The sequence below is a fragment of the Elgaria multicarinata genome, chromosome 4, assembly GCF_023053635.1.
Source record: "Elgaria multicarinata webbii isolate HBS135686 ecotype San Diego chromosome 4, rElgMul1.1.pri, whole genome shotgun sequence".
NCBI lineage: Eukaryota > Metazoa > Chordata > Lepidosauria > Squamata > Anguidae > Elgaria > Elgaria multicarinata.
Genome location: NC_086174.1, coordinates 127,372,055 through 127,660,412, shown reverse-complemented (window position 1 = coordinate 127,660,412; position 288,358 = coordinate 127,372,055). Strand labels below are relative to the sequence as shown.

At 42.4% G+C, this 288,358-nt stretch overlaps 5 protein-coding genes and 1 non-coding gene across 10 annotated transcripts; 1 reads left to right on the top strand and 5 right to left on the bottom strand.

Moving 5' to 3' along the window:
* Positions 1–54,371: 54,371 nt before the first annotated feature.
* RRM2 (ribonucleotide reductase regulatory subunit M2) lies at positions 54,372–63,453 on the bottom strand. The gene is made up of 10 exons (XM_063125829.1): positions 63,352–63,453; positions 62,568–62,648; positions 61,271–61,426; positions 60,492–60,608; positions 58,585–58,718; positions 57,988–58,082; positions 57,352–57,485; positions 56,787–56,891; positions 56,541–56,654; positions 54,372–55,259 (listed from the first exon to the last, which is right to left on the bottom strand). Exons 1-10 carry the CDS (start codon positions 63,451–63,453, stop codon positions 55,107–55,109), a joined length of 1,191 nt encoding a protein of 396 aa, XP_062981899.1. The 3' UTR covers positions 54,372–55,106.
* Positions 63,454–83,809: 20,356 nt separating this feature from the next.
* Positions 83,810–88,154, top strand: CYS1 (cystin 1). Its single transcript, XM_063125828.1, has 3 exons — positions 83,810–84,197; positions 86,530–86,576; positions 87,684–88,154. The coding sequence occupies exons 1-3, from the start codon at positions 83,817–83,819 to the stop codon at positions 87,778–87,780; spliced, it is 525 nt and encodes a 174-aa protein (XP_062981898.1). The 5' UTR covers positions 83,810–83,816; the 3' UTR covers positions 87,781–88,154.
* Positions 88,155–91,596: 3,442 nt separating this feature from the next.
* On the bottom strand, positions 91,597–103,896 carry KLF11 (KLF transcription factor 11). 2 transcript variants are annotated; one of them, XM_063125156.1, is made up of 4 exons: positions 103,818–103,896; positions 99,807–100,067; positions 97,443–98,439; positions 91,597–96,102 (listed from the first exon to the last, which is right to left on the bottom strand). In XM_063125156.1, the coding sequence occupies exons 1-4, from the start codon at positions 103,860–103,862 to the stop codon at positions 95,807–95,809; spliced, it is 1,599 nt and encodes a 532-aa protein (XP_062981226.1). In that variant the 5' UTR covers positions 103,863–103,896; the 3' UTR covers positions 91,597–95,806. The 2 variants fall into 2 exon arrangements, with proteins under 2 accessions (XP_062981226.1, XP_062981227.1); XM_063125157.1 differs by having other exon boundaries at positions 95,853–96,023.
* A 23,415-nt stretch (positions 103,897–127,311) lies between these two features.
* Positions 127,312–193,111, bottom strand: GRHL1 (grainyhead like transcription factor 1). Of its 3 annotated transcripts, none has more exons than XM_063125154.1 (16): positions 193,018–193,111; positions 180,668–180,854; positions 175,136–175,206; positions 173,169–173,559; positions 171,289–171,365; positions 168,443–168,599; positions 166,366–166,477; positions 164,065–164,159; positions 144,258–144,416; positions 140,349–140,436; positions 139,152–139,291; positions 137,041–137,078; positions 135,933–136,021; positions 134,038–134,123; positions 130,183–130,247; positions 127,312–128,269 (listed from the first exon to the last, which is right to left on the bottom strand). In XM_063125154.1, exons 1-16 carry the CDS (start codon positions 193,035–193,037, stop codon positions 128,155–128,157), a joined length of 1,890 nt encoding a protein of 629 aa, XP_062981224.1. In that variant the 5' UTR covers positions 193,038–193,111; the 3' UTR covers positions 127,312–128,154. The 3 variants fall into 3 exon arrangements, with proteins under 3 accessions (XP_062981224.1, XP_062981223.1, XP_062981225.1); XM_063125153.1 differs by lacking the exon at positions 193,018–193,111 and adding an exon at positions 190,962–191,203; XM_063125155.1 differs by lacking the exon at positions 193,018–193,111 and adding an exon at positions 190,962–191,203 and having other exon boundaries at positions 140,385–140,436.
* Positions 193,112–208,859: 15,748 nt separating this feature from the next.
* On the bottom strand, positions 208,860–250,265 carry TAF1B (TATA-box binding protein associated factor, RNA polymerase I subunit B). 2 transcript variants are annotated; one of them, XM_063125151.1, is made up of 15 exons: positions 250,182–250,265; positions 248,609–248,707; positions 248,054–248,141; positions 246,191–246,288; positions 242,662–242,760; positions 241,309–241,435; positions 235,578–235,743; positions 233,817–233,916; positions 216,871–217,018; positions 215,625–215,802; positions 214,984–215,030; positions 213,448–213,538; positions 212,319–212,389; positions 211,312–211,537; positions 208,860–209,543 (listed from the first exon to the last, which is right to left on the bottom strand). In XM_063125151.1, exons 1-15 carry the CDS (start codon positions 250,197–250,199, stop codon positions 209,369–209,371), a joined length of 1,731 nt encoding a protein of 576 aa, XP_062981221.1. In that variant the 5' UTR covers positions 250,200–250,265; the 3' UTR covers positions 208,860–209,368. The 2 variants fall into 2 exon arrangements, with proteins under 2 accessions (XP_062981221.1, XP_062981222.1); XM_063125152.1 differs by having other exon boundaries at positions 235,578–235,731.
* A 25,250-nt stretch (positions 250,266–275,515) lies between these two features.
* TRNAA-UGC (transfer RNA alanine (anticodon UGC)) lies at positions 275,516–275,587 on the bottom strand. Its single transcript has one exon. It is a non-coding gene; the product is annotated as a tRNA-Ala (tRNA).
* Positions 275,588–288,358: the final 12,771 nt, after the last annotated feature.

The window sequence follows — 288,358 nt, the reverse complement described above, 5'->3', positions numbered from 1 at the left end:
AGTCTCTCTGCGGAGCTCCGCAGAGAAAGCTTCTCAAAACAAATTCATTCATATATATATATATATATATATATATATATATATATATATTGCATTTTTGTACCGCCCAATATGCGAAGCTCTCTGGGTGGTTCACAAAAAGAAAGAGAGGGAAATGGGCAGCCAGACGAAGAGACATGTTCTGCTGCCTCCTTCCTTTCCCTCTGTAGCCTCGTCCCGCCCCCACTCCCAGTTCGTGGAGGCTGTTTATTTGAATTTCCTTATGAGGAGCAATGGGAACAAAGCAGGAAACAGGCAGCCAGCCTCCTTCCTTTCCCTCTGTAGCCTCATACCCACCCACCCCACTCGGTTTGTGTGTTATACTAGTCTGCGGAGCTCCGCAGTTAAGATTTATAGCTTCATTGGCTTCTACTCTTTATCATCGTATATGGGATAATGTGATAATGCGCATGTGTGCATTAATAACTCACTATAAAAAAAATAAATCAGGAAATAAATCGCTGTTGCTGCTGCAGTGTGACACTCTTTACCTACATTCGAATCAACAAAATCTTTATTTAATGAGGAGCTATCCCACTGTCGTATAGACGAGGGCCAGGAGTCACCTCACACCCATCCCGGGGCTTTCTTGCAACGCTGTGAAGAAGAAAAGTCAGGGACTTACCTCGACTTTTTCTCCAAAGTGAGGTGAGTACAGCACATCCACCATCTATCCTCGCTCTGGAGTCGCAGTGGAGGAGTAGCTGGGTGGATGGCAACCCTGATTGTTCGCCATCCACCTGGACAGTGGGTGGGCCCAGCCGCTGGAAACCCCATGCTTAAGCTGCAGCGCCGGGATTAACCACTGCCTCCCTGAAGCAACAAAAGTGCATGCTTTTACTTATCGTGGCGGTAACCTGCCACTGTATAGGTAGCCCCCAGGACAGTCGGCAGCAAAAGCAGGCCCAAACACGTCTAGAAGGAATGGGGGGGGGAGGAAAAACAGGGGCTAATGGTTTAAAATCATCTATTTCCAGGGCTGCCATCAACTAGTGCAGAAATTCACATCTCACATTCCATTCAGCATCCACAAGTATGTTAGAATGCTTAGACAACATTCACTAATGACATGTTTCAAAGAAGTTTCTTTCCAAAATTTCACTAGCCAGTTTGGTACTAATGAGGTGGAAGGTTTGTTGCGGTGAATCTAACAATGAGCTGCTGCAAGAGGAACAAAATCATAAATGTTCTCATCGCTATTCCCTGGCAACCTGAACCACAAGACTGGTGATGTAGCCCAACTTCAAATCGTCTCCTAATTGCGTTCTTCCTTAGCTTCCTGGAATATAGATTAAAGAGCAACTCATGTTAATCTATCAGCCACCTTTTAACTGATATTCTAAGGCTCCAAAAGAGTGATTAGCCAGCAACTATTTTGATTTAGTTGTAGGTTAGAATGAACCCAAACACTGAATGCTGCCAGCCGGTGAGCTGTTCTTTTGTGAAAGTGGTATTTTCGAAGGGAAAGCTTATTAGATGCAGAGTGTTCTTCCTGATGCAGCTGTTACCATGGCAGGTTCACTGGGAGAAAAGCTAATCGTAAGACATTTAAAGAAATTAAGATAGGTGAGCTTAGGGTAATAACGATCCCCTGCTCCCAAGAACAAAATGCTGTTCAATTTATTTACAAACTCTTAGGGGGATCGGTGTTGGTGAAATGTGTTATGTCCTTAATGCTATGCAGAATTACTTTTAAAATGTCCTTTTTAAAAAATGCAGCAATTAGATTGACCATTCCTAGATGTATCCTAGAGAACAGCCTAAATATTCAACACAAAATGTTCTATTAATTCTGCATCTTCCCCCAGGAAATTAATTTTAGGGACTCTCAGATTCATCCATCTACCCCATATGAACTGAGAAAGCAAAAAAGTCTTTACCAAAGTTGGCCGACTTTTCTGAGAAGATCCAGCTTTTAAGCTTCATCCCACCAGCCTTATATTGTGCTGTTGCAGCAAAATCTACACAAAAGACTCAAATGGCGCCGACATTATAGTCTGCTTTAACTGCGAAGGACTGGGATGACGTCGACTATGTCCTGCTGTGATTGCGGTTCTTCCTCCCCCCTTATAGTGAAATATTTTGGTGCACGGAAAGTCTGTGGCATGCGAAAACACATCGATCAAATTTCAACTTGTGTTTTCATCCATCATTTTCAATGCGCTGTACTGTGGGCGTGTTTTCAAGGGGCAGTATTGCTGATGAAGGAGAGGGGTGTGCAAATTCAAATTATTTCCTCCTGCTGCTTCTGAACTCCCCTGCTCCCTCCTGGCAGGGAAACAGGAGCGGCTAAATCCCCCAGTTGAAGAAGCAAAAAGTAGCAGCAGCAACCCTCACCTACATATATACAAATCAAGCAGACAGGACAGCAAGGGAGGAAAAGAAGGTGTGGGGAGGAGAGACTCTTTAGATCTGTGGTTTTTTTAACCATTTAACCTGTAATCATTAAAGAACCAATTTAAGCAAGTTGCTGAATACATGCAATGCTGCATGGGTCTGTACTTCTTGACCGCCTGGCATCATGCTTAAATTGGACTGGAACAGAAGTGGGACAGGATGAGTACAAACTATTCCTATCTGAGGGGACGAAATTGGGCCAAAAAATAGTTTGCAATACTAAAGAAAAGGAAGCTTTGGTATCAGCTACGAAAGGAAATGGAATTATTCTAACTGTGTAATAGAGTTATATCAAAGCTAAAATAGGCAGCAATGTGCACATTGTAAAAGTTGCAGGGATTAAGTACAAATATTCTCTGTCAGACACTGCAGGCAACAGAGGAGGGTGGTCTAATATCTGCCTTTGCGTTCTCTCAAGCTAAAATGATGTGGAGAGTGGCGAATTAAAGATTCTAGGAAGAAAGAGCACAGCTTGCGACTCACTAATTCCAAACAACACAGTAAATCCCAGCAGTCAAATCAAAATATGGCCCATTGCCTCTTGAAAGAATGTTGACATTCACCAAACAAGAAATTATGGTTTCAGTATAACCTTTTCTGCATCATTTCTAACTACCCCTGGGCATTTCCACCACCCCCTTCCACTTCTGTCACAATTTGAATATAGAGAGAAGTTAGTATATGACTGTGGCACATCCTTGTGTAATAAAACATGTCATTCCAGTCACTTTGCAGGCTGAACTTTTCCAATGGCTGTCAAGCAAGCTAGTGGGCTGGCCCTACTGTGAATATCAGCAAGACTCCAGCATTGACTGGAAGCCATGCACAGCAGGCTGTCATGGGATCACTGAACGCAAAGAAGCTCAAGCTGACGACCCACAGAGCATGTCCCTTGAGGACTCACAAAACAGAACACTTCCATTTTCTGACTAAAGCCAGAACTTCACCCACAAAAACCACATGCTACATGGACAAATGTGACTGATGCATCTTGTTCTCATAATCTCCAGGGATAATCTTATTCCTCATCTGTGGTGGTCAATGTTTCACAGGTTTCAACTATTGTGCTCAGATAAATATGCAGAACTGTTATATCCAGGATAGCAGTTGTATTGCTCCAGAGTACCTGGTGCAGATCGTTGGTTTGAGGCATTGATTATATACATTTTTCATGCTTTAAATCCATTTTCTCCTCCTGACCTCTTTGCCAAGTGGTGTGGAAGAAGGCCAGGAAGGTCAGAAAGGAAGCAGGTTCATAGGCTTGGCTTGGTCTACCTGTAACAGTTCTTTTGTAGAAAATAGTCTAGAATGAAAACTTGGGTAGCAGGATGCCTCAGCAAATCATTATTATTTTTAATAGTTCTTTGAAGATTAGCATTCTATACAGATACCTAGGTTTTTAAACACTGGATACAGAATATAACAACAAGATCATCTGCTATAATACAGCAGCATACAACTGTATTATGTAAGATCAATAAATTCAGATGTTAATCATGATCTCTGAATCATGATAAAATTAGTTCTGAGTATGTCTCATGCACAGTCCTATGCATGCCTACTTGGTAGCAAGGCCCATTGTACTCAATGAGACTTACTTCTGAATAGGTATGAACACGTCCAGCTATTAGGGTAGCATGAGCACCACCCTTATGAGTTTGGTATTTACATATTATTTTTGCTTGTGTGATGAATTTTGCTCCTTCTGACCTTGTCAGGCCATGTTTCTCAAGAACTGTGTGCCAACATGTTAACTGCACTGTTCATTGATTAACTGATCCATCAGTTGGAAGAAAAATGTTTAATCAATTAAGGCTGCAATTCTATACCCAATTACCTGAAAATAAGCTTCATGTCACAGAGTGGGACTTAGTTTTGAATAGACATGCATAAAATTGTGCTGTAAAACCTTTTGAGAGCCCTAGCAGCTACCTATACACTCCGTATACCCCGTGGTGGCTGTGCAATGACGCTGCATTATTTATACGACACAGCTGCCAACTAGCAGACACCACGGGCTTTTCCGACAAAACTGCATGCTTTAAAAGTAAGAACATAAGAAGAGCCATGCTGGATCAGACCACAGGCCCATCTAGTCCAGCACTCTTTACCCACAGTGGCCAAACAGCTTTTGACCAGGGACCCACAAGTAGGACACAGTGCAACAACACCCTCCCACCCATGTCCCCCAGCAATTAGTGCATACAGGCTTATTGCCTCTGATACTGGAGGTAGCACATAGCCATCACGACTAGTAACCGTTGATAGCCTTCTCCTCCAGGAATTTATCCAACCCCCTTTTAAAGCCAACTTACTGCAGCTTTTCCCTTTGCTGGGAGGTCTCCACTTTCTTTCTGCCATATGTCAGGGGTGACCTCGCTTCAGGTTCAAGCTGGGGGCATTCCTGGGAGAAGATAGAGGCCCAGGATAGGATGTGGTAAGCTGGGAAGGTAGGGCAGAGGGCAGCGGGTGGGCTAGACGAGGCGAATGGCCCACAGCCCTGCAGCTTTTTCGGCCATTAAGCCCATGCTCCCTCCTGCAATGAAGATTTAGCATTCCCACCCCAAGCTGTGATGGCGTGGGGTTTAGAGGGAATGAGCAGCCAAGGCGTCATTGTCAAGACCCCGCCCTAGTGATTGCATATATGCAAGAGGAATGTAGCTCTGACTAAAATGAAAGAAAAATGGTAACGGTGGAAAGTGATCATATGGTTAGATACAATACTGCAAACTTCTGTTGTTAGTACAAATTCATTCTATTTTTAAACTATTTTAAAACAGAGTGGTCTGTGTTATTTAACCTCAAGACATAGCCCTGCTGTTTCATCAAGCAGCCCCATCTCCTTGGAGAGAAGCCATCTTTGCCTGATAAATGACATATCTCCACCAAAGCATAATATATTTATGCCACCTACACATAGCATTCAGGTTAGAAGCTGGGCTGCAAGAAAATGAACCCAGAAAAGGAAAGGGGAAGGCTTAGTGAGATTGCAGATGGATCAGAAATGAAAAATATGGGAGCGTCATTACATGGAGGAAAATCGCGTTTGCTTACCGTCGCTTCTCCACCCACACATTTGTCCCTCATTACTTCTTATTTTGAAAGAGGAAGTAAACAACATGCACTTGGCCCATTCAGTGGGTCATTTTGATTTTGCCGCTTCTCCTGCACTCAACAGGAGATTGCGGCAACTTCCATCTTTAAAAATGAGCTGGACTTAGTGGGGTGTGTGGTGCGAAGAAGGCTAGAAGGGGCAGGAGGCAGACAGCGTCATGAGAGGGACCCACAAAAATCAACGAGTGCCAGTAATGAGCGTGCAATTAAACGCTCATCTGATGGAGCTCTACAGCTGTAACAGCTGCATTCTCCCCCTGTAACTTGGTGGATAGAGCTATGCTCTTAAAGGCTTTGGATTTATTCATTTAGTTTGCTTGCCTTTCTTCCATATACCAAGAAATCAAGAGGAAAACTCCCCCATTTCAATGTAATATATAGCACTTGCAATCATGCCAAGTAAACCCAACCGAGACAAATACTTCATTGAAGCTCTTCTCCTGCTTTGCTTGCGAATTAGGCCAGGACGGAATTAATATCACTGATGCATGAAGCATACCAACCAGCCCACCTTCTAAGTCCAAAGTTCAAATCTCAGAAAGCCTAACAAATGCTGTTAAATGCCCCCCTTTCTCTCTTGGCTTTTATTAGTTGTCAAGCTCTACAAATGCGAATTGTGCTTACTCATTCCAAATGAGGAAGTTGGGCTGGGCCCAGCAGCAGCTACTCACACACACTGGAAGTGAAGGAAAAGGCCATTTGCTGCACTGACTGAGCTGCAAGTGCTTCTCTGGGTGAGGTCAGCTGCAATTTTTTTTAAAAAATGCACCCATCCATCTGCCAGCCCACACAGTCTCTGCCTAGTGAGTTAATAAATAACAAAGGGAGTGAGTGAGACAAGGAGCTAATTCACTGCACTTTGACAAGAACAGAGCTCTTAATCATCTTTTGACCAGGACAGTCATGAAACCACTGGGAGGATAGCTCTCACAAAAGTCTTCTGTAAAATTTAAAGGCTCAAGGACTTCACTCTGCAAGGTGCCAAGTGCCACCCTTGACCTCGAGTGATAAAATAGAAAGGAGCCAATGTGATGACTGTACATGACTAAGACCCAAAAGCAAAGCTTCAGATTAAGAGTTTTGCTGCGAACAGTGCAGAAACCTGAGCCCTAAATTATTGCTGGATCCAAGCGTATACCACCACGACCTTGTTATCCAGCTGCCAGTGTGTCCCTTCTGCTTCCTTGGAGCTGCCATTGCAACATTTTGATACTTCACTTCATCTCTAATTGGATGTTTGAGGGATTTTTTTTCTTAAAAGTTTGGTGACTTTGCCCAGTCTCATCCAATCGGTGAACTCCTGACACCACCTGAGGGTACTAATATGCAACTCTGGACCAGTGCCTGAGGGCCAAACTGCACAGTACGTTAAATACACAATGTGCAGCTGACCCTTTCTTTTTTACTCACAAGTGGCTCAGTGTAAAAGAGCACGTGTTTTGCATGCAAAAGGTCCCAGGTTCAATCCCACAACATCTCCAGGTAGGAGTGGAAAAATTCTGGAGAGGCACTGCCAGTCAGTGATAACAATACTGGGGCTCAATGGACCAAAGGTCTGACACGTTATAAGGCAGCTTTCTGCAGTCCTGTGACCCTAATCCATATTGTGACCACTGCACACAGGTTGGGGAAGTTTAAACCTCCCCCGACACTTGTTTTCTAAAATCCCCCTTCCACGTGGAAGCTAAAAAGGGGTAGTGGAAAGCCCTTGCTAAACTGACTGACTTTCCGAAACAAGATCAAAAGAAGACTGAGGGGAGACATGATAGCACTCTTCAAATACTTGAAACGTGGTCACACAGAGGAGGGCCAGGATCTCTTCTCGATCCTCCCAGAGTGCAGGACACAGAATAACAGGCTCAAGTTACAGGAAGCCAGATTCCGGCTGGACATCAGGAAAAACTTCCTGACTGTTAGAGCAGTGCGACAATGGAACCAATTACCTAGGGAGGTTGGGGGCTCTAGATGCAGCTGGGCAGCCATCTGTCAGGTATGTTTTAAGGTGGATTCCTGCATTGAGCAGGGGTTGGACTTGATGGTCTTATAGGCCCCTTCCAACCAATTTCCTGACTGGGGTTGGGTCAGAGGAGAAAGTTGCTGGACTTGTCTATCCAAGCCATTTTTCCTGAAATTTGTTCCCAAACACACTGCAAATCCACCTGTGTAATCCACTTCTTCCCCCATACCCCATGTCCTCTTTAGTGCTCTACTCCCAACGTTTCGTGAGAATGTCTTGATTGTGATAATAACTTTAGATTCCATATTAGGAAAGCAAAACCCACATTGCAGAAGAGTTTTCTAGGCTAGAGCATCAGGCGCCCAAGGCAGGATAAAGCTTTTCTCCGGGTGACAAGAGACAGTCTGTATGAACTTTGCACAAACGACCAGGAAAACTGGCAACTGCAGTTCTGGTGATAGAATCATTGAAGGACTGGAGGTTCCATGTGACTGACTAGTTAGAGAAACTAAAGGTCTATGGTTTTGGCAGCATACACTAAAATGAGCTTGACATTTACATGAGTCATGCCAAGTGACCTTTCCAAAGCCAATTTGAATTCTTACATCTTTTATGCATCCTCTTCCTCACCATGACTGTCAGCTCCTCTCCTGCACAGCCATTACCATCAATGAATAGTCACTCTTTCCTGATCACATAGCAAATGTGCTCTCTGAATATGCCTGCACAAGCACTCCTCTGATGCAGTTCTTAATGCTTTCTTTTGTCTGTTTTGTTCTGTAGCTCTCCTCTCAATGGATAGCTACTGATCTTTTATTTCTGGTATATAATCAATCTTTTGCTCTTGAAGATTTGGGCTGGCCTTCGGGACAGGTAATTAAAATAAAAATGCTGAATCTCTGCAAAGATAACTGTACAACTATGATGAACCTGGCCTACACTGGCTATAATTACCAAAGGGTGGACAGTGTGGCATTGCTGGTGGCCTCCATTTTGAAAGTACAAAACTCCATTTACAGATACAGTGAGCAAAGCAAATAAAGGGCCAAACTACAGTAGCATTTTATCTTAATACGAGGCACGTGAGGCACTCTCCAACCCATTACCTTGTCACTATTTCTTCCTCAATATTCCCCCCACCCACAAAAAAACTATTATGGTTTTTCACTATTTGCGGTTACACTACAAAGAAGAGGTGTGTTCCTGTCTGGTGGTATTATAACCCTTACCAGAGGGAGTGGCTCTAAAGCTGTTGATTCTGATTTGCAATATTTTTCCCTCACCCTCAGTGGCTGCTAGCTTCCTCTGCTGCTGAAATAAGAAATGTAGGTTCATGAACAAGGGCATTTTAATATCAGTGTATAATCCCAACATTTTTGACAGAGGCAAATGCTGCAGTAAACTGCTGATACATTGCAAGGCAGCTATATTTTGGACTGCTAATTCAGCGTTTTGAATGATTCAGTACAAAGCTGAGCTTCCAAATTCAATACAGATGACACTACAGTTGACATACTGAAAAACAACACCGCCCCGCTATCCTTTGTGAAAAAATAGTGGTGCAATCAATCTATACACAATACTTTTTCTATTAAAAAAAAAGGTATTTAGAGGCACATTTTTGAAATGTCTGCTGTTGCACAGGGCTTTTTGTTCATTAAATGCATATACATCTGTATGCCTGTCTGGGGAATGTGCATGCTTGGACAACTGGACTCTTCCTTGGTAAGAATGGGAACAGAGTATGTAGAGGAATGAAGATGGATTCAGAAGGCACTATAGATACTTAAACACGTTTTGGATGGCCCAAACAATATAAAAAAGGCAGGCATGGGGTTCCAGAGCTGACTTTGTGCAAAGACAAGGGCAGGACCCTGGACAGGGATAACCATGCTGACTAAAAGCTCCATCACACCTTGGAAGAAACGCTGGCTAATGCTTCTCTGTGGACTTCTCTGTGGACACTCAGTTACTTCCTGTTTTCAAACAGGAAGTAAACAAGGTGCATGAGGGCCATTCAGTCCCTCGTTGTGAACGTGCTGTTTCTCCCCCACACAGCAGGAGCGAGCAGCAACTTTGGTTTAAAAAATATTTCGGTGTTTTTCTGGTTTTCCTTTCATCAGCAGTACTGCCCCTTGAAAACACGCCCACAGAACATTGGATTGAAAACGATGCATGAAAATACACATTAAAGTTTGAGCGGTGTGCTTTCGCATTATTGGAAGAACCAGACTTTCTGCGTGCCAAAAATACGTCGCTAAGCGGGGGGGGGGAAGAAGCACAATCATAGCAGGACATGGTTGACGTCATCTGAGTGCTTTGCATGCAATTCACCATGACAGCAGACTATAATGCTGGTGTGATGAGGCTCTGTGTCTGCAACATTAAGTGATGGCTGGCATGTCTGGAACAGCTGCCTCAGATCTGTAAACCGCCCAGAGAGCTTCGGCTGTGGGGCGGTATATAAATGTAATAAAATAAATAAATAAATAAATAAAATCAAACATGGCTAACAGAGATTTCCTATGATTTCAAAAACAACACCTTTCTTTTCTACAGAGGTGGTTCATCTATTCAGCTGACAGCCTCGAGTGGCAAAATACCAAAACACTTGTGAATCAGCCCGATGGTGGGTCAAACACAGAAGAAGTGGCAACAGGGAAGGTAGAGATCACAGGGCAACAGCAGTGCAGAGCCTAATCCTGAAATCTGTTCTGGAAGAAGATCCAGTTATTCAGGATAGAAACCAACATTATCCCAACTGGACCAAACGCATGTCTTGCCTTAAGGATGGCCACTTTCACCTCAGCAAAACAAGAGGACAACAGAAGGCACTGATTTGCGCAACATTTCTTTATGCTAATTTATATGTATAAGTGCACATTTAGGAATAATTACTGTCATTTAAACAGAAAATGCATCTCACCATATTGGGGGAGACTGTGACCAGGGCTAGATCTCTGCTTCCACATACGGTCTCCATAGTGTTGTTTCCTGCTTTGCATTCCACACGGTGTAGCTCTGGCCCAGGTGACCCACATGACTGCTCAGTCTTCTGATGGGTTCTCCCTTATGGTTCCTTACCTCTAAATGGGACTAGGACTGGACAGTCCTCCAGATAGGGGACCGAGCTCTGCAAAGTAGGGCATGCGGCCACTCTGTGCAGTTTCATTCACAGGCATAGCTTTAAAAAAGCGTGTTAGACATTGTGTGCCATTCTTTCCAAAGTTGCTAAAATCGAATGATTCAGGGCTCCAACCCCTCCCCACTCCAGGTACAAGGATGACAGGAAAATCCATATTTTCAGCCGTGTTCATCACAGCCATTTGTCCCAGGAATTAAAACATAGCACACAAGATGTAATCCTAAATACTTACTTGGAAATGTCCCGTTGAGAAGCATGAGATTTACAATGAACAGGGTTGGGTTTAGAAGGCAGTGGTGCCACACTCACATGCCTAGTTGGGTCCCCTCTCCGTTCCTTATTGTTATGGAGCTGACCCAGAGCATAGCACACAAGCTGACCATTTGATGTGGGCATGGTTGATGCTTCTGCTTATGGTCTAGGATTTTGTGTGGGGTTGAATATGCCTGAGAGAGCATAGCACGGCTCTCCACAAAACAACCCATTTGCATCTAGCAAATCTCGAGGATCAAACATTACTCTGGAAGAAAAAACCACAAGACGAGCTTTCTCTCTCATGTGTAGTTCTTTTGTGAATAAGCTTCCAGTGTTCTTTTTAATTTTTGTTTTGCTAATTAGCAACCTCGTGGGGCTGCTTAGAAAATTGGGGAAATGGTGCTTTAACCCTTTCCCCCATGTAGATCACAAACACCCTCAAGCTGCTATTAGATCCATGGGGTATGTAGATACAGGAATAACTCCTGTACCTATCTCTACCGCAACCCTGTGGAACTAATAGCAGCTTGGGGGAAAGCGTTATGTCAAAGATACGGCACGAGAAGGGTGGGGAGCCTCTCCTAGACCATGATCTTCAAAACAGCCGTTCAGGACGGCCAATTTGCAAAAAGCAAAAGGGGGGGGACCCACAGGAGATCCTAATCCCAGATCTCCCCCTTCATATCTGCTTTGACCCCAGTCAAAAAGAGTCTACCACCCCCAACTTTAGGTTTCACAATTTGAGCTTTTTGAAGCTTCCCATTTAAAACAATTTGAAATATCTGTGTACACACTTCAGTGGCATTCTTTTTAATGAATGTAGTCCATCAGTTGAGGAATCAAATCCCTCCTTTGCAGAAAAGAAGATGGGTTTAATTTAATTGATTCAGGCCTGGCAGATGTTTTCGATGTGCAGATTGCTGCTATTAGGATAACAACGATTTAAACAATGCAAACATTACAGCCATTTGCACAAGACTAATCAGGCAACTCCAAAAGCCTTTAATTTGTGGAAATTAATTATAAAACACAACCATATGTCTCTCTCATTAGAACAAAGTTGATGGGAGATTCTGGCTACAGCACATCACAATAAAAATGTATTCTTCAAATCCTTTATTACAAAAATATCCAACTACAGCTGTTATGAATTAATATGATCGTGGGTCGTGCTGTCATAATTTATCTCGGGGCCAAACCAGACATTACCCTAAATCTATGGCTGCCTCCAAAACCAGCAGCCATGTATTTCATTTCCACCACCACTCTCCCTCCTAAATCTCTAATAGAACTTATCCATGTCCTGGCTTCATGACATTACACATTTCCCCATCTCCTTTCCACAGTGGCACAGTTAAAGCTGGTCTTCATGGGTCCAGTCTGAGGTCTTACAGCCCGAGGGGTGGGGGCAGCAAACAACCACCAGAGACTGGCTAATTATGAGAGGAAACGGCACAACAATAAACAGAGATTGGTGTCAGCTGTTATCACAATCGGCTTTTTTAAATTAAGGGGAAATCGCAATGCCTTACTGGGGCTTTGTTTCCTGCTTTTCTTGCGCAATTGTAATGGGTTGCATTACACAGCCAGAGAAAGGCAACCACATGGTCTACAAAGGAAAACTTCCCTCAGTGCTCATAGCCCTGAATGGGACAGCACCCTCTAGTGGGTGCTTTGTAGCGCATACAGTAGGAAATCCTGAGATATTTAAGCAGAATCGGAATATCCAGGGTTTTTTAAAGAACGGAATCACTGGGGGAAGGCACAGGAGATGTGCAGGAAGTTAATGACATCATCAGAAGGACCCCCAAACTTCTGTGAGTGGCCAGTCATGAGCAGGCCTCATGTCGCTCATGTGAAGAAGCTCAACAAACATTTTGCTGGGTGGCTGTAGTGTGTAATGAAGTATCAGCCATGGCTCCAGGGAAATGAAGATGGCAAGCATGCTTGGCACTGCCTCTCCATATTCTTGGCTGCCTATGGTGGGTGGGTGGAAATCTAGAGCATCATGATATCACAACGTGAAGACAGCTAGGTGTAAGGAAGGCATAACTTTTGTTTTGATTTGTTTATACAGCTCCCACTACATTTGACGATTATCTTTGATGGCAATTCATTCGTTCAAAATTCTTGGGAAACCTCACACATTTTTAGGGTCCACAAAGCCCTATTTTATTTTACTTTATTTTATTTTTAATTGCATATTTTTATGGCTTCTTCTCACCGCTTCCTCAATAAAAGTTTACTGGGTATACAGACCAAACACAGAGACCGAATATGTAATGTGACAAAAAATAAAGAAGCATTAGGGTGTGTTTAATGAAAATTGCCCCCTAAAGATAACAGAAAAATGGTCAGAGTGGAAAGACTGTGGGTTATTAATCCCAAGTGAAGGGAGAGAAAGCCCTTTTTATTAATGTGTCTTCTATTTCTTACTTCTGTTATTGTTAGCATTTGTTTGGAGAGGGATCGAAATCCTGCATTCTCTTGAATGAGAAAGAGAATAATCCATTCTGGAATATATATTTTAAACTAGTGGGTTTCTCTTCCACCTGACTTACCTTATTGGGCCTATTCAGAAAACACCTTAACACCTGCTGGTTAAGCCTTTGGGTTAAGCAGCAGTGTTTAATGTGTCTTGGGCGACACATTTTGCTAAACCCTGCTCACTCACTAACCACAGTTGGACCATCTGCAGCAGGGTTAGCAGTTCTAACCGTGGCTTAAGTATTGTGTGTGACAGAACGGCTTGTGGTTAGTGCTAACCACAGAGCTTGAAGTGTCATCTGAACAGGCCCACTATTGCTGCTCAACAAACACTGAACCAAGCAGAATTATGAGGCTAACCAAATCAATCAATCAGTCATCTACTATTTGAAAAAGTTCATATTATATCTGGCTTCAAATAATTTCAAACCTCGGGGCAAAACTATAGGCCAAATATCTCACACTTCACCAGAGGGCTGTCTTCACAGTGCTAGGTTGGTGCCGCCTCTCTCTGAAACCCCATGGTCCCCCTTCTCCAGGGGTAGTGTCAGGTAATCCTGGGCAGCCATCCAGGTACTGGAACCGCCCCCTGCCTTCTTCCTGGTGGAAGGCGACCAATTGCTGATCGCCTTCCACCAGGCACCACACCCGGATTGGTCCCAGAGCGATACCAGACGGCAGAAGAGCCGTATTGATGTTGCTCCAGTTGAAAAAGTCAGGCTAAATCCCCAAATCATAAAGAATAACTAAAAGAATTCATATGAATAAAAAGGTAAAGGAAGCATGAGCAAAAGTGTACTTGTTTTTTTTAAAACTGTCCTATTTTTTGCAGTGTATAAGAGGCTTACCGATCAAGTTCCTGTTTGGGGGTGGGATATGGCAGTATGGGAATCCAATTTAACTATCAAACAAATCTACATGTCTAATAAAAACAAATCTGCTAAAGAGAATTAGAAAGAAGTACAGTGCTTCTGACTCTCTGCAGGAAATGTTCTTTATATTAGACATATACAAGCAGGTCCTGTCAGATGAGCACTTCAACCAGACCGCCTTTCTGCCTGGCAAAAATGGAACGACCCTTTAGTCAGGATCTTTGGGGGGCATCAAGGGAGTACAATACTGTCTCTGCAGAAATTCGGCCGTTGTACGATTTTAAAAAACACTTTTAATTCCAATTTTGCCTTGATCCATTTGCCTCTGTTCTGTGGGCTGCTTGTGGTTTGACCTGTATCGCCTGTGCAGTTAGGCAGCAGGCGAATGAAAAGCCCTGTGTTTTCTACGTAGTTTGTGAATTGGGAATCGCAAGGATTGCTCTGCGGAATAATTGGTTATTTTGGGCGAGCCTAGGATGTAAGGTTTGGGTTTTATATTGAGGCTTGGAGCTAGCTGCTGGGAAAGATCACTTTTCCCTGCAAGGACCTGGTGCAATCCATTCAAGCCAACAAGTGCTGGAGGAGAACCGCCCTGCCCTCCCCTTTCATCAGCAAGACTCCCGTCACAGAACAGGCCTCCAACAAAGGAAAACGTGAGAGTACAGCACTATACAGAGGCTTAAGGGTGCATTAAACACACTTGGGGAAAATAATCCAGACTTTAGGTGTTCTAGTAAAAGATGGAAAAGGCTGAAGAAGAGGCGGGGTGTCAGCAGGACATGCATGGCATCATGTGAGTACCGTGCTGCAAATCTGCACACCAGGCATGGCGAGACTGCACTAAATTGCTGGTGTGATGGAGCCCATAATTTATCTCTAGCAGGGAAACAGAAGGGAAGGGAGTGGGAAAGACAGAGAGTTTTTTCAAGAGAGCACAGAAAAGAGGAATGGGGACATCCCTGCATTTCTTTTAAACAATAGCTTTGAGTTATGGCCTGGGATTGCTGCTGCTTAAAGTGAGAATAGGAAATCACTGAAGAACATGGCAGTTGTGCTCCTCCAGAGCACTTTTGTGTGGCGAAGTGGTTTACATAGGGTGACCATATTTGGGAAACCAAAAAAGAGGACACCTAGTGTGTGTGTTTGGAAGCAGCTTTCTGAGTCCTGCAGAAAGTACGTTATTCCCCCGCCACCTTAAAGAACCCGATTGGAGTGGAAAGGATTTCATTCTGCACCACCACCATCCACTCCAATTGGGGCCTTTTCTATAATGTCCACGAATGACCCACTTTCCCCTTTAAGACCTCAATTGGAGCTCGGGGTGGGGGAATGATGTGCCTCAAGAAAGCATGTCATTCCCTCCTGCCATGCTAATGGCAGCCTTAAAGGGGAAGGTGTGTCATTCCAGGACATTATTGAAAATTATAGAAAATCCCCCCTGACATCATGGAAAGAACAAAAACCAGGACAAATCTGGGGAAATCCTGACAGTTGGTCACCCTAGGTTTACAGTGCCCCTCTGAGCGAGAGAGGAGAAATATTAAAGTCACTCCATCCACCATATCACAATTCTGTTTGAAAGTTCTGAGTATCAGGCTCAGCTTTACTATTAGGAAGCTGGAGATGGTTGACTCACATGGCAGATGCTGGGTGGCATGGAGCAGGCAGCTAGAGATGGACTTGGGCGCCAATGTTGGGGGCCCCACAGTCCTGGATCATTCCCAAATGACCATACAGAGAGTGGCAGGAGATGGGCGCAGTGGCGAAGAGGCCCAATGTCAGCTCCATAGTGTAGTTGTGGTTTCTGAAGGTGGGATGGCGGGGCACCATTTTGTCCTTCAGGCAGCAAAATCTGTTGGACCAGCACATTGGAAAATGCCACACAAATCAAAATCAATCATTGCTGGATTTCTTGAAAGGATGGTGTGTGTTTTTAAAGGAAACACATATTCTGAATGCATATCAACAACTGTTTGAGGATTACATTAGCAAAAGTAGAGCCTATGCTCTTTTTGTTTCTCACAATGGATCGTCTCCTCCCCACCCGAACAAACTCCTGAATTTACTTGCCGACAGACGGAAATCAATGGTCTGTGCCTTTCAATGCTCAGTGCACAAAGTTCAAGTAAAAAGCTCTTCACACAAATACATATTGTGGAAGGAGGTCATTGAATAAGGACCTTGTGCTGCCCAAAGAGGATTATAGATATTGCTTTCGCTTGCTAAGTAATAAATTCTACTCAAGCTACCATGGTTTAATATTGCTTTTTTTTTTCCTCTGATGGTGGAACGAACAGAAAAGAAAGAACAAAGATGAAATGACTCCGATCTTAGTAACTTTTTTTTAAAAAAAAAATCTATTAACACTTATGGTCCATGAATCTGGGGTGATGTGACATCAGCATGTACTTTGATACATGGAGTTATTCTGGAAATCTTACCCTTTCAAACTGACCTAAAAGTCTGTTATGAGAGAAGTAGTAAACAGTTCTTGAGAGAGTTTGGGGAGAAATAGTTTGGATTTTGTGGTCAGAAGCAGTTGGAAGTTTTGAAAGGCTGAACTGATGTTGTTTTGAGACTAGCTCCAGAAATGAGATAGACACATCGCTCTCAAGATTTAAAACATTACAGTCATTTGTGCAAGTCTGATAAGTCAACTCCAAAAGATGTCAAGACTGTGATCCATTATAAAGCTATTGATCTGGCAACAGTTATCCATGCTTTAGTTACATCATGGTTAGACTATTGCAATGCACTCTACATGGGGCTACCCTTGAAGAGCGTCCAGAAGCTTCAGTTGATGCAAAATGCAGCAGCTCTTTGCTAAATACCCCAATACTGAAAGATCTGCAGCAGGTGCCAATTGTTTTGTGGATTCAATTCAAGATGTTCGTTTTAACTTTTAAAGCTGTAAACGGCTTAGGGCCTGGCTATCTGAGGAACCACTTATCTTATGAACCCACTCATTTACTAAGATCAGCAGGAGGGGCCCTTTAGAAGGCACCCTGGGTCCAGGCTACCTGCGGGGATCGCCTTCTCCCATACAATCCGCCCCTCACACTCAGGTCCTCTGGGAAGAATCTACTTCAGTCAAGTATTAACTGACAAGTATCAAGACTGACAAGTATTACCCAGAGGACCTTCTCTTCTGCTGCTTCCAGACTGTGGAATGGCCTGCCGGAGGAGACTCGTCAACTTAACAGTCTACTAGCATTCAAGAAAGCTATAAAGACTGATCTCTTCCAGCAGGCCTATCCAATGGAATTTTAAGATGTTTTAGAAAGTTTTTAGGATGTTTTAACAATGTATATTATGTTCTTAATTCCGTTTTATGTATTTTATATTTACTGTTGTTCCCCGCCTCAATAAAAATGGAGAGGCGGGTAAGAAATATTATTATTATTATTATTATTATTATTATTATTATTATTATTATTATTATTATTATTAGGCCCGGCCCAACTGAAGTTGCCACCTCAAGTGAGGCGCCACCAAAGCTGGGAACTGCCAGCGGGTTGTGTGAGAAGCCATGCAAGCAGGAAGCTAGGGAGGGGGGCGGAGGCAGCAGCGGGGGCGGGAGGGAGAGAGTGGCCAACCAAGCAGCAGTGGGCCCTTTGGGTGGGGAGGGCGGAGCAATTCGCTGCTCTTCCAGGGCCGTGACACCTGCTGCACCCACTTCCTGCTGCTTGATTTAGGGTCAGCCCTTATACAGAGGCTTGCTTGTCAGGCACACAGGAAACAGCTTTCTCCTGTGCTGGTCCCATATTCTGGAGTGCCCTCCCTTTGTAATTACAACGGGTCCCCACTCTGAGTGTTCAGATGGGGGTCAAGATGCATCTTTTTTTAACTTGGCTTTTTAAATTGTTCTGGGTTTTAAAGCCCGTTTTAAACTTTTACTGTGTTTTTATGTGGTTTTTATTATTTTTTAAATTTTGTAAATGGCCTTGATTGTTCCCCCTCCCGTTCCCCCCAGAAAGGTAGTATAGAAATCTTTTAAATAAATAGATAGATATTACTAGGGAACAAGTCCCACTGTAATCAGTGGGATTTGCTTTCAAGAAAACATGCATCCTTCTCTAACCAACGGTCTGAAAATGACATGGCATGCTTCGCTTCCTTTGATCAGGAGGGGATCTACACTAGTCAAGTTAGAACATGTCTTACCGTTTTTAAGTGTGCGTTTGGTAGTATTTCGCCACATGACGTATAGTTTGTGACGTTTTATTGTTGTCTGTTCTCCGGTTTTTATTTTGAACTTCTCTGAAATAAGTCGTTCTATTTGATATGATGTGGCCGATTTCATCGTACTAAATGGGTTTCCTGTAGTTCTTAATTAGCCAATCGCATTCCTGGGGGGGGGGCACGTTTATGTAATTTCCGCGCCCAAACTTGGAGCCGTTTTTTTTTTCTTTCAAGCCTCTTTTTTGCAGACACTTCCAGTTTCACTTTTGGGAGGCTGCTTGCTGGATTGTTTGTAGGTGAGGATTGTCTTGGAGAGAAGAGGAAGTGGGAGGGGAAATTGGCAGATGGGGATAGAACAAACAGATTTATTTTCTTAGTGTGGCCAAAAGGAATGCATCCCCATGGAAAGAGAAAAGTAAGTAAACGTTTTAAAAACTGCTATGTTTTAAATCGTTCAAAAACAAAACGTTCAATGACTGTAAAAACAACGTTTCATATACTAGTGCAGATCCCCTCCAGGAGTAGGCAGCACAGTGGCTGCAAACACCAATGTGCTCCTGGACATCTTTCTTGGTGCCCAGCAAAGTGTCCTTCCCCTCCTACTTAAAACAGATGCACACACTTTCTTACCAGCTGCTGGGAGAGCTGTGAAATAGGTTTCTGTTGGTGTTGAAAACAGTCCAACAACATCTAGAGAGGCACAGGTTGGTCAACCTGGTGTAGAACAACCTTGTGCACCAACAAGAAACTACTAATACCAGTATACCAATATTATAAGAACAGAAGATTTGGTCTATCTAGCTAACAATAGCCAAACAAGCATTCAATGGGGGTTCACGGAGAGGGCTGGGTGGCCACCACAGCCATCTCCTACTGGCCTCTGGTAATCAAAGTTTGATTGTTTCTGAAAAGAGAAGTTAGCTGTCACTGGCAAGCTATCTTTCATATACTCCTATGTAGTCGTAGCCATCATAACCTGTACTTATAAGTTCCATAACTTTAATATACACTCCGTTCAAAGTACTTCCCATTGTTTGCTTTAAATCTGCTGCTCGTCATTTTCAGGAGATGACTGTACATTTGTGCGTTTTCTGAGTGAGAATAAAAAGCATCTCCTTTTCCAGCCTCTGTATTCCACTCAATAAGATGCTCTGTCCAGTGGATTTATTTTGAACCTTCTCTAGCTCTGTCACATCCCTTCGGAGGAGAGTTTCGATGACTAGGATTGCACACAGCATTCTAAACACGGATGTACCATAAATCTATGTAATTGCATTTGTGTCACTTGCTCTTTATTTGCTATCACTTTCCTTGCAATTCCTGGTATTTACCTTACCTATGGCTTTGCCTGTTGGTCTGAACATATCATTTTAAGCCCTGCCCTGCCCAGCAGAGTACTAAGGCAGCATTTTAGCAATAATCAAAAGAGGTTGGAAGAAGATTTTTCCCCAGCACTCCTGTCACTGTTCAGTGGCAGGACTGAAGTCAGTTCCATTTTCTCATCAGATACAAAGCCACATCTGAAGTAGAGCAATTTCCTAGTCAGATATGATTGCTGTGTCTGGATACTAGTTAAATTATAATGAGAGAATGATAAGATCCTGACCCCACCATAGCGCAGGTGTCAATACATACAATCCATCCTGATGGCAAACTAATGCAGGTTTGCGTATTGCCAATTTCAAACGCTCCACTAAATCAGATCAGATCTCTTTTCTGGCTAGAAGTTATCAACTCAATTATCCCATGTGGCTCCCATCAGTCATTCCATGCAGCTTCAACTGAGACGCAGGAAAATTCTATAGCTCAAATGTTAATAGCATCTGATTTGGTAAATGTGAATGTTTGATATGTGTGTGCAGCTAGAAGATTTTCAAAAGCTCGATGGAAGAAAGGAGCACAGGAACCTTCATTTGTTCACAAAGGGTCACTGTTGCATCAGACAGGTTTAAAGATAGTTAGTGAGAGAAGGTTTCATTTATCAGAAAAGAACGTTAGCAAGATTTACATGGGATGATCAATTTCAGGCCATTCCCTTAATGTTAAATAACCATCACACAAGCTCCCCCTCTCCCTTCATCCCCCAAAATCTGGGATTGGGAGTAGATGGTGTGACTCCTACCCACACTTCCCAAGGACACTCATTTTATGTAAGTAGTTTTGAAGATATTCATTTGAAAAACAAAGTATAAATTTTAAGAAATTTTAAAAATGCAAAACTAAGGACTGGAGGAAAAAAACAGGATAGCTACCTCTACACCATTTCCAATTATTGTAATGGGTAGTTTACTGAAATTCTGGACAGAAGTGAATTTACAGGCTGCACTTCAACACAGAATCAAGCTTGCATAAGGAGTTTGGTTTGAATCCTGAGTTGCCCTTCTGCGCACAGATGGGCTCCATCCATTCATGACAGAAGGATCTAGTTCAGCAGAGAACTGCCAGAAGGTGGTAAGTGATTTTTGCCAATTCTTCCTTCCCTATGCAGCCTCCAGAGTCACCCCATGTTCTTCTGGGGAGTCCCCGCAATCCCCCAGAGCAAATTTCTGGGAGGCACAGGGGGCTGCAGAAGGAATTGGTGAAAGTAACTTCCCATAAAAACATAAGAAAGGCCCTGATGGTTCAGACCAAAGGCCTGTCTTAGCCTTCTCCAACTTGAGGCCCTTCAGATGTTTTAGACTGAAACTCCGTTAGCTCCCAATCTACATGCTCAATGGTCAGAGATGATGGGAGTTGTAGTCCAAAACATCTGGAGGACACCAGTCTGGAAAAGGTTGGCTTATCTACACCAGCATCCTGCTTCCCTACAATGGCCAACTAGATGCCTAAAGCTCACACAGAAAAGTAGGATTCAAGCAACTGGTTGCAATGGGGGGGGGGGGGGGTTAAGCAGATAATTTTTCATCCAGCATTCATTATGTATTAATGTATTTCTTATTACAGATGTTTTGGGCTTACCAAAGGTATGGGTTTTTTTTTCTTCTTTTTATTGGACAGCATGCCAAGCCTGGATTTTTTTACATTAGGTTTCCTTTAGTTCAAAACATGATGCTATTAAGATCACACACTCATAAGGAGCGTGCGGATTATGAAGGAGGTCAGATATGCACCAAAATGTCTTCACCTCCTGCAGGATGAGTTCACACAGAGGGTGAGCCCCCACACAATCACTTCAGAAGCATGCCAAGCAAGCCCACCCCAGGCCAGGTTCTTGTGCAGGTGCCACTTGCATGTGAACATAGCGCCGTGCATCTGACTGTGCGACCCAATAACAACAATTCCCGAAATATTTTAGTTTGAAGATAGGAATGTGCGGGATGAAAGAGAGAGAAGGACAGAAGACAGACCTAGACTTAGAGCCACTGAAAAGTGGGACTAGGATTGAATATTATGATTCTGCCACTTCCACATCCAGATCTGATTACTTCCAGAGTAGCCCCTGGCCAAAAGTGTGTAGAGGCCAGGGGCATGCAAGAAAATGCTACCAACTATCCTGGGTGTGGGCTCTTCTAGTGCATGTTCATTCAGCAACAAGGTCTAAAAGGAGCTTCTGCTCTCGTTCAGTTCACATTGGTGTTCAAGTGAATGTGAATAGGAGCCTCCTTCAGACCTTCCGGCTCAATGAAGAAAGGTCAAGGATTCAGTGGGTTGGGATGGGGACACTGGGGGGGCTTGCATGACCACCCCATCTCCACCACACATTTAGCCCTCATGTGAGCAGAATGAAATATTCTTGTGACCCTTGAAGCAGCCATCCCCAAATCTAGCATGCTTTTGATGATGAATATGAATGTTCTGCCTTTGGTTAATATGCATGCCTTTCTTCCACAGTCAAACACAAAATGGCATTCATAAGGGTTCCCAAGCTCTCTTCGAACAAGCACTGATCACATCTACTAGGCCTGTTGGACTTCCCAAAAGTTACTGGCTCATGTGCCTTCAGTCTATGCCCTCGTACTTCGAATATTGTAAATTTTTCATAAGAAGTCATATTATATTTAAACCTTTTTGTGACGAACTATCTCTTTTCTCATCATATTTTAACCCCTTTGCTCCAAACAATTTTAATTCCTATAGCAAAACTGATGGGTATGAGAGTCAAACCATCTCTACATTTATTTAGTGTTAACCTTTTCACTCCAAGTCATCTTTGTCCTCACACGTGGAACACACATATGTATGAAATTATAAGGTTATAAAACCTATGATGCAGTGCAACTGTGAAGGAAACGCCAGTGTCAAAATACAGCCCTTTAACTCAGATGGAGCAATTGATAGTACTGCAGGGAAGGCAATAAAAAAGAATTGCATCAATATTTGAATAGGAAAATGGATTTGCCATCGAAATCTACTGCCAAGGTTTGGAAATGTTGCATGCAGGTTTAGCATGAGATTAGATGGACCATTCCTTTTAATCCCAACTTTGAAGCAAGGAATAGTCACCTGAGGCTGAAGAAAACAATATAATGAGGAACATAATTCCTTATTCACATTTTGGCCTTTTTATCGTAGGTGCAAACAAATGCTTTCATCCACTTGAAACTTTAGAGACAATATTCCATCCTACAAATCCCACTCCCTATTCATATAATATTCTAAAAGCAAAACTCTGCAATAAGTGTGTACACATACATGCACATTATACAGTCCGGAGAGCAATTAGAAATGGAAATGTTACACAGTTCAAGCTTCCCCCGCCCAAATTGTAAATTAAAGACCTATTCATCAAAGCTAGACATTTCTGTTCTATTGATATTAACAGAGCAATTAAGAATGAAATGCTTTATTCCGCTCTATCATCCTTTCCTCAGTTCAATGCAAACACAATTTTGCAAGCATGGGGTAACAGACCATTGGCTTGAGGAACTAAACAAAAATTCAAGAGCTTGGGGAGAGGGGAAGAGCAGTAAACTGAAATGAATGCAGAAATAAGGTGAAGAATGTGGCCCTACCTGCCTTATTTAGGCCATAGCTAGACCTAAGGTTTATCTCTGGATCGTCCCGGGGTCAAACCTGTTCATCTAGGTGACACACAGGGGATCCAGTGCTCAGGCAGGGGCGAACCCTGGATGATCCCAGGATAAACCTTAGGTCTAGCTGTGGCCTTAGTTTATTTTAGGCTGCATTCATGGGAATAAACCCCTCCCCTAATATTAAGCTCTCCTGGAGGTTATTCATGGATGTGTGCTTCCCTTTGAAAACATAGATTCACAAAATAGAATAAAAATTAATAGATCAAAGAACAAATTATGCCCTATGGTGTTTTATACAAATAGCCGTGGGTTATCTAAATATGATTGATATTAAAGCCCTTCGTATATTGTTAGTTCTCAAACTGATCTCAAAGCATAAGCAGCGCTCTCCAAAGTCATGAGGAGAACACTTGAAAGTCAAAAGTGTCAATGATTTTTAGAACCAAAAATGTAAAGGAGCTACACTGTTGCTGGTCTTGCCTTTTGGGAGCTGCTTGACATGAAAGTGACATTCATTAGTTTAAAAAAACACCTGTGCAGTGGCATGTCTCCAACGATTCAAAGATTGCCTGAAAGCACGACATTCTCCCTGGCAGCTTTTTTTTCAAGGCCAGAGAGTCTTGTTCTTATTTTCCTGCTGACATGAAAACACTGAGCTTCAATGCAAAGAGGGACACCATACAGAATCTGCTCCTTTGATACTTAAAAACATATTGGGATCAAGTAAGGTGTACCAACTAAATTAAACATTTCCATCCATCAACTGGATAATCTAAGGATGAAGATAAACAATAGTTTCGGAGAGCGCTGAGAAGTGGTTTGAGAGGCATTGGCCTGGTTCACACGTAACGTTAAGCCATGATGTGGTTTATTGAAATCTGGCTTGTCATCATGTCTAAGCCCATTCCAGCAAACAAACTGTGGTTGGTTAACCAGCAATAAACCACAAATAAAAGCCATGGTTTGTTGTTGGCTTATGAACTCTGGCTTATTTAAACCATGATTCATTGTGTTGTCTGAACCCAGAGCTATAGCTTATCCTAGGTTTTTTGAGCTATTGTCTGCCCTGAAACAGAAGCACCCAGCAAGAGCAGCCTGAAAATGAAACTATTCTGACATTGGCAAAATGGTTGGGAGGGAAACAAACCAGAAATAGTGAAAACAAGCCATGGTTTGTTTGCTCATATGCAAGATAATCCATGGCTAAAGCAACAACCATGTTTAACATAAACAATGGCTTAATGTTATGTGTGAACACAGCCATTGCTTCTCCGCACACATACTTATTTTTCCAGTGTCACCTTCGTTCAAAAAGGGTTTGCATGTTTCCAAAACAAATACCTGCAAAATCTATTTGAGCAGAGGTGAAAAAGACAGATAATGAGTGTGTGCACCACAGTAATAACCTCTCTTACACACTGCCTTCACTCTCTGAAAAAAAGCTCTGATCTCTTTACAACCTAATCTGGAGCAAGAAGAATCACAAGCCAATCAGAAAATCTACTTTAATTACATTTAAGAAGTTTGGATAACTTTTCTTCTGTCTCTTATTGTAGCCTTAGAATGTATTTTTCTATTAACTGCTCACATTTATTCACTAAGCATCACTTTACTACAAGGGCACCTTATACCAATTAAGCAAACATATACCAAAAATAGAGGATGTTTAAAATGTCTTTAGGACAAATAAATGTAACCTTGTGCTTTGCAAAAAATAAATCTCAAGGTGGTCCATAATCCAGGACAGAGAAATTTTATCTCTGCCAAAGGCCTTAATGTCCTACTTTTCAACACCCACCATCACCTGAAGTATTTTTTTAAAAGAATGTGTACCATAAATAAGTATGTGCAAATATTAATGAATATTTGGGTATAGTTAAGAGCAAGTGGGCTGCAAGCAGCTCAACAGGTTGAGAAGACAAAAAAGTAGCATGATTCAGAGGTAGAATGTTAAGACTGGAAATAAGATGTACTCTTTTAAACTAGTGGAGGTTTCTCCACCAGCTTCATTTGCACCCTACAGAGTTGTGATTATTTATTTATTACATTTTTATGTTGGCCAATAGCCAAAGCTCTCTGGGCGGTTTACAACAATTAACAGAGAGAGCTCTTTGCTGCCCTTTACTGCTTGGGCAAGAAAAGGCATGTCTGATGCCTTAAATTAGCCTTCCTCAACCTGGGGCGCTCCAGATGTGTTGGACTGCATCTCCCAGAATGCCCCAGCCAGCTGGCTGGGGCATTCTGGGAGTTGTAGTCCAACACATCTGGAGTGCCCCAGGTTGAGGAAGGCTGCCCTAAATGAACCAGTGTACACACACACACACATATCACATCACAAGAACACACAATACTTGCCACCAAAAGAATACCTAGAGTGTGGGGGCGGGGGCGGGGCGGGGCGGGGCAGAACCTGCAGGCTTAATTTGGCTCCCAGGGCACCTGAATTTGGCCCATGCAGCCCCTTGAGGTTTCTCCAGAGGTGGGACTTAAGCTCCAAGCCCCACCCTGGCCCCTTTGGAGGAACCCCCTCTGACAGCATTCCTTGCTGCTCTCAGAGACTGGAGATTCCTCTACTTGCACATGCCAACAGTGGAGACCTGACTATCCTGGAAAAGTTTTCCCATAGGTTAAAAGAAACAGAGAACTATCCAAAGAGAAGAGGTTTCCTGATAGGTTGGCCTTAACTTCACTTGCAGAGAAAAAAGTTTAACTTGCAGGACAACTATAAGAACATAAGAGCCATACTGGATCAGACCAAGGGTCCATCTAGTCCAGCACTCTGTTTACACAGTGGCCAACCAGCTGTCAACCAGGGACCAACAAAGCAGGACATGGTGCAACAGCACCCTCCTACCCATGTTCCCCAGCAACTGGTGCACACAGGCTTACTGCCTCGAATACTGGGGATAGCACACAACCGTCAAGGCTAGTAGCCATTGATAGCCTTCTCCTCCAGGAATTTATCCAACCCCCTTTTAAAGCCATCCAAATTGGTGGCCATCACTACATCTTGGGGTAGTGAATTCCATAGTTTATGCACTGTGTGAAGTAGTACTTCCTTTTATCTGTCCCGAATCTCCCACCAATCAGCTTTCTATGTATCAGGAGTAGTGCACATGTCATCTCTCATGATTATTGCCAAAAAGGAAGAGGAGGAGGGAAACGGTCTTCATTTCCCTTGTATATTATCTTTGAGTATGATACGATGTTTGTTTATGTGGAATTGAACTTAGCAGTTCTCGGAGCATGGACTTCCCCTACCTTTGTCAATAATACTCTATTCATTTTTAAGTGAGATTCTGCAAACCCATTTTCAGCTATATGTTTCTCCTTCTTTCTTCTCACTCTCTCGTCTCTCCTTTTTCACTCCCTCTTCTCCCCGCTCTGTCCTCTCCAATATAGCATTCTACTTAACCTTGTGGACATGTTATAAAAACAATCCTCTCTCCTGGTGTGCACTTAATTGGTGTGCTTGTTAGCCTGTAAAAGCTATAAAATAAAATTTTAAAAACAGTGTTTAAGATGTGACTATTTTATAGAGCCATAAAATTGTTGTTGTTCTGCCGAGGGAAATCAGCACTTCCCTGCACCTACATCCTTGATATCCTTTCATGAGGATCTGCTACTGGTACAGCTTCTAACGCCCTCACCTAGATGTGCAGGATGTGTCCCAAGAAAGTCACTTGGGTTGGATTCAAATTTAGGTCTGTGCCACAGGGCTGGTGGAAGAGGATTTCCTCACCTCCTTGGCAATCCCTCCAGCCTCCTAAAAATGATAGACAGAGGGTCGGGGGACCGTACTGAATGGGGTGAGCTGTGCTACAAACAAACAAAACCAGCATTATTATTTCCTTGGAAACGAGGTGTGCTGGGAATGAGTTCATTGTTTTGAAGTAGAATTGTGCTCCTGGAAGCCTCCTGGAAGCATGACTTTGCTTCCAAAGAAGGAATGCGTTCTCTGCATGGTTTTTGTTTTAGTTTTTTAAATGCCATATTTTTGTCACCACATTTGGGCTACCAAATATCAGTGGCAAATTTAACAATGAGGAGCAGCATTGGAGTCTGGTGGTTCTGATGCAGCCACCGGTGAGGTGGGGCCATTAGTGGGACCCAGGGGGGACAATGCTGCCCCCAACTTTGCTCACCCCTGCCTTAGCACAATGGCCTTGTGTGTCCCTTTTCTCACTCCTACCATCTCTACCCCATACAGTGGCTTCTCTCTTGCCTTATTCAGGCATTATAATAAGGACTTACACCAGTATGTGAGGAGAGATGGGGCTGTGGTGAGTAGCTCCCCCCATCATCATGTACACCATTTAACCACTCCCTCAGGCATCCGGGGGATGTCTATGTGCAGGGAAAGCCCCGCAGGTGGCTGCGCATCTGCACTGCGACAGTTAGACAACGCAGGCGCAGCTTCGCAGGCACTGCAGGGCTTTCCTGCGAAGCCATGGATTGAAAAAGTCAGGAACTTACACTGACCTTTTTAATCGGAGTGATGTCAGTACAGCTCTTCTGCCATCTGCCATCACTCTGGGGCCAATCCAGGGGTGGTGCCTGGTAAAGGTGACCAGCGATTGGTCACATTCAACCAGGAAGAGGGCAGGGGCGGCTCCAGTACCCAGATGGCCACCCAGAAACCCCGTGCTCCCTCCTCAGCATCGGGATTATCCGGTGCCACCCCGGGAGAGGGAATCTGCGGGGTTTCAGAGGGAGGCAGCACCATGAAGACAGCCCCCCGATGTCTGAACATCTGAAGCAATATTTGTGAAGACTTCCACATGAGCTGGAACCCCAGTAGTGCAGACCTCTTCCCTGTAGACACTCACACTGTATGCATAGACACCTAGAAGATAGGCTAAATGGTGCACAAGACATCGGAGGTGGACAGGGCTGGAGCCAAGGGTAGGCATGATTGGGCCCTTGCTGAGGGCTCACCGCCCAGTAGGGACCCACTGACAAGAGCCTGCTGGACTTACTCCTCCTTTTCACCAATGCATCCTGCTTGTTCATCTGCCTCTCGCTCTGGTGGTGATGAGAAGGCAGACCAGCAGATGCCACTGGCTGTCAAGTAAGCAAAAGTGTCAGCTATGAGAAAGAGGATGGGAAGCAACAGCAGCAATGTTGATAATGAAGGGGCACATTGAGGGTGTCTTGACCAAGGGCCTCATAAAACCTGGGCTGGCATTGGAGGTGAAGCTACTCCAGAGAGTCTCATTCCCACTCATGTGTTGTTGTAAGTAGTTATTATCACCATGTCTCTCAATCTCTCCAACATACCATCCCTGGGGAACGTCATCATTTCATAGTACCTATCAGCTTATCTGGTGTGATGGCATGGGAGGCTGCAACCTTGATGCTGCTAAGCAGGTTTAAACCTGGTCAGTTTCTGGAAGGGTGACTACCTGGGAACCCAATGTACATTGATTTCTGCATTGAGCAAGGGATTGGACTTGATGGCCTTGTAGGGCCCTTCTAATTCTATGACTGTTTTCCTGCATTGAGGGGGGGGGGGGTTGGACTCGATGGCCTTATAGGTCCCTTCCAACTCTACTATTCTATGATTCTATGAATGCTAGATACTAGCCCTTGAGATGTAGACATTTTGCTCAAAGTCAATTCCAAGGGAGAAGGACTTTGAGGACTTTGAGTAGAAACTTTTAATAAGTGCTTCATGGAGCTGTCCTTTTCACTCTCTCCATCTCTCACTCACTCACATAGACAGAGTTAGATCTGATATTGCAATACCATAATTTCTCACACTGCAGGCGAGCAATCTTTCGCCTTGTTTAATTGTATTTATTGAATGACACCAGCCGACCCCCCCTGCTGTTTAAAATCTGACTTACCACATTTTGTTCAGTGCAGCAGCATCTACAATTTTACAAATGGATGGCACACAATCCATTAGCATTTTTGGAAGCATTAGCTTCTGCATAAACATGCCCAAAGCCTCTTATTATCCCTCTTTTACACTTGTAATAACATTCAGTTTGAGATTTGCTTCTACCTTGTCATTGAGATTTTACTTCACTCCCCCAGTTTTAGGAAAACAACCATGGACAAACAAACAAAAATAGACCATCAGCCTGCTGACTTTAAAAAGCACTATAAATACAGAACAAGGAACACACACACACAAGCCAAATTTGAAGGGGAAGTAGTCTCCTTGCATCAATGATTTTATGGAAGCAATTGCAATCACAGAGCTACAGGTACTGTTTCTAGTACACAACAACATCTGCAGGGAGGTTACAGAAAGCAATCCAGATATAGACTTCAGTACCTAAAACTGGGGGTTTCAACATGGTCCCTTCAGATACCTTTCTTGATACATACTGGGCCTCCTGCCCTTCCTGATTTTTATTTTAGATTTTCAATTTTTTTATAACTTTCTTTTAATTGGGAAGCCTGCACTCTGCAAATGTATTATTTAGCATTTGGGGCTCAGCCCCCACCTCTGCTTTGTACTGAGTTTCTTGCCTAAGTTCTCAACTCTGAGTCTCATCAGGTTTGCCTTCTGAGAAATGGGTGCTAGAGCAGAAAACTGTGGTGGGGGGGGGGAGGCAAAAAAGTGTTTTGTGTTTTGGAGCTCAGATCGCCCACTTCTGCCTTGTACTTAAGTTCTTGGGCAAGTTACTTTCCTTTTGGTGTTTCGAGACTAGCCGTGAGCAATATGGAAACCATTTGTGAATGGAAAAACCAACCTGGCAGCCATTTTGTGAGAGCGCTCATGACATTCTCAAAATTCCAAATGTGCCCACCAACCTCAAAAGGTTGGGGATCCCTGCCCTAATATCATCAGCGGAAAGGCCCCATCAAGCTGAAATCCAGAGTGTGGCCATGAGACAGAGCACTTTTCTCTATGGTGCCCCCCCCCCCCCCATTTGCAGAATACTCTCCTGGGACAGGCTCACCTGATGCCCTTCTACTGTTTTTTCAGCACTAGGGTAAGATATCCTCCCAGGCCTTTTTAACACCATGTAACCATCATATTATTGGTCTCTGTGGATTATGGTTATGGGCAGTAACGCAGCAAGGGCTGGACCTCTGGGCCAAAGTCCAACGCCCCATAGCTAAGATGGGGGGGGCTCAAGTGACCATCCAGAGAGGAACAGGAGATGAGAACAGTGCCAATCAAGCCCAGTATCAGCAGCCAGCACACACCAGGGCTGATGATGCTCACTGCAGCATCCTTTCTTCTTTTTAAAAGCATGCTATATTCAGGGGCAGCTGGCCAAGAATGCACATGGGTACAGATGCTCATTTTTATTGTAAAATAGAAATTGAGCATCATCAGACCAGCATTTTATTGCATGCTCATTACCGGCCACTCACGTTTTTTTGCCGGTCCTTTTGGCATCGTCATCTGTCTCCTATGCACCCCCTGCTCCTTTTCTCAGTTTTAGAGTGACAAAATAAACCTCTTTTAATCCAAGTCTTCTGAGGTTGCGCTATAAATTGTCTGCTAGAGGGCACTGTCCCCATTGAAACCCATTGAAATCTACAAGCTACATGGTTGCTGGTCTCTTCTCTGCGAAAAGTGCTCATTTTGAAAGCAGAAGAAAACCAGCAAGAGAGCTCATGGTAAGGAAACATGGTTTCCTGCAACAACAACAAAATTTGTCTGATTACTCCCATTTTTTTCTGCCATAAAACTGTGTAACAGGGCAGTGGAAGAAAACCCCATTTTATTCCTGTAGTTACGATAGTTCTATAATTTGTGAGTTAAAACTGTGCATGCCCAAGAGGATGGGTCTTCTCTAAGCTGGTCTAAGATATAACCCTGTTTTCTTTAGCACAGTGGTAGGGATGTGTGACCTTCCAGATGTTGTTGGAATGCAACTCCCATCAGCACTAGCCAGTATAGCCAATAGTGAAGGATTATGGGAGTTGTAGTCTACCAACATCTGGAGGGGCATATGTTCCCTATCCCTGTTTTAGCAGCTACAGCGAATACTGTGTCCCACAGTCAGCCCTGTGCTTGAAAGTGCAAATGTGATAACAAGAAGAGATTGAAAATGTGTTTATTACATTGTTAAGCCCTGGGAATATTTAAGTATCTGAGAGGCATTGGCTGAACTTTGGAGGATTTAATGGAATTAATGGCCATAAGATGTTCACAAGATATAGGGATTTACTGTCATTCCTTCTCACCGTAGCAAAAATAGAGCTTGCAAAAGACAGTGGGGAGAAAACAAAGTATGATAAAAATTTAATCAGCGTTCAATGGTTGCACAAACTATGAAAAGTTCATGTCACAGATAAGTTCTCACATTAAATTGAAGGGGAAAACTGTTCCATGCTAATCCTGAAGAATGAGGGTGCCATTTGTAGTTTACACGGAAGCTTATAATACAGTTTGCATTTACTTATTCGGTATTATTTTTAATCTACAATAAAAGTGATTATTCTATCTACATGGATCCTAATTTGGTAGCATAGCAATATGGTACTGGATAGAACTAAGCATATTTCAGGTTAATGTAAAATATTGTGATGGGTTGCTTCACAGTCCAGTCATATGCATGACAACTCAGAAGTAAATCCCACTGAGTTCAATGGGACTTACTTCTAGGTACATACACTATATGGGACTGCAGCCTTACAGTTCAATCCTATACATATCTATTCAGAAATAAACCCCGTTCAATGATATATAAGACAAGCTACTGTATCTCTCTTTCTACCTCATCCCAGAACATTCCACTCCTGCTCTTTGTAGGTTTGCATTCTGGAACGGATTCTAAAGAGTTGCATAAGAATTGCCCCACCCAGCCTTGGAAAACTCCAATTCGCTGCTTAAAATGGCATTCTGGAGCCTTTCCCAAACAACTGATCTATCCAGATAAAAGGCTGTGTTGCTGGGCAGAAGCCCTCTGCAGTTGCAACAGTGGAGGCTGCGGGGAAAACCCTGCCTACTCTTTTAAATGCAGGGTTGGAGCCCTTCCAACCCACAGATCTTTGCTCATTTTTCCTTTGCAGAGGTGTTTTAAGGTTGTAGACTTATTCACTGTCATCACGGTCAAGATTTTCCTTCTCCATTGGAGTCAGAATAAGAGGTGATTTCTATGCTTTTGCCAGTAGTTTGTAAGCCACCATCAACATACCCACAACCTATACTGCATGATCCTGTCTAATATAATCCACTTATAACTCCTGAGGCTTAAATTGTATCTCATAATCAATAATATCTTAAATATCTTGAACAATATTCGAGCAATATTTTTTTCATCTGGAAACTTTCCCACCAAATAGCAGCGAATGTCTCTCTTGCTGTTTGCATCTCCATTATAAAACAAACCCATTTGGATACATTTTTTCCCCATTTCAACAGGTGTGGACCACCACTCATTCAATATCTTATGGAAATTTCCCCTTGACTGCCTATAGCCTCCTCAGCTTCCTACACTTCGGTTAAAGGAAGACATTGCGAAGTAATTCATCCCATAGGGCTTTTTCAGGAGCTTTTCTACATGATGTATATACTCTGTCATGGCTGTGAAGTGCAGTCAGCCAGGGAGATTAGCAGTGATTAGGTAAACTCAAGAACACCACAAAAATAAATTACAAAACACTCTAAGAATGAGGAAGAACAATGGAAGCCCTTTCATGGGGGTAGAAATTGGAGCACAGGTTTTGGCAGAGTACTAATTCCACCTCATTCCTGGAGCGAGACACAGCCCTGCTTCTCCTTCACACGCACATTGAGGTGGATGCAAAATAGGGGGTAGCTTTGCAGCAGAAAAAAAAGCCCAAACTCCTTACCTCAAAAGAAAGAAGCCTTGCTAAAAGCCCTGCCGATGGAGAGCTTACCTGTGAGAAACTGCTGAGAATTTCTCCTTCGCCTGGAGAAATTGTCTCCCAAATTTCTCTGCCCACAAATAACATGGAGAATATCAGAGAGTAGGGTGACCATATGGAAAGGAGGACAGGGCTCCTGTATCTTTAACAGTGGTATAGAGAAAGGAATTTCAGCAAGTGTCACTTGTGTGCATGCAGCACTGGGTCAAATTCCCTCTCCATCACAACAGTTAAAGCTGTAGGAGCCCTGCCCTCAGCTTTAACTGTTGTGATAAAGAGGTGCTGCTGCATGCATACAAACGACACTGATAAAGTGTTGCAGTAGGTCAGACAGCTCAGCATTCAGGGAACTGGAAGCTGTCTCCCTCCTACATATGTACTATCTGGCATAAAGCCTTTGAGTCAGAACCTGCCTGGAGGGATTTCTTCCCCCTTGTGGCTTTTCTTCACCAACACCTGCTGAAATTCCCTTTTCTATACAACTATTAAAGATATAGGAGCCCTGTCCGCCTTTTCCATATGGTCACTATATCAAAGAGGCCATTTGTGCACAGCCCTACTATCAACCAGCTACAGCTATGTGTACTCCTTCAGACATATGAAAGCTCTTCTAGGCTCAAGTTAGGAACGGTTCCTCACATCTTCCAAGCTAAGAGCAGGGAACCTTGAAACACAAGGACCAGGGTTGTAATGGACCCAGGGCTCACAGGGTCAAAGAGCCAGGAGCTTCTGACTAGCAGGAATGATGACATCATCTGCCACTCCCACCTCAGCCTTTCCCGTTCCCTCTGAGCTTAGCTACAATCCACAAATCCTAAATAAATAATAGAGTGGAGTCACCGGAGGGGGATTTACCACTATAATATAAACACAAAAGTGAGAAATATCCAAAATGTTTTCATGCTGTCAGAGAGAGGTCATGTTACAAACCCGGCTCAAGATACCTGCTTTTCTCCTACTCCTGAGGGCTGCCTTCATGGCACTGGGTTGCTGCCGCTTTTGAAAAAAAACCATGCTTTCGCTGCTGTGGGGTGCTGGCGGCTAATCCCAATGCAGAAGGCAGCATAGGCTTTCCGGCGGCCATTTGACTTGCTGAGCCCACCCCCTGCCTTCTGCCTGGGCTTGTGGCGACCCATCAGGGGAACACCTCCACCTCAACATCGGAGCGAGGTCAGATGGTGGAAGGGCTGTGTTCACCTCGCTCCAGCAGGGAATGTCAGGGTAAATCCCTGACTTTTCTACTGCACAGCTTTGTGGGGAAGCCGTGAGGTGGCTGCTGCGTCGTATAACCGACGCAGCACCATCACGCAACCATCGCAGCTTTTGAAAAGTATAGACAGCCCCCAGGACACATTTAACAATGAACGAAACACAATGATCAATCCACACTTGAAAAGTTTGTAAACACAAAACAAAAAAAACCATTAGTAGATTCCCTCAAGCTAAGGCTACCCTCCCAGGCATTTTGCTCAGCAAGACTGATCACTCTTTTACCCTGAAGGAAGCAATAGTGTATCACAGGTAATACATAATTTGGAGGAAGAGGGTAATCTAATAAAACTCTGTTTTTTCAGCAGAAAAATCTATAGAGCATGAATGAAAGCTGTGACAGCCAGCAAAGGTGGTGCAAAATCAACATCCCAGAGTCCAATGAGGTCAGAATACATTACGTTCTGTGTGCCAAATATCTTCTTCCAGAATTCAACATAGTTAGCTCAAACTATCCTTCTTATCCCCAGGCTGTGTTCCAATATGTGCTAAAGCTAACTTTTCTCCATAGTGTTATGTAAATTTATGAGTAATGTGTTCTTTTTTTTAAAAAAAACTTGAGTGGTCAAGAGAGATCTCATTAACAGCCAGTTCTAGTGTCATGCTGGAAATTGCACAATCCATGAAAAAGCCTCATATGCCTCTTGGTATCAAGTACATTTATGCAAATCTTATGTGGACCATTATGAATGCAATTGTCATTGTGTACATAAAATATACAAGTGGTGTGACCTTCCATTGCTTACATTTTCATAGTGTAGGCCTTGGTAGTCAACAAGCTGCCCGCTTATTTAGAAACCCATTGCACAGAGATAGACCTCTTTTTTTCCACACTTTGATTCTGCACAGGTCGGGGGGGGGGGGGGACCACTCCAGCAGCCAGTGCGTCCACACATCACACAATAGTATGGCAGCTAGTTGCAAAGCTGGCCCCAAACATATTGCTGCCTGAGGCACCAAGGACAAGAGGGCATCTTCCCCAATAACTCAACTCTATGTAGCATGAGGACAGTAGAATCTTTTTTCAATCCTGTGACAAAGGGCAGCTTAGGGAGCATACAGCAGTCAGAACAGGTCTCGGCTCATAAAGCTCTATCCACTCTGCGCCCCCTAGCATCTGCCGCCTGAAGCAGCTACCTCACTCTGCCTAATGGCAGGCCTGGCCCTGCCTGGATGATGCTTTCTGATGATGTGTTTTTATTGCGCTGCTTTTCCTGCACACTGCAGGAAATGGCGGTACATTTCTCTTCCCGCCCCCCAAAAATGGATTTACAGGAATCTATTTTGCTATGGAACGAAGACCAGAAGGAGCAGGAGGCAGATAGCAACGTCAACAGGACCCTTGAAAAACCATGAGTGTCCAGTAACGAGTGTGTGGTAAATGCTTGTCTGATGAACCCCAATGTCTGGGAAAGGCTGGATCACTGAATTATAGAATGGTAGAAAACAAGAACGAAGCTATCACCAGTAGCCTGTGAAATGCTAATTTTATCCATGAATCAATCTGAGGAAAAGTTTGCAGCTGAAGGGTGAAAATATAGTATTATTCATTTTCCATGAGAACATTCTAGATGGGGCGCGGAGCAGAGCAAATGCTTGCCATTCAACTCTTTCCCTCAGCTTTAAGTGCCCACATTTGTTATTCAGTCAATACATGACCTCTGACCAGTGAGCAAATGTGGATAGGAAGATTAACTGCGTTACAAACACGCACGTGTGACATTTAGGTGTCTTTAATGAGGAAGAACATAATTACTGCTCTCATGCGCAGCGGATATTTCAACAACTGGGAGTAAAGATTCACGTTTGGCATATATTCTCATAATTTAGCTTGTGTGAGACTTTCCAAAACAACTAGCATCTGAGACACCCAAATTAAAAATAGGAGACTGACTTCATTTGATAAAGGGAGGCTTGTCTGGAGAAGATGGAAGTGGAGGATTCTAAAATGCCTCATAAATTTAGATCCCTAGTCCCCCTAGTGAGTCATGGCATTTAAAAATGAGTAGATGATCAATAAAGATCAGGCTCTTGCCTCTGAGTTCAAATCCAATTCTGGTTTCACTTGCTGGTGATTTTTTTCCCTCCTGGCTGATGTTGTTTGGGCTTAATCTGAACTGCTGGAGTTGTTCAGATTGCAAAGCCTTAGCAGCAGGCATCGTTTCAAGGGCTGTGCGATTGAGATCACGACCTCTTTGCAAATTGTATTAATGTGTATTGACAGATGATGACCCCAAACGCAAAACCTTTTCATCTTCGCTGATCCTATCACACTATTCAGACGATAACTAATGCTTCAGACATAGGTTTTTTTAATGGGCTTCTAGAGAAAGGCTAAATTGATGGAGAAATTATGTAGCAAGCAGGGCTGCAAGTGTTCATCAATTAATCAGGCCTGTTAATCAACAAAACCAGTAATTCCCAAAGAGAAACTGCTGGTGTACTGATGAAGTCGAGGATGCCCATGAAAGTTTACACAATGATACTTTTTTTAAAAGGTGCCACTAGATTCTTAGGGCCTGTTCAGATGTGCACAGAGGGTGGGTAGGCAGGGGAACCACACAGTGTACAGCAGGGCCCACCGCACAACCAGGAACTGTGCAACACCACGTGGTTTTCCTACCCATCCACCCTCCTCTGTTGTTAGAGCATAAACATCCAGATGGTTTAACAGTGCATCCCAGCATCCTCCATTCCAGGTGCTCCATTCAGAAAATGGTGAAAAATGGCTGCAGACCATAGAAAATGTGTTTGACAGCAAGAGCGTCACCGGAAGTGGAGTTGCTCTTGACAGTTGATTTTATGGTCACTGCCATTTAAAAAAAGAAAATTTGTAGAAAACAAAGAAAATACCCACAGGCATCCCTTCAGATAACATGGGAACCACTGTGGACACCCGCTAACGGTCTTGCAGAAGAGGGTTAGTGGGCATGAGCCATCTGCTCACTGTGGGGAGGGAATTCTCCACCCACACAACATGCTAAGCCACTGTGGGTCATGTTTTTGAGCAATTTATAGTGGCTTAATGTTTTGTTTGAACAGGCCCTTAATTGTTTTTGCTGCAACAGACTAATACAGCTACTCCTCTGGAAATCAGAATATTTAAGCCTCCTGTGAACCCAAAATGACCATTTACACATAGGGACCCCAGCTGTCTGACCTTATAGAAAGGCTTCTGTTTGAAGGCATCCTCTATTTGAGAGGCTGTCCAGTCCAAGAGCTTCTCTATATGAGCGATTTATAGCATGCTCATGATTGGCCACTCACAGAAGTTTGCAGGTCTATTACGCAAGGTCGTCATCAGCCAGGGCGTCTCCCACGCTATCCCCAGGAAATCACACATTTGAAAAAACCACAGATAATGTGGTATTATCCAGAGATCGTGGGATCTCTCCACCACTAGATGGTGCTGTCTCATTAAAATTCAATGGGTCCTTTCCAAGAAGGGAACTAATCACATAGAGTGTGTCATGAGGATGAAGGCTGTGGTAAGGCATGGGATTTTTCCTGTGTGTAGAGAAGCTCCAAGTCTGGTTTAAAGATAAAGAATCCTATGAAGGGGGAGCAGGCAAGGGGGCTTGAAATGAACCATTAGCAGAACCTGGAGAGCAGATCAGGGCAGCCACACAATTCACTTCATCACAGTCTTCTCCACTATGGTGAGATGTATTGTAGCTCTGTTTCAGTTATGCTCATTATTTCTAAATTGACACATAAATTAACATTTGCAATTTTTATGCAATTTTTATGCAAATCAATGACCTCTTTTGTCCTCCTTTTTGGTGACACATTTCCTCTTTTCTTGGCAATGCAAGAAATAACCAACCTACCTACAGAGGAGTCTGCCTGCTTTGTCGTGAGCTGTTCTGGCCTTCTCCTTTGAATCTGTCTCTATCAGGGTGAATTAAAAGAAAAAAAGGGCTTAAAAGAACAATCAGGTTTATTTTGCATAAACTGGAGTTTTAAAAATTGGAAACACTACATTTCTCTTAAATAATAAGTAGGTTAATATTCAAATAAACCTCCTTGAGCAATATCTAGTCATTAACTTCTACTGCAAATTCCACACTTTTATTCCAGTTTCCCACAAAGGTATTCCCAGCCTGCATCTAGAGTTACATAGTTTGCATGGTGAACCCACTTCATATCTGCACTCACCCCTTTCCGGCTAGATGTTCAACCTTTCTTAAAGAGTCCAGCTCAGGAGCAATCATTTGTTCCTGTTTTCAGCAGAAGCTGGCTGTGCAGACTGCTGATTGGCTTGCCCTTGTGACAATCTCAAAGGCCTCTCCTTGCCCCACCCCTATCCTGGAGCAGTCTCAAGCACAAGAGCCACACCAGCACCTGTAAGTAGTAGGTACATCCGAATCCACCGTTTGTTTCTCACTGTTCTCTAATTCTTACTAGTTTTAGGGCAAAATTTTCATAACCGAGGTGGGGGGGGGCAGATTTTCAGATCTCTTACCTGTCCACATAGGTACCAAAATTGCAACCAATCAAACTCTTCTCTGCACTTCCCAGTTATCAAGTGGGAAGGGGGAAAAGGGGGAGGCAGAGACAAACAGCAGCTAAATTAATTTGAAAACTCAGCCTCATTTAAACTTCTAGGGAGCACTTTGCTTCTTACGTGGGGGCGTGAAGAATCATAAAAGAGCCATATTCCACTCAAGCGGCCACTGTGTCCTGAATATTCCTCCAGCAAGAGGAAGCAACACCACTTTGAATCCATGCATAAGGATAATTTCCATTTGTTGTCCCACGTGGAGAATTGTATAAGTCGCAGATATTGACAAGCTGCTGTTAATTACTCATCTGCGGATTACTTTGTAATCAGGCTTTCGTCCCAGTGGAAATAGCTGCTAGCATTTAGCATGTTCTTGTAAAAAAACAACAAGATGAGCACGTAATTCCTCCGAGTGGTTAAGTGCTTTTGATACAATCATGCATATTTTTTATTATTATTACGCTTTAAGCCTTCGTTTCCTTGGATTTGTGCTTTAAGGGGACACAAGGAGCTGTGATGGTGGAGAGCTCTCAAGTTGGGTGCTCTTTGTTCTCCATGTGCCAGAAAGGGGAAGGCACTGCCCAGATCTTAAGTTCCACTCATGTGGTTTAGTGGTCCTCCACCTTTATTTATTCATCTATTTTTTAAAAAAATACTATTTAATAAGGGGTTTAGCTATAAGCTTGAGCAAGCAAACGGTAAACTTGCTTAGCATTCGGATTTGGGGCTGCCAGAGATATTTCATAGAACCATAGAATAGCAGAGTTGGAAGGGGCCTATAAGGGCATCGAGTCCAACCCCTCAATGCAGGAATCCACCTCAAAGCATCCCTGACAGATGGTTGTCCATCTGCCTCTTGAAGGCCTCTAGTGTGGGAGAGCCCACACCCTCCCTAGGTTTTTGGTTCCATTGTCATACTGCTCTAACAGTCAGGAAGCTTTTCCTGATGTCCAGCCAGAATCTGGCTCTCTGTAACTTGAACTCATTATGCTGTGTTCTGCACTCTGGGATGATTGAGAAGCGATCTTGGCCCTCCTCTGTGTGACAACCTTTCAAGTATTTACACACAAGGTGTGGACAGTACCTGCTCCCTACCCCCATGTCAGGGGTGGGCATATTGTATATTTATTGTTTTATACTGTATGCTTTTATCTGTATGCCGTCCTGAGATCCTAATGATAGAGGGTGGGATACAAATGTTTTAAATAAATAAATATGCCCATACACCCCTACTGCCCCCCCCAATGTGTACAACCCCAACTGTATCCCAGTGTGTTCCCAAATGCTAGTGTTGCCATGGCAGTGGCCAAAAGACAGGTTTTAAAACAATGGCAAGTAGTGCTTTTGTGGCTATTCTGGCAACACGATTTGCCCTTAAATCAAGGCTCATGTTCATCACATAGCTTGTTTTAAGGTGGAAAGGCGGCTTTTATGGCACTGCTGCTGAACGTCGCCAACATCTGTGCTTTAAACTCGCGTTGGCTGTGCCTGATGAAAGCAATGAAGCCAGAGTGGAGCTTGGCAGAAAAAGATATAACAGCTTGTCTAGGAAACATCTTCTTCACAATTGGTTGTGCACTGCAGCATTGAACCAAAGCTGGAAGAGGTGGAAAGAGAGGGATGTATGCAGGGTATTTATGCAAGAATTATTGTTTGAAACTGTTATTATTTATTTATTTATTTATTTATTTATATAGCACCATCAGTTCTATATACATGTTCAGGCCACACCATCCCTGTCAGTCTCTGGTGTGCTTAAAGCTCAGCATAGGGGCTTCAGGTGTAAGGTGCACTAACTTAATCCCTCTCTGAACGTCATCACACAGGAGGGAATCACATTTCCTTACTGTCGCTTCTCCGACCCCACTTTTGTCCCTCATTACTTCCTCTTCTTCCTGGAGAGGAAAGAGGAAGTAAACAAAGACCACATGGCCCTTTCAGGAGATCACAGCACAGTCTGTGTTTTCTTTTTTTTAAAAAAAAAAGTCAGTTAAAAGGTGTCTATTGGCAACGGAAAAACGAGCAGAAGCAGCGGGAGGCACATGACAACATGTAAAGGACATCCAGAAGTGGGCAGTAGCGAGTGTGTGATAAAACACTCCTCTGATGAACCTCTCTATCCTGAAGCACCTTTCAATTAAACCCTGATTACTGAACTACAAGCACAGGAAGAGAGTGTATCAGAAATATTTAAGAGCTCTGCTAAGGTGGTAGCCAGGGCTGGACTTGAAGTCATGCTCATTTGGTTTGAATAAGGCCCCCTGCAGATCTTTGATTCATAAATGATCTGGCATTAGGAGTAAGCAGCAAAGTGGCCAAGTTTGCTGATAATGCCAATTCATTTTAGTGTGGTTAAAACAAAAAGGAATTGCAAAGGGATCACTCCAAACTGGGCAAAGAACAGGCATCAAAATGGCATATCCAGTTCAACGTAAGCAGATGTAAAGTAATGCACATTGGGGCAAAAAAATATTAATTTTGTGTATACGCTGATAGTAGTGACTGACCAAAAAAAGAACATTGTCGGTTTGGGGAAAGTGCAGAAAAGAGTAACTAAAATGATCAAGGGGTTGGAGCAACTGCCCTATGAGAAAAAATTATAACATCTGGGATGTTAGTGAAATAGGGCGGGATATAAATATTTTAAATAAATGTTTAACTTAGAATAAAGGAGTAAGGGAGTTATGATAGAGGTGTACAAAATTATGCATACTGTGTTAAAAATAGAAAAGGAGACATTCCCTCCCTCTCTCATAATACTAGAACCTGGGGCCATCTCATGAAGCTGATTGCTGGGAGATTCAGAACAGATAAAAGAAAGTACATCTTCATACAGCTCATCATTAAACCATGGGATTCATTTCCGCAAGATGTGAGAACGTCCTCCAATTTTGTTGGCTTTAAAAGGAGTTTAAAGACTATCAGTGGTTACTAGTCATGATAGCTATATGCTACTTCCAGTATGAGAGGCAGTATGCCCATGTACACCAGTTTCTGGGGAACATGCATAGGAAGGCGCTATTGCAACCATACTTGTGGATTTCACACAGGCAGCTGGTTGGCCACTGTATGAACAGAATGCTGGACTAGGTGGTCCCCTGCGGGCTGGCTTGATGATGGCGCATTGGTGCCGCAAGCCCTCAAAACCCTGTGGTTTCACTCCTGAAGAGTTGTGCCAAGTTATCCCCACGTGCAGGAGCGAGCGCAGGATTTATATGGATCACCGTGGGCAAGGGGCGCTGCTGCCGCCACAGCTGCCTGTCCCTATCTCATTTGAGAACAGCCTTCCCCAACCTGGTGCCCTGCAACCCCAGAGGGACCTTCAGCTTCGGGTTGATACACATTGGAAGAAGGAGCCCTGCTGCACTGAGAAATCAATACAGGCAACGTTGCAGCCCAGCAGAGAGTTGGGTCAATTTCAGAAAAACGTGTGAAAGGGGAGAAATTCTTCTTTTCAGGCAACATTTTCCAAAAGGGAGACTCTTATCCATACTCCAGAGGCAGCACAGGGGTGTCCTGGCAGCCATTCAGCTCACCCCCTCCCACCCCTCACCTTCACCCCTGCCCGGGCAGACTGCATCCTATCAAGGTCGCCATTCGCCCAGTCACGACTCTGCCATTAACCCAGAGCACAGCGACAGATGGCAATGCACCACCCACACCGCACTCAGGACAAAAAAGTCAGCGTTAAGTCCCCAACTTTTTTGTTTCAGAGCTTCGGGGGGAAGCCCCGGGGTGGTTGCGCAGTGGCTTCTGCATCATATAAACAATACTGGGCCATCATGCACCCACTCCAGGGCCTTCATCACATATAGACAGCTCCATGGTCTCATCCAGCATAGCTTATTTATTTATTTAGTACACTTACATACCGCCCCCATAGCCAGGGCTCTCTGGGCGGTTTACAGAAATTCTAAAATTAAGATAAAAACGAGTATACAAAATTTAAAATTCTTCTCTTCTTGTGAATGCCAATAGATATGGACTCATAACATCGAGAGAGCTTCTGAGAGTAGCCTCAGAATAGTCTTTCTACTCTGCACAGAGTAGTCTTCCTATACTGCTGTGAGAACACAGCCAGCCCATACACCACTGGAATTGTGACGAAAGAATGCTTAGTTTAGACTATGGCCTTCCCCAACCTGGTGACCATAAGATAGTTTGGACTGCAGAACCCAGAATACCTGACCACTGGCCATGCTGGCTGGTGCTGATAGAAATTGGGAGTCCAAAACATCTGGAGGGTACCAGGTAGGGGAAAGCTAGGTTAGAGGCTGCTGCTTACAAGTTAACCACTGGTTAGGTATCTTGGGAATTCAGGATTTTGCTGTTGCTGTTGTTTGGATCTAACAATTTCACACTGTACGGTTACCAGCTGATGTCAATATTAATTGTCCCTCAAGTGGCTTGGCAGTTATAGCAGGGTTATTTTGCAAAAACATACTGCTCTAATTAATGAGAAGACTAGCAGAACTTGTTGAATCCAGATTGTTATTTCAATTTGGCTAAATCAACTGTAGAAAGCGAATTGGTGACTTTGTAAGCATATGTTGTCACAGGCGAAGCTGCTGGAATAGCAATAACACAATATATGCTCTTCAATGTTTGTCAGATGATAGCTTTAAAATCCTAAGATCTATAGCTGTTTTTCAAGTTTTAAACTTTGTTTTCCTTATTTTAGTAACATCTATAGACACACACACACAAGTTAGCAACCGTTCTATTCAGAAATAAAACATTTCTGCTCACTGAATAAAATTTCAGGCTAGATCTATAATACTACAGTGGAAGCCCAAGGACACTACAGAATGTCCACCCAGCGCACGGTCACTGTAACGAAGGCAAACTCCACGTTAGGCATTATAAGAAAAGGAATTGAGAATAAAACGGCCAGTATCGTACTGCCCTTATACAAATCTATGGTGCAACCACACTTAGAATACTGTGTACAGTTCTGGTCACCACACCTAAAAAAGGATATTATAAAGCTGGAAAAGGGCAACTAAAATGATTAAGGGGCTGGAGCATCTCCCCTACGAGGGAAGGTTACATCAACTGGGATTGTTTAGCTTGGAAAAAAGGAGACTAAGGGTAGACCTGGGGGGGAATCTGCACGTCGTTCTCAGGGCGCTTCCATCCGCCCCCAGTGCACCCCGAAAACAATCGTGTAACTTGCCTGTAAAAGAGCCGGGGAAGAAGCGTCCTTGCCGGCGGCGCCACCCAACTCCCTCCTCGCCGGCCGGCTCGGAGAGCTCGGCAGAAGAAGGCAGGGTGGAGAGCGGAAGAAGCTCTCCTCTCCGCCTTCTTCCCCCCGAGCTCTCCGTCCCAGCCGGCGAGGAGGGAGTTGGGTGGCGGCCCCAGCAAGGACGCTTCTTCCTCGGCTCTTTTACAGGCGAGTTACACGATCGTTTTCGGGGTGCACTGGGGGCGGATGGAAGCGCCCTGAGAACGACGTGCGGACTCCCCGCAGATAGAAGTGTACAAAATTATGCATGGTATGGAGAATGTGGACAGGGAGACATTTTTCTCCCTCTCTCAAAATACTAGAACCCGGGCTCATCCCATGAAACTGATTGGTGGGAGATCCAGGACAAATAAAAGGAAGGACTTCTTCACACAGCGCATAGTTAAATTATGGAACTCACTACCACAAGATGTAGTGATGGCCACCAATTTGGATGGCTTTAAAAGGGGGTTGGATAAATTCCTAGAGGCAAAGGCTATCAATGGCTACTAGCCCTGGTGGTTGTGCGCTATCTCCAGTAGTCGAGGCAGTAAGCCTGTGTGCACCAGTTGCTGGGCAACATGGGTGGGAGGGTGCTGTTGCACCATGTCCTGCTTGTTCATCCCTGGCCGATGGCTGGTTGGCCACTGTGTGAAGAGTGCTGGACTAGATGGACCCTCGGTCTGATCCAACATGGCATTTCTTATGTTCTGTTTACAACAGTTAGAAGTGGTGTAAAAATTCCTTTTATGGAATTTAGGGTGCAATTAAACATGATGAGTGAAATCCATGATTAGGATCTCTCTCTTTAATTGTGAGGGCAAGTTAAACCAGGGCTGAGGTGCTGGGGGAGGAGTTTAATTTAAAACTAATTCTTTGGCCTGTCCCTGACTGGTTCTGACTCAGTTCATGAGAGGTGTTATTATTATTATTATTATTTATTTATATAGCACCATCAATGTACATGGTGCTGTACAGATAACACAGTAAATAGCAAGACCCTGCCGCATAGGCTTACAATCTAATAAGTTGTAGTAAACAATAAAGAGGGAAGGAGAATGCAAACAGGCACAGGGAAGTGTAAACAGGCACCGGGTAGGGTGAAGCTAACAGTATAGAGTCAGAACAAACTCAATATTTGAAGGCTATAGGGAAAAGAAAAGTTTTTAGCTGAGTTTTAAAAGCAGTGATTGAGTTTGTAGTTCTCAAGTGTTCTGGAAGAGCGTTCCAGGCGTAAGGGGCAGCAGAAGAAAAAGGACGGAGCCGAGAAAGGGAAGTGGAGGTCCTTGGGCAGGCGAGAAGCATGGCATCAGAGGAGCGGAGAACACGAGCGGGGCGATAGTGTGAGATGAGAGAGGAGAGATAGGCAGGAGCTAGACCGTGAAGAGCTTTGAAGGTCAGCAGGAGAAGTTTATATTGGATTCTGGAGTGAATTGGAAGCCAATGAAGAGATTTCAGAAGTGGAGTGACCTGGTCAGAGCGGCGGGCCAAGAAGATGATCTTAGCGGCAGAGTGGTGGACAGAGACCAGCAGACTGATGTGAGACGAAGGAAGGCCAGAGAGAAGAAGGTTGCAGTAGTCCAACCGAGAGATAACCAGTGCGTGAACGAGAGTCTTGGCAGAAGAGACAGACAAAAATGGTCGAATCCTGGCAATATTATACAGGAAGAAACGACAGGATTTAGCTACTGCCTCGATGTGAGGAGTAAAGGAGAGCGAGGAGTCAAATATAAAGCCAAGACTACGAGCTTCCTTGACCGGAGTAAGCGTGACATCGTTGACAGTAAGAGAGAATGAGAGGTGAGGAGAAGGTTTAGGAGGAAAAACAAGCAGTTCAGGTGATTGAAGCCAAATGTTTTATGCCATTTGTCTTATGCCAAAATGTTTCACATTTTTAAAATCACTTTATAATTTTTTACAAATCTATAAACAGGATGTACCATTGTTGTTTGTCTTGTTTTGGAGTGCTGTGTCATGCACATTGCATCACCTACATATCGATTTATTAAAACTAATTTCAAAAAACCACTATGAGTATGAATGCAGGTGTCTTGTTTTTTAAATGAGTTATGCAACAGCAAAACAACTACCCTTCTTTCAAAAGGTTACTTTTCTTTTTTGTAAACCTAGTAAAGCCTAATTCCAAATGTAATGTAAATTTAATCGGTTGGGATTTGACCTCATCCTGACTATGGTATAATGAGAACAGTGTTCGCCTTTGAATGCAATTATACAGCACTGCAAGACAGCCTATCATTATTCAACATAGGATATTAAAATTATACTGCAGACAAGCACTGCTGCTTCCAGAGTGTCATGTTCAGCATGTAAAAGCCAGGCATTTTCAAAGCTTATTTTCCTCTTAGCTGCATAAAAATATGCTTAGAGTAGGCCCATTGAAATCAATGGAACTTAATTTAGACAATGAATAAAGTAAGTCTTACTGATTTCACTGAGTCTACTCTAAGCAAGACTACATCTGGCTCCAACCAGGAGGGCCGTAGCTCATCAGAGGAGCACATCCTTAGCATGCAGAAGGCCCAGGTTCAATTCCCGACTTCTCCAGATAAAAGCCTCATTTAGAAATGTCCATACACAGGGCTTAAAAACAGGTGGGGAAAGCCTCAATGGCTATTCAAATCTGTGCTTCCACAATAAAATGCCAGTTTCTGCATCAAGAAAACAACACCAAATTGAGAAATTCTCAAGGTAAATGCATAATGTATTATGCTTTCAAGATGTAAGTTTTCAAAATACTGTGAAAGATCAGCTGGGAGACTGGGGTGTGTGGATGGGGATATTAAACCAACTCTTTCAGTTTAAAAGAACTACTGTGACTTCTGAGAAATGATCATATTAAGAGGTAATCAGGATCATCTGCCCTCTGGTGATAAGTGCTGGTATCACATACGTTAATTAAAGGCCAGCCAACTACCTAATACTCTGTAGTGAATAAATTAAAACCATATTTCGGGGGAAAAACCTAGAACTGTCATACACTACACACACTGAAATTCTAGACAAAAGTTACTTGAGCTTTTGAATTCTGTTAAAACTAAACAAAAATGCAAATTCCTATCCAGAGAATTCTTGAAATGAGTTTAGAATTCTCTATTAACGTTAACCCTTAACCTAAAGGGAATTTTAACAAAATTTAGTTTAGAGGATATTCTGTGTCTGTTAAGATTAGATTTGTCCAGGAATTAATTACATTTGTGTCATTGTAACTCCCTAACTGATCTGCTCCCTAGCATGCGTGACATCATGGTCCTGCGATGGGGTGGAATCCCTTATTTCACCATTGGATACCGAGGCTATCAGTACCAAGGTGAGGATATTGGTGCCAAAGATAGCGGCAGTGCCGAGGGTTCAACGCTACATCTAATCGGAGAATCCATTCGAAGCAGAGCAGTAGGCTACCATCTCTAAGGGACCAGAGAAGTGCTCACTTTTCCAGAGTCCTCCTCCTCCTCCTTCTGTGGGTCGCTAGACTTCACTGTTTTAGCTTTCTTAGACATTTTCTTGGCCAGAGATAATGTTAAAGATCTCCCTGGAGTCGGAGGGTCAGAACGGCCCATGGCTAGAGCTAGAGCTGTTGGTGATGGCAAGGCTGAATTTCTCCATCTCCCTTTACTAGATGCTGCCATGAGGTTTTTTTGCTCGATGGTGATGGTGCCCCGGCGGATTTAGGGTTATCCATGGCCTGCAACGCTCTCTCCCACAGGACTGAACACCTATCAGCAAGGTGTTTTGGGGTTTGCTTCACGAAGGAAGTAGCAGGATTCCACTATGTGTTGTTCACCTAAGCAGACCAAGCACAGAAAGTAGCTGTATGTGGGGTGTCTTAATGGCCATACACCCAAAGGCATAAGCACAATCAAAGACCGTAAAAGACCAAAAGAAATAAAATGCTAAAACCAGAAGCAGGATATAATGAGAAGACAGAAAGTCAGAAAGGGAGCCCAGATGTGCGATGCACCAAGACTACAAAGGACTGTCTCTATTAAGATTAGATTTGTCCAGGAATTAGTTATAATTTTTGTCATTGTAACTCCATAAGCAGATCAGGTCCATAACAGTGGGATGTGTCCTAAAATTACAGGTTACTGGAAGTTACTATCGACCCATATACTAAAAATGGCAGGTTATATGTTACCTCTGGATCAATTAAATATAATATTCTGCTGTGTTAAATCACAGAGGGAACAATCTGTCTGGGAAGGGGAGACAAAGGATCTGAGGCTGGAAACAGGGCTCTGACCTCAGAGCCCAGAAATCCTGTTCCCTGCTCCTTCATAGCAAGTGTGGTTCTCCCCCACCACAATAGCACCACTATTCCAGAATTGCCGCTTAAGGGTCAGTCCTGCTAACAGAAAAGGGCACGTTAAAAGATCTTCCTTTATTCCTCCAATATCACCAAGCCAAGAAAATATCAAAAACATGAGAAAAATAGGCTAATAAGACCATAAATTGGGGAGCTTCAAACCAACACCTCTCCTTGTGGTGGGGACGTATGACTCCCCCCACCGAACACCAACACATAGAAATGAGATAGCAAGACATACATACACACTCCTAAAATTGTTCCCAAAGTTGGCACAACCCATCAGTTGCCACAATAAAATAATTGATTTCTAAGAGTCTGACAAGAACCACAAGCGTCCAGATTGAATGAAATTATTAGGATAAGAGATGATAGGCAAAGCACAAATAAATCTGAAAAAAATTCAGCAACAATTTGGTTTGTTGGTTTTGAAAGAAAAACAGAATATGAAATATATCACACACACCTACTCTTTATCATAAAGATATGTATGCAATGTAAAACAATTGTGTGTAGATACACACACACGCCAGAGGAATCCTGTCTGTACACAGTTATATAGAATATATCACTGTAGAAATAGGTGAAGCATTCAGAACAGCTAAGCCAGTCTAATGCATATCTAAATCTACAGACTTATCTAAAAACAAAAGCCAAATGATTCCTAGCCGCCTTGTTATTTTACACATTATTTTTGGATTTGCTGTGCCTTCCCTTAAAAACCTTTGTCTAAAAGTTTGTTAGATTAAAAACCTATTTCGAAATGAAACAGGCCTGCCTACCCATCACATAAGAGAGGCTTTCATTTTGACAAGGGAAAGCGTTTTTATAAAGATTATTCGAAAAAGTAATCCTGTTTGGCAGCTCCTTGAATGCTTGCTGGTTCAACCAGCTCATGAACATAAGATTCTGAATGCCTTGCTCTTTGCTACATTACAATTTCCGCAGCAGTACAAATGGAAATCTGGTACAACTCTAGATTGACTATAACAGCCAGAACACGAGCGTAACTAGGGGAAACAGTTCCTTTAAGCAATTGAAAGTTGTTAGATTTCAGATAAACCTGTAAAATAGTTTCCGTTGATGTGCAGCTTCTGCACACAAAATTTCTGCCTTTAGCAGAAATTACAGCAAGCTGTATTGTCACGGGAGGGAGAGAACTTGCAGCAGCACTGCATCACACCACTGCATTGCACTCCTCTTCCCTTTCCCCCATCGCACAGTCCCTTCCCGCCCCCATATCAGCTTTATGAAAAGCCATGTGGCTCGAAGAAGCAGCTGTGGGGCTCTTGCAAGCCCTGCAGTTACTTCTTCTAGCCACGTGGCTCTCTACAGAGCCATGGCAGCAAAGGTAAAGGGGACGGCGGCGGCGACGTAACAGACCCTTACACTAGGCCCGTCGCATAAACCCTTCTCAGGCCAAGCGCCACCACTTGAAAAACTGAGGGAGGGTTAATTATAACCTTTCCCCTAGCTATGAGGGAAACCAGTTTAATATAGGATTTGCTCTAAATATACTGTGGTTATAATCTGATGTGGGTTTTTTAATAACTGTAAGGCAGGTAAATAATGCCAAGCTGGCACGTGGTATTTGGTAGCTATCAAAATAATAAGCTTATTATTTAAAAGTTGTAAATATAATACTTTCAATTTTGCCTAATCTAAACTCTCCACACACTAACCACCTCACTTTCTTTACACCAATCCCAAATCCCTAGAATCCACTCTTCTTACTCTACAAATAAACAACTCTCCCCTCACACGCACTCGAACACACTCCCCCACAAACTCCCAACACTCTTTATATACCTTTCCCCACCACCACCTATTACATCATAAACCACACCCACTCAGTTCCAACATCCCATACTTACCAGACATATTAATCCAGAAATATAGAATATAATCAATTGTGGGGTAACGCCCCAGGGGGTGCGGCAAGGGAAACAAAGGAAGCCCCACGGCCTGCTCTCTTGCCGCAGCAAATGCCACAGCAGGAAAGCGGCTGGCAAAGCTTTCCAGAGCACCCTCTGAAGGTGGTGGGCAGCAGCGGCAGGCCCTCCTAGCAGGGCATTTCATTCCTCCTCTCATTCCGCCGCCTAATGTAAATGCCTCACTCTGCTTCATGGGAAGGCCAGCCCTGAGAAATTATTAGGGTATCACAATCAATAATGAAAATAGACCTCTGAATAACAATTGGCCTTCTATCATTCAATGGTTAGGATTTTTAAAAAAATATAAAATGCAACACTTAGAATCTGCACTGATCTCATTGTGGTCTACTATCAAGATATTTTTTGTATATTTTCTCAGGCACTTTGGATTAAAAAGTATATTGCATTTGAACTAACGCTGTGCAAACATTTCTCAGGTTTTTTTTTCAACCATTCTTATTTAATTTGATAAGAAATTGCTTTCAGTAAAAATTCAAAGAAAATTTCAGAGAAATTAGAATGGATTGAGTTGTTTCTTGTGGTTATTTTAATCCTGAGGTGGCTGAAAGGTGTGTATGAACATCCCGCCTTTTATTGTGCAATCATATCTCCAGCAGCCTGTGGCTTCCTCAGCTTTCTGCATTTCAATTATCATGAGGTAATTCCTCCCATAGGGCTTTTTCAGATCAGGAAGTGCAGACAGCTTAGGGTGCTGCAGAGGAATGGGGAGATGTGTGTGGCTTTTCCATTACACAGCACCCCTCAGCCACCTTGTGGTGATTAGGTAAGCTCAAAAACACCGAAAGAAATTCAAAGCAAATTATAAAACACTCTGAGAATGAGGCAAGATTTAGCATGAGAGGAAGAAATCACTTAGGAAATTGGAAAACAGATTTTGGCACCAGCTGTACCTCTTCCCTGGAACTGGACACAACACTGCCCCCTTCACACCTGCTACAGAGAATTCAGGGGAGTAGCAGTACTATAAACAACTGCATCAGACAAGATGTATCCACAATCACCCCTCAGAAATATAACGTTTGGAAGACTCTGGGAAAGAGCTGAGCCAAAGAATTTCAGAATACTTTTAAAGTTCTGAGATTTTTCTTTTTACCCCTCTAGAAATAAAATGCCACTTGGTAGAATTTTCTCCCAAACTTTCAACAATTGGCCTCCTCCCCTCCACAATACCCCATAACAATGCTAGAAATGGGGGATCGTGGAGGATGCAAAATGGGGACCAGGCTAACATAATTGATGCTATTGCCACTCATATTGGCAGTGCAAAACAAAATCCCTTGGGGGGGGGGGAAGTTGTTATAATTCCTGATGAGCCCTTCCTGCAAGAAGCTGTAGCATTTCTTGGAGAAATTCAGTGGAATTGCCTCCCTAAGTTCTCTGCCCACAAAGTAGAGAATTTTGAGAAGCTATTCTTGCACAGCTCTTAACTTCAACATATATTCACACTCCTTGTCCTGAGCTGGGCAACTATGGGTTGGATCTAGACATAGTTACACTGAAATTGTAATGAACATAGCGTAAGCTCCATATATCAGAGGGGAGTAGAAGTCCATGCACCCAAAGCTGGTTCAGTCATCTTTCCCTACACGAGCAACGCCTACGTGTCCTTTGAGAACCGGGATCAGGGCTGATTCCAGGTTTTTATGAGACCCCTCACCATACCAGATCCTCTCCCTTATCTCCCTGCCTGTTTGCCCTGTTTTAAGTCCACTATTGACAAATTGGGAGAGGATGCTGCCCATGGAAGAACTGGAATCAGCACAAGAGGAAGGACAGCATCAAAGAGGTGGCACCAGGCCTGACTAGGGTGATTGGATGTAGAATGATGCCTTTAATATTTAGAAGAGGGCATTTTTAGCAGGTGAAATACATCCTTTAAATACAAGCAGTTCCCTCTTCTACTTGTTCCCTTTAACATCTGTAATCTCTAGTAGGAGCACCATTCACAAGGAAACATTGAGCTACCAGTGCCAGTATCATCTCATTCTATGCAGTAACTGAAGTAGTATTACTGCAAGATTTGTATTGCTGCCAGCAGCATTCATCTTTTCTCTTCTCCCAAGAATTTAACATATGCCAAGTTTGATTGTTTTTTAATGGACCCCAGGACTGTTGTTGTTTAAATGGATACTGTTTTTTAATATATTTTGATGGTTTAAAATTTTGTATACTTTTTAATGTTCACTTTTTAAAAAACTTCTGTAAACCAGCCAGAGAGCTTCAGCTATGGGGCGGTATATAAATTTAATAAATAAATAAAATAAATTCATCTTCTGTTCAGGTGACGAAAGTATTTCCTCTGATCACAAAAACTGGTCAGGAATGGCTTGCATTTAAGAGAAAGGAGTGTTGAGAACCAGTCCAAAAAAAAAAAGGTAACATTTTTTCCAAGTTTCCATTTTATTGTCTGCATCTAGCAAGAGTGGGCAACTTGTAGGCCAAACATCTGGAGGGCCACAACTCCCATGATTCCTCACCATTGGTTATTCTGGCTAGGGCTGAAGGAAGTTGTAAACCAAAACATCTGGAGCCACAAGTTCCCCACTCCTATGCAAGTGGTTGCACTCAGGTGACATATGATTCATTTAAAAACTGACAGGCTCCTGAGCCTCCTTTTGTTCTCAGCTCCGAAGACAAAATGGTTGTCCCACTTCAAGGTTTTAAGAATGATAGAAAGCCCTTAATGCCCAACAGTCTCACTGCCACTATCTTCTAAATACCAAAGCAATCTTTCTTGTGAGGCATTTACACAGCATTAACAGCAAGAAAGAGAGGGCTAGAGCCAGTCATAGAAATAGAGCAACGCTGGAGAAAGTTACTGAAGTTCACATATTCTTCGTCCTAGCATTTCCCATTGAAGTACAATGGCTTCAACCGATTTCTGCACTTCGCATGCTCAGTATCTCTCAATGAACAAAGAATAATCCTTAACTGATTGCTCAGTCAGCCAAACTAAATTATTCCTTTTGGTAAGCTTCTATATCCAACCCACTCTAAATGGACTGACAATTAATGGTGATCACCAATTAGAAACAAACAAATTACCGATTTTCAGACCTCCAAGCATTCACAAAGGTTCCTAATATCCTCTAAGTGGTCTTCAGATAGGTTTTCGTTAGCTAATAACATAAATTTTCTTTTCAGGCCACTGACGAAGATTACATGTTAAACCCCAACCAGCCAAATTTTGGTTAAAATGTACATGACAGGTTGATGCTACAACCCAAACTATGCTCCAATTAGGTGTTTGGACTGCCCAGATTGCATAGAGAACATATGACAGCAGACGCAATGCACAGGCAATATTTTGTTCTCCGCTTCTAGCAATGTGCAAGTTGAGAATACCCAGATTCCGCTTAATCATTGTTACTGTTGGCCATGGTAGTCAAACCCTAAATTGAAACCCGCTTTTGCCTTGTGGTAAGAGTTCCACTGGTCAATTGTTTATTATAAAGAACAGATATGCAGCTTATATTTTCCAAGTTGCAGAGAAGTTCAATAACTTTCTGTCAAGATAGGATATTAGTTTAAGAAGAAACTGTACAAGGTAATATTAGTGGGGCACACTTGCTTAAAATGCAATCCAGAAAAAGATGAGTATCCAGCAATTTGCATGAATATTCAAATATTCAAGTCTGCTTGAATATTTGAATCTGGGTTTTCCTCATTCAAATTTAAAAATGCTTTATCCACTATGGCATATTGTTCATTCAGAACAGGACTAAGAGAAATTACTATTCAGCAACAAAAGCTTTGAATATAAAGGAGGCAAGGAAAAGGTTTGAGGGGAAAACCTGTAAGCTCAGAAACTAACTCCACAATATTTTGATCCAGCAGTTTGAAAACTGGAGTTTTAATTCAAGTTTTACTTCTACACAAAGTCTGTTCATTTACTTTATCAGAAGTCATACACATCAAAGATTGTGTTTCAGCACTTCAGCATTTTAATTTACATGCAGATAAAATAAAGCATAATAGAGAAATTAAGAAGTAATGCAGTCTAAAAGAGTTTATTCTAAACTCACATGTTACCAGCCTTTTTCCAGACCTTTATTAAAGTGCCATGTTTATATACAAACTATTAAAATAGTAAATAAAAAGACTAAGAACTTGTTAATGGGCAACGTGGCTATATGTAGCTTCTGTAGCCCTTACAGGGGCATGAAGTTCTGTAGTTTTCTACAGAGCAGTCTTACCCAATCTGTCTCCCTCTAAATGTTTTAGACTACAATTCCCACTAGCCCCAGCCCACACAGCCAATAGCAAGAGATGATGGCTGTTTTAGTCCAAAACATCTGGAGGGCACCAGGTCAGACAAGGCTGCTACAGAGTATCCCATACTACTTGCTTTGCTGTGGACAAACTACTGGTGACCTATTACCAGATAACAGAACATGCCACTTCAAGCATTGGTATATCTGAAAACTTGAGTAGCTCACATGCTATAAAAATGCATTTAGCAGTGTTGGAAACTATTTTTCCCCTGTCTTAGCTACACAAATGTTCCTAAAATACCACCACACACAGTATAAGAACAAAAATTTTGGAGGACAATGGGAGAAACTACTAGCCATTTCAAGCCAGCTGAGAACAGTCCTGCTTCACTTAGAAATCTGCATCCAAGGTGAAAGAGTTATCGGTGGGTTTTGACATCACTCCCATCCTCTGATATTCTCCTACACGCTTTTCAAAGAAGTTGGTTTTGCCCTCCAGTGAGATATTCTCCATGAAGTCAAATGGATTCTCAGCTCGGAATATCTGAAAGATATAAGTTGGTAGCATATGGCCTTTATTATTTAGGATATACAAATCTAATATAAACATCCTTGTAACATCTGTCCCATCAAGCAGCCTACATACACATCATAATCCCCAACCTGGTTGCCTCCAAATGTGTCAGATGCTGTAGTGCCCTCCAGATCTTTTGCACTACGTGGTGGGGCAGGTGGGCCTATGTTAACCTCTACCCTGCTCCAAAGCGCCTAGGTGGCTCTTCATCATCCTATACCATCCTTTCCCAACCTGATACCCCCCAGATGTGCTGGACCGCAAATTCCAGAATTTCCAGCCAGCTTAACGCATTGGGGGAGGCTGTTCTATACCATCATTTCCTACGCCCGTTATCAGCTACTGCACCTAATTCTCTCATCCTCCATTCAAACGAAGAGATTTAAGACCCATCTGATCACTTGAATTTTCCTTACTGACTTGCCCCTTTTTTCATTTTGCTCAGTGCCCTATATTTAATATTTTGTAAGCTTTTATGTATGACCCATCTCTTAATTACTCTGCAGGGGTTGCAGTAGGTACTGTAGTTCACTAGTGGACAATTGATCATTTGCTTTTACATTATCACCTGCAAGTTGCTCGGATCCTTGCAAAAAACTCTAAAGTTGGAGTTTGGTCTGATTCTACAAGACACTTGTGCTTTTAAACTAAGAGCACATGTACTCAAGATCACTTAATAGATTTATGACTTAACTGCTAGACTCCCCAGGTATGAACTCCTGCTTTGTGAATTTTACATACACCAGTAGACCAAGAGAGTTTGGGGGTCGTGGTGGAATAGGACAGCCTTCTCCAATCTAGTGCCCTCCAAATGTGTTAGATTACAACTCCCATCATCTCCAGCAAGGTTTCGGACAAGTCTGAAGAAGACTATGGAAGACTTAAATCAGCCTACCCCCGAAGTTGCTACAAAGCACCTAATTTTAGGAACTTTAACATACCATCCACTAATCATAGATAGAAAATATGGTAGGTTGGATACAGCAACCAAACGTGGAAGCCCATGAAATAATGTTATTTAAATCCAAATGAATTACACATTTAAGGATACAACAACATTATAATACATGTTCACGTAGAGTTCATTACGGCAGAATATAAATTGAAATAAGCTGCGCTGCTACATTAGTGACTTGCTTAATCATGTGTTTTCACTAATGAGACAAAAAGCAATAGCTTAAATGTGAAAAAGGAGGCCTAAATGTAAACAAATTACACTGCATTCTTTAAAAGGCAAACCGCAGAACTTACCTTGTTAAAACCTAGTTCCAGTATCAGTCTGTCTGCTACGAATTCAATATACTGCTTCATTAAAGTGCAATTCATGCCAATTAGGTTTACAGGCAATGCTTCCGTCAAGAATTCCTGCACAGTGAACAAAGTACCTTAGTATGCAAATACTGCACCATCTAGACAATTTAATGCCCTACTAACTTTTAAGCTTTTTATACTTTGATGCAAGCACTTTTTACCACCCCAGAAAGGACTGCCAATTACCTGTTCTATCCTGACAGCATTAATGATGATCTCTCTCACTCTTTCCTCTGAAGGTTTGTGTACCAAGTGCTTGAACATTAGACAAGCAAAATCACAGTGCAAGCCCTGGAAAAAATAATAATTGGAAGGTATTTCAGAGAACAGCTGGGCCAAGTTATCACCACCAAACCTGAAAACCTTGAAAGTGACGTAGCAGAATAGCTAAAGCAGTTTTCTGAAGACGTTCCATATAAGCAATGCATAGGTGTTCTTTACTTCTTCATTGTTACCGACCAATACAGGAAACTTTTAAAAATCTCAATAATGCTTATTTCCAAGCATTTTCTCACTAGTGTAAGACACATCTGCTCACACAAGGACATCCAGTTTTCATCAACCCCTCCTACCCACTGCAGCCCGAGAAGATGCTCCCAAGGCTTGGGGGACCCACAGAACAGATGGGGATACGGAACAGAGGGCAGCAGTGGATAGGTGGGGATCAACAAAATAGTGTGTCCTAATTTGTGTGAGTTGAAGTACTTGGGATAAAATCCATTGTGCAGAACTTTAAAAATTTAAGTCTTACCTCATCTCTACTGATCAATTCATTGGAAAACGTAAGTCCGGGCATTAAGCCTCGTTTCTTTAGCCAAAATATAGATGCGAAGGAACCGGAAAAGAAGATCCCTTCCACTGCAGCGAAGGCTACAACTCGTTCTCCTGTTGGGAAAGAAATAATTGTTGATTTGATCAGAAGACTCTTGGAGAGCAATCCTATGCCTCCTAAACAGTGTCTGGGGGCATATAGGATGGTTTGGTTTCTGCGATCCAAGGCCAGAAATAGGGCACTGACCTCGGAGCCCAGAAATCATGCTCCATGCATCCCTGTAGCCAAGGCCATCATGGCAACGTCCCTGTGCTTGGAAAGAGAGCAAAGAGACAAGGAAAAAGGGGTGATCCTGGGAGTGGGGAGGAGGCTGGGACTATGCTTGTCCCAGCCTCCTTCCCTCCTGCTTGGAAGCACCGCGGCTAGATGGGTAAAATCGCCTGTCTAGCAAAAACGCAAGACGGTTGGCGCACAAAGGCAAGGATCGCCTCCATGTTCCAGCTGCCCTGCATTAGATACTCAGCAACCTCTGACTTCAATCTGTTGTCTATCTCCATATGTTTGTGGCCTTGAATGCCAAAAAGAGGGTCCAAAGAAGAGTGTAGCAACACTCACCATAAGCAGCTTGTTTGTCCCCAATCCAGCGCATGGCCCAGTCAGCCTTCTTTTTCACACATGGCAGGGTTTCAATGGCATTGAATAGAAATTCTCTAGAAGAATACAATAATGTAGCTAAGTATACAATTAACCATAACTAGAAGTGCTATTGGAGTTATGTTACTATCCCATTCTTCCTAACAACCCTACAAGGTAGGTTAGCCTGACAAATGACGATTTAATAAGAACTGAAACCCATGACTGTAGTTAAACAGATTTTTTATTGAAGAAATCAATAAAATTATATTTCCAAGCTCAAGTTGTTTTACTACAGGCTATATTGTAGTGAAAATGCCAACAAGAGCATTGAAAATTCTATGCATGGCTGTTATTTTCATATTTCACCTAAGGGAACCAAATACCCTTCTGTAATGATGGATATGTAAAATATATCATTCTCAGCTTTCTGAAAACATGACCTAGGGTTTTAAACCATGCAGAAATCTCAGAAAACCACGAAAAAGCAAATCCAAATATTTTTAGCATTTGAACTATTTATATACATTCATTATTTCAATACAGAACATACATCATTTATCTCAGAACAGTACTAACCTATCTTTGGAGTCTTTGATATAAGTATCAATAAGTAAACTATACATTTCTGAGTGGATGTTTTCCATGGCAATCTGGAAGCCATAGAAACAGCGAGCTTCTGTGATCTGTACTTCTTGGCTGAAGCGCTCCACCTAGAGGACACATTATGACATTTCAGTTGCAAAGAAAATCTCCCATTTTCAGGCGATTTCACATATTTTGGGGCTTCATTTGTTTCTTTATGGTTTTCCTCCATCGACCATGTAGAGATGCATGCACAAAATGTTTTTTAATACTGAAAAATACACTTAGCACAAGCAAATAGCAAAAGCAAAGTGTAACTTTTAGCTGCTCATGCAAAGGAAGGCTTGAACTGGCCACATGTGGAGACTTAAGTCTAATTCATCTTTGTTTAATAAGCCAATATATGATTGTCTGAATACCACCAATCCCAAAACCCATGCTAAAAATTAATGATACTAAAATAGTCATGTCAGGATTTTTGTTTGCCAAAATTACAGGTGTTGAAACTTATGGCATTTTTTTATATCAAGGTTCATTTGCCTAATAAAGTTTTCTTCAAAACTCAAAAGCTTTCACATCTTCAAACTGTTGGTTTAACTACTCCCAAAGAAAGTTGTTCAACAAATTCCTTTTCCGCGAACAAAACAGCTTCCAACCACAGAACTGAGAGGGAATCACACATACACCTTCAAAACCTTATCCACCCTCAAAAAATCTGTTTCAGAGGTTGGAGTCTCCAGAGCAGATTTTAGGTTTGTGTGTGTGTAAGAGATTGCAGGGAGGAAGCAAGAGGGAGAAAATTCTTGTCCATAGTGTTATTCCCATTATGGTTCATTCACACACGCAGTTCATCACTTGATGTTGAATCATCTAACAATCAACTTAAGTGTGTGAACCAGATCTATACTATGTTTGCTGCCTGAATCTGCCCACTTGCCAGGCAATATAACAGGTGCCTTTATTCTGCCTATATTTCCAGCCGACCAGAACTCTATCTTAAACAGATGCTCTGTAGACAGCTGCCTCCTGACAATTAGAATATGTGTGGGAAGATTTCACTTATCCACTGCAATTATGATGGATCCTTTATAAAGACCTAAGGTTTCATGGTATTTGTGATTCCAGATAAACTGTAAGATATTCAGATGAAATTGGCAAGACTGAAATTTGCATCTCTGGAGGCAGAAGCAACAGCAAATGAAGCTGGCCGAAACAGTGGAAAAAATATCCTAAGCAAACACACTGAATAACAGCAGAGAATGCGAATGAAGGTAATTTACAGCAACAGCAACAAAAAAACTTATTTGCATTACAGTACATTATTGAAAGCTGCTTTGTGCCAGAAAGAGATGAAAAATCCTAAATTACATCCCCTTACAGAGCAGGGATTGTCATTAATCATTTCTTCCCAGAGGTTTTGAGTTTGTTTTTCTCTAGTTTCATGCTTCAACCTGTGATCCTTAGCAATCAGAAAAAGGTTTTTCATATCGATTTGGTGACTTGTCTTCAATAATAATTTCTTACCCGCCTCTCCCTTTGGTTCTAAGGAAATAGTTGGAATATACCGGACATCTAGTAATAGTCCACAAATAATCTTGACTGCTGTGGGTTTTGTTTCATGTTTGTGGTATAAAACACAATGAAAGGAAGTTATCTTGTGTTCCCATAAGGTATGAAACTTTGGTGGTCCATTTGGATTATGTTCTGAAGTACAATTTAGATCAGACAGGATGGTATGACACCTTATTCATGTCTCTGGTCTAGACATTATCGATTAACCTGTTCGTAGGTCATATAGATTGAAAAGGAGTCAACATATGGATGGTTGCATAATAGGACAACACATTGGACTAGATACCTTGGGATTATGAAGGAACCCAGAAACTATTCTGCATGCTTACCAAATTTTCATTGACAATGCCATCACTTGCAGCAAAGAATGCCAAGACGTGTGAAATGAAATACTTCTCTTCAGGCTTTAAGGATTCCCAATGCTGAAGATCTTTGGAGAGATCAACCTAAATTCACAAAGCAGCCAATGAAAACACAGTAATGCAGGGGACCCCCATGTGGTGACCACAGGGTCCTCCAAGGTAACCCACAAAGCTCTGTACTCCCTCCCACTTCAAAAAATGTTTTAATGAAAACCTTGGAAAATGTTATGGCAGTGACCTCTCTCACCCTTTCTAGCCTATTTCCATTTTCCCCCTTTAGCTCACTGCTTCTCCCCTTCTTAGCGTCTAGCATTGGTCCTTCTACCCCTTTGCCTTCCTGTTTTCCCCTCACTCCCAGCTGCTAGCTTTCCTCTTTCTCTCCCCACATCTTTTACCTTGCTGCTTCTCCCCTCTACCCCTTTGCTTGCTGTTTCCTCTTCCTTCCTAGCCTCACTATTTTTCTTCAGAAGTGAGCACCTCTTTAGCTCACTTCTGATTCGCCAGGCCTCCATGACAGCCATTATGTGATTAGCCAAATCCTCCATGGGAGCCATTTTGTGGGGTGCCCATAGCAGTTTCTCAAATTCCCAAATGTAACCACAAGTCTAAAAAGGTTGGGAACCCCTGCAGTAATAGAAGGGAGAATTTGAAATGCACATTGAAAATTACTGTACACTTCTGCCCACTAGTCGCATCTCTCTGTCCACCCAAGGCCTAGAAGGAAGGAGGCTGCAAAAGCCTCTCACCTCTTCAGCGGTCCAAAAGGATGCTTCTGCTTTCTTGTACATTTGCCAGATGTCATGGTACTGAATTGGAAAAATGACGAAGCGGTGGGGATTGTCCCGAAGAAGAGGTTCATCTTGTATATTTGGAGAAAGCTGCTTTGGTTCTTTTGATGCATCCTTAAAAAAAAACATGATAGGGCCAAGCCCCAAACATATAACTCTGGTTTTGGCCCACTTGCACTGGCTGCCTGTATATTTGTGAGCCCAATTTAAGATACTGGTTTTGACCTATAAAGCCTTGGATAGCCTTGGACTGCAATACCTGATGGCCTTCTTCCAGGTGCCTCCTTAGAGGGACACTCAGAAGGTAACAAGGGAGAGGGCCTTCTCAGTAGTATGTCCGTGTCCGTCCCCACAATTGTGGAATGATCTCCCTGACAAGGTCCCCCGGGGAACCAACATTGTTTTTGGCACAGGTTAAAAACTACCTCTTCCCTCAGGCATTTCGCATCATATGAGGTTTTTAACAGGTTCAGGATTTTCTTATTGGTTGTTTAACATTGTTTTAGATACATGGGTACGTCCATGTGTACTGTTTGTATGTGAATGTTTTTTATAATTCATTTAAAGGCTTTTAATGTTTGGAAACTGCCCATAGAGATTTAGCTATTAGGTGGTATAAAAATGTAATAAATGAATAAATGAACATATTACTACATTCCAGAAAATATGCTAATACCATAAAAACACAAGAGTAGAACTAATGGAACAAAGATATGAAACAACCACTGAAAAGGCTTTTATTTTGGAAACAAACATAATGGCAAGAAAATTATGCCTCTAGGATTCTAAGTATTTGCAGTCTAAAAGGAAACAACTTAACAAAGGGCCGATTTGTGTACAAACTATGAATCAACTGGGCAAAGCTAAACAAAAGAGTGGTTTGCTTTGAAGACTTAAAAATCTTCCAATAAGGTAAGTGTGCAGCTGAACCTTAGCAGATAATTTAATTTATTACTAAATTGGTTTTAATAAAAAAAAAATACCAGGGCACCTTGGAAAAACCAGCAATGCCATCCCTCTTCGCCTCCCCCTCCCGCTCAAATCCTACCCCACCTTTTCCCGGAGAAGACCAGGCCTTCCTGTTCCCTTGCATAATTGGGTATTTGGCGCCAAAGCGGCAGAGGAAAAAGACGGCCTCAACCCGTAAGAAGGGGCGGCGAGCATATTGGCGGGAACAGGCAGCCCCCCCACCCCACAAAAAAGGGGTTGCTCTCCCCACCCCCACCCCTTTCCTCCTCCTCCAAAAGGGACTCACCGCCTCAACTGTCGCTGGGTCCTGGAAGATCTTCCGCGCCGTCTTGTGGGCAAGGATCCGGGTAGCGCCGAGCGATGGGGGCTACAGGGGGGAGAGACCAGGGGGAAAGGGGAGTACAGAAGAGCCGTCAGCAAAGCAAGTTCGGGGCAAAGGGAAAGCCGGCGCCGGGATTCAATCTGCAGGACCCTGCTGGTTAAAAGAAGCCCCTTTCTGAAGGCCTCCTCGAAGGGGCCCCAATTAGGCAGAGAAAGAGCCGCCTCGTACGGCGTTCTGTTGATGCCGATGATGGCCCTGTCCGGGAGTGGGGGGGTCGTTTTATGTTATTGAACTGTGTTGGGAAATCGCTCCGAGGGATCGATACGCGGGGGTAAGTGTATCAATAATCGATTATGGATGCCTGTCTAGACAGAAGGCAGGCCTACAACTCCCAGCACTCAGCCTAGGATTGCGCCTTAAAGGATTGAGGCGCCCGAAAATCCCTCGGCCGTTCAAGGCAGCTTCGCTTGGGCCGGTCATTACTCACTCGAGCAAAGACCTGCACCCCAGCCTTCTCCCAACCGGGCGCCCTCCAGATTATTTGGACGACAGCTCCCAGCAGACAGAGCCCGGGATGATAGGCATTGTTGTCCAAAAGATCCAGAGACCACCAGCTTGTGGGAAGGCTGCTCGCCGCGGAGAGGAGGCTCTTTCTCTCCCCCCCTCCCAATCCCACAGGACTCCCTTGCCTTGCCCACCCCGGCTCATGGTTGCCCAAACGGCGGTTGCCGCTTCCTTCCGAACTTACCGTGTTCTCCTTCTCGGTCAAGGCCAAATTCTTCAGCGGCGAAAGCCGGGACTGAGGCTGCTGCTCATTGCGAGCGGAGAGAGGGTTGCGAGCGGAGAGCATTGTTCGCGGAACTAGACGGGAAGGCGAATTAAATGGTCGGTCAGCAGGAAACCGACGGTCTCCCCGAAACTTAGTGGTAGTAAGTCAAGGAAGTTCCCCGTTCAGTTGCCGCTTTATATGCGTTTCGAAGTTGGCGCCAGAATTCCCGGCCGCCCAATCACAAAGCGAGCCCTCTTTTGCGCCTTGCTATTGGCTGAGCTGTATGCCGTATTGTCAAAAAAACGCGGGAAGCTGCAGCAGCGCCCCGCCTACCCTGCGCAACTATTGGTCGAGCATTGAGGGAAGGAAGGGTCGCCAAACGCGGGAACTGGTGACGATTAAATTCCTGCCGCCCCCTTCGCTCTCATTGGCTGAAAGAGCCCCGCTCTTTAAAGGTGCTGAACTTGGCGCTCACGGAACTGTCTATCAACCAGTCGCGTTGCCAATTGGTCAGAGCATGTGACACATGGCTGTTGCACCTCTCTATTGGTGCATTCCATTGAGACTCCCTGCTTGGGATGATCTATTCTCAGACGTTAATAGCAAACTAGGGCCTTTAAAATAGCACTGGTTACTTAAACGGGGTTCTCTAGAGTGAAGGCTTTAAAGGGTTGCAGAACGGGTTTATATGCCGAAAATAGTGAGGAAATAAATAGAGAATTGATTAGTGCAGTTAGTATTGAGAGGAGCATTAGAAGCAGTTTATGCCACAATTCTATGCACGCTTACTTAGAAGTAAACCCCGTTGAATGCAGTGGGGTTTACCAGTCCCAGGTAAGTGTGTATAGGATTGCAGTGTATGCTAGTTCAGGACTGAGTTGAAAGCAAAATCATGACCGGGAAGGCTTGGAGGGTATCATGGCGAAATGCTTTGTAAATTATCCAGAATGTCTAATTCAACACCAATAGTGAAATATCCAGTGCACACATTTGGAGGGTTACAAGTGGAAGACAACAATAATATTCCCATAATATTCAGTGAATGATAAAGGGTGATTATACGATTAAAAAAAACTCGTCTGAAAGCATCCAGGACTTCTATAGACTTGAATTTCTGCTCCTGTGCTAATCCCCTCTGTGCAGGATGAGCGCTTGCACTAGGATTGAATGTGGGGTGGAGGGGTGGCTCTTCTGTCACTATACACTGGGTCCCACAACACTCACACAGCTTTTCAGACAACCCTGGAAATTATAATAGCCCCTAAACTGAGGAAATAATCTCATTTTCCCAGGAATAATATGTAGCTGTTTAGGTGCTCAGAAAATGCAAGAACCCTGAAACAAATGTCTCCTTCAGAAAATTTTATATTTACCTGAGAGTAAGGTGGACTGAGCTCAGCAGGACTTGGTTCAGAGTAGCCATGTAAGGGGTTGCATATAACAAATAAGCAACAATGACACATTTGTTGCATGCTATACATAACCATTTTGAAAAGCCCTGAAGTGCCACCTTCCCAGGGCCAAGGATCTATGTAGGTAGCTTTCTGCTTGCAGGCAAACAGTCCAGAATAATCAGAAGTGTGAAAAGCAAACAGAAATTCCCAAATGGAGTTTTGTGCAACATTTCCCTCTCTGGATTATGCCATTGATAGCATAATATCCACAGTTCTCAGTCTGAATCTGGACAAATGGAATAGATCAGCATAAGAGATCAACAATATAGCTTGCAGCGATAACATTAGAGCTCCGGCTATTGGGCGGTATAGAAATGCAATAAATCAATAACATACCCAAGTTCCAACAAAAGCCTCATGTGGATAAGCCTTTAAGCTATCTGGTTCTGCTGAACCCCTGTGCATGATATGAAATGGGGAGAGCTGAGAAGCACGGGCTATATCTTTGTGGCACAAGACGCAACCACTTAATTCCTCCTGAGGATAGGGGCAGATAATAAAATACTTGACCCAATAGGCATATCTGTTATTTGTCAATGGGAAGCCAAGCATTTTTCCTTAATGTGTGCTTACATGTTTGTTGCCTGAAGGAGAGAGGGGAAAAGCAACAAATATTCCTGTCAGTTTAGGGTGGCTAATTTGCCAACCCATAAAAATGAACCATTTTCATCTTGCTGAGCCATCATCATGTTGTTGAGATAAAATGAGGGGCGGGGATGGACTCTTCCATGTGGTGGCCCCTAGGTCTGAAATGTAGTGGGTGGCCTCCATTACAGACTGCATGGAGGTGCCCATCCTGACATCAAAGGGGAAAGTCTTGTGTTAATATTCTAAGATGCCATCGATTCTAAGACGCACACTAATTTCAGTACCACCAACAGAAAAAAAGCTTTGATTCTAAGAAATAATAAACGCACCTGCGATTCTAAGACACACCCCGTTTTTAGAGATGTTTATACGGGGGGGGGGGGGGAAGTGAGTCTTTGAATTGAAGAAATACGGTATATCTAATATATCATTGTACTAACCAAATGCATAATTTTCCCTTTACTGTGCTGTCCCCAGCAGGGTGGGAGACAGGAATTAAATAGTAGAGTCATTTGATCAGCCTTGCTGGCTGGGGGTGATGGAAGATGTAGTCCAACACATCTGGAGGGCACCAGGTTGGAGAAGGCTGCACTACCCAATCATGTTAGGTTAGATTCTGTGGGGCAGTTTGACCCTTCCCTTTCCCAGCACGATCCTGAAAAGATCTCCTCCTCCCCTGCGTTGCAAATACTGATAGAAAAAACACACACCTCCTATTAGTGCTAAATGTGGCCGCCCAGATGTTGGTGGGCACCTGAAAACCACAACGTGTAACACTGATCTTGCAGCAATTACATTGGTTGCTAGTAAGTCTCTAGGCCCAGTTCAAAGTGCTGATGTTAACCCAGAGCTGGAGCAAGCTCTCTTGCCACCTGAAGGGAGAGACAATTTGAACCACCGCCAACTCATTTAACCGCTCGCTCGCCCTCTTGCTGCCATGTGCCTCCATCCCTCACTCCCTTATCTTTGCTGCCGCAACTGGAGGAAGCAGCCTCCTGGGTCTCATGAGAACTGGCCGAGCTCCCAGGGATTCTCACAACAACCAGCTGGGCTCCCATGGAATTTTGTGAGGCCCAGCCAAGCTCTTGTGCAATCTCATGGGAGCCCCGCAAGGTACATAGGTGACGGCCTTATACTGAGTCAGACCGTTGGTCCATCTAGCCCAATATTATAAACACGGACTGGCAGTGGCTCTCCAGGGTTTCAGGCAGGATTCTTTCCTAACCCTCCCTGGAGAAGCTGGGGATCGAAGCTGGGACCTTCTGCATGCAAAGCAGGTGCTCTACCACACTGAGCTATGGGGCCCCAGCAGGATCCCTTTAGATCCAGCCATGTTCTTAAAGCAGCCATGCAGCTGCTGCTTCCAGCTATGCAGCTCTCACTGTCAGCAACACATGATTGGACAGCCCAGCCAGTGCTCTCTGACTACAGCAAGTGCCACACTGGGAGTGTGGTTGGTGCACAAGCTGGAGGCAGTAGCTACAGACCATCCTGGTGGGGGTAGGAGCGCCACAATTTGTTGCTCTTCTGGCTCTGCTGCCTGATGGAGTCACATGAGTCCCTGGGCATGTCTACATGAAGGGTTTTCCCTGGGGTGGATTCACAGTAGTGGCAGGTCATCTACATGACGCAGCCACCATTGTGAAGCCATCCAGGGGCAAACCCAGGTAACTCCGCTGAAAAAAAGTCGGGCACTTATCCCGACTTTTTTTGGCAGCAGAGGCTTGTCACAGCCCATGGTGCCTCCTGATTGGTCGCCATGGGCTGGACAGGGAAGGGGCGGACCTCCAGGAGCTCAGGAGAGCCCTGTGCTCTGTGGATAATAATAATAATAATAATAATAAGAAGAAGAAGAAGAAGAAGAAGAAGAAGAAGAAGAAGAAGAAGAAGAAGAAGAGGAACAGCCCCACACCTCTATAAAAATTAAAAAATAGGGGGGATGAATGGGCAGCCAGAGGGAGGTTAGAAGGAGGAGAGGTGGTTCAGGTGCCTGGTGTCCCTCTTCTCGTTCCTCTGGCTCCCTCATTCCTCCCAGCGGAAAGTTTGCACTTGCGTTCCTTCACATGCAGATGCCAGGAAGGAACACGAGTGCAGGAGCCATGGGCCTTGTGGCACAGGTTGTTTACTCCCTCTTTCAAAAGAGGAAATAATAAGGAACAAATGTGCGGACAGAGGCGACGGTTAAGCACACACGATTTCCCCCTGTGTGATGATGCTCTAAGTCTGAGAAACAACACATTATGTAGCTCAAATTAAACACTCCTTAAGATTGCTGACTTTCTTGGCAATGTGTAGAATCATCTTGCTTGCCAGGAATAGATAGTGTTAGCACTATCAGAGCCAAAGCAAGTCAGGGAGTTAATCAGGACCACTTCACACATTACTTTTCCTTATGTACATTATTAAAATGCGCATAAAATAAACAGACAGAAAAACGTCAATGCTTATATTTTTCTACCACAAGATTCACGAAGTTGCATGAAATCATGTATGAGATGCATGAACAACAGACAAGCTTTTGGAGGCCAAAAATTGAGAAGTAAAAAAAAATTAAAAATTAAAAACTCTCCTTCCCATTGACATTCACTGTGGCTCATGGGTTTAGTTGCCAGGTTTATGAATGGTTATTACTAATGCAAGTAACAAATCCCTGATTTGTTTTCCAGAACATTTCACTTTTGTATTCATGGCTTCCTCTGTGTATTTTGCATGCATCTGGAGTCTGAATAGATTACATTTAAGCAGAGCTGTTAAAGGTTAAAAGCAGTAATGTTTTCACTAGGGTCTTTGCATTTATTTTTCTGTACTAAATTTGCATTCTGGATGCAAAACAGTAAACAGCCTTTGTATTTCAACTGTATTTGAATTTCATAGAAGACCACAAGTTTACATCATGCAGAGTCAACACATTCAGTCGTATCATCTTCTCGCATCTGGTTTAGTTTCAGTGTTTTTTCCACCCTGAATCCATCCAGCAGCATTGGAAATTAATCTAGCCACACACTGAGCCAGGCAGAGGAGTTTGTTTGTTTTCACAGGGCCTTTCCTTCTGCATCACTAAATCTATACACAATGCAATTCTGTGGTGACCTAGAGGCTTTTCCCCACCATCTGTGGGTGTCTCTGCATTAAGGGAAAAAACCTGTATCCTTACTGGTGTTTCTTCTTCTAGAGTCTTTCCGTGTTTACGACTAGCTCCTTTAGATGATGACCACTTGATTTTGAATTGAAAATTTCCCCTCTTGGTAATGCTATTATGTTAAATGAAATAGCACCATCTAGTGGTGGAATTATAGCTCTATTCTGGCTTGACACACTGGGGACATCCTATGATAATTTAAAATACTGCATTATCTTTTTTTCTCTTTTTTTAAAAGTGAGATTACCTGTGGAAAGCGCAGGAGATTTTGTCGAAGACTTGTAAAGGACCTACAAACTTCCAGAAATGGCCAATCACAAGCGTGCAATAAATCGCTCGTGTACAGAAGCTCTATGACTCAAGGAATACTTCCATCTTCAGAAGACAGTACACCGGACACAGAACAAACATCCTCCAAACTCTACAGGAAAAAACTCTGGATGGACCCCTTCGTTTTCACCCACTCTACAACCCATGGCTTGCAGTAGGGGTTGTAAAGTGGGTGAAAATGTACCACACCTGCGCTGTGCACCGGATTTGGACAACATGGCAACCTGTGATGCGGTTCTAATGTCTCCAAAATTGTGTGTGTGTGTTTCTTAATTGAACATCTCTATATTTGGCAGAGGCTGAGTGGGGTGAGGGGTAGCTTTGATATTGACATCTGTGGCTAACCAAAATGCTTACATCTGCGTAATTTTTAAAGCTAAAGAGATGAAACTTGGTACGGTGATAGCTCTTAAGGAGTGCTTTAGCCATGCCAAGTTTGAATCAGTTCCGTTCATGTCTTGATTTTTAGGATTTTTTTAAAAAAAAAATCCCCTCAAACCATTTTCCTGATACTCCACCAATGCAAAATTCTACCTGTTTGCATTTGTGGGGATCTGTTTTCCTTTACTTTGATAATGCACAGCTGTGCATCTCCAGTTTATAAAAAGAGAGATCTTCTGGGGCCCTCAGGGACGTGGGCTCCTTCACCCCACTCACTCTGACTTTGTTGTCTTGGTTTCTGCAGGCAATGAGGGTGAGGTTGGAGCAGTAAAAAGTCCATTCAACCGACTAAGCACAAATCCATTCCTTTGACACAGCATGCTGAAAGAGGAGAGCCACTCCATTCTACCCTTTCATCAGCAAGATTCCATTCAAAGCACACTTCCCCAACAAAGGAAAAAGCAAGAGGACAGCAATGCACAGAGGCTTAAGGTCACATTAAATCTGCTTGGGGAAAATAATCCAGACTTTCCCTGCACCAAAATGATATGCAAAATGAAGGAAAAGAGGTGAGATGGGTGCAGTTCAGGGATGACATCATGTGAGTCCTGTGGTGCAATACCAGACATGGCAAGAGTGCATTAAACTGCTGGTGTGATGGAGCTATTACACCCTTCAAGGTGGGGTTGAGTTCTTAGGTTGCAAATCTCAGCATGAATGCCATAAGGCATTATGTGACACTTTGCCAGTGTCATCATGATACATGGGAGAAGTACAATGCTCTAAGGAACATGAAATCATTATCCAACAGAAGGAAATAAATAATTTGCCACCTATTGATTTACAGCACATACACACAAGGGATTAATGTACATACATCCTTCTGAAGTTGACCATTGTAATATTGAGTTTACTGAGCAGATAACATTTCCCACTGGTTCTCCAATACAGTATTCAAGCTAAACACGGGAGCTTCCAGCAAACTTTCCTTCAGTGGTTTGTGAATTACTAGTGATTTTTGATAGTTTTATTCAGTGATAACCATTTTTCTACACAGTATCTTCAGTACTTTATCCTGTTACGTTGGCTCACCATTGCAATGAGGCCTGGGTTATCATCCAAAAATGTTTTGTGAATAGCGAATGTGAAGGTAATTATCACTGTCTGTACTTTTTTGCATTTCGTTTCCCTCTGACAACAGTTTACATCTCCCTCACCCCCACACATGCATATAGATTGGTTCATTTGAGGTTGAGACTTGATCCGTCTAATGTAGAAAGCAGTGTCCACAAAAGCTTATGCTTGGGGGCAGGTACGGGAGTTAGTTTTTAAGATTCCACAACTCTTTGTGGAATACACACAAGGGATTAATGTACCTACAGCCTCTGGATGTAGGTAACCCTCTGGAAAATGTCATAACCAGGTATCCCTTTAAAAGGGGGGGAGTGTACTTAAAAACAAGTAGGATTATGTGTGTGTTTTCCATTTGGCAGCTACATTCCAGGCTCCAATCTGACCGAATCAACAGTTTGCTTGCCCTTTTTCCCCACACTAGGAAGCTTTTCCTGTAGGTCAGTGGTTCCCAAACGTTTTCAGGTCACCTTCCCCTTGGTTCCACAAACTCATGCCCAGTGCTCCCTACCCTACACTATAAAAATCATTATTCAGAACAGCGGGTTTCAACGACCCACTAAGGAAGATAATAACAATAAAATTCAAAACAGTAACAATTAATTTAATATTTATTCAAAATCCAAAGCACCCGCTGCAGGCTTGCCGAGGGAGGGAGGGAAAAGAGAGCGAACGCCTCTGTTTTGCAGCCGGCGTGGCGGGGCACACCAAGCAGGGTATGTCTCTTCATTAGGGTTTTGGTGCTTTTGAAACATTTCAATTCACCGTTAAAAGGACTCTTCTTAAACAGTATTAGTACATGTGTGGATTCTTCCCCCATATGGCTTGGGACCAAACTACCTTCTCCCATAAAAATGTCCCTGGGTTTTAAGACCTTCTGGAGAGGCGCTTCTCGGAAAAGACCACCTCAAGCACCCCCCTGCCGCCCCCTTGCCTCTTAACGCCCCCCCTATGCAATCCCACCACCCCCAAGGGGGCAGTACCGCCCACTTTGGAGAATGTTGAGTTTGGCTGCAGTCCTGGAGCCAGAAACTGTGCAAATCCATATACGATATTGTGGCCACTGCATTTCAAATCTCACAAACGTAAGTGCTGAACTACATGCTGGCCCATCGTCTCAGATCGGCTCTCCGCCCACTCCCCGCCTCCACCACGAACAGGCAGTTATTTCTCTTTGACCCCTTCATCTCCCAGGATTGACAAGAGGCTTCCGGAATATTCTGATCTCCTCATGCTACACAGCTTTACCTGTCAGAGACAGGCTGCTCTATGTGAAAGCCCGCCAACATTCACCATATGTGCAGGCTGTGATTAAAAGTAAACGCTAGCTTCAGAAGGGCCTTTCTGCCAATCGTCTGCGGTCTCTGCAGAGTTGAAAGGAATCCAACTGCAAAGCAAGGTTAATTTAGACCTGAAAAGAGCACAATCCTACACAAGTATTTTGGCTGGGAATATTTTCCCCTATCCCCCCCTTTCAGGTTTGGATCCTAGCTCCCCTCACTGCTATCACCTTTAGCTTTAGGTCATAAATATAGTTCACAGTGCAATCCTATGCATGTTTATTCAGTTCTTTTGTTTGCAGTGGGTTAACTACTAAGCGTGTTTAGGCCCGTCTTTATAGCGCTGCTTTGGGGCCGTGAGGTGCCTTGCGCCTACATTTGCGTTCCTTCCCAACATCTCTACGGAGGAACGCAAGTGAGAACTGTGTGTGCCACGTGACCTGCCCTTCACCCCCAAAGCTAGGCTGCTGTTCTCAGGTGCAGAAGAGAATGGTGTCCCATCAGCTCTGTTGAACTATTCAACTGCCATTCTGGTTAAATTTTGTACAGGGAGTGGGGTGGAGAGATGCCATCTTGTCCTTCATCTCAGACAGCAAAATGTCTTAGGGTGCACATTTAGATAGAAAAGGAAGTCCTACAATTCCCAGCATCCCTCCAGCCAGGCATGCTGGGAATTATAGGCCTTTTTTTTCTATCTGCATAGGATTGCACCCTTAAGTACTTATTCATGCCAATGCTGCCCCCTAATGGAAGAGAAAAAAACATTTCTCCCTTCTGCGTTAGTACATTTTATACACACATGCACACCCACTTAGAATGCAATCCTATGCATGTCTAGACAGGAAAAAGGACCAACAACTGGGGAATGCTTGACATTAAAGGACTTTTCCCCCGTCTAAATATGCACTATTAGTCATTTAGAAGGCAAACATCTCTGCATACTTGAGTCCAAATGCACAAGCCATATCCCTAATATACTGGACACTTTACAATTCATTATGTAGAGGCTCATTCAACAATTTCCATCTGCCTCTCCACTTCCCATCTCCAGCACGTTCAAAAACTGATCAGCTCTTATGCTACTATTAAAATGCAGGATAGCAAGTTTCATCCATCAGTGCTGCAGTTCTTGTGGGAGGGGTGGGGGTTGAGGCTTTTAATATACACACACCTTCGGCTTTCTGTGACCTTAAATGTCTTTACTTGGAAATATGTTCCACTGACCTCAATGGTTGGTTTTGTAGGGGATTTGATAAACATTATGGATCTCATTTAATATATGGAAGATTATCTTACTCTGAGGCAAGGGAGCGATTTTCCAATTCTCTCCTTCCGAAGAGCCAAACTACAGATTTCCAAGTAGTTTCCTCCGTAGCTGAAAGCTTCTTTCCAAAGACTTCCTACTGCATCTTCAGCTGAAAATCGGAGAATAATTCCTCCCTCTGTTTTCAGTCCGCACATCCCATTAACTTTAGGATAATTGGTTTTAGTGGTGTACTTGGAATCCAATATACTTTTCAGCAGCACAGCTAGTCTTGACTTACCTAGCCCTTCTGAAACACATGCAAGCAATGGAATGTTTCACTCTGTTATGCCTCAGGCATGCCTGTTGCTTCTCTTCCTGATAGTTTATAACTACGGTGGTACTTCAAGCACGGCAGGCCAGAATTGTGTGTTGGAGGGGATCTCATCTGCAGTATATAAAGCTCAGGCAATTTTGCAGCATAGTTTAAAAATTCTGCACAATAGTATGGTGGCATCCTGTGTGAATACGTATCACTTTTATGGGCCTCTTCCCACATTATATTTTTAGTGTATACTTAAAAGTGTAAAGAGTGAACATTACAAACCCGTTTACAAATTTGAGTACTGTACAGGAACCCACATCTGGTAATGGATAGCTCCCTGTGTTGTTAAGACTCTTTCAAATATTTTATTTATTTATCTACCCAATACCAAGTGTTCTCTAGGTGGATTACAAATGGTTAAAAGAGTAAAATGCAATACAAATTGTTAAAAGAACACAATACAAAGTAAGAAACACCACATGATATTTAAGAACAATCACAGAATTGAAAAACTAAGTCTCTAAAATGCCTGGAAGAAAAGAAACCAAGTCTGGCATCAAAAATATAACAATGTAGGCACCAGGTGAGCCTTCTGAGGTAAGGCATTCCATAAATGGGGTGCCACAACTGAGAAGGCCCTGTCTTGTAGCCACCTGCCTAACTTACTTTAGCAGGGACCTCCAAAGAGAACTTCAAACCAGATTTGCTACTGACTGACAAGGGTACAATTAGTACCAAATTTAAGTTTGCTGCCTCACATTCTGTAAAACTGTTCTCATAAACCGGGAGAGGAGTGTTGTCACTTTTTTTGCAGTATGTTCTTTTTAAGAAAATGAATTTTAATAAGACTTTACTGCAATATTGCATTAATGAGGTTTGAACAAAAAATAACACCCTAATAATAATTTTAAATGCATACTCTTCTGTGATTAGTTCAAATTTTTGTGTGTGAACTGCCCAGAGACTTTGGCCTATGGTGTGGTATAGAAATATAATAAATGAAATGAAATAAATGTGAGATGCGTAAAATGGCAAGGGCTCTTCCATAAAGAAAATGGCAGAAAACAGGACTAGAGATTAAACCAAGGATTACAACTTTCTGTATTGTGTGTGTTTGTTCCTTTTGCACTTAGTGTAGGGTTCAGACAGATATAATGTTTTATAAGGCAGCAATCCTTACCTGGAAGCCAGCCATGTTGAACTTAATGGGACTTAGTTGTCAGTAGAAACTAATAGGATAGCCCTGTAAGACTGAGGTAGTGTTAGTACATAGCTAGACAGTATACCAGAGTAGCCAATTTGTGGCCCTTCAGGTGTTTTGGTCTATAACTCCCAGAAGCCCTAGCCAGATACCCAATGGTGAGGTATCATTGGGCCAAAACCTGGAGGGCCACGAATTATATATGGTGCCCAACGGTAAATCTGCAAAATTCCCATACCAGTAATATCAGAGGCTTGTATTCACTGAACCACTCACAGATGCCACAATCCAATGCAAAATTAAGTGTGATTTCAATGGGCTTAAGCACAAAAGAGGCTGCAGTCTTTCCTGGAAGTAAGTCCCACTGAACTCAGTGTGACTTACTTCTAAGTAGATATGTATATGATTGCACTGTCTCTATTGGATTGTGACCAATAAGTAAGTTATCATTATTATCACTTTTTTCCATGAGAATGTTTCCATAATGAGGCGGTTAAAATGAAATAAAGGTATTAAAATTAAATAAATGAGATGTGAACACTTCATGCAATAGTTCTACTATACCATATTTTCAGCTATATTATCTCACATTAGTGATGTAAATAATTAATGGTAACTAATAAGTAAGAACCGTTTGCATCATCAAAATGGTATCAAATAATATGTTCAGTAGAAGTTGGCTATGTTTGGCAGATGGTGATGGGATGCAGTGTTAACTCACACTCAGAACTAGTTCTAATTAGAGATCAGCCACCCATTTCTGCAGATAACTGTTCACATGCGCAGTAATGTAGGACCAACTAACTTACCGGAGATAACAGTATCTTTTCCGTCAACTGAAAAATCAAGTTGCCTGTTCAGGTAAGTAGACAACTCACATTAGTAGTTATTTGCAATCCACATTATCTGCTCTGCCAGCAACCCATTTTCAGCATTTCAGCTGTAGCACGATAGATGTGGACTGCATTGCAAACTGGCCGGGAGGTGAAGCAATCACACGCCCCAACCCCTTTTCACCACATGCCAACCTCTGCCTGGATCCACTCAACTCAGAGAACTTGCCAGGACAATTTGGAGGCGTGCAATAAAAATGCCGATTTGGTGGTGCAAACTACGCAAACTGCGCTTTGGATAAATGGTTAAACATGCCTTCCAAAAGAAGCACCAAACAGAGAGTGAAGCTTAGTATGACATTCAATCACCTTTTGTGTGACTACTAGGCCCTGGTCTCCTGGCACACTACATCACATGAGGCGTGAGGCCTGATCAAGCTGTTTAAAAAGGTGTGCTCATTTGTTCAAGCTGGTTACACTTTAGCTTATTGAAAGGGGTGAGGAATGTTACACAAGGTTACTGGAATCAATCATTTAATACACTTTCAATGTCAGTGGATTTAGAAGCTTCTAACAGCCGATCCAACAGCCTGGGTTAAGGAAATTTCTACGCTCCAGGAAACAAAACATCAGATGCTTCTTAACCCTGGTTGCTAGGTAGCACACATCGGGTGGAGGTGCTATTCTATAGCCACTACATAACAGCCTTCCTCAACCTGGTGCCCTCCAGATGTTTTGGACTTTAACTCCCATCAGCCTCAGTCAGCATGGTTAATGTTCAGGAATTCTGGGAGTCCAAAACATCTGGAGGGCACAAGTTTTGGGAACACTATGAACAGAACCTTTGAAGAGCAGCAATCTTGGAACACCAGCAGCAGCAGCTGCAAAATCTGAGTCACCACTGGATTCACTTATTTTCTACCATCATGGGATTAAAAATATAAAGTGGAAAGTATGTGTGTGTCATGTATGTCTGGAAATGTTTACCCACTTCCAGATCAGTTAGAAACTTGAAATTTGTCAATGTACCAGAAAAAACCTCAAAACATGAATTTGGGAGGTGGGGGGGTTAAGTATTTTTAAAGAATTTAATAAAAACCTAGGTATATGCCTACAACTCCCAGCATGCCTTGGGCAGGAGGCCAGACTTATCTGCCTTTGATGGCCATTGAGATTCCTAAGGTGAGTCCTGAGCAGTCAACCCAATTCCACATAAAATGAAACAACCCACATAAATGGTCTGCATCCATTTGCAGTGCCTCCTCCCACCTGCCATGTTTGGTTTTAAAGTCATAACTAGATACAACAGCATGACTTTGAGAGGCTGAGCTCTGGACATGCTCAAAGGCATCCCATCCTGATATTGCTCTTTTCTCAGAAACTAAGGGAAGTGCATGCACAGCCTTCACCCTTAAGTGGGAGGAAGGGGAAGCACTCTGCACATGCCCAGAAATAGGCCCAACAAAGGGGGGAAAGTAGGTGGGACAGCCCTGACCCTTCAGTACAGGCTCCTGATAAAGCACTTGGTGGGAAAGAAGTGCAGGCAGAGGCAGTCCCAGCAGGACTTGGATGGAGCTGAGCACATCCACTGACAGCTGCTTACTTCTCCTCCTTTGCAATACTCCTCCTCAATATTGAAGGGCAGCATCGGCAATGAGAGGAGGGAAGTGCCTCTCAAAGGATGCGGGCACTTGCAGGCCACCAAAGGCATGCTGGGAGATGTAGTACTGGCATGTAGAGTGGCTGATTTTAAATAAAGCATGGGTTAGCAAACCAGGTCAGTATGTGCAAACCATGTCATTATCTCTCAGTCCTAACTCAGCCTCCACTTTCCTGACCTCTCACTAACTGTCTTTGTTCTTCTTCTACCTGATTTCCCCCAACTGCCGCTAACCCCGCCCACCATTCCATTCTAGCCTCAGCTTTCAGTCATTTCTCCATTCACTCTTCTGTTTCAAATAGTAAAGTCAGATTTTTACATAAAAATCATAAACTTTATTCAGTAATTATTGCATCTGTCTTGGAACGTTGTGGTTTATCATAGAATCATAGAATACTAGAGTTGGAAGGGGCCTATAAGGCCATCGAGTTCTGTTTACAACAGGGGGGAAATGCAGCATAAAAAAATCTCATCGCGTTAAAAGGCCTTGAAAAATATTTTTAAAAAATCAGTTGGCACTGGAAAGCCATTAATGCAGTCACTAGGCAAGCCTGCCTGGGAAAAAGAAATCCATAAGCAGGGTGCCACAACTAAGAAGGCCTGCTCTTCAGTTGTCTTTCACCACACCTCAGACGGTGTTCAAAGATTAACACATTATCCAGGGACCTAGGCTTACACCTACAACTCCCAGCATGCCTTTGGCAGGAGGGAAGATTTATCAGGCTTTGGCAGCCATCATCTGGAAGTGGCTCGCCATCCTGGGCCTGAAGGAAGAGTGCCTGGGGCCAGCTGTCTTGGTTGCTAGGCACATTCAGGAGCAGGAGGGAAAGAGGGTGCAGCTCAAGGCCCATCGCCAATGGCAACAACTGAGCTAACAGTAAGTCAGCCAGCCTGCTCCCTCACAGTCTACCTATGGGCACAGCACAGCATGGACCGACTTAGCCAGACTTCACTTCCCATGAGCCTTGACAGCAGGAGTCCCATTGGGCAAGTCAGGCACAGTGGCAAAAAGCATGCTGGGAGTTGGAGTTTTTCTGCAGGGACAAGGAAAATCACGGCGGTGGCTTCTTCCTCAGGCCTGAGTGGGCCCAAGTGCCTAGGCAGGCCCCAACGCTTTGGTACAGCCTCCTGCTGGAACACTTGGTCGGCGAGAAGTGCAGGCCGAGGCAGGCACAGGCCTTCGACCCAGCCACCTGCCAAGAGCCTCAAGCAGAAGATGGTCAAGTGGGCCATGGAGAGCTGCAGCTTCAAGGTGGCCCTGGCCTGTGTCAGGGGTGAAAGAGAGAGAAAAAGAAATGAATTTAATTCATTTTAAAGTTACCTCACAGGCCTAGCACCAACCTACATTGTAGGGTTGTTGTGAGGGTGAAAGAAGAAAAAAAGAAACAAATTTAATTCTTTTAAAAGTTAACTAACAGGCTTAGCACTAGGCTACTACTTTAAGATGATTACCTCGCAGACATATATCTTGGGGCCCCGAGCAATGCTGGGTATATCAGCTAGTTTTAAATAAATGGTGTTACAATACCATCTCCAGTGATAAGGGCATTGGTTTAGGTTTATCTGTAAATAATATTTAACCCATACTTGAATGCCTTAAGAGTTCCTGGTTCCAAAACAAGTACTTTAGACCTCTGTATATAATTGTTCCATTTGGCTAAGGAGAAATGGAATGGAGTGTCTGGAAAGAACACCAAAGAGAAGAACTCCATACTTCAACATCTTGTTACAGATTCCACTTGACACCTCGAACACTGAACTTGGGTAGATCCTCCAGAACAATCCAGTCCTGCCAGATGGCACCTCTTACTGTTCTCTCATTAGGAGTGGTCTTGGAGATCTCTCTGGCCTCCTGTTGTGGATTAGATGGAGGGAGTGTACTAGAGTTCTCGAATTTCCATACATTCAAAAATCAGTAAATTTATAATCCCAAGAGGATACAATCCTCTTCGCAGCCCCTGGAAGACACCCTCAGGAACTTGAGACAGAACCCTCCTCACAATCTGTTCTCCTAGGAAAAGGTTGCAGAATGAAGGCAACTGTGAATTCAGCAGCTAGTACACCAGCCCTCTCTCTCTGCCCTCCCTGCATGTTTAAACATTTTGAACTCCGACTACCAAGCTGGTCTGTGCTTCAGAATTTGGAAAAACAAACAGTTTTTAACCTACACTTGAATACCGTTATAGCTGTTACAGTTCAGTTTGTGTGGCAGCTTTAAAAAACCTAGGCCACTTGCCAGGAGTTTAAACACCTCAAGGAAACAGGAGCCAAGAGAAAGAAACCAGTAGATATGGGAAGGTGAAGCTGCCATTCTCAGTCAATTACAGCCCATCTCTACAGCAGCCACATTTCAAACATTTGATGGGCATTTTGCTGACAGGGCCACCAGGGGCACATCTACACCAAGAGTTTGCCCCGGGGTGGATTCGCAGTAGCGGCAGGTCATCTACATGACGCAGCCACCATTGCGAAGCCAGCCAGGGGCAAACCCCAGAAACTGCACTGAAACAAATTTGGGCACCTACCCCAACTTTTTTGGCAGTGGAGGCATGTCACAGCCGATAGCACCCCCTGATTGGTCACCATCAGCTGGACAGGGAAGGGGGTGGACCTCCAGGAGAGCCCTGTGCCCCGTGGTAAATATTTTTTTAAAAGGGGAGGGGGAAGAGAGGAATGGGCCCCATGCCTCTGTAAAAATAGAAATGGGGGAGAGGAGAGGAATGGGGCCCATTCCTCCCCCTCCTTTTTTTTTAAAAAAATATATCTGCGCAACTGCTGATAATTTTTTAAAAAACAGGGTAACGGGCAGCCAGAGGGAGGAGAGGTGGTTCGGGTGCCCGGCATCCTTCTCATTCTCCTCGGGCTGCCTCGTTTCTCCCCCATCCCTCAGCACCATGGGGGAAGTTCACAGTTGTGTTCCTTCCTATGCAGATGCCTGGAAGGAACGCAAGTGCAGGAGCCAGGTGCCTCGCAGCGCCAAAGCACTACCATCAAGATGGGGGCCAGGAAGATCCATTGCTGGAAGGAAGGAAAGAAATGCAGATGAGATGGTGAACAGAGGTGAGAGGCTAAAGGAGTGGAAAGAGGAAGATGTGCGGGATAAGGGAAAGAAATGGGGGTGGGGTCAAAGCCTCCCTAGGAAGGGAGGTAGGAACAGTCACAGGCCCCCACAACTACAGAGCTTCTTCACAGTTCCATTTCCATAAGCGCTGCTGCTATTGAGCAGACATCTTGGTTGTAAAACACATATGCACATACAAGCTTTATAATTTTATTGTAACTAAGTTTTGGCCTGTTTTTTTAGACATGGCATTCACCCACAAATCTAGATAAAGTTAATTTAGTATGAAAGAGCTGTGAATGCTGGGCTCAAGTGCCTCTTGCTTTTCCTGAAATATCTTTTTTATTTGAATAGTGGTAAAAGTAAGAGGCTTTCTTTGTGCAGATTCAAGTGAATACTAGGACGACAGATTAATAAATAAGCTCTGTTCAGTGAAGAATGACAATGCTCAAGTCATTCAGTAATAGGAAAGCTATTCCTCTCTGTTAGTTTATCCACTGTTTTGTTTGAAGTTTAAAATGCTAGTCATGCTGCTGTTTTTTCTAAAAAGGCACCAGTCTTCAAATAACTAATGCCAAGAAAGGCAGCCTCCTATGCCTTTTAACAGCTATGTGCAATTGGAAATGTTGGCAGATGCAAGTAAACAATTCTCTCTTCTGTTAAATCTGTTGAATACACAAGAATCCTGTCCACTTTTTCATTTGTTCAACCTATCAGTAATATAGGTTCAGAGACTGGGTTCACACAATCAGCATGACCCACCGTGGCCTATTTAAGGCATGATGGGTTGCAGCACGTATTGGTGCCCATTTTGAATATTCAACCCCTGGTGGGAGTTTCCATCGCTTGCTTATTATTTTATTGTTATTTTTATTCATTCATTCATTACATTTCTATACCGCCCAATAGCCGAAGCTCTGTGAGCAGTTCATAGCAATTAAAACAACAAAATATAGCATAAAAATATGCTCTCATGTTCACCTCAATGGTCATTAGGAATGGCACCTACAAACTCAATCATACTGGTCTGGATGTTACTTTTTCCATATTGCTGCATCCATGCCACTATGAGCATTTCTACACAAGGCTTTTATTGCACACTCATGATTGGTCATTCATGGAAGTCTGCAGTTCCTTTATATGATGACGGCAATCTCCAGAGCATCTCCCGTGCTATTTGAGCATTATCCCACTTTATAAAAGATCGGAGATAAGCTAACAAACATTAATGTGAGATAGCGGCAGAGTGTAATGACAGCGTTGCATTATAATACAGCTGCTAGATGGCGCTGGATAATGAAACATGCAGAACTTTGCCAAGAAAGGAAGTTTTCAGTTCAAATCACATGTCCACCATGTAAAGGAGCCTATTGTAATCCCGTAATGAACCTGGAATCAGAAAGCCGCTATAAGAATGCGGGATTTCAGCTTCATGTAATTAACCACTACATGAAGAATTTTCTAGTATCCAAAACCTGGCAATATCAGAAGCTGTAATTTGTTTTAATCCAAAAATTGCAGAATATTGAAATGCTCTGTCTGCTACCAAGTTTTCCATATCATAGAATCATAGAATCATAGAATAGCAGAGTTGGAAGGGGCCTACAAGGTCATCGAGTCCAACCCCCTGCTCAATGCAGGAATCCACCCTAAAGCAAAATGTCAAATTGACAAAATGTCAATTCACATATGTCAAAATGTGAATTGATTCAGGTAAAGCTACCTATGTCTACGCCTCAAAAAACTTAATCTGAAAAGCTTGCCTCGGAACTGAGAAGTGTTGTTTCCAAAGAAGACTCTACAAAGTATTCGGAAGAGGCAAGGAAAGTCTGTCTTCCTGTTTTGCACTGTAATGTCCTTTGATTTCTGAATTAAAAATGACGATAAAGGCCAGATGTTGGTTTTTCTAATAGCCTAGGAGGCAACCTTGATACTCCAAACCCAGAGAGTTCAGTTGTCAATTCCTGTTTTTGAGCCTCTGTGTACATTCCAGAGAGAGCAAGTCAGCAAATAGCAGCCTCTGCTTGGCACAGGTTTAAGGCTGACAGAAAAGATGGAAGTAGACTTTGCTCACTTTTTGTTGCTAAAAAGACCAGGAGATTTTGTTGCTAATCTATGGGCGCTGTGGTATTCCAAGAGGAATGTGCCACACACAAAGGGAATTGCCATCTGAAGCCCTGTGGTACCTAAGCAACCATCACACCGGGAAAGAAACAGAGAAATTTGTTTTACAGGCCAACAATAAATACAGTACTTCTGCAAAGTGCAGGGCTCTGAAAATACATTTGCATGTGATAAATTGTGGAGAAATTATCATTGGCAACGTATAGGGACAAGCTTATAATATGCAGAGCCACTTCCACTGACCTTGGGTCAAATCCTGGGGTGTTTATGGAGATTTTAAACAAAACAGTAATTCCGCCATGTCATGTGGGGAGTACCAGTAAAATATTGAACAGTGAGTGTGCTATTCCCCTCAGTTGCCTAACATGTTATCCGAACCAGGCCAGTGTCTGCATGCTCAAGGAAACCCCTAGGACTGTGGAAGTACAAAAAAAAAAGAAAAAGAAAAAAACTAACACCCACACTCCCCACATGATTCACTGGGCCTGTTCAGACAACACACTAAGCCATGGTTAGGCTGCTAATCCTTTTGCAGTAAATTATTTTTGGCTGTACCTCACACATCTGCTGGGTGAGCCTAGCAGAAAATAAAACAGGCAACAATTAAACAATCTAATATTCCCTTGATAAACGACAGCAAACACTTGCTTTAATTTGTGCCTTACTCCATTTTCTCTTGAGATACTTGGTTTATCTTGTTAGCTTCTCTTTAATTGTTACAAATTCTAATCCCCATTTTAGAAATCAAGACATGCAAGTATTTTATTTCCTGTAGTCTTCTAGGAGCTTTCTTGGGCTTGAAAAACTCACTTCTTCAGATACTGGTTCACATGTAACAACAACCCAGAGTATGGACTGAGAATGGGTTGTTGAATCCTATGCTGCTTTTAAAGGAAAATATATTTCCTTTTGCATTTTGGAGCAGCATGGAATCTGAGAGATAGGCTTCGCTTCGCTTGGCTGAGCTGTGATTTGGTTCCCTTGTTCATACTTTTCACCGCATTTACTTGGGTTCCTAGGAATCTGTTTATTTTGTCATGGTTTCTACTCACCAGAATCCACAGCAGATATGATCTGAGTGTGTGTGCGCGTGCATGTGTGCATGTGTGTGTGTGTGTGTGTGTGTGTGAGAGAGAGAGAGAGAGAGAGAGAGAGAGAGAGAGAGAGAGAGAGAGAGTTGCCTTTTGGTATTTCCTTCTTTAAACTTTTTCCCCCTTTCGTTTAAAAATATTTATCCAGAGAGCTATTTTTGAAACCAGCCTCATTCTGAGGGAGACGGTTACACCCATTTGGTTTCTTTCAAGGCCAAATTCTTGGGATTAAAAGAGAGAGGGGGGCGGGGGGGGATGAGACTAAATCCAACCAGCTTTCTTTAATGCGTTGGAAAAAGCCAGGACTGGATCTCCAGCTCGCTCGCTTGCTATTAGCCCTTACGTGAGGGGAAACAAATAAACAACCTCTGTAATCCAGGAATGAAAAATAAAGAAATCTAGGAAAACAAGGAAGAGGCGCGGAACCTGGGATCGAGCCCCCCCCCCCCCTCTCTCCTGCCACTGCCCGCCGAGAGGCCGCAACAGTTGAGCTCTAGAATCAGAACCTGCGGGCAGGGAAGAGGGCGCGGCCGCGAGCAACTGCAGCAGCTGCCCTCTCCGCCCGGCCCGGGGTGGGTGAGCGCCGCCGCCGCCGCCGCCGCGATGGGCACCGGCAGCAGCAGGGCGGGGAAGGCGCGCAGCCGTAGCTCGGCGGCAAGGCGCTGGAGAGGTCCTGCCCGGGGCAGCGGGAGTAGCAGCGCCCCCGCAGGCCAGGGCAAGCCAGGAGAAGAGGCGGCGGCGGCGGCGGCCGTCGGGGCCAGGTGCAGCAGCCACCAGACGCCGGCGCACCTCACGTCGCCGTCGCTAGGGGAGCCCGACTCGGACTCGGAGCTCCTGGACCAAATGCTGCAGGAGTGCAACGACGACGGGCGCTTGGAACTGCCTCGCCGCCGCCCTCGGCGCCTCGATGCCGGAGATTCCTGCTCCTGTCCGGCAGGGGGCAGCGCAGAGGAGGACGGCAGCAGCAGCCACCGGGACCAGGAGGTAAAGGAAGCGGCGGGGCGGGCTGGGGAGGCGCCGCCGGGAAGGGGAGGAGGAGACGCGAGGTCAGACGGAGGCGCGCCCCCTCCCCGACGACAGGACGCGTGCTTAGTTTCTTTTGGAAAGGAGGAAGAGGTCGAAGCCGAAAATCCTGCCTGGGAGCCTCAGGGCGCAACCCCTGCGTGTTTAGACCGAAATGAAGCCTTACAACACCCAGCAGCCCCTAGGTAGCCCTCGGGGCGCCCCGGGCCGTTTGTGCTCGGAGACATCCCGTTGTTCCTCCAGGCCTGAGCTCTTGAGCCCTTTCTACACCTAAGGATTATCCCAGGAAAATGGAGGGATCGTCCCTGCCTGCTTCCGGGATCCCCGGTGTGTCATTTGGATGCACAGGGATGATGCCCGGAAAAAAGGCAGGTGTAGAAAGGGTCTCGGAGGAACAGGTTCCAGGGTTTGGCCCTCCGACGAATAGGCCCGCAGCCCAAGCGTCTGTGCGCCAGCCATGGTTGCCAACTTTCTGGTAAAGTTGTGCACGATGACACTGCCAGCCCTGCAGGGGCACCTTCAGGAGAGCGAAGCAAGTGCAATGCCACGGGGGCTCGTTGCAAGCCATTGTGGCATTCAGTGTCATTTTTGATGATCCAGTTAAAGACAAAGAGTTGGGACTTAACGCCCGGTGATCTTGTAGTCCAGCCTGGTGCCCTCCCGATTTGTTGGTAAGCAACGTTGTCATTCTCCACCAGCAGGGCCTTTGCTGGTGTAAATGATGGGAGTTGTAGTCCAACGCATCTGGAGGTACCAGGTTGGAGAAGACTGTTTGCACATCATGCTCTATATTAAGAGTGTAGATAAAAAAATAAAATTAGAGTTTGCTTCTCTTTGGTGGCTCTGTTTTCAGAAGGCTCTTTGATCCTGCGCATGTTTCTGTCAGCAGAGGGAGGGGTTGTTTTTGCTGATTCCCACTCCCTCATACAGTTTCCTCATGCCATCTGCCACACTATTTCAAAGCCTCCCCCCCCCCCCCCAAGCCTCTGGAGCATATTTGGGCAGTCACCAAAAAAATATCTTCCTCCAATACCACTGATGGAGGTGGTCTCCACTGGATCACAGAGCCTTCTGTCAGTAATGGGGACACTAATTGGATGCAACCCAATAGAAATGTGAGGTATGTTTGTACCAAACAACTTAGTTGTTTAAAAATATATACTGTACTTCTGTTGCTCTTTTTTAAGTCCCCAAGTACTTTTCTTCTAAAGAAAGTAAACAAATACATTTGAAACTGAAAGCAGGGTGGGACTGACTAAAATTTGTTTAGAGTCTGAGCGACTTCCTATTTATTTATTTAGAACATTTTTAACTCTGCCTTTAAGCCGTAAGGTGGCTTACAGAATAAAACTAATTCTAAAAGGGACAATTAAAATACATGTAAAATAGTTAAAATAACAAAACAACAGGCCAAGACAATTCCTACAAAAGTTACTAGCTCAAAGACACTTTTCACTAGCCTGCTTATCCACACATATCTGTGTTGACCGTTTGTGGTGCATTGGTCTGAAAGAAAAAGGGGGGGGGGACCATATTTTCCATTTTTGGAAGTTCTGTGCCTGGTCACCTGGAGACAATTCTAACTCATCACAGGGGACCAGACTCGTGGCTATTTACAAGCCTATGTTAGCACTGCATTTGGGATGGTACAACCATGTTTTGCTTTCATTAGGTAGGGGAAATATTTGTGTCTCACGAAGCTTATCTGGGACATTTACCAACCAGCCATGGTAAATGTTATCTACCAGCAAATGATGAGAATGAACTTTGGACAGATTTTATTTACAAAACAGGCTTGATAGCATTTAATTTTCCTCCAAATTCTAGTTTTATGGGGGTAAAATTGTACATTTTGTTTTTGCTAAGCCTTTGTGAAACACTGCCGCCTTGTGGCTGCCTTCTTCCTCAAGTTTTGACTGTTCTCTATATTGTGTACATGAAACCTGGATATTTTGTGGTTTCATAGGAATATTTTTTTAAAAAGGCATAATGCACCAGGGAGCTCTTCTTCACAAGCCCTACTGAAATAGATGGAAGGTCTGCAACAGGGTCACTGCACTCTGTGATTCAGATTGTGTATGTGGGGGCCAGCACCAGTGGTATAGTGGTAGATTTTGATGTGCAGGCTGAAGTACTCCATTACAGGGATGTTGGTAGCCTTGCCTCTCTCCATTTAAAAATCATTTTTACTTTTACTGAACTTAATTAGATGAAGTGATTACACAATTACACATTTTACTAACAGGGGTCAATTTCAAAGTACTTAATGTCATCATGTTTATTAATTTTCCAGGTCTTTTTGGCAAGACCCACACAAGAGAGCAATAACTTGGTCAACCAGTAAGTTACCTTCATTCAAATGACCATAAGTTCAACAATGAGTAAGACCTTGCAACTCTCCTTTGCAGAAGCGGGCATAGCTTTCATTTGCAGGCAATCACGTGTTGTTTAACATAGTCAAGGGGTAATTGTTTTCATGGCATATTGCAAACATGCATTTAGGAGAGGTTTTTGGAAAGGGCATCGTCTTAATGACCACTGAACATGACTGGAATGCTGTTGTTCTGTACAGTTGTCCATATACTCTGAAGCAAACTGGTGGAAGTTGAATTTAATAAGAACATTGCTATCTTAATTGAGATCAGCCTTCCCCAACCTGGTGCCCTCCAGATGTGTTGGACTACAATGCCCATTATCCCCAGCCAGATGGATGAGGGTGATGAGAGTTGTAGTCAAATGTACCTGGAGGATGCCAGGTTGGGGGAGGTTGATTTAGATATTGAGTAGTTTTCCCTGAGGAAGAACACTCAAGGTGTTGGGAAATTTGGATATCAGTTAAATCTTTATTGCACTCAATGGCTTTGCTATTTTTATCACTCTGATGTGTGGTTGAGCCTTCCTTCCTTTCGCTTTTAGAATGGAAAGGGGAAGGTCTAGAATTGCACTGGGTTCTTATCGAGGAACGGTGGGATATAAATCAAATAAATAAATACATTCTCAGTGCAGTTCCGCTTTTCCTGCTAGGGGCGCACTCTTATCACAACATGCAGCTTTATTGACATTAATCGAAGATGTTCTTTCTCCAATTTAGTTTTAGCATGGTATTTAATTCCTTTATTCTCCAGAACATGAGCATCTCCCTCAGTTAAATTTAACTATTCCCAACATACTGCTCAGGTCTCAGAGAAACCCTCTGTGTTCCCCCTCACCACTCAATTTTCCCTTCCAGGCAGAGCCTCCTTGTCCTCTGGACTAAATTTTATTCAAAATTGAAACTTAGGATTAGCAAAATTTTGAATTCATATTTTAGAAAGCAATGTGGGGATTAGACGTTTGAGCTATTTAAAGGAGAAATAGAGAGCCGGGGGCATATAACATTTTGCTAGCTTGGGAGGAAAATAATTTAGTTCTTTTGTAGTGATTATTCTTCCTTGCATTAACTTGCAGGCTCCCACTAAAGAAGCCTGAGAGGCAGGCCAAGATATCCTACGATTACTCTGAAGAGGAGCTGATGGCTACAATTGAGCAGGAGTACTGCCGCTGAAGGCGTTTACAGCTCTACCAAATGACAGCTGAAGAAGTTCACTATGGGGCGAGTTAAACTGCAGTATTCCTCAGAAAGATGTTTACATGGCGGGGAGGGGGAGAGAAGACAAGGCTGAAGGAAGAAGGAATGCCACTACCCAAGAAGCTGGTGGGATCTGCATTCTCTGAAACAGGTTGAACAAGAGATGTATCTGAACTCTCTCACTTATTAAGTCAGAATACTACCCATGGGTGTGGGTGCAAATGGGAACCCACCAAGTTCATTTTGGAAATTAGATTTCAAAGCAGGCACATAGGATTGTCACTCTTAAAGTCTGAGATGTCCAGTTGTGGAAGAACTATCGCCTTGGTCCTCGGAATCTTAGAAGTGCAAAAAAAAGACTTGTGAATGCTCACTTCAGACTGTCTGCGTTTTGCCGGTGTGGATCGTTTCAACCACAAACTCTAACATGTATATTAAAGCATATATGCCCAACAGATATTTCCCTCTTTGTAGTTGTCAATTCTCTTTGATTTAATAAAATGAATCAGTGGGATTTCTCAAACTTGTGCCCTGGCTAAGGGGTGGCTTTTGTGGTTACTAGGCCTCAGTGCAAGGCCCACAGTTTCCAGAGCACCAACAGCCTGAGTATCCATTGATGCTAATGGAAGAGTTTTTCTTCACCTGGTGGGAGGAGCAAGGGTAGGTTGTAGCTGGGAAGGCAAGGGTTAAACTTTTCTGCAAAAACTGTCAAAGATTGGCAGCTTGCATTATGCAGGAATTTATTTGGAGTACCTAGAAGCACAGATCACACAGCATGGAAGCATGCTGTGATGCAAAAGTTCTCTTTCGCAAGTCTGTTTTTTTGATACACAAATTCCTCTTCAAAATTAATCTGATGCAATTGCATATATTTTGTAAACATGCCTGCTCAAATGTCAATGCTAAGAGATGTGGATTTTCCCAGGCACTATATCACCTTTTTCTTTAGCCTGGAAATCACCTCCTTCAGGGATCAGTCAACTCCAAACAAGCTTTCCACTCACCCACCTGAAATACTTCCCCATCCATCTCTCTAAGAGCGTTTTCATACAGGAGGGGGATCACAGTTCCTTACTGTTGCTTTGCTTCCTGCTTCTCTTCCACAATAGGCAATGGGCACAAACACATGAAGAAAGAAGAAGCAGGCAGTGACCACGTGGCCCATTCAATGGCCGTTCTTGTAGCGCAACCTCTCCTTCACGTGGCAGGAAGCACCAATTATCGTTATATTATTTATTTATTTATTACATTTCTATACCGCCCAATAGCCGGAGCTCTCTGGGCGTTTCACAGCCAAGAATCAGATTTTCTAGGTCTTGTTTTGTAGCAGGAGAAGCAAGACATATGCTGCTTCGTCAAAATGACCTGCCGAGATCCACAAATGCTATAAAATAAGATGCTCAAAATTTGCATCCTAAATTAGCCCATTCATCCCTCTTAGCAGCGCCCTGAGGGCTAAACCCCTCCTTTCCCAGGATCCCTTTGACAAAGAATTGAGTAATTATGAGAAAATGTCTCCTTCCCATTCTTAGGGAACTGCTGTTTATGTTATCAAAACGTGAGTGTTTGAATCCTGCTATAGCAATGCAAGTTGAATATGTATTAGTGCCGTTTACCTTTTAACCTCTACAGGAATTGCTTGTTCTTGTTGACGTTTTCCTATCTGTGTCTGTGCCATCTCTTGGCAAAGTGACTGTCTTTAGGAGCAATGATATAAGGAAAGTTGGGGGCGATCCCTGCAACAAGAGACCTAGACCAGCAACACTTCCACTTCCTGGACTCCTCGCCAAGTAGCTCCTAATTAGAAATATCATAAAGTAGCATAAAGCAGTTTTGGTGGCAACTGAATAAATTCTGAGGCATGTCCCAGAGTTGGATATTTTCCTGAAATGCAAAAGGAGCGTGAGTTAACCTCCAGTGAGCAATTTCCATGACGCACTCACATTGTATTGTTGTCAGACATGCCTATTTCTTTCCAGGGCCAAGCTCAGTGGGAAACCAGTTTTACAGGTCAGGAGCTGGCTGCACACAGGGCTAGTCGGTAGCTCCCTCATCACAATTTTACCCACCTGCCTTTCATTTTGTGTTTTTAACAAACTGAGCTTTTTTGGACAAGAACTTTTAATTGCATAAACATATAAGTGGCACATTTAAAAAGAGTGGGGGAGAGACATCCTAAGGCGTGGGGGTAGGTGGGTGGGCAAAACAGACAACTAACTCAGTGGAGGCAGTACATATGCCAATTGCAGCAAAAAAGATGCATGAGGGGGAGATTTTGTTACAGAAAGCAGAACTGCCTGAGATTCAGATGCCCACACACATACAACCTATCAGAGGGTTAGTAAACTCTGAGCAGGAGCTGGGGGAAAGAGGTAGGAAGATCTATGTACCCCCTAAGGAAAGAAGACACAAAGGAAGAGGTCAGGGACTGGAATAAAGCAGAAGTCTGAACTAGAAAGAAGCCACATTGTGAGAATCATGAGCACTCAGTAGTGGATGGGGCAGGCAAACTTCATAGAATCATAGAATAGTAGAGTTGGAAGGGGCCTATAAGGCTATCGAGTCCAACCCCCTGCTCAATGCAGGAATCCACCCTAAAGCATACCTGACAGATGGTTGTCCAGCTGCCTCTTGAATGCCTCCAATGTGGGAGAACCCACAACCTCTCTAGGTAACTGGTTCCATTGTCGTACTGCTCTAACAGGAAGTTTTTTCTGATGTCCAGCCAGAATCTGGCTTCCTGTAATTTGAGCCCGTTATTCCGTGTCCTGCACTCTGGGATGATCGAGAAGAGATCCTGGCCCTCCTCTGTGTGACAACCTTTTAAGTATTTGAAGAGTGCTATCATGTCTCCCCTCAGTCTTCTCTTCTCCAGGCTAAACATGCCCAGTTCTTTCAGTCCCTCTTCATAGGGCTTTGTTTCCAGAGCCCTGATCACCCTGGTTGCCCTCCTCTGAACACGCTCCAGCTTGTCTGCGTCCGTCTTGAATTGTGGATCCCAGAACTGGACGCAATACTCTAGATGAGACCTAACCAGGGCTGAATAGAGAGGAACCAGTACCTCACACCATTTGGAAGCCATACTTCTATTAATGCAGCCCAAAATAGCATTTGCCTTTCTTGCAGCCATATCACACTGTTGGCTCATATTCAACTCATGATCTACAACAATTCCAAGATCCTTCTCATATGTAGTTTTGCTGAGCCAAGTATCCCTCATCTTGTAACTGTGCATTTGGTTTCTTTTTTCATGTGCAGAACTTGGCATTTATCCCCATTAAATTTCATTCTGTTGTTTTCAGCCCAGCACTCCAGCCTATCAAGATCACTTTGAAGTTTGTTTCTGTCTTCCCTTATATCTAGGGATATTGCAGTGCACACTCTTGCAGGGGAAGGCTACCTGGTGCCTCCCCACACCCACCCAATTTCTTTAGAATGAAACTCCCATCAGCCCCAGCTAGCATGAGCTGTAGATGCAAATAAAGGGAGGCCTGCACCAAGTTCTTTGCCATCGTGGTTCACTATAATTTGCACTTCTAATATTGACTGCTAGCATACAGCAAGAAAAGTAGAAATTATGATCTTAGACCAGCCACTCTCTTAGCCTCAACCTTCCTTATTTGCAATGAGTTTAATAACACAGAGGTAATATATGTGAAGTACTTTAAAAACACTCTATGTGCTATATAAGTGCTAGATATTAATATTAACAGTGGAAACTGCTGCTCTTATTGTTTTGCAGTAAGATGCAGAGTGCCAACAGGAGGGGAGAAAAATTACAGCAAAACTGTATACGCAAATATCCACTTTACTAGAAGAGGAATTACAATGCAGCCCTTGGAGAAATACAAACAATATTTGCATATACATACAAATACAGGGATTTCACAATAAATGCTGAACAGAAAGGTTTATTCATATAAAATATTAGGCACAATATTTGACTACACCAAACATAAATTCCCATAATCTTAAGCCAGATATAGCTAATAATTAGAATCAGAAATTTGGAAACGTTTTGAGAAAAAGTCTTCGAATTACATAAGGGAAATCATTTGATTTCAGGTGACTTCTGATGAACTTCAATGGAATTACACCAGAGAAAAGCAGATTCTTGCCTGCATACTGCAAAGAAAGGGGGCAGGGGCAGTGGTTTCAAACTAACCAGACTATTCAAGACTAGTTCTATGCACTGCATTTATGCTCTTTAACACTGCATGAGTGTAATATGCATTTCTATTTAATTCGTTGAGCATAAAGTAAGCGTAACTGCCTTGCACCTTTTGGATTGGGGGGGTTAATCCCACAGCTCTGCTGGCTCTTGCTACAACAAGTAAAATTTATAATTATGTGTAGTAGAAGAAAATTAAAAAAACACATACTGGGGGTGCAGTTTCTATAACATCCCCATGCTTGCATAAATTAGTGACCCATCAAATGCAACCCAGCAACCAGGTATGATAGCCTGCTTCGGGTCAGGAAACATCCTGTTCTTGTGGTCTGAGGCAGCAAAACAGGATGGTTCTGAAGGTCTCAGCAAACCATATAACACAGCTGTGGCTGCATTTGGCTTGGCAGGTCACAAGATAGGACAGCCTAGTTGAATCTCATTTCAATGGAAGCCTGCTTACAAATACCTGAATTGGGAATGTAGGCCAGGTTGAAAGATTCTGATGAACTTAAGACAATTCTTACTTTATATTTCAATGACAATTGCTACTTTCTTTTTTGAAGATATGACTGCTGCTATCATGATCACCTCCATGCAAGTTAGACTCTTCAAATTCAATAGTGAACGGGCAGGCAGATAAATGCTTAGGATGGCATCCTAACAGTAGTGGCTCTGCAGACTCTCACACCATATAGAGTTGCAAACCCTTTTTCCCCCGTGGCACAGCTTCTTATGCATTTACCAGTAGCCTGACTTGCAGAAATGTAGTCAGTGAAGGTTGTTCTAGCACGCTGATGAAGTGATAGGAAAAGCTCCACTTCCTAAATTTCTACAGATCAGCTTGCTACTAAAGACACAAAAGCAGAGCCAGTAAAAAAAAATACTGGCAACCCTATACATCAGCAGTGCCAAGGAATTATTCAGGAACTGACGGTAGATATACTGGTACAAGTTTTCTTTAGTATCAGCAGTTCCCAATTGCAATAACTAAACCACTTATTCCAAATGTATTTCTAGGAAACTCCTACCAACAGTGGAAATATTTTCAGATGCCTCCAAAATAAATAGGTGAACGCATTGCAACCTTGGCTTAATTATAACGGTATCTAGTTGATATAATAATCATGATAGGTCTACCTAGTTTCAGATGCTAATGAAATGTCAGGTATTATACCACACACATCTACACCATGCTTCCACATAATCATTAGAAACAATTTTCTCTGCTTGATTAAATATATGTTTGCAAAATTTAGCAAATTCTCTGAGATGGTAGCTGAATGAGCCACTTGTGTCCCATAATTTAGTTCTCTCAAAGTGCCCTCCAAAAGCCAAGAAACAGCAGCTCTGCAATTAGCAATCATTTCATTTTACTTACCTAATGTGCTATGGAAATGGAGACAAGAACAGCAGCAGCATTATTATACCAGTTTTTGTTCCAAAGCTAAGAACTGCGGGGGCAATTTTAAAATGAGAAAAAGAACTGTTCTGGAACAATGTATTGTTAGTCTGCCGTATCCTACAAGTGTTATCAATCACACTCGTCTTAAAAACCCAAGAATTACAAGACAGAGGGTTCTATCTAACAGGCATCTTTTGCCAACGGAACAACATTCGTCAGTGAGATGGATTCCCCGTCCCCCTGCGGCCTCCCCCAAATCTCCAACCCTTCAGAGCAGATGGGGGGAAGAGAGGAAGGGAAAGTATTGTTACACGAGTGCTAACATAGGATTTAACCTAGAGCTCCAACTGAATAAATGCAGAACACTGAATGTCAACCAATTTGCTTTGCTCATCCTCCATGGAATTCTCGAGAATTCTTCAAGCCATCTGTTGTTTAGCTTAGAAAAAAGGAGGCTAAGGGGAGACATGATAGAAGTGTACAAAATTATGCATGGTATGGTATGGAGAATGTAGATAGGGAGACATTTTTCTCCCTCTCTCAAAATACTAGAACCCAGGGTCATCCCAGGAAACTGATTGGTGGGAGATCCAGGACAAATAAAAGGAAGGACTTCTTCACACAGCGCATAAATTATGGCACTCACTACCACAAGATGTAGTGATAGCCACCGATTTGGATGGCTTTAAAAGGGGGTTGGATAAATTCCTGGAGGCAAAGGTTATCAATGGCTACTAGCCCTGATGGTTGTGTGCTATCTCCAGTATTCGAGGCAGTTGCTGGGGAACATAGGAGGGAGGGTGCTGTTGCACCATGTCCTGATTATTCATCCCTGGCCGATGGCTGCTTGGCCACTGTGTGAACAGAGTGCTGGACTAGATGGACCCTTGGTCTGATCCAGCAGGGCTCTTCTTATGTTCTTAGTTGTATGCTAAGAAGTCTCCAAATGTTTGCTTGGATGTGTAAAGATGATCACGCAGGCACATTTTCAACTTTGACCCCGTAATCCCCCTTCCCAATAGCTCCATATTGTTCTGCATTTCCTTTAAGCATCCATCAAGGAGGGCATAATCTAACCAAAGTTATGCACTTGCTTCCCAATGACCCCATTCAGATAACACGCTAAACCATGCTGCTTAACCACAAAATGGTTAATGCATTCCGTTAACCATTTTGTGGTTAAGCAGCATGGTTTAGCTTGTTGTCTGAACCTAAATTCAAAGGGACAGATTTAAGGATGTGCTTAACTTTCCCACTGAAGGCAATGGGATGTGGAAGTTCATAACTTTGGCAGGATTATACTATTGACAGACATGTAGCCCACAACCCTGTCAAGTTATCGGCACGAAGGTCAAAATTATAAAGGGCACTTTTGATGTTGCAATTTACAAACAGAGGGGGCACTCTGGCAAGCCACTCCTTTGTTTCAAAATAGATTCAAACATTACCACCCTTACCCAACTCTAGTCAGTCTAGCACTAGCGTGCTGGAATTGTGTATCTGAGAGCCAATGTAGATGCAACAGGGATCTCATGCAGTCCCTCGACTAAACCCATGCCCACACAGGAGCTTCACACAGCTGGTGTCACATGCACTAGTGTTTGCAAGCCAAGAAGCCTTGACTTCACAGCAGGTGCTGCATACATATGGAAAGGCACCTAGGGTAACGGCTCAGCTGGCCATGTGGAGTTACTACACAGGCAAGGATTTTCCAGCAGCGCTGCACATGGTCTGTATCACATCTAAGTAAGAGACCCAATCTAGTTGCATGCCTCAATCTTCCATACAATTCCAAGGTGCCTATTCCAAGACATGGGAAAGAATGACCGCGCTCTAAACTGCAACACAGCAGTGGATTCAGTTGCGAGGTGGGGGTTCAGACACGATATTCTAAACCAGTTTGGATTAGGTGCAGCAAAAAAGCGGTTTCCAAAAGGTCACTCTGATCTTGCATGCCACTCCTCTCGAAGGGCGACTTGCAAGATCAAACTGCAGCTGGACAAATACAAGATACATAGAAAAACTAGTATAAAATTGAAAAACAAAAACAAAACCACCCTGTTTCATTTTCTATCAACCAGTGTTACTCAAGTGAGGATATGTTTGCAAAGAACAATCCACTACCAATATTCCTCCCCCAACCTCCCACCCCCATTTATTATTATTATTATTATTTTGCTTTCCTGAAGTGCTGGTGAATGCCCCAAAGTCTTGGAGGGGGGAAAGGATGAGAGAAATAAAATATAACTCAACATTTAAATAGGGTTGAAACGTAAGGAAGAGAGGCAGAGGACAAAAGACTTTTACAGTTCTCCCCTCCCGAATATAAAAGCATAACTCATGAGAATAATAATTAAAAAAAATCAGTCAAAGCTGTTTTTTTGGGAAGTTACTCCTGAAGTGTTTCCCCCCCCCACAAATAAGCTTGTTTAGCCAGAAGACAGCATAGGCAGAAGCATGCTCAACGCGCTCTCGCTTCTTGGCTTCTCCATCGTTGCAATTCTATTCAGTTTGCCAACTTCTGTCTGCCAGCTGGGAACTTTCTTCGTGGTCATGTGACGACGCGCATGTTTCGTCAGGTGATCGCTACGCATGAAGCGGCGGTCGCAGACCGGACAGGCGAACTTCTTCTCCCCTGTGTGAGTTCTGCGGTGGCGTGAAAGTTCGTCGGAACGGGCAAACTTTTTATCACAACCTTCCCAGCTACAAGTGAAAGGTTTTTCTCCTGGAGAGAAGGGAGAGAAGGAAAGCAACCCTAAGAATAAGACACCTGGTTTTATCAACAAGACTATAAAAGGCTAAACAAACTCTCCCTAGCTTGAGACTGGCTTCTTCTATAGCTATTCCTTAGTAAACTAAGGGACAAACTACACAAGACAATCACATGAATGGCACGTTAAAAGTAGCAGGGCAGGGGCTGATTTGGATTGGAACCCCGGTGTGGATGTCAGAGGGCCTTCAACCCATTGCCTCCCACCAAGGTGGTCCTGACCTATATCCAGAGCCCTGTGTCTGCAATCTGCCTTGGAAGAGAGACATCCACTGGCACAAACTGGATCTTTTCTTCCAGTGCAGGTAGCAGGTGTGAGGGGCTTGATCCAGATCAGGACCACAGCTGGAGTCAAAGGGTGAGTGACAGCCCCCTCCCCTGCATTACCAGGGCCTCATCCAGACTGGGGGTCCATGTCTTCTATTTACTTTTTTAAAAAGTCATTCAAGCAATGGTTAAGGTGTAAATGGTGCCTTATCTGACCCACAGAAGTCAGAGAGATTCTCAGAAGAAGAAGAAGAAGAAGAAGAAGAAGAAGAAGAAGAAGAAGAAGAAGAAGAAGAAGAAGCAGCAGCAGCAGCAGCAGCAGCAGCAGCAGCTAGTTGTGTAGAAAGAGACAAATAAAATCTCCTTTGTTTCCAACATGTTTCAAGGCACATTCTCTGCCAAGGGATTAATAGCCAGTATTTTCTGCTACCAAAAGAAAAGGACCTGACACCTATTATGACCAATCTGATGGGGGGGAAAAGCTTCTCTTTGAGCACATTTCCCAACTAATTAGGACAGGGGCTGGATGACCACCCCCTCATCTCTCCGTGGGCTAAATGACATCAGAGGCGGAGCCACCACCCCTACATAATTTCGTTCCAGAGCAATACGCTACGTAAACAATCCACTCAGCATATCCAACCAGGATCTGGCTTCGCTGCACGTGGTGCTTCCTCTATTGGGGGAAAACACATATCCAGCAAAGCTGGCCTTGACTGACTTGGTGGCTGGAAGAGGGCTGCAGCAAGTTTTTTGGGTTGATGGGGGGGGGGTTGCTTCACAGAACACATTGCAAGCTTGGACATGTACAGATTTCTGACTGCAAATTGCATTCAGGTCTTTATCCAGTTCCAGAAGGTACAAATCCAATAAATCTAGGGGGGGGGGGGGGAAACCTGATGGAGAGAATTCCTGACTCATCCCTGCTCTCTACTTACATTTTCACACTACTAAATTCTGAATATTCCTTTTCTGTTGCCAGACAATCACTAAAATGATAGATCACCCTCATTCTCTTCTATACATACCAGTATGTGTACGCAGATGGGCTTTCAGGTGAGAGCTTTTGAAGTATGTTTTCCTGCAGCCTGGGAAGTTGCAGACGTAATTCCTCCTCCGGGAAAAGTCCATTAGAGGTGCGCTGCTTTGACCAGAGGCAATGAAAACTGGAGCAGGGGCCAGAGGCAATAACTTAGTATTCCCAACAGACATCACAGTTTGATGGCATGGCGACGCCTGGGCAACAGCAGCCTGTGGAAGGACCAACATGACCGTCCCCTGAGGCACAGATGGTCCCATCAGCACAGGCTGAGAAAGTGGGGCTGTGTGGGGTAAGATGGGCTTGACTGTTCCTGCAGTCGGAGTTGAGGGCTTCAGAAAGGCTGGAACCATCCCTCTCTGTCCATCCAAAGGGATCATTTGGCAGATGACCTGGGGATTGGAAAGAGGGGCAGGCAGAAGCGGGGCGGACTTTTGTGGCGTATCGTTCTCACAGTTCTTTGGAAGAGGAGCCTGCTGAGAAGCAAAGCTCGGCAGTTCATGTCCTGGACCGGCAGTTCTAGGACAACTTGAGTTGTGCAAATAAGATTCACGGGCCGGCGAAGCGTCACAGATTACATTGTCTGCCACATCACAATCCTGCGAAACTCTGGAATGTGGCAGTCCTTGCGCCGCGTGCTGATCTGGAGAACCACCGTTGCCCGATTTTGGTTCTGCTTTCAGTTGCACACCAGGAATGCAGGAGTAACCAGAACGGTCGCCTGTGTGACGGATCACGCTGGTTGCCATGGCTCTGCAAAGCGGAGGAACGGGTTGCTCAGCTCTTGCTGGCTTGTGGCTGGGCTCTCTCTCCACACGCAAGACAGATGGCTGGGCTGCAACGAGAGCACAAGCCGGAGGAGTGACTGGGCAGGCAGATGTGTTTGCCTTGCTTGCCCTAGATTTTGAGTAAGTGGCTTGTGACGAGAGCAGTGCTGTTGTTGGGGAAGGCTCAACAAAATCTGGGCTATATGGTGGTGTCATACACTACATTTAAAGGAAAAAAGGGGGAGAAAATGTATTAGCATACAAACATAAAAGACTCCTTTTAGATACAATTCCTAAGCACCGATACGTACTGCACTGACAATCAGTGCTCTCCCATTCGCAGCCCCAAACATAGATATTTTCAAAGCATAAGCAGGCAACAATTTAACTACCCATTTAAATGCAACTCATTCTGAGTGCCCTGTAATCAAAATATTTCTGCATTCCAAAGCTCATCTTTAATACTTGAATCACAACCCAGTGTGAAGAGGAGGGGACTGTAGTTCACTGTTTTGTATGCAGAAGGGTCCCAGGTTCGGTCCCCAGCATCTCCAGGTAGGGCTGGAAAAGCACCTGTCTGAAAACGTGAAGAGATGCTGCCAGTCAGTGTCCACAATACTGAGCTAGATGGACCAAGGGGCTGACGCAGTATAAGGCAGGTTCCAATGAGTTAAACCAAGTGTGGCAGGGGAGAAACAGTGCTGTCCAGTGCACCTATCAGCTAGATTATGACCAGTATTATTTATTTATTTATCCATCTGTATACCGCTCCATGTCTATGCAGACTCCAGAGCAGTTGAACAGAAAAGGTACAATTGTAAAAAAGTAAAAAGATTGATGCCATATTAAAATTCTTAACAACAGAATGCCTGTAACACTGTGGCTGGTTATTTAAAGAATGCTTTCTGGAATAGGAGGCTTTCAGGAGGCGCCGGAAGCAACATGACGTTGGCAGGGAATTCCAGAGGAAGGGAGCCACCACACTGAAGGCTCTTTTCCTGGTGAACTCCAGTTGGGCCATAGGTTCATGTGGAACCACCAAGAGCGGGCCCTCCGATGACCTCAGTGACTGGGCAGGTTGGTAAGGGAGAAGACGCTCTCCCAGGTATTCTGGTCCCAAGTCGTTTATTTGAAGACATACAATGCAGAACTGTAGATGTTCAACATGCAGTTACCTTGCTTATATGGGAAAATCCAATCTAACCATAAATGCATGCAACAGCCAATGAATCCAATCAGGGTTCCCCCTCGTTACAATTGTAAATACACATGATTGACAGTGTTTCTGCTTGGGCTTAATTAAGAGGAAATTATGCAGACAGATGTGATGCAATGAGCCAAAACAATCTGAAGCATATCGTTAGCTAAACAAACTGGACTTGCAAAAAGACACGTGTGGCCAATATCAGAATATGCTACTTCTGAGGGCTTACTATCTACACCACCAACCACAAGAATCCCTCAAGCCAAATAAATTGAAGCACTATTGGCAGATTAAATGGAGACCTCTTTATTTCTTCATAAAAATATTCATATTAATTCCATACATATTCATTTTGTTTCTGAGTTTGTTTGCTTTTCCTTACCAGTGTAGATAAAAAGTTAAAATCCTTGGGCAACTCAGATGTGGGTTCAGTGTGCATTGTGAAGTCACCTGAATCTGAGACAGGTGTAAGAGGTCTTATCTTTAATAGGTCACCTTTCTGTGACCTTTGACCCCATGAGCTCATACAAACAAGCGCCTCGACTGCTTCTATGTCATTCTGTTCAAGGGTGCTACACGTAGACCTTTCACTGTCATGACGCTGCCGTTCACGTATGGATTCATAGATGTCCACAATGTCAACCTAGAGATAAATGAGTCATCATTTGTTAGTCAATCAAATCACAAAGCCAAGACATGCCCACTGTCTGGTTATAGACTTAGCCTAGAGATCAGGGGGCGGCAACGTGTGGCCCTTGCCCTTGAGATGTTTTGCCTATAATTCCCATTAGCCCTCCTAGCCAACATAGCCAATGGGGAGAGATGACAGGAACTGTAGGCCAGGACATCTGGAGGGCTACAAGTTGCCCACCCCTGATATTGATCAAAGTCCTGATCCAGCTACTGAGGTCTATGCGCATAAGCAGCAGGAGAGAGCACAGCACTGCCTTTCATTCAAAGGGTCCCACATTTGTGGCTCTCCACCTCTCTCTGTCATTCACTAACTCTTTCTTTCTCCATGCAGCAGCTGCTCACTCTCAGCAGGGACTTTACTGTGTTGTTCACTTTAGCAGTGGGCTGGTTACTGTAATCGGGGCTTCTGGAGAAGGCTTCAGAGGTGGGGAGTCAAAACACCTCCCATTCCTCAGCTGTACGGTGGTAGGCGGAGGCAGGGAGGGGGGGAAAGGAGAATGCAGGAGCAATCAGCCAATTAGCTGTAGTGGGGGAAGAAGCCCAAGAAACAGAGAGCAATCTGATTGGCTAGCTGCAGTGGGGAAGTTGCGTAGTTGCTGGAAGGTGGAAGAGAAATTAAATGTGCTGGCGAGAGCAACATGGACTTGTGCTGGGAGATTTTGCACCACCAAATAGAGCAGATCACTCTCTCAGTGATGAGGAGAAGATGCACTCCAATCCAAGGACCCCAGTGAGCCCATTAGAATTTGCCTGTCTGGTGACTGACCAATGTGGACAACATGGAGAGGGGTGGGGAGGAGAGCCTCAAAAGGCCTCCAGCTGAGTCTTGTGCACAATGTTGCTGCTTGACTAGGAAAGAGGGGAGAGGGGGCCCAGTCCAGGAAAAGCCTTCAGTGGAGATTCCTGGGGCCAAGTGGCTCCTACTTGAAAAACAGCAAAGATCACTGGAGTATTTGTTGGAAAAAGTCATTAATGCTGACCGCACAACATAGAGTTAAGCATGGTTAAGCCTACTGAAATCAATAGGCTTTAGCACATTGACTGTATTGTATTGAGACTGCAACTATAGCAACAGGTATACCAATCTCTTTTTACACACTATCATCAGGAACCAGATTTTGTAGACCATACACAGCTGTCGGTGGTAAATTATTATAAATTGAATTCTCTCACACCAAACCTCCAATCTAGAACCCCATATTTGCACAGGATTCAATTCTCTATTCAGTGCACACGGAAAATAATCACAGCAGCCAATCAAGAGCCCAGATTCACAAGGAATCCGCCCCTTGGATAGCAAACCTCATGATGCCTGCAGGATACAGTTTTCATGCATCATAAGCTGTCCACAGATGCCACATACACACACTATATCATCTATAAACATTTACTAAGCAATACAAGGTTACAGTCAACAACCAGCTGCACACAAGTAAATCCAATTGTAAACAATTAGGCCTACACACATACAAACTTGTCAAAAGGCTGCCAATCACAGTACTTAACTGTATAGATGCAGACAAACGTTGGCACCAAATAGTTACTTGCTTCATATTAAATGACCCCAACAGAAAGTACCTTTTCATATGCTGAAACCAATATCAAGATACAGCTAATCTAATGACTTGGCATCACAGGTTCATAGACACTTAAAAACAAACTGAAAGGTTTAGAGGAGAAGAGAAGTAAAATCAGTAGTCTTGAAACTGATCTAAATAATGAAAGGGTTTTATGCTATTGCTTCCTATTTAATCCATGGGGTGAGTACCAATTTTGACTGCACTAACGAGTTTAAAAAATAATGAAAAATATTCCAGAATATCAAAGAACGGAAACACTTAAAAGGTAAAACACTTTTACATTTGCTTGCAACTCATGAAAATTATTTCCCTTGGGGTTAAAATAAAACCCACGTTAAATATGTAAGCTCTGAAAAGAATTGGGGGTGGGGTTTGAAATGTCAGGAGAGCTTATTCAAAGGCTCAAATGTTTGAGAGAGAGACATTTAAGAAGCTAAAATTTAGATTTGCTTGTGATTTATGTACATTATGAAAACCACAATAGATTAATAAGCTGAGAGAGAAAGGGGGGTTAAGGAACTGAGGTTGACTTCCAGACAGACACGCACCAGCATAACTTAGCCTGGCGGCATGTCCTTAAATCACCTCCTTCCACCCAGACACTGCAGAGGCAAACCGGATGAGCTGGAACGCAACACCAGAATCGCGACTGCAAGTCTACAGCCACACAAAGACAGGAAATTTCCCACCAACTCACTGTGCTGAGGTTACATGACCACTACAAAATGTGTGTGTGGGGGGGGGAGGACAATTATCTATGTCCATTCCTGCCCTACAATGTCGATATGTGTGGTTCTTTATTCTCCAGCTTTGTTACTTTGCAAAAAAGGGGGGGAGGGGGAGGGACTGACATGCAAATAGGAAAATTACGAAGTCAATGTCAATTGGTTGGAAGGAGGCAAAGCACCGCCTTCTAAAGGGAGGGAAGGGGGGTGGAAAGATTTCTTCCCACCTCATGGGATCCAGAGCAACCACCCACTCCAAATATAGCTCTGGGGTGGGGGGAAGGAGAGGGCGACGTCATGCATCAAAATAGCCATGTGAGCAAGTGGGTGGTGGTCTCTAGCTGAGCCACTGCTGGGAAGCACTGTGAGGCGTGGTAGTTCCCTCCACAATAACTGGTGTGATTGGTAAGCAAAGCAAGGATTGTATGAAGAGGGCTAGGACCTTTTCCACAAGGCTCAAAAATGACAAAGTTAACAAAGAAAGAACCCCACCTGCAAAATGTGGAGGCTCCCTCCTCCCCAAACATCACCAGCTATGAAGTCGGACACACAGTTTGTGTCACCCACCCACCCACTCACAGTAATCTCCAGGGCATGAATTCATGCCATTACCAGGCAACTCTGGCTCACAGGCTGCTGAGATTACTCATGGTGAAGTACACTCTGCATGCGTCAATGGGGACTACTCATGCAGTAAGACCTCACTGTCCAATGCAAGTAAATCTACAGCCCTATGCATTGCACACTTACTGGTAAGACAGTCCCATTGAACTAATTGGGACTTTCCACTGAGGAAAAAGCGTAAGACTGGGCTGCAAGAATGAGAAATCGCCACTGCATCCCATCCTCTATGCTTGCGCAGCTCCCAGAATTCAGAAGCAGGTTTAAGTAGAGGGGGGTATTCAGTATTATTCACAACAATAAACGCCACCAAGTCCAGGTAAGTTAAAAACAGCCACCTACACGCGACCTAGATAGCCCAGGTAAGGGCTTGAACCAAGTGGCTTTGTTAGACTGATCATTCCTGTATCAGCAAGTTAGGAGAGGGAGGTTGTACTCCAAGGCCACACAGGCGCATCGATCGCGCCCATCACCTTGGCGTCTCGGCGACACTTTAATTGCATTTTGCAATGAATAGATAAATAGCTGAGATTTGTTCTCATTTTGGCCCCCATTGTTCAGCAGTGTGTCCTCCTCCACCACCACCTCCCTTTGCACCCCACTTATCTTGCGCCGTGGAAAGTGATGCGGATCAGAGCAGCAGGAAAGGGATAGGGAGAAATCAAGTCAGCCTATTTCGTCCCTGGGAGATGTCAGGAGAGACTGGGGGGTCTCTGCTCTGCCCCTCTCTTCTCCCCACACCCGACCCCGCACCGTGCAGCAAGTGGTACTCACAGCAGGGGCATCTCCCATCTCCTCGGCGCAAGGCGAGGTATGCATGGTGAAAGCTTCCGCAGGCAGCAGCGATGTGACAAAGCCAGCAAGAGCAATCGCCAGAAACGCCGCCGCCTGCCTGCCTCTCTCCCGCCCCCTCCTTCGAGGGAGGCGAGCAGCCAAAACACAGAGGGAAACACACCAAAACACTCCATACAGCAAAAGCAGCTGGAACGGGGGGGCGGGGGAGGAGGAGGAGAGAACGAAAGGGGAAGGGAAGATGCGCCTCCCAATCACAGCCCGAGCTGACTCCTCTCCGGCCAATCAGCTCCCTCGGGCGGCGTGATTGCCTCGTGCAGCTAGGCTGAGAGCAGGAAAGGCCCCTCGTGGGCACGTTCCGTGGCGGCGGCCGCGCCGAACCACCCTCTGGAAACTAGGGGAAAGGTCGGCGCGAGAGAGGAAAGGCGGAGTCAGGCCGGGCCAGGGAAGGGCGGAGTGGCTGTCTGTCTGTCGGCGAGTGGCGGCGGCCAGCCAGGGAATGCCCGAACGTTGGGGGGGAGGAGTGCTGGGGGCGTGTCTACGGAAAGGACGCGCGCATAGAGACAGCAGGGCTGTGACAGTTGACGTCACCGCTGCTTCCCTCCCCAGCAACAACGAAGCTGGCGGGGTTTTCTCCAAGCTCCGCCCCAGCGCGAGCAATGCAAGTTGAATCCGTGCGGCGCGTGATGCGCAGTTGTCCTTTTTTACCACACGCGATTGCCACATTTCAGGTCGCTGCCGCCGCCCCGAAGGAGCCGTTAGGGGTGTGGCCCCTGCGAAGATAGGGCAGCCGCCTCGCTCAGAGTTTTCAGGATAAAATCCGACATAGGCCTTACTTACTTAAAGTAAACCCATTGAAATGAACGCGACTTTAATTCGACTTCGTCTCATTCATTTCAACGGGTCTAATTTAAGTAAGACTTATGTTGGATTCTACCTTCAGCTTCCGTTGAAAATCACGATCCCTCTGCTAATAACTTTAAATCCCATGCCTGTATATGGAAAAATCAATAAAAAAATTAAAAAGAAAAAACAAGACAGACTCTCTTCCTCTCTATAGAAAGGGGAGGTGGGAAGGAGATGCATATACAGTCCCGGTTTGCAAGGCTTTGGCAGCTCGTCAAAGTTATCAAGATGTTTAAACTTTTTTTACTCCTATATATTTTACATAGCATGAGGGAAAATCCGCTTTGGGTTTTTAAAATGGAAAGCGGTATATTCATATCTTTAAATAAATAAGAACGGAGAATGTTAGTGTAATCCAGTGTATGTTTATTCAATAGTTAAATTACACTGTACTCAATGTGGGTCCTACTTCCTTAAGAAACGTGTTTCGGATTGTGACCTGGGAGCAATAATACTTAGCATGTTTAGACAAAAAATAATACTTGCTGGGGCTTGGTGAGAGCTGTAGGGTTTTTTTTCTGTTTAAATATGCATAGGATTGTGCCCTTTCACACCCATTTACCTGGGAGTAAACTCCATTGAATTCAGTGGAGCTTAATCACGAAGTGGATATGAATAGAATTGCACTGTTAGCACTGAGATGCTAAATTGCCACGGGTTAATGAGGCAATCCACTGCATATTCAGGGAGGAGGAGGAGTCCTAAAACTCCCAGCATACCTCAGCCAGCATAGATGGGATTTACTTCAGAATAGATATGCATAGGATTGCCCTGCTAATCTTTAGGGGCCAGAAGGGTCTGTTTTTTCTGTAGCAGTTTAACACACAAGATACCACTCCGAACGTTTTGTTAGCAGGATCTACACTACTGCTGTAAAATGGTTTATAACAGTAGTGACAACTGTCGGGGCCCAGGACCCACTCCATGTACAGTTTTCAAAATGTTTTCAAAGTGTCAAATCCTGCTTAGTGTAGATCTAGGACAGTGGGATTGGAAATGAGTTTTGGTACTTATAATTTCTTTAAATTTATTGCAATACAAAATACTGCAGGCAAAAGAAGGAAAGAAGGACTTGGTCATTTGCAGTGTTGTCAGATATGTTGGTTCTAAAACCTTCGTTCATTGTGACCGGGCTCTGGGAGCCTTTTCATTGAAGAATGGAGTAAAAATGCAATAAGGGTACAATCCTTACACGGCTTGGGACCACAATACCTGACGGAACGCCTCTCCCGACATGAACCTAGCTGTACACTGCGCTCAACATCTAAGGTCCTCCTTCGAGTGCCTACTCTGAGGGAAGCTCGGAGGGTGGCAACAAGGGAGAGGGCCTTTTCAGTGGTGGCCCCCCAATTATGGAATGATTTCCCCCGATGAGGCTCGCCTGGTACCAACATTGTTATCTTTTCCGTGCCAGGTCAAGGCCTTTCTCTTATCCCAGGCATTTAACAGCATTTAACAAGATATGCTAAGTTTGTTTGTTGTGTTGTTTTGTTTTAATGGACCCCAAATGGATACTGTTTTATACTGTTGTTTTTATATTTTTGATGGTTTTAAATTTTGTATACTTTTTAATGTTCACTGTTTTTAACGTTTGTATATCGCCCAGAGAGCTTCAGCTATGGGGCGGTATATAAATTTAATAAATAAATAAATAAATAAATCCTATACACACTTACCTGGGAGTAAGCCCCATTATATTCAGTGGGACTTACTTCTGAGTATACTTGCATAGAATTGTGCTATAAATAAATGAATAAAAACATAAAGATGGTTCACAACCCAAAATTGGTTTAACGGTTAAAAACCCCTCTTAACTATTTTTAATTTCTTAAAATCAAACATTTTAAGAATTTTTAATTCCACTGACCTAGATCTACACTTAGCAGGATATGACACTTTGAAAACATTTTGAAAACTGTACATGGAGTGGGTCCTGGGCCTCGACAGTTGTCACTACTGTTATAAACCATTTTACAGCAGTAGTGTAGATCCTGCTAACAAAACGTTCGGAGTGGTATCTTGTGTGTTAAACTGCTACAGAAAAAACAGACCCTTCTGGCCCCTAAAGATTAGCAAGGCAATCCTATGCATATCTATTCTGAAGTAAATCCCATCTATGCTGGCTGACGTATGCTGGGAGCTTTTGCTTTCTTCCATGTGTCAGCGCCCATGGCTTTTAAAAATACGCCATCCATCTTGCACTTCTAAAATATAGTATGTTGTTGTGTTATATGATACTTCTACGGAAGGCCATGTGTGGGAACATATGCTTACACACAAGCAAACAACCAGTATTCTAGACAGTTTGATAAAACAGTGTATTAAGTGGCTGTGAAGATTAATTTCTCCCATGATCCCAAATTCTTTGCTTCTGTTGCTGTAGCAACTTTCAGAGTCTGATGACAACACTTTAATATATTTTGAACAAAAAACATGTAGCAGTATTCATTCTGGAACTTTATTAATGCCTGGCACTGAGCCAACTTCCTCTTCTGACATCTGATTTCCCCCCATATATTTACTTCTGTTTTCCATGTCTGACAGACAACTCAGATACATTTTTGTTATTATCTCAAATTTGTGCTTGGACAAGACTCCCCATGTATTTAAAATACATGGATCCATTCTGCTTTGTTAATGCATGTAATTCTTGCAGTGTGCATGTATATTCATCGTGTTTAGCACCTGTTTTATCACTTTTTCTCAAGGAGGCTTTCCTGGGGCCTGAATCTCTAAAAAGAGGTGGCTTGATAGAAACTATTGAAACTATTGGCCACTTTCCCCAACCTCGTACCCTCCAGATGTGGTTGACTACAATTCCCATCATCCCCAGCCAGCATGACCAATGCTGGCTGTGATGGGATTTGTAATCCAACACATCTGGAGAGTGTCAGGTTGAGGAAGTCTGGCTCAGTCCAACTCCATAAGCTTTCCAAATACAGAGGGATATTGAACAGAACGCATTCCACACACCATTACATTTGGAGTTTTTGTTATTATAATTAAGTTTTTTTTAAGGGTTAACTTTTTTTAATCTGTTTGTGATTTTATTTTATTTTTAATTGCTTTTGGTAAACTACCTTGATTGTGTTTTTTCCAGAAAGATGGCATAGAAATATTTTAAATAAACAAATGTGGTTAATTGTATTCTGGTACGTACACTGCCTTAGTATTCCCAGTTCCCCGAAAGCCACATGTTCCAAACGCATGAGCTACATACAAATAAGGGAGTCAGAGGTCACCCACGATATCTGACTCTTGAAAAGTCCACTAATGCCAGCCTGCCATCAGAAAGTAGGGGACCGGTCATGGCCATGACAGGAACAGCTTGCTGTGCCTTGCTTAGGCAGCACTATCCAAATAGAAATGAACCTGGGAACGGCGACAGCTGTCTCTTTACAAATGAGAAGTATTTTTGAATGGCTGTTGGCGTGCTGTGGAGGTGAAAAAGGAACCCCCACCAGGCTTGGCATTTTGAGCTGGCAGTTATATGAGCCACGTTCCATACAGCGTTGTCCTGAAAAGGGGTCAAATCTATGTCAGGTTGCCTTGTACTACATTTGAGCACTTAATCCAAACATAACATGGACTATTCTGTGGCCACAGGGATGGGAATGGCACTGATTTAGTGCTACATGTGAGTCCTTCCACTCCCCACCCCTCAAAAAAAAATTAAAAACAAAGAGAGCTATCAAGATTATGTTTTGGAGTATTATGTGGGTATTTTAGGCTATGTCAAGCAAAGAGAAATTATATTATTTCTAAAGCAACGTATAAGATGTGAGCTATGACAACACAAATCCCCTGTATGACATACAGATTCTGTGTTAGCGTTGCTATCATGGGAACATACAAACCTGGTTCATACATAACAACAACTCAGAGTATGTAGGGTTTGCATGTAAGGTTTGCATGTATGTATGGGTATGTATGTATGAGTTTGCAAACCATAGTGTAGCGTTTGCATGTAACGACAACCCATGATTCAATGACACACACTCAACCTGTACTCTGGGTTGTTGTTACGTGCAACCTCGGCCATACAAACAAATTAAAACCACCCTTAAAGGGCCTAGTGTAGTGTAGTGGCTAGCCCAGCCTTCCCCAACCAGTGCCCTTCAGATGTGTTCGGCTGCAACCCCCATAATTCCCAGCCAGTGCAGCTAATCTGGAGACCACCAGCTTGGGGAGGACTGGGCAAGAGTATTGGCCTAGAGCTGGAGAGACCCAGGTTGAAATGTCCATTCAGTCATGAAACTGATTAGGAGACCTTGGTCTGGGCACTATCTTAGTGTCTAACATACCTCACTGGTACCAGAAGGCTAGTCGTGGTACCAAGATACAAGAGCCTTGTATCTTGCATCTGATGAAATAGACAGTGTCCACAGAAGCGTACACCAAAATAAAATTGTTAGTCTTTAAGGTGCCACAAGACTCTTCAACTGGTTGTTGTGGGAATAAATGTGAGGGAAGGGGGAAACTATTAGCTTCTTCAATTAACAGTGGGACATAAAATAGTAGATATAACCCATTTTAAATACACAGCTTTAAAAGTGGTTAGTTTGATGCAGCTAGTCACTGTAGTGAGGTTTTCCCAGACATCTGATCTGATAGTGAAGGACCGTTTCCCTCCTAAAATAAGAGTTATCTGTCCTCATTAAGATAATACTGATAATAGTAAGAATTATCTGTTCTTAGAGAAGCCCAGTGACTGCATGGGGGCTGGGCTTGTCTCCTTAGCAAGTTCACTGCTCTGAGCTTGTCGCCTGAGATCAGTGTGTCATGCCAAGATGTAGCGACTGAAGGATCCAGTCATGCTCCATGATAAAAGGGCAGCAAGCACGGAGATGGGTTAATTGGTTGCAGACAGATAAATTAACAATGGCTCAGGAAAGGCTTTGGGAAAGAACTTGGTTTTTGTAGGGGAGGGGAGGAAAGACTGCTTTTGTAGCTAGAGAAAGAGTGGCTCTTCTAGGGGAGGAATGCTTCAGTGGAGCAAATATGCTCCTTACTACGGTGTAAAGGAGATTTACTATTTCCTGATCAGTTTGGTAGGGAACCAAAAGGAAAACTGAAGTCACTTGAAAAAGTTCCTGGTAGAACAGACTATTTCCAGCCAGGGAAATATTCTAATCAGGACTTTTGTTCCTTTTGATGTTTTGTTTTGTTCCCTTGGGCAAGATGCCCTCCGCTTTGCTGTTTCTACTGCTGCCCATTCAGTTGCCCTGTCCCTCTGGGCCAGTCTGCACCACTGCCCTAAAAGAAAGGACAAGATAAGCAAGGATGCTTTCTCCTTCCCCTTCCTCTTACCACTCGAATGGACAGGGCAGGTGAACAGGCGGCAACAGCAAGGAGGAAGAGAGCCAGGTTAATTGCTGTCAATGCTTGGCAATGCTGTGACCCATGATGCTGGTCCAAGCTTCATTTCTCACTCTTAGGCAGGTTCTTTAAAACGGTTTATAACAGTAGTGACAACTGCTGGGGCCCAAGAGACACTCCTTGTGCAGTTTTCTAACCGCTTTCAAAGTGTTTAACCTGCTTGGTGTAGATCTGGCCTTTGTCTACAATCCTACATGCACTAACTTGTGACTAAGGCCCATTAAACATAATGGGATTCATGTCCAAGTAAAAAGGTGTGTGTGTGTGTGTGTGTGTGTGTGTGTGTGTGTGTGTGTGTGTGTGTGTGTGTTTAGCATGTTTTCATGTAAGTCAAGCAATTTGGCTGTGTCCTGTTACAAACTAGAGGTTTTTCCTGGAATGTTCTGTTCCAAAAACATCAGGAAATTGGAACTTAGTTGTTTTGTTTTTAAAAACAGCAAATGGCTTGGGCAATATGGGTCCAAGAAAAAGTTTCTCCAGTATCTTATTTTATAGTCTCAATTATTCTAGGAATTATCCAGGGTGCCAGTAGTGAGAAACTTTCAGCACGCTCTGATTGTAGTCAACTCTAGACTTGATATCAGTTCTTCCTGCTAAGGAAAGCCACATTGTGGTGTTCTTTTTAACCAATAACTTGAACAAAGTTAAGGGCTTTTCTACAAGTTATGACTGCCGCACAAAGGCTGGTTTGATCACTCAACAAGGAGTGGTGCAGCTAGAACTGGACTTTGGGGCTGAAGTCCAGGGCTCTGCAGCTCAGAGCCACCTCTCTCTCACACACACCCCAAATGACCACCTAGAGAGAGACAGATGAGGGAAGCAGTGGCAAGCAAGCCTGACAGCAACACCTTGGCAACATGGACATGCCAGGGCCCACTTAGGCCAACTCTGGTTGCCACAGCATTATATGGGCAGCCAGGCAGGCATGCTCATTTTATCATCTTTTACTTTTAAAATAGGTTCTTTTCTACAACAGAATGGGACTTCTTCCCAAGCAAATGTATGTAGCATCAGGGCAGCAGAAGCAAATTTTATTTTATCCTGTAGTCATGAAGGTGCTATCAAGTGAGTTTCAAATGTGAAACTCTTCATGCATACTCAAAAGTATTTATTTCTTTTTGGCAGGGTTGGCAAACATATTTTTAGGGAAGAGGATTGCTCTGATAGGCCGTATAGATCGTTCCACAACTAACAGTGTGTCGCCAGGTAACGGCAAGTAAGCAGGCCTTCTCGGTGGTGGCACTAACACTCTGGAACACTGTTCCACATGTGGTTCAAGTTGCAGAAAATGTGGCAAACTTCAAATGCCTCTTTGTTCAATCAGGCTTTCCCTGATTTGTAATTGATCATGACACTACTCTGTTTTTACTGCTCTTGTTGTAACTTCTTTAGGGTGTTTATTATTTTATACTGGTTTTATATTGGCTTTTATATTGTATTACATGTGTTTTTGTATAAACTGCTTGGAGTTCCTCAGACATCAAGCAGTACAGAAGTTGCTTAAATAAATAAGCAGCAACAACAACAACGTATCAGGAATGTAGAAACAGTTGTAAAGCATGGAGGGAAATGTTAACTGTGTGCTTCATAACTGAAGTAATATACACAGCTACCTAAAGTTGTTCTCCCCACCCCTACCGCCAGTAAGACCATTAAGTACAGGGTCTAAAACTATATAACTGCACCATCATCATCTAGGCATCTGTTCCCATCTCGTTAACCATTTCTCAACTTCATGATATTTGCTAGGGCTGTGCATGGTCCATCCCCCCCAATTCGTTTTGGAGCCTCCAAAATGGCCCCAATTCGACTCGGAGTGTTTTGGGAGTTGCCCGCCTCAGCGCCGAAGCTGAGATTTGGGACCCCCGAGGCAACTTGTAGGCCACACAGCCAGCACCCAGGAAAGCCAGGAGTAAGGCTGGGCAGGAGTCTATTGGACTCCCTCCTCCCTTGCTGCCCCCTTGCCCCCCACCAACCTAGAGCCTCTGGCACCAGGACTTACCCGCTCACCTACTGCTGCCACATCGCTGCTGCCATCCCATTGCACCATCACCGCCACAACCAGGAAATGCATCCTCCTCCTGAGAGACAGGTCGTGATTTCAAGATATCATTTACGGCCTCAAATCACAGCAGCCACAAAAGGCCATTTTCCCTTTACGGCTGCTGTAGTTTGCAGCTATAGATATACAAAATTCAGAGACCCTGCAATAACTTGAAATCACGGCCTGGGTCTCAGGAGGGCACTGCATTTCCTGGTCACGGCAGCAATGTGGCGGTGGTGATGCAGAGGTGACAATGTGGCAGCAGCAGCAGATGAACAGGGAGAGTGGGGAGAGGGAGGTGAGTCCAATGGACTCACGGCTTGCCTTGCGCTGGCCTTCCTAGGACGGCAGGAGGGAGGGCCCAGCACTGCTCCAACGTGGCGCAAGGTACCCCACAGCTTCAGTACCGATGTGGTTCAGCCTTGGGGTGCCTCAGGCCAACCTGGAACCGAATCAGCCTGCCTCGTCTTGGTTTTGGGGATTCAGCCCGAGGCGGTGCACAGCGCTAGCATTTGCTCTTGTGTGGAATTGAGAATTATGCTGCCTGCAACTTTTATTATTTTGTTCTTAATTATGTCTGTAAATTGCCTCAAACCATTAAGGATGCAAGGTATCATTTTTACAAAATTAAAAAATTATGCTGCAAAGCCAGACAACTCCCTATGGTCCACTGCAGCTTCCTCCAGAAGAAAGCTCCACATGAGGACAACATGATGGAGAAATCTGGTTTTGAAACCTAATTTAAAAGAATACTTTGGAAAATAAAATCCTTTCTAAAAGAAATTAAATACTAGACATAGGGAGAACCAGAAAAACATAGAGGAGACACAGAGTTTCTCTACATTTCCAAAAAATAAACTGCTGCTTGCTGTTTCTATTTTCGTTCTGGGATTGCAATTGGCTCAATTACATGGGCTGCTACGTGGTTTGAATGGAGTACTTCCTTTCTCTGCCTTGAATTTGAACTTCCGTTCAAATCAACAAAACAGTGCCATCTAGTGGCAGAATTATAGTGGCCCGCCACCAATACACGGGGCTGATTTGGTGGATTTCGTTTTTTAAAGCTGATTATCACCATGTTTTCTGACAGCAGGAGAGTGGGGGGAAGTGCGGGAGACATCCTGCCTGATGACGGCATCATGAAATCAACCCACAAACTTCTGTGAGTGGCCTGTCATGAGCATGCTATAAATCACCCTAGAGAAGCCCTAACACCCCAATTTTAAGCAGTCTCATTTACAGGGTTCACTAAGGGAGCGTCCAGACAAGGCCTTTATTGTGTAAAATAAAAGCCTTCTCACTCACCCTGCCTCATTCATGGAATTTTACAGGGGTTCCAGATGATGTTGTCTCCCATTTGTCACCCTTCCATGTTTTTGCACTGCTTCTTCCATCTTTTTTCTTACCACAGAAAATTCCTGAGAAAAAAGAGGTGGTATAGCTGCACAATGCCTCCTAATTCCTAGTACGAAGAGTCCTCCATCTGGTAGCACCCTCGGTGGTGGTGGTAGTTATTATCATCATCATAATTTCTATAAGGCCCCATAGCTGAAGCTCTCTGGGCGGTAAGTTTACAAAAGATTAAAACAATTAAAAACAATATACAACATTTAAAACTGCAAAAACATACAACACACACAGAAACATATATCTAAAAACAATTATAAACAACTTAATAAACAACTATAAAAACAGATCCAGGTTCGATGGAGCTCATCACATATTGCTAAATGCCTGGGAAAAGAGAAAAGTTTTAACCTGGCACTGAAAAGATAGCAATGTTAGCGCCAGGTGGGCCTCCGGGTAAAGGTGATTAAACTGCAGCCGCAAAATGTTAAGCTGTATTTTGCTTGTGTCAGTGAAGTCTTGCCATGAACAGCCCATGTGCCATGAGGGAGGTGGGGGAGAAAGGTGGACATGAGTGAGAGAAGGAGAAAAACAATTAAAGGGGGGGGGGGAGAGTAAAACCTTGTTTATACCTCAGTGACAGCAATAGCTATCACCACCTTTGCTTCCCCCATCCTCCATCTTCCCCTTCTAGAAATTGTGTCATTCTTCCACAAAGATGCCTGCTTGGGTAGAGGCCTCAGTCATGCAATTTCTCTCCCTCAAAGGAGACAGCCACACAAATAAGACTTCCACATTATTTGGCACATGTGTGGAACAGCTGGCTAACATGCTTTTTGAGGTGCATGTGGAAGAAGGATGGTCACAACCATTCCTCCGATACATGAGAACTGTAGACACCAACATACTGTTATAAGACTTGCAGTTGGACTAAATGACCTTGCAGGGTCTCTTCCAGTTTGGTTGTTCTGTGTTCTAAGAGAGAGAGCTAAATGCCCTGAAAGCTAGCAGAGAGGTCTAGCTTGGATTCCATTGTTAGATGAATAAGAGGCATATTTTGCCTGTGAACTAATTAGTAGCCCATGGCTCTTAATGGGTGGTTTTTATCAATGACCAGCCTCTTCCTGTCTGTGTGATAATCCAAGTGCCCGTATAAAAAGGGCAGCCTGTAGTTTGGAAACAGACCGAGAACAGAGTTAGTTTTGCTGAGCCCACATAGGAAGCTGTAGAAAATATTTCTTTGGCTCATTTCACAGATAATTTAAATGGTACTTTCAATATTTTAAAATGTTTTGTATCTTAATGTAGGCTATGGACAGAGCTGAAATGCTTTCACATTATTATTATTATTATTATTTATTTATATAGCACCATCAATGTACAAAAAATATTACATTATATTTTCACAATTCATACTCCAAATGCCAATTTTGAATGTGTTGCCATCAGTGGGTTGAATTTGGCAAGGAAAAAATACAAAATGTAAAAAGGTGATAATTGTAAAACGTTAAATTACATTGTATGTTATATTGATAAATATGGTCAAATACTAAATAAGCTAGATTGCATATCAGCTGTTATATGTCAAATATAGAAATCAAATATTAGTTTCTAGTGAATATTCACCAGCATTTAAAGATCAACATTAATAGAGACGACATTTGGAAACAAATTTCTTTTTCACTTTAGTTACTTATAAGCACCATATTAACTCTAGACTGCTGCCAGTTGGGTGGCCACTTACACACCACCATAAAAGGAAATGCATCACTAAACAAGAGAACAAAACAAGGCAGATTTGCATAAAATACCTTTTGCTAATCCTTAAGTATAGATGGACATTTAGAAATCATTATCATTTAAATTAGGGTAACCATATGAAAAGGAGGACAGGGCTCCTGTAACTTTAACAGTATGCAAAATAGAACAGTATAGAAAACAGTATAGAAAAGGGAATTTCAGCAGGTGTCATTTGTATGCATGCATTACCTGGTGAAATTCCCTCTTCACAACTGTTAAAGCTGCAGGAGCCCTGCCTAACTTGACCAGATGCAAAAGAGGGCAGGGCTTCTGCAGCTTTAACTGTTGTGATGAAGAGGGAATTTCACAGGTGCTGCATGCATACAAATGACACCTGCTGAAATTCCCTTTACTATGCAACTGTTAAAGATACAGGAGGCCTGTCTTCCTTTCCATATGGACACCCTCTTTAAATAGAAATACAGCACAACTCACCATAGTGGGTTATGTGTGCAGGTGGGGTCTGTGCCCAAGTGACCTGTGCACCTTTCCAGCCAGCTGCCCAGGTACTGCTAACTGTTGATGGGCCAGTGCAAGGCCCGCCTCTTCCTTCTGTTGGTCCTTTCTGTTGGTCCTTTCTGTTGGTCCTTTCCCTTCTACTGTTACTTTCTACTGTTAGTTTTACCCTACCCTGTGCCTGCTTACCCTACCCTGTACCTGTTTGCATTCTCTTCCCCTCCCTATTGTTTTACTATGATTTTATTAGATTGTAAGCCTATGCGGCAGGGTCTTGCTATTTACTGTTTTACTCTGTACAGCACCATGTACACTGATGGTGCTATATAAATAAATAAATAAATTAATTAATAATAATAAAATAATAATAATAATAATAATAATAATAATAATAATAATAATAATAATAATAATCTGGACTTGTACTGGAAAGCCCTTCAAACAGCACACCTTCAAAATAGAGGACAGGCCTCTGGCAGCCCTTCAGATAGAGGACTGTCCTCTGTAAAGTAGGACACACGGCTACTCTAAGCCCAGTAAAATCAGAACCCTTCTTATCTAACCTATCATCACTTAAAATGTTCTCTCATTTGTATTCAGGAGCACTGACCAAGTTCATGGCCCTGCTGTTAGACACTGTGCAAACATATAGAGCAATAACCCTGAAAGGCTTGAGTAAATAGAAAGAGCTTCTTCCAAATAAACTACTGTATTATCCACAGGCATTAAGGCAATGAGTAAGTGAGGCGCACCCGCAGTTTCTCTATTCAGCTACCTACTCTAACAGTGGAGAAAATTAGCCCTGCAAAGTGGCTTGTTCTCACACTACCAGCTGAAAGTGTGAATAGATCCTAAATTGATTGGGCAGTGGAGGATATTTGAGAATTCCCAAAGAGGGAGGTAACACACAGCTTGGTTAGCTCATCTATTGGTTATTCCTTTCACCTTAGATGTGAAGGCAACCCACAGCAATCCTACTATCTCTTGCAGGGCCAGTCACACAGATCCCCACTAACATGTATCCACAGTCACACACATTTTTTAACGTCCTTCTCCAGTAACCACATACCCACCAGCTCTCCTGGAATGGCCATTTCACTGTCACCAGTGGAGCTGTTCAGAGAGAATAACTGTTCTTCAGTATATGTTACTAACTCCTCATTGGTAGCAAGACACCTATGAGACTGATTCTGCAATATGTTCTGACAGGTGGATATTCACCGGGTCAAATGGCACTGGTCCACCCATCAGCATGCAAAGAATTTTGTATGTTTTCAGAACTGAGACATGGTGAATAAAGTGAGGATATGGAGTTTCAAGGGAAATTTTCCAAAAACACAAGGAAAGTTATAGGGTAACAGTGAGAAGGGGGCTTCAGTGAGAGGAGATGCTATGTTATGTTTAATGTATAGAATTTTTTCCTGGAAGCAGTTCCCATGTCCTATTTCTTTGGGACAGGACAGGTTTCCAAACAATATGTATGACTTTTGCGGGTGGGGTAACTTATTATGTTAACAAATTTTCATAACAGTTAATACAAAAAACAATAAATAGAACCTTCCTGTACACAAGCACTAATTATAATCACAGTTACAATGACTCTTGGGTTGTGATCCTATACATGCTTATTCTCTGGTATTTGCCAGTAGTTGTGCATAGGATTGTACCATGACAGTTTTATTGTGATTCACTTTGAATAACCCCTCCCTCCCTGAAAACAGTATCTTCTGAGGCAATTAGTACAAATGTACAATTTTGTACTTTTGGGGGGTGTCCCAGTTCACAAACTGCGTTTCCAGCTGTGTTTTCATAAAACAATTGGATTTCTCTCCACTGTTCTTATTTGTTGCTTGAATTTATCCATTATTAATAAAGCCGATATGTTGAACCCAGTCCTTTCCTGTTTCTGTCTTTGTGTTATCACTAATCAACCAGCTGTTAACAAATTATGAATTATTTCCTAATAGAAGCATTTTATAGCTTTATCACTAGTATAACCTAATAGCACAGCTAAGGGGTTAAAAATTTCGTAATACTAGATTGCACCCATTCCTAAACTTTCTGGATCATAATACATGCCTGTCAATGATGTAGATGTGTCCCACAAAGTTGACAAATCTTTACATTTCCCATACTAGGAGAGAAAAGTTTGGCTTGTGAGAAAGGGCATGCATCTTTGTTTTCAAGGCTTGTTAGAATATTAATTAAACTTGATGTGTGGCTGCCAAGGGCACCTGAACAAAGGGCTAAAACTCTGTCTCATGACTTCTGGCTGCTTAGCTGGTGTTTAAGTTCAAAGCTCAGTCGCCAACTTTAAACCAACAGCACACGCCCAGGCAAACCATTCATGTGCTTTCCAGTAATCACAGGAGGAGAATGCATGAACAGGCTAGCAGCCAGTTCTGGACAGAAACAGTTCCTTTCTGGAACTGGAATAGAGGAACCAGCACATAACTGAAAGGTGCTTGTGAGGGATTGGGGTGGGTGGGGTTAACGTCATGATGCCATGGCAAATACCAACATTGTGTGCCCATCTCAAATTAAGCAGAGAAGACAATCCAACAGTTAGGATGGTTTTTCTTCTTGCAAGTCCTTTGTACACTCTGCAGAGAATTTGTTCATTATCTTGCTGCTGCATATAATCCATTCATGGGAATTGCTCTGTTGTTCAATGCCAATTTGGAAGAGTATGGGCATTTCTTACATTTGCACTACCTGTATGTGCCTAAGCCTTGGAATCCTCCCCTGCAGAAAGTTTCCTTTGTCCCCCCTATAATGCTCTTTTAAAGAAGGCTTTTAGATTATAAGGAATAAATCATTGCCTTCTCTGTGGTTGCTCCCAAGCTGTGGAACTCCCTGCTGTGAGAGGCTATGTCATCTTCCTCTCTGCTGTTCTTCCACTGGCAGGCAAAGAGATTATTATTCAACCAGGCTTTGACATGTAAACTGGCATGTTGGGCTGGCTGCTGTTCTGTTCTTTTATTGTGTGTGGTTTTATTGTGTTTTTAAAGTATTTGCTTTATTATTGTTTGAATCAAGGTTTTATTTTAAAAACTTTTTTTAGTTCCCATGATTGTAAGCTGCCTTAAGTGCCATTTTCTTCGTAGAAAGATGGGGTACAAATCAAATAAATATTATCCTTGCTCCGGGTCTTTTAGGATGTAATCCATGCACATTTAGATAGAAAAAAAGTCCTACAATTCTCAGCATTCCTCCAGCCAACAAGGCTGACTGGGGCATATTGGGAATTGTAGGACTTTTCTCTCTCTAAAGAGGCATAGGATTACATCCTTATTCTGATATTTAATGATATTTCATTGGTTGCCTTTGTATTTATTTATTACATTTCTATACCTCCTAATAGCTGAAGCTCTCTGGGAGATTCACAGCAATTAAAACCACAAATTACAATGTTATAATTTAAAAGTTTAAAACTACAGTATAAAATAAAAGTAAAACCCAAAACCTTAAATTGGAACTGTCTTTAGTGGTATTTACATTTTATTCTGCTTCTCTTTAGATTTTAACTCTGCTTTTATTCATGTGTACAATTATTTTTAGACAGGTGCTTTGAACTTTTTAGGAAAGTGGGATATAAAGAGTTTAAGAACTGATTGTGTTTATGGAAAGCAATTTCTTAGCATCATATTGCCTTATACAAATCTATGGTGTGACCTTAGGTACTGTGCACACATGACACACAGGGAATCCCAGGGGCAAGTGGGGATGGCCACGGACTTTTGGGAACCAAGGAAAACCCAATGTTTTCCAAGTTCCCGTGACCCTCCCGCGGACTGCAGGTGGTATGGCCGACGCTCCCACCTCTTCCTTTTCTCCCACAAGACCTGGGCTCTGAAAACGGGCACATAGCTGTACAGGGAGGCTCCTCTGTTCCCAATGGGGGTGGGGTAGCGGGGAACGGGTTCAGGTTTTGTTTTTAAACTTACTGTTGCGGTGGAGCGCAATTGTGATCAGTCTCCATTGAAGGGGGGGAAATGGCGGCCGCAATGTCTCTCTTTCCTTCCGGGACAGCATGCAGCCATCAAGATGCTGGGGGAGGATTGCAGAAGCAGGTAAGTCCACAATCCTTACCCCTCCCTCCCTCCCTTTACACCTTTAGGTGTAGACAAGCCCTCTGTGCAGTCCATATTTCTGCTCACTAACAAACTCACTACACCCCCCTTTTGTCTTTGGACTGAACCTCCACTGGAATGTAGCCCCTGAAAGCTTCTCTGAATTGGAATTTGGCCTTTGAGCCAAAAGGTTCTGCACCCCTGAAATAAAGGGTAAGTGTTAAAGCAAGCTTGACGTGCCCCATGCACCACGTTGCCCTATACTTAGGAAGTCATAGAAAAGTTTTTATAGGCTGCCACTTTCTGTTTTGTCCTCTTATGCTTTTTCAGATCTTATTTCCGGCAATTTATTTTGATAATGAACACAATTGCAGCATAAACCTGTCTAGAAGGTTCAGGCAAATTGCCAATGAGGCTTTGAAAAGCTGCTCTGTCTTTTAATTAAGTTTCCAAACTGAAGCCTACCCATATGGTTGCTTCCTGATGCATTAATGATTAATTGCCCCTTGACTAGCCTCTCTTAATTGCCTTGATCTTCATTTCTGATCCTGTGATAGGAAGGGGAAAGTTCTTATTACTAATAATTTTCTCTGTTTTTGCTTTTCAAGAGTGAAATAGCATTATTTTGCTGTAAAAATGAAAATAAGAAATAATGCAAAGAAACCTATAATTAAAGCGTTCTCTCCCCTGGAAACATTGGAACAGTTAATGATGGCTATTCAAGGGACAATTCCTTATTGATCCCCCAGGCATCACGGACAGGAAGCAAAGGAAGAAGCAGGATCTGCAAACGGGAAATTCTCAGGGACGGTGTAAAAGCCAGGACGGAACGGAACAGGCCGGAACGACCCCATTATATTAAAAAAAACCATACCAAAAACAGTGGCATGTGTTAGCAACACTTGGGAACAATAATTTAGGACTAAAACCATTGCAATATTATATCACTATTAATCCCAGAACTCCCAAAACAACATCCGGAACAGAATGGGATGGCCAAAACGGCCACTTCTGAATGAGCGATATCAACCAAACTCACCAGTTATGCATAACTCCATGGCAAGGATGCAAGAAGCCACAAAACGTGCAAAGAAACTGCGTTCCGATACCCGTTCCGCGCATAGTGCATATTGCGCAAAACGGGCCGGGACAGTAGCTTCCAAATGAGGTATGTTAACCAAATTCACCAGACACACATTACTAGGTGAGCCCGATATAATAAGGTCCAAAAATTGCCCCCAAACCACGTTCAGATACCCGTTCCAGGCAAAAGAGCATATTGCACAAAACGGGCTGTAACGGCAGCTTCCCGATGAGATAAGTCAACCAAACTCAACAGACGCAAATGACTAGGTGGGACAGATATAGAAAGCTCCAAAAGTTGCCCCGAAACCACGTTCCGGTACCTGTTCCGGGCAAAAGCCCATATTGCACAAAATGGGCCGTAACAGCAGCTTCCCAATGAGGTAAGTCAACCAAACTCACCAGACGCATATTACAAGGTGGGACAAATATAGAAAGCTCCAAAAGTTGTCCCCAAACGACGTTCCGATACCTTTTGGTGAGTGTTATATGTGTTTGGTGAGTTTGGTTGACTTACCTCACTTGGAAGCTGCCGTTACGGCCCGTTTATCTGAACATAGTTTCGGGGCAACTTTTGGAGCTTTTTACATCTGTCCCACCTAGTTATGTGAGTCTGGTGAGTTTGGTTGACTTAACTCATTGGGTAGCTGTCGTTACGGCCCGTTTTGCGCAATACGGACTTTTGCCCGGAACGGGTACCGGAACGTGGTGTCGGGGAAACTTTTTGAGCTTTTTATATTTGTCCCACCTAGTCATGTGCATCTGCTGAGTTTGGTTGACACATATGACAAGGTGGGACAAATATAGAAAGCTCCAAAAGTTGCCCCGAAACCACGTTCAGACACCCGTTCCGGGCAAAAGTCTGTGTTGTGCAAAACGGGGCCGTAACAGCAGTTTCCAAGTGAGGTAAGTCAACCAAACTCACCAGACGCACATAACTAGGTGGGACAGATGTAAAAAGCTCCAAAAGTTGCCCCGAAACCACGTTCCGGGCAAAAGTCCGTATTGCACAAAATGGGCCGTAACGGCAGTTTCCAATGAGGTAAGTCAAACAAACTCACCAGATGCACATTACTAGGTGGGACAAATATAGAAAGCTCCAAAAGTTGCCCCCAAACCACGTTCAGATACCTGTTCTGGGCAAAAGTCTGTATTCTGCAAAACGGGCCATAACGGCAGCTTCCAAGTGAGGTAAGTCAACCAAACTCACCAAACACATATAACACTCACCAAAAGGTATCGGAACGTGGTTTTGGGGCAACTTTTGGAGCTTTCTAGATTTGTCCCACCTAGTCATGTGCATCTGTTGAGTTTGGTTGACTTATCTCATCGGGAAGCTGCCGTTACGGCCCGTTTTGCGCAATATGCTCTTTTGCCCGGAACGGGTATCTGAACGTGGTTTGGGGGCAATTTTTTGGAGCTTATCATATCGGGCTCACCTAGTAATGTGTGTCTGGTGCGTTTGGTTAACATACCTTACTTGGAAGCTGCTGTCCCGGCCCGTTTTGCGCAATATGCACAATGCTCGGAACGGGTATCGGAACGCAGTTTCTTTGCACTTTTTGTGGCTTCTTGCATCCCTGCCATGGAGTTATGCATAACTGGTGAGTTTGGTTGATATCGCTCATTCAGAAGTGACCATTCCGGCCATTCTATTCTGTTCCAGATGTTGTTCTGGGGTTAATAGTGATATAATATTGCAATGGTTTTAATCCTAAATTATTGTTCCCAAGTGTTGCTAACACATGCCACTGTTTTTAGTATGGTTTTTTAATATAATGGGGTCGTTCCAGCCTGTTCCGTTCCGTTCTGGCTTTTACACCGTCCCAAATTCTTATACTGATATTGGAATGGACCTTTGGGGAATGGGACTTACGTGCGAGTAAACGATTTAGTAAGGCCACGGGGAAGGATATTTTTGGATAACAAAGTTAGATTGTGTTTTGTGCAACCTCTATCTTAATTCTTACTTCCAGCTTGGTAGAGTGGGCTGAACCTCCCCATTAGATTAGTGTTTTTTAAAACTGCAATGAACGTGGGTTTTTGTTTTTTTACATAGGCATTTAAAAAAAAAAAGCACTCTGAAGTGGGAAGACCATTCTGCTGTGTGTGTTGTTCAGACCTAAGTGCATTGAGTTAGATGGCCCAAGATTTCAGTTTGGTATAAGATAGTTCTTTATACAAGATCCATCTTCTCGACTGGAAGGAAATAGCAAGGCTAGAAGCTGGGAAATGAGAGTGCAAAAGGGAAAGGTCTGAGTGGGGCTTGGAAGCAAATCTTTCCTTCTCTTCCTGTCTGCTGAACAGCTAATCAGTGGCAAGTTCACGAACAGGAAGGAGAACCTGGTTCCCATACCTTTTTCAAGACTTATTCTTTTAAAAAAACAGGCAGGAAGTGGAGAGTGTAGTAGGCACTGTTGGGGATGCCTGGGGTACGGGATTGCAACCTAAGAGACCAGAATACTCTCCATTCTCCTATGGCATGCTTAAGAACCTAGGCTCTCTGCAAGAACAAGAAAAAAAAAGTATTAAATGCCTGGAAAAGAGGCAAATATTACCTCTAACGCTGCAAGTTTGGGTGGTGCAAGGGTTGGTGGCTGAGAGGCAAAGAATGTAACTTCTGCTTGCCTAAGGTCACCTAGTAATTTCATGGTTGAGAGCTTTGAGCCTGGGCTGTCTAGCTCATCCTCTGAGCCCCTACAACAGGGACAGGCAGAGTCTGCTCACTCAGCCAAAGGCCCAATGCACTTCCCTTTATGCTGGAGTAAGGCATGTGTATTATTCAGGCGAGATTTCCTAAGCAGGCTGATCATGAGAGAGAGAGCAAGCGCGCGAGAGAGAGAGAGCAAGCGCGCGCGAGAGAGAGAGAGCGCGCACTAAGGTCAATTTAGTTGACACTGCTCTTCATTTCTTTCTCAGGGCGTATGTGTACATGTACCCAGAGCAATAGGCACATTTTATACACTGCGAAACAAGCAGATTGTATGATGCCAAATATGACATCAATTTACAAACCGTGTGCACAGGCCAACAAGATATTTCAAATGGAAAATGCACACATACACACATGAAATAGTCTATTTTTAAACTTCACTCTGGAGACATACACATTTAAAGAAGCCAATACTCCGTTAAAGCGGTTCCTTATTTACCTAGTGCAAATCTCACAATTACCCATGTATTTATATGTATCATTTTCTGAGGTTCACATTGTTTAATTTGTGTCAACTGATCTTCAAATCCACTTTTTCTTTGTTGATTGTTTATTATTTTGAGATAACTTTGATCTCTTTTTTGCCTTTGGCCACAAACACTGGAATTCAAAACCCAAGAGCTTCTCCAAAATTGAATTCAGGTCTTGGGCTCCCCACCCCTCTCTTAAGAACATTAGTTCTACTCTAAAGCCAACACCTGCTGAGAGTTCCATTTCCAAACTCACATTGATTGAAACATTCCAGGGATCAATTCAGAACTTCACAGGGTAAAAAACTCCCATGGCCACCTAAATCAAAGACCTGGTTCACACATAATGGTGGAAAATCATGGGTTAACCCACGATTTGCCAGTGTTGTGTGCTGTCACCATTTTGAATATGCAACCCCTTATTCACCCAATTGGAGGTTTGTCTGTGATAGGCCAACTCAGACACTGGCTAAATCATGGATTAAACCACCCAAAGTTAATCTAACAATTAACCCATGGTGTCTGGGTTTGCATGTCACAAAACAACCTCCAGTTGGAAGTTGCACACTGAAAATGGTGGAGCCAAGTGCTGCTGTGGCAAATTGTGGGTTAACCATTATGGGGCCAAAGTGTGAGAAGAAACCAGCAGGTAAATAATCAAATTTACAGGACAAGAATAAAAACTGTACAAAAAACTAGGGCAGAGCAGCTTTCACAAACTCAGCCTTATTGAAAAGACCTTAAAATCTGTATTTCATGGACAATATTGAATGAAGTTATGAAAAGTGAGGACTAATGAATATATTACATATTTCTATGTTAAACAGCAGCACTTAATAATGAAAGGGGGAAATCCTCTCACCACTAGGTAAAGATAGTATGTGGTGGGTGTGTATGGAAAAAACAGAAACGAAAATGAATATTACATTATAACACTCTGTGTTTTGAAACTGGGATTAATTCTGGAACTGGGAAAAGTTCCAAAAGTTTTTTACTGAGGTAACCCACTTAAAGAATTTTTGCCTTCATTTGAAAATTATCTATCAGGTATTAGGACAGAACTACTATGAATGTTACTTGCTCCCCTCTTGATTGTCATGATTCCACTGCCAGTAAGAGCTTACCACTTTGATAGTAGTTGTGGAATGGAGAAGGCAAACAAGAACAGTTTAAGATACCTGTGGGCATTTTGTTGTTGTCGTCGTCCCACCCCCGCTTCAAGCAAACATTAAATTGATGATAAACGTTGGGTGAACTTAACTGAATAGTTACAAATGGACATATAAAATTTAATAGCTTCTGCTTTGGGTAAATTTTCAATTACATAGACACAAAACAGCAGACAATACCAAAATCAGCTCCATAGAATATTACAAATATGGCTATGGTTGAATTCCCATCTCCCAGAAAAGAAATCAACAGTTTAGTTCAGACATTATATATAAATATAAGTACCAATTCATTCAAACATTTTTTAAAAAAATCTTAGGCCTTAGCTAGACCTAAGGTTTATCCTGGGATTGTCCCGGGGTCATCTCTGTTCATGTAAATGACACACAGGATATCCCGGAAGCAGGCAGGGATGACCCCGGGATAAACCTTAAGTCCAGCTAAGGCCTAAGTCAGTTCCACTCTCTGCAGCAAAACTTCAGTTTTCTACCAAAATAAAAAGTATGCACTTAAAGTGTGTGTGAGTATAAATATTCCCTTGACAAAGTACTTTTCTCCGAACTATGAAGCAGATTCACTATTCAAAGACTGCTGGGTTTTGGTAAGAAAGTTTATTCTTTCAGCCAGATGTTTTGCTGCTAAAAACCTATCAAGGTTTTTCTTTATGAAGGGTTCTTTTGCATTCACTTCCACCACCTATACAGTCTTTTTTACATGTTTCTTTCTCCAGAGTTCAGCTGGCAGGCAACTTGCATGAAGAAGATGGTTTTTTAAAAAAAAACACCACTCACAATGGAAAAGAAAATCTAGGCCAGTATCCAAAGTTGTCATTCTACCAGCACAAATGATGTTGCACTAGCAGAAACTAGGTTCCAAAATCTCTGCAAGGTGAGAATCCAACTAAAGTTCCACTTACAGAAAAGGTTTCACGACCACTTTCAGGAGTGGGCCATGTGTTCCTCTAGTGTACACTTTGCTAGCAACTGGGAGATTTGGAGGTGCTCCCCTAGTGCTGTTTGAGTTTGTGGAATGACACTGTTGACACTGCCCCTAGTGTTTACTGACCAGAGTGGGTTAACATAACACAGATCACAAACACTCAGTGTACAGGCAAAATTCTGCACAGGAATGTCATAGAGAAATCGAGAACCAGTTATTACCTTTATTACATGGATGCCATTTGAAATGGACTTCGTATAAAACTTTTCCTGTTCTGTTACTATTAATGTTCATTTATATATTTATTTTAAATATTTATACCCTGTCTTTTGGCCCCATGAAGGGCCTTCGAAGTGGCTATCGTAAGTTTTAAATAACAATATACGATTCAAACAACGTCAAATAAGAAAAGAGACAAACCACGAGACACAGCCATTATTATTCAAACAAAGGGCTTGGTGAAACAGAAAGTTCTTGACAGTGCACCAGAATGCCAATAAGGAGAGAAGCTGGTTGGGCCTTCAGGTGAGGGAGTTACACAACATGGGAGCTGCAACCAAAAAGGCCCAGCCAATTGGATTCCTGATGGCAAAAGAATGTGGAGCAAGGCCTCAGATACTAATCATAATGGGTGGGCCGGTGCGTGAGAGAAATATCCGTGTTCTAAACAGTTTTAAGTCTTTATAGATAATGCACAGTATTTTGAATGGTGGGCTGGAGAAGAATTATTAGCCAATGCATATTGAACAAGACTAGAATTATATGCTCCAAAAATAAGGCTCCAAACAAAACCACAGCAGCCACATTTTGACTTAAATAGAAATTAAATAAGCCTTGGCTGGCTAGTCCCAGCCAGATAATGTCTTCCCCTTTGGCACACATCATCAGCGCTACCAAGCATACAATCTCGCTCACAAACCATGTATCAAATTTCCATACTTGCAATTTGGATAAACTTGAGATGAGTCCCATTACATTGGGGGTGGGAGGGGGCGCAGCACCTTGGAGAAGACAGAATGCAGAACCTGCTTTATGTGACATCTGCATGGTAAATGAAATGAGTACATAGGCTCTAAAACAATTTGTTTTCTTCTTTTTTTGGCTATTTCCCCTTCTAGGAGACTGAACATGCTCAGCATAATTTGAATCCAATTTGTTCAGTAAATTGAATTGAGACTGCTGTTCTGTTATATTTATATACATATAGTCCCTTTCAGGTGGACTTCACCACATTTATTCAATTTATATTATATATTCACACACACACACACACACACACACACTCTTATATATATACATATATATTTCCTGCATTATATTATATATATATATATATGTATGATTTATATGTACACATTTACAACCTTTCAAAATACACTGCACTTATATACAAATACAGCTCATCAGTGGGGAATCATTCAGTAACTTCAAGGATGTTCTTCATAAAGCAAGGCAGTTTGACATCCTTAAGAAGCTGTAGAAGTAAATTATCGCAATGTGTCCTGTTCGGCCGTAAACATCGTAGAGTCCAGTTCCACACTTTTCTGGAACTTCTGTAAGCATTAGTGGGAATTCTGAAGCTTTATGCAGAAGGAAATACAACCCTGTAAGGAATTATCAATGAAAAAGCCTACACGTTTAATGGGTATGGGGATGTGTAGATAAAGTCAAGTAAAAGGCCGTTTTATAGTGCTTTGGTTAGATTGGCTATTTAGTATTTCTTTTTAATTCAGTGTCTTTTGTTCATCTATTCCAAGTGCAGTGTTGCAGCCAAAAGGACCGATATGTGGACAACCTTGTTTAAAAAACTGCAAAAGGTATTCTTCCCTGGAAGAATAAATGGCTTCTTCCCTAGAGATACATTTATAATATCCTGAGGACAAAAGCAATGAGAGGTTTGTCTTTACAACCTTCATTTAAAGGACCCACAAGGTAGGTTTTAGATCTCGGTGAGAGTGAGTTTGTAAGATCCAGCAGCCTCTTCAATCTGTAACTGGAAGGTGTCTTCATTGGAATAGTGTTTCACAATGTTATCATCCATATTCACTAAGATGCTAAAAAAATAAGGGAATATTAAAAATAGAACATGATAAAGCTTAACAGAAAATACAGCAAAGGGAATAGCATACAGCAAGTTGGACCCTGTGGGCATCGTCATAATCTGCTAGGCTAACATAACAAAATACACTTCTGTGAAGAACAGAACAGGTCACACAGGGGAAATTACATTACATCTTGAATTTCTCTTTGCTCTCTTGCCAACTTGGGTGGGGTGGATTACATGAAAGTCCCTTTCAAATAGGGACTGGGTTTTAGCAAGCTGCAAAGCAAATTGAACCAGTCATAGGCACTAAAGGGTTCAGCTGGCCAGTTAGAAAATGGCAACTCTTAACACACTCAAAGACCTGATCTGTATGTAAGCTAGCGTCGTGTGGGAGCATGCGAGCGCACTGCCTCAAAACTGCTCACCACTTCTGCTTTGTTTCTGATTTAGAAAACAACCCACGACGTCTGAACCCAAAACTCCGGGTTGTTGAGGGAGAAACAACCCAGAGTTTTAATCAAAGAGTGACAACATGGGTTACAATTCTGGGTTGTTTCTCCCTCAGCAACCAGAATACCAGGTTCAGACATTTCAGACATTATAGCAAACAAAGCAGACACGGCAAGCAGTCGCAAGGCAGCTTGCTCGCTCCCACACAGCCCCAACAACTCAAGGGTGGTTGTTTCATGCGAACCATATCAAAGTATACTGTATATATTGTCATGATACTGCTAGGTTCTTGCTTCCCCAGTTCTCAGTTTGTGCATCCTATCCCCTTTCATTTACTCTAAACATGGAGGTCATATCAACACTATAAACTGGCATAATTATCAGAGCCCACTGAAGGGACTCTGGGAACTGTAGTTTTTGTTAAAGGGCTACAAATATCTCAATAAGTACCCTCACAAAGCAATAATCTCCTATGATCATGTGTGATATGGCACAACAGTTAAATATATTATGAACTGTTTAATACAGGTGTTTTAAGATGATAACCTCCCCTGGGTTGGTTCCATATTCTAAACTATACAATATCTAGAACACTAGGCATGTGAAATAAAGATTAAAACAACAACTTATCTAGGTAGACTTAGAATTTGTGGTTGCAGCTATGTTTACTTATCTTTTAAAAGAATGAACTGAACTGTACTATAAGGAGGAAGGACATAATTAACTGGCTCCATTAAGGTATGTGGACAGTTTGCAAAACAAATTCTGAAGGTTTTGTAGATGGATGCAAAAATGATTTCAGTTTGAATAATTCAAGCCTCTTTCCTGAGCTACAGACTTCACTTCTATAATCTAATTAATGTACACAAAAATCTAAAACTGGTAATCAGGCCAATGCAATTTAAGTGCAAGGCCTTCTCGTGTTCATCATTTCTGTTTTCACTACATACGTTATGTTTATCTTGTGCGGTCCTTCGCACTATGTGAAGCCTCAGACGCTGCCCTGCCATTATCCAAAAGCGGCCACTTCATTTTGCTGAGCAACTTTTTCTGGATATTCTAACAATGCACAACAGAGCTGCCCCTCTTCCCTTTCAGTTCAATGAAAGTGGAGAAGAGGGGTGGGCTGTTCCTGCCTAGAGAACTAAGCAAAGGTTTTCCTTTCCTTGGCAGAACTATTTATTAATGAAGGGCAAAGGCTTGGCGTGCAATCCAGGATTGTCTTTTTTCTGCAGCAAGTCAGGAATCCTGCAGGGAGGCTTTGTTTTGCATCTTAATTCCATGAGGCAGCTGTAATCTCAGGGCTCAACTTTTGGGGGGAAACTTCATTGTTCCTATCTAAAACAGATTGGGTGTGGGGAGAATGCAGATCCGTGTATGGAGAGAAGGTGTGTGGAGGGGGAAAGGGCCGGTAAGATGTTTTTAGCCTGCAAAGCTGCGATGGAGGACTGTTTACCCTTATTACCTACTCACCCTTTTTTACATTTCTTGAAGACTTTTCCAATTTTATCCAAAGGGACATCGTATTTATCAGATATCTAAAAACAAAAATGAAACACAATGGCAAAAATGGAAACACTCCTTGAACCAAAGAAGTTAAAAGGCTGCCTGTTAAAAACTATTGTATACATTGCAACTGGAATTCATGCTAATATGCCAAACCATGTTTCAGAAATGAAACCATGGTTTAAGCTTCCAAACACAGAACAGGGAAACAATTATCTAGATCAGCTTGTCTGCTTTCATTTCCTCAGCATCAAGTTCACTATAGTCTCACTGGTGTAACAAACTCTAGAGCAGCCTTCCTCAACCTGGGGCGCTCCAGATGTGTTGGACTACAACTCCCAGAATGCCCCAGCCAGCTGGCTGGGGCATTCTGGGAGATGCAGTCCAACACATCTGGAGCGCCCCAGGTTGAGGAAGGCTGCTCTAGAGGAAGATCAATAGCCATAATGTGGCTTGTCAATTCAGACATCATCAAAATTCACTGCCCCCCCCCAAAAAAAAAGGTTTCTGCTTCTGGTTTCCTGTCTTATACACCATAATTTGTCAATTCAGAAATCATGCTGAAGTATAGTTGAGTTTCTTTAACCATAGTTTAGCATGTTGTGTGAATTCAGTCACATTCTTTCTCAGTTTCTATGAAAGCGTAGGTGATACAGGTGTGTGAGACAATTCTATGACCTCAGCCAATGTATGTTAGAAACTCCATCCAGCTCCCCACACAGTTGCAAAGCTTGTAAAACACAGACACGGACAGCTTCATAAACACCTGAGTCAGGAGACACTCGTGTTATTCTGGGAAATGCCATATGACAAGAGAATGAAATAATCTAGCCATCCTGTCCATAGACAGCTCATAAAGTTTGAGCTGCATAGTGGAATAACTTGAAAACTGACCGGCTGGTGGGAGCCCTGCCTTCAGTCTGACAAACCACCTAAGTGCTCAAGAATGACAGAGAATGTACTTGACTCCCCTGACAAGTGGAGAAAGCAAATGGTAAATATATAAAAAGGTGACCCAATCCTCAAAGCAGCAATCAGATCTATATTATTTATATAGAACACCACAAAGGGCAAGAGAGTAGTTCCCATTGTTCTAGGAATCAATTTGTTTAATCAAAGAATTTTATTAATGATTCTGGTTTTGTCCTCATCTCATCAGCAAATATTAACTTATATTAGATGGCCGGGATTTCCTTGATTCTAGTACTAAGCATATGGCAGGGATGGGGAACCTCTAACTCACAGGCCCCAGGAGGCCAACGCAAGCTCCCCATCCCCAGTGAGCAGCTTCTTTCTCTGGCTCCACCCCACTCTGTCCTAATCATCGGCTGCTTAACACTGAAAAAGGATCCTTTTCTCAGGGCTTAGCGGAGGAAAGTTCTTTTACCCAGATCAGCTAATTATTCGTGACAAGACCTTTCCCCTATGAGGCAGGGCAGGGATCTAGCTGCTGAGTGATTCAGCCCTTCTTCCGTCTGAGTAGTTACAAAGAAACTTGACCTGCTTACTTCTGAGTCTCCATGATGCACATGCTTATGTCTGAATAGGAATGCTTGAAAGTGAATGATTCAATCCTGCTTACTTTGGAGCCTTATCCTGCAGAGGTGTGTCCTACTTACTTCTGAGTAGACATGCAGAGACTTGGTGTTTGGGACACTATTTGGAAGTGTTGCCAAGTTAATCAGTCCTGCTTACTTCTGAATAGACATGCAGAGCTTTGTCCTGCCTATTTGTGAGTAGATATGCTGGTCATACTTATTTCTGATTAGGCACGCGTCTTACTATAAATTGGTAACAATGGAATTGGGAGTGTTGAGGGTTTTTTAGCCCTGCCAACTTTTGCCTATGGCCTCACTCCCCACCGGAATGCATCCCCCTGAGAGTTTCTAAAAATGGAATCCAGCCCTAGGACCATATGATGACCCATCAGGTTATCTAGTGGAATGTTCCTATCCTTGCGCCTTGAGTTAAAAATTAGGTGGGTCCATATACAAGCCAGCTAATGTGTCAATCAATTTCTCCTTCCTAATGCCAACTTCACAGAAGGTGCAAGCTTGGAGCACTTCACACATACAAGACATTTTAAAAAACTGAAGAAATCTCAGGTCAAGGAATGGAATCAGAATCCAAGGGGAAAGTTTTGCTGTGGACATATCCCTAAGGCTTTTCCCCCCTTTCAACTCCATAGTCTTCTAGTTCAGGATTGGGCAACTTTTGGGCATCATGATCCCTCAGCACTGGCTATACTGGTTAGAGCTGACAGGACTTATAAGACAAGCCATTTGGAAGGCCACAAGTTGGCCATGCTTGCATCTCGTTGTACAAGGACAAAGGCAAAGGGTCTAAATATAAAAGGCCTAAGTTTTAATAACTATTCTCCAAGATGTGTCTTTGCTCCCCCTCTCCGAACTCTCTCTCACACACACAAAATCTATTATTATACCAGTAGAGCCATGGCAGCAAACACTGTCCATTTACGATGTGCACAGAATCAGGGAAAGGACAGTCTTTGGAAGCAAAGTTTTTAATTTTTGTGAACCGCCCAGAGAGCTTTTAATTTTTGTGAACCGCCCAGAGAGCTTTGGCTATTGGGCGGTATAAAAATGTAATGAATAAATAAATAAATAAATAAATAAGCAAGGTCAAATCAAGGCTGCAATCCTAAACACACATACTAAGGGAAAAGCCCCATTGAACATAGTGGGACACTGCGAAGGATACATACATAGGGTTAATCTGTAAAAGTGGCCCACATGAGGCCTTGCATCTTCATCCCATGCTAGTACTTTCTCTCATATTATTTATATTTTAGACTTTACAATTCCATGCTTAAAATTTGCCTTAAGTAGCATTTACATATACCTATGAAGCATGTGCAAAAAGCATCTTCATCCACTTTGCAGCATGAGGGGGCAGGGGGAGAGGAAGGAAGGAAGGAAGGAAGAAACTTTACCATTTAATTTTTTTTAAAAAAAAAAAACACAACTGGCATTTTAGTGTCTCCTAAGCAAAAAATATATAATTTAGATTAGATCAACACCACTCTGTACTCTTGACAACAGATGGCATGCTGAATCTGGCCTGAAGAAGGTTATATTGTGGAAACTTGCAATTATAGAGGTCCATAAAAAAAAGGGGATAATATTTTGTGCCCACAGAAACTAATAAGCATTATCCAGAAAAATATCTGTCAGGATGATCAGCTATGGGTGGACTCAGTCTATGAGTCTTCTGAGAGCCAGGCTACTGCCCTGCTCCTCGAACCATCGTAGGCCTCTTCGGCTCAATAGCTTTATTGGCTTTTCCATTTGCTTCATCCCTCCCCACTGTGACTGATAACTTCCCTTCCCAGTCCCTTGATGAAATCTTAGATATCAAAAGTATTACACACTGATGAAATCTCAGACATCGAAAGGTCTACACCAGGAGTAGGTAACCTTTTGGGCCATGGGCACACATTTGACAATTTGTGAAACTGTCATGGTCATCACCACAAATTGGCTGCCATGGGAGGAACCTGCCCTAAAGACTTGAAGTAGGGGCTGAGCCCCAAAACACTAAGCAACTCCTTTGAACCCACAGTTTTCAGCAGCAACAGGAACCTATTTCACAACAATCCCATCTGCTGGAAGAAAATACAATTGGGAGGGGGAAGGGCACCTTGGTGGGTGCCCTGAAAAGTGCCTAGGGACGCACTGGTGCCCATTGGCACCATGTTGACTACACCAATGCACATGGTTGGACCCCTAAAGTACAGAAAAGTGGGCATCTTGTTTCTCTGACTTTTTCTTAAATTTGGTAGTAAGGGACCTTGCAACTTACAGCTTCCATTAGACCTTTCAGAGATGGAATCTTGAGCATAAGTGCATCAAAGACTTCTTCTGATTCCTTTCGGACATACAACAACACTGGAACAAACAGGGTTGATAAAATCAGATTAAAAACAGACAAAAGGCTTTTTTTTAGCCAAACAACAACAACAACAAGGATGTCAAAGCATAAAGCATAATTATTTGACCCCAGAGTAATCCAGAACTAGCTCTTTAAACCCACTGTCTCAAGGCCACAAGTGTTTGATATTGCGTTGACCACACAGGAATCACCCCACAGGAAAAGCTATGCTGAGACTTAAGAACACATGAAGTAAGGAAGTTCAGCACAATAGAAAGGCTATCCTTAGTTTAACCCCCTCTGAATAACTGGTATCAAAAAGTTCTGTTTGCTATATGTGATAGCAGGTATTGCACCTACGATTTAGATTTATTTATTTATATTTATTTATTTATTACATTTATATACCGCCCCATAGCCAGGGCCGGTGCTAGACTATATTGCGCCCTAGGCAGGCGTGTTCTGAAGCCTCCACCCCCCCCCCCCGTGCGCCCGCTCCCAGCTTTGAAGCCAGGACGCTGGGGTTGGGGGGCGGGGTGGGGTGGAGGCTTCGAAGCGGCACGCCGGAAGTGGCTTCCTGGCACGCCGTTCTGAAGCCTCCGCCCCGCACCCGCTCCTGGCTTTGAAGCCAGGACGCTGGGGTTGGGAGGCAGAGGCTTCAAAGCGGCGTGCCAGAAATGGCTTCCTAGCGCGCCGTTCTGAAGCCTCTGCCTCCAAACCCAGCATCCTGGCTTCGAAGCCAGGAGCGGCTTCCAGCCGGGCGCTAGCTTCGAAGCCAGGACGCTAGGGTTGGGGGGCGGCAGCTTTGGAACAGCGCGCCCGGAAGCCGCTCTAGGAGAGCAGCTTCCGGGTGTGCCGTTCGGCGCTCTCGTTTGCTTGGCGCTCTAGGCCGCCACCTGAGTTGCCTCTATGGCAGCGCCGGCCCTGCCCATAGCTGAAGATTATATGATACTAACAACATGCCAGTCAACAAGGGTGAATTCAGGATAAAAGTGCCAGACAGAAAACTTTCTTTGAAGCAAAGGTCTTCATATTAAGGCAGAAGCAGAGTTGGGAGTCTAAAGGGGTAATATGCAGAGGATCCTTCTCCATGTAAAGCCATGGCCCATTTTGTGATTCACACTGGAATGGGGGTGGGTGGGGAGCCAACCTTTCCCATCCACATTATGGAAAGTCACACAGAGAAAATACTTTCCTTTGTGTGAATATTCCGCTGGCTCAGGGCTGCTTTTGTACTCTGGATTTCATCCCCAAGTACACTATGCACAGACACAGCATAGTTTCTGATGAGTGCTCACATCAAGGCGTTTGCTTGCAGAACATACATGAGCAAATGCCGAATCCTTTCCTTCCTCTCATATCTATTTGGTAGTCAAAAGCTGCCGGTTATACACATGGATAACCTTCATAAAAGGCACTGGATATATACCCAAGATATTCATTCAAGAGCATTTTAAAAAAACATACATACAAAATGGCCCTTGGTTTATTTCCAAATATGCCCTCAGAAATGGCGCATTTAGGAATATGTGTTCGCTCTATATCACTGAAAGGGAAGAGCACCCATTTCTCAAGAATACTGTCTGCCATACTACCAAATCATATTGTGGATCCCTGTCTTGTCCAAGTAGTGCAGATTATAAGCCCTCTGAGCAGGAACTATCTCATGGTGCAGCAACAAGCATATTATAGAGGGGACCTGGTTCATATATCTGCAGGGAACTAGCTCCCTCTGCCAATGCATGCACTCTTCCAGAAGCTGTACAGGACTCTTATAAAGTACGATCCAAACAGGGTCTTCTTTCCCTCCGGATTGGTGGCATTACCTTTTTTGGGTTCTTCTATTCGAGGCAGCTTAATGGGGCTGGCAGCAAAATCATCTTCATTTATGAAAGGCCCCCTCTTCATGGTAGAGCTGCAAGAAAACCAACCCACCAATCAGAACAGCAGGACCCATCCCTAAGAGAAGTGACGTTTCAAGGCACTGGCATCAGGAAGAAAGTAGTAGAGAATACACTGTTGCAAGATCTAGCTCATTTTACAGCTAGTCGTCAATAGCCAATGTAAACAAGCCAAGAGGCAATTTGTTTAACATGCTCCCATTAACTTGTGAAGAATTCCTGCCTAGTCAGTTGTACACTGTAAAAGAGCCTGAATCTAGACCAACAGATGGTATCAGAAGTGTTTTCATCCAGACGCGACACTTTTGGCTTTCACCGGAAAACCAAGAACAACCTGACCTGTGTTTACATACTATCTAAATGTCTTCCCCATCTTGTCCCATCAGAAGATCACAACATGTACTTCTATGATTACTAGAACTCAGTGAGGTAGGTTAAGCTGAGAGAAAGCAAATTGCCAAAGGGAATGTATGACTAACCTTCCACTTCCAAAAACAACACTCTGTTCCCTCCCACCTTGACAGAAGAGGAACATTATAATGATGGGAAAAGTACACATGTTCTTTGATGTTCATGTGAACACACGGAGCTGCCTTGAACAGAGACAGACCAGTGGTCAGCCCAAGTATCGCATGGCTGACTAGGCTATGCCTGCATCCACGTAGTTCCAGGTCAACAAAGGTATGAATTTTTCATCTGTGACTGTTCCAGGGTAAGCCAGTAAGTGCAAGTCAGATGCCAGGGTGACTCAGCGATCTTTAAAGGCAAGTCCGAGTTGCTCTTAGTTTCCACCTTGAAAATCTGCTGATCTGCCTTGGGGCAGAGTGCACTTTTCACTAGTAACTTGCCAAGAGACTTCTAAGCAAAGATGGGGACCAGCATTCTTCCCTCCTGACATGATTTAGAGTGATCTTCTATGGTAGACTGCACATCTTGGGCCAGATAGATTACCACTTAACCAAAACAACAAAACGAACAGAGCACCCCATACAAATCATTGTCACCAGGGTGGGAAAGTAGTAGCAAATCTTACCCTTCACCCTCCAGTTCGTCAGATGCAAGAGGAAAGACCTAGAAGGCAGAACCAAAAAAATAAAATAAATTTTGTTGTGAAATGATTTAGAGCAAAATTAAGTACTGATTAACAAATTTATTTATTTATTGCATTTCTATACCGCCCAATAGCCGAAGCTCTCTGGGCGGTTTACAAATAAGAAGTACTATAGTGTCACATGCCCTGGTTGTATAAGCAAACCCAGCCACTGGCTGCTAGGTTTAGAAACCACTTCAAACTAGCAATTATCTCCTACTGGTCTGCTTTGTTCCTTTCTCCGGCCTGGTTCGCACATAATGCTAGCTCATGGTATGGGTTCTTCTAGGTTGTTGGATATGTGAACACAACCATGCTAACAAACTACAGTTTGTTAACCATGAACAACCCAGAAACAGAAACCATGTTTTGTTATTGGGTTGTGAATACTGGATTGCTTAAAACATGGGTTGTTGTTATGTGTGAATCCAGACCTGTGGATGCATGGGTTGTTTTGGCAGGCAAGAGTGGTTAAAAAAACTGTTCTACATGCCAGTAGTACAGCACTGCAAAGGCATTTAGGACACGAGGATGAAGCTGGCGAAGGCGGATGGAAACAATCAACAAAGAGATTGAGAAAATAAACCATGGTTTGTTTAATTGCCGGGAAAAATGGGTAGAACAACAAACTATGGTTTAATCATGGGCTAAATAAACCATGGGCTAATGTTGTGCAAACTAGGCCTCTGATTCCCATATATGTATATTTCGCCATGCTGTTTGCTACACCTGAACACTGCTGTCTTTTTCACCTTCACCCTCACAACCCACTCCTTTCACAGTGTTTGCCCATTGCCTATAGCCCTGCTTCTCATGCATTCGCTGCTTCTACTTAACTCTCCCTTAACTCCAGATGTTTGCTACTAAGCCCCCACTTTCTCCCTTTCGCTTTTGTCTCTGCCTTTCTGTGGCGGCAGTGACAAAGAAATACGATCTGCCCATAACTGCCAGCCTTCTGGTGGCAAGTAAAATCCATTTTATTTCACAGAATATTTGGGGCTGTTTGAGCTGCTGTGCTGAGACTTGTTTGAGGGATTTTTTCTGGTATAGCACATCCCGCTATTTCACTCCTGCTTGTATTTGTGTGCTTTTTATTGTTCACTTTGTTATGCTTTTAATGTGTTTCCTAATTCACTGTGAGCCTCATAATGCTCAGGCATGGGATGGTGGGATACAAATATTTATTTATTTATTTATTTTATTACATTTATATACCACACATAGTCGAAGCTCTCCGGGCAGTTTACAAAAGTTAAAAACAATGAACATTAAAAACAGATATACAAAAATTTTAAACCATCAAAAGCATAAAAACAATATCTATTTTAAAACAGTATCGATTTAATAAATTAAATACATGGAGAGAGCGAGTGTTCCAAGGATCATAGAATGGCTTGGATTCTCTTCTCTGGGGTCACAGACAGTGCTCTGATTTCATAAGGGAGGATTGGAGATCCGTCCCCTCCCCCACAGCCTTTCAGCCAATGGGGGGAGAACTGCACTGGAAAATTGACCGTGGAGATGGAGAAAAGAGGGGGGGTTGTGTGCAGGAAGAGGAGGAGACTGGAGAGGCCAGGATATGATTTATCCTTATCCTCCTCCAGCCTCCTTCCCTCCTCCTCTGAAGGGCCCTAAAAGGCCCATCTAACAAAAAAAGCAAAGTTCGGAGGATGGGGAGACTTCAGCCAGGCAGGGCATCGGAATCGCGGAAGCCTCTATGTTCAGAGTCTTCCAAGCAACGAAGGTACAATCCATAGGACTGCATCCTAAATAGTTTTTGACCTTGCAGTTGGAACAGTGGCAGTTACAGGGTGGAATAATAATTTACCAGGGAAGAAATTGTGGTTATCATCCTCACCTCTGGCATCACAACTTCCAGGACCCCACAAAAGAATTATTATAACACATTTATTATAATATAAGCTGATTGCCTAGAAAAGGGCCAAATTATCAGCTCAGTTACTGCAAACAACTGGACAAGGAAAAGCTTTCCACATCTTCCCCCCTTTCACTGTCCCTTTCCCCCACCAAGGTAAGCAAAAGAGGAATCGTACATGAGCTCCACGCTGAATATTGGAATAGTGAACATCAGGTATAAACAGAACTGGCTGAGTGTCAAGGTCCATGAATGGCTTGAAAATAGTGATGTCTGTACGCTTGTGGGAGGGAAGCATGGGCACTTTGACATCAGGAACTGGTGGGAAAAAAGGGAAATAAGAGACCGTTAGAAGTGTTTCATATATACTCACTCACATACCCCATGTTCCTAACAGCAGCTTTCTGAGGCAAGACCTGTTTTAAGACTCCTTGCTGAGCTGAGAAAAGTTATTATGGATCCTGGGACTGAATTTGAGATTCTCCTACCACTATCACAAAGATTGTCAGGCCTACTATATTATGAGTTCAAAGACAGCAGCTCATTTAAATTAGTCCCATGAAATCTCCCAGCCTTGTCTTTGATTCGATTTCTTACTCACACTAAACTTCAGTGTATGTATAATCATATGTACTAATAGTGATCACAGTTCTCCAAGTACCGTTACGTCTGTAGCCCAAAGGACAACACTGATGCACAACGGGAACGTCTCAGCAGACTCAGGGAAATCCTGGGGCTTGGAGAAGTACATATTTAAGAAAAAAAAATCTAAGAGGGTGAAGCCCCCAAGACAGCGCAATGAGGATTTCACATATTGAGCGGTCATGGAATGCTGACTGGTTCTTGGGAGGAAAAACGGGAGAAACAGAGCAAAGGGGGAATAGAACAGAGTGGCCAGAATCCTGAACAGGAAGCACTCCATGCTGCAACATTTTGTTGGGGGTCTCACTGCTGGAATTTTGTTTTGACAGTCATCTTGGGGACCCTGCTGGGGTTATAACCTGGGGAGATATGTAACAGTAATATTTTGATGCCCCAAGAAACATTCAAATATTCTGCCAAATATTGAATCACCATTTAGAAAAAAGAAAAAAGAATTGACTCATAACCATTGAACTCCTTATCTTCCTCCAGAAATACTGTCAATTGTAATTATTGTTTATCAGGTGGCACTGCTTTTGTTGGCACTATTATATTAACACACGTTCATCTTAAACAGGGCCAAATAAAAGGCCCAATTGTACCAGCACCTTTATTGCCAGCACATATAATTCCCCTTTCAAAAGAAAAGTTTCATGTCACGACTTGCACTTTCAAATAAGATTTGGTTGAAATTTTCATCTAAATTAGATAGCACTTAATATTTTCTACTTACAGGCATTCAGCTGAGAGCTGGGATCAGTGCACTTGCCTTTTCTTTTGCTTTGTTTTCGTTCTTCATCCCTGATCTTCCTCTCTGCCCCCTATCAGATAAACAGAGGAAAAGATGCTTAGACATTTTGCAGGGGGCAGGAGGAAAGTTCCTACCTTCTGAGGTCAGCATTCCTGGTCCCTCCCAAATCAGACTGTGGAGGTCAGTCAAGTTATAGTTTCTTCACTAAGTCAACCACAAATCATTACATTTAAAACTGAGCCCAAACATACATCGTTCAAATCAAGGAAGACCTAGCAAGTGTGTTTGTTTGAAGTCAGGATTACACAGAGTTACTACTTGCAATCTTTGCAGCTGTTTTGAAAGGCAGTAGGCAAGGAAACTGCTGCAGCATCTATCAGCCAATGTAATTTCTCTATTTTATAACCAATAAAATGCTTCTCATGTCAGAGCAAGCCTTGCAGCATTTTGAACAAGGTATTAGAAATGTATATTATAACAATGTAGAGTTTATCAGTGATTGCACACTTTTGTAGGATTCAAACAAAAAAATAGCAACAATGGATGTCCTTCTCCCTAAATGGCAAGTAGCGTTAAGTAGTTAGTTATTATATAAACAGTCAAAGCCACATGTTATACATTTAAAGCGTGTACAGATGCACTTATAGGACAATTCGACACATGTCCACTCAGAAATAAGTTCCGCTGTGTTCAATGGGACTTACTCCCTTATAAATGTGTTTATGGTTGCAGCCTTAATGTGGAATAAACCATTTCATCTTATTGAGAGAATTAGAAAGGAACGTATTCTGGTTTCGCAAGAAGAGTCATTTTTATGGGATAATTTATATATAAAAATTTGCTACATGGAAATACCTTTTCTATGAGGCTTTCTCCAACAAGTAAATTCAGCAAAATATAACATGTGTAATGGTACATTGTAATAGTCTACCCTTGCTACTCTAAGCTTCTCCATTCCTTCCTGGCTACAGAAGTACTTATTTATTTTTTGCATTTTTAAACTGCCCAATAATCATTGTTCTCTGGGTGGCGTACAGATAAATTAAAAACATAAAATACAAGATATTAATAAAAGGGCATGGGATTAAACTTAAGAGATAAACAGTGGGTAAAGTTTTAGATTAAACTACTGATTACAGCAGGCAAAGAAAGAACCAAACTTGTATCCCCAGAAATCTCAAATTGAAGAGATGGAAGCTTGCATCTTGGAAGCTGATCATGGGTACTTTCAGATGGAGGGGTCCTAGTGCTAACTATCAAAAAGCATGGCTTAGCTATTCCATTTTCCTTCCTTAATGGATTATCCACCATAAGAAAAAAGTCTGAAGAAGCAGTGGGAAAACATGGGAGGGTTATGAGTGGATGATGACAATGTCTGGACCTCCTGTAAAATTCCTCAAGTGAGGCCAGGCAAAGGTGCAATAAAAACTTTGTCTAGAAGCACTCAAGATAGATGAAGTCTGAATTCAGCTTTAAAACACACCCATTTGGCTGGGACTTCTGTCTCTCAAAAGTGAGCAGCCTTGATTAACAAAACTTAGATAAAACAGATAAATGTTGTTCTCTAATGTCTCACTACTTGGATTTAGTATAACTTTTTTTGTTAATGGAGACAGAATCTGTGGGACGGAACAACCTTTTGATACAGGTGGTATGAAAACACCAAATGTCATTGGGAAAGAAATCAGGTAGGCCAAAGCTGGCAAGCTAGATGAAGCACATTTTCTTCCTAAAACCTGTAAATCCCCATAATTCAGGCTTTCTCATGATCAAGAATTAATTGTGCTTTGAATTCCATTTAGTTCAATAAGTTTAATAGGACTGAGAATTAATTTCCCGTGCCATCCATAATGATAAAACGTAGCCAACATCAGGATGAGGTTTTCTTTTTTTTAATGCTAATAAGTTTAAAAAAGCAAGCAAAATGATCAGAGAAATAAGATTGTATTGATAATTAATTGGTGGAATCTACAACATAGCCGGCAAAATTCTTCATTTTGGTTGGTTAGCAATTGTATTTTTTTAAAAAAACTCACACTAAAAAATAAGGGAGGTATAGCTGTGTTCCTTTTTTCTGTTTGAAATGGAAGATGCACAGTATTAGAATAGTCTATATGTGTACACACATATTGCTTTGAGACTTTTCTCTTGGCGTTCTTTCCCAAGTGATCTCTCTTTCACCATGTCTGGGAATAATACTGCATTTAATTAATCTCATCTAAAAGTAAAGAATCAGCTAAACCACCAATATGCGGAGTGTTACTTTTTGCATCTATTAAAACATATAGAATTGACTGGGCTAAACTAAATGTTTTGATTAAACCAGAAGACCTTAGAGTGGTTGCAGGACAACTCCAGGCACTCTTGAATGAAACGGATTATCTAGATCCATTTCAATCGGGTTTCAGGCCTGGTTTTGGAACAGAAACTGCCTTGGTCGCCCTGTGGGATGACCTCTGTCGGGAGAGAGACAGGGGGAGTGCGACCCTGTTGGTTCTCCTGGACCTCTCAGCGGCCTTCGATACCATCGACCATGGTATCCTTCTGGATAGGTTGTCTGAGCTGGGAGTTGGAGGTACTGCGTTGCAGTGGTTCCGCTCCTACTTGGATGGCCGATTCCAGAAGGTGGTGCTGGGGGATTATTGCTCTGTGCCGTGGCTCCTAAGCCATGGGGTTCCGCAGGGCTCTATTTTATCCCCTATGCTGTTTAACATATACATGAAGCCGCTGGGGGAGGTTATCCGGAGATGTGGACTGAGGTGTCATCAATATGCGGATGACACCCAGCTCTACCTTTCCTTTTCATCAAACCCAGGTGAGGCAGTGGCTGTTCTGAACCAGTGCCTGGGCACGGTAATGGACTGGATGAGGGCTAACAAACTGAGACTCAATCCAGACAAGACGGAGGTACTGTTAGCGGGTGGTTCATTTGTCCGGCGAGGTGATGTTTGCCCTGTCCTGGACGGGGTTGCACTCTCTCTAAAGGATCGGGTCCGTAGTTTGGGGGTGCTCTTCGATCCAGAACTGTCACTTGAGGCACAGGTGAACTCAGTGGCAAAGAGCACCTTTTATCAGCTTAGGCTGATATACCAACTGCGCCCTTATCTGGACAGTGATAGCCTAGCTACAGTTATCCATGCTCTGATAACCTCTCGTTTGGATTACTGCAATGCGTTATACGTGGGGCTGCCTTTGAAAACGGTCCGGAAGCTTCAGCTGGTACAAAACAGGGCAGCCCGTTTACTAACAGGGACTGGCTGGCGAGATCACATTACGCCAGTCCTTTTACAACTTCATTGGCTGCCAGTCCAGGTCCGGGCCCGATTCAAAGTGCTGGTATTGACATTTAAAGCCCTAAACGGTTTGGGGCCAGGTTATTTGAAGGAACGCCTCCTCCCATATGTACCTACCCGGACCTTAAGATCATCTACAGGGGCCCTTCTCCGTGAGCCCCTGCCAAAGGAAGTGAGGCAGGTGGCTACTAGGAGGAGGGCTTTCTCCGCTGTGGCACCCCGGTTGTGGAATGAGCTCCCCAGAGAGGTCCGCCTGGCGCCTACACTGTACTCCTTTCGTCGCCAGCTGAAGACCTTTTTATTCACTCAGTATTTTAACACTTAATTTTAACTTAAATTTAAATTATACTGTTTTAACTCTGTATTTTAACCTTATATCAATTTTGCTGCGTGGTTTTATCCTGGTTGTGCTTTTTATATTGTATTTTGTATTTGTGTTTTTAACTTGTTGGTTGTTTTATGATGATTTTAATTTTTGTGAACCGCCCAGAGAGCTTCGGCTATTGGGCGGTATAAAAATGTAATAAATAAATAAATAAATAAATAAATTAGAGAGATGTTCCTAAAGACAACATTTTACAGACTCCTGCAGCTTTACCTTATCACAAAAGACTTTAATCTGGCAGTAAGCTCTGTGAACAGGCTTGTTGCTCCTGTTGTTGTAGCTGTAGGTGTCAATCTGAAGATTCAGAGGAAGTCCTTTGACACCTTTCTGAGAAGAGAAGTCTGTACTGAGGCAGTTTACAGCAATGAAGACCTGCAAACAAACCAAGCATAATAATTCCCATCAGAAGCTGCGCTGAATACCATCTTTTTGTTCTGCTAAAAGAAGAAGACACATCACTACTGCGTTGATCCAGAGGAGATGCTTTGCAACTGGACCATTAGCCTGGAATACAAATATGCTAACAGTGCAAACTTAGGCATGTCTACTCAGAAGAAGCCAGACCCATTGAATTTGATGGGACTTACTCACATGTAAGTATATATAGAATTCCAGGGTAAGGCCGTGTTTTTCAACCAAGGTTCCATAAAATTTCACAAACTCTCACCTCAGGCATTTCACTTGCCCCTCTTGTGCTACCCAGTAACCCCTATTCCAAGAGTGGGAGCATCCATGAGTAATATGTGGTGACACAGTCTAGTTTATAGAGATTTTCAACATCTTTCCCTTTTTTTAAAGGTTATGTTTATTTTTTAATGAATCTCTCGAGATCTGGAGGGAAGGTACATGTATCTCAAGAGCTTTGTTACCCTCAAGGAGTATTAGAAGTAGGGCTGTGCACGGACCCCCCCACCCCCGATTCGCTTATTATCACAATTTGGACCTTCCAAATTTGGCCTGCCTCACCTTGGATCTGAATCTGAATCAAGATTCGGATTTCCTAATTATTTGAGTTTCTCATTTTCCCATAGACTTGCATTGGAAAAAGAAACACTCGTAACCTTTTCATTTTTCATGATGCAAACATGAAATGTGGAGAACGTATAGATGCTGTGGAGGTGCACATGTCCGCCAAGTACTTGTGTAATCAACTGGTAAAATTTGCTTTTTTCAGGGAAACCACTCAAAGCAAAGTGCTATAACTTTTTCATTTTTCGTATTACAAACATGAAATGTGGAGACCTTACAGACACTGTGGAGGTGCTCAAGTCTGTCAAATTCCAGACATATTTGTGCAGTGGTATTCATATAAGCAACTGGTACAATTTGCTTTTTTCAGGAGACAACAGAGGAAGGGGAAGGGAAGGATTGGAGCAAACACACTAAAGGCTAACTAGAAGATTTTTGTTAATTTTGTAAAAAAGGGAGGGGAAGAGAGACAAGCAGAAAGAGAAATAGAGGCAAGAGGTAATAATGAGAGAAAGGGGAAGCTCAGGAAAGATCCAAGTACCAACACCTAAAAACACACACCAACAACAAACCTAAGCTAGCCAGCCCAAAACACCCTACTCCTACCAAGTCTAACCCACAATGAGCAGGGAAGCTTAATCTCGTAATTCTCCTTAAGCCCTCCTCCACCATTGCGATTGGAAGCTGCTGGAGAGAATTGGGAGACTTCAGGAGAATTGGACGATGAAGCTGTCACTTAACAGCCAATTTCTCCCTCCAAACTCCTCCTCCCCCCTCCCTACTCTAACAAAAGAAACCTTGTAATCACAGACAGGCTGTCTGCGCTTGAAAAGAAAGATCCGAATCACCCCGAATCGATTCGGACCATGCCGATTTGCTTCAGACTGAGTCAGACCGGTTCTGATTCACTCTGGATCTGTTTCGAGGCCTTTCGAATCACCCCGATTTGCCTCAGATTTAGGATTTGGAACAGAAGTGATGCACAGCCCTAATTAGAAGAACCATCAGCACAATCCTTTACATGTCTACTCAGATATAATCCCCATTGAAGTCTATGGGACTTACTCCCAGGTAAGTGGGTACAGGATTGCAGCATGTTGATATAACACAGGCATAAGGCTCAGTACTACAATTGCTTCTGCATTTACCAGGTGAATACACTTGTCAAACTAAGAGCAGATGCAAAGAAGTGATATTGTTCTAACAATAAGAGATATCATGTAACTTATTGTGTGTCTTAGCTAAATGCTGCTTTCCTTCAAAGTAACATTAAAACTAAAACTGATCAGCAATGGACGAGAGACTCCTAGTGGAACACAGCAGATACTACAATTCTAAACTGTGTCTTCTTCTTAACTATATTTTTTATGTATGTGGCACCGCAAAAGCTTTTAGACATACTGGGCCTGTTCACGTGTTATGTTAACCCACGGTGGCTTATAAGCTATGCATAGTAGCTTAGTTTGCAAATATTGTGACCCAATAGATGATCAGACAAATATACTACACAGCATAGTTTATTTTCCCCTCCACTCCCTGTAATTCTCACACCTGGCCAGGCAGCTTCTTTTGTGGATTTTCAAGCCTTTGCCAGGTCTCCTTTCTCCACTGTGCACAACAAGGGTGTGTGTGCGCGAACTCCTTGAAAGTTTGCAGAAATGGAACAAAATTTAATATACAGGTTCCTCTTACGGGGAATCACCACATGCACTACTGGATAAATGTGGGACATTGCATTTTCATGGAAAAGTGAGGATTTATCCACAGGTGAAACCTGGAAAACAAGTATGCTCAGAGTTTGCTTGAGAGGAGCAGAGTGGCAGCAATGTTTTTGGCCGCTCTTGCAAAGCGTCTCTGTAGGTGATCTCTGTAACCAGCGCTGGTGCGACAGATGACATACTAATCCAGTATAGGTAAAATAACCTTTACTGCAGACCATGAGTTTCCAGGGTTACCAATCTGAGGAAAATAACCCATCGTGGGTGGGGAAATTGCTCACAGACGACACACTAAACTATCCTAGGTTAAATAACCATCATGGTATAATTAACCCATCGTGGATTAATGTGTTATCCAAACCACCCACATCTTAATCACCCACGTTTCGTTTTTTAACGGTTTTTAATGCTTTATGTGTGGATGTTCTGTGTTTTAGAATTTTAAATTTTGTATACTCGTTTTTATCTTAATTTTAGAATTTCTGTAAACCGCCCAGAGAGCCCCGGCTATGGGAGCGGTATAGAAGTGCAATAAATAAATAAATAAATAATAAACCCAGTCACTAACAAAAGGGGAAGAAAAAACATGAGTTCCTCTAGAGTGTCAACAATTCCTAATCTAAAGAAAATAATAGTTATCGCTATAATGAGAAACACTGCAAAAACGTAAGACGTTGTAACATAGTTGTAGCATGATGGAAGAATTACCATCATAAAACCCATATATAAATAGTAGTAATACTCAGCAATCTTACATGCACATTTTTATTTTTTTACTTTTGCTGTGCGATTTTTGCTGTGTGTGAACGCAGGCAACAGGGAACTTCCTAGCAAATCCACATGGAGTGACAAGACGAAACCTACATCCCATGTGATATTGCCACCTGTTATAATCTATGCCAGACACCTCAAAATAAAACAGGGAAGGGGAGAAGCTTCCCCCCACCCAGCAGGATCATACCTAAGATTTTCTACAGAAAATCAACAGTTTGAATGGGGTGACAAAGCAGGAGTGGGGCTGTTTGCATCTAAAAATACCCCCATGATCTTGTCCCAGTGTGCCTTCCCCATCCTCCAACCCATTCTCAAACACCAGCATTTGCCTCTCCTGCTCCATCACCCCTTTCCCCTCCCCCTCAGGCTTAAGCACCATCCCATTATCCAAATTCCTTACCAGAGGCATCTTCTTGTCCTCCAAAATCCTCTCACATACCAGCCCTCCTCTTAAACTTGCCAGCATCAAAATCAAACATCTAAATCTCTTTTTCCATAGACTATCAACACAAGACTACAGTTTGGCCACTGTTTTGGGAAATGACTAAATTCAAAATGGTTATGGAAGGCAATGATGTTCGGGGGTAGAGGATAATTAGTGGCAACCAGTTGTTGCTAAATGAAAAAGAAGTGCACTGAATTTGAACATCTAGGCTGCCAAATGTTTTCCCCATCCCCAAACTGTTCACCTGCCATCTTGAAAAAAGGCTACCAAGATCACACATGCATACATAAACACATGCGCACACACACACACCCCTGAAGCATGAACCTTACAGGTGTGTGATATTTGTTGATTGTCTAATGAGCTTTGCTAACTTTCATAGGGCTATATTTTTAAAAAGCTGTTTTTACTAATCAAAGCTTTTAATCAAAAGATTAAGTCAAACAAATCGCTCGATAATATTTCCTTTAACAGTGGCTAGAGAAGTCTTTAGAGCCAGAAGTTAAGCATGGCTGACAGCTTTTATATATATATAAAAAAACTAAGCAGTAAGATGCCAGCAAACTAAACTAAAATTCAGTGTCATCCCATGAAATCACTGAACAGTAGATTGGACTGGCAGTAAGTTCAGGAAAGGCAAGAGAAACTACTTCTTCATGGAAGATGCTGCCACAAGATGTAGAGGTAGCTACTAACTTAGAAGGCATTAGCCAAATTAATGGAGGATGTGTCTATTAGCAGATACTAATAGATAAATAAAACCACTATGTTCCAAGGCTGTATACCTCCGAATGAAGCCCTGGGCTGGACAGGATGCTAATGGGCATTTCAAAGCACAAACAAGAGGGAAAGATTAATGTCCTTTTTGAGGACTTCCTGCCACTATTGGAAAGAATCATGATTGCAACAGAAAGGGTGGAGCTGTTCTCAGTACTTGGAACGCCTGACTAGCACAAGGAGCAAAAATCATAACAACAAACAGCAGCCTTGCACTGACAAACTTGAAAAGCATCATCCTGCTGATGACGTTTTTGTGTTTAATAAAAAAAACACCTTTACCAAATGGCTTTCTATTTCTTGGTGTGAGAATAGAAAAACTGCTGTGTTGAAGTTATTAGTCTGTCTGGCTGCTGCTTCTACTATTTGTTGTGAAGCAGTGTCAGAATGAGCAGTGGGGGAGAGAGTGAGATCCCACAAGCTCATCCACAAACTCCCTCTTTCCCAATTTTAGCCTCATCCTTCCCCCACCTTACCCATAATGTCCTAAAACCAGAAACTCAAGAGGACCAGCACAAAAGGGAAGGCGAACAAGTCTTTCTACACCAATTTGGGTTATTCAATTCAAATTCATATGTTTGGGGAAAGAATAATGTATAAGAGCTTTGTTATTTACAGCATCCCATCTCAGGAACATTCTCTCCCCAGTAGTTCAGCATTAATGTTTTGATACTTCTTCCAAAGGCTGCCACTTGGCTTGGATCTTTGTCCCCTATGTTGATAGCTTTATTTTAGGGAGAAAGTACTGAATCCATGTTTTAAAGGGAAATGAAGGTAGTTGATTATGCCAGCTACTTCCCCCACTCAAGAATTGCTAGAAGAAAGAAGTATGAAACCACAAAAGCTGCTGGACATCTTCAGCCTGTAGAGCAAGATTCCTCTTCTGAAAGCCATTCTCCTTTTGGGTGGCTCTTCCGCATTCTTGGCCATATGAAAGTTTGATTGTTTTTGAGACGCATTTTCCATTTACCTCTTAACATGCACATTTTAAGAAGGCAGAGACTACTTACAAGCGCTCGTGCATTAGAGCGGGTGTGCCCAGGCAGACAAGTTAGAGAGTTCTTGGATGGTTACACTGACATACATAAAGGGGCGACTGCATAAGCAAAGAAATGCTCAGCAGACAAGAAAAGAATTGCTACCTGCATGTGGAACATTATACGTAGTATAAGAAATAAAGAGAAGGCTCTACACATGAAAAGCTTTAGTTCCACTCTATGTCCGTACAATGGTATTTGTTGTCAAAATATTAAGTTAACCGTTCAAAATATACCTCAACACCTGCAGGCTGTGCTTGTTGCCTTAGTGTTTATGCACAATAATTTATATACATATGAAGTAGAGACAAGATGCCTCCATGTCCCCCTCAGACCTGTGACAAAATTTATCAGAAGAAATATTCTCATATTTTTTGGGAATATTTCGGAGATTATTCTTTTTCTCAACCTGCTTCCTTCCACAACGGAAAAAGAAGGTGTCTGCAGAATATTCTCCAAATATTCACCATTGATTTTTGTGGCAGCCACCATTCCCCTAATCCCTCAACCTCACAATGCCCCAGAACAATACCAGGTCCAGTGCATCATGGAGGGTGTAAAATGGTGGCCAGACTTCCAGTACAGTTGCTGATGCAGCAGTAGCAAAACAACAACAACAACACAGCTCATCCCAAAGAAACTGCTGAAGAATTTCTTGTCCCCTCAAAGAAATTCATTGAAATGGTGCCCCCAGTTCTTCCCCCAAATAAGCCAGAGAATTTCAGGAGGCCATATGTACACAGATATAGATTTAACCTTTAAAGCAGGGATAGGCAACCTGGCACCTTCCAGATGTTTTGAACTACAACCCCCATCATCCCTGACCACTGGCCATGCTGGTTGCTGCTCATGGGAGATGTAGTCCAAAACATTTGGTGGGGCACCAGGTTGCCTACCCTGCTCTAGAAACTCTGAAGAGGAAGCTGAACTCTGAGGAATGAACATTCTAGCAGTTCAAACTAACATTTAAAAAGGCATTCCCCGCCCCCAACCCCATGCAAAAATAGATACCAAAGTAGGTGCAGTGATTATGAGTTACTATGTAACTCAGTTGTTTTTTCCCTCTCCCCTCCTCATTCCGTTTTCCTTTTGTGTCGTCCCTTTTAGATTGTAAACCTATGGACAGGTCTGAATTGTTTTTATTGATTTATGTATGTCATTCTGGGAGCCTTTTTGGCTGCAGGTGGTATAAAATGCTATGAACAAACCAATCAACTTCGGCATTTATAAAACACAGCAAGATGCAATAATTTAACAAACCCCATTTTAAAAACTAAATTCTTAAATGAAGTTGGGGAGGAGAGAGAGTAGTGCAGCAAGAATAAAATCTAACCAAACAATTACAAGGCTTTCAAGCTACAAACGCAAGGAAGGGGGAACAGAGTTGAAACTGCAGTCCTAGGCACACTTACTTGGAATAAGCCCCATTGAGCACAGTAGAGCTTACGTCAGAGTCAACATGCAGAGGATTGTATGGCTAGTCTCAACGCTACACTCCCTCTTATTCCAAATGCCAAGCTTGATTGACTCATCCACATGCCTCCCCCATTTAGTTTCATCCCTACCAAACTAGTATCTTAATACAGGTCAAAGGCGGCAACACCTTATGGGAATGAGCCATGTGATGGAATGCTTTGTTCAGATGGCAACCTTATAGCTACATGTGTCACTCACAGCTTAAGAAAATTGGGAAGAATGACGTACCAAAATTGGGAAGAATGACGTAACCTAATAAATCATGCACACAGAGGCCCTGGGGCCAAATTACAGGAACCAGTGAACCCTCTTCAGAGAACATTGAATAGATCCATACAATAGATCCACACAATCTCCAGTCCAGAACAAAGATAATTCATGTAGATTTCATTGCAGAAAAAGATGGCCACTCTTATTTGGGTTATGTTCTCTTTGGGAAACTTTGATTTGTTTGTTTCTGGCAGCAGGAGCAGGGGGTGTCCTTTGAAATAGATGGACTTTTATTTTTGAGAACAGGTATAAACTTGTTTTGATAATAACAAAAGCATTACAGCCTTCCCCATCTTGGTGCCCTCCAGAGGTTTTGGACTACAACTCCCAGAATTCCTCATCATTGGCCATGCTGGCTGGGGCTGATGAGAGCTGAAGTCCAAAATATCTGGAAGGCACCATATTGGGAAGGTTGCAGGAGCATTTAATTTAAGTAGCATTTTAAATGGTTCAAAATGCTTCACAACACATTCTATTTGTAATCCTTACACTACCAACCCTGTAAGACAGGCCAGCATTATTATTTCATGGTGCATATGAGGGGAGGAGAAGCTGGAGCCAAAGAAATAGAGGCTTGCCACCTAGCAAATCCATAGCCCTGGAAAGGCTTGAATGAGGGCACTTCCTGGCTCACAGCTCACACTCGTAGCCACTGTAAGACGTAAGAAGCAGTTTTATTAAAGCCACTACCAGCTTCTCTGGTTACATTCTGGATCAGAGATATGCAACTCCAATGCTTTCTGATGTTTTGGAATACACCTCCCAGAATCCCTGACTACTGGCCATGATGGTTGGGATGATGGGAGTTGGAAGTTCAGAACATCTGGAGGGCACCAGTCACTTACCCTTGCTCTACATCACAAAAGCATCCACATCTATAAGACCTTTTGATACCTTGGCAGGGGTACTTGGTATTCTTGAGCAGCTGCCAAAGCCTTTTCCCTATCAGATTGCAGTGACCTGACAAAGCAAATCCTCCCTCCCTCCCCTTTCAGTAACAGCATCATAACTGATTGGGAGCATCATGCGTCATTTTAGCCTCTGCTGTCTTATTTGTTAGTTCTTTCTGTGCCTTGTGGTCAGAACATAAAGGCAGCTTGCGCCAAGGTAGCACGGGCTTCCCTCACTCTCTCCTTATGGGTGGCAAAATCTGAATGTATGACAAAATAGCAAGGAGCCAAGCCCTGACTGCTCCAAGAGTAGAGGTTCTTCTTAGCCCCACAGACTGAACCCAACCATTCCAGAGAAACTATTGCAGGCATGAGGCTGCCATCCCTCACTGAAGGCTCCAGGTACTAGTAACCATGAGGCACTGTGCAGCTATTCTGTCTCTGAACTGATTTTCTGGGGTAAGAAAGAAGAGAGAAGAAATGGCGGGAAAACACAGGAGGGTTATAAGGGGAAGGTGATATCTGGACACACACCCCTCCCCATAAAACTCTGATTAAGGCAGGCCGATGACATGACAAAAGACTCATCTGGAAGCAGCCCCAGTCCACAAGCAGTAAGTGATTCCTGTGACGCTTCTTGCCCTGTTCCCTAACTTGGCCCACTGCAGAACTGTTGAAGGTGAAATAAAGATGAAGGGGCAGGGGGGATGAGATTTATAGTCAACGATGAACAGGCCTTCCTCCTGCCCATCCCTTAACAGCAGCTGCTGGCACTGCTGGGCTTTCTCGATCATAAGGCAGCCAAAGGGTGTCAGGAGGGGAGGGATAGGAGATATCATGCTGGGGCAAGGATTTACAGTTCTGCCTGGCTTCTATACAGACCCATAGTAAGGGAGGCAGTGGTGGTGAAAATGTGAACAAAAGGAACCCAAAGGCGACCACCGTAGAAACAAAATAAACCCAATGAATTAAATTGTCATTCAAAAAATTATACACACTTGTTTTTACTAGAATAACTATTCACAACCCAATGCTAATACAAGTCTATAGCAATCAATTACCACATCAATGTAGCATTTCATTGCATATCAATAGCATTCAATTGTACTTGACAATCATTTCAAACCAAAAATTTAAACAATCATTGCAGAAAATCCGACCCATAGACATCAAACACTTTCATCTAATTACATCAACAGTATATTAAGACCAAAATTAGTCAACAAGGTTCATGTTATTCCTTGTTTCGAAGTATCTTCTTCAAAAACGTTGGTCTTTGTACTCAAAATCAGTAAACTGTATTTTGCTTCATCACATTGTTTCCTGTGACAAAGCAAAATACGGTTTACTGATTTTGAGTACAAAGACCAACGTTTTTGAAGAAGATACTTCGAAACAAGGAATAACATGAACCTTGTTGACTAATTTTGGTCTTAATATACTGTTGATGTAATTAGATGAAAGTGTATGATGTCTATGGGTTGGATTTTCTGCAATGATTGTTTAAATTTTTGGTTTGAAATGATTGTCAAGTACAATTGAATGCTATTGATATGTAATGAAATGCTATACTGATGTGGTAATTGATTGTTATAGACTTGTATTAGCATTGGATTGTGAATAGTTATTCTAGTAAAAACAAGAGTGTATAGTTTTTTGAATGACAATTTAATTCATTGGGTTTATTTTGTTTCTACGGTGGTCGCCTTTGGGTTCCTTTTGTTCTATACAGACCCGCCTTGCCTCAAGACAAGCTGTACACCGATGAATAGGACTTGGGCTGTGTTGGGAGTGAAAGCATCGTTTTTCTTCCCATGGCAATGTTCAAGCAAAGAGCTCGGTTTATGGATGCAAGCATTCTTCCAGCTCCAAGTCTAGGCACTCTAGCAGACATGTATCGGCTTTTCAGTGTCTTGGCAGCACTGGACTTCTGATGTGCGCACACCCTCTGCTGGACAGAAGTGCACACAACTAGAGTGCAGTGCAACCAAATAGCAGCTCCATCCCCACCCCCTGGTCACATCACACACACACGCGCACACACACACACACACACACACACACACACACGCGAGAGAGAGAGAGAGAGAGAGAGAGAGAGAGACAGACAGACAGACAGACAGACAGACAGACAGACAGACAGACAGACAGACAGACACACACACACACACACACACACACACAGAGAGAGAGAGAGAGAGAGAGAGATTGATTATGATAGTGAGAGGTCTGGAAACAAAGCCCTATGAGGAGAAACTGAAAGAACTGGGCATGTTTAGCCTTGAGAAGAGAAGATTGAGGGGAGACATGATAGCACTCTTCAAATACTTAAAAGGTTGTCACACAGAGGAGGGACAGGATCTCTTCTCAATCCTCCCAGAGTGCAGGACATAGAATAATGGGCTCAAGTTACAGGAAGCCAGATTCCGGCTGGACATCAGGAAAAACTTCCTGACTGTTAGAGCAGTACAGCAATGGAACCAGTTACCTAGGGAGGTTGTGGGCTCTCCCACACTAGAGTCATTCAAGAGGCAGCTGGACAACCATCTGTCAGGTATGCTTTAGGGTGGATTCCTGCATTGAGCAAGGGGTTGGACTCAATGGCCTTATAGGCCCCTTCCAACTCTACTATTCTATGATTCTATGTAGTGCATTCACACACTCGCCTATATCTTCCATGCTTTAGCTTTTGGTACATTAAAACATGTGAGGAAGAGAGTTAAAGAGCCCATCATCCAGACACCTGCCATTTTGAACCAACAGAGATACCTCATGAAGAACAGCACTCGTTTGTGTTCCATTGTTGGGACATTGTTGGGAGCTGTATTTTATGTGGAGAAACAAGACAGGGCCTTCTTGGCTGTGGCAGCCTGGTCATGGAACACACTCCCCTCAGAAGCCAACGTCAGTTGGTGCTGACACTGGCTTCGGTTTGGTGCTAAGTTAAGACCTTACTATTTACCCAAGACTTTGTGTCTTAATGACTGTAGCTTGGTTTTAATTTAGTTGCTTGGATTATTAATGCTGATTTTATATTGTTGTGGTTTTATGTTGAATTGTTTTTATTATCATACCCTGCCCTGAGGGGTACAATATACAGGGCGGGTTAGAAATATTTAAATAAATAAAAATATGGGACAGCAGCTAAAGGGCTGTGCCCTAATGCTAAATATTTGGGGACCTGGGACTATGTTTGGAAATGGTGTCATAAAACCGAGAGTGTAGTAGAGTTTTGTGAAAGGATAGGTTCTAAGATACTGGGGAAGGATGAGATGCAACAGAACCATGCCCCATAGTGAGAGGTTTGGGAACAGTTAGGTGGGATGGGGGAAAGCGGTGTTAAAAAGAATTAAAATTGGAAACAACTTACTGAAAAGCAGGATATCTATCTATCTATCTATTTATCTATTTCTATTTACACTCACTCGTTTTTCCTGTTTCCTCTTATCCTTCATGAGTCTCACCATTATGAAGTAATTCACATCATATTCCACCTTCCTGTTTCCAAACTGGTAAACTCAGGGATGGGCTTCCCCACTCATCCACACCCACAATATCTTTGAATGAATACCTTTCACCACATCCCTGAAGTTCTAGGTTAACAGAATGAAGTAAAGTTCATCATAGTTAGATGGCTAAGCTGTACAGTACTTTATAAAGGCATTTAATGCAAAAATCAACATCAGTATTATTACAAGAAACGTAAAACACATCACTCTAAGCGTGGGATTTTTAGCTGTTTCATCCACTCTCTCCATGAACAGCACCACACAGAGCCTTTGTCGGGGAGAGAAAAACAACAACGTCAAATGAACCATGCAATAAAAATTGTTGAAATTGGCTAGGACTCTTCCAGATAAGATCAGAGCTTTGGGAAAGAATTGCTGCTCTGTCTACAAGTAATCTGATTAAGATCCACCATCAAATATATTCACTTAGGAAAGTAAAAAAAGGTCAAATGAGGGACTTAGTAATCCAGAATACTTATGGGAAGTCATCTTTCTGCATCTCACTCCTTTGTGAACGTTACTAGATGAAAAGTAATTAAAATGCGTATGTGTTTTAAGTTTAGTGTCTCAGGAAGAAAAAGCGATGTTCATTATGTTCACCTATAGCAGTTTTTCTCAACCTTGGGTCCCTAGATGTTGTTTGACTAAAGCTCCCATCATCCCAGCCAGTCAAGGATGATGGACATTGCAGTCCAACATCTGCTACCCTGAATTGGGAAAGGCTGTTTTACAGGATAGTGATTTCCTGAAATAAACAACAGCCCTTAAAAAAAAATAGGAGGGGGGACCACACTCATCTTTCCAACTCAAGAGTGCAAGCTGCATGCAGAAGACTTAAGTGGAAGCATTCAAATATCACTAACAGAGCAATCCTAATCCCTCAGATGGAAAGCTAAGGGCGGGGATTAGGACGGGGCAGAAGCAATGCCAGCTTCAGGTTTTTAAAAGCCCTTGGGCAAGACACCTCAATGGGCTCCCACCCTCAGCGAGTCCACCTTCTCTCTACCATTGTCACCAGCTGCTCTTGCTTCTCCTCCTCCTCTTCTTTTTCGTCATCATTGGTACCACTCTCTTACTTGACGGGCAGAGAACCAGTGGGCAAGTAGGCAGAGCTGCTCTTCCTTCTCACCACCACTGTTGTACGGGCCAGAGTAAGAGGCTGATGAACAAACAAGTTGTAATAATTAAAAGGAGGAGCAACCCCGAGGGACTCTTGTCAATGGGCCCCTGTTGGTTTGTGGTCCCTTGGCAGGTGCCTGACCGTGCCTACCCTTGATGCCAGCTCAGGGCATAAGTGTCCCACTGCTGAGAGAAGGGGGTTATGCCAGAAATTGGCATGTCCACACCCAAAGCCCCTGGTATAGGGAAGGAGACCAAGAGTGACTGGAAGAAAAAAAGGTGGGAAGAACTGACCCATTTCTCATTCTGGCTGCTCTGGCTTGATGGAGGCTCTGCCCCGGATTCCACCCACACACCTAAACACTTAGGATTCCTCTGCCTGGCTGAAGTCTTATCCCCACTTACAGTACCTAAGAATATTTTCTATGGAACACAACGGCACTTACTTCTGAGTATACATGTATGGGAATGCAGTGTAAGATGTTCAGGAGCTTCCCAGTACTACGTAGCTACCTATCGTTGCTTCTAGACATGTATCTACATGCCCTAAGACCCCTGCCCTTAATCACTGTTTTGTAAAGACGCAAATGTCAACATGGTATATGCAAGTTGAGCAAGTTCATGTAAAACATTTGCACATATGCTATTAATATGCACAATTACCTCAAAATTTGCATGACACATAACAGGGATTTTGCTGGCACAGAGCATAGACAGTGTTGCTCTTGCAGTCTGCTACTGTGACTTGAATTATCCCAAGGTGAGTTACTTGGCCAAATTACCTCAGTTTGCTTTTCCTTTTAGGGCAACAAGTCTTGGCTCATTCTACCCCAGCCAGCATGGATTATTTAGAGCAGGGGTGTGCAACTTGGGGACAATCCAGTTGCTTTAGCCTACAATTCCCATCAGCCCTAGCCAGCAGAGCCAACGGTGAGGGTTCATGGGAGTTGTGGCTCTCCAGATGTTTTGCTTACAAGTTGCCCATTCCTGATTTAGGGGCATTCTGGGTTACTTTGCAAGATGCAGAAACGAAAAGGCACACTGTATTGCAACCTGTAGAAATGTGTTCCCATGGCTGCCGAATTTCATGACACCCCTCCACAAAAGACCTAGTTCAGCAAGAAGTTGCTATAAGGATTAAAACCAGGTTTTAGATTCTCATAGAAGTAACCTTGGTATTCAATACCAGCTTCACAAGTCATGCCATTTTAGGCATCAGGTGCTGACACACTGCCATTTGGGCTGGAAGGATAAACACATCAAGCTTACCCGGTGAGAAGGGAATATTTATTTAGCAATAAAGGCTTGGAACAGCTTCCACTGCCGATCCCCTAATCACCTCCTCCTTGGCCCACAAATCCTTCCTTAAAGAGTCCCCTGCCAAATTCAACCGTGAATGCCTTTCATTTCCTCCCTTCTGAACTGTTGCCCAGGTCACCTGTCAGATACAGCTTTTAAAAAGGGCAACGGTCTTGTCTCTCTCATAGCTTCAGAAGCACTGAAAGTAAAAGCTCAAGGTAGTGGGTGGGGAGGTTGAAGAGGTGGCATTGAAATACATTTCAATGGGGGGGGGGTTCTACCACCACCCCTACATGTCTGTAAAGGCAGACACCTCCCATGGCACACTCAAGGTTTCCAGTTCCTCATTATTATTTTTAAAGATTTTTTTTAAAAAAAATGCTTCTTTTTTTAGATGGGGAGGCTGTCATGTTGCAAAGCAATACTCTGGGCTCAAGCACCATCTTTATTTCCCATAATACCACTGGGTCTCAAGAGGGCATTCTTATTAATTAAAAAAGGTGAGTGGTTTGAGTCTAGCAGTTCAACTTGAAGCATGTCCAGCTGTCCAGAAAAAAAGTCTGAAGTTAATAGGGTGCATCCTGGATAGTTAGGGGGTGGGTAGCATTTTTAGGGGTTAGAGGAGAGTGCAGGAATGAGGGGGGTACTTTGCCACTGCTCTATGGCTATGTGTTTTCCCTGTTTTGTTGTGGTGTACTATGGTGTATTAGCTGACTTGTTTGCTCACCTTGGTGTGGTGCATGTATTGTCTGGTTTTGTGCATGTGTGTTTCGCTGTACATCATTAGCTTGCCTTCCTTGAAATGAATAGTTCATGCATTTTGGGAACAAAGATGTGATTTGGCCTTTGGGATTCAGACTCCACTTCCTTGTACTCAGATTCTCAGACAAGTTGCTTGTCTCCGAGCCTCATCAGCTTGCCTTCTGTGAAACCGATGTTGGGATCAAAGAGTCGTTTTGTCTTTTGGAGCTCAGACCACACCTCTGCCTTGTACACAAGTTCTTAGGAATGTTACTTTTCCTTTAGCCTCACCAGTTTGCTTTTGGTAAATGGATGTTTTGTGACTAGCTGTGCCCACCGTGGCAGCCATTTCGTTAAAATGTCCATAGAATTCTCAAAAATCCAAATGTGCCCACTGGCCCCCAAAGTTTGGGAACCTCAGGACTTCTATATGACTAATAATGGATTAACGCAAGTTATTACTACCTGGCTCCCATTTGGAGTAATCTTCAATCTATATGAAGCAACATGAGGTCATGGACTGCAACTGGTTGCTGTTAAATGCAGGCTTGCTCTACATACACTTGCAGGGAGAAGTAGAGAGAGGGTAATGATGACGGAATAGCTTGGTATTATGATTCATGAAAAGGGTGTATAAAGCTTCCTGCACAGTGTGGAGGAAGTGGGAAGAAGAATAGTTCTCCCCCTCTAATACTGCTAGAACTCTGGGTTCATTCTATGAAACTGAATGAAGACGATTCAAGATAGACAAAACACAGCACATAAACTGTGGAATTCACTACAAGATGTAATGATGGCTGCCAATGTGGACAGCTTTGAAAGAGGACTAGACAAATTCACGGAGGAGAAGGCTATCAATGGTTCCTACTCAGGATGGCTAAATATTACCTCCAGTATCGGAAGCAGTATGCCTCTGTATATCAGTTGCTGGGAAACATGAACATGAGGATGCTATTGCACTCATGTCCTACTTAAGGGCTTCCCAAAGGCATCTGGTTGGCCACTGTGTAACTAGAATATTGGGTTAGACAGGCCTTCAATCCGATCCAGCAGGACTCTTACGACTTTTATAGGACACTTTTCCTTGCATGTTCTACTGCATCACCTCAGTAATCCTTACAAACAGCTTATATAGGCCAGTATCCTTATGTTACAGATAGAGATGGAGGGAAATGAGGCTGAGAGAAAGTGGCTTGACTAAGGTTGAAACGAAACAGATTTCAACCAGGGAATTTCAGATTATGGTTCATGCATTTAAACATTATGATGATATGCCAGAATGATTTATAGTGATTCAGGGCTGCAGTCCTAAACACCCTTTCTGGAGAGTAACTCCCACTGAACTCAATGGGACATCCTTGGGATTACACCATCACTCATATGCTGTAACTACCACCGATGTTAGGGTCCTGTTATAAACAGGGCTGGACCAAGGCCATGATGGGTCCCAGGGCTAGCCATCTGTAGAGGGACCTCTGCTCTGCCCACAATACTGAGCTCACACATGACATCTGTGGATGCGCACGCACACACACACACAAAATCGACAATGTACAATAATGATGCAAAAATGCTTTTCACTACCTATTTTGGAGGAAATCATCTTCTATGCTTTCCTAGAAGCAAAAGACTAATCCTCCTTCCAAGGTAGAGAATTCAAATAGAAACACAAGCTTCCCATTTTACAGCATACAACACAGGCACTGAAAGCAAACACACATCTAAGCGCCCTCTCTCTCTCTTTCACACACATATACACAAACACAAATACACAAAGAAAGAGACATAGACTGACTCACTGAGACACAACAGCCCAACAAGACACATATGTACACAGCCAATGCTGTCCCAGGACATTTTGCCGCCTAAGGATCTGAAAACACCTCCTCTTTCTCACTGGATAGATCTGGGTCAGGCACTATCTCTCAGCCTAATCTACCTAACAGGATTATTGTGAGGGTAAAATTGGGAACATCTTTAATACCTAGAGGAAAGGCAAAACAAATACAATATAAAATAAAGTAAATAATTCTATACTAGAAAAACATAATTTGTCTTACTCTAGGTGTATTATAAGCCTTTTTAGCATGTAAAATGGCCATTGGTGCACTGTATTATTCTATGCACTCATTTACTTGCATGTGCAATAGGTGAAATATCAAGTGCAATTGATGTGCAATTGATGTGAAATATCAAGTTACCCCACTTGGGAATTTCTCTAAGAGACTCTGGGGAAGGAGCCTGAAGACCGACACCAACACTTATAACTCATATGAAACATTCAACATTTGAAAAACATCCTCTTGCTTCTCATATGACCCACCCATATGCCTCCATCTTCTGCATGAACATCAACTCAAATAAACTTTATTAACAGTAAAAGCTACTAAGGGCACAATCCTATGCATGTTTAGACAGGAATAAAGTCTTAAAACTCCCAGCATTCCCCAGCCAGTAGTACATTTGGGGGTGGGGGGAGGAGGGAAGGGATTGTAAAGAGTGAGGTTGGAAGGAAGGAAATACTTCACAGCCTGTCCCCCTGATAACATTTCACTAAAAACAAAAATCAAAACAAATCCAGCGCACTTTGTCATAGTCAGCTGCCATCACCACCACATACACACACACACATTCTGTAAGGGTTAAATAGCAGATTTTGTTTACATTGTAAACATTTTTTAAAAAAATCTGCCAAACGCAGTAAGAATGCAATGACCCCGATTTTTTTAAAATTTTCAGCATGAAATAAGCTAGAAAAAACATGAACTCCACTTCATTCTTCTTACCCATTGTTGGAGGCTGGATCTGCAACTGTCCAAACACTGCCCAATGGATTTTCTCATTGTTTTCTATGGGTAGTAATCACTATTCTACAAGGTTAGCCCTCCAGAAAAAGAGGGGGGAAGGAACCAGAAAGTCCCTTCTGGAGACACATGGTCACTCCACACTTATCTCGATGGCCAAATATTGACCATAACAGAGACTTCACTCATTGGCTAAACACACTAAAAGCTGATATCAAGCTCATTTCTCACAAAATGATTTGAGCTAACCCTGGGATGTTGGCCAGGGACTATAGTCCCCTTAGCCCTGTAGCTAATCTGGCTTTGGTTATAAAAGCTTCCAGTGATGTTCAACTCTGCCACAAGCAATGATCCATCTAACCCTGGTTTAAAGAGCAGCATAATTATCAGCATTGCCAAAGAAATCTCACTCTGAACATGAGATCATGAGCAATGCTGGAAAGAGCTAAAGAAGGTCTAGAAGTAGAGATATATGCCTACACTCTACAGCATTTATATCAATTTCTCCATTCCAACACCCCTTCTTTCACCAAGCTACAGGAGAAGCCGGGTCCACACCAGAATAAGGTGCTGTTGGTTAGAGTTGAAGACCAGTAGAATTAACTGTAGCATCTCAAGCAGCATAGAATCACAGAATCATAGAATAGAAGAGTTGGAAGGGACCTACCAGGTCATCGAGTCCAACCCCCTGCTCAATGCAGGAATCCACCTCAAAGCATCCCTGACAGATGGTTGTCCAGCTGCCTCTTGAATGCCTCTAGTGTGGGAGAGACCACAACCTCCCTAGGTAACTGATTCCATTGTCATACTGCTCTAACAGTCAGGAAGTTTTTCCTGATGTCCAGCTGGAATCTAGTTTCCTGTAACTTGAGCCCATTATTCCGTGTCCTGCACTCTGGGAGGATCGAGAAGAGATCCTGGCCCTCCTCTGTGTGACAACCTTTCAAGTATTTGAAGAGTGCTGTCATGTCTCCCCTCAATCTTCTCAAGGCTAAACACGCCCAGTTCTTTCAGTCTCTCCTCATAGGGCTTTGTTTCCAAACCCCTGATCATCCTCGTTGCCCTCCTCTGAACATGTTTTAATGCTCCTCGATTCTTAAACAAACAAAAATACTCCCTCCAAGAAACTAGCACAGCAGCAAGAGGGCTGGTGTGCTGAATGCTGTTAATTGTTTTACATGGGAGGGTACTCAGAAATGGCAGCCCTTCACACATCTGCTATCTGGCCTGTTGTCTATACATACCACAGAATGAGGCATAAGAGAATGGACTATGCCCAGTTTCCCCCAAGCTGATGCCATCCAGATGTGTTGAAATACAACTCCCATAGCTGGCTGGGGGATCCTGGGAGCTGCAGTCCAACACATCTGGTACCAGCTGGGTATGGTCCATTACTTGGGTATAACTGTGATGACTCCTGGCAGAACATCTCTTAGGCAGCTACACATGACCAGTAATAATGGGAAATGTTGTCCCCATAGTACCGGACATCTCTAGTGGTTTATGAGATCATCTTCGGCCTAACAGAACTGGACGCCTCTTCAAACAGAGGACACCTTCAAACAGAGGACTGTCCACTGCTAGCTCACAAAATAGAGGACTCTCCTCTGTAAAGTACTAAGGCATCTGGACACCCTAATTAGCAACATGAAGTCAAATCACCACTTGAGAAAATTTCCCCAAAGTGACACATCCTCCATTACACTATCTAGCGACTTCTGCATAGCAAATAGAGACTCAAGGGTGACTCAGTCGCACATGCAAGGCCACTTTGATGGAGGAGATGGACCGTTTGCAGAGGGATTCAAGTTCCAGCCTGCAAACACACCTCTGTTTAAACTTAGGTGGCTGAAAGCTGTGTGTTTGAATAGGTGCAGCAGTCTGAGAGCCTGACAAACTGCCAGACAGTTGGAACAGCACTCAAGGGGCCTGCTGCGCTTTCCTACTCCTTTTTGCTCACTATGGTCTTGTGTTGAACTGAATTCTGGGGTGAGGGTGGAAAACAAGAGACAGAAATGGTCCACTTGCTTTCCTTCCTATCCCTTTCATTACCCACCAGCTTCAGAGCTTTGTATCCGAACAACCTTCCAGCAAAAACCGTTTCATGATATGCTAACTGACAACATTAAAAGACATCCCTTTCTTTCCTTATGTACCAAAAAGGGCCAGGAGAGATCAGCCTGGGCACGTACCTTAGCTTCATCGTTAATGTCCCAAGTGAAGGAGATGGCATTGTAGGCTATCTCCTCAATGTTACTGATGGTGTTGAAGCTTTCCTTGTAGTCAGCTGTTGGCAACAAAGAGAAAACACACACGTCATGATATATCACTCTATTGATCATGCATATAAAACAGACCTATGTCAATGCACCTTTGTCTGGCTGTGTGCTGCCCACAGTGCCAGTAACCTCACTTGGTTTCTTCTGCATTGCCTTATAGAATGTTAAAATAACAACAACCCTAAAATGTGCTTGTGGGCGTCTCTTTAATAAGGGATTTATTTTAATGTAAATATCAGGAAATGAAACAAAAACTTCTAAAGAAGAGAGAGGAGGCACCTGCTACCTTTGCCATGCCGTGTGATTTTATTTGAGACATGTCACCCAGCGTAACAAGGATATTATATACTTTTCATAAAATCTCCTTTAATAATAAAGGCCGATTTGCATGCGCGTCTGCCTTGAAGTGCCAAGTGATTAATCCCTGCTTTTATTCACAGAAGGAAAGGGCTGGGGCTGCAACCCAGCCCTACAAGCCCAAGGAACCTGGAAGCCGTCCAGTCGCAGCTTGGCTGTAGGCAAGTGGGTATCTGCATTGTCATCTTTCATCTCCCTGCCCCAACTGTACCCGGGGCTTGCCTTTTGCTAGAGTCTCACCTCAGTCCTGAAACCTGTTTTGCAAGACCAGAGCTCACCTTCAAACACCTGAGCAATAAGCAATAACAGCTTTGCTCATGTGCGGAGCGCCTTTCCCTCCACACTGATTAACTGCAACTAATCCACAGTAGTTAGGATTAAGGACTAAGAGGCTCCAGAGCAGAGGGCATGAACCATGGGCAGGTAAGGCCTGAACACCTCTCCCTTCAGGAATGAAGAACTGATTGGCTTCCTTGGGAGGAGGGCAGCAGAAACAGGAGAATATAACGATGGTGTTGGGGGGAAAGGATCAAAGCTCAGAGTGTGACTACTCAAAAAGTCTGCATCATCCACACAAAAACAAAAAAGTGACAAAACATATTTTAGGAACTCAAAGGCAGCTCAATCAAAGACACCCAGCCTCTGTTTAAATGACCTAACAGTCGGCTTTAAAAACAAAAGAAAAAAGTAGAAAAACCATTAATCCTGTCCCAGACATTAGAGACAACTAGGAAGCTGGCTTATATTGAGTCAGACCATTGGTCCATTGAGCACAGGGGTGGACAACTTTTAGCCCTCCAGAACTTTTGGCCTACAACTTTTATCAGCCCCTGGGTTTGTCTTGACATCGTTTTTGCCCCGGGGTGGCACCAAATCTGCCCTCCATCAGTTAGATGACACAGCCGCAGATTTGAAGCCACCCCAGGGCAAAGAGGTGAAGATGCGCAGCTGAAAAGTGAGGTCACCTAGAGTGAGCCAGAGTGAGGTCAGCCCAGCTCTTCCACCAGTCTGTCCTCACTCGAAGCCACTCCAGGGGCATTCCCGGGCAGAAGGTGACCTCCTATTGGTCACTGGAAGCCACAGGAACAGGAGTGGGCAGGCCAGCAAGCCAAATGGCTGCCGGAACGTCCCGCACCCCAAGCTGCCTTCAGTGTGGGGAGAGAAGTTTCCCTTTTGAAAAGGACCCTTTTCTGCTTTATAGGGGTAAGGCGGAAAGCCAGGGAGGGATTGCGCTCACTCCTTGGCATGGGGATTACCTAGCGCAATCCTGGAGGAGCAAAAGGGTTGCCGGGGGGGGGGGATGACACCAATGTGGCACCACCAAGGCAGCCCCCTAGGCAGCATAGCCAATGGTGAGGGATAATTTGAATTGTAGAACAAAATACTGGGAAGACCATAGGTTGCCCACCCCTGACCTAGCCCAGAACTGTCAACACTGACAGGCAGAAATGGCTCTTCAGGCAGGATTTTTCCCAGCCCTACCTGGAGATGCTCAGGATCGAACCTAGGACCTGCTGCATACAAAGCAGGTGCTCTACCACTGACCCACGGCCCTTCCTGGGTTAAACTATCTCCCAACATCCACGGCAAGTGAGACATTCTGCTACTCAATTGTGGAGCCTGGCCTACCCAATTTGGGATATCAGTGCCCCTCACCAAAAAAATATCCCACTTATTTGTTTAGATCTACAGTCCTCCCCAGTCCAAAAGGTGAGGATGCCCAATACTGTTTCTCACCTCCCCCAAAACTGAAGCCATGTGGAAAAACGGACTCAAGTGCGGTAAAAAAGAAGAAGGAACAGAGGATTGGAACCTGCCAAGGGAAGCTTTGGCACCTGCAACTGGAGAGCTTCTTACCTATGTCAATGCACCTTTGTTTTGCTGTGTGCTGCCTTGAGTGCCAGTACTTCCAGTGCCTGAGTTGATCCTCTCTTGTTTTGTCTTCAGCAAATACAACCATGATGACACTCTTCAAAAAAAAAAAAAAAAGCCGGGGGGAGGGAGAGAGAAAATGGGACGAAACAGAAAGGCTTAATTGACAGAAAGGCCAGCGGGGTTTTGGCAGAGTCGTGGTGGGGTGGTGGTATTTATCCTTGTGGCTTAACCTTTGCAATGCCGCCAGGCCAGCTGTTTGTGGAGCCGAAGTGTGAACGCAGCTACTCGGGCCTAACCGATACATCAGCACTAGCAGCCTGCACACCTCCACAGTAACGTGCAGTCTGCACCCCAGTTGAAGAGGACTGCCCAGGATGGGAAGGACACATTGAATCAGCATCAGCTCCCTGACAGTTAACAGGGTGGGCAGAGAAGCAAGAGCCAGAGAAACGCCAAACTCCCTCTTTTGAGAGATTGTGGGCTAGTGGGTAGGAACAGGGACAAGAGGCCTTGGGCCTAGCAGAAGTACACCAACATAAAGGCTACTCGTTTTCCAGAAACAGACTTAGACAGCCTTCCCCTACTCGATGCCCTCCAGATGTTGTGAACCGCCCAGAGAGCTTCGGCTATTGGGCAGTATAAAAATGTAATCAATAAATAAATAAACTGCTGTTATCCCTGACCATCAGCTATGCTGGCTGGCACTGAAAACATCTGGAGCGCCCTAGGTCGGAGAAGGCTGAACTAAACTAAGGCATTTGATATCCAGAGTAAAAAAACAAAAGAAAACACCAGATGGTAGTAATAAGATAGTAAATAGACAATTTGCTGCCTTTTAATGGTACTCCAAGATCTGCCACTTGAGGCAGGCCTCCTCACTAGATAACGGTAGGGATAATCATGCCCTTTTATGAGACTGTTCAGCATACAATTCTTCTGTAGAACTGTACAAATAAACTCAGCTTTTTATGCAGGTAGCTATCAGGACTATAGAGCTACTACTAGAGTAGGAGCCTGGTTTAAGTTAAAGCTGCCAACCACCTGTATTTTAGTCAGTAGCCTATCATATTTTTTTAAAAAAAACTCAAGCAATGGAATCTTGATGTTCATGTCTTGATACCATATATAATTTGTGGGTATATCTGTGTGTGTGAGTGAATTTAGAGAACAAACAGTGCAGAAACTAATTACTAATTACTTCTCAGCCTGGTCTACTTAACAGAGCTACTTGTGAAGATCATGAGAAGAAAACTGCTAATATTCTACGCACTGAAAAAATCTATACAGTAATTTGGATTAATTTGGATTAATTGGTACATCACTCCAGTCAGCTGTTTTTCTCAAGTTAGAAACAATATATATATATATATATATATATATATATATATATATTAAACATGATGTTGTATGGACAGGTTTTGTCCAAATCAAGAAATGCATGAGGATGGTCTATTCATCATCTTGATAAAGATTAAAAACTTAAATTTATTCAGTGAACAAATAATTAAAAAGCTGACAAAAGTAATCCATATTTTAAATCAGGGTCAGCAACCTGTGGCCCTCCAGATGTTTTCACCTATAGCTTCCATCACCCTTCACCATTGGACAGGGCAGATGGGAATGGCAGGCCTAAACATTTGGAAAGTCACACATTTCCCGCACTTTTTTAAAACCAAAACTATATGTTTTTCTCCTTTAAAACAACAACATCCCCATTGTTCACTGATGGACTTTCAAATTATAAAGTAAGTGTGCATACTCAGGATCTTTTAAATGAAGGTGTAATTAATATGTGTCCATTGATCCTAAGTACGCACTCTCGCTTAAAAACATAGGAAGTGAGTTGCTTGATCACACCAAGACCATTCTAGTTCATCACCACCACCACCACCACCATTATTATGGCAAGAATCCTCACAACCAGATGACTCGAGGTAGTCCATAGGAAATTTGCCAGCAGTGTCCCAGTTGACAATCTCCATCCTGCTCACCCAAAATACTACACCACCCCTTTGCCACCAGCTTCTCCTCCCACATAATTTCTAGAGTGGCAACTCACTCGAACTTTACTGATGGTTTGATGGATTCCTTCGCCACCACTAATTTCCTTCAGTGTAATGGGATAAAACTGGCCTTTGTTTAGATAAGTCATTGTATTATCTCCTGGCTTCTGGCGGAGCGATTTGGAAGCTTCCAGTGTGTATTCAAAATTGTTCCTGAAAAGTCAGAAGGGAGAGACAGATGAGGCAATTACATCTGGAGAGAACCTAAACACAGCAACCAATGTACCAGATAGAGAATGGATCATGGGACTGGCTACTTGCCCATCTCCCCCCACCCCTTTGGTGGTCCTTTTCATTAAAGAAAACTGCCATTCTAAATCATACTGACTCATAGGGCATGTCTATACCAGCCATTTATCTCAGGCTGGTCACATGGTCATCTCTGTGCATCCAAATGATGCACAGGGGATCCTGGGGTCAACCAGGGATGACCACACACTTTCCCTGGGATAACTGGGACTGTTGTTTTCCCGGTTTTAACAGCGTTCCCAGGACAACCCCGAGGTCTGTGGGTGGTGTGGCATGGATTCCCGGGTCCTCCCTCCTCCCCACGAGTAGGGCACGGAGCTGTGCAGGGGGCTCCATGCCCATCAGAGGTTGGGGAGTAGCATTTTCTCCATCCTTGGGATGGCTCTCAGTGCCTTTTGGCAGTTTAAAAACACTTTGGGCGGGGATCTCACCCGCGCCATTGCACAAATGTCCCAGTGTTGTTGTTTTTAAAAAAGAACACCGTGCCAGAACATTCATCTTTCCTTCCAGGACGACTCACTTCTGTTTAGACCCTGGGGGACAATCCCGGAAATGGAAAAGTCCGTGTTTGTCCCACCCCACCCCTGGAAGTCCTGCAGGTGTAGACATGCCCATAGAATCAGGAGGAAAAGTCTCTCTTCTTATGGGCACTTCATAAGTTATGTTTTTCCTTCATGGGAAAACACCCCTGACTCCTAAGTAGGCAAAATGTTTGCAATAAGATCCTGTTTGCTACAGAGGATGACTTATCCATCTATCAGTCACATTCATATCAGGCCATCCTACAAATTGCTCAGACTGGCACACTTGGGACTATCCCTTCCTATCATTACTCACAACACACCCATGCGGGAAGAACGTAAGAAGAGGCATACAGGATCAAACCAGAATCTAGTTGAGTATTTTGTTCCCACACTGGCAAAACAGGTGCCTCCAATGGGAAGTAGGACACAAGTGCAATAAGCACCCTTCCACTCATGTTCTCCAACAACTGGTATTTAGAGGCATACTGCTTGGGGGCAATTTAGATACTGGAGGTCTGATAGCTGACAATTATGGTGTTTTATTGGTTTTAATTGTTTTTAATGTATATGTGTGTTTTTAACAATGCCATGTATTGCAATTGTATATTAATGTAATTTGAGAACTGCAACGAGGTATTTTTAAATATGTTCTGCAGTATATTAATCTATTTGTTTGTTTATTTAGGACATTTCGAATTTGCTCAATAACTAATGTTCTCTGGGAGGATTACAAACAGTTTAAAAACTAAAATGCCACTATAAAAAACACAGTTACAAATATAAAATACAATACAAATATGTAAAGAAGATGAAATGCAATATAACGAAAAATCGATAAAACAATCATAATAACCTGGAACTAGACTAAGTCAAATCATCATCATCATCAGGGCTTACCAAAATACAACCACACCAACATACAGAAAGCAGTCATACTTAAAATATGTTCAATAGCCAGAAAATTTCTGTAAAAGACAGGATGACTTGGCAAAGCCTATCATGTCTGTCTAGAAAAACCACCAGGAGTGAGGAGAGATAGAGGAGATGATGATGATGATGATAATAATAATAATAATAATAATAATAATGACTAGCAGCCATTGACAGCCTTATACTCCATGAGTTTGTCTAATTCCCCTTTAAAGCCATCCACATTGGCAGCCATCTTGTGGTAGTGAATTCCAAAGTTTAACTATGTGCTGTATGAAGAAGCAGGCTAGGCTGAGACAGTGAGTTGCTTCATGGCTAATCATGGATTTGAATCTAGGTTTGCAGGTCCAAGTCATCTACTGTGTCTCACAATGCTCTGTTTGCAGGAAATAATAATAATAATAATAATAATAATAATAATAATAATAATAATAATAATAATAATAATGGGACTTGTAGTCCAATACGTCTGAAGAGTACTGCATTGAGGAAGGCTGTCCTAAAGGTGACTAGTAATAGAGGCATATCTCTTGCTGGCAATATAGAACAGTTACCAACACAATCTCTAGCAGAAACCCTCAGTAAGAACTACGGGGGGAGTCTCATCATCTTGGGTGATTCTATGAGAGTCTACTCAGAAGTAAGCCTCACCAGGTTCTATGGGACTTACTTCCAGATAAATGTTCACAGGATTGCAGCCTGAGCCAGCCAATACAATGGACACCTAAGTAAGTCCTGATGGTCAACAAGATGCATCCAAAATAATTAGGTCATGACTCACCAAACCTTGGCACCCAGAGCTCACATCTTTCATTGAATGCCAGTGTGGTGTTGTGGTTGGAGTTTTAGACTAGGACTCAGGAGACCCAGGTTCTACTCCCACTCAGCCATGATGCTCACTGGGTAACTTTGGGCCAGTCCCTGACTCTCAGCCTAACCTATCTTATAGGGTTGTTGTGAGGATAAAATGGAGAGGAGGAGGTCCACGTGGGTCGTCTTGGGTTCATTGCAAGGATATAAATGTAATAATAAAATTAAATACACTTCATAAGCCATAGGCAAGAGATCAGAGCAAAACCAAGGTGTGCACCAGAGATAGATTGTTTCACAAGAGTTCGATCTGAAGGACAAGCGATTACCCGGCAATGCTCTCAAACACGTAGTCTTCAGAATTCATGTTGGCCATCCGGAGGTTCAGTTCAGTAGGGAAGAAAACCTGAAATATTAATAATTGTTGTTTCAGACCTAGGTGGCAGGTTTTAAGGAGACTTCTGTCCCAAAGTTATCGTTAAAATATTGTGCGCAACCCCCTCCTTAGCATCCATGCCAAAGCAAGCCTACATAAGCTGAATGAAGCGAGAACTAGTAAACCATGTATGGCCATGTCTACTGAGTATTCCAGCAGCTGAACAAAGACAACCTAAAGCAAGGCTGTTGAACCTGTCTCAACATGAAAGCTGAATTTCATTTTGGAGAAACTCTTGGGGGCTGGATTCCAGGGGTGGGTGGGGCCAAAGGAGTAGGACCAAAATCCCCCAAATACCAGCATATTTTAGCTTAAAGCTCTTACTAAACCATAGGAGACCCATTTCAACCTTTTAGAGTGTGTGTGTGTGTGTGTGTGTGTGTGTGTGGAATTGCACAGAAACTGGGAAACCACCAAATGCTTGCTGGTAGGAGAAAGGAGGCGTGGCCTGGGAAAGGGGGCATGGCCATGTAGGGATCATGCCAAAGCTCCCTACCTGACACACCATGACTGGGATGAGAACTGGGACCTCTCTGCAACTCAGGTGAGTTGTGGAAAGGTCCCAGTCTTCATCCCCAATGTGGCACACTGGCTGAGAAGGTTTAAACCCGGCATTGTAGTGGACCCAGGACTCGCAGGGTCAAAGCACCAGGATGTGGCCATCTAGGGTCCTGCACCCCTGACATATGGTTCATATTTAACCCAGCAACACTTTAGCAGCAGCTTTCTTGTCTCAATCCACGTTCCTCACAAATTGTGTTGGAAAGGTAAATAAAGCCAAATATTCTGCCAAGGCTCTAGATTCACAATAAGGCAAGCAAACTGCAAAACAATATGCAATGGTACATACTCATTTGCACATTTTATTCCAAAGACAGTTTGTGATTCTTTAGCATGGCATTTGGATTTCTTTCAGGAACTGTAAAGAATAAGGAGAACAAGGAGGGGATGGGGAAACTTAACCTTTCCAATACATCTATTTGTACTGGATACCCAGTGGTTCAGAGATCTCTGCAATTAAGACTAGCCAGACTTTTACACACACACACACACACACACACAATTCGGCATTGCCGATATTATTACCATTCATTCAAGCGGAAGGAGCAGTCTCCTGTAAAATGAGCCCTGTATTTTTGCTAGTGAATTCACTGAATACTAGTCACTTTTGTTTTAAATGTTGTACATTATACCCATAGGCAACTCTGAGAAAATCTTCTATTTCTAATCCACTTAGATTGAGATTTCAGGTTTACATAAGAATTAAATAGGAACCTGATATCCATGCACAGATTAGGGAGTACACACTATTATACCTCTGCTAGTCAGGGGAGGGCCACTGGAAATCGAATTCAGCAACCTGCCCAGCTTCTAAGATTCACCAGGCAGTGATGGTTAAGGACTAGAAATCTAGTATTTAATACCCACAGGTTAATTCTGATAAACTCCTCTGTTTCTAATCCACTGAAAGTTGCTTTTTATTTGAAAATCCACTTACAGTGCAATCCTACATGTCTACTTAGAACGAACATCTACTGAGTTCAATGGGACTTAATCCCTGGTACGTGTGAAGAGGATTGCAGCCACAAGGACTGATGTTTCAAAATGCCCTGGAAACCAAATTCTGCAGCCAACACCACGTTCTGCGGCTTTTCTGTTCTCCCCTGGCAAACACAGCCCTATCACAGAGCACCAGCTGCATGCCAAGCACATTACAGGGCATCCAATGCAAAAAAAAAGAAAAAAAGAAAAAGAGGGTGGCTGCTTCTGTACCTCTTGCACGCCTTCTTTAAAAGACTCAGAGAAGGTGGAATCCGGAGTGCGCCGCTGGGAATTCTGAGGCTGAGCGCTAGAGCTAAACTGGTCAGCATTGAGGCTCCTATCTAAAACCACCACCCGGTCAGGTGCCTCCGGGTGATAGACAGCTGGGGGGATGCCCACGGAAAAGCTGTGCGACTGAGTTTCTGTCTTGATTGAGTGCGTGGGCATGGAGGCGATGGAGACGGTGACCGTGGTGTCCGGAGTCGACAGGTGGCCCCTCTTGTCAACACCCATTTGGGACGTGTGCGGAAGAACGATATTCAGAGGCATGTTTTTCAAGACTTGGACTCGGTTCTCCCCAGCAGAAATGTGTGACGGTTCCGCCATGTTTGGCATGCTGTTCCTAAAGGAACAAGAGGTTTGATTAGGCAGCAGATTGAGCGTTGTGGGCACCAGTTTCCAAAACGAGAGGCACTGGAGCTTAAGCCTGCATGAGGTCACCCACTACCCCAGAAGGATTTCCCTATTCTCTTCGATATACAAGGAACATGCTCTGGTTATGCACTGGCGAGAGAGAAACTATTCACATGGAGGCGTTCTAAAAGTGTTGTTACAAGTCTGTGCTATGATGCAATTATTCTCATCTAAGCTGGTGTCCACTGGGTGTGTTGGACTACAACTCCCATCATCCCTAACCCAGGAACACTTTTAACAATGAAATGTGCAGAGGTATTTATTCCTTGGCTAGCTTGCGTGGACACGTTTGTGTGTCCGCGCTCACACAAAGTTTACCACTCTATTCAGATAGGAATGGACACAATCACTGCCCTCACCACCAATGGGAGTGAAATTTGAAACTGATCAATTGGCAGTCGGTCAGTTTCACCCTCCTCTCCTTCCCCATGCAGCCATTCTTAATGTGTTCACAGCAAGTCTGAGGTATCAAAAATCAGAGGGGTGAATATGAAGACATGGCTGTAGCCAATGTTAGACTAACTTAAATCCCATTCAGTTCAATGGGACTGCTCTAAGTAGGACTAACATTGGATACAACCCTCATGTATACCTCCGCTTTTGAAGTTAAGGTAATTTGACTGACAATATTTCTGGCCACTTGAAAGACTACTAGAACATCATCAGATGGGGGAGAGGGGAATCATGTTTCCCTACCGTCGCTTTTCCTCCTGCTGCTGTCCAACAATAGGGATGAACAGCTTCCGCTTTCTTCACATGGGGAAGAAAGAGGAAGCAAGCAATGGCCACGTGGCCCATTCAGTGGGCGTTTTTATCGCAGTGTTTTTCCTGCACACAGGTGATCCTAAGTTTTGTTTTGTTTTTGACCTTCGATTAAAGGTGCAAGGCCCTGATCAATATCAGAATGTGCAGGTAGGAGAGATTTAAACTTTCCCACCAAGCCACATCCTTCCACTAAACTTGTGTTTGCCCCATCCACCCTGGGCAGAGGCTAAAAAGAGGGGAGAAACTTCCATTGGTATCAATGGAGGGTATTTTCTCCCTCTTTTTAGTCCCCATGCAAGGTGGTGATGGGGTGGGGTGAGTTTAGGGCATGGGGAGTGGCTGGGTGACGTGTTTTAAGCCTCCCCTACCCACACATGCTGGTCCAGATCCAGATCGGGGCCCTGTGGGCTTACTGAAAGGTAAAAAAAAAAAATTAGGATCACCCACACACTATGTATTAAATATAGTATGCAATTTAGCTCTTAGATGTAATCCTTCTCCTGAGGATGCTCAGTCTTCCCTGTCTATTTTGATGTTCCTGCCATTTGGCCAAGGGGAAAGGAGAATATTCCTGGCCAGGCTGCATTCAAACTTCAAGTGGCTTGGGGAAGACACATGGACCGAGCATAACAAACAAATCCCAATTTGATTTGTCAAAAATTCTCTTTCAGGTGGACTCTGGGCATAGAGTAGACTTTTAAATTTAAAAAAAAAAAACATTGCAAGGCTGAATACTGGACCTTTTGCCATGATCTTGATCAGAATGATCTACATCTGTTTTCACTGCTGATGCTCTCATTTCCCGGGGAACCTTGAAGTAGGAAACATTTAAATAATCAACTGAAACCTATTAACAGGCATTATATAAGCATGTTTTCTTTGGATTTTATGCGGTACCAAAAGAGCAATGGAGAAAGACAGATACACATTACCGAATATTGAAAGACTGAGGTATTTGGCTTGGGACTGTCTCCTGAGGACAAATTAACTCGCTGTCAGCCCAACAGTGAGCGATCTAAGCCACAGAGCATCTTCTTAATCAGGGTTGCCAGAGCTCCCTACACAACACACCTTGACTGAGATGAGAACTGGGACCTCTCTACAACTCAAGTGAGTTGTGGAAAGGTCCCAGTCTTCATCCCCAATGTGGCACACTGGATGAGGTTTAAACCAGGTGTTGTAGCGAAGCCAGTACTCACAGGATCAAAGCACCAGGATGTTTTGATTAGCAAGGATGATCATGTGATCTGCCACCCCATTCACACTTCCTTGTTCCCAGTGAGCTTAGCTGTAATCCATGCAATACTTGGGCGGAAATGGATTTTCCCCAGCAACACTGTATCATTGTGAGCTATGCCTGTTGTAATGCAAAGTCTTTGGGGGATGGCTTGGTCTAGAATGGACTTGTCAACTTAACAGTCTTTTAGCATTAAAGAAAGCTATAAAGACTGATCTATTCCAGCAGGCCTATCCAGTGGAATTTTATTTATTTGCGTAAAACATTTGTATCCCGCCGTATATCATTAAGATCTCAGGGTGGTGTACAGATAAAAGCATACAGTATAAAACAATAAATATGCACAGTTAAAACAAATTAAACCATGAATGTTTTTAGGATGTTTTAATAAAGTATACTATGTTTTAAATTCAGTTCTATGTATTTTATACTTAGTGTTGTTCCCCGCCTCAATCCAAATGAGATGATGATGATGATGATTCCCCCCTTTACAAAAGACCAGTTCCTGATGGAGATGAAAACTGATAGAACTGCTTTATCAGCTTTGAAATAAAATGTTTCTTCCTGGTACCGGGGAAAGAAACTCTTGAAAAATCTTGAGCTGGTGGTCTTGTGTTGTTTGGGAGCATCTTCTGCTCGCTTTCCCCCCTTTCTCATACAAATTCAGGTCTCTCTAGCCTACATTCACATGCTAACCACTACACTTCCCTTGGCCAGTTCACTATTCTATTACTGTCAGCTCATCCTAATACATTGGGTGTTATGCCATTACTGCTGCTCTTTGGTGTGTATGTACACAGAGACAGAGAGCATCTCAAAACAAGGGAAATCCTACTGTTTACCCAGTGCTGTTGCGCTTTCTGGTTCTTTGGCCCGATTGTTATGAGCTGGATTACATGGGAGGAGTGGGGAGACAAGGCCAAAGAACCTGCTGCTTCCCGGGGCTCCTTTAAACAGCAGACACAGTTGAATCCAGGGAGCACCTCCCTCCCGGGCCTGTGTGCGAAGGGTGGGTGGGTCTTGTTTTCCTGTGTTTCCTTGCAGCCCCCAGGAAAGCCAGGACTTACTTCTAGGTATAAGTAAGATCATGCTTTACATTTGCAACTCTCGGCACACTTACTTGGGAGTAAGCCTTATTGAACACAATGGGACTTACTTCTGAGTAGACACATGGAGATCAGACCTGCCTCCCTTTGTTGCAGGGAGGCATTTTTACCCTCTTCTCCCACCGTTTAAAGTCCTTCCTCCCTTCCTTGGCAACTTCATAGCGCAATGCCAGCTTTACACCATTAAGGGTTTATTCCAGTTTATCTGCCGGGGGTGGTGGTGGTGTTTAAAAATGGAACAAGGGGAGAAATCTCAGGAGACCTTCTATTCATTTACAGAGTAATTTAATTGATCCAGGAACTTCCATGAGTGGCCAGAAACGAGAGAGAGAGACAGAGAGATCAACCCTGCATTTCTGGACTTTCCTTGGGGCATTGGCAATGCCTTGATGAGTGCCTGCACTTCAAGATGTAGCACTACAGCTAAACCTCTCCGCCCAACATGCCACAATGGGGATAACTCAGTTGGGAAGCATTCCCAGTATTTATCCCCACCATGGTGCACTTGGGATAGAGATTGGAATCTCTCCGACAGTAGCAGAGAGGTCTGCATTTTCCTCCCCAAGCATGCCGTGATGAAAGGTAAAGGGATGAGATCACAGGAAGGAAGCATTCCCAGCAAGGAGTGCTTCATGGGCATTGATGGTGCTATATAAATAAATAATAATAATAATAATAATAAGATTGGGAAGGCCCACAGGCTGGATTAGGCCCACAGGCTAGAGGCTCCCCAGGGCTGCCCTAAAGCCCTGATGTTCAGCTCTTTGCCTTACACCTCTGTTAGGACATAATGCTTTGTTTTTAAAACATAATTTCCAGTTCCAGTAGCAAGAAGTTGCATCCCTACTTCCAAATACAATGCGTAACTCTTTTTTAAAAGAAAGATTGTCTTAAAGGCAGATTAAAAATAAAGGAAGAATATACAACTAGTGGTACTTTAACTACTAGGTTTTCCCATTTCCCATTAGGTGGAATTAGAATGACATCCTTCAGCACTGAAATCTGCTGCAACAGCAATGCTTTGCATCGGAACACCTTCATCTAGCAAATATGAGCTATTTAAATGGATAGTGGAAACGCCCTCTTTAAGCAAGCAGTCATTAGTTAGAGGCTGATGACAACTTCTTTTTAAAAAGCAGGAATGTTGTGCTAAATGGCTTCCAGCACAAACTTCGCAAATCAAGTGAGCGTGTGCATGAAAGAGAGAGAATGAGTGTGTGTGTATTTGTGTGTGTGTGAGAGAGAAAACCTGAACGTGTGTGTGTACATACATATACACTTGAGAGCATTAATTTTAAATACTATATTGAGTAAGTCACAGGGTAATAGAAAAAATACAGAACCAAAACTGTAAGCACTGCTCTGTTTGCTTGTAAGTCAACCATTAGACACTGAAGGCCAAACATTTTCTCAACATGGATCTTTCATTGTTGATCTGCACATTGCAGGAATTCCCATGTTGCACATCCAGAAACCAAAATGAACACTCTTAAGTACATGAAAGCTAGAACTACACTTTAAAAGAAAACTCTAGGGTTCCCAAACCTGTATAATGCCTGGGGGGGGCGAGGGGGGCATCTAGAACTAGTGGATGGGGAAAGAGTTAAGCAATGGCCACTGATTCTCTCCCACAAATACCTCCTGCATTTTGAGGGAGGAGTGGAGGATCTAAAAGCCCTCATTTGCCAGGTTATCTTATTATAACCTGATCTATATGTTTTACACACACACACACACACACATATACACACATACCTTTTAACACAAACACACCCAATCCAGCAGGTAATAGTTCAACTGTTTGAACTATTCAATAGTACAATTTGTTTTTGCTTGTATAAACTTTTGAAGATGATAGCCTTGCCTGCACTGGGATGTGATTTTGCTGGTTATGGGTTCCAAGGCCCATAGCTACCAATCTAAGTTTCTCTTAACCAGTACTGCTGTTCTTTCCCAAGCCTTTCATAAACTCTTTTCTTGTTATTATTTTTACAAGGCAGGCACTGGGGGGGGGGGGGAACCAACATCAATGGGTCAGATTTGTAGCCCCTCAAGCCCTCTAGCTGGTCTGACAAGTTTTGGATATTTAGAAAAAGCCTATACTACAGGATTATGGCAGTAAACTACTCAAGATTTTGGGGACACCATCAACATGAGGCTGCATTTCCATGGAGTTCTTAAGGCAGTATCCAATAGTAGATCCATTGAAATGAATGGGACTTAAAGTAAGTTGCAACTAATTTGTCTCATTCATTTTGATGGGTCTACTCTATGTAGGACCAACATTGGATACTACCCATAATTAGCTATCTTTAGTGTACTCTCTTCTTTGGATTTGGAAGAGGGACTAAGTTCTCCCTCACCTGGGTTTGGAACTGGGAAACAGCCAAATAGATGGATCGATGAGACAATGTTGGTTTGCTTAAAACAGCTTTCCCCAACCGGCTGGAGATTATGGGAGTTGTAGTCCAACACACCTGGAGTGTATCGGGTTGGGGAAGGGTGGCTTAGAACACCTTAGATTAGCTTACCCCAACCTGGTGCTCTCCAGGTTGTAGTTTCAGACTACAAGTCCTATCAGCTCCACGCAGGATGGCCAGCAATCAGGGATGATGGTAGTTGAAGTCCAAAACATCAGGAGAGCATCAGGTCAGGCAAGGCTGCCTTAGAATCACAGCCATTCCATGAGATCGTTGTGCACTCTCATAAGATAGCAGGTGAACCTTATGTGGCAGCTGTATAAAAAGCAGCCTGTCCCAACCTGATGCCCTCCAGATGTTTTGGACTTGCTCCCATCAGCATGGCCAATGGTCAGGAATTCTGGAAGCTGTAGTTTAAAACATCTGGAGGACATCAGGTTGGGGAAAGCTAGCATGAAGCACTAGCCAATGCAAAGCCAACAGAACAAGGCCACACCTACCTCACATGGTTGTTGTGAAGATAAAATGGAGTGGAGGACCATGTAAGCCACCCTGAGTTCCTTGCAAGAGGAAAAAGGGTGGGATATAAATGTAATATGTAAAAATAAAAATAAATGAGTTTATCTAATTCCATTCTTAAGGCATCTAAACTAATGGCTATCAGCAAATTGTGTGGCAGTGAATTCTATGTGGTAGGTACACTCCATGTGAGGAAATGCTTCATTTTGTTTGTCCTAAATATCTTGCCAATCAGATCCACTGGATGAATCATAATTCATGTATTGAAATAGAGAGAAAGAGTTCAGTTCAATTCAAACAACCAGCCTGTCCCATATTAGTAACAATTATTACCTCAGAGCTTGACACACTGTAGAGACAGCCTAGTGCAGTCAGAGATCAGATAAGTTTGCGACAGATAAGCAAAAGCAGTATTTCCAAGTTACCAAATGATAAACTGCAATTGCCATATAAAGATGGCATCACCCAAGAACTCATCTATTTCATGAGTTTGGGGGTCATCCTCTCCCTTAATTAAAGGTTTATGATATGTTAATCCCCTCTCTCTCACACACACACACACACTCCCTCTCTCTCTCTCTCTCTCTCTCTCTCTCTCTCTCTCTCTCTCTCTCACACACACACACACACACACACCCTTTCTCTGTAATTTTCATTTCATAACATTAAAGACATCATCCATCAACAAAGCCTACCAGCAGCAGGTGAAAATACACAACACCTCAACCTGTTAAAGAGACATTCCAGAACAGGTTGCTTAGTCATATCTGGGGTGGGGTGGGGGGATACTTATCTGATACAATTTTCTTTTTACAATGAGTCACGTAACTAGTTCTCATCACACTACTCGTAGCTACTACAAAAGCAGCGGTAGTCTGTTCTCCACAAAGTGGCAAGCATGTGGCATTTATTCTTTCATTTCATTCAGGAATGCCTGTGAGTCAAAGCCCACTGTGGCCTGTATATTCGTCCCCAGTCCCAAGGCGCTACCTTATAGTAGTCGTACAGAAGGCCCAAGGCAGCAGCACTGTCTTCATCCCCATTGATGCTCATCATGGCTTTGGTCGCTGCTGTAAGAGGGTTTTCAAGGAAGGATTTCCACGCTTCATCCTCGCTGGTATAGGGTCGCCTCTGGGAGTAGAGAGCGTCATTCTGAAGAACCAAGACTGGCCGTTTGCTTTAGAGAAAGTTCAAACCAAACACAATTAAGTTTCATGCCGTGACTTAATTCAACCCAGGGGGGAGAAAAACATGACATAATATTTGCATTCTGCAGACATAAATCCAACCTTTGATCTCACTCGTTTAGCAGTGTGACCCTTGCATATTAAACCAACAGCTGTATTTTTTTAAAACATATATTAACATCCCATATCTCTTTTTCAAAAGAAGACACCAAGGCCAAGTTTGGTTAATTTTTGGATACCAAACATTTAAAGTTTCAACTGGGGTTTAAGGGAAGATGAGCTTAATTTTAATTAGGCTTATATCTTAATGTCCTTCTAGGCATTATACTTAGAGATTATTTCTGTGCTTTAAGGATGTTAAGATTTGCCTAGATGTATAATTACCGGCCTGGTATTAAGTCAGAGTATTAGTTCTCAGGAATTTAATCCAGACAACAGATCTAACGTGGGACCAGGGGTCTACAACAGAGAACAGATCTAATCAGGTCACGCCCCTTCCAGAAATGAACATTTCCTCTCATTTCAGCTCTGGCCCATGGAAGTGCTACATCATAACCGCCAGCAGCAGGGGCTGCATACATGCCACTTCTGTGGGCCTGGGCTGCCCATGCAAGGGTCCTGTTGGATCCAACCTTATATGTATTAGACATGTGATTTGCCAATGAACTATAACAGCCTTCCCCAGCCTGGTGCCATGCAGATGTGGCTCGGGATTATGGGAGTTGTAGTCCAACACATCTGGGGGGCACTTAATTGGGGAAAGCTGAGCTTTAGACTCCCAGGTATTTTTCCTTGAGCCTATAAAATATGCCAGGGATGGGACAGGGGAATCTAAAGCCTATAAAGTTTAGGAAAACAGCTTCAGAAAAAAGTAGTTATTGTAAAGGGACACTCGTACAGTTGGGAAGCGAAAGGCAAGCAAAAGGCAAAAATCCAAGATTTTCTTTTTAAGCTATAAACTTGGTTTTAGAATGCTGGAAATAGACAGTACCAGAGATTTTTGTCACATTTGTGGGCTACAGCGCAACAGCCTAGACGACCCGAAGGCACCTATATCTCAAGTGCTGGGCCACATTCAGTTGAGCATCCAGTCAACAGACTTCGCTCCTGCTAATTCACTCCTTGCAAAAAATAGTGTGAAAAGAAATACAAAGATGCCCACCTGACTCATGCAGACCAGATAGGACACAGGCCTACAGTGCAAAACATTGGTTCAGGTGAAGCGATCCATTAGGTAGAGCAATGTTGGATCAACTCATCAGTGGCTCGTCTACTTACTTAGCTCAGTAAATACACTTACACTGAAATCGTATGCATATAAGCAAGCTTGTTCAGTTGCATTATGTCCACCACCAGCGGTATCTAAAAGGTTAGCTTTGGCCAAGATCTCATTCAAGACTAGCCCCAGTCTAACATGAGGACCATCTCTGAAAGGAGTTGTTGTTTTTAACTGGTTGGGTGCTATTTCTCTATTGTTGCTTCTTTCATGGTGCTTTTAATTGGTTTGCTTTTATTTTAGGTTTAACTTAAGATGTTTCTAATTCTGCGTTTTATTGTTGTTAGTTGCCTTGAGTGGCTTTTTTGGTGGAAAGGCAAGATATAAATGTAACAAATAAATAGATTTAAAATAGAATATTTTTAGGCAAAATGTAATTTTTACAATGCTATTTGCAAGGAATTGCCCAACACCGACTTTGTTGCAGCTGATGAATCAATACTGCCTGAGCTGGCTTTAAACCAGTTAAAACACAGTTTTCCTTGAGCATACACAAAGCTTAGTTAGTATTTAAGACAGAATTTGAGTTTTGCTTAAAAGATTGCTGGGAAGGGTGGAGACACACAAACACAAGATAGCATCAGTCCTTGAAGCAACAACAACAAGAAAAACAGAAACCATCAGTTTTATCCTTACTCTACACTTTCTGCAGGTACCTACCACATTCTCAGTTCACTTCATGCATATGAAAAGAACAAGGTTGCTCATAAAAGCTCATGCCACAGCACTTTCTATTTTGTCACTCTGGAGGAATACAGGCCTGTCTCTGGAATCCAGGACTCTTATGGGTGGATCACAAAGCAAAGGCATTTTGCTTCCCTCATCCCTGACATACAAACAGCCCAGAGGATCCCTCTACAGTGAGAGGTACTTCCGCCAATAAACAGGTCCCAAACAAAAGCAATATTCTGCTGGTCGGCTCTTCTGGGAAGACATTTATGGAAACCACCACACTAGATGCTACACTGAATGCTACGGAGTCTGTGCTTGGCCTCCTTTGGTAACAACTGCTTGGATGAGTTTCAGTTGCTGATGCTAAAGGAAGCCAGCTACTTGCAAACTTGATCCTTACACCACAAACTCCAGGAATCTGGTCACATTGGCAAGTATTCAATGTTGCACCCGCGGGACCCCACCACAAGCACAAGAGGAAATGCGTGCTTCCTAGGGCAACTCCAGAAACAAAATGCTTGTTTCTGAATGGGAGGTCAGCACTGCTCCCTTCTGCTATGTCCGCTGACCTGTCCCATTCTGGAAATAAGTGTTTCAGCTCATTTCCAGTTGCTTTAGGAACCGCTGGCTTCCTGTTGCACTGGCAGTGGGCCTTCCTGGCGCACGAGCATTAGACACTGGCTTCTTGTGGCGCTAGCAGTGGGTCTTGCTGGCGCACAAGCGGCCTTAGACACTGCCCTTTGCTTACATTTAGGGTGGCCACCGCCAAAAAGAAGGAAAGGCATCAACAAGAAAAAGAGGACAAAAATGTGCTTGTACTCATTTTTAATATGTCTTGATGCACATTTAGAAAGAACGGCCATCATTTAAATAGGAACGCAACACACCAAACTAGAGAAGAGTGTGAGCAGATGACCTGTGTGACTGCTCAGTCTGTTCTCCATGTGCTACTAACTTGATGGGCAACCCTACTCTTCCTTCTAATGGTTCTTTAAACCAGACTTGGGCTGTCCAGCCCTTGAAATAGGAGACTGTCTTCTGACAACTCTTCAAAACACAAATGACTTCCAAGAAGGATGTACATTTCATTAGTGACAAATGCTTTGTTGAAAGAAGGGACTGTTCCTGCCTCATTAAACTATATATTAGGCTACGATTAGGATTTTTGAAATGAGATGGAGTGGAAGAGAAATGAAATGATGCAAAATTGGAGGACTCCCGCAAATTACAGTCCAGACTCCAAGGGCACAATCCTATGCATGTTTAGACAGAATTAAATCCTAAACGTTCATAGGATTGCACCCTACATGGAGGGAGATTTTCACAGATCCAGAACGGAGAGATTTATATTTGAAGATCACAACTTGGAGATTAATAGGGTTCTGGGTTCCGAGACAGTAAGAGAGGAAACAGCCACAATGCCTCCCACCCCATTCCTTCTAGGCCCTTCACCTACCTATACTCCTCCCTGGCCTGCTATGTGGTAAAACTAGAGTCCTACTTGCTACAGCAAGCAAAAGAGGAGGAGCAGCTATAGTCTGTCCTGTTTAGAAATATAGGCAGGGTCTCGGAGTCACAGTTTTGACACCCTTAATTTGAAAGCTGACAGCTCTGCCCATACAGTCAGCAGAAATTCCCAAAATTAATGTGCTATCTGTGAAATAGTGTACACACAGTTCCTTCACAAACCCCTGATTTCGTAATAGAGAAGAGGAAACTTTGTTTTCTTTCCTTCTCCTTCTGCCTTCTTCGATGAGAATGCAACTATTTGATTGATTGATTGATTGATTGATTGCATTTCTATACCACCCAATAGCCGGACCTCTCTGGGCGGTTCACAAAAATTCAAACCATTCAAAGCATAAAACAACAGTATAAAACCATGATATAAAATACAATATAAAAGCTATTAATGTTGGTTTTACTTGATAAAACAACTGGAGAAAAATATTGTTCTGTAGCCCACTACAGCCCCAAACAAATATCTGCTCATGGATAAGACACATTATTTCTCTAGTAGCTTATTTACTTATTAATTAATTACAACTTTTGTATACCACTCCACATCTAAACAGATTACCAAGCAGTGAACAATAAGAAATACATGATACAAAGATAAAAAGAATAAAACACAATATTATAATTACTATTTTTAAAAATTGAATGTGCATTAAACTGCGGCTGTTAAACCAAAGAAGACTTCCTGGGAAAAAGCTGTTTTCAGGAGCCCCCCTAAAATAACAGAATGTTGGCCAGACCTCCAGGGGCAGGGAGTTCCAAAAAAAAAAGGGGGGGCACCACACAAAAGGCTCTTCTCCTGGTGAATTCTAGTCAGGCCATAGGTCCATGTGGAACCACCAGGAGCATGCCATCTAATGACCTCAGTGACCGGACAGGTTAGTAAGGGAAAGGCAGGCTGGCAGTTTACAGCTGTTCTCATTTACATCAAAACTGCCCAGTGATTAATAGATTAGGCAAAGAATTTGTCCAGTGACCAAGCCTAGAGATTCACAGTTAACAGGGATCTGAACCCAGTGCCTCAGCCTGCCAGCAATAGACACTGCACTACAATCAATTTAGAATTAATTTAGCTAAGACAATGCAACCAGATTTATTACCCTAGGCATTACAACAACCCATTCAAACCTACACACAAGTTAACACCATATATAATATTTTAACAGGCACCAATCTAGTCAAGGTATATTGTAAACACAGATTATTTAATCCAAGTATTTCCAGCACACTCTGTAAAGTTAACATTAGTTGTGAATATAGACCAGCCATATGCAAATAACAAGCAAAAGTTGAAGTTGCTTTTAAGTACTGACGTAGGACTATTTCACATATTACATATGAAGAAGTCTAGGTTTGGCTCCAAGTGTACAGTCAAATAGCCACAACCATTCTCAGCTCTGTGATAAGGGCCCCTGTATGAACACATGATCCCAATGCCTGCTTAAAAGAAGCAGCATGGTGTAGTGGTTAGAGTGTCTGCCTAGGAGCAGGGAGACCCAAACTCAAGTTCTTGTTCAGCTATGACACTCACTGGGTGACCTTTGGCCAGTTACTACCTCTCAGCTTCACCTACCTCACAGGATTGTTGTGAGAAGAAAATGAGGGTGAAGAGAGAGAACCTGTAGTACAGCATCCTGAACTCCTTAGAGAAAGGATGGGAGAGAAAAGTAATAAATGGGTCACATTAACACTGCATCTTTCCTGGCCAGTAAAGTATTCTTAGGCTCTGGACTGGCCTTGCCCATCCAGGCTGCCCACTGGGCCCACCCAGACAGGAAATACTCTCTAAGGTAAGACTTTGCCTGAGTAACAACAGTTCTCCAGACTCTGACTCCCAGGCAAGATTCCTCAACTCACCTCCTACTGCTGCTTATGGCACGGTCCATACACCAGTAGAATTATTACTTATGTTGAATTCTTTAAGTCTAAGGGCTAAACTACAAATTATACATAGTGTGGAACTGATCCTTACCATTTGGTTTACATTAACATAAGCACAAGGGGCCCTGATTTGGATTGGGACCATTGTGCGCAGGTAGGGGAGGTTTAAAGATTCCCATCCAGCCACTCCCCACACCAAATTCCACACACACACACACACACACACACACACACGGGGGGGGGGGGGGACTCAATTGGCACTATTGCAGTTGGCTCCATTGATTTAAACCTCTCTAATGGTCCTGATCCAGCCCCCCCTCATTAAAGTAAACAAAATGGTGAGGATCTGGAAATCAAGGACATCCTGAACTATGACCCAAGTGGATGGAAACTAGCAGGTGGGCATAGCAAATGGATGGTACAAACCCTCATGGCAGCAAAAAGACTAATAATCTAAGGCTCAAAAGACAAATCCACCCTCATCTATAACATATTGGACAGCTGCATTCAGACAAAACAATAGTTAATGCTGGGGTAATAATCAACTCAACAGTTGTTTATCTAGGGGGTACTCCCCACACAACATGATAATAATCAACCATAGTGTGGATTAGAATCAGTGTTGAGTTGCCTATTAGTCCATGCTGAATTGACTCACTCATCCGCCGCCCTCTCTTCCCCCTCAATCCTCCTGCTAATATCCCATAAGCCATTGCTGCCGAAAATCTATCCAGCCAGCTGGACTAGAGCAGCAACCACTACTTTGACTGCTCTTGCCTTGCAACTCTGTGGTTGACAAAATAACCAACAGTGGCTGAAGAAATAACCAACAGTGCCCTCCACACAACACGATAAACAATGGTGATTCAAATATCCAACTCTGCCCAGCATTGATTATTTGCATTTGTTATTTCAGCCAAATAACCAACCGTTGATTAAAAAACTCCTCCATGCAACATGATAACCCATGGAGGGTTAAATAACCAACCATCGACTATTTAAACCACCATTGGTTATCATGTTGTCTGAACTCAGTCAAAGTCTCACAACTCCTGCAACTTTTGGAATTGTTTATTACCACCAATAGCTTTGTCCAGACAAACATGCAGATATCTGGTCAGCAGACCTAGAACTATGTGTAATGATACATTATTGTATTGTTATGTTTTTGTATGGTTTTATTTCATTTTATTGCTGTTCTGACTTTAAATGTGTATGTAGTTTGTAATAATTGTTAAAAACCTGAATAAAAGTGTTAATGCAAAATGTGCAGGATCAGTCACATACTACATATTTAACATAGCGTTCAGTTTATCCCTAAGCAAGGCCTACTAGAGTTCATCCTTGAATAGCATAAAAGGTGTTTCCTACATGAGAAATGCATGTCCTTGTAACATGCACCAAGTACACATGTGTCTATTTTGCCCCACAAACATGCCAGTCAAGATCAGGTTCTGATGTGGACATGTGTGTGCTCATCATCACATGACACACAGGATACATGCAATTTTTTATACACAGAAGTAATATCTGGGTTTAAAAACGTTATGGAGTGAAGCAGCCCTAAGATGTCCCCAGCAGCAGAGGGAGCAGGCGATCAGGAGGAAGATGCGGAATCATTGAGAAGAGGTCAGCTTTAAAAGGGCAAAGGGGAAAAAGAAATAGAAAAAAACACCACCATTCAGATACAAAGTTGAACAGCTATGAAAACCTGGCAAACCCCAACCGTGTGTTTTTCTTAGGTCTCTTTTCTCATTGCAACACCCCTGAATAAAATGTACAAATGCCTTAAAGGTAATCTAGCTCAGTTTAAAAGGAGTGTGGAAAGAATTATTGAGAGCTATCGACAAAGCACAGGGTTTGGCAGTAACTCAATCCTTTAACAGAGCTGCAGGTTCTTTTAGGGAAATGAGACTGTGTTTTCTGAAAAAGACAGTGAAATATATGTGTGTGTGCCTTGTGTCACGTTTTAGATTCTGAAGAGTCTATGGGCACAGTGAACTGTGCATACACTAAATGGTGTTTAGCAAGACCTGGAAATAAGTCTTCTATCGTGCCTGTAATTACTTCATAGCTACAGGTCTATTTTCTGCTTGAATAACTTGCACGCACGCACACACAAAAGGACAGGGGGACATTACAACAGTAAGCGCTCTGTGTACTGCAGGGATACTATAGTTATAACACAGAGCTGGGATGTTTCCAGGTGAGGTTTTCATTGCTCCATCACCCATCAAAATCATGGAATTTTACAGGGGAGGGGGAGGAATGATGTCATTTTCTACTTGGAAGCCTCCCATGCTTTCCCACAGCTTCTTCTGTCTTTAGTCTTACTGCAGAAAATCTGTTAAGGAAAAAAAGATGGAATAGCTTCACAATGCCTTCTCATTGGTAGCGCTAGGAGCACTCTGTCTGAAAGCTAATCAGGAATAGCTTTTGGGAAACTAAACAATTAAAGAACATTTATGCTGCAGTTCTATGCCCACTTACTTAGGAATAAGCAATGGGACTTACTTCTGAGTAGACATGCATAGGATTGCACTATTAGACCCTGTTCAGATGACACGCTAAGCCACGATGGTTAAGCATTTTGAGCTAAACATTATGACTTCGTGTGTCATGTCAACCATTCCTAACCACGGCGGCTACATAACCACAGTTTAACTATGCTCACTAACCATTTGCTGCAAAAGGGGTAGCAGCCTAACCATGGCTTAGTGTGTTGTCTGAACAGGTCCTTGGTTGATCAATCATCTGCTTTAGGAAAGCTGTGGTCCACCTCCTTGACCAGTAATGCTTAGTAGCACATATTGTTTGCTTACACCAGTCCTCCCCAACCTGGTACCCTCCAGATGTTTTAGACGACAACTATTCTAAATGGTGGCTGAGACTGATGGGAGTTGAGGGCCAAAACACCTGGATGGCAGCAGGTTGGAGAAGGCCGATTTAGACCAGTTTCACAAGAATTTTGTTGACTTGGCGGCTTTTACAGACTAACTGGGCTGTTGAGGGGTGGAGGTAGAAGGCTGGCAGATTTTTCTAAAGAATAGTTTTTTTTCCTTTAAAATGTTTGCACAATTAAGAGCTCCAAGAGCTTTGGTAATGGCAGAGAGCCATTTGGAAATTCAATCCCTCCCCAACAGTAACTTACCTGGGAACCAGAGAGGGCTTTATATGAAGATGGTAACAGCAATTACACAAAACATTTGCAAGAAATAATGGAGTGAACGTAGAAAAGACACTTGCCTAACAAAAGGCTGGTTGGTTGGGTGGTCAGATTGAGTCTTTTCAATGTAATCAAAGAGATTTAGCAAGAATTGTTCTGAAAGCTGACCGTGCATTTGCAGAAGTTTACTTGACATTCTGAGTTCTGATACAACTGAACATTAGGAGCTGGACAAATTCATATATGAAGAGGCGTTCTACAAACTCTGGTCACAAACCCTTAAACTTATCTATTGGAGCAAAATTTCATAATAGCTTAGAAAACATCCTGGCAAACTGTCCCATTTGGGGGCTATATAAATGATACAAGTCTCTCTTATTAACACCTACTATGCTCTGCAGTGCAGATCTCTGTAAAGAAGAAGAAAACTTCTGAACTCATGATATTAGGGATCAGCACTTCTCCCATTGGTAGTAGCCACTACAAGATTAATTACTTTTAAACTAAAAGCAGCATGTAAAATTACGTGATTTGAAATAATTATTACCTCCCTCCTTCCAACCCCCACCCCAAATATTTGACTAAGCCTGCAATCCTATGCACATTTACTTGGGAGTAAGCTCCATGTGATCATGGTGGGACTTACTTCTGAGTATACATGCATAAGATTGTGCTGTAACTAAGACACCCATAGCAAATACAGCAAACTTCACACTGCTGCACTCGCTTCAGTGAAGGATAGGATACCTTTTCTTAGTGGGAACTTACAGGAAACCACACTTCAGTTCTAAGGAAGTCAAGTGTGCAGTTACCACAACAAGCGTTACCTCTGCCATCCAACTTCAATGCATTAGATAAGCACACACACGTATACTCCAAAGGTTCTACAATAGCTGTTCCCCAGCTTTTAGCTAGAACACAGAGACTCTTATACACCTGAGTGCAGCTGAATGCCCTCTTGTGAAGGGATGCTTTTACTCTATTTCCAAGTCACACTGGCAGCTAGATGACGCCTATGCTGCCAAGCAGGAAGAGGACCATGTGCCAGCGTCCATATATATTCAGCACTTGGCTGATCAGCCTTACTGCCCTCGACTAACTTCCAGGGCATTAAGTTTAACGAAGCACCAGAATTGATTTAGAACTTCTAAGCCAGAAGACGATGGTTTCTCCAAAGGTCCTTCCCATAGGAAGCATTACAATTAGAACCCTAACCAAGATCTAATATGCTTTGATATTAAATTGTATCAGATATGGTTCTATTGCCTTCTCAAGTTCCTCAGCTGACACAGAGTTAAGAATCAGTTCTGAAAAACGGCCAGAGTTAAGAAGGCTGCAAATTTGCTTTGTGCACAACATACAAAAAGCCAGACCCACAACTTACAGTCTAATATTACCAGCAATAGATGATCCAGCATTTTAAAGGCAGCCATCACACATACAACCAATGAAAACTGAAAGAAAGACTGTGCTAGGTGTTACCTATCACTCCAACTCTCTCATCCCCTCCTTCTCCATCGCAAACACACACACACACACACACACACCCGTCCCCCTAATTGCTGGAAGAATACATCGGATTACCTGGACAAATCCACCTTCCCTGGAGGATGCGTTTCATAAAAATCCATCAGTCCCTTCTCCAACAGGACATTAAGTGGGGGCTTTCTGGTATCCACAGACTAAATCTGCACATCAGGGTCTGATAGTACACCAGAGTCTAAACGCACAGCAAAATCTCATTACAATTAGAGCAACCGTATGCAAGCCATTAAAAAAAAAAACCTTAGGCGTGACTCAAGTAATGATGCCTCAATTGAGGGAGCTCCTTCATTGCTCAGCTCTTATGCTTGTCTTCAAATAAGTGGCAAGAAGTAGCAGACGCAGCCTGTCAGGTTCCCGCAGGAGAGAAAGCAATCAAAACGAGAGAGAGAGAGTGCCGTGGGCAAGGTGAAGGGGTCTGGACTGGAACCACCTCTGTGGGGTTTTTTGTTGTTCTTGAAAGGTGGAGACTTGAAGCTCCTCCTGACAGACAAGTGATCATTCGTCACCACTCAGCAATAAAGAGAGGGAGGAGGAGGAGATGGGGGGGCGGGGGTGACCAGCGCCTCAGCAGAAGTGTCGAGTTTCAAAGCCAAAGTTCTTCTCAGCTGTGGTTTCAAGTGGAAAGAGGACAATAAAAACAGAAGCACCAGAATGATTAAGGGGATGGGTGAGCTGACTTGGCCAAGCGTACCCAGAACGTAAGCATAAGCATGCGTGCGCGCGCAAAAAAAGCCCAGAGTCAGGGAACCCAAAACTTTCCACGCCTCCCCGCATACAGCCCTCTAGAGTGTGGCCAGTGCGAAGGGCCGCATATACTCAAGTGCCCGGTCTAGATAAAGGAAAGGCGGTAGTAAATTCCTGCAGGATCCAGCCAAAGTTAAGCATTTCAGTCCCATTTGATTTCAGCGGAAGAATGAGACATGTCCCCACCCCACCCCGTTCAAACCATCGGGGCTTTAAATGATCTAACACCCAGCAACCCTATGTGTGTACAACACAGCAGAGACACACACACCCGTTCGGACTACAGTCCTTTGCACACGACCAGCTCCTCTAAACTCAGCGGGGCTTACGTCCGAGTCAACCTGCCCAGCCTCTGGCTCTCAGTTTGAATGAGGTCGATCCAAGCGAGAGCGCATTCCCGGCAGCCGAAAAGGGAATTGCTCTGATGGTCAATAAAATGGAAAAAGAACAAGCCCGCTTTTCTGGAGAACGAGCCACGGAGACGCGCGCACCGCCAGTTTCGGGACCAGAGAGGGACACCGCCCGCTGCGGGCAGGCGGACTGGCGCGATCCGCGAGAGGCAACGCGCGGAGGCGAAGACCGGGTAGAACAGAGAAAGAGACTCGCTCGCGTTGCGCAGCCCAGTCGCAGCAGCAGGCACAGGTGTCACAAGTAAACGGAACACACACACACACACACACACACAGAGGATCACGATCATTTTTTTGTGGAGAACTTTTGGGGATCTGACAAAAGGCTGCCCTCAGCAGCGCACATCCGAGTCTCCTGAACACGCGTCAGTTACTCTCTCTCTCCCACTACCCGCTCAAAAGAACTTCGGCGGCTCATTTAAGATTCCATTATTTTTCTGCGTAAGTTTACGACGAAGTGAAGACTCCACTCCGCCTTTATGGTTGAAATGCGAGAGGCAGTTGCTCCGGATTAATTGAACCCGACTGCTCAGTCCATTGCTTCTTAAGTATGGGAGATCGCGGTGAAGGGGAGCGGGGGGAGAGGCAAAATCGTCTTTAATGACCCTTCCCCACTACTCAGCTACCACAATGGGGGGGGGGGAGCGGAGGAACCACCCACCCACCTACGTTTTGCGCTGCATTTCCCCGCTCCTGGAGACCGGGCATGGCCGAGGTTCTACCCCAGCCGTACACGGGTCGTCAGGTCGTATGAGCCCCCTCCTCCCTCTCGATCCCCATTCGCAACAGCAGCAGAAGCAGTAGGAAGCGTGTCAGGGGATGAAATCCCACAGAAGAGGAGGGGGTGGGGTGTGGGTTAGGGGCAGAAGCACCGGTCGGACCTGCCCGGACTCACCCCCTTTCCCTCTCCTCCTTCCAGTCTGCCCAGCTCGATCACTTACTTGTCGTACTCTTGTGTCATGTCTGGCAGTCAGTGGGTGGCAGAACTGGCCTGGCGGGTTGGGACGGGACCTGGCTGAGGCCCGGGCAACTGGGGAGGGGATGAGGGAAGAGGCGAGACGAGCCAAGGGAGAGAGAGAGGAAGAGCGCGCGCGCACAGCCCGCCGCACAAACGGGTTTTGTCGGCTTTTCTCGCTCGCTCAGGTGGCTCCCGGGAGTCGCAGGTGGACTCGCGGCGGCGCCCCGCTTCCGATTGGCTGTTGGCGGCAGGTTGTCGGTGGGTGGGATGGAACCCCCGCTGAGCGACGCCCTAGCGCCACGCCTGATTGGAGGAACCTCGGGAAGAGGGCGGCGCCTGGCGGCGTCGCAGAGTTCCAAATGGAACGCTGGGTGTTGCTGCGTTCGCTGCCGCGCCGGACCCTGCGGGGGACTCCATCCGGCGCTGGAGCGAGGCTCACGCGACCGGCGGCGGGGTCCAAAGGCGCCTCCTTCTCTCCCTGACTCCCTCTGCGGCCTCCGCTAGAGCAGGACACGAGCAGGAGGGACCCGTCAGGTGATTGTCCCCACCCCGCGCTCCCTATTAAAGGTCTAGCTTGGTGCTTTGCCGTGGTGCGGCGATTAACCATTCCTTCCAAAGGTGGTGGTTGTTGGGTTTTTTAACCTCACTTGGTTCAATAGAGTCCAAATCCGTTTCCCGTATTGTATTCAGTGGTCAGTTTTGAAATGTAGGCGCTCATCATGACAGTGGCCTATAGGCATGCCTCCAAGGAGAGTCCAAAAATGCTGGGTTGAACCATGTCAACAAAACAATGCTAGGCGTTTTCATCTTCTAGGAGTGGTTCTTTTGGAAAGCTAATGGGTCTTCTTGCCCATTCAAGATGACCGCCAAATACTTTGCATTACAATAAGGGGCACCATTTGATTGCAGGGAAAACTCATTAACCCCCACCCAACGCCTGTGGGGATTGCAACTAAACTCGGAACAGGGAAGGCTACAGGGGGTGGCAAATGATGTCCTGTCGCAGTGATCCCAGACAACTCACCTTTTCACTTGATCAGCCTTTGAAAGTGGTTCAGGTACATCGAACAAGTTCTACCTAGATTCTAAATCCTACATTTAAAAAAAATGTTTTCTTCTGCTCCAGTAAAAATGAGACCACAATAAAAGACAGAGAAATAAAATGCCTTAGGAAAGCAGTAGAAATAATATAAAGTTACAATGCAATTGTTTTGACTTGGCTCCAAAAAGGCAATCTGGTGCAATACAAAAAAAGACAAAGAGTCTTGTGGCACCTTAAAGGCTTAACAGATTTATTATGGCATAAATTGTTGTGAACTACAGATCATTTTATCAGAGGCTTGGAACTCAGGATAGCACTATGTGCATCTGATAAAATGAACAGCTTATGACATAATAAATTAGCCTACCATGTGCTTTACAATGCTGCTTTTCCCCCAAACCACCCTGTGAGGTGGATTAGGTATGGGACTTGCCTAAGTTGAGTATCATAGTTAAAATCAGAATTGAACATGAGTGTCCCATATTCTCACTTGATCATCTGCACTTTTCACAATATGACTGTTGAGATATGACTAGGCTAGGGCTGCTCATGAATGAGGGACTAATACCCCCAAAGCGTACATCGTGGATGGCTCCTCACAAACACACAATTCAGCATTTTATTTCAGTTATGCCACGTTTGTATTTGCACACGACATTCTCTCGTGTCTCAGCTCCGTGGTTTCTCTCATTATTACAGCCAAAGACCAGATGAATACAAGTAAGCCCAAAATTTAAAACAGCATTTCGGTTTCTCATATTCTTCCTCCCAAGTCCACACTGAAGTAGATTGTAGGTATTATGAAGTTGAGGCAAGTGTAAGTATACTGGAAAATTAATAAAAACTTGTTACATAGAATCATAGAATAGTAGAGTTGGAAGGGGCCTATAAGGCCATCGAGTCCAACCCCCTGCTCAATGCAGGAATCCACCCTAAAGCATCCCTGACAGATGGTTGTCCAGCTGCCTCTTGAATGCCTCTAGTGTAGGAGAGCCCACGACCTCCCTGGGTCATTGGTTCCATTGTCGTACTACTCTTAGAGTCAGGAAGTTTTTCCTGATGTCCAGCCAGAATTGGGCTTCCTGTAACTTAAGCCCATTATTCCATGTCCTGCACTCTAGGATGGTTGAGAAGAGATCCTGGCCTTCCTCTGTGTGACAACCTTTCAAATATTTGAAGAGTGCTATCATGTCTCCCCTCAGTCTTCTTTTCTCTAAGCTAAACATGCCCAGTTCTTTCAGTCTCCCTTCACAGGGTTTTGTTTCCAGACCCCTGATCTGGAACCACCTTAAAGAATGGGAAGAGAACATTCATGTTGGATTACAGGTTTTTTTTCCAGAACACCCATAATGTTATATGATACTCTAAGCTTTGCAATGGTTGCTTCCATCCCCCTAAGTCTATACTTGTATGTTCTGTCTCATTTTCACTATTGGCCGCATCAGTAGGTGTTTTGTACAATGCACTGTGAAAGTAGAAAAGTACCATGATGGACCACCTGGTGAGATATTCTCTTCCATCGAAACTTTCAGCTAATGGAGATGCCAGGTTCCTAAGATGGACCAGTCAGGATTTCTTGCTATATGTACACATGATGAAACACATGTGTGCATTAGGCACACAGTGCTGTGTTCGTGCATTTTTTCAACACTGAGGTGTTGAAAAAATGGAGGAAGCACTATGGAGCAAAGTAGTTTTTGTTCGTACGTTCTCTGCCATTTTATCCTATTTCTTTTAATAAAAATGTTGAATAGCAATTGATTTAGGATAGAGTGGCCCCAATAGAACCTTGCTTGCCACGTGCTTTGTTCCCTGACCTCATTCCATTAATTGCTCCCCTTTCAGAACAGCTTCCTAACCACTTAAGTATCCATTTTATGATATAGTAGCAACTAAACCTCATTTCTCCAACATGTCACGAGGCAAGATGTCAAAAGCCTGCCTAGAATGAATTTATGCAATAAAATATATTATGCTTGCTTACTGTAGGAATCTTAAGCAATAGTGCAATTGAAAACAAAGCTTGTAGGAGTAACTTCATATGGCTTCTGCCGAAAATATGTTACTCTCCTTTTCAATCCAGTGTATTTTAGGCTATAATCCCAAACAATATGCAGTGGCAGTGCAGCCATGTGTAGGCATGTTTACTCAAAAGTTAGCTCCACTGAGTACATTGCCACTTACTCTGAAGTAAGTCTACAGTCTTGTACTTACTTATCTGGCTTACATTTGAGTAGACATGTACAGGATTGCACTGTAACTGTATTAGGGTGACCATAAGACAAGGGGGACATGTTGGTATTTTTTGTTTTGCCCTTGGCCATGCCCCCTTTTCCTTTGGCCCCACCCACCACCAGAATGCAGCCCCTGGGGAACTTCTCCAAAATGGAATTCAGACTGAAAGAGGACCTGCACTCCCATCTAGGGTAGTTTGACCATATGAAAAGGAGGACAGGGCCCCTGTATCTTTAACAGTTGTGAAGAAAAGGGAATTTCAGCAGGTGTCATTTGTATGCCTGGAGAACCTGGTGAAATTCCCTCTTCATCACAACACCTAAAGCTGCAGGATCTCTGTGTTCTTTTGTATCTGGTCACTCTAGTATAGCTCCTGCAGCTTTAACTGTTGTGATGAAGAGGGAATTTCACCAGGTTCTCCATATATACAAATGACACCTGCTGAAATTCCTTTTTCTATGCAACTGTTAAAGATACAGGAGTCCTATCCTCCTTTTCATATGGTCACCCTATTCTAGGGCATACACACGTAGAGAATCATCATACACGTGGCTATGTAATTTTGGGACTGCAGCCTGTCCAAAATAATTCCTACTGCATGTCCAGAAGAAATGGCAGACTATAAGGAATTAGGTTGTAATCCTATACTCACAACTAGGTGTGTAAGCTCAATTTGGCTTACTTCTGTGTAGACATGTTCAGAAGTGTGCTCTTATCCATCTAAACTCAATAATTTACTTTCTAACTATGTTAAGAATATAGCAGGTTTCTGGACCTGGAGAGGTCTGGAAAATTTGATCATCAGAAATTGGATAAACAGGAATGCTGTTTACAGTGCCAAAGGGGATTCAGCCTTAGCCAGAAGTAAGGTTTGGATACCCAAATTTTGGCTTATCAAGTTTTTTTTGCAGAGTCAGATCCATGTTCTACTGTAATACAATTTTCACATATGTTCAGTTGTATCCCATGGTGCTTTTTCTGCTTGTGAAATGCATTTCTGCCCATGCAAGTGGGGGCACCCAGTTTTCTTGGATCCCTGAAAAGCTGTTCCTCTAGATCCGGAGGCCCTCTGGAACCATAGTAAATGGAATATGCATTAGTGAGGGAGCCTCAGCAAACACTGGATGCTAGCACAAAGCCACCACTGGATACAAGCCAACGTTCCCATTTCTACAGTGGTATTAAATCTGAGATGCTTTCTTGTACGCAAGCCATTTCCTGGGCTGAGTATGCATAGGCTGCCTCTCCATTAAAGTGGAGGCAAGGCTTCTTCACATTTCAGTGACAGAAACAAAATCTACAGGAACTTATCCTGAAATCTACATAGGGGTGGTTTTTTTAAAGAGAACATACAAGCTGTGGGAGGAAGGGGAGGAGGAATGAGAACCTTTTCACAGGATTAAAGAGCTCTTATGGAAGCCAGGATAAGAGAGGGGTGTGTGTCTTGAATTGCCTTTGCTTTCTTGTTTTCAATTCCAAAGCCAGCCAGCCTCCAATTCCATAGGCATGCTTCTTAATCAATTTAAAGAAAATGTTAGAATGTAAAAAAGAAAAAAACAGCACCACATGCACACACGGAGAGATTTTGGTTGGTTGTTGGTCGTAATCAAGGCATTACTCAACTGTGGATTTTAAATTAGAATGTAGGTTGATATTCCCATATTACTGCTGCTGTGGCCTGAATGATTCAGCAGTGACACAGTTCACGTAGTTGATTCCAGGGAAGAAACACTCCTAATGCTGCATATACAGGGTGGTTGGGGCATGACTGACTCATGGGCCAGTCAGATGTAAAAGGCTTGTAACACTGCTCAAATTACCCTGGAGTTGAGAAAAGCCCTTTATTTTGTTAGGCATACAAGATCTAACAGTACAGGTGTTATCTGTTGCAAAAGATTTGGCTGGCTATTTCAAATCACTTGGTAGGGACAAGGATTCCTATGAAGACTGGAGAAGCAGAAGCAGTCAAGTTTTTTTTTTAAAAAAAAGAAGAAAAAAGTTTGGCAAGTTAATTATCTTATGACTTTATCCTAACTCAGCTTTCTTCAACCTGGTGCCATCCTGGTGTATTAGAATACAACTCCCAGCCTCCCTGGCAGGAGATGCTGGGTTCTGTAGTCCATCACATCTGGTGGGTGCTGGGTTGGGGAAGGTGGGATGACCATTTCAAACCCTGTCCGCTGTTACAAGCTGAATTCCACCCAAAGGTGAGAGAGGATGCCTTGAGGTGAAGCCTTTCCTTTCTCTCCCTCTACCTGTCCTCTCTGGCTCCCTCTATTCCATTTGCTCTTCTGGACCAACATGTCCGAGTAATTCTATGATCCCACCCCCTTCCCTTTCACCACCCTGCTGTTTTCTCAGGCCCTCGTATGTTCTGCCCCCCCCCTTTGGGTAGTCGGTCCTTCTCCCTGCCTGTCTTGCCTCCATCTATGCCAGCCTTCTCCCATCATCCCTGAGCATTGGCTATGCTGACTGGGACTGCTGGGAGTTAACATCTAAAATATCTGGAGAGCACCAGGTTGGGGAAGGCAGCCCTAGGCTTTAGGGCTAAGATTTGCGGCAGGCAGGTGCTGCTGCTGCCCTTTCAGTATTTCCACTATTATTTGACTTTGGATGTAAGCTGGAACTCCACTGGGGTACAACCGTTGCTCCCATGGTTGTTTGGTGCTAAATGCTACCTTGCTACCACCGGAAGTTCTAGTGGGCTCTCTGGGAAACAGTGATCAAGGGGCTTAGATCAATGATACGGTTACTTAGGTAATTTTAGACTCTGGGTGTAATGGTCTCATAGGGACACGCACATCCTCTTGAGATGGTCATGTGTATTACTTCACTTACTTCAAAATATAGTAAGCCAGCCTGGTTGCATTTCAGAGCACTCTGCTAATTCTGTTGAGGGGATCCCTTGACATCTGCCCCACAATCTTGTCCTGATGGCACTGCTGCCTGAAACGCTGTGATCATCGGCCTCTTCATACTTGCTGACTGCTTGTAGAGCACACAGAGCCAGCAGTAGGCTTAAGCTACTGAACAGCTCATCTACCAGTGTGGTGCAGTAGTTAGAGTGGACTGGGACTCGTGAGATCTGGGTTCTAGTCCCTACTCAGCCATGAAGCTCGCTGGGTGACTTTGGGCCAGTCACAGACTCTCAGCCAAACTTCCCTCACAGGATTGTGGCAAGGATAACATTGAGAGGAAGAGGATAATGTATGCCACCTTGGGCTCCTTGCAGGAAAGGTGGGATATAAATGTAACAAAACATTAAATAAATGTGGGGGGGGGGAGCTGTAAAGCATTTACTGTGGCCCAAAAGGACCTTTTCAAATGCAGCATTCTCTGTCTGTTACTCATTGTTTCTGCATCTTTGGCATTTCTTCGTGGTTTAAGACTTATCTTATTTATCCTCACCACACTTGGGTAAGACTGGGGTGTTAAGATGATTTAATTTGCAGTTGCTGCTGTTGTCATTGTTGTGGGTTCTCTATTGAATTTTATCATGCAGTTTATTGCTCTTTAAGTCTTATGGAGATTTACTGAAATGCCTACAGCCACAGGATGAAGGCCGTAAATGGTCAGGGCTGCTTCATACCTTACAGAAAAGATCACTGTGTTTCCAGTGTAGGTATAATTTTTGCAATCAGATCGTCAGAAAGTTAGTTATTTGCATCTTGCTACTGTAGCTCTGCATAGGAATGCTTTTATAGACCCTGTTCAGTTGACACACTAAGCCACAATGGTTAAGCGTTTTGAGCTAAACATTATGGCTTAGCGTGTCATGTGAACCATGGCTTGATTTAACACATCGTATGACCCATTCGTATCTATGGTGGCTACATAACCACGGTTTAAACACACTCACTAACCATTTGCTGCAAAAGGGTTAGCAGCCTGCTTCCCTCGGATTATCCCAGTAGCACTAAGCTTTCGTGGTTGATTTTGCTACCGGGCGACAGCGATCCTTCTTATTGTTTTATTATAATTCTATTAGAATGTAAGCCTATGCGGCAGGGTTTTGCTATTTTATTGTTTTACTCTGTACAGCACCATATACACTGATGGTGCTAAATAAATAAATAAATAAATAAATAAATAAATAAATAAATAATAAATAATAACTCTTGGATCTCTTGGATCCAGAACTGTCACTTGAGGCACAGGTGAACTCAGTGGCAAAGAGCACCTTTTATCAGCTTAGGTTGATGTACCAACTACGCCCTTATCTGGACAGAGATAGCCTAGCTACAGTTATCCATGCTCTGATAACCTCTCGCTTGGATTACTGCAATGCGTTATACGTGGGGCTGCCTTTGAAAACGGTCCGGAAGCTTCAGCTGGTACAAAATAGGGCAGCCCTTTTACTAACAGGGACTGGCCGGCGAGATCACATTACGCCAGTCCTTTTACAACTTCATTGGCTGCCAGTCCAGGTCCGGGCCCAATTCAAAGTGCTGGTATTGACATTTAAAGCCCTAAATGGTTTGGGGCCAGGTTATTTGAAGGAACGCCTCCTCCCATATGTACCTGCCCAGACCTTAAGGTCATCCTCAGGGGTCCTTCTCCGTGAGTCCCTGCCAAAGGAAGTGAGGCAGGTGGCTACTAGGAGGAGGGCTTTCTCCGCTGTGGCACCCCAGTTGTGGAATGAGCTCCCCAGAGAGGTCTGCCTGGCGCCTACACTGTACTGCTTTCGTCGCCAGCTGAAGACCTTTTTATTCTTTCAGTATTTTAACACTTAATTTTAACTTAAATTTTACTGTTTTAACTCTGTATTTTAATCTTATATCAATTTTGCTGCGTGGTTTTATCTTGGTTGTGCTTTTTATACTGTATTTTATAATTGTGCTTTTAACCTGTTGGTTGTTTTATTGTGGTTTTAATTTTTGTGAACCACCCAGAGAGCTTTGGCTATTGGGCGGTATAAAAATGTAATAAATAAATAAATAAATAAATAAAAAATATCTTTGCATACCAGGAAGTGAGTTTAAAGGGGGAAATGTAAAAAAAATCAACGGATGACCCAAATCAATTCAAATTTGGTATGCTTAAAGCTCTCTCTAATATCTGTTACTGTGCCAATGTTGGTGTCTTTATCTTTAAAGCATATGCAAATGTAAGCATTTCTTTAAAATCCTGCTCCTGCACCCCAGTGGCGGCTCGGAAGATACGCTCAAAAAGTAGGGGCTAAATACGGCGAATCTATAGCACAATTAAGGCAGGATGCATGGGAGTACTTCACAATCAAAGCAGATTATAAGGTGGAAAACTTCTGAGTCCTTTGCATGCAATTCGCAGTGATTGCACAGTATAACGCTGGTATGATAAAGCTCAGTGTCTCTCTTGTTAAAACCATTCCTGAAGATATTATCCATTACCCAATGTCCTTTTTATAAGAATCCACATGAAAAATATTTGCTTGAGTTTAGGCTCTGTAAGAATTTTATTACACCTAATGAATTTATATGATTTCTGGTGTTTAGTAATAAAAATGTTACCTGGCATATTTGTGCATCTGTGCTGGCAGCCAGGAAATTGAGAGCTAAATTTGCTCATAACTAAATAAATAAAAAATACTACTACTATATCTTCTGAAAAGTCTGAAGTTAGTCCTTCCTATCTACACATTTGCTGCATATCTTGAGACAACCAAATACCTGTCAAACATTACAAAAAGGTATAATTAATGGAAGGGTCCATCTTCCAGAAATGGAAGGGTCCATCTTTTGAAACATGAACTGGCCTTCTGTTGTGCTTCGTTATGGGGTGCCACAGGGTTCTATTCTGTCCCCCATGCTGTTTCAGGCCAGGGCACGGCACTGAAACAGCCTTGGTGGCTCTGACTGACGACCTACTCTGGGTGAAAGACAGGGGGAGTGCTACCCTGTTGATCTTTCTGGATCTCTCGGCGGCTTTTCATACCAGTGATCATGGTATCTTACTGGGTCGGCTCTGCGAGATGGGAGTAGGAGGCACTGTGTTTCAGTGGTTCCGCTCCTACTTGTGGGACCGATCCCAGAGAGTGGTATTGGGGGATTCCTGTTCCATCCCATGGCAATTAAGCTGTGGGGTACCACAGGGTTCTATTCTGTCCCTCATACTGTTCAACATCTATATGAAGCCATTGGGTGAGGTCGTTAGGGGCTTGGGGTTTGGGTGCCATCAGTATGCTGATGATACTCAGCTCTACTTCTCCTTGTCGTCGGAGTCAGTTGGGGCTGTGAAGGTGCTGGACCAGTGCCTGGAGGCTGTAATGGGCTGGATGAGGGCCAATAAACTGAAGCTGAATCCTGATAAGACAGAAGCGCTGTGGATTGGTGGTTCCTGAGTCCGGGAATTGGGTAAGCGGCCTGTTCTGGATGAGGTGGCGCTCCCTCTGAAGGAGCAGGTACGTAGCTTGGGAGTACTCCTAGATCCATCATTGTCACTGGAGGCCCAGGTGGACTCTGTGGCATGGAGTACTTGGGGTCAGCTTTGGCTGATCCACCAGCTATGGCCTTTCCTGGACAGGGACAACCTAGCCACAGTAGTGCATGCACTGGTAACTTCCCGATTAGACTACTGCAATGCACTCTACATGGGGCTGCCCTTGAAGACAACGTGGAAGTTGCAGCTAGTGCAAAATGCAGCAGCTAGACTGCTGGCGGGTACATCTTACAGAGCCCACATAACACCAGTCTTAAAGGAACTGCACTGGCTGCCTATACACTTCCGGTCAGAATTCAAGGTGCTGGTAATGACGTTTAAAGCTCTAAACGGCTTGGGACCTCGATACTTGAGAGAGTGCCTTTCCTTATATATGCCTGCCTGAGACCTTAGATCTGTTGGAGGAACCCTTCTCCGCATCCCACCAATGCAACATATACGTTATGATGGGACAAGGGAGAGGGCTTTCTCTGTGGTGGCACCCCGACTGTGGAATGCCCTCCCCTTGGAGGCCCGATTGGTGCCAACATTGATTTCATTTCGACGCCAAGTAAAAACATTTTAACAAAGCCTTTGATGGTAAAATTCACTGGCACATTGTTGTAACTGTTTTAACTGTATCTATTGCTTTTAAATTATATATTGTTTTAACTTGGATCATGGTTTAATTTGTTTTTAACTGTGTATATTTACTGTTTTATACTGTATGTTTTTATCTGTATGCTGCCCTGAGATCTTAGTGATATAGGGCGGGATATAAATATTTTAAATAAATAAAATAAATAAATAATAGTTTAGAAGTGATGGAGTCATAAATTCTGAAGTGCTGGAACTCTTCATGAGAGCCCCTGTAGCTCCATGCCCAGATAATTCATAACACCTCTAAGAGAGATTTTTTTATTTATACACACCCATTTATATCCAGTTTTTCTATTTTTCTGCCTCTGGTTAAACACTGCATCATAAAACACAGGTGTCTCAAACAAACTTGCTTCTAATAAAATCTCATAATTACATTTACGATGCTTGCGTGCAATCCTATGCAGTTACCTAGGAGGAAGCTTCATTGAATGCAATGGTGCTTCTGGCTGCCTAAGTTCACCTGGTAAACCTCTTGAACTTCAGCAAAAGATCTTCACCTAGCTGAAATGCAACCTTCAGCTTTTAATTAGAAATGCAGTGTTGCAAAAAAGAGTTATTGCTTTAAATAAAAGGTTAAAGTTATTCAGCTTACGTTTGATTGTTTTCCTAATTCCTCAATTTCCTAAATACTAATCTATCCTAGTGAAACTTGAAAGCCTCCTTATCACCTTATTCATTTACTCTTGCACTCTAGCAGATATCATTACTGCTCTGAAAAAACTCCTGGAATTGTGTTCCCCTTCCACTACAGCACTGTGGTTTAGACAGCTGAAGTTGGAGTTCATCAACTGCACTACATTGGCTAACATTACAAGGAAGTATGAAAAAGTCCTAGGTCAAGTCCAGTCTGGGAGTATTCCTGGACCATTTTACTCCTCAATGCTCACGAAGCATCTGTGACCTTAGGCTAGGAAGGCCAGAACTGGATTCCACAGTAAGTCCCACTTGAGTTAAATGGGACTTATTCCTAAATGAGTGTGTATAGGATTCCAACTTCATTTACATCTGGATGGATTACTACAGTGCACTCTGTCTAGGACAGCCTCTGGCCCAGAAACTTCACTTGGGCCAGAAAGTGGTGGAGAGCAGTTATGGAAAGTGTTTACCTGTGATGTCTATTTTACAACAACTGCATTGGTTTCCACTTCACTTACAGGCACAATTCGAAGTGCTGTTTACTACCATTAAAATGCTTAAGACTTACAGAAAATAACTATCAGATTGTCTCCAGTAATAGAGGCCTGTCCACTCTTTAACATCAGCAGGGGAAGCTCTGATCCACCATTCTGGTGGTTACAAGAGACACCATTAGTTGGGATGTGAGAGTCTGGGAAAAGGCATTCTGTAGTTGTTCTCAAACTGTTAATTCCCCTCTTGCAGGAGTTCATACACCCCCCTCCCTTGACCTTCTGTTATCTGGTCATGATGTCTGCATTCCAGCAGGCATTTGGCCTGTTGGGTTGAGTAGTTTTAGTAGACAAGATGCTGTGGATTTTTATGTGTTTTTTGAGCTCCCATCTCTGGTGCTTTTTTGCTTTGGTTTGATATTAACTTTTATGGTACGGTATTTTATTTTTGTGAATATTCTAAAATTGTTGCATGCCACTCAGCACATTGTGATTACAATGGAAGGCTGGAGTATACATTTAAATATTTTATTCAGCATCAAGAATACATAAAAGACATTTAAAAATACCGGTTACCAATAAGACGTATCTAAAGCAGTTAGCATTGACAGAAATTTAGTATAAATCAAAAGTAACACATCCAAAGTTGTTCTCTATTTGTCTATCCCTGTTAATACAACCACATATCATCTGTGGTAATGAGTGACACTGGCATTATCTGATCTTGTTTGGCTTTCATTAAAAAAAAGGGGGGTATCCAATGTTTTCTAGAGAGTTGAAGTCCAGGAGTGGGGAGAGAATTTTTTAAAAATAATAATAATAAAGAATCCTATCCTTTAAAAAAAGAAAACAAAACATAGGCACAGATAAAATGCTGATTTTTGCTGGATGCTTTTGGGAAGAGAGAACAAGGAGTTGCAACTTAAATGCAAACAGAAGAGATAGTTAAAGCTGTTGTTTTGGAGGCACACACCCTACCCTCGGGCTATCCAGCCCCATTTGCCTGCTTGAGAAATGCAACTCCACCTCAGCGTAATGTTGACTGGACTCAAAGCATTTATGTCCCAGGCTCAGCACAACTACCATTTCAGTAAGCCATGCTTCATAAACTTGTTAGTTATGATTACAGGGGCAAAGTGCTGACGGATCAAACTGGGAGAAACTGACAGAAGTACAACACCTTTTACTTTTAAATTATCTGCTTTCTTATTTGGCCAAGGAACACAAGGGCTAAGAAGTGAACAGAATTTTAGTTCGGTATACTGAATTTTTATGTTAAGTTGCTCCAGCATCAAAAAACGAGTGCAGCTGAATTTGGGGGGCAGGATTTGTACAAGATTGGCAGCTTACCAGGATATACACTTGACTACTGTGGTTATAAAAGAAAGCTGCACCTGTAATTAAGTATGCATCATTTTTCAAAAGGAGGTAAGCAATTAAACACAAGCCTTTCAAATTAGACTAGAGTAGGTCAATTTTACACTGCATGTTTGAAACAGGGTAGTTTAAATTTACACTATCATTCTGGACAACAACTTCAGTAAAATAATTATAATTGGGAGAGGGGAAAGGCATGAAAATAAAAAAACGCACTAAAGATATCAGTCTGCAATCAAGGAAAAAGCAATTTCTGAACCGTTTCATGTTATGTTAATTTCACACACATTGGTTTTTTCAACTTGCAATATGGAGAGGAGGGGTCACAAGTAACAAGGCCATGTAGGAAGATGATACAAGTGAAAGAGCAATGAGAAAAGGGACCGAATTTGGGGGTGGAGTAGGAAGAGAAAAGCACTGTTGTCTTATACATAGGTGGAAGTCTTGCACAGACATCTGATTTATTTTCTTTTTATCCACTGCTTTTAAGCAGATACTGCCCACATGTTTCAAGCTTTTCTATGTACTTAAGTACTCCAGCTTTAGATATAAAAAAAGTTATCTTAAGATTGTACATGATTTATCAGCTTCTGTGTTGGAGTAATATTATCTTGTTCTGTCTCGGAGATCAGATTTCCTAAATTTCTTGAGAACAAATAACAGTTCAACAAATGTATCATGATAAGTCTTCCCATTCGAGAAATGGGAACAGGATCATTGAATGGTAAATCTTAATACAGACAGTGAAGCTCAAGGGAAAATCAAGATGAGAAATCCAAAGGGATGAATGGTGGATTAGGTAAACAATAGGCTTTTAGTCTCTGCAGAGATGAAATTACTACAAATACACTCATTGATTCATTTACAGTCGTGTGAAAAAGAAAGTACACCCCCTTGGAATTGTATGATTTTACATATCAGGACATAATAACAATCATCTGTTCCTTAGCAGGTCTAAAAATTAGGTAAATACAACCTCAGATGAACAACAACACATGAGATATTACACTGTGTCATGATTTATCTAACAGAAATAAAGCCAAAATGGAGAAGCCATGTGTGAAAAAGTAAGTACACCCTTACTGATTCCATAGGAATTAAGATGCTAAGTAGCAGACAGGTGCTGCTAATCAAATGCCCGTGATTAATTGATCATCAGCAAGTATGACCACCTCTACAAAAGCCAAAGTTTTTTCAGTTTGCTGGTCTGGAGCATTCAGGTGTGTGTTAACACAATGCCAAGGAGGAAAGACATCTGCATTGATCTTAGAGAAGCAATTGCTGCTGCCCATCAATCTGGGAAGGGTTTTAAGGCCATTTCCAAACAATTTAAAGTCCATCATTCTACAGTGACAAAGATGATTCAAAAGTGGAAAACATTCAAGACTGTTGCCAATCTTCCCAGGAGAGGACGTCCCAGCAAAATCACCCCAAGGTCAGACCGTGCAATGCTCAGAGAAATTGCAAAAAACCCAAGAGTTACATCTCAGACTCTACAGGCCTCAGTGAGCATGTTAAATGTTAAAGTTCATGACAGTACAATTCGAAAAAGACTGAACAAGTATGGTTTGTTTGGAAGGGTTGCCAGGAGAAAGCCTCTTCTCTCTAAAAAGAACGTGGCAGCATGGCTTAGGTTGCAAAGTTGCATCTGAACAAACCCCAAGACTTTTGGAACACTGTCCTTTGGACAGACGAGACCGAAGTGGAGATGTTTGGCCATAATGCACAGTGCCACGTTTGGCGAAAACCAAACACAGCATATCAGCACAAGCACCTCATACCAACTGTCAAGCACGGTGGTGGAGGGATGATGATTTGGGCTTGTTTTGCAGCCACAGGACCTGGGAACCTTGCAGTCATTGAGTCGACCATGAACTCCTCTGTATACCAAAGTATTCTAGAGTCAAATGTGAGGCCATCTGTCCGACAGCTAAAGCTTGGACGAAATTGGGTCATGCAACAGGACAATGATCCCAAGCACACCAGCAAATCTACAACAGAATGGCTGAAAAAGAAAAGAATCAAGGTGTTGCAATGGCCCAGTCAAAGTCCAGACCTCAACCCAATTGAAATGCTGTGGCGGGACCTTAAGAGAGCTGTGCATAAACAAATGCCCTCAAACCTCAATGAACTGAAGCAACGTTGTAAAGAAGAGTGGGCCAAAATTCCTCCACAACGATGTGAGAGACTGATAAAGTCATACAGAAAACGATTACTTCAAGTTATTGCTGCTAAAGGTGGTTCTGCAAGCTATTGAATCATAAGGTGTACTTACTTTTTCACACATGGCTTCTCCATTTTGGCTTTATTTCTGTTAAATAAATCATGACACGGTGTAATATGTCATGTGTTGTTGTTCATCTGAGGTTGTATTTACCTAATTTTTAGTCCTGCTAAGGAACAGATGATTGTTATTATGTCCTGATATGTAAAATCATGCAATTCCAAGAGGGTGTACTTTCTTTTCACATGACTGTACATTGTGGGGAAAAACTAAGTAATCAAACTTCTGTTTTAAAAGTCCAGGCCAAAATGTGAAAACACACTTCACCTTTTCAGGAACATTAAAGTTAAAGCATTGCTGATGCAAAAAGCAAACAACCTTATATGGTCACACTTAACCAGCCTTAAGACTGGCCCTGCTCAAAAGTGTTGGAAAAAAGGAGGAAAATGTAGACTGTCGAACAGAAGATGTATGCAAGAATTTCTTTTATTCAGTACTGTTATGCTGCATTCATATGCCATTATAGAATTCTAATTCCACAAAAGGGTAGCTTAAGACATTTGGGCACCTAAGGGAATAATCAAAGTGGATGTCCCCCTGCCCCCATCCCTACCTGTGCTTAAAAAAAAAGTTCAATAATTGACAACTTCCCCTCTGAAGCAGATACCTCATTGCCTTATGGATCAGACTCTTCCTCTTATAAAATAGTAAATTATCACCAAATTGTTACACCACTAGAAAGTTGAACATCAAACTGACAATTTTGTTTGAAAAAATATTTTTATTTCAAAAGTTAACTCTTCAATATATTAGGATCTATATTTGCAGCGATAAATTAGACTACATTTTAAGCCCCCCCCCCCAAAATATGCAAATATATGGATCATATATGTATAGAAAAAACAATCTTTGGTAATTTGTCCAAATATTGGATAAAAATATTGCCCTTTTCTGCAATTTCCCAACATGTATTGACTGTAAGGTCCAGTTCAGATGTCACATTTCCAGTCCAATAGATCCAATTTAGGATCTATTGGAGTCTTCCCAATCTGGGTGATACAGGAAACTGGTTTAACACACTAATATGTTGGATCGAGACTGTGACATCTGAACCTAAGACAAATATAAACTAATTGCAGAACTGGTACGTCTGCTAATTTCAATGGAATTCACTGAAAGTATGGATCAGCTGTATATGTTATTTTAGTTTCTGTAGATCTTCACTCCTTCAAGGTAGTCTCTGGTCTTTAAGACCTTCCACGTTTATTTCTTACATAGTGCATTTCTTACGTAGTTGTGAGTGAAAAAGCCTATGTTCTAATGCACATACTTCTTCATGGATCAGGGAGGGCTTCACCCGCAGGAGGAAGGAGAAAAAGTTTAACACAAACTGGTACGTATGGGGAAAATCTGATTCTCTATAATGTGCCACATGACCACACACCCTATAAAAAAGAAGTGAGGAAAATATCACAAATTGATTTTCAATTACAATGTCCAGAAAAAAAGAAACTATCCTATAAACACTAATTAAAGCCCATCTTGTAACAATACAACTAAACATTGAAATAGCACTTACAATCTTTTGCTGTGCTTGCCCCCAGAATAACCTGTTAAACTATACACTCCAGGACAGAAATTTAGGTAAATTCATAATTAATCCATGAATATGGAAGACATTTAAGCCAACTTAAAAGTCCTGTTCATACAAACTTGGGAATAGGTGGAGTAGCAATTGCTTGAAATACAAACTCCACATGACTAGCTGTCTTCAGTGGCTCTTGTGCAGATCTACCAGTTCTCATGCCACTCCTGAAAAGCACCAACTTTGGAAATTTGCAGTGGCACAGTAAAATACCTCTGCCTGATCCATGCAGAAAATTGCTTCACTTGAACAACTCAGTGTGTTTAGCAGTCTCAAGGCCGCCTGGATTTCAAGCAACCACCATCCCACTGTTTATCGAATTAGAAACAAGGCCTTTTGTATAGGGGTGTCCAGGCGATGGAACACTCTCCCAGAGGAAATCCCTCTAGTTTCATATTTCTCTTATTTATGTACATGCTCTTATTTTATTTTTATTTTCTCTCTCCTTCTCCCCGTCCCCTCTCTCTACACATACACACAGCTGTCTGCATATGCTCTTTTACAGATGTTGTTTTATACTGTTGTATTCAACTTATAAGACAAATTGTTTATCACAAATTAAAAAGCAAGATAAAAGAGCTTTGAAATAGACAACGCTTTCCTACAAAACAACATGTTTGTGAAAAGTTTGTCCAGAAGTCATATATTTGTTTTTAAGGGGAAAAGAAGACTCTTGTCTTGGCTATCTTCCAAAATTGAAAACCTGACTTCAAACTATGATAATGTTTTTTTATTGCATATGAAAGACCGCAAGATTACATTTCCATGGCGAAGGAGACGGGCCCATACAAGCACACACTGGCTACGTTTGGATAACACAATAGACAATGGTGGGGTAATAAGCAGCTCATTTATCTCCCCATACAACATGATAATAATCAGCCGTGGCGTGGATTTGTATCAGTGTTGGGTTGACTATTAGTCCACGCCGAGTTGACTCACTCATCCCCTGCCGTCTCTCCGCACCTCAGTCCTCCCACTACTATCCCATCAGGCATTGCCGACAAAGATCTATCCTGTCAGCTGGACTAGAGCAGCAGCGGCTCCTTTGACCGCTCTTGCCTTACAACTCTGTGGCTGACAAACTAACCTACAGTGGCTGAGGAAATAACCAACAGTGGTTCAAATAGCCAACTCTGCACAGCATTGGTTATTTCAGCTAAATAACCAATCGTTGCTTAAAAAACTCCCTCCATATAACATGATCACCCATAGTGGGTTAAATAACCAACTATCGACTGTTTAAACCACTGTTGGTTATCGTGTTGTCTGAACCTAGTCACTCAGTAAGTGAAGTCAGAGTTAAGTATTACCCTCTTCTGTGGTGTTATGCCAACAATGAATTCGATCACCAACATTTTATTTTTAGGTTCGCAATGGTGTTATCATTTTTCTAAACTCAAGAGAAATCCAATAAAGATGAAAACATTTGAACATAATTTAAAGGTAGCAAAGTGCTACTTTTTAAGTAGTCCTTTTCTCCATTTTTACAAAATGCTTTGATATAGAATTGTTTTTAAAACCTATATGTTTAGAACATACTTTCAGCAGGGGTGTCAAACACTTACCTCTCCTTGCACAGTTTAGTTGTACACAACCAATAGCCACTATTCAAAGTCGTAAATATGCCACCTTTTTGTTGCAAAACTCCAGCAAGACTGTGCCCATGAAAACAATTCTGTGCTGGGTTTTCCTCAGTCCAATTTAGCTGGAATAATGAAGGCGTTGGCTTCTCAGTAGGTTCTATGGAGCCAGAGAGTGCCCTGAATTGCCTTTGAAGGTCCACTACCATTTCTGTTAAAAACAAACAAACAAGCAATAAGCCACAAAATGTTTTTGAGATTGTTTCAGGTAGATAAAGCTCAAACCATCTATGAAGGAACCAAACTTCACGCGACACACCCAAATGCTGTATAAAATGTATTTCCCAAAGTTTTAGAAGTAGTGGTGATGGTAAAGTGTTAACAACAATCTTCCTGAAGGAACTGGGTGCCTCATGAGTAGAACTGCAAAAGGAAGAGGAATGCGATCTCCTCTGTAGAGAAGACTGCCCTGACTCTGGCATTGTCTGTGTGACCATGTCAGGAGTGTGGCAGAATCTTTACCAAGTGCTGTGACCACCTATTTCCAGTGTAGTTAGCAAAGCCAGGAAGAATTCAAGAGGTAGGATGCCTCCCCCGCTCCCACCGCCCAATCCTTGCTCTTGAGGGTACCCAGCTGGGAAATCACACCTCCTCCCAGTTCTTCTGAGAGAAGCAGTTCCATCAGCAGAAAAACTTCACTGGATTTCACCCAAAGATAGTCCAAAACGATTTCACTGCTTGTTATTATTCCATAGGAATGCTGAGTTATTACATATGCTGGCCAATGTAAGGGTTAGGGTAGGTGGCTACCCATCTGAATAGAACAGTTCAGTTCCTACTTCCTTGTCCTGGAACGATTGCCCCATTTCCCCCTATGCAAAATTGTCATATCTTTCTATCCTGTTAATCTGGTTCTAAAAACTAGTGCAGAACACAATTCTGATTTAAAATTGTCTGAGAAAAAGTGCTATGATAATTGTTTTAGGACTTACGTCTTTTCTTGAGAACAACAGATTTTTTCATGGCTGCATATAATAGTGGCTTCTCACATCTCCATAAATACCTACAGGTGCAAAAGTTGAAATCCTGGTGGTGGCGGCAGAGGGGGCAGAGAACACTATACATCTAAATTACCCCCCAAACAGCGATATCCTTAACTCAGATCTAGACCTCTTATAGAAGAGCCTAACACCACTATCTGTTTGGTTTCATCATTTCTCCCACAAACAGAAATAGTGAACTGTCTTCAATTAAAATTATTGCGTTTACTTATGATTAACTTAGGGAAAATGAATAGGTATCCTAACAGGTCAAATAGCAGTGCCTTCAAAGACGTTCTATTTTAATTGGCTTTTAATTGCTGGTGCTGGTCTGAAGTTTTAAAATTGTTATTGCTCTGTTTTTTCAATCTTTGCTGTTCTGGACTGGAATGTTTTTTAGTGGTGCTGTTTTACATTTGATGCATTTCATACGTGTTTTATATTTTAAATTATGTATCTGATAGTTTCTGATATTGGGTTGGAGCCAGACTTAGGCACTTGCAATGGGAGTGACAGAATCAAACACCCCCTCTCCCCATGGCAGCACCCCCCCCCCAATGCTACACAGAGTCAGAGGATCCTGCAGAATGGGATAAGCTCTGCTCACAGAAGTGGCTATGCAGCTGAATGCACACACCTGAATCTGGATCCAACACATTGTTTTAAAATGTATTTATTTACTATAGTTATATTGTAAACTGCTTTGTGGCTGCTATTTGCCTAAAAAGTAGGACACAAATACTTCATAAAATAAGGAAATATCAAGGCCCTAGGCTCACATGTTTGATTTCACCTCCAACACGGTGGATTAAAAATCAGTATTTTTAAAATACATTATTATTCCCACGTATTAATTCTTCAAAAATATTCCTTCCATTACTTTTCAAATAGCAGCAGTGGTTTTACAAACAGAAAGAAGAACCCACCAAAATGTATCTATAAAGATTCATGCATAAAGGAATAAATTTCCTAACACAAATACTTTGGAGTACAAATTTTAATTCATGTCTTCTAGTATTATTCATTACTTTCAGTCACCTACTACTTCTCCAAGGCCAAACCAGAAATTCTCTGAACATACCTGATTCTTTCTTCATTAAATTTCTTCTGCTCCAAATCTAGAGCATTCTTTACAACAATATACCATTTTTCAATATCAAAAACTGGACAGCCTGTAGCAAAAATTAATTTGTTAGGTGTTAATTTTACCCTTCCCTTCATTCAAGGAACATAAAAGCAGTGTTTTAGCCTAATGAAAACTGTGCAAAGTAGAGCAGGCTGAGAGACACTAGCCTCATGCCCAAGCTCACACACACCACACTATGCTGACTCCCTTTAAACCTGAATTAAAAGTTGCGCCTTTACTTCTTGATACACTAGGCTATCTGGCTTTAAGAGTATGTTTGTGTTAGCAGAACTCCATGACTCCAATTTCTCCTGGATGTTCTCTCTAAGGAATGGATTGAACCCACATGATCTGCATTGTACCCTACACCAAATCCATTCCATCTGCTTTGTTACTCCAAAAGATGGGCTTCTCCATTCTGTGAGACACCTTGGAGAGATAAGAACTACTGCTGACATGCAAAGTCTGTAAAACTTTACCATATGACCGGGTTTGCATGACAGGAGGGTGGTTAATAAACTGTGATGGCTTGTTAACCACCCCCACATGTACTGGTTGCATGCCAGCAGATTTCTCTATAGCCCTCACTGGCCATAGGTTGTCCTGAAGTCCGAACCTGGTGAAGGTGGCTGGCTGGAGTAGTTAACAAACCATCCAGAACCCAGACTGTTGTAGGGTTGCTGGATGGTTTGTTAACCACCCCAGCCACCCAGCCTTGCCAGGTTCAGACATCATGACAACCTGCACCTGGCGAGGGTAATTAGGGAAATCAGCCGGCACACAAGGGGGTGATTAACAATTCACTTTGGGATATTAAGCTCCCTTGTGTCGTGCAAACTGGTTCTACTAGTTAACTATTTAGTATGTTTCTCCTGCTTTTCAGTATTAACCCTGGTTGCAGCCAGCTCAAAAAAGTGAGGGAAATTTGCATCAGAGCAGAGAGGGATGGAAAGAAGGAAGCACATGATCCTGTAGCCCAGGGTAGGCAACCTGGTGCTCTCCAGAAGTTTTGAACTACAATTCCCATAATCTCTGGCCATGCTGGCTGGAGCTGATTAGAGTTGAAGTCCAACCCGTCTAGGGGGTGCCAGGTAGCCTATCCCTGCTGTAGCCAGTACCCAATACCTTTCCTGCAATTAAGGAATTGGTTACATTACATCAACACTCACCACGTGAAACTCTTACATGTCTGAAAGCAGAACGTTTGGCAGTTTATTGGCATTTGTTATACCACTTCCTCATCTGTCTAAAATTTAAGTGGCTACATTTATTCACACACAGGTTGGAAGCCATATGCAAATATCCAATGTTCCATCTCATGCACAGATTCTGTCCTCTCCTTCATACATTTGAATGATTTGGCAGCATCTTCTCAATTCACAAGGTGCACTAAATAAAATCTCACAGTTGTCTTACATATACACCAGTGTCTTTAAAAAACAGGTGGTATTGTAAAACTTAAACGCAGGCTTTTAGTAAAATGCTTGGTACCTTCTTTGTTGTTTTTGTTTCTCTCTTCAGCGTAGTTTGCTAGTAGCCTGCAAATGTATTAATCAGATTTAACGTTTATTGGAATCACGATCCACATTTTTCAAGCTATTTAAAATCGAATGATTCTAACCAAAATATTCAAAGGCCTTATTTCTAATGTCAAAAGGTTCAAACATTGCTTACCAATTGTACAGGCCACAAAAACCCACTTCCATGTATGCGGCTCTCCATTTTGTAACAGGAGTCTACCCACATGGAACATTTCTCTAGCAGCACCTGCTGTCATCAGGGAGGTGCAACACTGGTGTGGCCAATGCAGCACAAGTGTGGCATCTTGCTGCTTGGAATGCCATTTTTTATGTGCTTCCATATGGCATAAGAAACTTCTGAACGAGCCCAGTGTTCAATGAAACTAGCCTCTTTAAAAGCTGTTATGATCCTGTTAGTCTCACTGACCAAATGGGAAATGGCAAAAGGGATTCTAGGTGCCATGTGCACATATAATAGCGGAATGTTAATATTAAGCAAGTAATACATTACATTTCACTTAATCAAGCTATCATTTGTTTTGTCCTTCGTAGTTAAGGAGAGCTTGCAATACGTTATTCGGTTTTGTTTGTTATACAGTAACACATACTAACCACTCATATTGGTCATCCAGCAAGAAAAGAATTTTCAGCACCACTATAACAACAGCCATGGCAAGAATATCATATTTCACTTTCTGAGCTGATTTATTTTCAGGATGAAGCGTCAAGAAGTCTGTTTTGCCAATGCCAGTTTTTTTTACCACTTTGCAAGTCCAACTGTGCATTTCATCTGAAATGAGAGATCATAAAATGAGGGCAACTTCAAACACTATAAAATTTAAATACACAAAGCAAATTTTGTGAAATAATGAGCATGCCTGCATGCAGATCACCACCCATGATAATCTGCCACATGGGCTGTACACTAATTCTCACATGTTTCTGTGTAGGAATTTTGTCAAGTTTGAAGCAGCCGTACGGTTGCAATCAGAAGCATGTTTACTTGGAAGTAAGTTCTACCAACATGAATGCAACATACCTGGAAATAGACATGTTTAGGACTCATACTCCACTAAAACAAATAAGATTTGGCATGGAAATTCCTCCCTGCCCCAAGTTAATATTGAAATAGTTTTAATGTGTTAAAACCTTGCAGCACTCTGTGATAGGTGGCAATTTGCTACATTTATAATATAAATTGATTATAAGTATATAATCAAATTTATCCTTTGTATACAAGGATAAATCCTGAACACTGTGTGTCTAATGACCAAGCTTTTAATCCTAATTACACTGGGCATAGTCTAACAAAGTTAGGCACTGTATTTTAACAGGAGAGAGATCTAAACAGGATTAGGACTTTATAATTCTTAATTTTAGTCTGTTTGTGTGCGTATGTACAGTAGAAATAAGGTCTGAGCAACATTAGTGCTAAAGATCCATAGATTAGCCTTTATTTTAGCATTAAAAACAGAGGGAACTTCATTCCCCCACCCCCTTTTACAGCAATTTAACAGTAGCCGTCATCCTTGCATTGCTGTACAGGTATTTTCACAGACTCAAGGAATAACATTTCTTACTTTTCCAGTTTGGCAGGGATGTCATGAATCAACTACCTCATTGGATTCCAGGGGGCTGTCAGTGTCTGTAGCCTGAAATATGTACTGTGTTCACCTGCCTATATTTTTGATTCCCAAAGACAGCAATTTCTTATGTATCCCACTAGTGACCCCCACATTTCAACTTCTAGTCTTCCCCCCAAATAACATTCTGAACAAGAAGTTCATCTGAACTACTAAAGTGTGTTCAAGTAAACCATTATGAAAATACATATCATCCCAACCAAATGTGCTCTTACCAGGCAAATTAACTTCCATCAAATACTTGATGCAGAGAATGTTTGGATGAAGGAAGCTAGTGTCTGTTATTTCTGGAAAACTAGGTAGTTCTATGTATTCTGCGAGAGCATGCATTTTTTTATGAACATCTTCATACGAAGGCCAAGACTAAAAAACAAAATATAGAAAATACAAAGATATTTTAAAATCTAGAATTCTTGCTGCAACACTATCATCATGTCATTGAACACAAATTTTGCTCGATACAGAAATTTGAATTGTTTCCCAGTGACTCTACAATGCACCAAATTTTATGCCGGGTTGCTCTTTTGCGATGGATCTTTGTTATTATGCTCTTTTGAGGAGCACCTAACCAAAACAAAAATACAAGAGGAAGAACATGAACTTCCAAGAGATCTATTATTAGTTAAGTTAGAACTGCTTTAGCTCTGTAAATACACAATATTGTGGCTTTCTCCTTATTTCAAAGAAGATAACATTGGAGCATTTGGGGGCAAAAAGTCATGTTTATAATACAAAATGTATGATAAGTCATACTTGTTAAAAAGGATATTTGAAAAGTTTAAAAAGCGTATCTTACACCCTGATCCTAATACATACTTCTCTTTTCAATGGAGCTTCAAAGTGTGTCTAAAGAAGGCATAGCAGAAACTTCAAGCTTTTAATGCAGTTTTGTGAACAGAGAAGACAACAACAATAATCCTTCAAATATAAAGGACTAAAAATAGATAAGCAAATTCTATTTCAATTTAGTTAATTTTGCAATAGCTTCAGGTTGCGTAATAGCATCATTACATTTTTATCAGATATTTATCTAGGTTTTTGGAATTTAAATCTAGAACGAAATGAAATGTATTTATATAAAAATCTGCTCCTGAAGATTAGGGGAGAACTCTTGAACAGCACTCAATACAGTTCAACTGCGTTCTGCATGCAAAACAACACCATGGATCCAAATCACTAATCCAGTATAGCCACTTATGTTCCTTTTTTTTTTTTTTAGTTCATTTAGGATTCTGACAATAAAACATTCATTCAAAAGTTTTATTTTTGTATCATTTCCATTAAACAAGAAGTATTCTCAGGCCCCCAGAGAATGTGTGTGTAATTCCAGCAAAACGTTTTACACAAGCATGTAAATGCTTATAGGCTGTATTATGTTCACACTCCTTTAGAAAAGCAAAGTGGTTTTTTCCCCTAAAGTAACCTTTCCACCTGAAGGACTTTTCTTGAAAAACAAGTAATACATGCATTACTGGACTGTTGCACATCAGGGCTTATATTTGTCTTCAGACATTTCAAGACAGTGGTCATAAAACAGGATTTGCGCTTTTTATACTGTATTTCGTAATTGTGTTTTTAACCTGTTGGGTGTTTTATTGTGGTTTTGATTTTTGTATCAAAAATCAAAGAGAGCTTCGGCTATTGGGAGGTATAAAAATGTAATAAATAAATAAATAAATAAATAAAAATTTAATAACAATGAAAAACACAGGTTGGAAACAATATGCTTTCCTTGATATTCCACTCATAACAGCCCTGAAAGGCATAACTTTCCAAATATTTTAAAAAGAAACATTAAAAAATTAATATATGCCCTTTCAGGATGCAAGTGTGAGAAAACACTCAAGTAACTTACTGAACTGAACTGAACATGCTGGCAAAGTTTTGTTCCTACTGACATAAGCTGAAACAGAAATGTAGCCAATACTACAACACGCTAGAAAGTAAGCACATAAGGGCTATTGTGAGATGCAATGGCCTCAAAGCCATTTAGACAGGGTATTTTTTAAAATCCTAATTTAAGTTGCTGCTAGAGACAGTGGAACGAATGGCCTAGGGAAGTTGCAGAACATTTTGCCGTGGAACTTGCATCACACAAAATCCTTTCCCCAGCTAAGTTGAAAGAAAAGTAGCGTTACAAATGACCCACACATTCTAGCATAGACCAGGGAACTATCTTATGCAGAATGATTGCCTTTGTTAGTGGCAGCACTGCGCATGTGGTAAGCCATGGCCGTCAAATTAACCAGTGAATATCCTAGAAAAAGATGCCGTTCCCCCACCCTGCCATTTTTAATCAAACTCCACACTGTAAGGCTCTTTTCTATTCCCAGCACCAGCCTGATTGCACGGTAACTCAATACCTTGGAGGTGAAGCAGAACCCAATCCAAGAAATGCCCCAAGGATTCTCTGCAACACCGTACCACTTGCATAGCATGGGGCAGCTACGCGGGGTGGCAAAATTACTTGTGTTGGCCTTATCACAACTACTTGGAAGTGCAACAAGTACTCAACTTGTCTACAATCCTCACACTCCTCCAATGTTTCTATCTCAACCTGGAATGCTACTTTTAGGAGACCCAAGTTGAAATTCACATGAAAGAATTAGTGCAGTACACACAACACTTGTAAATTAGCATTTCCTTAAACATGTATATGAATATTTTATCAATTTCCAAGAAGTAACTATTGAACTGTTTTCAAATCTATTTATTTTAAATTAAACCAATTCATAATGTTTAATCTGCCACAGGGCTTAATTTTATGGTAATAACATGGAGATTATTTTTTTAAAAAAAAGGCAAGTAATTTTCAAGTATTAGATGATTTTATCCTCTGGACGCAGTCACTGTCACACACCTAGTAAAAACAGGCACTGTACTGCTTCCCTTGTAAAGTAGTTTTTGAATACAAGAAGATAACCTAAGTATGTACCCAGCCATATAATTTAAACAGAACTGGAACAAGCAGGAACTGGAGAGGAGTACACTTACTCCACCCAAGACTAGTCTAATGCTTCCTCTGGCAAATACATAATACTGAGATGTTCATCATATATCTATCAGTGCATACCAATCGCCCCTCACAAGTGTGCAGATAGCTTGTTGGTGTGGAGGGAAGAGGCTTCAACCTAGGCAAGTTACAGATCTTTAGAGAAGGTAGAAGTCTTGTGCAATTTTTCTTGTGCATGTGTGTGTGTACGTACGTATTTATGTGTGCATGTGCACATATGGTGAGCCTATGCTATCCAGTAGGGAAGGGATGGGCAGAAGGTAGATCTCCAAGTGTTTTGGACTTCAACTCCCAGCATTCCTGAACTTTGGCCATGCTGGCAGGGGTGTCTGGGAGCTGAAGTCCAAAACTCCAAGAGATCTACATTCTGCCAACACCTGCAGTAGAGCAGTGAAACAGGTCTCTACAAAGTAGAGTCTTCTATGTACTTGGGTGATTACTTTGGTATGCCAAAAATATTATTTGGCCGGGGGGAAAAGACCAGAACATTAAAAGCATTTTAAAGGTCACATATCCTGATTGAAAAGAGGAGCATGAAAAGGGTAGGAGGGAGGATGTGTACAAGCTGTCAGCTAGTCTGGGTCATGCATGGAACTTAAGCTACAGCAAACAAAGTTTTTGAACAGCAGTGTTTTCATTGTACATTGCCTCAGGTCCTTTTTAAAGCAGAGGAGATTCATAGCTACAATAAGTAAATAAGTTTTAAAATAAGGGGAAAATTAGGACCAGATAGGATGGTCAGCTAGCCACCCACCCACCCCAGGCCCAGTACTGCTCCACCTCTTTCTACAACATAAAAATGGAATGTTTACAGATAGTCGGGATAAGGAGGAAAGCTTCCATTCACTTGCTGCATTGCCAGCCTTGAAACCTTCGCTCTACTATAACACTGCATGCCACACTTAAGTGCTGCTTTTTCTTCAACCTCTCCGCATTGTACTGCACCGGATATATTTTGATCCCACCACTGCTCCTGTAGGCTTACACCTTCTGTGGGTGTGTAAAGCTTGATTTTAGCATGCATATAACCATGGCCATTTTCCTGGTAGAAAGGCAGGATACAAATAAAATAAAATTAATCAAAGAGCTGGCCTCTCTTACGAGGTAAACTTCATGCCCCCAAGTTAACTAATAGCAGTAAAAGTATCCAGCTTTCAGACTTTTCTAGCAATTTTGGACTACATATCTAGCACATTTTATTTTGATGGGAACTACCTTAATCACCATGGGGTTGATCAGTTCTTAATCCGTTTCTATGGAGATACTATACAAAACAGAAAAGACAAGGTGCCCCCAATAACAGTTTCAATACAAACACTCTAGGTGTAAGAGACCTTACACAACTGCATTAGACCAATTAAGTACCCGAGAGAGCACCTTCTCCCCTACCAACCTGCCTGGTCACTGAGGTCATCGGAGGGTCTGCTCCTGGTGGTCTCACACAGATCCAACCTCCGATTGGAGTCCACCAGGGGAAGAGACTTCAGCATGGTAGCTCCACTCCTGTGGAATTCCCTGCCTCTGGAGGTCAGGCAGGCGCCAACTTTGTACTCCTTTCGGCGGCGCCTGAAAACATCATTATTCCAGGAAGCCTTTCCTTAACATCCAGCCATGAGTCACTGTATTTGCTTCTTTTAAAATCTATTTAAGTGTTTTATTCTGTTTTTATTTTCATTTTATCTTGCTCCAAAATTTTCAATGGGGAGCGGTATATATTGTAAATAAATAAATAAAAACAAAATCTATAGTAATTAGTGGTACAATGATGCCAATTGGTTTTACAAAACAACTTATCAATTATGCTCGTCATCATACAGGACCCCAGTGTGTTTCTGTTTCGACTCTATAACGTCTTCGTCAGGTACTCCTGTAGACCAGTCTTGAGATGCTGTGGCAGCATTTACTGTTTGTTTGGTGATCTTGGTGACTGGTCTTGAGAGTTTGTATTGAATCTATGGAGATACTTACAAATACTCTGTTCCCAAGTTCTTTAATGATTAGAGTATTATGGATTCTATGCATACTAGTAACTGCTGTGAGAACAGCTTACATGTTTTGGGATGCACTTTTGTATACCCCCACCTTGTTTTTATGGAGTAGTTACCAAAGTCCTATATCCAGATTTTTCTAGTAATTCTTGGACCACATGTATGCTAAATTTCATGGCTTTAGCTCAGTGGGAAGTACCCTGACAATTTCAGTACGCCAGGTCACAGCCAGTCTACTTTTTTAAAGCCACTTTTAAAGGCAAATCTGTCATATATGAGAGTATGAATACTATACAGTATCAGAATACTGTATGTACAGAAAATTGTTATGCAACAATGCAAATGTAGCCAGTTGCCAATTATGTAAGAGAACCAACAACATTGCCAATGACTATGCCAGGTGCAAAATTTAAAGCCAACCTGTTACATGAAACAAATGACCTAGTGACTCAATATTTCATAGATTGACATTTATAAAATACAAATCAGATTAAAATTCCTTTCCTAATTATTCCCATGTTTTGTATTTCACTACAGCCTACTAGTGTTTACATCCTATTTTTGTGTAACTTATGCGTCTGATGAACTAGGAATCAGTCTATGAAAAAAACAAGTATGAATGACACCATAAACCAGGACCTCTCAAAGAAAGTTTCCTTTTGTGGCTACACACACTGCTGCGCTTGTGGAATCCAATTCTCTCAATCCAGCACAGCCTTCCCCAACCTGTTGACTTTCAGATGTTTTGGACTATAACTCCCATCAGCCCCAGTCAGCATGGTCAATGGTCAGAAATGCTGGGAGCTGTAGTCCAAGCCATCTAGAGTGCACCATTTTAGGAAAGGGTGATCTAACAACTCTAGACTTACCTTCATAATTGCTCTTTACACTTTCAGCAGCTTCTAAGGTTGCAATCCTACACACACTTACTGGGTAGTAGGTCCCATCAAACCCATGTCTTTATCAAAATATCTTTACAGCCACCTTGAAGCCCATATTTTGGGTGGAAAGACAGGGTATAAAGCAAATAAATTTTATTTAAATCACAATTCCATAGCCCTATTTGGGGTGCTAAAAGTAGGGGCAATTTCATTAACTGAGGGGGAAGCAGTGAAATTCACTACCACCATCAGGTTCAGAGTGGAGGCATAATTACCTTTAAGCATAATTACCTTTTAAAGGACAAAAAAAAACCCTTTATATTCTGTTATTGCATGCAGCAGCAACACCAGAGCTTCTTTCCCAGTGGCTCAGATGCCATTTTCTTTCATCACAAAGCCCAAGACACAGCACTGTTCTGGGGCATTATGGGGGGAAATAGTGGCTACCAATGGGGGTTGCTGTACTTTTGTGGTGGCCGAACAATTAAGTAACACACAAGGCACACAACCGCTAAACCCAATAATAATAATAATAATAATAATAATAATAATAATCAACACAGAGGTAAGAGAATCCTTTATCACATATAATTTTTATCATCTATAACAATTAGTTATTTGAATTCCATACATATAACTTTATCACTGAGGCTGAGATAACAACATTACTGATACAGCTGAATAAGAAGTGTTTGAACAGTTAAACAGTTGATGATGAAAGAGCACAATGCTGAACAGAAATATGTTGTACAGAACAAATAGGCAGTTTATACAATGTTTTATATCGAAGTATTTATACAGAAAAAATAAGGAATTTTTGCAACGTTATAGAACAGGCTTCTGTAGGCAGGGAATTTCAACCCGTTTCACAAGATTGCTTCATCGTAGAATTATTAACACTGCCGAGAAGGCTATCTCTGTGGACAGATAGAGGGACACATTCCTCAACGCCACACTGAAATTCATTTGAAGCCCTGGCCAGAACTGTAACGCCTCAAGACACGGTGAATTTCTCATTACAGCTGTACACTGTCGACTGTTTAACTGTTCAAACACCTTCTTATTCAGCTGTATCAGTAATGCTGTTATCTCGGCCTCAGCGATGATGTTATAGGTATGGAATTCAAATAACTAATTGTTATATTTTTGATCGTTTAAAATTTTGTATACTTTTTAAATGTTCACTGTTTTTAACTTTTGTAAACTTTGGCTATGGGGTGGTATATAAATTTAATAAATAAATAAATAAATAAATGATAAAAATTTATATGTGATAAAAGATTCTCTTACCCCATTATTATTATTATTATTATTATTGCGGTTGTGTGCCTTGTGCATTACTTAATTGTTTGACTTTGTCAACTGCTGCCTCCTACATTGGTTCTTTTGTGGTGGCCACCATCTTTTCCTCAATGGTCTGAAACGATGCTGCATCCAGAGCTTGGGGATGGGGGATAGCTTTGCTGTTGTTGCCACCTGTGGCAGCAGGAAAATAAACCTGCAAGACAAAAAAAGCTACCGCTACTACTCATAAAAGTCCCTTCCTTCTTGAAAGAAATTTGAAGGTAGTTCATGGAGAAAAGGCCCACTATCCGGGGATCCGAATTCACTGTGCTCCATTAAAAACACCACAATTAGAATTTCAGCAATTTTCCTCTCAGCTCTACATCAAAAAGTTTTCCCAAGGCAACATTCCCTTTTCAAAAAGCATCCAAGGAGTCTTTTATCCTGTGCAAAGTATCCAAAACTTCAGCATGTTTCTATAACAAAGCAGTACTCCTAAGAAAAGATAGGCAGGAGGGACAGAAGGAGAAATTGGAGTAAAACAAATCTTTAAAACCCTGAACAGCAGGAGAACAATTAGTTAGGTAATTTTATTCCCACTTTGTTATTAAGCATTTTTTTTTAAAAAAAGCACATAGTAGCTTACAGAAGAGTTTTATCTGCCTTATCTATGCCTGTATGTCACATGCAGTGGATTCCAAGGAAAGGGGCTAATTCACAGTATTTATTATACTTCCAGAAATGGTTTCTTTGTGATTTCTGTTTCAAAGTCATGGCAACCTTATGGCAAGGTAGCAAACTGGTTCACACTCACCATTTGCAGGGATGTGCGCCTTACGTTTCGTCCTTCTGCTTTGCATAAACAACCAATGATCATAGGTTATCGTGATGTCTGAACTCTGACACTCTGGGTTGTTTCTGGGTTAAAAACCCAGAGTTAACCTATAATTTGTTGTTAGGTTAACTCTGGGTTGTTTAACCCAGAAACAATTCGGTGTGTCCAGGTTTGGATATCACACAAACTACCTATAAACCGGCATTCAGATTGTTTATACAAGTGGAAGCAGCACTCTTGCAGAGCATGTCCCAGCAAATCATGGGTTAATTAGGTGTGGCACCAAGCTAGCCTCCCTGCAGAAAGCATTCCATAAACAAGGTGCCACTGCTTAACAGGCCCTTCCTTCAGCTGCTGGCTCTACCACACCACCTTCAACTTTCTTAAAAACAACTGTAATACAGCCATTGCTACCTTTGGTATGTATACATTTTCCCCTGTCCTACTATTGACTCTGGTCAAACAGGTTTGGCAGATTTTTGTAGTGCTTCAAAAACTTGGCTAGCCAGCAATGACAGTGAGCCATTTGGAGAAGTGAAGCAAATATGCACATCCCAGGCAGCAACAGCTCTATCTTACCACCTACAACTCTCTAGAAAACAACAACGTTAAATCTGTCTCCAACTGAACCTAGAATAAGATTACTATTTATTGGTCTTAAAAGAATATGTTTGATGGTTATTTTTTTAAAATCAATTGATAAAAACAAAATGTTCGTAGTAAAAAACAGTCTTAACATGTACAATATCAATAATTTCAAAATATAGATCATCATCAGTATTAGTTCTCTGTGAACACTGATATTTTAGGGCTCTTTTTTTAAAAACAAGCAAACAAACAAAAAACCACATAAATCCTTTCAGTGTTTGTACCCTGCTTCTCCTTTCAAAAGGAAGCCCAAACTAATTGACAATAACATAGCAAAACAAATACAGTCAAATCACATGCTCATTGCTATTGGAGTTTCTTCCCTTCCCTGAGAAGGACCTCTAAAAGCCCACCTTCTTAAGGGTTGAATCCAATGCTATCTGTCTGCCAGCAAAAGAGAAAACACTGACGCATGGGATTCTAACCCTTGCAGCCCCCCATAGAGCCCCTTCCCAAAGGTGCTCCAGAAGATTGGGGGATCCTCCAGCGCAGGAGAAGTCCCATTACACAAGTGAAAGTTTGCCTACGTGGCTATGGGTGTCGCCTGTTACACATACACATCTTGTTTACAACCTTAATCCATTAGTGATACTTTAATCATGAAATTGTTTTACCACTGATTTTTTTAATTATTATTATTATGCATCACATTCAGCCCAACACTGAACAATATTTGTTTCCCCACTAAAAACTTAAAAAGAAATGCAGGAGAGGTAAAGGAATGTTTTGGAAATATAGAGCAGTGATGCAAAGGGTGGACGTGTATCTTCTAAACCTAATACCTATGAAGCACACGTTCCTGACGATGTAACAACGGAGGGTGTGCCTTGGATTACTAAAGGACAACAAATGGCAGGGAAGAACAAATGTGTGGGTGAAACGCCTACAGCTTAACTTTGAGGGCTGCTTAATATCCTGACTTGCTCCAAGGAATAAACAATCCATGAAGAACGTAACAGCCAACCATGGAGGTAAGATACTGACAATGGGGGTGGGGGGGAATCCAAGATTCTCTCAATACCCGAAACTGCCAAGACCAGTGGCACCAATGAAATAAAACTATCTTGGAGGAAAAAGCATTAGCCATAGAGGCCAGGGTATGGCTAGAGGAGAAAAGATTTGAAAAGTTGTTGAATCTGGGGAAGCAACATGGTTCAGTTGGGCAATATGACTTCAGTAGTTCAAACTGTGCCCTCCCCATTTCCTACCCACCCTCACTTTAAACGTGGAGTAAATGTTACTCACTGATCAGCATGTTTGGAAGATACCAAAAGGCCACACACTAAGTATGACTATTCTCATTCTCTCTCACACTCACTCACCCCAACCAGTCTCCCATGGATCAACTTATGCAATTCAAATCACAAATCAACTCATGCAATCAGGCCATAAGCAAAGAGCTGGTGTACATACAGAAAACATCCCTAAATTATTCACACATTTATATATTAATCAACTTGAATTATCCTTCTTGCAGAACAGAATGATCACTGCATAGCCCTGTGAGACAGATCCGGATGAACATTTTCAAATTAGCAAATATATAGGGAAGCATACAAGGCCAAAACTATTAAGACACCCTAATTCAGAGTTCATATTCTCTCTTTCTCTCTCCCTGCACACACACACACTATTAAAATGCAATGGCAAAAGACAATTTTAGTTTGAATTTGACCAACATTTCAGTAAGCCCATTTTCCTTCACTATTAAGCAATACTTCAACAGGTAAGGACAAGTCAGAGTTTCTGTTACACAACAGCAGATTCCCATGATAGACATGATTACAATAAATGTCAGAAATTAACTTCCTCCTCAGCTCTTTTTAAAGAGCCCCACCCTTTCTTATTGTCATTTCTAAAGTCAATTCAAGACAGAAAATAAGAACTATGTATCCACCTGTTAATATTTCATTATCCCTGGTTGATTTCCTCCCTTTTAAACCTGAGAGTGAATAGAAGAGGTTCAAGTCCCCAAGCCCTAACCAAGGCAGAAAGAAGGGGAGAAACTGAGTCCTCAAATGTTTTTGTCTTGTATATCTCATATAAACATGGCAGGGAAATGGGACTGGTCCAAAACTCTTACATCCTTGAAAGATGCATTACCCTTCTGGTTAAATGAAAGCAAGATGTGGCATATTAGAGATGTGGCATATTAGTTACCATTTCTAAAGTAACAACAAGTCAGGATCCAGAATATCCTGTTTGCCTGTACATCACCACCACCGTGCACTGGGCTCACACAACCATCTTTGTCAAACTAAAAGGTAATAACTGACAAGATACTGGGTTGTGGCATGAAATCAGCGCAGTAAGGGAATCAAAGCAGTAATGAAAGTTGCTGATTTTGAGCCTTGCTGAATTCAAAACCAGGGGGGAAGGGGATGCTGGGGGTATCCCACGTGTCAAGACCCCAGAATGTAAAATGGAGCTGTTGCCAAGAGAAAAGGGTGAACAAGACTGGGGGGGGGGGGGCGTTGAGCAGTGGGCCTTGGGTACAGCACCAGCTCATCCATAGAAGAGGCAGGTGGCCGTGCTTTTCCATCAGTCAACCTGAAAGAAAGGGAACAGAAGGATACTAGCACCACAGTCGAAAATGCTCCCCCAGCCAAAAGCCGACTTGGAAGTAAAGTCCTACTTGTAAACAAGGACCTACTCATTAAGTATGGATGGAACGGGGTGGGTGGGGGTGGGTACAACAGGAAATGGGTGTGGTTGGGAGAGCTGCCTGCAAGAGTCAGGAGGGAGAGGCAAAGGAGGAAGAACCTCCTGAGCTTCTTTCAGAAACAGAAGAAGCAGAGATAAGAACCATAAGTGATAGCTAGCCCTCTTTCCTCCTTCTGCAGCAGGTGTGGGCAGCTTATGGCCCTTCAGATATTTTGGCGTGCAACTTCCACCACCCCTAGCCAACATAGCCAATGGTGAGGGATGATGGGAGTTGTAGGCAAAAGCATCCAGGGAGCCACAAGCTGTAATTGCCAACCCATGTTCTAAACCCTTGTGAAATTGGTTGGGGTAGTCAGGGAGAAGAGGCATAAGGATAGGGTGTAATGCACACCCACTCACCATGCACACTCATCAGTCTAGTGTGTTTTGAAATTGTCTACTTCTTGACCCAGTTATGTTCTATCTCAATTTCATTAGAGCGGAACAAAAATGGTTTCATGAAAGGATCTAACCCAAGTCTTTGGATTCTTATATTAAATTTCATCTTCAGACCTTGCTGTTCCTTCCCAAAAGATCCAGGGGGGATTTTTTTTTCTTTTCTTCAGTGAGTTGGCCAAAATTGAATGCCACCAAGGAAGAATTTGTAATCTAAAACAAGAGGGCAAGGCACACTGCATATGACAGCTAATTATTAAGCTCTCCCAACCAATCCATTTTCCAAATAACAACAGCTGGAAAACATTTAAGGAAGTAATATTATTGTACAGTTTCTAGTCTACAGTTAAAGCAGCTTAAGGAGCAAGTGCAAAGGAAATTATTTTTCAGACTTAATATTCACCAGAAACTTTGAAATGAAAATTATGGAATTATCTCCCCAACAAGGCCCGCCTAGCGCCAACATTACTATCTTTTCAGCACCAGGTCAAGACTTTTTTCTTTTTCCAAGCATTTAAGCAATATATGATGATCTTAACCGATCCCGGATCTGTTTTTAGGTTCATCTGATAGCTTATAGTTGTTTTTAGATGTATGTTGTGTATACTATCTGTGATATTTTTTATGGTTTTAAATTTTATATATCGTTTTTAATGTTTTAAGCTTATGTAAACTGCCCATGGGGTAGTATAAAAATAACAACAACAACAACAACAACGTCTCAATCCACTATCCAACACCCTTAACAATACATACAGCATCGACATAAAACACCAAAACCAAGCAAAGCACAGAATTAATTACCTCCTGTACGTGGATGATATCAAAAACTATGCCTCAACTCTGAAACAGATAAAAGGTCTCCTGCAAATCACTGAAGAACTGATGACAGACATGAAAATGGAATTTGGTATGCTACACATAGAAAGAGGAAAATGGAAAGAAGAAGAAACAGCAGAAATGCTAAATAACGAAACACTAGATAACATGGAAGAAAATGAAACATAAAAATACTAAGGATTCCAACAAAACACAAAAATCAATCACACCACAGTAAAAACTCAACTAGTAATGCAATATAAAACTCACCTATCACAAATCCTAAAATCCAAACTCAAACATTTTCAAAGCCATCAACTCCTACGCAATACCCATCCTCACGTACTCATTAGGAATCATACACTGGTCACACACTGAACTCGAAGAAATAAACAGACTCAATTGCACCGAACTCACAAAACACCGCATGCTCCATTTCAACTCATGCATCGAAAGAATAACAATCAGCAGGAAAGGAGGAGGAAAAGGTCTGCTGGACATTAACACAATCCATGCTAAACAGACAAAATCACTTAGAGAATTCTTCCCCACTAAAAACACCCCCATTCATAACGCCATAGTAAAAGCAGATAAAAGCTACAACCCACTTAACCTGGAACTACAAAACAAAGACCAAGCACAACCACTCTCACTCGCAGAGGAAAAAAAAGGGGGCTCAAAAAGCACGCCATGGGAAGCACTACAATATAATACAGAACCCAGAAATAAACAATCGTACAAATGGCTCAGGAAGGGTGAGCTATTTCCAGAAAGAGAAGGATTCCTAATAGCTATACAGGATCAAGTTATAGCAATCAAGAACTACCAAAAATACATCATAAAAGATAACAATGTAACATCAGACCTATGCAGGAAATGCCATCAATTCCAAGAAAAAATAGGCCATTTAACAGGAGGATGTAAAATCCTGGCAGAAATGGACTACATGGACAGACACAATACAGCTGCAAATATATTTCACCAACAACTGGCCATCAAATTCAACCTTATCAAACAACCTACACCATACTATACATATTCACCTGAAACAATCTTGGAAAATGCAGATCATAAAATATACTGGGACAGAACAATTCATACCGACAGAACAATACCTTGCATCCGACCAGACATAACGGTCATAGAAATATACACGTACCTCATCAGCATAGCAATACTGAATGACAAAAATGTTGTTGAAAAGGAAGAGGAAAAGAGAAAAATATACACCACTGGTCATGGAAGTCAAAGAACTATAGCAACAGGAAAAGGTCACAATTATTCCGTTAGTCACATCAGTCACCGGCATCACATCAAAAAAATATACAGAAAACCTTCAGAAACTGGACCTACCAAAATATATCCACACCAACATCCAGAAAGCAGTCATAATTAAAACATGCTCAATTGACAGGAAATTCCTGAATCTGTAAGACAGCGTGGCTTGGCAAAGCCCATCATGTTCATCTAGAAAAACCGCCATGAGCAAGAAAGATAATAATAATAATAATAATAATAATAATAATAATAATGCTATATGAAGCCTGTAGCAGATGAAATATATTCAATATGATTCATATTTAAAAGCCATTTTATGCCCACAGTATTTATAAGATTCAAATACAAAAATGTTTCATTTATAGCTAAAAGATGGCTGAAATTCTATGGCAGTGGGCCAAACAAGGTAATAGGTATTATCCTTCAAGAACTCTTAAGAAGGCTTGTGATCTGTAGGCAGAAATTTAGAATTACTTAGAAGATGTCAAACCAATATACTAACGTTTTGTCTTTGTCTGGTATATACTAGAATGATATAAAAAAACTCAAGAACTACATTTAATTAACCCAAAGCTTCTGTTGAATTCTCTAGTTTGAATGTAGCTGTAGACAGCAAGAAAACATTTTTTCTCCCTATAAACTTGTGGGACAGGTGGATTCTGTTTATTTCCATTTAGAATAACAAGGTCCAGGATAATGTTAATTCATATAAAAATTGTTGGGCACAATTTAAGGTTGCTTAAATATTATATTTAGAAAGTTTATACTTGATTTAATTTTATATTACTATTCTAGATATATTCTCACAGTATTGATATTTATCTATTTATATTTTGAATTTGTTAGTTTGACTGGAGTTATAGAATACTTTTGAGAGATTATTTTATTTATAAAGCTTATACTTGATTTAATTTTATAATATTACTAAATAAGTCAGGAGATACTTTTTATTAGGCCAACATCTGTTGGGGGAACAATATGGAATCTTCCCAAATACAGTCAGAAATTTTCTCCAGGTAAAATGTGGAGGTGGTGAATTCCCATTCCAAGTGCTGAGCAGCATGGCTTACTATCACAAATATATTTCCCCCGCCTCCTGCTTGTTGCCAAAGGCCATGGAATCAGAAGTCATGGTGGATGACTCCTACTGCAGTGGCACCATATTTCCGTGGCAATGGCTCTGGCAGTGACAACAGTTCCAAAATATGCTTAGAGGTGAGGATGAGATCTTCTGGGGTGTGGGTAGGAGGATTTGGGGATGGGGAAAAGAATGTGCAGCAAAAGGAGGGTAAGATTCCCATCTTTTACAGGATCTCCTTGTAGGAATAGGATTTCATGATGAGGTGCTAATGCTAATCACTTACATATTTTCTTTTCCACATAAGAAGTGATCAATGAGATACTTGCAGCACACATAACAGATCCCACTAACATTTGAGAAATCTTGGGGAGTGGCAAGGTGAAGGTGGGAAGCTCGATCCTCTCACTCTTGATCAAGGAGCGCATAAGACTGGATGCAATGAACACACGGTAAACACCACTAAACCTTGAATGACTTCAAGATGTCCTCACGCATCTATACAGAATGCCTAGTCATTAATTTTATTATGGCATCGTAGAGGCAATAATGGTTCCTCTCATTTTTGGAAACAGAACAGCTTGCATAAAGGCAAGAGAAACAATGCCACTAGCATGGCATTTGGCAGGATACTCAGCTATGTGGTCTCTTGTGCTTGCCTATGAGTAGGGCTGACACCACCACAAAGTTCTTCCGAGTTCTCTTCTTGCCCACAAACCAACACACAGTCAGTGTCAAATAAATCTGTGTTTGGAACTTGGCTAGATATCAGTGGTTGGTTATTTATTTGTTGTTGTAAGTTGCAAATATTTATTGTTATATTGTGTTATGTATCTATCTTAACAATGGGTTTTAGTGTTTTCGTGTGTAAACTGCTTAAAATTTTTATTATATCAGTGGTATATAAATATTATAAATAAATAAGATCAGTGGTAACAATGCAAATGCTTGTCACAGCCTTTGATCACTGCTTTAGCCACCACTGAAGTGAGCTTTGATGCACGTCTATTTGAAGAACAGTGGCAGGAGGGGTCTCCCCACTTCGGTACTACTCTGTCTGGTAATCCTAAGACTCATTTATCTTTCACATGCAAGAAGGGAAACATGTCCACTACAAGGATGGGAATTGCAATTGTGGCAAGAGCAATGATGGTAGGGTTTGTGGGATGTCAAGACTTCTTCCTCTCCACTGCTTCTTCAAGCATCTGTATGGGCCTGACCAGTCATGGCTGATTCCCAGTGGCTTAGTAGTATGGACTCTAAATCCTGGATAACATACGAGGAGCCCTAACGGATCAGAGTAAAGGCCTATCCAGCACAGCATCTTGTTTCCTATAGTGGTCAACCAGATATCTATGGGAAATTCAACAGCAGGACATGAGGGCTACATGGAGGAAGCTACATTGGCACAATTGGGATCTTCTACAATGAATATTCTCTCTTCCACTTGATGGACTTGATATTGGACTAGGGAGAATACAGCTAGCTGCTCCTCAAATGACCAAAATGAAAAAGAGGAGCAGCAAAACTAGATGGTAAAAATGGCACAAAAGGCAGAAAAAGAGCAAAGTGAGGTAAATGAAATGGTGGGGGAAAGTGCAAGGAATTTACAAGAAAGCTTTTTTAAAAAACAAAACAAAACATTACCACATTGCACATGAAGTGGATTCCTTGAATTGCTGTTCACTTTCCACACCAGGAAGGCAAGGAAGAACTTGGATTCAAGTTCAACATCAATTCTTTCCTATGAATCTGACTGATACTTGCACATGCTCAATGCATTGCTAAAGAAAGGTACCTCTGCACATCTTGAAAATGCATTCTTAATGGGCACAATTTACAACAACGCAAAACATGTTGGTGAAAAACCTGAAATACTGTGGGAACTGTAGAGTCCCAACAATGGAGCATGATCACTAGGAGCGCCATAGTGATGATAATAGCATAGTAGATTCATCCGTGCTTTCAATCTACAGAGCTAACAACTAATATTTTTCCTAGTTGAAGTAACAGTGATTTTTGCTCATGGGCCTTCTAAAGTGAACTACAAAATAATATAGAATATATTCAAATATAGAATCCTAATATAAGTAGTAAGGAGGGAAAGGCTTATTGCTACAAGTATTTTAAAAAATTGTAAAATCATTTAAGAATATCTACTTTAATTCATCGGACCAATCATACATGCATGCAGTGATAAACATTTTCACAAAAGGTGAATGAATGAACACTAGTTACCTGTTCATGAAAGATCTTGAAGTCAGTCCCATACATCTTCATCTCCTCTGGGAAATCTTTATAAGCATTCAAATAAGGAATGTGACCATCCATTACCAGCCTGTGTGAAATGGGTAGAAGTAAAATCAATATGTACATAGTGATTTGTTTCAATATGCATGCCAAAATTTAGTTACAAAGCTAAAACAACATAGTACGTGACTAAAATCTCTAATCCCTGCTAAATATGACATTTAAAATATCTTTAATTTATGAGAGCCAAAGTACAACTAGAAAAACTACTGGCTGCAGCACACAACCAACCTTCACACCCTGCCAATACTGCACTGTTACATGGGTGTGTCATGTAACTTGGACCGATTGGTGGGAGTGGGTGCGCCTATGCAGAAATATCAATCACTGCTGAGGGAGGAGCTGCTTTGAAGAAATAGCCCTTTGCTTAACCCTAGATTTTTATTCCTCTTTGTCAATTAGTAAGGAAGTAAATTAGTAAAGAACTAGTAAAGAGTGGGGGAAATCCCAGGCTACGGAAAATGCATCAGTGGGATTTAGCCTTGGCAGCAATTTCCCTCTTCTTTGCAAACTGTGGGGAAGGGGAAGTGAGGCAGGTGGCTACTAGGAGGAGGGCTTTCTCTGTTGTGGCACCCCGGCTGTGGAACGAGCTCCCCAGAGAGGTCCGCCTGGTGCCTACAACTGTATTCTTTTCATCGCCAGCTGAAGACCTTTATATTTTCTCAGTATTTTAATACCTAATTTAACTTAAATTTAAATTTTTGCTGTTTTAATTCTGTATTTTAATCCTATATCAATTTCTGCTGTGTGGTTTTATCCTGGTTGTGCTTTTTATATATTTTGTATTTGGGTTTTTAGATTATTGGTTGTTTTATCATGTTCCTCACGGTTTAAATTTTTGTGAACCGCCCAGAGAGCTTCGGCTATTGGGCGGTATAAAAATGTAATAAATAAATAAATAAATATAAATAAGAAGGGAAAACTAGCAGATGAGAAGGCTGATGCTGAGCATTAGGGGCCAAGTCAAAATTCAGAGTAGGAGGTGGGCTGGGCTTGTAATGGCTAGAGGATTTTTGAATTGGAGGGGTTCAGACCCCTTTTCAAAGGACACCTTTGAAAGCGAAACTATCGGCCATGTGCAGACAGCCTGCAAGTTACATATTCCAACTTGTGTGTTGGGACCCATGATTTGAGTCGCAACCTGACTTTAGGTTGAGCACACCAGTAGTACTACATCCAGACACAACTATGATGAAAAAAATAAATAAGAACTGGATTCCAAAATGCATGTTTAGGCTAGAGGTGGGTTCCACGCCTGAAAAGGTTGCAAATTACCAAGTTATCACTGCTCTTCTCCGGGACCACCATGAGTGTACTTTGTACGTCCTTGGTTTCTTTTCAAAGACCAGTGAAAATACTTTCATTGCACTGGGTGTCTGGGGATTAAAAGAGGCTGTTTTTTACCTAGCTTTAATTTCTGGTATTAGTTAACCTACATTGTTGTACTGCTTGTATGAATTATTTTTACTTGTGTTAGTAATCTGCCTTTGGAAGAGTTCTCTGTTAAAATGTGGCTGATGAATATTTTAAATCTATTTATTCATGACTGACCTAAACATGTGGTGAATCTTATACAACATAGCCAATCATATTTTATTTTCCTGCACAATTTTTTTAAAAAAACTATACTTAAATAGAAAACCAATAGTAGGCTTAAAAACAAAATGCTTCATTAGACATTGTTCTTACCTTAGGAGATCTGATAATGTCATTGATTCTCTCAGCCAGAGCAATGCCAAATAGCAAAAAGCCAGGGTCATCGGCATTGACATTCTGATGTCCCCTTTCTTCCATTTCGTTAAATACAATCTACCATCCACAGATCCAGACCAGACAGATCTTCCTGCGGAGTTGACTTTAACATAGAAACATTTTTTTTAAAAAACTAATAATTCTAGCACAATATACTTTGTCCCAAATAGCAGCTTACTTACCTTGATAAAAGCAGAGAAGTAAACAATGCTAAAACAATGTGAAAGAGGAGAAAGTCTGCATTGTCTTTAAATCCAGAAGTACACATGAAGAGCTGTACAGGATGGATCAGATCAAAGGGCTATCTAGTCCCCAACATTCCGAACCCAAAGTGGCCACCAAATGCCTACGAGAAGCCCACACAAGCAAGACATGAGTGCAATAGCACCCTCTCACTCATGTTCCCCAGCAACTGGCATACTGAACCTGATGGTAGCATTTATTTACTTACTTACAATATTTATATATCGCTGCATATCTACAATAGATTCCTGAGTGGTGAACATAGGAATAAAATATAAGAATATTAAAATTGTTCAATTTTAAACAGAATAGCAAAAAAAGAAAAAGAAAAATGGTGGCTGGTCAGTTGAGGAATGCTTCAGTTGAGGAAAAGAGCTGTTTTCAGGAAGTGCCAGAAGCAGCACAGTGTTTGCACCTGCCTGACCTCCAGAGGCAGGGAGTTAAAAAAGGGGGGGCACCAAACTAAAGGCTCTTGTGATGAACTCGTCAGGCCATAGGTCCGTGTGGAATCACCAGGACCATGCCCTCTAATGACCTCAGTGACTGGAATAGTTAGTAAGGGAGAAGGCAACCCCTCAGGTATCCTGGCCCCAAGTTGTTTAGGGCTTTGTACAGTAGTACCAAACCCTTAAACCTAGCCCAGTAGCCAATAGGCAGCCAGTGCCCTTCCCTCAGCAAAGGAGTTGCACGCTGAAAAGGGGCAGCTCCTGACAACAGCCGAGCTGCTGCATTCTGTACTAGCTTAGCCATCATGACTAGTAGCCATAGATAGCATTACCCTCCATGAATTTGTCCAGCCGTCTTTTAAAGCTGGCCAAGTTGGGTGACCATGACCACATCTTGTGGTAGGAAATTCCATAGTTTAACAATGCAGTGTGTAAAGAAGTACTTCTTTTTCTCTGCCCCAGATATCCCACTATTCAGATTCATGGGATTTCCCAAGGTTCTATTATTTTGAGAGAGGAAGAAAAACTTCTTCCTATCCACTTTCTCCACAGCTCCAACACTGTAAACTTTCTTCATAGGGACATTGCTCCACTCTCTTACATCACCTTTTCTGTGATGTAAATAAAAACTTTAGTGTGTTTGGAACTGGGGTCTTTGTTTTCAAATCATATTAGCTAATCTCATCACACCAACATAGGCATTTTCCTAGCTAGACAGATGGGAAATGCAGAACGAAAGGATCAAGAAAGCTGCCGAAACCACAAATTAGAGATGGCTCAAAAGCTGTGTATGAGCATATCAGCAGATTAAATTTCTACAAAAGATTTCACTTCTCAGCATAGCCAGGAATTGACGTAATCTTTAAAGATTAAAACAATTCATTAAGTGCATAAGTAGCTTTACTTAAAGTACAACTGTTCTATACAAGTTAAGCTTATACTAGGTTAAAAATAATGTAAACATGGACCACCTAGAAAGAATGTAAAATTTATTGCTCAAAGAATAGAAGGAACGCCACATCATAAGAGTTCACTTTATACTTAATACATATAAATTTTAATCAATGCAATACAAACATTCAACCACAAGAAGGGTAGGAGAAAGCGATAACTGCTTCTTTCTTCTGCAGTCATAACATTAAAAAAAAAGAGGCATTGTAAATAAGCAGCTATTACTCCTTAGGGACTCAGATTTTATCCTGCAAATAGAGCATGTGAGGCCAAAGTTCTGCATGAAGGCCACACATACATCAACCTATTTTATATCATTCAAGAGTATCTTCAATTATCATAATGCCTAACTTCACACACATTTTTATATCTCTACCTATAAAGTGGAAAGTATGTGTGTGTGTCACATATGTCCTGAAATGTTTACCCACTTCCACATATGGTACTACCTTAATACTGTTCACCCAGACAGGTTTCATGTACATGGATCAGAAAAATCTAAAAACATGAAATTTTGGATTTAAAATATTTTTAAAGAATTTAATAAAAATCCAAGGCTTATGCCTACAACTCCCAGCAAGCCTTGGGTGGAACTCCCAAAAGTCTTCTCTTGCTATCAAACTTGACTCATGGTCATGACCAGTACAAATTGCTATTAGTCTTTCAGGACATTCCATAAATAAAATTTCTTCAGGAGATATTGAAAAATTGCGTTATCCTCTATGTGGCTCCATAGCAGTGGCATAATGCCATGAGCACCATGTGGTGGGTTGACCATTTAACTAAAAAAATAAAAATAAGAAAGTGCCATGGTGTGTCTTCAGAGCACAGGTATGTCAGATAAAAGGCCAAGTCAGCAGTGGCCTTGACCATCCTGGCTCTCCTGTTAAATGTAGATATTATATAATAAATTATGCCAATAAAGTATTCTGTGTTCTGGCTGCTTTCCTTTTTTTCATAATAACTTCAGAGCACATGCATACAACAGTCCCCCGTGTCCACTGAGATCTGCTTCCCTAATATGTTATTCAGATATCTGGGCAATGCTGGGCATATTTTGAAAACATATTCTTAGGTTTGCATCTTTTTTAGATGGTGGAAAGGGTGTTGTGTGTTCTGATTGTTTTTGAAGTTTAAATGGCTGCTCCAGCCAAGGCATGATGGGAGGTGTAGACATTTCAGGTAAAACAAAAAATGTGGTTTATCACGAAGCTCTAATTTAAAATATAGTTCTTATTAGCACAATTTCCCATTTATTCTAACAAAACAATTTACTAACTCAACCAACCTAAAAAAAAACCCAACTAAACTATAGATGATTAAATCGCAGAGAAATTTATTCTTTATCAAATAAATGTTATAAACAGTATTCTCGGACCCAAGTAATGCCGGGCATATCAGCTAGTATTATATACAATATATATAGCAATATAAAATACTGAGGACAAGAAGGCATTCATTTTTATTGTTATTATTATTTCAAGCTCTTTTAAGGGTCATTGTTTATTACAACTATATCCCATCCTTCCTCTAAGGCAGCCTTTCTCAACCTGGGGTGCTCCAGATGTGTTGGACTACAACTCCCAGAATGCCCCAGCCAGCTGGCTGGGGCATTCTGGGAGATGCAGTCCAACACATCTGGAGTGCCCCAGGTTGAGAACCACTGCTCTAAGGAGTACCAGGAAGAATACACCATACTGCCTCTGGCCAGATGTGAGGTAGGTTATCCTGAGAGATAGTGACTGGCCCAAGGTCACCCAGTAAGCTTCATGGCTGAATAGGGATTTGAACCTGGATCTCTCCAGTCCTAGCCCAGCACTCTAATCTCTAAACCATGGTGGCTCTTGCTTGTTTGTTCGCTTTCCCCTGAGGTGCTTAATCAAGCCACAATATGAATGATCGAGGGGGAAAACCAGATGTTACACCAACTGTATCCCATACGCTGGTAACTTTCTATTAAGGATCTAGCAAAAAGTTACATGCAAATGTGTTCCATAATCCTGATGGCATTGTGTTGGCTTGCTTTCCCAAAATCTAACATTTCCTACAAGACTGTGTGGACACTGATGTGTTAAAACTATTAATAGCAGCAGTTCCACCAAACTAAGTATTACTTTGCCTTTATTCCTTTTAAACAAAGCAACTGAAAATAGTTACTCAAAAAACACCCTTTAGTGCATGGCTTTGGAAAGCTTAAATGAAACACAAGAGCTGTTTTAAATGACTATTGTATATATGTGAGTCACCAAAAAAAAAAGAAGAAGTATGAACCTCAGTTAATCCTTTCAGTCATCAGTTTTGCCTTTTCCATGTATAGGCTGTGTCTCAAGAGCACCGATGATAGAAACTGTATTGCTAGCTCCACATTCAGCCTGATTTACAATAATCCTTGTGTTCTAGTCGTAGCCATCATGTTAATACAGCAGCTTTTCATTTTATTTGTTCTAGATTATGCAGGGCATATTAGACAGTCAGCATTAAATCTAACACAACATACAATTTAAGACATGTCATAACAACCTACAATTTTAATAGGCTTCCCAAACAAAGTCTATATACTGCACCAAATGGAGGGTTTCAACCTGCCAACTTGGAGAACAATGACCTGACAGTCAGTACAGATAAACATCTAAAAAAAAACCCCAAGCATCCCATAATACCTAATTGTTACAGAAACAGATTTAAAGCTCCATTTGTCAGCTATTAGTATTATGGTAAAATATGTAGCCCTGAAGTCTGGGGAATTATATTTAATTTCTGTCCCATTACTGCTCACCTGCAGAAGCCTCCTTTTAGAAACAGGTGCTCTTTGTAATTTTTATTCAAAACACACACTATTAGCAAGAAAGATCACACAGTGTCAAGGCTTTTGCCCAGGATACTGCTAGGACTTGCATGATAAAAACACACATGAGATGCAGTTTCCACATTTGTGCCTTATCAACTAACATTTGTTAATCCTACATGGGCAGCCAGAATAATTTAAACAATGAACACTAAGGGAGTCTTATTTTTAAAAGGCATATATTCTCACTAGTTCCACAAAAACGTGTAGTAGACCACACCTCCAGGTGCCATCATGTGCCATAAAATGCTCTTGTAAAATCTACTTTTCCAAGAAGTAGCTCCCACTCTGCCGATCTTTGCTTTAGTAGTGGTTCAACCACAGAAACGATCCCCTCATCTGAACTTTACAAAGTATTCAGTCTCTGTACTAGTTGCCCATGTGCCTAGTCTCCCACACCCTACCAACCACTTAATCCTTCTTCAGGTCCAAATTCTCCATCTCTTCTTTAGCCTCATGACTTCAGCAGCCTTGCTCCATCCTAGGATACATGTCACTGTAGCATCTGCATCTGATGCTGATGCTTAGAACACACAATGGCCTGGTTTGTACATAGTAACAACCCATGGGTTCTTTTAACCCATGGAGCAGAGTGCAAACAAGCAAGCATACTGCCTCCTGCCCACTCACCACTTCTACTTTCCATCTGCTTTCTGAAAGAACCCAGAACATCCCACTCCTGGTTGTTAATCATGACATCCAAATCCAGCAATCTGGGTTGCTGAATGTTAAACAACCCAGAGTTTGAACCTTTTGGGGAGGGTGTATAAAACTCTGGATTGTTTAACTTTCAACAACCCAGAGTGCCAGGTTCAGCCATCATGACTAACAACCAAAGAATAGAGTGTTCTTGTCTTATTTCAGAAAGCAGATACAAGGCAGATGTGGCAAGCAGATAGGAGCACTTGCTCACTTCTGCCAATTCATGAGTTGTTTAACCCATGAATTAGCGTTATGTGCAAAACAGATCAATACTACCATGCTTTCAGAATTTTCATTGAAGCCAAGGAGGCTACAATTTCTTTTTTAATTATTATAATTACAATTAATGTTTTCTGGGATTGTTATATACATTAAGTCAGCCAAAAATGCGTTTTAATCACCCACAGCAAACAAGCAATATGGTAATTTCGTATCTAAACTAATTACATAAAAAACTTGCTAAAGGTACATTTATCCTTACCTGATGTCTTGCTAGAAGAAACTCCTCCAAAGCTAGATTCAGATGCCATATCTGTATCAGTTGCAGAGGAAGCCAAACTAAGAATTTTAGTAATGTCTAACTCCTCTTCTGTATCTGTAGTCTGCATCTTTTTTTCAAAAATAAATAAAACAGTGGTGTCTGATTCCAATTGCACAGCTTTAATCCATAAAGGTATATCTTCAAGAGCAGCTCTCTCTTTGTTAAAACAAACTTTACCAGACAAATAATCAGTTAACTTTAATAAACCATAAAAAATGCCTAACGATATAAACAATTCAAGAATTATGCATCTTGCATGGCAGCAAGCTGGATTTGGGGGAGAAGTCATTTCATTTAAACGTGAAGGAACACAATAGCAAAGAAATCATCTGTAGGTAAGACTTGACTTCTCTCATATATAACCGATCTGCCATTTCCAAAGTCACAACTTTCTTGGGACATTTAGCTCATGCTAATATTCTCATGCAGTCAGAAGATAAACATCTACATATAATTTTGTGCTAAATCACCGGGCTGGTTCAGATAGTGATCGCATGATCATGTGTACCCTTCTTCCCATCTATTCCCACTGAGGCTGGTCTGACAAGAAGTTTATTCTGAACCTTGAGCCAAATCTGGGTTAAAATAGTGTGGAGGACAGCCTGGGTTCATACTAACTCAGTATTGCACAAGATCAGATCTTATTTCCTTTGTGGGAGGAAATATACATAAACACAAACTCCGCTCCCACACTTTGTAATGGGCTAGAAAATACTGTCTGAAAGAAGACATTAAGCATTATATATTTTGCCTGAAAAATAGCACATTTGGCTCCATCTGCTGGATTTAATGCCACAAAGATAGCTAAAACAGAATATTTATAATCAACATCAATCTGAAGTAAACAGCTTTAAATGTTAAGTATATTTCATGGTTACTAATGGCCTACTTAGCATAAGCTTTCATAGACTATAGGCCCACTTCTTCAGTTGCATCTAGCAAAATGGCTCCAGTCACAAAATGTTAGGCCATAGCAAAATCTGTTAGTCTTTAAGGTGCAAGAAGATACTTTTGTTTTAGCTGCAACAGACTAACAAGGCTACCACTCTGGGGAAAGCTTTTGTTTTTTTTACCTACTTTTCATCTGTGTGTGTGTCAGTAAAACATAGAAATATCCAGAAAAGCAGTGTATTTAAGAGTTGAGTCTCATAGCATGAATATAGGTTCTGAGCACTGCCATAATGTAAGAATTTATTTACAAGTTAGGTGCAAAGTTAGGTGCTTAAGTGCTCCTGAACCATATCAATATAGAAAGAATATGGTTGTTCAAACAGTTCTGAACTTCAAACTTACTGGTAAAGTATCATGAGTAACATCACTGAGAGGTTTCTCACAATAAGCCTGCTTGCTCTTCTGAAGGTATCTTCTCCAAAAATTAGACAGAACTTCATCCTGATAAAAACAAACAAGATACACCCAGATTTTTATATATACATTACACACACATTTTAGGATCTCAAATACAGGGCAGCACTCTACACTGGCTTGGTACACACAACCGCTACCCCACCCAGTGTGGGTTATTGTTGAACCATGGAATATTGTGTCCTCTGAATGCAGTGCTTTTTCTGCAGGGTGGGTTATTGTTGTCTAAATGCAGTGCTTTTTCTGCAGGGTTGCTTGTTAACCATGTGATGTGGCTTGTAAAGCACCCTGAACAGCACAACAAGAAGCCATGAGTTCTCAAGGTGAATTGTTCGAGAAAAATAAAGCACATAAAGGAAAACGTACTGCATTCAGAAAACATGGTAACCCACTCTGTGGAAAATGCACTGCGTTCAGACAACACAATAACCCATGATGGGTTAGTGTGTTGTGTGAACCCAGCCACTGCCTGTGCACCTCCACTAATAGTGGCACAATGGGAAGCCACTGCTTCCTAGAGCAACCCTGGAAACAAGCTGAAATGTTAATTTCCACAACAGGACAGGTTCAGCAAAGTTCCCTTCTGTGAGTTCTGCTGATCTGTTACATTCCAGAATGAGCATTTTTACTTGTTTCTGGTTGCTTTAGGAAGTGCTAGCTTTCCATTGCACTCACACTGGGTCCCACTAGCACACAAGCAGATTGGATACTGCCTCTAGTTTCCTAATTCATGAATTCTGAAAAGTGTTCTATAATTGGAGTTTAATGGTTATATTTTTAGTCATAAACCTTTTACAGGTTTCCAGGTATGTTGATTATATAAGCATGGTTTCTGAACATTTCATTTGGGATAAATCTACAGTTAATGTTTTTTTAACATGAAAAAAATGTGTTGATTAAAAAAAGTTTGACAAGTTCGCCAATATAGCGCCATGTGACGAAGAGTTGGAGACAAAAATGATTCTACAAAAAGTTATTTTATAGATAGATATAATTACCATTTTATAAAATCAGTTTTTATATAAGATGTAAGCATACATAGGCTACTTAACAGCCCCTGAATATAAGTTCCCGTATTTAAGAAAAAGCACCTCAAACAAACAGACATGACTTCTCCTTTCCTCCACTTAGCCAAATCAGGTAATGTACCCAATGCTAGCTTAACTATAACATTATGTTGTGCACAATATTCCTCCTGACTACAGGTATGGCAATATCAAAGAGGCATTAACATCACAACATAGTATGCACAGTCAGGCCATTTTACTGTAATCCCAGTAAGGAAATGTACAGCTCTCTGTACATCCTTTCCAAGTACAATCCCTAAAGATGTGAAATGGTTAAGGAATGGATCGCTATAGCCAGATCCACCTTTCCTACAACAAGGAAAAGCTGGCACACCACCCAGAACTAGATAAAGTCACTCTGGCCTTTGCAACCACCAGATCCTCTAGTAACAGTGCTGGATCCAAGAGCACCCATAAATTGCATACCTGGTGCTTCAGAGGGTACGCTACACCATCCAGAACAGGCTGTACCTCCAATCCTGGGAGTACAGCCTGACTAAAAAGACCTTTGTCTACTGACTAAAAAAAATCTTGTCTTCTTTGGCTAAGCCACAGTTTGTTCACCTACATCCAGACAATGACTCACAGTCATCAACTTCTACAGCTTCAACAGCATGATTTGAAATCGAGAAATAGAGCTGGCTATCATCAATATAATTAGGAGAACCCACCCCAAAACTTGGATTGATCTCCCCCAGGAACATCATGTAGATATTCTAAAGCATAGGGAAGAAAACCGAGCCCTGAGGAACCCCAAAGGTGGAGCAGAAGTCCCCAGACATTACATTCTGAAAACACCCTGCCAAATAACACTGGAAGCACTGCAGAATGGTGCCTCCAAGTCTCATATCAGCCAAGCACCACAGAAGGAAAATGGCTTTAACCAGTGTTTGGAGGTATTTGGCCTGAGTTTTCCTCTACTGTTATTCTAGTTGACTGCCCATTGCACTTTGCTGCTAAAAATTCCTTGAAAACCCGAGGAATCAATGCTCTGTACCCCAGGAAAGGGTGCTTGGGGGAGTGATCATGTTAACTGATCTTTCCATCCCACAGATCAACTAAAGCTTTGACAGGATCACCAGTTCTAGTGGTTAGAGCCCCCAGAATCCATTAGTCTCTGAGAGCAGACCAATTTAATAGATCCCCCCACCCCTCCAGAGGTGAAGAGTCCCAGCAGATGTAAACACTATTAAGTACTGATCTGTCCATTACAATGGGGTTTCTTCAAACCTTCCTATCAACAGATGACCTTTATCTTGACAAGCAATAAACAGATCATGTGCGTAGGTCCGTATATTCGGATAAGCCCACGGTAGTGATGGAAACCATGAATCCAATTAGACAAAGCATGCCCAACCATAATTTAGTCTTTGCACGTGCGCTTACAGGAACATCACTCAGTGGCAATAGCATGGTATTCCATCCATCCACATAACTGATGTGGGAGAAATAACACTGCTGCCAGAAAGATACCTGTGCTGTTTGCGTCTTAAATATTTTAAAACATGACTCAACATGTGTTTTAGCATAAGTGAGGGGAGATATGCAGCCTTAAAAATAAACATTAATGGCAAAAAGAAGAAGCATTAACATTTTTTAAAAAATTGATGGCTGGGTGGGAGACAGGGTAGAAGCAGATGCACAAACTATAACCTCTTGATATATTTATTTTAATTAAAAAGAAGATAGAATTCACAAAGCACTCATGTAATCTCATTCCATACTGCAATGACAATTGCAGCAAATACACTACTGGGGGAGAATCTCACATTTTCTCAGGTTCATGAGTGTTTGGAAAATGCAATACCCCACAATAAAAACAATCTTGAGGAAGATCCTGTAAACAAAATGCAGAAACAAATGCAACTTCACTGAACATTTAAATTATCCACAGTGGTCCTAATCTGCTTCACTATCCACTGAAGTTCTTAATTCAGTACTAGGTATTCACCAGAATGGCATCATTCACCAAGGTTTAGTATTACGAGGACAAGCTGCAGCAAAGCTCAGAGGAGGAGGAAACTAGAAACTTCCATTTCTATTTTAGGTTAACCACAGTTTAGCATTACTTCTGAACCCTAAACTGTGGCTAATCTTAACTGTGATTTGTTAAAAAACCATAACCCATAGTTTGAAACCTGCTTGTTTTAACAGACTTCACCTATTGGGCGGTATAGCAATGCAATAAATAAATAAAACATTAATTGTTAAGATTAACCACAGTTTGTCTGAGTTAAGACATTGCAATAAACTGCAGTTAAACCTAAAACAGAAGTGAAAGCTTTAAAATTTCTCTACCAGAGGAAGATAGGAAAGTGCAAGCCAGAGGCTTGCTCCAGCTTGTCCTTGTTTGTGCAAACAAATCTACTGTCTTGAGTAAGTCAATGTACCTTCATCTGCTTAGAAACTCCTAAAGACTGCAAAGCTTCAGCTTGCTTCCAGAGAATGTACTGAAAGCCTTCACAGACATACCATTCCAGGCCTTTATCTAAAATAAAAAAATGGAAAATGGTATGTTATTGTTAATAGCGTATGGTTGTCAAAGCCAAAATTATATCAGTTAGGAGTATGGGGTTGCAATCCTAAACCTACTTACTGGGGAGCAAATCTATTCAACGCAGGATTCCACTGTTAATCAGTTAGTCTCTACCTAACCAGATTTAAAGGACAAGCAGTCTTATCCAAACAATTATTCATCACGCAACCTGCTCTGTCCAATGAGATCTAGTACAGCCCTACCTCTGGAAAGAGCTCTTGTTTAAGTTATGGGATGTGGGCTATTGGAGAGGGGATGGGAATGCTTGCTAAATTAGATCCCTGCAACCAGTTACACCAGGGGTGGGCAAGTGGTAGCTCTCCAGATGCTTTGGTGCACAACTTCCATCAGCATGGTTAGGGATTATAGGAGTTATAGGCCAAAACATCTGGAGGGCCAAAAACTGCCTACCCCTGAGTTACACAAACACTATCCTTTCCCACTCTTACTCATGTCCTATCAGCAAGAAACTCAGCCCTGAGGGCAGTAAAAAAATGTCCTGGAATAATGAGGTGGGTGGAGTTTAAACTGGTCAATATGGGTATTGGTCCAAGTCCTGCCTTAAGTGAAGCACCAGTGTATAAGGGGAGGAAAGACTGTCCTCGGAGCAGCAAGAAGACTCCCTTTACACAGTCCAGTGAATAGCACTCCCTCAGCAGTTGTCTATTTTGATAATGTTATGGCAGCACGCTCACTGAAATTAACACGCAAGATGTGATGAGTGTGTGTGTGTTTGTTGCTTTTTAAACAGAAGGAACAAATGAATGCATGATAGGAATATCCATGCTTTGACTGCAATCCCTTCTGCTTGTGTTCTTAAATATTACGCATGAATATGGATGGAGTGTTTAAATTGGACATGGAAGAAACAGCATATTTTACCATTAGATTTAACGGATGGACTTGGGTAAGTCTTAGTTCAACCCACTTAAATTACTGTTGAAAAGGTAAATGAATGAGGGATGTAAAGCATGTCATATCCTAAAATGTGCCAGAAGTTGAAAGTAATTAACAGGGGTTGGAATATCCTCATTCAACTCACTCTATGAAGCAAGAGTGGTGAAGTCTATTCAGAGCCAAAATCCAGATCTGATCTCTCAGATCAACATGGCTGGCCAGGGAATACTGGAAGTTGTAGGATGTTTTTCTGTCTAAATTTACATAGGATTGCACCCTTAATCTGGGGAAGCCAGAGCTAATTTGCACATTTTGTCTGAATACATTGATTGCTCTTTATAAATGTATTAAGATAACTTTGAGTGCTATTTTTCTTGATAGAAAGGTGGGGTACAAATCAAATAAATAAACAAAGAAATATTCAAGTTATTATTTATAGATATTTTCATAAGTAGAAAACAGCCACCCTGATGCATTTATCTGCCCGCATTATGATTCCGAAATTGTTATCTTCAATTATGAAAAGTTGATCGCTTCTTGAAAAGATTTCAGAAAACTTTGATTTGTTTTCTGCCATTCTATTTCCATTAGGACTAGAAAGTCTGGGTTGTTTTTTGTTTTCTAAATTAGAGTAGGGAAGAGCTTTAATATACATATGTCGTATAGACTGTGAAGCCTTGTGCTACAAAAGAACAAACACTAATGAGCACAGTATAACGGGTGAGGTGACCTTGCAAGGCTGGTCTGCGCTAAATGCATATGGTGGGGAAATAAATGTTCCAAGTTTTTATACAACAGATCGGCGTAAAAGAAAACTTACCAAATTTGTTCTTTTTTTTTAATCCTCTAGAGATAGACTGTGCCCTGGCATTTGAAGTAACATCACCAGTTAAAACTTCTCTAGTCCTCTGCAAGATAGTTTTGAAAGCATATTAGGTTAACTAAACAAAAATGCCCAAAGCCTCCAGTTTTTTTACATGTGCCCCAGTCGAGCAACAGAGTTTTTTTTTCAGGTAAGCAGGCCTCTATGCTAGAGCTGACGTGGATGCAGACTTACATTTGGAAGAGTATCCCCAACAAGCAGTACAATGCACTTTTGGGTTACTTAACTAACTGGATTATTTTTTCCGATGGTAAAACACATTCAGAGCTATTCATTGTTCCATACGACTTGTTGCAACCAATAGGGTCAGCTGATACATACAATATTTAAGAAAGACCTATATTGTATTGATGCACTTTATCTTTAGGGGAGTTTGAGTCCAATTACATGTGTATGGCCACAGATTCTCCACCCTTGAATGAAAGTTTTACACCTAAAGCTGAGGGGGAAATGGAAGTGGAGAAAGAAATGACAGCAGGGTTGATTACTTACTTCTATGACAGTGTGGCAAGATCTGCAATAATATTTGCCTTCTTCTGTAATGCCCCAGTCAACAACAGAACATGCTACACAAGGTTCATGGTAGTCTCTCTAACAATAAAAACAGAATGCGAGAATGTGAACACATGTAGTTTATTCTTTCCAAGAGGTGCACAATGCTATAAAATTTCATAGTAATAAAATTTAGGGGGGGGAAGTATTATAATACATTTCAGTGAGCTATCTTCTTTAACCAAAATGTATGGACTGCATAGTAAGTATCCCTTTAAATATCATTACGTTAAAAATAACATTTTTTTTAATTATGTACTACTGTGATCAGTGTGACTAACTCCCAAGTAAGTGTGCATAGGATCATCCTGCCATTCTATGCATGTTTACCAAGAAATAATTCCCACTGAACACAGTAGGTCTTTTTTCTGTATGAACAATAATATCCATACGATCATGCTTTTAGACACCTAATTTATTTACCTTCAGTAAATAGCACTTCAGCATAATAACTTTTGCGTGTAAATGTTTTAAACCCTATCATTTTCTTTTATTGTAAAATTTTTCATATGAAAACAACATTGCATGATAGGTTGGAAACCCAAACTCCTAAGACAGAAAATAAATTCTAAAGTAGCAAATAGATACACTGGACCACTTCTTTGGAAGAAATGGTTAAGTATCTCATACACACACACACACACATATATTTCAAACCACATCTCCCCTCCCAAAGTCTTTAACAGCTGCATGGCAGGCATAACCTCCAACAGGTGAAGCTTTTCCGAACATAGAGGAGGGATAAAAGAACACTTAGCCTCTTGAATTTCTGCCTATACCACTGTTAAATACACAAGACATTTACTAATAAAATAAAACAAGATGGCAACCTTAAACCAGACCCACATACTCCCTCCAAATTTATCCCCTACCAGGGGTGGGCAACTTGTGGCTCTCCGTGTTTCTGCCTACAACTCACATCTTTATTCCAATAAGCCTTTCTTTAACATGCAGCCTTGGATTTCTGATTTTTGCTTCTTTTTAAATTTTGTTTTAACTGTTTTATTCCGTTTTAATTTTCATTTTACCTTGTACACCGCTCCGAAATTTTTCAATGGGGAGCGGTATATAAATATTCTAAATAAATAAATAATAAATATTGCAGGCATCAGCTGGCTAGGGGCTGATGGGAGTTGTAGCCAAAACATCCTGAGGGCCACAGGTTGCCTACCTCTGCTTTTTACCCTTAGGAACATAGGAAGGCGCATTATAGCGAGTCAGACCACTGGTCCATCCAGTCCAGTATTGTTAACTCTGACTGGCAGCGACTCTCCCAAGGTTTCAGGCAGGATTCTTTCCTAGCCCTTTCGGAGATGGCGGGGATTGAACTTGGGAGCTTTCTGCGCGCAAACTATGTGCAGCACCAGTGAGCTACAGTCCCAGCCCTTCCTGATACCCTAGTCAGGGCCTCCTCTCTCCTAAACCTCTCCATATCCTGCCCTATACTCCATCTCACTCCCCCTCTGCTTTCAAAACTGCCTCCCCCCAACCGCCGGAGCGCCCCTCGCCTCACCGCCTCCTCTTCCTCCATCGCGAGCTCCCTTTCAGACCCCTGCCAATCACCGCGGCTGCGCCATGGCAACCACCCAGCCGTACAGGCGAGCTCGCAGAAACAACAGCCGGCCGGGAAACAAAACCTCCAGCACTTTGGTTCCTGGCTTGCCAATGATAGCTGCCGCTTCCTCTGCTTCTCGCCGTCGGGAAGGGAAGAGGAACAGCTCCGAAGTACTGCGGTTATAGAAGCAAGAAAACTGCCTGCCACGATCCTATCTCTTCCAGAAGGGAACCCTTGAATGAAAAGCAGACAGGGCTAATTTTGTGGAAGCAGTCAATCCCGAAATCTGCTTTTTGTGCCTAATAGGTGAAGCAGCTTTTAAAGGAAAAAAGCCTATGAGTGTGTGCAGAGTGCCTTTCCTCAGCCCGATCCTAGCCATGTTTACTTTGTAGTAAGCTGGACTGGAACATATCCCCAAGGAAGCGTACGATAATAGGATTGCAGTCTTAGAGCCTGATCCTATGTGCGTTTGCACAGAGGTAAGCCGCCATAGAACTCAGAAAGGCTTGCATCAGACTAAACATGCATGGGCATGACACGAATAAGGCCCAAGCTTCAAAGGCAGATTATTTGTACGTAGGCTCTAAATTACCCATTCACTGATAATGGCTAAAGAAAGTAATACTGTCCTTTTATAGTAATGTTCATAATTAGTGAAGGTTCCTAAGTGTTCATGCATAGCGTTGCTCTAAGATTAGTAAAACTTTGAGCCTTTATCAGTAAAGGGATAGTTGAACTTCAAGCATGCATTTCTATGTGTGAATCTTCCTAACCTTTTAAAAATATTTTCTAAAGCTCTAATATGTAATATGTTCATTTTGAATTGAGCAACTCAAAGATTCAGCAACTTTCAGTTCCCTGATTTTTCATTTGCCGACATACAAAGAAATATACAAAACACTGCTCCATAAAGTGAGTTTTTAAAAAATAAATCAATGCTGCACTAACATGATGATAAGGCTGCTATACCACAGCCCAGTTCACATGATCATGGTGGGAGAAATAAGTGGCTTATTTCCCCTGCAGCTTGTGCCAGGGAGATTTGCATAATGATCCTCACCACAGTGGCTTTCTGTGTTGAGTGAACCTGACGAGGATGGTTTGTTGCTGTAGTTAACAAACCACCCAGAACCGATGGACTGTTTTAGGGTTCTGGCTCAGCTTGTTAACTCATTTCTAATTCTGATCTTCAGAGTTGTTTTTCATCAACCTTGTTTGTAAAATGTACATGTTTGATTACGCACTGTGGATAATATGCTTTCGTTTAGGAACTGTTTCCTCAAAGTACCAAAAAGTCTACCATTTCCTGTATGAACCTGCCTGCCTGCTGAGATCATCATCTGAGGCCCTGCTCCAGGTACTGCTGCCTTCAGAAGAATCTTTTCTGTGGTGACACCCCAATTATGAAGCTCTGCCATTAGCAAAGTGAGACAGCTGCCTTGGGGAGGGGGGGGGCAGTGGCAGCCCCCCAGCTATTTCCATCCTTTATTTGTTTGCTTGTTGCTAGCCTGCCCTGGCTGGTTGCCTTACCTAGTTGCCTAGGTAAAGCAGCCAGGTGTTAGAGGACAGCTGTGTGTGCCCTGCCTTTCAACCCCTAAGCTAACCTGCTGCCCTTAGGTGTGGTGGAGGATGTTGTGTCATTGCTGATGTTGAAGTAAGATTCAGCTGCCACATTGTCATTGTTAAAGTAGGGTTGAACTGCCAGTGTAACTTCTGTACGTGGAACGTAGGGTAGGGTGGCATCTTGTTCTTCCTCAATGCTGCTGGCAGGGCAGTAATGATGGAGGTGATTCTTGCCTCTCCATCCCCCTTTCTACAAATTCTCATCTAAACAGATGTCTGAGCCCTGGCTAGAGGAGGTGTCCTGCCAGCGGGCAGGGCTGAGCCTGGAGAGGCCATGGGAATGTTTGTATCCTGGCCTCTCCCCTCCCTGCCCCCATTGTTGACTTCTCTGAGGCCACTTTTCCAGTATCAGAAAACTTTTACTGCAGTTCTTTCCATGGTAGATGCAATGGGGAGTGGGGAAGTACAGGATTTTGTAGTCCTCCTGAAGCCTATGACTTTGAGAGGGGAAATCCCAAAAATCCCATGGTGCCTGGGATGCTCTCCAGGGACATTAGGATCTCACCCTAAAAGATGTTTGACCAGTATGTACAAACCAGTATAAATCAGAGATTAGCATATGAACACATGATGGAATAATACAGAAAGAATGCTTCTTGCATATGTACAGAATGCTTTTTTCCCACCACTTGAGTAACCACAAGCAGCTGAGTTTGATGATTCTTAATCTCAGGTAAATTGCAGCCTTACTCTCTAGTATGTAGAATTGCAGCATTAAAGTGCTTTGAGAACTGTGAGAACAGAATACTATAGATATGGATATCACTTCTCAATGTCATGATTAATTAAAAACTCTACTTATATTAAATTGAATTATAATTAAATATAATTGTGTTAATTATATCAGTTTAGATTAAACATTTAAATCCCAGCTTTTTATGCAATGGAACTTGCAATCAAAATTTTAAAGTAAGTCAGTATATATAACAATATAAAAGACTAAAAGCAAGACAAAACTAGAAACAGCCCAGGCTCAAAAGCTCGTAGAAATAAGAGAGGCTTCATCTGGCACCTGAATAATAGAAGAATAGATGCTAAGTATATGTTCATGGGCAGAGTATTCCTCAATGAGCCATGGCGCCTGGTTTTCAATACACAATCCTCCAGTTATGCCATGTTGTGTGAACCAAGCTGTCATGGTTTATTTGAGGGTTAAACAAGCCTCACATAACCCTACTACTAATTGAGGTTAATGTCAGGGTTATTTAACCCGCAAATAATCCATCATGGCTGGGTTTGCCCAACACAGCACAACCCCCAACTGGAGGTTGCATATTTAAAATGGTGGCCACTGTGGGTTAAATAACCCATGATGACCCGGCTATGTGAACCAGAACAATGTGTGGACCACCACAGAAATGGCTCTATCCCCAGTTATCAGCCACCTATTCTATGAAAGTATGGGTACATGGAGCAAAACCTCAAGAGAATTATCTAAGTAACAGGCAGGTTTGTTCAGGAGAAGGCAATCTTTCTTTATTAAAACCTGCAGTGCAATCCTATCCATATCTATTCAAAAGCAAATCCCATTGAGTTAAATGGTGCTTATTTCCAAGTAAGTAGGTTTAAGATTACAGTCCTAATGTTTCAGAAAGCTGTCTTCCAATACACTCTTAAATACTGAGGCTTTTGCAGTTAGATTTTTATATTTTGGGTGGAGAGAGGGGTTTTCCTGGCAGGGGTCATGGCCCTTTAGTAATTGCATGACAAGCAGAAACTCAAGTAGTGCAGCTTTTCTCAGCATGGAAATACAGTGATGAGAACATCATGAAATTCGGCCAGTCAAGTTGATATGAAAAACACAAGGAACTACCAAGAAAGACGGCGGCACTATGTAGAAACAAAACTTTCCTGAGTTGGAGGCTTGATGATTCCAGACTGGGGCCTTGATCTGAAGTCACTTCAATGCTTCCGGAAAGCATTGGGGAAGATCTAGTTGGAATGTATGCACAGAATTCTGCCTGACACCAGCAAATAAGGAAATCCTGCATGCATGACAGCTCCATATGTGTGCTTGAGCTCCTGTGAATGTGCAAAGAGCCTCTGTGCCAGGGCAATAATGTTTCAGTTTTGGAATTAGAGCTGACAGCTCCTCCAAAAGGAGGAAACCAATGGCCATTGTTGGGTTGCATTCCAGTTCAAAGTATGCAAATTTAAAGTATTCATATGCAAGTTGTCGATTAATTGGCCCTCAAGCTGATCTTAGAAAGTGGTTGGGTGTCAGTTAAGGTTATCATTTGTGGCAGTCCTTTGAGAGGGCTTTGCCATAGTTCAATAGAAGGTTATACTTAAATAACAGCATTAACCGATACAAGACGTGATGATGGCTACCAGTTTAGCTTTAAAAGTGGATTAGACAAATTCATGAAGGAAAAGTCTTTACATGGCTACTAGTTATGATACCTATATGCTGTCTCCAGTATCAGAAGCAGTACGCCTCTGAATACCAGTTGCTGAGGAGCAAGAGCGGAAGAGCCCTAGTGCCCTCATGTCATACTTATGGGCTTTCACCTGTGGGAAACAGAATGCTGATCCAGCAGGGCTGGGTTCTTATGTCCAAGTAGCAGGAAGGCAAAGACCTTTGCTTGACGCACTGGAAAGCAATGCTCTTCAAAATCCCCTACTAATCAATGCTGACAATTTTTCTGACTCTGCATAAGACTGCTTGTTACAGCCTTGACAAATCTGAAGCCAAGTTTTAAAAGGCAACAGAGCCTAGGAAGATAATTGCTTAATAACAGGTAATGCTTCTTGCAACAGTTGTGGTTGCTTTAATACATGGGAACAAACGACTGATCTGGGAATGCAAGAAAAATAAGCTAAAGATAAAGAGGAACTGCAACTCCTACTAGATAGATCTAATCTCATTGCAATAGCTTTGAGATGGACAGCCTTTCGGTGGGAGCTCAAGTACATGAGTTCCTCACAGCTTGTATGGAGGCATTGTTTTGCCTTTAACTTCTCAATGAATACTCAGTTTTAATAAATTGAGGGGAGATTTGCTTGGATCTGCGATATGATATAATCCATGCTAGGCTCTACCTTTTGTGCCTGCCCTTTTCTGTTCACAGCTCCGTCCATTTTTATATCTGTGGCTAGCAGTGTTATCCTAAGCATGTTTGCTCACAAGTAAGCCCACTGAGTTCAATTGGGCTTACTTCCAGGTACATCCACATAGGATTCCAGTCTAGTTAGACCTATTTCTTGGCTGTCTGAGCAAGTGATTCCAGCAATTGCTTAAATGGTTGTTTCCTTCCTAAAACACTCACACCAGAAAAAGAACAAAAGAGCCTTACTCAAGGGAAGTAGTTAGTTACAGCATCTCATGAGCCATAGACAGGTAGTCTTCTGAGAAAGTTGCTTTCAAAGAAGAGCACACAGATTAATTTAGGGCAAGTAATACCTACAAACTCAATGTGTTTTGAGCTACATATAACCTTTTTATTTGGGCAATAGTACAAAAAGTACAACAGCATATATACCATGAAGGTTATGTTGGTTGTATTATTTGTTTTAACAAACTGCCCCAGGTTTGCCCACAATGAGCAACCCAAGGTTTGTTAACCATGGGCAGTTCAGCAGTGCACTGGAGCAAGCCAGCCTGTTGGTTCCTGACCACTTGCCCACTTCTTCTTCCTCTTTGCTGAACAGCCCAGGAATACCTGCATGCTTACCTGGGACTAAGCCTTATTGAACATAGCGGGACGTACATCCAAGTAAATATGCATAGGATTGCACAGTAAATAAAACACCATTGTGTCAAATAGCAAGAGCACTTCATTATTTATTTATTTTAAGCATTTATACCCCTCCCTATATCATTAAGATCTCAGGGCGGGATATATCCTGCTGCTTGATATCAGTGTAAGTAATGACTATATTAACATTTCTCGGGTGTGCTGTTTCTTACTGGAAGCTAACAAGTAGAACATGAAGGAAGGAGTGATCCTTTGCTGTTTGTACACAGCATTAATGTTCAAAGGTATATGGCCTCTGCACACAGGCGTTCCACTGCCTGGCAACTTTTAATGGCGCCATCCTGACACATACTTAATTGGTCCACCCATGTTTTCTGCACAACATGCAAGTGTGAAACTTGGGCGGGGAATAATAACTACTCTCCTGTATGTACAAAAGTGTGGATGGGATTAGGGGTGCATGTGCACAAATGTATCTAATGTTACAGGCTTTGTAAGGATTTGTTGTTCCTCAGAAGATTACAGGACAATGCACCCTTAAGAAAAAGCCACCACTGAAGTCAAGACATGCCAATACCATGGGAAGTGTCCATCAAATGTGGAACCAACTTGCAATGTTGACATACCATTTCCAAATGTACAGGAATGCTAAATATTAGTTACACACTTCTAATTTTAACGTTGGGGAAAAAAACCAGGTTCACTATTGTTAAAAGAAGGGAACAGGATGATCAGGTGTGGGCAGGTGCTCCTTAAAAATCAAGAGTAATTGTCCATGCACATCCTTATTCAATTGTATAACTATGCATGTGTATTAAGAAGCAACTGCTTTTTAACATACTCACCTGGTAGAGATGGGGCTTGCTCTTCTGCGAATAAAGCTATATGTGACATAGGAGATCTGTGATCATATCATCTAATGCAGGGTTGGGGAACCTGTGGCCTGCAGATGTTGGACTACAATTCCCATTATCCCTGACTAGGGCCAATGGGTGTTCAAAAACAGCTGCAGGGCCACAGATCCCCCCTTTAATCTTTCTTTTATTAAAAGCTGGGCTAATCCCTTTAGTAAAAAATTGGTCACCTGTATTTTCTCTCTCTCGAGATTTTATTGTTTATAGCCAATGGCCATTACAAAACACCTGTATTGTACTTCTGTTTTCAGCTCCATGGCTAATTGCAGCTTGGAAGAAGCATTTAAGTTGGGAAAACAGCATGGGAAGGGGGAAGAAAGGGTTAATCCCTGCCGGTGCCACCACCTAATCCAAATTGCCTCCCCCAATGCCTGATTTTAATTAAAGACAAAGATGTTGGGAGATCTGATCACAGAACTCCCACGTCAGGTCTAGTTTGTGTTAATGTATGGAAATGCCAAGGCATAATTTGAAGTTAGTCTCACCAGCCATCGGTTCCATAAACATTTCAGCCCTGAAACACATGAAGTAATAATGTGTATCTGAACCACTGCAGAATGCTTCTACTTTAGTCCTGAATTACCCCCAAAACGTTAACGGGGCTAGGGGAAAAGCTATCTCAGTGGTGCAGTTAGAAATTATCCTCTACTTTGTCTTTCAGATCTGTAACACACACTTTCCTACCTCACATGAGTTTTAAGTCTTAGAAATTACAAGAAACATTGAATTGGCTTTCATTAATTCCTCCCCTGAACTGAAAAGGAAAAGTTAATCTTCACTGAAATCTGGAATGCAAAATATATGTTTGGGGGGCAGGGGGCGGGGAGAGAGAATGAAACCGTTTTGTTATTGTGTGTTTCATCACAAAGTTTAGAAAGGTGGGCATTTTGTAGGAATGGGGATCATTTTAGTGAGGCATCTGGCACTGGAAGAACAGAAGAATAGGCTCACCAGTGGGCCAGTTAGAAAGAATCCCCATCTAAACATACTCTAACGTAGAGACATGTCTGTCCATCATCATTGTAAAAAGACAGAACTAATCCCTCACCACCAGTACTTCTGTGTTTTTAGCAACAAAATTGGGAGGTGGGACATCTTTCCCTACTAGTCCATCAATAGTGTGCTTCAGAGAACGAGGTCTGTGTACAAAGGAAACTCCACTCTTAAAGTGCTGAGAGAAGGGAGGGCAGTAAGGAGTCCACAGTGGCAACAGGGACAGAAAAGGAAAGGGCATGCCATGCCAAGCTCAGAGCAAGAGAGCGATTGCCTGTGCTGGGGCAGTGGCATAATCACACACTGATCTATTTTGAGAAGGCACTGCCTCCTCTATGCCCACTAAAATACTTCGGATGTGGTCTATAACATTCTGTGATGTCATATAACTGTTTATTGAGCTCTTCCATTCACTCATCTGAATGGATAAGAGTAGTCCTTAAATCAGTAATATTCTCTCTCTCTGATACACACACACACACACACACACACACACACACACTTACACCTGTCAATTGGGGAAAGAATGCCCTGCCTTTAAATAATGGCATATACATAACCAGTTATTCAACATATTAAATTATGTGTTAACCTTTGTCCCTAATTACAAGTTACCCAAGCATAGTGAGACGTTGATAGGAATATGATAATTCGCGGACTTAGGAGACAGCCTGTCTTCTCGCTTCACTTCTCTTTTCTAATTAAGATCATTATATGCAGTGCACCCGGGCTGATACACAGCTCAGATAAAGGCATGCCCTGTGGATTCCATCGGGCTTTATTCCTAATGAACAAGGTTCCACTGCTAATATTACAGTTCTGACTCCTGTTTTCCAAAATATGTGTTGCTGAATAACCATATCTAACACTTGGCATGAAACCATTTATCTCCTTCACGATAATGAAGATATGCTTTTGAGTTATAGTGTTAAATGTCATGGCATTTGTTTTCAGGACACTGAACCAACCTTGGAAGGATGAAATTTCAAAACAGAACTTCTGTCAAGAGTCCTCAAGGAGCGCCATCAATTATCTCTTGCCAAACACTTACTGAGAAGGGTTGGGGAGAATTTGTTTTCATTAGGGACTCATGCATGTTTTGGATTGATATATGGAGATTGGGATGGATCTCAGAAGAATCCTCACCCCATTTTGCAGAAGACTCACAAAGCTGGTTTGGCAGTCCGCTCTACATATTCCATGTTTCAGATCTCATTTCAGAAACAGTTCTCTCACATTGTGGTTCTTTGGCTGCTTACCTTTCTTAACTATAGTCATATTGCCACCATGTGGCATAAGAGTTGAAGCCCCATCACATCTAGGTCAAATGTGTGACTCCTGTCCTTGCTTCCTGAAAACAGGAAGTAATTAGCCCCATTCAGTCTGGTAGGAGAGAGCGGCAACCGGACTTTCTCTGGGGTTATTTGCAACGCAACAAAGGCCAGAAGCAGACGATGTCATGTGAGTAATCCATGAGTGCCCAGTAATGAGCGTGCAGTAAAATGCTCTTCAGATGGAGCTTATAGACAGACACCTCATAATAAGTAGCACCTCCCCACACCAGTATTTTGTTTTATTTTGTTAAAAACAAAAATCAACAACCCAAACATACTCTTTCCTCTCTTTTTAGTTATCTAGTGGCTTAACTATTTAGTTAATTCTTGGTAGTTGTTAGATATTTCATGACATTGACCCTGTTCAGACGACACACTAAGCCATGGTGCTTAAGCATTTTGAGCTAAACCTTAGCATGTCATGTGAACCATTCCTAATCATGGTGGCTACATAACCACGGTTTAAACATGCTCACTAACTGTTTGCTGCAAAAGGGTTAGTGGCCTAACTATGGCTTACTGTGTTGTCTGAAAAGGCTCATTGTTTAGATTTATTTGATTTTGTTTGCTGTTTTTATTTTTTTAATACTCTGGTAGACAATTTGTTAGTCAAATGGGTCACAAGTAAGTCCAGAGTATGTACATTTGCCTCTCTCCTCATTTCCTCCCTTTGTGTGCTGGTGTGGCAATTCTGGTTAGCTTAAGCAACAATTTCCCATTATGCTGGACATGGGGAACTGTGGTTCAATATCAGTTTACTGAGCAGGAACTCAAAACATGGTTTAAGATCCTAGTTATTGAGCTGACAATGAACCATAGTTCCCTGCTTCCAACATAATGAGAAACTGTATTTTAAACTAACCAGGATTGCCACACTGACAAAGGGAGGAGTCCCAGGGAGGGCTGGATGTGCAGCCTTCACGTTCTCAGCTTGCTAAACTACGGTTTAAAATAATAAACTAGGAAAGTATGTCTGAATCAGGCCAGTATATTAAATATTCTGATATGTTTGAAACCTCCTGCACAAGGACCTTTTCTTTTTTGCAATGTGAAGAAAAGTAATAATTTTAAAAAGTTTTTAAAATAGTGCAGTGCAGGACAGAGACTTGCAGGCACCTAACAGTGTATTCACATACACTTTGTTTCCCCACAATAATAGCATGAGTCTTCTCCTGTTTCCCCTGCATAATGTAATTATACCTGGCGGTGGTGGTTTTTTCATTCTAACAGTGTAATGCTATGGATTGTAGATGGAAGTAAGTACCATTGTATTCAATGGGGGTTAGACAACTATAAGTTCCCAGCTTAAACAGAAACTGCTTACCCTAGCTTTTTTAACATGCCTGGTAGATTCTCTGGGTGACTTGCAGGAGGTTTCCAACTCTCAACAGTTTAACAATTCAATTGCTACAACAAAAAGACTCCCCACTCCTCCTAAATTAGGATGCTGAAACAAGAAAGCTGGTGTGTGGAACAGGAGTACATTTGTGTGTGAAAGGATTTGAGCATGAGCTCCAGTTCTGGCACTGAAAACAAAGTGGGCTATGCATGTGCTCAGAGGCACCTTGTCCCTCAATTTTATGTCTGCCTTCCTGAGCCACAATTTTGTACCTAGCTCTGATTAGTGGATCCCAAAATTTAATCTAATTCAAAAACAAAGTACATCTCAAAAGCTGAAAATCTGTCTGCCTCTGGCATAACCAAGACAACACAGCATGGTTTGTTAAACCTTTTTCATGAAAAGGAATGGGTTGCCACCTTGTGGAGTTAGTATTTACTGAAGTAGGATACGTCACAGTAAACTGGATATCAGCCAGCGTTCTTCACGTAGATTGAAATCTTAACATGTAACGTAATGGGAATATAAGACCCATTTGTTATCTGGCACCCCGCCCACTAGCTATAGCTTCATTTAAAAATTGGCTTCTCTTTTAGCATTGCTGTTCTTGTTTTATTTGTTTAATTTCATTTTTAAAAGATTTTAAAATAATAACTCTAGCTCATCTCTTGTATACAGGGGGGAAATATCCAAGACAAATTGGTCATTCTTTTGAATGTTGTCCACATACATTTAAATTAGCATAAAATGCTTTTTATGAATATTATTTGGTTGCAATTATTTGGAATTTCATTTTACTATTTCATAACAGTGACTTAACTTGTTTCTACCCCCACCTCTGTGCCCAATTAGTATAAGCTTCTCTTGATTAACCCATGGATTGGTAGGGCTGCACTGGAGCAAACAAATGAGTTTCATTTCCGCTTTCATAAACAACCCAGCAACAAATCATGGGTTAAAACAAGTTCCAGGTTTGGGTGTCGCATAAAACAACCCAGGAATTGGATATTCCTGGATTGTTTGTTTATGAAGCCAATGCAAATCACAAGGGGCAAGCGAGGGAGGCAGCATACTCACTCGCTGCTGCATGACCCTGCTTAAGTATGGGTTGTTTAACCAATACTTTGTTGTTACATGTGAACTGGGCCATTATATTATATGTTGCAGGCCACTTGACCAAGTATTGTTTGGACTGAACAAACGACCAACTCTTACAAACACCCTCAACTGCAGCTATTTGCTCCTCTGATGCCATGCTTCTCGCCTGCCCAAGGACCTCCACTTCCCTTACTCGGCTTCGTCCTTTTTCTTCTGCTGCCCCTTACGCCTGGAACGCTCTTCCAGAACACTTGAGAACTACCAACTCAATCACTGCTTTTAAAACTCAGCTAAAAACTTTTCTTTTCCCTATAGCCTTCAAATATTGAGTTTGTTCTGACTCTATACTGTTTAGCTTCACCCTACCCGGTGCCTGTTTACACTTCCCTGTGCCTGTTCGCATTCTCCTTCCCTCTTTATTGTTTACTACAATTTATTAGATTGTAAGCCTACGCGGCAGGGTCCTGCTATTTACTGTGTTATCTGTACAGCACCATGTACATTGATGGTGCTATATAAATAAATAAATAAATAAATAAATAATAATAATAATAATAATAATAATACAACAGCTTTCCTATAGTAGCTCTCTTGTCTGCCTTTTGTTATCATTCTCTCTGTTGCTGATGTTCAGGCAGTGCGTTCCGTTGCGTATGTAGCCGAAGTAGCTCCACCCACGCACAAGAGGGAAGAATAATCAGGCTTTGGGGGATCTGTTCTTTTAAAAATGTAACTTTTACTATAGCATTTTATTCTTTTATTCTATTTGTGCTCCAAAATCTTTTGAATGGGGAGCGCTGTATAAATGTTGTATAAATCCCACCGTTTGTAGAAGTAATAATAATATATATATATTTTTAGAAAAAGATCTTTAGGGAGATGGACCCCCTCCCCAATAGCAGCCTAAAGAGGACTAACTGTGCTCAATTGTCAGAGAATATTATTATTATTATATATTATATAATATATTATTATATATTTATTTATATAGCACCATCAAGTTTTCATGGTGCTGTACAGAACAAAATAAAGCAAAATACAAAACACCCCATATGGCTTACATTCTAAAATCACAGTAACAAACAAACAGGGAGGGGAAAGGCCAGCCAGCATGGGGCACAATAAAACAAATAATAAAAACTAGTATCATCACACTAGCTCACTATGGCTGTGTAGGGGGTGAACAACAGAAATTTCGGTAAGGTCTCTGTTGGCACTCACTGTGCAAATGGACTTGGCCAGTGCTGGAAAGTGTGGCTGTTCTTCCAAAGTGTTGGCAAGTGTGCTTTGTCCCCAAGGGGTGTGTGTGTGTACCATAAACTTCATCCCACGTACCTGCTTCCCTCGGATTATCCCTGTAGCGCTAAGCTTTCGCAGTTGTTGTTGGTTTTGCTACCGGCCAACAGCGATCCTTTGCCTACCAGGAAGTGAGTTTAAGGGGGAAATGTAAAAAAAATCAACGGATGACCAAATTCAATTCAAATTTGGTATGCTTAAAGCTCTCCCTAATATCTATTACTGTGCCAATTTTGGTGTCTTTATCTTTAAAGCTTATGCAGATGTAAGCATTTCTTTAAAATACTGCTCCTGCACCCCAGCGGTGGCTTGGAAGATACGCTCAAAATGTAGGGGCTAAATACAGCAAATCTTTTTGCTTTATTGCACAATTAAGGCAGGATGCATGGGAGTACTCCACAATCAAAGCAGATTATAACGTGGAAAACTTCTGAGTCCTTTGCATGCAATTCGCAGTGATTGCACAGTATAACGCTGGTGTGATAAAGCTCCATGTTGAGCAAACAGACTCAGCCAGTACTGGAAAGAACAGCTGCTCCTCCCAAAACCAGCCGAAATCTCCATCCCATGAGCGTTTTATTGCACGCTTGTTACTGGGCACTCATGGAGTTTGCTCAGGTCCCTCACATGACATCGTCTGCCTCCCATGCGCTTTCCACCCCTTCTGGCCTTCCTTGTGCAGCAACAACAACAAAAAACCTCATTAAGTCCAATGTTTTTTTAAAACTCGGAATCACTGCTCTCTCCTGCTGTGTGCAGGAGAAGCAGCGCCATTAGAACAGCAGACTCATTGGGCCTCATGCTCGTTGGGTACTTCCTCTTTTAAAAGAGGAAGTAACTTGAGGAAGGAAAACATGGGCGGAGAAGTGAGGTAGGGAAGGTGTTAACCCCTGGTATGATGGAGATTTAGTCTTGTTTCCATTATTTCTCAATCAGGCCTTTTCAAAGTGTGTTTTGAATGCTGGAGCACAGTGAGTTGAACATGGCTTAAAGTAATCATGATAGTTACTAATATATTTGTTGCACAAGTAATTAAATTTGACCAAGTTCTTTAGGGTGTGCATGCACCTGCAGAGATAAGGTATAATTCAAGATAGTAATCATGAATTTCATCACTGCAAAGCAAAGGGGAGGTTCTACATTATATAATGCAGGTATTACTTTTTAAAAAAATACATAGCAGTTTCTGGCTAATTTATGTTATCCTAGCACATGAAGAGCATTCATGTAATCTTCTATGTCACTAAAATGTCAAATCTTTCCCATCCATTCTCAGATGAATGACTCCTGAGAAAAGATGTTTGAATCTGATACAGTATGCAAATCTATGACACATGGTGTAGTGTTACGGAAAAGGCCCGTATGAACATGTACAAAATCATTTCAGTATATTAAGAGACAAAATAAGTGATGTCTTTATATTTAAACTTAAATGTGTTTGTGATGAAAATGGGCTTTGGTTTATGCTGGTTGAAAATGACTATCTTCTGATTTTTAGCTTGTATTTTAAATAACAACAGGACAGCTGCAAACTCTCTCTTGTAAGAACTGCATATAGTTATCTGTAACTTTTCCCCTGTGGTCCTTACCTATGTATTTTATTTATTTATTACATTTTTATACTGCCTATCAGACAAAGCTCTCTGTATGAAGTTCATCAGACAACCTTTTATTACTGCCCACTTACAGATGTGTGTGTTTCCTTTAATGATGTTGTCTGCCTCCCATGCTCCTCCCACTCCTTCCGCTCATTTTTTCCATCACAAAATAGACCCCTTTTAATCTGACTTTTAAAAAACAAAAACAAACCAGAATGTGCCGTAGGAAAAGCAATACAAACGGCCTCTGAATGGCCATGTGGTCTTCGTTTACTTCCTCTTTCCCCTCTGGGTAGAAAGAGGAAGTAATGAGGAACAAAAGTGGGGGGGGGGGTAGAGAAGCAATGGTAAGGAAACACAATTTTCCCCTTTGTGAAGACACTCTATGAGTTGATTGATCTGTAGTCCCGAGAAGACTCTATCTCAGGCGTGGACCTAATTTTATCCAGCCACTGGAGCTATCTAACTGGCTTGTTCCTTCCCTGTTGTTAAGTTAATTCCACATCCTTGTCCCGCCGCCCCACCTACAGCATCATCAGACTTGCCCTCTCTGACCTACCTCCAAGTGCTTCCTCTTCCCCACCCACGTCACTTTAAGCCATGGTGGATTAATAAATTACACACATTAGTTTACTTGGGCAATAGCCCACTGTGCCTGTCACATGATCAGGCAAATAAGCTCCTGCGTGTAGTTTATTTCTCCCCCCCTTCCCCCTTCTCCTCTGTAGTCCTTTTTTTTTCATGATTAATTTTTATTTTTTTAAACATCCAAACAATACAACAATACAATATAAAACCAGTGCCCCATAATACACAATAATATAAAGTAAACAATTTAATAAACATATGTTCTAACTTAATTCCATTTAACATAATCATAATTTATTTATTTTTATTTAAGGATTTTTATGCCGCCATTCAGCCAAAAAAGGCTTTCACGGCAGCTTACAAAAGTATTTCTTGACAGTCCCTGCCCACAGGTTTAAAATCTAAAAGACATGACACAAAAGGAAAAGGGATTGGGAGGGAAGAGGGGGAATTAACAATAGTGTGCTCCCCCCAACCACGGGATCTTATTCATATTTCCAAAATTTCATTACTTCCTCTGAAGGTGTTTTCCCTCTCCCCTTTAATAGTACAAATTCTAAAAAACTGTTTCCATATTCCTTCAACATCATTCGTTTTTATCATTCCTCTTCTAACTTTCATGTTACTTGTTAATTTAGCATTAATAGCAATATCCCATATTTCTTTATACCAATCTTCTATATGATAATCCCCTTGAACCTTCCAGTTCCTGGCTATCATTAGTCTTGCGGCTGTTAACAAATTCGTTATCAATTCTTTTGTCTCTTGATTACAATTCAATTCTCCATAAATTGATAATAATGCCACAGTAGGTGTCTCTTCTATCTCCATTCCTATAATTTTTTTTATCTCTTTAAACACCATTTTCCATAATTTTTGTACAAATTCACATTCCTACCACATATGTAAATACGATCCTTTCTCTTGACAAGCTCTCCAACATATTGCTGAATTCATTTTATTTATTTTATTTAATTTCACAGGGGTTAGGTACCACCTCTAGACAAGCTTGTAATAATTTTCTTTTATCCTCATGGACATACTTCTCAACACTCATTGTTTCCATATCCCTTTCCAACTCTGTTGCCCTATTTGTTCCTTCAAATCAGTTTCCCATACTATCTTGCCTACACTTTCCGTCTCTCCCTTTTCCACTAATATTCTATATATTTCGCTCGTTAAACCTTTTATTGATGTTTTCTCTTTTCTCATTTTCTTTTTTTAAAATCAGCTCCTCAGACTTTGTAATTCCTCTACACTCTCCATTATCATTTAACCATTTCTTCGTCCACTGTTCTAATTGAATATAATTTAACCACAATATATTTCCCTCTTTTAATCTCTCCTTTATTTCTTCCCTAGTTTTCATCCTTTCTAACCAATCTTTTAACTTCATTACCTTTCCTTCTTTTAAACTTTTTCCCAACTCTTTTTTTAAATTTTCTGGAAAGTTCCTCATCATTATCACTAGTGATATTGGGGAAATACTCGGAAGTAAGTCCTTTTTATATAATCGCCATATTTCCCAGTGATTTTTTAAAAGGGGGTTCTCTATTTCTTCCCCCCATTTCTTTGCATAATCTCTACTGCTTTGCATAAGCGCTACTGCTGTCACCTGCTGGTCTCTGATAGGCCTACTTTGTGCTAGGGGCATCGTTCTCCTGTCTCTGCCTCTTCGCCTCCATTCTCTATGTGGCATCAGTCTTTAGCCCTTTACCCACACCCACATCGCCCCACCCACCCCGATTCTCAAAGCTTTCCTTTCTGTTCCAGCCCTGTCCTCCTGCCACCGCCCCGTTTGCCAAGCTGCTTTTCCAAGACCTTCCCTTATCTCTGGCCACGTGCACCAAAAAGGAGCTGGGGGTTCTAAACCGTTGAAAGTGTGCAGGAATGGGAGAAAATTTCCTACACAGGTTCCCTTCATGGGGGGGGGGGGGCACCAGATGCTCAAGTAAAGCCCTGCATGAATCAAACATATTTCACATCAAAAAGGGGTGGGGCAGCTCTAAACCTTTGAAAGTCTGCAGGAATGGGAAGAAATTTTATACACAGGATCCCCTCATAGGGAGGCACCAGGTGCACAAGTAAAACCCTGTGCAAGGAAAACATACTTAGCACCAAAAAAAGGAGGATGGCTCTAAATCCTCGGAAGTCAGCAGGATTGGGAGGAAATTTCATACACGGGTTCCCTTCATGGGGAGGCACCAGATCCACAGCGAAAACCCTGCACAGCTACACAGCACAATCTGTTGCTAGGCAGATCTCAGAAACAGAAATTAGAGAGGAGCAGAGCGGCGGCAGCACTTTTGACCACTCTTGCTGAGGATCTCTGTAGGCAAGCAACTTAACCCACTCTGAACAACAAACCGCATGTTAACCCATGATGGGTTAAATAACACTTATTGCAGACCGTGAGGCTGTCTATACATCTTGTAAGATCTGCAGTGGTGCTTGGTCATTTATATGACGCAGCCGTCAACTTGCAGCCACCACAGGGCTTTTAGTCAAAGCTGTGCAGTAAAAAAAGTCGGGAATTTATCCCAACTTTTTTCTTGAAAGTGAGATCACCACGGCCTTTCCCCCATGTGACCTTACTCCGGGGTTGAGCTGGGGGGAGGGGAGGGGAAGCTGGGCAGAGGACAGGGTTGTGTTAATTAATTCTCTGATGCTGCATTAATTCACCCCAATTAATGTCCAACATTGTGCATTTGTGGAGCTTTTATCCTTTACTTTGCTGATGCATAGCTGTGCATCTCCAGTTTATAAAAAATAGAGCTCTAGATATGCTATGTTTGGGGGAATGCTGATTTCCACAAAGGGTTTGCCCCAGGGTGGCTTCACGGTAGCGGCACGTCATCTACATGACACAGCCACCATTGCGAAGCCATCTGGGGGGAAATCCTGGAAAATCTGCTCCAAAAAAGTCGGGCACTTACACTGACATTTTTGGCAACAGAGCCCATGTCATGGGTGATCCGCACTTCTAGAAAAGTTAAAAAAAAGAGGTGGGAAGGAGAGGATTGGGCCGTACCTCCTCCCCCTTTTTTAATTTTATCTATATCTGCGGAGCTCCACAGATGCAGATTATAAAAAGAAAAAGAAATGGTGGGTGGAGAGGAAGGGGCAGCCAGAGGAAGGAGATGTGGTTCACCCAGTCCCTCTCGCTTCCTCCTCTGGCTGCCTCGTTCCTCCCCCCCCCATTTTTAATTTTTATTATCTATCTGTGGAGCTCCACAGATACAGGTTATTAAAAAAAAATTAAAAGGGGTGCAGAACGGCCCTGTTCCTCTCCTCCCCTCCCCCCAATTTTGCTTTTGTTTTTTACTTTTCCAAAGGTGCGGGGCTGGAAAATTCGCACTTACCTTTCTTCCCATGCAGATGCCGGGAAGGAGCGCAAGTGCGGGTGCAAAGCACCTCGTGGCACCAAAGCACCGCTGTAAAGACGGGGATAGGGGCAGTATTCTATAAACTGTAGGGCTAGTTCCTTCTGCTAGTCTAAATGAGCTGTGTGCCTTGAACATCAACTCTCACCCTTGCTCCATAGCAAATCATTCTAGAAACTGAGGAGCGTTCCAAAAAACTGTTTTTGCGACATCGTAGGAGTTTTGCCATTCAAAGGTGGAGGATGGAGGGAAGGCCAAAGGACTCATCCAAGCTCTTTGGAGTGTCTGAAGTAGCTCTGTGGCTCCTTTGTCTCTAGCATTTTTACTCTTGCAAATTAGTTTGAAGCTATTTGAGGATTCTTAAAATGCCATGACTAGACAAGTGCCTCCCTTGTGCTCCTTATATAGCCTTCAAAGAATTCCTGATTGTTTTTTTTTAAGTTAAATGTTATACAGGATATGAGAGAGAGCTGTGTCAGTAATCATATTAGGTAGTCACACCTAGGGCTGAACTGTGTGTATGTGTGGGGCATCCAGGTGTGTCTTGGTCTGGCTGCAACCCAATTACCCAGAGGAAAAAATGAGGCCAAATTGATGATATTTATGGAAACATATATGTACCTATTATCCAGCTCTTGTGATATTGGCTCCAGGCATCCAGCCAATCAGAAGTAGTGTTAGAGCAGGACAGGCAACATTCTGAACCATGAATTGCTGGCTGAGGCCCTTCTCTAGAACAGATAGAGTAGGCTCATGCAGTTAATCTAGGATTTATAGTTTAAGAGCCAGAGAGATATGCACTTCCCTATGTGACAAGCTCTCTCAAAAACTACCATTCCCAGAGTTCCTTGTGCACAGGCAGGATGGAGAGACAGCTGGTGGGAGGAACCCTAATAATCAGGGACATCGATCCCAAGAACAATGGGAGCAAGTGGGATCAAAACGCCCCACTTAATGGGCCACATGCATGTTGTTTACTTCCTCTTTCAAAAAAGGAAGTAATGAGAGACAAACGTGGGCAGAGAAGCAATGGTAAGCAAACACGATTCCGCCCCCCCCCCCCCGTGTGATGATGCTCGAGATATAAACAAGCAATTCCTGTACAGTATATATTTTGGTGTAACCACTCTTTCAAAATGCAACCATGAGCACCAACCTCTTAAAACATTTCCCTAAGGCTTCTCCACTCCTTATTAAGAGTATTTCTTTCATTTTCAGTTCTGTTCTTTTTGTTTTAGATTTAAGTGGACTAGTCGTTTTAAAAATACATTGGATTGTGTGATGGTGACCAGCTATCTAGGGCTGGTCATGATCCTTAGTGGATCTGATCCATATAAATAATATCCATGTAGCCTAGCCCTATGCATGTCTACTCAGAAGTCAGTCCAACCAATGATGCTTGATCCCAAGTTAGTGTGCATGGGTGACCATATGAAAAGTAGGACCGGGCTCCTGTATCTTTAGCAGTTGTATTGAAGGGAGAATTTCAGCAGGTATCATTTGTATGCATGCAGCACCCGGTATTCCCCCTTCAACACCACAGTTAAAGCTGCAGGAGCTATACTACAGTGACCAGATACTAAAGAGGACAGGGCTCCTGCAGCATTAACTGTTGTGATGAAGGAGGAATTTCACCAGGTGCTGCATGCATGCCTGCAAACAATACCTGATGAAATTCCCTTTTCTACACAGCTGTTAAAGTTACAGAAGCCCTGTCCTCCTTTTCATATGGACACCCTACATATAATATTAACCTTTAATGGGCTGCCTACCAAGCCAGTCAGTGGTATGGCATTTCTATTGCCAGTTTCTAGCCAGAACTCAAGGACACAGCACCCAGATACGTTTTCTTGATTCTAAAAAAATAAGAGCGTTTTTCTCAGCCTTGTTTGATATAGTATAAAACAGTTTAAGTACAGATATAGCGCTCCCTGCATAAGAGAGCATTAGTTATCAAAATATTTAATACTATAAAGGAATTAAGCCATACTCTTTTAATTAGCTGCCACCCCCACTCACCCCAGGGATGGCTCATGTCATGAAGAGCAGTGAATTGTTATTTATTTATTTTCTCATTGTATTTTCGTTTTGTTTTTACTGCTAGCAGTACTTGTAAGATTTTCTGCCTGAGGCGCCAAAATAACCTGGCCCTAGATATTACACACTTTACTGGGGGAGAGTGTGCCATTTGCTGCTCTCTGTGAGGCAGAAAAATGTCTTGAGCCAACCCTGCATGTCCCATTCACTGGCTGAAGGCAGGTGAATGGGACATGGAGTGGCCGTACAGGAACTAAGGGCATGAAACTTGGAACCTGGATGAATTAATGGAATAAGCTGATGTATTGGTCCCTCACGTAGAACCCCAAGACCTCACTGAGGGGCTGAAATTTTTGGCAAATGGATTGAAGAACTCTTGCTCCAAAGATGGCAGACTTGGATATTGCCACACAAAGAAAAAGATGTAGGTACATTAACACAAAATCCACTCTTGCGCCTCGTGAAATAAAGCCAGTGCAAAGTATGACACTGAAATATTAATATATACTTCTCATAGCCCAGATGTCCTGAGATATTCATAAATCTACATGTTAAATTAAATGTATCAGGGTATTTTGGTGTGTGTGTGTGTGTTTTGTGCAGTAAATGCGGAAAATAACTACTGAACCATCAAAGAGCTAGGCAGGATAAATGAACAAGATTTAGTAACCTAGCAACAATGCAGGATTTCTGCAGGAAAGAGAGGTAGTGGGAGAGACGTTTTGAAAAAAAAACAGATTGTTGACTATTGGTGAAGGAGGAAGAATCTGAAACAACTGCTATGATCATTAGCAGAATGTATTACTTATGTGCCATGTTTGCATTCGCCTTTTCTCTAGAGGTGAAAGCAGGTGTAAAATTTTAAAGTGTGGTGGGTTGAACATGTATACTCTGTCCTAAAACAAATGCCTCAGAAGGGGTTTTTCACATGCTGCCACCACTCATTGTCCCCCAAGCATGCAGAGGTGAGAGCAGGAGGATCATACTGGCTCCACCCCTGATATGGAGGCATTCAGGCAGTGAAAGGGGACTACACAGTATCAGGATGCCTCGAGATTCATAGACAAGGCAGGAACCTGTGAGGAAGCAGCAGATTGGGGGAGAGAAGTCCAGAAGAAACCCCCTATTTCCACCAGATGCTCCTGTGCCAGAATGTCTGGAGGCAGTCCTAGCACCAGCTCCATGGCCTGAGGAGATTGCTTTGCCCCCCGCTCTTCAGATTCTAGTCAACAGAGAAGGCCCCTTGTGATGGCTAGGATCACAGCTATTAAGGTGGCGGGGAGGGGGGAAGACACTGCGGTGTTAAACCAAACAGCATGCTCCATCACCTCTTATGCATGTGGTTCTGGTGCTTTCCACTTCTAGCTGCTGTTGTGCTGAGCTTACAACAAAATATTGCTTATCAAAGGAGCCCCTCCCATGCCTGAAATAGAAATATCCAGTGTTTCTCCCCTGTTCCCCAAGGCCCAGCACACAGGCTCCTTATACACTTAGTGGAAGTAGACTGCGCACTGTAAGCCTACAGAAGAGCAGGTCTCTGGATCCCTCTATATACAAGGCATGGCACAGCAGTAGCATTCCTGACTCAGAAACTGGGTTCACACAACATGCTAATCCATGCTGGATTATTTTCTGGAACAACCCATGATGAACCCATGATGTGTTGTCTGTGGAAACGCCCCCCCCCCCCCCAGTTGGGTTATTTCCCCCAAATAAGCCACTCTGAGAACCCATGGTCTGTAGTAAGGGCTGCTTTATAATGGGTTAGTGTGTTGTCTGTTGTGTAGCGTGGGTTATGGAGATCGCCGACAGAGCTGCTCGTCAAGAGTGGCCAAAAATGCTGCTGCTGTGTGCTCCTCTCGAGCAGTTTCTATTCCCACTGCAAAGAAAGCTAGGATACCTGCCTGCCTGAGTGTGAGGACTACAAAAGGAGGAGGGACAAGGTTGGCGAGGAGGTAAATCTGACAGGCACATGGCAGGTTGTTTGCATAACACGTACCTAGCATAATGTGCCACCCACCATGGGTTAGCATGTTGTATGAACACAGAGTCCATGTAGGCTCAGTCAGAATTCCTATTAGGCTTCCCCTTCTACATATGCAGCATAGTACATGGAAGAGAGGGAGCATGCCCAAAGTTTTAAAAATCTGTTACCAAAGTATAACCAGGAATGTGTGCTGGTGAACACAAGAACCAACTTGCCTATCTTTAAATTGAGAAGAAACAATTATGGCTGTGGCATGAATACAGCCATGGAATGATAATGTCTTCATCTCGTGGCAGGATGCCAGTGTCTGACAACCTCCTTAGGAAGCTTTGCCCACCACATCCACTGAATGCTTGCAGGAGAGACTGTCTACTGGAATTTTCCATGTAAACGCATCCACTGTAGAAAAAGAATGCTAACACTTAAATACTACATTTTTCTTCTGCCGCAAACTTTAAGTTATTAAACCTGTTTCCCTTCATTTTCCTAATCTTCAAAATGAGAATATAATTATACTTCGCCCAGAGGAGTATTGAAGGATGTATTTAACTCCAGTCTGGAGATGATCTTTGAAGCTGTGAAATGCTGCAAGTGCTAATTACCATTTTATTGTACACCATTGACGGTACTATTGACAGTACTAGACTATAATTTGATGAGGCGTTTGAGACACAACTAAAATTTCCTTCCCCTCTCCCTAAAATTTTGTAATAGGAAACGGATGTGGTTCCAATTAATACCAATCATTGTTCCTTTCTATTTATCCTGTGGAGATTGAAGAGAAGAGCTGAGTTACTTCAAGAGGTTCTGAATTGCATTGCTATTTATTGATTGCATTGACATCCCACCTAAGAATATAAGAAGAGCCCTACTGGATCAGTCCAAAGGCCCATCTAGTCCAGCATTCTGTTCCCACACTGGCCAACCAGATGCCTATAGAAAACCCATAAGCAGGGGACTGCCTATATGTGATGGAAGCCCCTGGGGTCAGTGCACAGTGGTGCGGTGTCGATTATAGGACGCAGAAGCCACTGTGCACCCACTCCGGGGCTTCCCCCAAAACTCCGAAACAAAAATGTTGGGGACTTTCCAGAGCCAATCCAGGGGCGGTCCCTGATGGAAGGTAACTGGTGATTGGTCGCTTTCCACCAGGAAGGGGCAAGGGAACGCTGCAGTACCTGGATGGCCTCCGGAAACCCCATGCTCCCTGATTGGCGTCGGGATTACCTGATGCCACCTCAGGAGATGTAAACCATGGAGTTTTGGAGGGAGGCGGAGCCAACCTGGTGCCATGAACACAGCCCCCTATCTTTGTGACAGTAATTAAAATCACCCATTACTGCAAAACTTTCTCTTTTGGATGCTTCCCTGATCTCATTACCCATCTCAGGATCAATGTATTGCTGGTATTGGTCAATGACCATAATAAATATATTCATTCATTCATTCATTCATTCATTCATTCATTCATTCATCTCAAGATCACTGTGAGCATTTTAGTCAGGAGGATGAGAGTATGTCCCTAATACTAAATTACTTTTGGGGCTTGGTATTGTTACCCACAGTTTCAGCCCATTCTATAGCTTCCTGTTGGTCCTGATTGGGGGAGTAGTGATAGCCTGCTACGTGCCACGTGAACCACCTCTCTTAATGGCCCCAGAGTCCATTCCTGTTCCTGCTGGGTGGTGGGAAGTTTTAATCACTCATTTCCTTGCATTATGTTTTCTTTCCCAAGGAGGCCAGGCCTTGAGACCAGCCCTGGTCTGTCCTGTGTGAGTTTATATTGACTATATAATGCATGAGTGTGATTTGATCTGTAGCGCTGGTTAACTTTCCTGAGTGATCTGCTCTGCATATGTTTTGAGTTCTCTACCGTGGATTCATAGGTTGTCTTTGGTTCAATTGTCAGGCTCCATCTTTTTCTTAATGCTTAATTCTTTGCCTGTGTAATCTGTATATATGACTCAATTTGCAGCCCATGGCTTGGCTCACATTCTTGCATCATCTGCTCTGCATATATGTTATTTCCTGCTTTCATAAATTGTCGAACAGATTGTAAGCCTATGCGGCAGGGTCTTGCTATTTACTGTTTTACTCTGTACAGCACCATGTACACTGATGGTGCTATATAAATAAATAAATAAATAAATAAATAAATAATAATAATAATAATAATAATAATAATAATAATAGTCTGGATTGTGTTGTGATGTGGAGAGGTGGCTATATCATGTGTGGATGATATTGTTTAGTGGCAGAAGACATGTAAGTGTGTGCAATAGCTTTATTTATTTATTGCATTTATATCATGCCTTTTTCCTCCTTAAGAAACCCAAGACAGCATACACAATACTCCTCCTCTCCATTTTATCCTCACAACAACCCTGTGAGGTAGGTTGGGCTGGGAGTCTATGACTGGCCCAAAGTGAGCTTCCATAGCCAAGTGGGGACTAGAACCCAGACCTCCTGACTCCCAGTCAACCTTATATCTGAGGTGAGTTGTTGGCAGGATGCCAGCCTAAGAGTCTGAGGCTGAGAGATAATTCGCCCCAGTATTTTGTGTGCTATTCCTTTAAGACATGTGTACGGACAAGCCTGGAGGGCTAGCATATCCAGCTGAAATGAGCAAGAAGGTCCAATAAGTGAGTGCCTCACAGGTCATACATTTCTGGTCAGGTATTGAGGACAAGATTCAGCAGTTTAACCTAATCAGCCACACCAAAACTGAGTGCCTCATGATGGGATTAGGTCACATATAAATACACCCCAGGCAAAGAGTCATAACCTCAAGGTGTTGCATAACTATCGATAAGTATGGTTGGGTGGAGATCTCCACCCTTAAGTACAGCGATCCTGGAGATATCCCAGCCTGATTAGATTTTAACAAAAGACATCTGATGTGTCTTTCAACACGCATTTTGCCCAGGGACTTTTCCTTTTGGTCAAGTGCCTGTTCTTCCTGGCCTCTCTAAATCTCTGGCCATTACACATTCCTGGCCACCTACAAGGTGTTTCTGGTTTGTGGCAAGCAAACTCTGTTTTGCTGGCTGCTGCCATTGGCTCTCGCTTCCATTACTGATATCACTCTTAAGCCACAGAACCCAAGGCTCTGTTAGAGAACCTCATCAACTTCTTCCCTTGAACCCCCCTTCTACCAAAGTTGAGCCTGCACACACAGCCATTTTCAAGACTTCTTTCCACAATACCATAGGTGTTTCCTCTAACCACAGTGGCAACTTCAGGATGATCCAACAGGGTCTCTGGGAAGGTATCTTTCAGCGCTGCCCTATCTTAGAAAGCTGCCTTACACTGAGCCAGACTCTTGGTCCATCTAGTCTAGTATTGTTGACACTGACTGGCAGCAGCTCCCCAGGGTTTCAGACAGGAGTTTTTCCTGCCCTACTTGGAGATGCCAGGGATTGAACCTGGGACCTTCTGCATGCAAAGCAGATGCTCTACCACTGAGCCACGGGTCCCTATCTTTCAGAGGTTCTTTTCCTACAAAGTGGAGCCTTCACCTCTGTACCCACTTTTCTTTTGTATGCGTTTTTGTGAGTGCTGACAAAGATTTGTTCTATCTTTTAAACTAGTCTTGTGGTTGGAAGTCTGGCCACTTTGGTGCTGCTTCTCCCTGGAGAACCAATGGAAAGGATCAAGATCGTGACCAGGGTCCTGCTCTGTAGTCTCCTTTGTTTCCTCTTCAAACCCCATGCTCATTGTAGTTGCTGAAATGCTCTTGAGTTGGGCAAAACACAACATAATCTGGAGTCTATGAGTGTCATCAGACGAGGGGGAAATCACAGTTCCCTACCGACACTTCTCTGTCCTCATTCCTGTCCCACAATACTTCCTCTTTCTTCCCAGAGAAGAAAAGGGAAGTAAACCAAGACCACGTGGCGCATTCAGGGGGCACTTTTATTTTATTATTATTACACAGCAGGAAACGGCATTCCATTCCATCCACACACACCCCAAAAAAGTCGTTTTAAAAGGGATCCATTTTGTGACAGAAAAAAAGCAATTAAGACGTAATGATGCTCATTTGCTTTTGCTGACCTTATTTAAGTGCATGAAAGCTACAACTCTGCTTTTCCTGCACACAGCAGTAAATGGTAGCACATTTTGTTTCCAGAAGAAGAAAAAGTTGGATTAAAAGGAGTCCATTTTATGATGGAAAACAGGCAAGAAGGAGCGGGAGGTGCATGGGAGGCAGGCAGGACTTGCAAAAAACTGTGTGGGCAGTAGCGTGCATGCGATAAAACACTCGTCTGATGAACCCCTTTGTGATCCCAGTAGAGCACTGTGAGTTTCCCCAAAAAGGAAATGAGGGGAAGTAGGAAGTGGCACACAAGGCGCTAGATGTTGCTGTGGGTGTTCTGAATTTAGTTGCCCTAATCATCATATTTCCCCTTTTGCCATGGTGACTTTGTGCAAGTATTAGCCACTGCATGCCATCTGCAACTAGAAGCAAATAACGCTGAGCTCTTCTTCTCCCCACAATCTTGCAATCCTCCTCTCCTTCCTTTTGTTCTTTTCTCCCAAAAGTGTTAGAACCCTGATTTGCCTTGCCCTGACTTCTGAAACTCCCCAGGAACCATGAGCTCCATCACACCTATTTCCCCCCACCCCCCCCCACACACACTTTGAGTCTGCAGCTTCTCCCTCCATTTCCTTAGCGAGTCTAGCACTGGGCACTTTCACATCTGTGCATTGTTGCGCTATTTCAGCTCATGTATCTTTTCACCTGTATTGCAACTGTGCCGGCAAAATCTCCCATCCCACCCTCTATGTTCTCCTTCCCCCTGCAGTTAATTTTTTATATATCTATATCTGCACAAATACAATAGTACGGCAGCCTGAAACTGTGCTCTTACAGTAAAACAACACACTATGCTTTCCCCTAAGATCATATTAAACAATATAAGTGAAGAGAAAGTATTACAATTAGTTTTAGGGGAATTTGTGGTCAGTGTTGGCATGGCAACAAGAAGCCAACATTGTTGTGGTCAGGAAACCTAGATATGCCTACTCAGGAGTAAGAACCATAGAGGAATGGGACCGAGTCCAAGCATGGGCGGTGGCAGCCTCGCTCGCCTTCTCCCTGGGGTGTTCGGGTGCCCACTCTCCCTCCCCCTTCACAATTGAGCAGAGAACCACCCCACCCTCCTGTTTTGTCAGCGAGACCGTCCTTTGACACACACACCCCCAACAAAACCCGGAATGGTCCGATAGAGCGCAAGGACAGCAATACACGGGATGCTTTATTGTGCACAGAGGGGGGGGGAAACAGACTTTCCCCACTCCAAAATAAGACAGAAAAGGGAGGGGAAGAGGCGAGATGAGCGCAGGACAGGGATGACATGTGAGTACCGTACTGCAAAAACACATACCCTATTTCGTCAATTCTAAGACACACTTTTTTCTCCATATAAACATGTCTAAAAATGGGGTGCGTCTTAGAATCGCGGGTGTGTCTTAGGGATTTTTTTCCTGTTGGTGGTACTGAAATTAGTGTGCGTCTTACAATCGAAGAAATACGGTATCAGGCACGCCGAGAGTGTGATAAATCACTGGTGTGATGAAGCTCCATATCTCAGCCCGTTTAAGCCTATCCCACCCAGAGCAGAGCCACACACATGCAGCCATGGCCTGGTTCCTAAATGCAACTGCCCTTGATTTAATGATTGAGCATGTCTTTAACCTAATTTCCCCATACTTGAGTCATGTGAATGGATTTCTATGCTTTGCATCAGATTCCCAGCCTGATATGTTTCATATGTTTAACTTTTGTAAACCGCCCAGAGAGCTTTGGCTATGGGGCAGTATATAAATGTAATAAATAAATAAATATGCCTATAACTGTTCATTGTATATGAACTGATGAATTCCCTATTGGAGTGCAGCTAGTGCATATTAACAGCAAGCTACTTCCCAATGTGAGAATCGTGTACATTTTGTAAAAAAAATGTGTGATAAACCATCCATCTTTAGAATAGACTTATGTGTGTATGTGCCACACACCTGCCAAGATGCGCTACTGCCAAGGTTAAATGATCCCTTATACATGTGTATCTTGGAATGTGTGTAAGCCAGCACACCTATCTGGGGAGCTCATTTACAGAACCAAATGTTTTTGTTGGGTTCCACCTATTCGTAGCACCCCGCTATCAGAATTAATTTTAAGAGTTAACAATCTTACTTCCCATGCAATCCTGTGCACATTCATTCAGAAATATGGATTTCTATTTGGTGGTAACGTGGAGACAGGACTTCTCTGCAGTGTTGCCCACTCTGGAATGAATCCCTCTGAGGTAGTCAGATCTCATCACTGGCATATTTTAGGTGCTTATTGAAAAAGTATCTGTTTAGTTTGGCTTTATCTTAGCAATAAGCTATCTTTCTGCCAGTCTCACAATACGTGTGTGTGTGTGTGTGTGTGTGTATGAGAGAGAGAGAGAGAGAAAGAGAAAGAGAGAGAGAGATTTGTTTGTTCATATCCTTTTGTAAACTGCTTTTGGATTTGTTTCAAATGAGAAGTGGCATATAAATATTGCTAATAAATAAAATAATGTCTTACTTTATTCATTGGAGTCTACTCACAGGTAAATGTGCATAGGATTGTATCCTTAGAGAAGTAGTGAGTGTCAAGACTGACCTGCATTTTATTTTGGAGTTATTTTTTTTTTTAAAATGTAGTCTTATCCAGGAATCATAATTATTCAGCCTTAACTGCACCAGGCCTTATGTACACTGTTTTCATAGAGCTAGCCTCAGAAATGCAAATGACAACAGCCTTGATAATGTTCAGGAGGAGTCAAGTAATCTTCTACAACTCCCACCATCCACATCAGCTCACATCTAATTGTTTGAAGCACACACGAGTCATGGGTATTGACACAATACATAAAAGAAAATGTTCTGCCTTGGACAGGTTATGCAATACATCTGTCATGTCTAGCCCTGCTCCCCTGGGTTGGAAGAAGGTGTTTCAGGTGATCAGAAGTAGAGGAGTCAGCGCCAGAAACAGACCAGCCTGTACCAGTGGGGGAGAAAGCTCTCACGGGCTTTTCACCAGCTGGTGGTGAACTCTCTCCAGAGCTTATCTCGTCAAGGGCAAATCATACACAGTCAGTGGGAAGTCAACATTCTTCTGAAGGAGAGAGAACCGACAGGTTAGCCAATCCTAGAGTATGCCACAGACTAAAACAGGTGGAGCGAAAGGAAGGCGAGAGAAAGTCGGCTGGGCTCACATCGCGTCAGAAGGCACCTCAGAACTAGTCTCTCTGAAGTTAACACATCTTGGGAAAAGGCTTTCCGTTCTCCTTGAAAGAACAATTGTCTTGCTTAGTTTGCGTAGTTTTGCCTAGGGGAAAGTTCCAAGAGATTAGACTCTTTTCAGGTGGGAAAAGATGTTTATTGCTTAAATAAAGCTTTGTGGATTACTTAGCAGGCCTCATTATTGTCTCCCAAGAAGGCAGGAGGTTTTGAGAAACACGACAACATCTGCCTTATTGTAGTTCTCTTGTTTACTTCAGAAAAAGAATTTGATTATTTTTGGAATTGCTCAGATACATCAATTTTGACACTCTCTTAGGCTTTCTGCTCTCTAGTTCATTTATCTTTCCACCCATACCACACATTTCTTATTCAGAAGTGCTCTTTTCCCAGCCTTCCATCAATCATTGAAGCACCTAGCCATGTTGAAATGTATTTAAAACTGAATTTCCCTGCCACCCACATACAATGCTTTCCATAAATGCTGTTCTTCATCACTATAGAAACCACCATCTCCCTCCGGACTAATCAAGTTTGACTGGCTGTTAAAATCTGGCTATTAAAATCTGTCACCAAAGCCACATTATTTTTCCAAATACAGAAAAACCTACCTCAGACTATATTTTTCATGCCAACTTTCAACATATTAAGTGTGTGTTGTCAACTCTGGACACTTAGGACCACTACACACACCCAAATGAGCACATTTTTGCAACAACAAAAGTTTTATCACTGTATGGTATATTTCGCTGTTATCTGTGCACTCTGTGGAAAATTGGTATAAATTATGAAATGACCTTATGGACAGCAGCATCTCTGTGTTAAACTTCTGCCATTAAGTGGAAATGTATGTAATTTATAGCTACATGTCAGGGAGAGAGCCAGCAAATTGAGCTTCTACTGTGGATACCGTTCCAATGATAGCATGTCAACCTCCACTCAATGCAGCTTTTGAAAGAATTGAAGCATTCTTTGGGTCAAGAGTTCATAACATTAAATTCTTTAGATGCAAGTGAGGGTCAATGTGTGTGTGTGTGTGAGTTTAAATCAATGTTCTCTGGATTTGATTGAAATTAATTTGCGCTTGGAATGGCCAATATCCATCAGACATTCTTTGAATATTTGCCAATTATTTTACAGCTGATATTAAATAATGTAGGCATCTTTATATTAAGGGGAAATCACGTTGCTTACCTGGTGCGTTTTTCCTTCCTGCTTTCTGGCGTGATTGTTATGGGCATAATTACAGAGAGGGGTGACCTCTGGTTTGAATTGAATACTTCCCTTCCATTGAAATATTGCCATCTAGTGGCGGAAGACCACACTTTTTTCAGATGTTACCACTTCCAAAGTGGCTCTTTTTGAGCTTCTTTAGACTAGTGTTTTATCGCACGCTCACGACTGGCCACTCAGTTCTTCACAGGGCATTTTGACCATGCAGTGTTCCTGCATGTCTCCTGCTCATTCTGCTCTTTTTTCCGTCACAAAATGAGCCTTATCAAATCTGACTTTTTTGCCTATAACCAAACTTGCCGCTATTTCTTCCTGTGTGCTGGAGAAGCTGCACAATAAAAACACCCACTGAACGGGCCACGTGGTCATTGCTTGCTTCCTCTTTCTTCCCTGTGTGAAGAAATAGGAAGCTGCTCATCTCTATTGTGGGATGGTTCCGCAGTGGCTTCTGCGTCGTATAAACCACATAACACCACTATGGAGCCACCCCAGAGCTTTACCCCCATATAGACAACCCGTAAGCTAAAGAGCCACAAACGTCATAACCTTCCAGTCTCTTGTTTGTTTGTTTTTGTTGCCTTTTTCTGCACCTTTTCCAGCTCTACAATATCCTTTTTGAAGGACAATGACCAGAATTGGACACAATAGTCAAAGTGTGGCTACACGATAGATTTGTATAAAGGCATTGTGGTATTGGCAGTTTTATTTTCAGTTCCTTTCCTAATGATTTGCCTTTTTCACAGATATGGGGGCGGGGGTGTCAATGTTTCCATTGAAATATGCACAACAACACCAAATCCCTTTCCTGGTCAGTCACTTTTTGAGCATAGGTTCAGGGCGCAGTTACTCCCACATTAGATCTTTGAGGAGAACAGCATCCCCCAAAACCTCAGTTCTGTCTTTTCTCCGCCTCGGTTTGACTCACGTCTCCCTGTTTATTCCCCACACATGATGCTTGTTGCATCCAGAGCTGGGAGGGGGAAGGTTAATTTTCTTCCAGTTCCTGTCTATTTCCCCATCCTTCAACAGGCCAGCTATTGGGAGCCACCAATCTAATCTCCATAAGGTATTGGCAACTAGCCATGCTGGTTGGGAATGATGTAGTCCAACATATCTGGAGGGGACGAAGTGAGGAAAGCTGGATTACCTATAAGTAAGAGCCAAAATACATGTGATTCACTACAAGACATAGTGATGGCCATCAATTTGGATGGCTTTAAAGGGGGTTAGATGGATTCCTGGAGGAGAAGGCTATCAGTGGCTACTAATCTTGATGGCTATATGCTACCTCCAATATCAGAGGCAGTATGTATATGTACATCAGTTGTTGGGAAGATGGGTGGGAAGGTGCTGTTGCACTCATGTCCTGCTTGTGAATTTCCTGTGGGCAGCTAGTTGGCCACTGTGTGAACAGAATCCTGGAATAGATTGATCCTTAGAGCATCATCACACAGGGGAAAATCATATTTGCTTACCGTCGCGTCTCCGCCCACTCATTTGTCCCACATTACTTCCTCTTTTGAAAGAGAAAGTAAATAATATTCATGTGGCCCATTCAGTGGGCTGTTTTGATTGCGCTGCTTCTCCTGCACACAGCATGAGGTAGCAGCATCTTAGCAGACTTATTGGGGTGGGGTAGGGTGGATTGGCGCAAAGAAGGTTAGAAGAGTTGGGAGGCATGCAGGAGGCAGACGTTGTCATGAATGGGACCTGTGAAAATCTGTTAGTGCCCAGTAATGAGCATGGAATAAAACACTCAACTGATGGAGTGTGGTTCTTTTGTTCTTATGTTTTTAATCCTGCTCGGGTGCAGTGTTTGTTTTTCACAAATTGCCAGCCTAAGGGCTCTGATCTGGATTGGGATCCTAGTGGGAGAGACAGGGGAGCTTTAACCGTTTGCCTGCTGCAGCATTGATTCAGTTGGGTGCCCTATGCCTAGTTTGCTAAAAGTGGTCCCATTGCAATAAAAGGGGTGAAATGTTAAAGCCCTCCTATCGTCCATGCTAGATTAGCCCTCCCTACTGGGCAATTTGTGAAAAAACAACCCTGACTTCTGGGCAGAACTACATGATTAAAGTCACACATAGTTTGGTCCTAACTTTATCACATAGTCTGTAAGGCTGTTTACTACAGCTTTCCCCAATCTTGTGTTCTCCAGATGCTTTGGACTTCAGTTCTCATTTGCCCCAGCCAGCATACCCAATGGTCATAAATACTTGGAGTTGTAATCAAAAACACCTGGAGGGCACCAGGTTGGGGAAGCCTGGCTTAAGCCATTCTTCTGAAGAAACCGGTTCATTTGCCCTGATACAACAGCTCCGGACTCAAAACATGTTGGGCTCTAGTAAAGTGATTCTTGTGCTCCTCTTTGAGGGCTCCTCTTCTCTGGGTTTTCACTGCTGGTGTCTCCCCTCCCCTCCTCCTACACAAGACTGGAGGTGGAGGGGGGAATATCAGCCAAGGGGCTTCCCTGTATGTTGGCATAAATCCAACGCACATACCCAAGAGTGTCAGAGTCTCAGAGTACCCTATGCAGTTTGTATTGGTCTAGAGCCAAGAATGAGTTTGAAGTGATACAACTGAGTTTGAGGGGGGAGGGAAAACCTTGATTCCTGCCTTTTACGACCATACAACAATATTTCTGAAATGTCCAGAGGGAAAGGAGGCATACTTTGGTTGTGATGATATAAGATAAAGCAGTCTTAGAGCTTTTCTACATAAGGCTGTTAATCCATTGCATCTACTTTCAGTTTCCTCACATGATTCAGATCTGAGCACTACACAAAGAACATTTACTTTCCTGCTTTTCTGCTAAATAACTTGTAGGTGGCACTGTGGTATGGCACAATAGTGCAAATACACAGGAGGAAATCACACTTCCTCTTTCTTTCACAATTAAATGCCACGTTTTTCCTGCTCTAAAACACTCAAATGAAAGTGCTGGTTATGTTGTGTAAATTCATCTGGGGTGTCCATTTCCTCCCCTGCCCGCTCTGCACTCTGTTTTCCCTCCCACAGCTCCAGCGCTACCCAACTTCAAGTAAACATCGCTTAGGTGCACTTTAACACCATAGGTCAGTTTCAAATGACACTGACCAGTTAAACTCAGCCAAGTCCTTAGGACTGCCCACTAGCCACATCACCAATAGGGGAGGGGCTACAGGCGCAAAGCACACCTGGGAACAAGGAAGTAAAGCACATGGCAATGGCGGCCAAGTAATCTCAGCTGTAATTCATAGAATCATAGAATAGCAGAGTTGGAAGGGGCCTACAAGGCCATCGAGTCCAACCCCCTGCTCAATGCAGGAATCCACCCTAAAGCATCCCCGACAGATGTTCTCCTTCTGACCACTGCATGGAAGTATATAAGTTATTGTCTTGCCTCAGCACCGTGTGACTCTGATTTAGCAGCGTGAGCGCCTTATTCTCGAGAATAAAAGTTTGGAGCCCAACGCCTTGCCTGTGATCTTTCACGAGTGTTTCGATATTGGACTTTGATGCACTCGGATTAGCATAATTTATGCAACAGTTAGACAGAGAACTGAAACTGGAGTGTCACAATGTCATCTAAAGAACCAGTACATAATCATGAGTAGAGAATGACAAGCACACAATAAATGTCTCATGTAGAAAAGCCCTTACAGCATGATCCTAAGCTTGATGATTGAACTCCACTGAATTCAATGGCACTTGCACCACCCAAAAGTGGGGTGGGGGTGGGGAAACAGTCCACAAGTCTGCATGACTCAGAAAAAAGGCAGTTTTTTGGGAAATCCGCAGGTGAGATTTATAAAAATCTGAACTCATTTGAATCTGTTGCAGATTCCTCCAACTTCCCTAGTTTAGGTTGATGGAAGATGGAGCCCCACAACATCTGGAGGACTGCAATTTCCCCATCTCTAAAATAGAGGATGCGTTCAAACACAGGGTTATCCTCTGACAGGTCTTCAAATAGAGGACTGTCCTCTATAAAGTAGTCCTCTGTCGCCTCACCCTGCTACAAGGCCGGGCTTGTTTGGGTTTCCACACAGTTGTTATATCACTGTGAGAACAAGATATATGACAATATTAAAAACAAAATACTAATGCAATTCCTTATCACTGCTAAGGAATATGTGTGTATCTACAAATACATAAAATTTGGTCAGCGAAACTTTTTTATTTCTATTACTTATAAGTTTGAAGTATTTATAGCTAGTTCAAAAATGTTAACAAAGCAATAGCCACAGTCATCAAAGCAGTCAAAACACACAAAAGCTCTTCTGAATATTGGATACTATATCATAAAAGCAGCAGAGGTCCCATTGTCAGCAAAAAAAGAGCCTTTTGGACAAAGATGCTCTTTGAATGGAAGAAGTTTGTATTGATTTTGCAATCTTCACAAATGAGATGCAGTAGCTTCCAAATCCCAGGATAAATAGTGGTTCGTGTTTGTTTGTTTTTTGGTGTTTTTTTAAGAGAGAGGGAGGAGGAGTAAAAGAAAAAAAAACAAATCGTGCAGAATTTAGATTCATTCTAACTTAATTTGATGTAGGAGCACTCAGCTCTTTAGAAAGCAAGTGCTGGAGTTCATGTCAAATATTCCTCCTCATGAATATGTCCCTGCATGTAGAAAACCAGCACAGCAGAACAAAGGCTTGAAGTGTTGTAAACTCTACATATATTTTGGATTACAACTTGCATAATTCTTGAATATTGGCGATGCTGGTGGGGGATTGTAATCTAGGGTACTGGATTATCGACCCTTTTAGACCCTTTCTCCCTGATATGCTAGTTTTCCATTTGCAGGAATGGGTTTTCTTTGGGTTGTAATGTGGGTGAGGATTGCTTGACTGTTGTCTGAAATGGTACAGACCATCCTACTACTACAACATTCTGTCATCTCATTCTCTCCACTCTCGACTGCATCATGTATAGACCCAGCCTAGTATGGACATGTACACACAGTAAAAGATACCAATCATGTTGAAGGGTTATTATATATTTGTTGATTTGATTTGTACCCTACCTTTCTACCAAAAATGTCACTCAAGGCAGCTTACATTCATTAATAAAACTTGATAAAAACAATAAGCAAATACATTAAAACACAATTAAAAACACAACAGCAGAGTAAAAACAGCATCCAGCTCAACAGATTCACGTATACACCAAAGGCCAGCTTGATTTTGCCTGCCAACGGAAGAACAGAAGAGAGGAAGCGAACCTAGCCTCCCTTGGCAGGGAGTTCCACAGCCAGGGAGCCACCACCAACAAGGCCATCTTTTGCGTTGCCATCAAACGCACCTCTGAAAGCAATGGTCTCGAAAGAAGGGCATCTCGCAAAGATCATAAGAACCGGGCAGGCTCTTAAAGGAGAAGGTGGTCTTTCAGGTTGTGTGGTTAATGACTTCTCACAGAAAACAATGCTACTTACCTGAAATAAAGGAAATGAGATGCTAGTCCATGTAAATCTTTTCAGGAATGCTCCTAGTGTTCATCCTACACTGGGGTGGGATCGGGGTGGGGGGAGACAAGAACAGAATCGCAAGAGTGCTTTTAAAAAACAGAAGCAAAACTGGAGGATCACAATGTCATCTAAAGAACCTGTAAACAACCATGAGTAAGGAATGATGAGCGCACAATAAATTCCTTGCGTAGACAAGCTTTTAGTTGCAAAGTTGGATCAAAAGGATTGTGCTAGTTGGCACTGCTCCCAACCTCAGGGTGGAAAGGAGTCTCTACACACATAAAGAGGTACACTCATAGACCCTTCTCTGCAATCGGGAACCCTGATTGAATAAATGTAATTGAATAAACATTGTATTATTTCAGCACCATATATGAAAATATATTCAAAACTTCCACTGTCTTTCTCTGTATGTTGTCTTTAAAATGAAAACAGCAAGACTGGGGGGCGGGGAAATGAGCAAGCATTTTTGTTTAAACCATCCAACTTTCAATCCCAATTGGCTCTCCACACTTTAGCCATTATTTAAGACGTAGTGCCAGCCAAATTTGGTTGACACCAGCTTGTAAAGTCTGAAGGAGAAATAATTTAAACACAAGAGTGGGGAGGGGGGGGATAATTTCTTTAGGCTCAAACTATATGTGACCCATGTCTTCCCCGATCACATTTAAAGTGGGGTGAAGTTGGGAGTACAATTTGAATCTCCACAGAGGTACATGACTGGAAGGTAGTGAACCTTCCCATAAGCCACTGCTCTTATGCCTGCTATGGTGAAGATGGCTGTGAAAGTGACTGCAGAAGGAATGTGGTGTCTGGCAGTGGTATAATAGTTAATGTCAAAGAGCAGCTGCTCATCATGATAGTCCCCAAAGCCACACTCCCGAGGAGAGTCCAACAAACTAATTCTAGCAGTTTTCATCTCCACTAGGAGTGGGTCTTTTGTAAAGCGAATGTGTCTTCATTGCCCATTCAAGGCCAAGCCACCCCCAAATATTTTGCATTACAACAGGAAACAATATGACCTAGTTCACGTGACAGGGCTGGCTCATCACAGGTTATTTAACCACAGGCAGCCCCTGTGTATGCTGCAGCCATTGTGATTGATTGATTTATTTTATTTATTTATTTATTACATTTTTATACCACCCAATAGCTGAAGCTTTCTGGGCGGTTCACAAAAATTAAAACCATAATAAAACAACCAACATGTTAAAAGCACAATTACAAAATACAGTATAAAAAGCACAACTAGGATAAAATCACGCAGCAAAATTGATACAAGATTAAAATACAGAGTTAGAACAGTAAAATTTAAATTTAAGTTAAAATTAAGTGTTAAAATACTGAAAGAATAAAAAGGTCTTCAGCTGGCGACGAAAGCAGTACAGTGTAGGCGCCAGGCGGACCTCTCTGGGGAGCGCATTCCACAGCCGAGGTGCCACAGCGGAGAAAGCCCTCCTCCTAGTAGCCACCTGCCTCACTTCCTTTGGCAGGGGCTCACGGAGAAGGGCCCCTGTCGATGATCTTGAGGTCTGGGCAGGTACATGTGGGAGGAGGCGTTCCTTCAAATAACCTGGCCCCAAGCCGTTTTAGGGCTTTGAATGTTAATACCAGCACTTTGAATCGGGTCCAGACCTGGACTGGCAGCCAAAGAAGTTGTAAAAGGACTGGTGTAATGTGAACTCACCGGCCAGTCCCTGTTAGTAAACGGGCTGCCCTGTTTTGTACCAGCTGAAGCTTCTGGACCGTTTTCAAAGGCAGTCCCACGTATAACGCATTGCAGTAATCCAAACGAGAGGTTATCAGCGCATGGATAACTGTAGCTAGGCTATCTCTGTCCAGATAAGGGCGTAGTTGGTATATCAACATAAGCTGATAAAAGGTGCTCTTTGCCACTGAGTTCACCTGTGCCTCAAGTGCCTCAGGTGACAATTCCACAACCCCTGATCAGGCTGATAAGGGTTCATGTTGTGTCATTTGAACCCAGTCATCGTGGGTTATTTGGGAGTTAAACAACAGTTGCTTAACCCATGATTTGCAGTAGAGATAAAGCAAGGGTTGTTTAACCCTTGAATAACCCACAATGACTGGGTTCAGATGACATGGTGCAATCCCTGGTCAGCCCAATTGGGATTTGCGCAATCAAAATGGTGGCTGCATGTGCCTGGCATGCACTGCAGCTCATCATGGGTTAAATAACCCACAATGATCCAGCTGTGTTGTAGGAAACAGCTCTATATGTCTGTTTGAAAAATTAATTTCTCCCCAGCTACTTTGAGAATTGCAGCTA

What these genes read in the sequence shown, in the direction of transcription:
- CYS1 (XM_063125828.1), top strand. Translation starts at nt 83,817, where the DNA reads ATGGGCACCGGCAGCAGCAGGGCGGGGAAGGCGCGCAGCCGTAGCTCG. An exon ending in GCAGCCACCGGGACCAGGAG is followed by an intron (nt 84,198 to 86,529) that starts GTAAAGGAAGCG and finishes TTAATTTTCCAG; the next exon opens with GTCTTTTTGGCAAGACCCAC. An exon ending in AGCAATAACTTGGTCAACCA is followed by an intron (nt 86,577 to 87,683) that starts GTAAGTTACCTT and finishes ATTAACTTGCAG; the next exon opens with GCTCCCACTAAAGAAGCCTG.
- TAF1B (XM_063125151.1), bottom strand. An exon ending in TTACTCATGATACTTTACCA is followed by an intron (nt 241,436 to 242,661) that starts GTAAGTTTGAAG and finishes TTTGAAAAAAAG; the next exon opens with ATGCAGACTACAGATACAGA. An exon ending in TGTTGTTCTCAAGAAAAGAC is followed by an intron (nt 211,538 to 212,318) that starts GTAAGTCCTAAA and finishes TGTTTTTAACAG; the next exon opens with AAATGGTAGTGGACCTTCAA.
- GRHL1 (XM_063125153.1), bottom strand. Translation starts at nt 191,008, where the DNA reads ATGGATTTTTATGAAACGCATCCTCCAGGGAAGGTGGATTTGTCCAG. An exon ending in GTGTTTGAGAGCATTGCCGG is followed by an intron (nt 168,600 to 171,288) that starts GTAATCGCTTGT and finishes CTGACTTTTCAG; the next exon opens with GAACAATTTTGAATACACAC. An exon ending in TTCAAGAAATGTAAAAAAGG is followed by an intron (nt 128,270 to 130,182) that starts GTGAGTAGGTAA and finishes TTATTTTTTTAG; the next exon opens with CATCTTAGTGAATATGGATG.
- KLF11 (XM_063125156.1), bottom strand. Translation starts at nt 103,862, where the DNA reads ATGCATACCTCGCCTTGCGCCGAGGAGATGGGAGATGCCCCTGCT. An exon ending in AGATGGGAGATGCCCCTGCT is followed by an intron (nt 100,068 to 103,817) that starts GTGAGTACCACT and finishes ATTTATCTCTAG; the next exon opens with GTTGACATTGTGGACATCTA. An exon ending in TTAACTTTTTATCTACACTG is followed by an intron (nt 98,440 to 99,806) that starts GTAAGGAAAAGC and finishes CTTTAAATGTAG; the next exon opens with TGTATGACACCACCATATAG.
- RRM2 (XM_063125829.1), bottom strand. Translation starts at nt 63,453, where the DNA reads ATGCTCTCCGCTCGCAACCCTCTCTCCGCTCGCAATGAGCAGCAGCCT. An exon ending in GCATTGTCAATGAAAATTTG is followed by an intron (nt 58,719 to 60,491) that starts GTAAGCATGCAG and finishes TGTGTCCTCTAG; the next exon opens with GTGGAGCGCTTCAGCCAAGA. An exon ending in GGACAAACAAGCTGCTTATG is followed by an intron (nt 57,486 to 57,987) that starts GTGAGTGTTGCT and finishes CTTTCCCAACAG; the next exon opens with GAGAACGAGTTGTAGCCTTC.